This window comes from Lynx canadensis, chromosome D3, assembly GCF_007474595.2.
Source record: "Lynx canadensis isolate LIC74 chromosome D3, mLynCan4.pri.v2, whole genome shotgun sequence".
NCBI lineage: Eukaryota > Metazoa > Chordata > Mammalia > Carnivora > Felidae > Lynx > Lynx canadensis.
This window is the reverse complement of record NC_044314.2, coordinates 20,427,799-20,716,156: the sequence shown is the minus strand read 5'-3', so window position 1 is coordinate 20,716,156 and position 288,358 is coordinate 20,427,799. Positions and strand designations below refer to the sequence as shown.

The window sequence follows — 288,358 nt, the reverse complement described above, 5'->3', positions numbered from 1 at the left end:
AGACTCATGAAAGAAAGCTTTTTTGAGAAGACACTATGGGAGGATAGATTGTTTTTATGAATTTTATGGTGGTATCCTTTAAAAATTTTTTTTTAATGTTTTTATTTTTGAAGGAGAGAGAGAGCGAGACAGAGCATGAGCGGGGGAGGAGCAGAGAGAGAGGGAGACACAGAATTAGAAGCAGGCTCCAGGCTCTAAGCTGTCAGCACAGAGCCCGACGTGGGGCTTGCACCCACAAACTGTGAGATGTCCTGAGCCGAAGCTGGACACTCAACTGACTGAGTCACCCAGGTGCCCCAAATTTTGTGGTCATATCCTTTTAAACAGAAAATGGGAAACATTTCTTGAGTGTTGCTATGAGCAAAACACTGAGATTAAGTTTGAAATTAATGTCACTAAATAAACAGTCTTTAGCTTGGCTCAGAAGTTTTAAGAAGAGTGCCAGAACCATCTGTGTTCTCTGAGCAACTTCTCCCTTTGAAGGAAACGTGATTATCCAAAGAAGGATCCTCCAAAGTAAGGTTGGGAAAATGTAACACATCATGTGTACTAAGTTGACAGTCAAAAGCTTTGAAGATTGTATGAAAGTTGAATGCCCTCCTTAGGGGTACCAGCTTCCAGCCTGTGTGAGCATATCTCACACTCCTCCAGTCACTTAAGAGCTAGTGATTCATCCAAAATCCAGGTGTCTCTCCCAAAGAGTCGTTAGCGAAATAATAGTATTTGTTTGTGAAAAGCACTGGAAGAAAAAGAATAATTCTGAGCAGCACAATAACCACACTGCAGAACTGTGAATAGAGCAGGAGTCTTCCTAAACGTAGAAACCAATGCTAACTAATGCGGCCAGCAGAAATTTCAGATTTGGTAATGAAGAGTGGTTGCTGAATATTCATAAAGCGTGTCACTAAAGGACCTGGCCAAGTTAAAATAAATTCGTCTAGATTTTCTGAGAAATAAACAATAAATCTTTAACAATGAAACCAAAAGCTAGAGAATTTGAAGTAAAGTACTTACTGGCCCTTCCTTAACTTCCTGTTCTTAGCACCCTGTTCTTAGCTCTAGTTGGGAGAAAGTTGCTACTTCACTTTTTCCTTTTTTCGTTTTCTCCCCAGCTATATATTATCCATGATCATTGGCTTCTTCTTCTTCTTCTTCTTCTTCTTTTTTTAGTCTAATTTTTGACAGAGCATGAGCAGGGAAGAGGCAGAGAGAGAGAGAGAGAGAGAGAGAGAGAGAGAGAACCCCAAGCAGGCTCCAAGCTGTCAGCACAGAGCCTGATGCAGGGCTCAATCTCATGAACCACTGTGAGATCATGACCTGAGCAGAAATCAAGGGTCCGATTCTCAACGGACTTGGTCACTGAGGCACCCTGATCATTGGTTTCTTTTTAAAGACTAATTTGTTTCTTAAAAACTGTTACCCTAATAAAACTTTACACAGCCTTTGGCAAAAAACATCTATATCTAAGTCTGAATAATCTCAATTTGTATTCCCTGATTTTAGTCTGAGAATGAGGTCATGTTAATTCTTTTCTTTCCCCACTCTGAATAGAACTGACAAAAAAATTAATTGGCTGCTTTACTATATCTTCCAACACTAAAATCACTTTACTATAATTAAGGGATTGGTGCCAGAAAACGCTAAAGCTTAGGACAGTTTGAATCAATTAGTGAAGACCATGCCATGTCTGGTGGGGGAAACTGAGGAAAGCAAGAGGCAACCATTTTGGCTCTGAGATGGCGTGAGACAGAGGACCTTCAAGCTGGCTTCTGCCTAGTGGTGCTTCCCTTGGATGTTTCCCCGCAGTTCTCAGGGGACAAGAGCTCCCCTTCAGGACTCTCCATCTTCTGTGGACCCTAGCTGCCCTCCACATTCCCCCTGCCAGAGCCCCTCGGGGCTCCTGGGAAACAGAACGTGGCTCTTACCAACTTGTATAATGCCTTGCTGTCTCAGTTGATTTATTTAATAGTCCTGTACCACAGAGATAATTAGAGGAAAACCTACCTATTGAGGAATAGCTTCTAACTAGGATGTGCCAGCTTATCAGTAATCCTACCTCAGACTTTCATAGAGACATTTTTATTTGAAGATGAAAAGAACTGCTTTCTAAGACCTGCTGACAAGTAGGATCATTAGACATTCCAGACCAACCCTCTATTTGTGGAAATAGGAATCCTACTCATTGCTCTGTGAAAGACTTCTCCAAATGAGATAAAGAAACTAAAGAGAGAACATAATCCTTCCCTGGGAGATACTATTCTTCCCTGTTGGAAAGAAGAGGAAATCTTAACTCACTTCTGTAAACTCTAAAGGGTTCTGATCAGTCTCACTGAAGCTAGTTGAATTTAACATAAATAAGTTTGAGTGTATGTTATGTTTAGTGTTTCTACATTTTAATAGTATTTTTATTTTATTTTATTTTAATTTTAATTTTTTTAATATGAAATTTATTGTCAAATTGGTTTCCATACAACACCCAGTGCTCATTCCAACAGGTGCCTTCAATACCAATCACCCACCTTCCTCTCCCTCCCACCCCCCATCAACCCTCAGTTTGTTCTCAGTTTTTAGGAGTCTCTTATGTTTTGGCTTCCTCCCTCTCTAACCTCTTTTTTTTTTTTTTCTTCCCCTCCCCCATGGTCTTCTGTTAAGTTTCTTAGGATCCACCTAAGAGTGAAACCATATGGTATCTGTCTTTCTCTGTATGACTTATTTCACTTAGCATAACACTCTCCAGTTCCATCCACGTTGCTACAAAAGGCCAGATTTCATTCTTTCTCATTGCCATGTAGTATTCCATTGTGTATATAAACCACAATTTCTTTATCCATTCATCAGTTCATGGACATTTAGCCTCTTTCCATAATTTGGCTATTGTTGAAAGTGCTGCTATAAACACTGGGGTACAAGTGCCCCTATGCATCAGCACTCCTGTATCCCTTGGGTAAATTCCTAGCAGTGCTATTGCTGGGTCATAGGGTAGATCTATTTTTAATTTTTTGAGGAACCTCCACACTGTTTTCCAGAGCGGCTGCACCAGTTTGCTTTCCCACCAACAGTGCAAGAGGGTTCCTGTTTCTCCACAACCTCTCCAGCATCTATACTCTCCTGATTTGTTCATTTTGGCCACTCTGACTGGCGTGAGGTGATATCTGAGTGTGGTTTTGATTTGTATTTCCCTGATGAGAAGTGATGTTGAGCATCTTTTCATGTGCTTGTTGGCCATCCGGATGTCTTCTTTAGAGAAGTGTCTATTCATGTTTTCTGCTCATTACTTCACTGGATTATTTGTTTTTTGGGTGTGGAGTTTGGTGAGCTCTTTATAGATTTTGGATACTAGCCCTTGTCCGATATGTCATTTGCAAATACCTTTTCCCATTCTGTTGGTGGCCTTTTAGTTTTGTTGACTGTTTCCTTTGAAGTGCAGAAGCTTTTTATCTTCATGAGGTCCCAATAGTTCATTTTTGCTTTTAATTCCCTTGCCTTTGGGGATGTGTCGAGTAAGAGATTGCTACGGCTGAGGTCAGAGAGGTCTTTTCCTGCTTTCTCCTCTAGGGTTTTGATGGTTTCCTGTCTCACATTCAGGTCCTTTATCCATTTTGAGTTTATTTTTGTGAATGGTGTAAGAAAGTGGTCTAGTTTCATCCTTCTGCATGTTGCTGTCCAGTTCTCCCAGCACCATTTGTTCAAGAGACTGTCTTTTTTCCATTGGATATTCTTTCCTGCTTTGTCAAAGATTAGTTGGCCATACTTTTGTGGGTCTAGTTCTGGGGTTTCTATTCTATTCCATTGGTCTATATGTCTGTTTTTGTGCCAATACCATGCTGTCTTGATGATTACAGCTTTGTAGTAGAGGCTAAAGTTTGGGACTGTGATGCCTCCCACTTTGGTCTACTTCAAAAGTACTTTGGCTATTCGGGGTCTTTTGTGGTTCCATACAAATTTTAGGATTGTTTGTTCTAGCTTCAAGAAGAATGCTAGTGCAATTTTGATTGGGATTGCATTGAATGTGTAGATTGCTTTGGGTAGTATTGACATTTTAACAATATTTATTCTTCCAATCTGTGAGCATGGAATGTTTTTCCATTTCTTTGTATCTTCTTCAATTTCCTTCATAAGATTTCTATAGTTTTCTGCATACGGATCTTTTACATCTTTGGTTAGGTTTATTCCTAGGTATTTTATGCTTCTTGGTGCAATTGTGAATGGGATCAGTTTCTTTATTTGTCTTTCTGTTGCTTCATTATTAGTGTATAAGAATGCAACTGATTTCTGTACATTGATTTTGTATCCTGCAACTTTGCTGAATTCATGTATCAGTTCTAGCAGACTTTTGGTGGAGTCTATCGGATTTTCCATGTATAATATCATGTCATCTGCAAAAAGTGAAGGCTTGACTTCATCTTTGCCAATTTTGATGCTTTGGTTTCCTTTTGTTGTCTGATTGCTGATGCTAGCACTTCCAACACTATGTTAAACAACAGCGGTGAGAGTGGACATCCCTGTTGTGTTCCTGATCTCAGGGGGAAAGCTCTCAGTTTTTCCCCATTGAAAACGATGTTAGCTGTGGGCTTTTCATAAATGGCTTTTATGATGCTTAAGTATGTTCCTTCTATCCTGACTTTCTCGAGGGCTTTTATTAAGAAAGGATGCTGAAAAAAAAAAAAAAAAAAGGATGCTGAATTTTGTCAAATGCTTTTTCTGCATCGATTGACAGGATCATATGGTTTTTATCTTTTATTAATGTGATGTATCCCATTGATTGATTTGTGAATGTTGAACCAGCCCTGCAGCCCAGGAATGAATCCCACTTGATCATGGTGAATAATTCTTTTTATATGCTGTTGAATTTGATTTGCTAGTATCTTATTGAGAATTTCTGCATCCATATTCATCAGGGATATTGGCCTGTAGTTCTCTTGTTTTGATAGGTCTCTGTCTGGTTTGGGAATCAAAGTAATACTGGCTTCATAGAATGAGTCTGGAAGTTTTCCTTCCCTTTCTATTTTTTGGAACAGCTTGAGAAGGATAGATATTATCTCTGCTTTAAATGTCTGGTAGACTTCCCCAGGGAAGCCACCTGGTCCTGGACTCTTATTTGTTGGGAGATTTTTGATAACTGATGCCATTTCTTCACTGGTTATGGGTCTGTTCCAGCTTTCTATTTCCTCCATTTTGAGTTTTGGAAGTGTGTGGGTGTTTAGGAATTTGTCCATTTCTTCCAGGTTGTCCAGTTTGTTGGCATGTAATTTTTCATAGTATTCCCTGATAATTGCTTGTATTTCTGAGGGATTGGTTGTAATAATTCCATTTTCATTCATGATTTTATCTATTTGGGTCATCTCCCTTTTGTTTTTGAGAAGCCTGGCTAGAGGTTTATCAATTTTGTTTATTTTTAAAAAAAACAACTCTTGGTTTCGTTGATCTGCTCTACAGTTTTTTTAGATTCTATATTGTTTGTTTCTGCTCTGCTCTTTATTATTTCTCTTCTGCTGGGTTTGGAGTGTCTTTGCTGTTCTGCTTCTATTTCCTTTAGGTGTGCTGTTAGATTTTGTATTTGGGGTTTTTCTTGTTTCTTGAGATAGGCCTGGATTGCAATGTATTTTCCTCTCAGGACTGCCTTCGCTGCGTCCCAAAGCGTTTGGATTGTTGTATTTTCATTTTCGTTTGTTTCCATATATTTTTTGATTTCTTCTCTAATTGCCTGGTTGACCCACTCATTCGTTAGTAGGGTGTTCTTTAACCTCCACGCTTTTGGAGGTTTTCCAGACTTTTTCCTGTGGTTGATTTCAAGCTTCATAGCATTGTGGTCTGAAAGTATGCATGGTATGATTTCAATTCTTGTATACTTATGAAGGGCTGTTTTGTGACCCAGTATGTGATCTATCTTGGAGAATGTTCCATGTGCACTTGAGAAGAAAGTATATTCTCTTGCTTTGGGATGCAGAGTTCTAAATATCTGTCAAGTCCATCTGTTCCAATGTATCATTCAGGTCCCTTGTTTCTTTATTGATCCTGTGTCTAGGTGATCTATCCATTACTGTAAGTGGAGTATTAAAGTCCCCTGCAATTACCACATTTTTATCAATAAGGTTGCTTATGGTTGTGATTGTTTCATATATTTGGGGTCTCCTGTATTCGGCACATAGGCATTTATAATTGTTAGCTCTTCCTGATGGATAGATCCTGTAATTATTATATAATGACCTTCTTCATCTCTTGTTACAACCTTTAATTTAAAATCTAGTTTGTCTAAGTATGGCTACTCCAGCTTTCTTTTGACTTCCAGTAGCATGATAGATAGTTCTCCATCCCCTCACTTTCGATCTGAAGGTGTCCTCAGGTCTAAAATGAGTCTCTTGTAGATAGCAAATAGATGGGTCTTGTTTTTTTTATCCATTCTGATACCCTATATCTTTTGTTGGAGCATTTAGTCCATTTACGTTCAGTATTATTATAGAAAGATATGGGTTTAGAGTCATTGTGATGTCTGTAGTTTTCATACTTGCAGTGATGTCTCTGGTACTTTGTGGTCCTTGCAACATTTCAGTCACAGAATCTCTCTTAGGATCTCTTGTAGGGCTGGTTTAGTGGTGATGAATTCCTTCAGTTTTTGTTTGGGAAGATCTTTATCTCTCCTATTCCTAATGACAGAGTTACTGGATAAAGGATTCTCAGCTGCATATTTTTCTGTTCATCACATTGAAGATTTCTTGCCATTCCTTTCTGGCCTGCCAAGTTTCAGTGATAGGTCTGTTACTAGCCTTATAGTTCTCCCTTTATATGTTAGAGCATGTTTATCCCTAGCTGCTTTCAGAATTTTCTCTTTATCCTTGTGTTTTTCCAGTTTCACTATGATATTTCATGCAGAAGATCTATTCAAGTTACGTCTGAACGGAGTTCTCTGTGCCTCTTGGATTTCAATGCCTTTTTCCTTCCCCAGATCAGGGAAGTTCTCAGCTATGATTTGTTCAAGTATACCTTCAGCCCCTTTCTCTCTTCCTCTTCTGGAATTCTTAATATATGGATTTTGTTGCATTTGATTGCATCACTTAATTCTCTAATTCTCCCCTCATACTCCTGGATTTTTATAACTCTCTTTTTCTCAGCTTCCTCTTTTTCCATAATTTTATCTTCTAATTCACCTATTCTCTCCTCTGCCTCTTCAATCCAAGCTGTGGTCACCTCCATTTTATTTTGCACTTCATTTATGACATTTTTTAGCTCCTCATGACTATTTCTTAGTCCCTTGATCTCTGTAGCAATAGATTCTCTGCTGTCCTCTATACTTTTTTCAAGCCCAGTGATTAATTTTATGACTATTATTCTAAATTCCTGCTCTGTTATATTGCTTAAATCATTTTTTTAACTTTTTTTAAATTTATTTTTGAGACAGAGAGAGACAGAGCATGAACGGGGGAGGGGCAGAGAGAGAGGGAGACACAGAATCGGAAGCAGGCTCCAGGCTCTGAGCCATCAGCCCAGAGCCCGATGCGGGGCTGGAACTCACGGACCGTGAGATCGTGACCTGGCTGAAGTCGGACGCTTAACCCACTGAGCCACCCAGGTGCCCCTAAATCATTTTTGATCAATTTGTTAGTTGTTGCTACTTCCTGGAGTTTCTTTTGAGGAGAATTCTTCCGTTTTGTCATTTTGGATAGTCCCTGGGGTGGCTGCCAAACTGCAGGGCACTTCCCCTGTACTGTCTGGGGTAACTTGTGTTGGTGGGCAGGGCCGCAGTCAGACCTGATGTCTGTCTCCAGCCCACCACTGGGGCCACAGTCAGACTGGTGTGTACCTTATCTTCCCCTCTCCCAGGGGCAGGACTCACTGTGGAGTGGTATGGCCCCTGTCTGGGCTACTTGCACACTGCCAGGCTTGTGGTGCTGCTTTGATGGGATCTGGTGTATTAGCCAGGGTGGATCTGCAAGGTGCACAGGGGCAGGAGGGGCAGGCTTAGCTCTCTTGGCCCTTGGTGGTCCCCTGCGGGAGGGGCCCTGCGGCACCGGGAGGGAGGCCGACCCGTCGGGGGGGATGGATCCACAGAAGCACAGCGTTGGGTGTTTGCACGGTGCAAGCAAGTTCGCTGAACTGGTTCCCTTCAGGGTTTTGGCTGGGGGATGGGCGAGGGAGATGGCGCTGGCCAGCGCCTTTGTTCCCCGCTGAGCTGAGCTCTGTCGTCCGGGGCTCAACACCTCTCCACCTCTCCCTCCCGGTGTCCTCTTGCCCTCCCACTCTCCTAGCAGAGCTGCTGACTTTTAACCTTCCAGATGTTAAGTCCCGCTGGCTGTCAGAACTCACGCAGTCCGGCCCCTCTGCTTTTGCAAGTCAGACTCGGGGATTCCGCCTTGCCAGGCGGGCTGCCCCTCCACCGCCCTGGCTCCCTCCCGCCAGTCTGTGGAGCGCGCACCGCCTCTTTGCCCTTCCTACCGTCTTCCGTGGGCCTCTTGTCTGCACTTGGCTCTGGAGACTCCGTTCTGCTACTCCTCGGGCGGTTTTCTGTGTTATTTAGGCAGGTGGGGGTGGAATCTAAGTGAACCGCAGGACGCGGTGAGCCCAGCGTCCTCCTACGCCGCCATCTTCCGAAGTTCTCCAGCCCGTGCCGGCGGCAGCCACCAGCGTGGGCGCTCCGCAGCCGGCTCCGCTCTCCTCAGCCTTGCTCCTCTCAGTATTTTTAAAATTAGAAACATAAAATTGGTTCAGAGCAGACTGGAAAATAGGAAAAGGTAAAAAAAAAAAAAATTATTCACATTATCACTGTGCAGTGGCAAGCAGGAGAAACAGTTTGGAATGGAGTTCTTTAGACTTTTTTGTGCATGTGCATAGATATGATTTCCCTCCAAAATATATAATAAAGTACCTCCCTTATTAAGATGGATTCTTTTAATCCACTTAGCGATGTATTCTAAACTCTACACACATCAAAAACTGTATTATCCCACAACGTGGTATTTTTAAATGGCTTTAAATTTTTTTTACTGCACAAATTCGTTAGTTTAACCTGTTCTCTAAAGTTGCACATTTAGGCTGATTTCTATTTTTATGATATTAAAATATATATATGTGTATATTAAAATATACATATTAAACATATATATGTTAAATATATATTAAACATATATTATTAACATATATTAAATATAAATATATTAATTAAATATAAATATATTTATAATTAATAAATATATTAATTAATTAAATATAAATATATTAAAATTAAAAATATATATTAAATATATTAAACATATATTATAAACATATGTTAAATATATATATTAAACATATATTAAAACATATATATGTACATATACATATATATGTACATATATATACATATATACTGCAATAAACATCTGTAAACACATGAATACATTTTAATATAAGATAAATTTCTAGCTACAATTTCTGGGCTAAAGTGTATGTACATTTTTAAGACTTCTAAAACATTTTACCTAATTGTTCTTAGAAACGTTATACAAATTTTCTTTCCCACCAAAAGTATGCGTGTGTAATTTTCCTCAAGCCATTGACAAATGGAAGAGTGTTGTTCTAAATCTTGAGCAAATTGACAGATTAGTTAAACAGAGATTGTCTAAGTGGTCTTATTTCATTACTGGTGAGATTGGACATGTTTTCAGTTTGTGCTATTTTGTGTTTTCTTATCACGTGTATTTTTAATGGAACTGGTCTATTCATGTCTTTTGCCCATTAATGGGGTCTTCATCTTACTGATTTGTGAAGTGATTTTTACATATTAAAAAGATAAATTGTTTGTCCTATTTGTTGCAAAATTTCCTTCCATTGTAATTTATATTTTTAGTTATGGGGATTTAAATTCAGAAGTGTGAATTGTTCTTATCTGGAGATTTTCCTAACTTAATATTTTCTGTTAGTGTTAGGCCTGTAAAGTTTCTTCCTCCAACATTAAAGATTATATGAATATTCAAATACAGGTTCTTCTTTAGTATGACTTTTTTTACTCTAATCTTCAATCCACTAGAATTTATTTTGATAGATCTCATGGCATAATGTTCAATTACCTTTATTTTCACAGGATGAGAAGTTTAGAAACTTGGAGGTACCAAAAGGCAGAGGTGCTACATATGGAAAAGATGGACTAATGTGGTGAGAAGGTCTGAGTTCTGTGTTCCGGTCTCATGTCAGGTATGCCTGAATGTATGTTTCTTACATACAGGCAAGTTTCTTAACCTGTCTGTAAGTTTCAAATAAGCTTGTAGAGTTGCCATGAAGATGAAATAATACTTTTAAAAATAGGAGTACTATTTGTTGTGTCATCTTCAATTTCTTTCTTCAGTAATTTATAGTTTTCAGAGTACAGGTCTTTTATTTATTTAGTTAGGTTTATTCCTAGGTATCTTAATATTTTTGGTGGAATTGTAAATGGAATCATTTTCTTAATTTCTCCTGCTTTGTTCTTGGTGTACAGAAATGCAACAGATTTCTGTACATGGATTTTGTATCCTATGACTCTACTAAATTTGTTTCAGTTCCGGCAACTTTTTGATATGAAAGTTTTACTTCTTCCTTACCCATTTGGATGCCTTTTGTTTATTTTTGTTGTCTGATGGCTGTGATGAGAGTGGACATCCTTATCTTGTTCCTGACCTTAGAGGAAAAGATCTCAATTTGTCCCCATTGACGATGATATTAGCTGTGGGTTTTTCATATATGGCCTTTATTTTGCTGAGGTATGTTCCCTCTAAACCTATTTCGTTGTGGGTTTTTAATCGCAAATCGATGTACTTTGTCAAGTGCTTTTTCTGTATCTATTGTAATGATCATATGGTTCTCATCCTTTCTCTTATTGATGAGATGTATCATGTTGATTTTTTGGTGAATATTGAACCACCCTGTCAACCCAGGATTAATTCCCACTTGAACATGGTTAATGATTTTTTTAATGTACTGTTGGATTAGGTTTGCTAGTATTTTATTGAAGATAAACATTTAATATTTGTGTAATTTGGTTATACTGGAAAAATCTCATTTTTGAGAAATTTTGAAAGTTTTAAAAAAAATATATATATATTTAATTTTAGAGCACGAATGGGGGAGAGGGGCAGAGGGAAAGAAAGAATCTTTAAGCAGGCTCCATGCTCAGCACAAAGCCCAACACAGGGCTTGATCCACAATCCAGGGATCATGACCTGAGCCCAAGTCAAGAGTCAGACACTCAACCAACTGAGCCACCCCGACACCCCAACTTTGGAAGTATTAAAAAAAAAAGCAGCTCTCGGGCACCTGGGTTGGTCAGTCGGTTAAGCGTCTGACTTCGGCTCAGGTCATGATCTCATGGTTCATGGGTTTGAGCCCCACGTCAGGCTCTGAGTCTGGAGCCTGCTTCGGATTCTGTGTGTCTCTCTCTGCTTTCCCTCACTTGTGTGCATGTGCGCTCTCTCTCTCTCTCTCTCTCTCTCTCTCAAAAATAAAAATAAACATTAAAAAAACATTTAAAGGGCTCTCAGAAAAATATAAATATGATTAAATGTATTTCAGGGATAAGTGTGTGTATCCTTAATATATCAAAACAAATTCAGTAGGAAGATTCTCTTAAGTAAATCAATTTTACGTTATTAAGGTACCTACTCTCCCCACATAAAATGCTGTTTTCCTGAAAAAAATAAAATAAGAAAGTATTTTTCTGTTATGGGTACAGTCCTTTGTTTTCCCCTCCCCAATGGAAGAAATGCTATTAGTATCAAGCCATTTTAACTCCTGTTCGGTACTACTAAAAAAGTCATTTTTGTGTTTATTTTAAAAGAGATGAACTATGCCCTTAAAAAAGAAAAAGAATCCTATGAGGAAATATTTTAAGTTTTAGTCTACTAATAGATGTTTCCGAAAGCAATAGCCTCCTGAAAAACACACCTTAATGGAGGAGGGGAGACATCTGGTGGATGCCAGTTAGAAAGAGAACCCAAGACTCACTGGATACCAGGCCCTTAGTGAGGTGTTATGTTGTTTTTTCCATGTGTCTCCGTAAGACAATAACAAGTAAACTGACAGAGGAAAAGGACATTAAAGATATTAATGTCTACTGATTTGCCTTCATTAACAGCGTTTAAAATTATTTTAAGTGAGAATGAGTTTAAGAAGTTTATATGTATATATTTTTCTTTTTAGCATATTCCTCTAAATTTTTTAATATCAGTTTAGCCCTGACGCACGTATTAACACAGCTTTTTGAAAATACAAACTATTACGAGGTATTCAAGGATATGAAGGAAAAGCTTTCTCAATCTATTTTTTGTATCACGGTTGGCATTTTCTGTCAAAGTTTAAGGTGCACACAGAGCAAAAGCAATCCATTTCTAGGATAGTATGTCACTCATACACTGGCAAAAGTATACAAAGTTAAGTTTATTAATAAACCATGTTTATTAAGCATTGTTTGCAAAGGACAAAACCTAGGAACCACTTAGATTTCTACTGCTAGGAGAATAAATAAATTAGACAATGTCAACATCGTGAAACCCAGCATCACAAAGACGGAGATCTATATTACCATTAAGCTGTTTTCTGAACGTATTACAGTATTAAATCATTCACATAAAAAGGATATGTCATGTGAATAATTGCTTAGGAGTTCACAGAATACATATTTTAACTGAATGACCAATGATCATGAGTTAAAATCCATATTTAGCTAATGCTAAGGCCAAACCAAATTCATTCTCACCATTAAGAGAATGAACTTCTGGGATAAAAACACAACTCTGATTCAAAAGTAATAATTTGAATTCTTGCTATTAAAGTTTTAGTAGGTGTTGGTCTTGCCCTGTGGATTCAACTTTTTTTGCAACACTCTATTTCATGCCTTCCAGATTTCATACTCTGTAACAGACAACGCAGCTTATTAAAATATATTTATGGAGAATTATATTTATCATGATAAATCGCCAAAGTTCTAATGTTTACTTCATACTGATTATATTTATTTGAAATATAATGATAATATTTGCTCCAATAACATTGCAGTTTGAAATGCTATACTGTTTCATTGAACATTGTTCTCATTAAATCCTACTCTCGACCTGGCAAACTACCTCCATGTTTCCGATTTCAACACCTTCTTGAAGTCTTCCTTTATTCCTCTTGTGTTCTTATATGGCACTCCTAGAAGCTTTGCTATAGCCTGGCTTCTACTACACTGTCATTAGTTATTTACATACATATTTTCCTGATGGTCTGTAAGGGGTCTATTCAGTTTTTGACCCAGACCTCTAACAGTTACTTGTTGGATGAATGAAAAAAAGAAGAAAACATTTCCTTACACTGATTCAAAATCTCCAAGAAAAACCCAACTTGATTACATTTCCCAGCTTCTTTGCGGCAAGGGTAGACACGTGACTGTGTCCTAGCAGGCAGAAATGATGCGCACCACTTGCAGGCTGGGCCCCTGAAAACCTTCACGTGCACCCCTTGGGGCTCTTTTCACTCCTGGCTGATTGGGCTGTCCACCCCCACGTGAGCTTGGAAGCCATGTGATGGGAGAGCTGCAGTCAGCCTAGTCAGCCCCTCGGCATCAGCCTCCACTGACTTAGAACCGTCCCCTGCTGTTTTACGACTGAGAAAAAAAACTCGCATTAAGCCAAAATAGGTTTGCATCGATTTTGTACTGTGGCCTAGCCAACCCTAATATACTGGTCAAAGAGGAATTTGACCAAGTCTAAATGATTTAGTTCTCTTTCCTAATTCGGGCCAAGTTAGAGATGGATGTCTAGGAATCCGTCCATTTATTTAGCCAGAATCGATTGACTACCACCAGCTGCCACATTCTGTGCTTTATGCTGAAGATACAACAGTAAACAAAGAAGGCATGGATCCCGCCTCCGTGCGCCATACAGAATAGTGGAAACGACAGACGAATAAGCAAGACACAAAAAGTTTTAAGTTGTGATAAGTGCTATGAAGGAAATAAACAGCATTTGAAGATAGAAAATAAAAGTCATGAAGGGGATTTTCAACAGGTAAAGGTTTAGGAAAGGCCTCCCCGAGAAGGTCATATTGAAGCCAAGATGATGAGGATGAGGAGTTGATGGGCCCAAAGATGAGGTGAGCCCATCCATGTGAAGACGAGTTAAAATCATTCCAGGCAGAAGGAGTTTCAAGCAAAGGTTGTAGCATGAGAAATGTTCGCAAGTTTGAGGCCCTAAACAAGGCTGATGTGGCACATGGAATGAGAGATGATGTTGAGCTGAGCAAAGCTGAACTGCGGAGTGGTTTTCAGCCAGGTAAATGTGCCAGCATTCTGGCTCCCTGCTCGTAAATCTACTGTTGGACTAATTGGACAAGGATACTCATATCTTCTGTTTGCTTTACCCAATTATTCTGTCCTATGTAGGCAGATGTCACCGAGGGAGAGACACACAGGGCCAAAAGCCAGAGTGGCCCAATGTATTTGATTTCTTTCTTTTTTTTTTTCAATTAAGGGCCATCTGGGTTACTAAATTAATTTTATAAAACAGAAAAGGAGTTCTCCATGAAAATATTTTTATTCTTTTTTTATGTGTAGTCTTTTATATAAACTCCACTGATTAGAGTTAATCATTCAGAAATCTGAATAAATACATTGTCTCTTCCATGAGTTAGATCATTACATCATTATAATTTACTGATAGAAAAGTATCACTTGTTTTAATTACTGTTACTCTTATTTAATTACCCAAAGATAACATCATCCATAAAAGATATTGAAGCTTTATTCATTTTTTAAATGTGCCTATGACTTCCCATATCTACAGCATTCATTTCAATGATTTTCTTCAATGTGTCCCACCCTAGGATAGCCTCAGTGCTGCTGTGACAAATTGTCTTGCCGGTAGCTACGTGGGTAATGGTCTCCATAGATTTCTCAGTTTTATGCACACTGTGTTACCTAAAGGATTCTTCACTCGATGTCATGTGTCAAGGACACCTATTATAAAAGCCATGGGATATCATTTAAGCAGCTTTATGTAGATGGAAAAGACCATCTTCCATCTTGGAAATAGACCTCAGGCTTCTTTTTGTTAATTAATCTTTCCCATCGACAAGAACATTTTGAAAAAGCATCAGCAGGTTGCTGGGCAAATTCAGGAGCTACAGAGCTTCTGGCCCAGCACCCTAATGGATCCGGGTGTTGACTGCCTCAGTGTTGTTGCACTGCACCTTACCTCAAAAGTGAAATCACCATGTACAAGAGAGCCATTGCCTTGGCCTCCACAAATTGTTTCTTGGTAATTTTGCTCTGGCAATGGCTTGTTCCTTGGCTTTTAAAGCGATACAAACCCCATTAAGCATCTCCCAGTTGTGTGAGACCACAGGAAATAAAGCATCTTGGATTTCATTTTTTTTTTTTAATATCATGGCATGCTGAGAACTGCTTTACTAAAGTAAATCAGGGTTTTGTTTCATGGATTGTCAGTTCAGCATTCTGCATCAAAAGTAATGTGAAATAATATGTGCTTTATGTGAAATATTTAGCCCTATGCCAGGCATACAATGAACATGTAATAAGTAGCAGCTGTCTCTGTGATACTGTTATTATCTGCTCTTACAAAATCTGTTAGTGACTGACGGCTTGAGCTTCAAACCTACATCAATCAATTGAATTAACAGATGTTTATTGAGAATAGAACATGACTAGTTGCTAATTCAGTGGATACCCAGAAAGCGTTATAGTCAGAGAGGGACATAGGTAATAGGGTAACATGCATACATGTAGCATTTAAGTCAGGATTGTAAGGGTTTAGATTTTCACAGGCAGAAGTTTGCCTTCTTTTCATCTCTTCACAAATTATATTTATTTTGACAAGTTATAAACCTGCGAAGAAGCAACACCTGTTTTTCTTGACCTAGAATCCCCCATCGTCATAATTTGATTGCATTTGCTTTATATTCAGGCTTTTTTTTTTTTTTTTTGCCTGAACTCTTTGCAAATAAGTTGTAGATATCCTGACACTTTACCCTTGATATTTCAGCAGGCCTCTCCAAAGAGATATTCACAATAGCATTACTTTACTCAAGGATATTTAAAAACACTGCCATAACATCATCTGCTATACAATCCATCTTTAAATTGTTCCAATTGTCCCCAAACTGGTTTTCATAGCTTTTATTTTTGATCCAGGACATAATCAATAAACAAGCATTCAGTTATTAGCAGGGTTGAATCTCCAGGCCCAGATGATTTCCACAAAAGTAGAAACTCTTGATATCATTTTCTACACATGGAGGGATGGGCGCTTCATCAATCCTTAAATTAACCATTTTGGGTAGTAAACAAATCCTCATAATTGAATTCTCACTTGATAAGACTTTCTATTAAAATCAAGCAGGATATTAAAACAATTACTCATATAGTTCACTTTTTAAAAGAAAAAATGCTTCATGCTAATTTCCTGATAATTGGGGGATAAGGAGGAAAAGGGGGGGGCACAAGTGATTGCTTTCCTTTAATTATCTGCAAAATTGCTTCCATTCTCCAGGATGCTTTGTCACTGATGATGTGGACTTAGCATTACGCAGGGAATACAGGTGGCTCATAGGTAAATATTGTTTTTCTACATTCTGTGGTTCATTTGGAATAGTTAGAAACATAGAGACCTATTTCTTTTCTCTGCGTGTGTTTTTGTTTGTAGCAGATAGATCACATCTCTTTGGAAATAATTAGATTAAGTTATAATGCTCCACAGCTGCTGAGTTATTAGCCAAATGCTCACCAAATGGGATCTCTCATTAGGACTCGTGAACAGGTAATCTTTTTTGATAAATGAACTTGTAATTTTCATAACCATTTACACAATACACAGATATCTTCTTTTATATTGATTTCTAATGTCTTGGCACTTAGGATGCTATATTTGATTCTCCCTTTTAAAGGATGTAAAATCATTACTGATACTTGATTAAGTTCCTTTTCAAGGTGGCACAGGATCCTCTAGGAATTAGGTACCGTGGATACTGACACTTCATGCATTAAGACTCAAATATTTTTTCCTAGTCTTAACTTCAAAGGGAAGTCACATCTTCTGATGAGTGGCTTGATATTTTTACCATTATGCAAACTCCGATGATAATTGTTATCCACATAAAAATAGTTCTCATGTTCTTATTTAACCAAAGTGGCTGAATAGGAGTTGAAATTAAGTTAACAAATGAACACAGGTGAAGGCATTCATTTTTTTCCTGCATCTGAGCTGGAGCCATCCAAATGGCTCCCTGATAGCAATCTAGGAACTTTAGGATGATGCGATCGTTGTCTTGATGAACTGAGAGAGTTCCAATATCTTCTGGCATTGCAAGTAGAAAAAGCTTGCCTCGTTTACAGGAGTTAACAAATACACCTGCAGCATCTCCATGTTTTTTCTTCATTAAAATACAGTATTGAAATTAGAACCCTCCTACACTGCTGGTGAGAATGTAAAATGATGCAGATGTCTGGAAGTTTCCAAAAAGGGGAAACAAAGAGTTACCACATGACCTGAAATCCCACTCCTAGGTATATACCCAACAGAAATGAAAACATGTGTCCACAGAAAAACTTGTTTGTATCATTCAAAGCAGTATTATTCAGAATAGCCAAACATGGAAACAACACAAATGCTTGTCAACGGATGAATGAAAACCTAAAATTTGGAAGAGCCATACAGAGGAATGTTACTTGGCCATAAAAATAAGTGTAGTTCTAATTCATGCTCCATCATGGATGCACCTTGAAAACATTAAACAACGTGAAAGAAGCCACTTACAAAAGAATCATATCTTATGATTCTACTTCTATTAAATGTCCAGAATAGGCAATTCTATGAAGACAGAAAGTAAATTAAAAAATTGCTCCTAGGGCTGGAAAAGTTGGGGGCATAGGGTAGGGATTGCTGACAAGTACAGGGCTTCTTATTAGAGCAGTGAAAATGTTCTGAGGTAGATTCTGAAATAGGTTACACAACTTTGTGAATATACTAAAAATCATTGAAGTGTACATTTTAAATGGATCACTTGAGTGGTGTGTGAATTACATCTCAAAAAATGTTTTATGTGTACAAATATATTTCTCTAATGAATTGATATGTTACATTATTTTAATATATAGCATAATATCTTATATGTGATTGTGTATATTATATGTATGTCCTTTCTGTGGAAGGAGAAGTTGGCTTTATTTTCATAAAGCCACAAGGACAATGCAAAAATTATTCCATAATTGTTACTACTTTTGGAAAAGTATTTTTGAAAGATCCTATTCGTCGTATTTAACCAATTAGTATCTGACAATAGACAAAAACAAAACATTGTGGTTAATATATCTGTGTCTATCATAATATTAATGAGGCATAGATAAGTCATAGTGTATATGGCCTGGGGAACACTTCCTCCTCAACAACAATGAATCAGGTTGAAATCACTCTTCTTATAGGCTCTGAGTTCCAGAATATCCTTGGAACGCACTAGCCTTTGCTAATGTGACTCATTTACTAAACAAATATATTAGGAATAAAAATTACATCTACAGTAATGCTCTATTGGAATCTCTTTTTTCTATTGCTTTAAAGACACTTTTGATGATTTGTGGCATTTTGATCACTCTCTGAAATAGAATAATTCTGTTAAAAAAATCCTGAGTTAATTTTTTTTTCCAGCTCAGATTTGATCCACGGCTCCAGGAAAATGAAAGGAAGAGGAAACTAATAGTTCTTTTGTGTCACTTTCCTCCTTCTTCTAGGTTTTTAGACACTAGAGGGAACATGGGGAATGGGTGATGGCAGCAACAAATACTTATTTCACTGGGTATGAAATGGCATAGTTTGTGATTATTCTTGTCTAGGTTGCTTTAAGTTGTATCTATTCTTTGGCAAGCATCCAAATGTCCACTCTCTCATCGGACACAGGAATGATTTCAGGGAACATCACAATATTCCAAGTTGTATCAGTTGGGACAGGCTGGCTGGTGCCGCAGTACAAACAACCCTATAAAATTAGTGGCTTAAAATGAGAAAGTGTTTTGTTTTTTGTTTTTTTTTTCTGCTCCTGGTATATGTCTATCACACATATCTTGCGCAGAAGTTAGGGCTTCTACTCCAAATCTGCTCACTGACTCTCGCCGATTGTATCTTAAAGATGATCTCCATTGCAGAAAGTCCTGGTGGGTATGGCTCCTACAATGAATGTTTTGAAAAGGAAGTGAGATCTGTAACTTCTGCTCAAAACTCATGGGCCTGAATAAGGCTTATACACTCACCCTACCATGAAGAGGACAAGTGTAATCTTGTCACGTCTGGAAATATTTGGCAAACGTATAGCATGGGAGTTGTGGTTCCCACTCTGTCCATTCCATCACCAGCATCTCACCATTACCAGCCTCTAGCTGTTGGAGTCCCTTTATCCAGAAGCAGGACATCTTGCATGGGGCACAGATGATGGGTTCGTGCCTGGCTATCCTCTGTGGTGTCCATTGAGAAGTTCAGGCATCCTTTGTCACATACGATGTATGGAAATATTCCATGTGTCTGAGTGACCACGTATGTCATTGTGGACGCAAGCTGTGGCAAGCTTGGTGATGCACCACCTGGCATTTACTCCCCCTCTTTCCATCTTTCCTTCCCTTTTCCCTCACTCCTATTGCCTTGAGGTTGAACCGCTAGGTAAGGCTTTAACACTTCATCTTTGCCTCTAGAGAATTGAGCTCAGACGAGTAGTTATCCTTGGGAGAAAAGCGCAAATAGTGACTTGGAAAAACCACAAGATGGAATTTCAGACAGGCTGGTAATATTCTACTTCTTGGCTTGGGAGGTTACAGTGTGTTCAATAATTGATTGAACCGCACATTTGTATTTTGTGTACTCTTCTAAATGTATTTTTTTTAAACTTGAAATCTTATGGAAAAAGAATCCTTGACATTATATTTTATCTAAAGCTGCCACAGAGTCAAATCCTAAAATTGGAGCAGAGGAGCAATGGAAAAGGAATTAGAAGTGAACTGAGTAGACTAAGCCCTACTTCTTTGAGAACCTGAGCTCTTAAAATCTTCCCTGTTCTTCCCTTCCTTTAGTGACACTATTTCCTCTATTTCACAGCCGAGGCACTGGAAGCCCAAAGAAGGAACATCAAATACTACATCCCACAGATTTTCATGGCAGAAGGTAAGAACAGTCTTTGGTGGGACCAAATGATCCCATTTCCTTATTCCATAATTAGCATCCTTCACGAGTCTGAAACATGCAATAATCCTAGTTAAAATCCAACTGTGCTTGTAGCATTTTGTGATTTTTGCCTGAGTCTGTTTAACAAAGTGTTACAACTTCAGGAAGGGCTATGAGTAATACCTATATTAGAGCATAAAAGATATAAGATCTAAAGTTGTCAATGCTATAAAAATACAAAATACCCAGTGATGCGTAAAGCAGATTGCACTGCTCTGCCACTTGCTATAATTGCCTTTCATAAGCTCTCTTTCTCATCAGTTGGAGCTGTGGTTATCGTTTCTGGATATTACTACTCTAAGTTTTTTTCTCTCTTTTTTTAAATCTATTTTTTTTAAGTTTTTATTTATTTTGAGAGAGTGCGCAAGTGGGGAGGGGCAGAGAGAGAGAGAGAGAGAGAGAGAGAGAAGGAATCCCAAGCAGGGTCTGTGCTGTCAGCACAGAGCCTGATGAGGGGCTAGAACTCACAAACTGTGAGATTGTGACCTGATCTGAAATCAAGAGTCGGTGGGTATAACCAACTGAGCCATCCAGGCGCCGCCTCTTGTTTTTTTAATTTTTTTTAAGAATAATGCAAAAGAGCTCTTTGGCATGGCTCCAAGTCTACATCCTTAGAATAGGCAATTCTATGAAGACAGAAAGTAGATTAATTGTTCCTTGGGGCTGGGAGGCTTGGGGGTGGGAGAAAGGGCAGTGACTGCTAATGAGTACAGAGCGTCTTTTTAGGGTGGCACCTGTCACCAGGAGGGGTCACCCAGAGGAACTGCGACATCCCACAGATGATTTTGCAGCCTCTCACTTTCTGAGGCAAGATCTTTTTGGGCCATTCCCTCCAAACCCTACCCCCTCCTCTACCTCTGTGGCCTCAGAGCTGAGGTAGACCAGAGGTGGAAGAGGGAGGCATTAAGAGCAGATGGGAGCTCCGCCATGATGCTAGATGCTAGAGCTGGGGAGAAGGGAAAACTTGAGATCTGAGCTGAAGTGGGAGAAAGATTCCTACAATGACAAACGAGATCTGCTTGTTTAGCAGCGGGCTGTTATTTGAATAGCTTTATCCACTATTCACGTCACGACAGCCTATAAAGTATTTCTATCACGGTATAGTAAGGGAACTGAGAAACAGAGATTTCATCTACTTTCCCTAGGTTGCACAATTTCGAGTGGCAGGCAGGGGGGCTCTGGAGGACAGGATGAAGTCAGTACAGGATAGGACTTTTTGTGTGTTGAGGAGTGAAGAAAGATTAGCGAGTGTTGTTGAGATGGTTGAAAAGGGGAAAAAAAACCATTTAATGATCGTACTCCTGCAAATTCAGACTGATCTGGGGTGGAAATACACAAATAGGAATAAACAATACATATGTTTACAATATGAAAATATATGCATAGAACTTAAGGCTGTTTATCAAATATTAATAGCAACTGTCACTGGGAGGTGGAATTATGAGTGACTCTTAATGTTCTTCTTTGTATTTTTAAGTGATTTTCCCCAAATTTCTACTATGAATAAATACACTTTTATATGTTAATTAGAAAAAACGCAGGAAAAATTATATAAATAGCCACAACTTAAATCTAGATCCAAAACACACCATTTACCCCTTAATTGTTTCTGTTTGCGATATAAATGAGAGAATTAAATGGAAGTTACTGCACTCTTGGGAATTTTGTTTACAATTCGTAGAGTGGATAGCAAGAGAGGCAGAGAAAGAAATCAGAACTGTCAGTATATTCTATGAGAAGAGAGCCATGTTTGTCCCATTCACCATTGTGTCCTCCAGGAGTTAACCCGCTGACCAGTGCAAATGACCTGCCAGGAAACCGCATGGCCTTTGTATGTCTACAGCCTTGGTGGCTCGGTTGTAATGGTGAACTGCTGTGCCTAGTACACATGCTGGCACACGGTGGAAGCAGCAGGAATGCCTGGGGGACCCCCTAGGTGCTCAGCCGAGATGGAGTTAATTTAGAGAAGAAATAACAATGTAGAAAAGATCTATAGTTACCAAATACACAACAGACCCTGGGGTCTTCATAAACCCTTGAGGAGGGCACACGTTTCAGGGAGCTAAGGCCCTGCAAGAAATGCTGGGGGCAAAATGCAGTGACTTGAAAGCTATTACCATTGAACTTTATCCCATCTGTATACAACAAAATGGGGGCAAGGCAGGAAAGTGCACTGCCTTCGAAACCATCTAGTGTTTGACTCTGCATTTTGTGACTTAGTGTAGACCAACCACCAAACGAGAATGGAATATTTCAATAGGATGACCTATATCTCCTAACTAGCAAGTATCTAGGTCATTCAGATGAGCTTTCATCTGTAATCTTGGCTTTATGTAGATATGATCTCATATTTCTAATTTTATGAACTGAGTTATAACCTCAGTACCTTGGGCAAAGATCGGACTAAATGATAGGATATCCATAACTGAAAATATCTTGATATTCACTTTCTACCTACCAGCCCTTGGTCAAGAGTAATCGTAATGATCAGTTCAATTTATATATAAACTCTTGCTCCTGGAGTTCCTTTCTATTAGTCTTTTGTTACTGTTGTTTAGTAAACTGTATTTCTTTATAAATATGGAGAAAATCCAGGCCTTCATTAGTGAAATCTTTGGTAGAATTCAAATGAGTACAGTTTAATCATAAGAATCATTTATATTTTAGTATTTGTGTTGAATTCTTAATATCTAGCTGCTTGCCTCATTTATATCAAGTGACTATCAGCAGTAATATTTCTTGAGTAAATATCTCCCAATGGTACCTCCATTTGTACTAAACATCACCTTACATGTAATTTAAGGACTTTGAGGCTACGTCCGTCTGAAACAACTGTCCCATCAATTAATAGGATTCTTGGTTTTCTATACGTTGGTTTTAGTATACCTATGATGGCATTATTTAAAAGGAAATTGGCAATTGTTTAGTGCCATCTAGTGGGTAGTTTGTTGTGAACAAAAACTAAAAATCTTGTTCAACAAAGAAGTTGTGTTGCATTTTATTATTTTTTATAATGCTATTAAATGTATATAATTTTAATATCAAGTTTTATAAATTAGGACATAACAGAGCCAAAAAATTCTAAAATTATTACTATTGCATTAAATAACTAGTTTTTTGAATAGGTAAGAAATACATTAGAGATTGTCCAAATACTTTATAATTGCTCTCTTTTATTGAAAAATGTAATGTTCTCAAAACTAATTTAAAATTCCATAACATGTATCTCTCATTAATAAAAAAATTTAAATTATGCTCTTCAGAAGAAGTGGTTTGATATTGATGTTAAGTGTAGGAGTGTTAATAACAAGAACATAATTTCTTACAAAATTGCTTAGTTTGGAAAGCCTATGACTTACTACAAATAAAGTATTTTAGGGAAGTAACCTAGCACATTTTAGCATAACGTTCATAGTGTTAATTTTATACACTGTTGCTTTCATTAGTTTCAGAAACAAAATATCAGTGTATATTCTACTATTATTAAAAAATACTTTTTAAGTCATCACTATTTATAGCTTAACATAGAATATATGTGTGCATTGTTGGTCAGCATTATTAACTGAGTATCACTTCAACATCATCTATTGAATAGAATGAATGTGTGGATGGAATGGAATAAATGTGGATGGAAAGGACGCCTTTTTGTCAAGGATGTCCGTGCTCGAGTGCAGCTGACAGTATGGAAGACAAGGAGACCTCATGTGTATTGCCAAAGTGATCTTTTTTCCTTCCTTCACTGACTAAACTTGGTGATGATGAGAACTGCACAGCAATGAAATGCATGGTCTTGTGAGATACAGGTCTTGCACCAGATGTCTATGAATAGCAGCTGGATGGCCATGATGGTGATGATGTTATGATGGTGGTGACTGTATCATGACATAACAAAACTGCCACTGAATGTTCACTGTGGACCAAGAAGGGTTCTCATTGATTTGCATAAATTACATTAATCTTTTTCCACAAACATGTGAATTGGTACTATTAGTTTTCCCATTTTGTGGAACAGAGAAAAAAGGTACATGGGGTTAAGCAACCTGTCGAAGGTCACACAGCTGGTCACACAGGGGTATTGGATGGATGAGAACCCACGTATGTTGGCTTTTGCTCTTAATTTTACTCTGTTGCTAATTGCAGCAATTATGAATGGGTTTCAATGTCTTTTACTCCTCTCATTTCATTATAAATGAATTTCTGGTGTGATGTGTGTGGTTCAATTAGAAGGCCCCAGCATACCTTTGAAATTCTAACATTTCTGTGTTTCTGCAAAAGAATTTTTTCTCGCAGACAGAAGGAATATTATGACATTGCATCTCTAAGAAATGAATGTAAAATTCCCCTTGTGAATAACAATCGGCATTGTCATTAAAAATTGGCATTGATGGGGCGCCTGGGTGGCTCAGTCGGTTAAGCTTCCGACTTCGGCTCAGGTCACGATCTCGCGGTCTGTGAGTTCGAGCCCCGCGTCGGGCTCTGGGCTGATGGCTCAGAGCCTGGAGCCTGCTTCCGATTCTGTGTCTCCCTCTCTCTCTGCCCCTCCCCCGTTCATGCTCTGTCTCTCTCTGTCTCAAAAAATAAATAAACGTTAAAAAAAATTGGCATTGACAATTGACGTTGACATTGTCATCATCAGGGTTTCCAGGATACTAAATTCCTTTCTGAATCCTGGGAACCCTCTTTGTGCAGGTCCAGGCCCCATCACCCAAGCAGACCCTGGCCAATGACCAATGACCAATGCTTGGTCAATCACATATTCTCCCTTGGGATTCTAAGTCATGGACAGATGATAGAAGGAATAAGGGACAACCTCCATTCACAATGGTGGTCATACCTGGAGACATTTGCGGGAGAAGGGGGATTGTGCAGGCTACTCCTACCAAAAGTTGTTGTCCTTTCTGTTCCTTGGCCTCTTATATTTTACCAGCCTGGTTTGGCAGCCTGTTATGAATAGCGAGCTGCTATTATACTTCTAATGTATCCTATTTCTGCATAAGATCATCAGAGTCTGAGAACCTTGACTGACACCCCTCTTCTAACACCAATACGGTGATGCCGACAGCTACTGGTACTTGTCAACATTAGAGAGATTACTTTGGTGCTGTCTCCACTAAATCATGTTGAAGCATATGAGTATAATTGATTATGATTTTCCAGTGTAATAGAACTTCCATGAGAAATCTGCTGACCTGACAGTTCAGACTAGAGGTTTTATCATAACTATATTATAACTTTTTAATACATCTCAGAAGAAATATTGTAATTTTACTTCACTTAGAGAATGGTTATTGGGGTTTTCAATCTATTGTGGAGTATTGAGACTCAATGACTATACTAGTGAAAGACAAAAATGTCATTTTTCTCCCTGTGATATTAGAGTGTGGACTTAGAAGAATTCTACAGTTGGCATTACTGCATCTTATGGATTTTAGTATGAGTGTGACAGATTGTGTAACATGATGGTCCTATAGTACAGATTGGGGGCTCCAGAGACAGTGGGTTTCAGTGACTCTCTGTTCTAATTACCATGTGTGATCTTAGGCAAACTATTTAACTTCTCTGTGCCTCTTTTCCTCTAGTTATTAAATGGCAATAATCATAGGGATTATTTTAATAATTACAACTAAGTAATTTAAGGAGTCACAATTCTCATTTTCCATCAACACCTGGCATAAAGATAAAATGAATACATATCTTATTGGCATAAACCTAATACATAGAAATAACATTTGTTTCTGTCAGGAAAGAGGCTCCCAGGGTTCCTGGGTGGCTCAGATGGTTAAGCATCTGACTTTGGCTCAGGTCAGTGATCTCATGGTTTGTGAGTTCGAGCCCTGCTTGGGGTGAGCACAAACCCTGCCTTGGGTGAGTACAGTCTCTGCTTCTCTTTCTCTCTCTTTCTCTGCCTGTTGTGGATTTCAGTCTCCTTCTCTCTGCATCTCGATCACTTGCACCCTCTCTCTCAAAACAAAAACAAAAAACAAAAGAAAGAGGCAATGTTCACAAAGTTATGCTACATCATGTCAGTAGCTTTTGTTTATGTTAATTAACATAAAAGAAACTAAAAGTGTATGAGCAGAAAACCAGGATTTAACATGAATACAATATTCTTAACTGAAGACCTTATTGGAACTTCACCAGTTTTTCCACCGATGTCTTTTTTTCTGCTTCAAGCTGGGTAAGAGATATTTGGAAACTCACTGTGCTATTTTTGCAACTTTTCTATAAGTCTAAAATTAGTTTTGAATCAAAAGTCATTTTTAAACACAGGATAAGAAACAAAAAGAATGAAAGTTTAGAAGAGTAGAAATAATGTTTTACTTTTCCCTTTAAAGAAACATACCTGAACAAAAGTGATGACTTGGAATAAAATTATGTAAAAGGAGATTTTTACATGTAAAATCGTAGTAGAGAAGCTCTGAAGCTAGCTGCCCGTAAGCCCTGAAGGGCTGACCACGTATTTGACAATACAGCAATAGCAGAACGGTAACAGATAGATCTAGATCCTGTTAGTTGAAGATGAAATTTTAAGCACACTTCAGTTGCCATCCTCATCCAGACCCCATCACATGTAGTCTAAATTCTTTTTATTGTATTCAGTTGTCTTTTATCTCTAGCTCTGATCCTTCTTTTAACACACTTTTTGATTGATCTTAGAGGGGATAGCTTTCTTAGTTTCAATCCCCCTGCTCTAAAATTGCATTTCTCATTCTGTGACCCATGGACAAATCACCTAAAAGGCATGTTAATAATGTTAATTCTTGGTTGAAACCTTAGGCTTAGTCAGAATCTCTGGACATTGGTCTCAGCAATCTGCTTCTCTGAAAATGCCCTAGGTCTAATTTGCAAGACTTCCAGGATGCAGTTTGAATATCTACACTTGACATCTAGGACCCTCTTACCTTCTGCTCTGTATCCTACCACCGAAATGACCTTAGTGTTTATGGTTATCAATCTGGCTAAGAAGCTGGTCCTGGAATTTTTTTTCCCGTAGATTACAATATACCTTCTCATGCTCAGTGAAGTTATTTTGTTTAAACCACAAATAAGAACTTTCTCACTAATTTCCTTCAGATTTCGACTGCAGAAACAGGAAAAAGTCCAGGAAGGCCAGGACTGATGTGATTAAATTCCCCAGCAGCCAGGTGCTAAAAGGACTTAGGATAAAATGTTATCATTTTGTTTTATTTTATTTCATGCAAATGAGATAAAACAATGCTATTCTTATGAGTCTGTATTTGCAAAATGATGCCCATGACATGTATGCTGTATGCCATAATATAGAAGGTAATAAGCTTTTAAGTTGAAAATAATAGTATTTGCACTGAGGTCAACTTTGATACCAACATCAGACAGAGAAGCAGCTGGCCCCTCAATTCATAGTTGTCCTACGAGGGCAGGCTGAGGGGACAAACAGAAGTACTGGTGGGAAATCTGTGCTCTGAGAAAAAAAGCACAGTAGTAGCATGGGAATCCAAAGCTACATAAGAGATTTAACAAATGGAAGAAGAGACTGAGGCAGGCATTAAGGCAAGTGGGAGGTGGTCACCAACACCTGTCTGTCTTGAATCAGCAAGATGAAGGGCCTCAGGAATGGGAGGGCAGGCAATTAGAGTTTTACCTGTTTTTCAACTTGGACCCTTTTAAGGGTCTGTCTTTAGCAAGTCTAACTGAGACATCCATAGGGGGTGACCAGGGGCAGAAACAGGAAAATCAGAGGCCATGGTGCCTGGCTGATACTAAAAATCTATAGCTCACAGAAGGGCAGGAATAGGACTGGAATAGGCAGAAATAGGACTGATATTCTGTCAATTGCTTGATAGGACCTACTCTTTACATTACATTGTAAATACTCATTGTATTACATTAAAAAAACAAAAACAAAACCATAACGCACCATGTTTTGTTTCTAATGGTGTTGACAAAAAAAAAAAAAAAAAATCTTGTGACACGTAGTTTTCACAAAAAGCATTAGCCCGTAACTGGTTAGAGAAATCTTTGTTCCTCTCCTTCCCCTGGAATAGGTAATATAATTCCATGCGTGATAGGGTATCCTGGTTTTATAGCGATTCTTTGTATGGTTCCAGGAGCAGCACTTGCATTTGCTCACAGTTGCTGGTCTGTCACAGGCATGGTCCATGAAACATTGGAAGAGATCACAGATTGGCCCCACCAATGGTTAGTCAAGGATGAAATAGTGTTTACTCTTCTGTGGAAAATTTCTACTTCCCAGGCTTGCCATTTGGAGGCCTAGGACAAGAACATTTATTTCACAGCAGTGGGCACTTAACTTTGAAGGCTGTGCTCTACTCATGTTGGTTTGTCATTGGCCAGGCCCCCACTAGCACTTGAAATCATTTCTGCAGAAAGGAAAAAATATTACCTTGGCAGAGCACAGACTAATACATTATGGCTTTTGAAGATACATCTCCAGTATCTTTTATATAGAGTCTTCCCTGATCCTTCAGCCAAATGTGGCCACCCCTTCCTGTAAATTTCCCTGCAAATCTATCTGTATTTCTCATGTCGCTTATCTATATTATAGTTATATTATTACTTTTTATGTAACACAGTGCTTAAGGCTGACTAAAAATTTGGGCTCTAAATTCATAGACATCTGGGTTTGAATCTTTGTTCAGACGTGTATAGTTTGTGTGACTGTGGATGTTTCCTAACTCTATTTATTAACCTGTAAAATGGGGATAAAGACAGCATGCAGCTTTTAGGGTAGCTGTGAGAATTACGTGATTAAGCATCTAGCACAGATAATTTCTTGATGAATATTGCCTTTGATTATCATTATCTCTCTAATCTATAAGCTTTTTAAAGAGTAAAACTCATGTTTTATTCAATAGTATACTAGTCTCATATCCCATAACATAGTGTCTTATGTAAAAATAAGCACTCAAACATAATTTTTGAACTGATAGGAGAATTATGAGACCTTGAGATTATGAAACATGAAAAAAGAAAGAGAAGCTGGTGGAGGCTTGTGAGAATTTGCTTCACATTTGGTTGTAATCTAGGTGTAGTATAGACCTTATTACTTAATTTGATCAAAACAACTCTGAAATAGAGATATTAATTTGCCCATTTCCTCTTAGGAGGACCCTGAGACTTAAGGATTTAAATAACTTGTCTGAAGTCACATAGATAGCAAGAGGTGGAATTGGGCTTTGAGCAAAATCCTTGTTCCATGACCCTCTCTATCCTGGGAGGCCTTTGCCATCCGTATTTGTTGACTTGTTTCATCCCAGGAAAGATTGTGTTCCTACTGAACAGCCTCTTTTCTCCTTTCTATGTCCTTAGCATCAGCCTGAGGGATCGCTGTCATATGGGGTCTAACATGGTCAGTCAGATTACTGAAAGTCTAATTTGGATGACTGCATGCTTAATCCAATCAATTGTGCGCTAATCAGCCATTAAAATGGCTGACAACACAGACCCCAGAATGCCTTGGGAGAGTCACTGGTTGCACACAAGGGCTGTGTTTGTGTATCACACAAACAAGGCCATCTGAGAAAGTAGGAGAGAATAACATCTTTTACATTCTCTATTTCTACACTTCCCTTGTTTTCTTTTAGTTTTTGCTGATTATCTCTTTGGACGTAGTAAGTTCTCCCCCTGCCCAGCTTTATTGAAGTATAATTGACAAATAAAAATTGTAAATATTTAAGGTGTACAATGTGATGATTTGGTGTATGTATACCTTGTGAAATGATTATCAAGGCAATTAAGATATCCATCATTTCCCATAGTTACTGTATTGTGTGTGTGCGTGTGTGTGTGAGAGAGAGGGAGAGAACACTTAAGATCTACTCTCTTAGCAAATTTCAAGTATATATTTCAGCGTTATTATAGTCACCATGCTGTGCATTAGACCTCCAAAAAGCTCTTTCTAATATTTATTTATTTTTGAGACAGAGAGAGAGAGAGAGAGAGAGAGAGCGAGCATGTGCAGGGGAGGGGCAGAGAGAGAGGGAGACACAGAATCTGAAGCAGGCTCCAGGATCTGAGCTGTCAGCACAGAGCCCGATGCGGGGCCCGAACTCGTCAACCGCGAGATCATGACCTGAGCAGAAGTTAGACGCTCAACCGACTGAGCCACCCAGGTGCCCCTCAAAAAGCTCCTTCTATATTCTTTAGGTCTAAGGCTCTGTCCCCCATTAACTCTAGATGAATTTAAGGAAAAAATTAAAGTGAAATTTGCTGAGCAGTTTCTAAGGACTATAATCACTATGGTGTAAAACTATGCTGACTGTGTTATGTCACCTTTCTTCACTAAAACTTAGAGACAAAATGAAATGTATATTTATATACAGATACTGTATATCCCATATCAAAACTCAGAAGCTATCAAGATAAATATTGGCAAATAGCACTGCACGAAAGTCCTTAAATTTCTACATGGAAAGGGCACAATAAATCAGTCAACAACAAACTGGGAAAAATCTTTTCAGCATATAGGAAAATTTAGAAACTATTCTTTACATATACTGAGTACTTACAAATTAGTAATGTACTTCTAGATTCACAGAAAGAGAGTTGTGTAAAGAACATGAATGTGCTTATCACAGAAGTAAACTAGAAGTAATGCACATAAGCAGAGGCAAAGACACTTGACCTTGCTAATAGTTAAATACATAGAAACTATATAAAAAGTGAGATTTTAAAATTAGGATTAGGCAATTGTTTCTGAAATTAATGTTGTTTTTTTTTTTTTATAAAAGAGTTACACGTGCTTGATATAAGTAGCCCACAATGAAAGAATCCTGCATTCTTAAAGGAAGGTATTTAAAATATATATATTAAAAAAGAAAACATCGGAGGACTCTACTACTCTCGTAGATCTGCCCCTTTCCCACCATATTTCCCTTCTTTCCTTCCAGCTTTTCTGGAGACCTGAGCAGCCACCAGCCTTACTGAATATATGGGCAAGGCCCATGGGATTCTGGAAGGAAAATTCAGGTTTGAGGTATTCAGGAAAATCAGAAACAACTCTCCCTTTGAATTTTTTTTTCCAAAGGAGACGAGTATTTAAATCAGTGGAGATGAATATTGAAATCAGGGGATTATGAGACTGGTTCCAGTGACCTTTCTGCTGCTTACTAGCTGAGTCACTCTGGGCCTTATTCCTTCTAGGCTTCATTGTTTCCCGATTTCTTCATACATTCTTTTAATCACGAAATATATACACCATTCCAAGCTTCCAGAGGGCAGGGCTCATGTCTGTTTTGCTGACTCATGTCTATGCAATGTTTGAAATATAGGAGGTACTCACTCTATTTGCTACTAGCTGACTGACTCTGTAAGACAAGGGGGAGACTGGATCATGGCATTATGAGAAGAAAAGAGGATTACTCCTCTACTAACTGGATTAGAGGAAAATTTATAGGAGACCACAGATAACCAGAGAAAAAGGCCCATAGCTGAGCTAGGAGAAATGGGGAAAGACCTTCAACAGGAAAATCAACCCCTTTGATTACCACTGTGGGTCAAAGAATACTGTCCTTTCAAAGGGGATCTTTGGGGAGACTTAATATCTGGATAAATATAGAAATGCACTTTAAAGGGATGCAGTTGATATATCCTTGTTATAAGGGAAATATATCTGAAACACAATTATTTCAGAAAAGCGGCTGCAAATAGGTGACAGAGTACCATGGTATGTTTTCATATTTACTCCTGTGTGTATATGTGCATGTTTGTGTATGCATATAAACACCAAAAGAATATACAGCAAGCTTTTGGCAGTGGTTTTCTGTGGGTCACAATGGGTTAATGAGGGGTTTGAATGTTTACAATGAGCATGCTCTGCTTTCATCATCAGTAAAAACAATAGGAGTGCTCTCATAGCTAATGCTTCTGACAATATGGTCGATTCCAAAATCCATTTTAATAAACCAAAGGAAATGTGCCTCTTTATTTCTCTTCTGCAAATCGATTATCACTATAGCTCTGTTACATACTAATGGAGGGACATTTTGTATGAAATCTGTGAGACAGGGCATCTTTTTGTTCCTAGCGTAAACTTATGCCTTTTCCTCATGCAGGAAAGAAGGGGGGACAGCCACAGGGATAAATCATCCCTGTTCATCTGGTTTGAACATCTAGATCTCTTGTGACATAAGGCCCCTGGATCACCTCACATGTTCCAAATTTGTTCTATAATTAAATCAAAATTCAATCAACTATTATACAGCTCAGCTTGTGTCACTGTTCCCCACAATTGTATCTGAGGTAAAATATTCTCTATGGTGAGACCCAAACCAACCAGGCCTCCAAAGATGACCATAAAGTATAGAAGTACAGAATAACAGCTGAAAAATTCTAGAAAAGTAAGGGCACCTGCATGGCTCTGTCGGTTAAGCGTCTGCTTTGGCTCAGGTCATGATCTTGCGGTTCGTGGGTTAGAGCCCTGTGTCCGGCTCTGTGCTGACAGCTCAGAGCCTGGAACCTGCTTCCGATTCTGTGTCTCCCTCTCTCTGCCCCTCCCCCACTCATGCTCTGTCCCCTCTGTCTCTCAAAACTGAATAAATGTTAAATTTTTAAAAAAATTCTAGAAAAGTAAAAGTAGGTTTACAAAATGTTAATGTATCATGAAGCAGGGACATCAAAATCTCTATCCCTTCCTGTCCCAGTGGTCAGTGCCTCCCAGGGCACAGCTTAGCTTTAGATGTGATTCTAAGAAAGGGTCCCGAACAAGTATTTCTAATCCTTATCTATTTTCCTAATTACTGCCTATGTACTGGGCTACAGGAAATAATCCGTGGAAAGGTTAGAGTGGCATGTACATATTTTTCCAGCTGGGTCGTATTTGTGAATTACCCTGGTGGTGCCCACCCACGGCTGGATTTAATGGTTGGCTCTTTGCCATCTTGGCCGTCAGAGGCCCTATAAAAGCCAGTGGTGTGCATGTGATGGGAAGATTGGACTATGAGCCCATCGTTCCCTCCAGACTTCCAATAATTGTCCCAGGTTATAGGGCAATATAATTTTCAGCATAGCCATACATATAGTGCTCATATGCAAGGCTGAATGGTCCTGGTTAGTGGCAATTCCTTGTGACACAACATAATCTTAAAAGCCAGACCAGAAGGAAAGAAATCAACCAGTAGATGTCTCTGTGGTGCTTCAGTTCTGTCATGTTCTTGGATGCTTAGCCACGGATGTCTGTGGGTTCAGAAATGCACTGATAAAAAGATTTGCACCTTTTATTTTGGGCAGGTGGGGGAGGGCCCAAAGTGCCCTAGAAATACACGAAAAGTCTCTAACAATAAGTTTTCTATATGATCTAAAAAATAAACCTTGCCATTAACATCTGCACTTCTGATCTCATCTTGAATACAGACCATCTTAAAAACGTGTTTTATTTACAACAATGAGCAGTTATGAGATGTTGGACAAATTTTTGCGAAATGGTCACGTTAGTAATTTCAGAAGTATGTATCCAGGGGAAAGATGTTTGGAGGAAAAAAGGTATCATTTCTTACTCAGCAGTTCCAGACCTCGAGTAGCACAAGAAGTGGCACTCTGGAAGGAAACAGGACATTATGAAAAGGACCCACTGACAGTACAGATAACAACTTGGAGAAATTCCAGGGGCTACTGTGAGCTCATTCATGCACCTCATCTGTTTTACCTTTCAAGCATTCTTCTGCTCGATGTGGGATATAGAAAACATTTTTTTTCTCTTTGTGAATTTACTGTAGAAAAATATGTAAGTTTAGTTAAAGAATTCCTGTGACAATTTTCTTGGGAGGTTAAACTCTTTTTGCTTTATTTGGTCAAGGAAATAAGAATTTCCATAATATGTCTTTCTAGTAGGTGTGGATTTTTTAATCAAGCTTTTAAATTATATTTTTTATTGGGGGCCGCCTGGGGGCTTAGTTGGTTGAACGTCTGACTCTTCGTTTCAGCTCAGGTTGTGATCTTGGGGTTGTGAGATCGAGTCTGGCGTCAGGTGCTGTGCTCAGAGAACAGAGCCTGCTTGGGATTCTCTCTCTCCCTCTCTCTCTGCAACACCCCCCCCCCACGCTCATGTGCATGTGCATTCTCTCAAAATAAATAAATAAGCATTAAAAAAAACCAAAATTTTATCGGGATGATTATAGATTCACATGCAAGTAAGTGCTAAGAGAGACCCGGTATACATCTTGCACAGTTTTCCCCAATGGACTGTTTTGCAAAACTATAATATCACAAGCAAGATATTGCTGTTGATACAATCTACCAACCTTATTCATATTTCCCCAGTTTTTGTGTCTATTTGTCTGTGTGTGTGTTCAGTTCTGCACAGTTTTACCACACATGTAAAACTGTCTAGCACCACACTTGAGATACAGAAAAGAGTCAAAGCCACAGGATACCTAGTATTTCCCTTTATAATTTGTACCCACCTCCCTCCAGCCCCATTCTCAGTACCTACCCCCAGGGTTACCAAACCCTGGCAGTCATTAATCTATCCTGCATTTCTACAGTTTTTCATTTCTCAGATGTTATCTGCATGGAATCATCCAGTATGTAACTTTTTGGGATTGGCATTTTTATCCTACATAAATCCCCTGATGTTCTTGCAAGTTGTTCACTGTATTAATATTTTGTTTCTTTTTGTTGTTGAGTCGCTTTTTGAGATATGTATGTACTATAGTTTACTCACTCCTTGAAGAACATTCCATCAGATTCTGATATTTCACTATTCCAAATAAAGCTGCCACAGAATTCACATACAGGTTTTTGTATGAACATAAGTTTTCATTTCTCTGGGATTAATGCTCAGCAGTGCAATTGCTTTGTCATATGGTATGTTTGACTTGTATGCAACTTTCCAAACTGTTTTCAAGAGTGTACCATTTTTCGTTCCAACCTACAGTATATGAGAGATCTAGTTTCTCTGCATCTTTGCCAATATTTGGTATTGTCACTTTTTTTTACTTTAGTTATTTTGATAGATATATACTAATATATCATTGTAGTTTTAATTCCATTTCCCTAATAGCTAATGATGGTTGAACACCATTTTGTTTGCTCATTTGCCATCCATATAGCCTCTTTGACGAAAAATCTGTTGGTGTCTTTTGTCCATTTTCTAACTGGATTTTTTTTATTGTGAGTTTTTAGAATTCCTTATATTTTATTTTGTTTTATTTATTTATATCTTTGAGAGAGAGAGCGGGCATGTGCACAGGTGTGCACGAGCAGCGGGGGTGGGGTGAGGTGAGGAGAGGGGCAGAGAGAGAATCTTAAGCAGGCTCCTTACTCAGAGTGGAGCCTGAAGCAGGACTTGATCTCACAATCGTAAGATCATGACCTAAGTGGAAATCAAGAGTCAGATGTTTAACCGTCTGAGCCACCCAGGCGTCCCCAAGAAGTCCTTATATTTTAGATCCCAGTCCTTAGCTGAGTATGTGGTTTGTAAATATTGCCTCCCAGTTTATAGCTTGTCTTGTTATCCCCTGGTTTTATGTAGCACTTGCTCCCAGCTCACCAGAGCTGGCACAACCTAACAGAATAGTGCCATCCCACGCAAAACCGGAAACACATTCACCGCCTCTTCAAAGTCAAGTCTGGATACCAAATCCAGAGGCGACAAATTTCCAGAGGAAATTTGAAGAACAGGGATTTGGCTGGAACTCTCAGAATGGGCTCACAGCCTGAGAATGTTTGTGGCCCCTGAGAATACTCCTAAAAAGTTTCCAATGCAAAAGAGGATCTTAAAAATCAGGCTGGAAGAGTGATCCACTTGATAGACCACGGGCATCCTTCTTTTGCCCCTTCAGGGCTTGCTCGTGGAAGCATGACTACCATGGCAGAGATGGCAGGAGCAAAGGCTCTGTACCACACCCATTTGGCTTGCCCAAAATATCAATAGTGCCATGACTTAAAACAATGACGGGGTACAATCTGAATTATAGCCAAAAAAATAGAGGATTGCTGAATCCTGGCTTGACTAGAAATGCTATACTAGAGATTCTCAGCCTTTCACCTAATTTTAGGAGCTGAGTCCTTGTCTGTAGACAGGTCTCCGTCCTCTTAAGAAAGAATTTTTTCTTAGGAGAGCTTGGGTGGCTCAGTGGGTTAAGAGTCTGAGTCCTTGTTTTGGTTCAGGTCATGATCTCATGGTTGGTAAGATAGAGCCTGGCGTCAGGCTGCACAGTGTAGAGTCTGCCTGTGCTTCTCTTTCTCTTCTCTCTGTTCCTGCCCTGTTCACACACATACACTCTCTCAAAATAAGTAAATAAAGTTTAAAGAAAAAAAAAAGAATTTTTCTTACACATTCCAAATTTTGTGCCCATAGATTTACTTCAGTGCAAAAGAATTAGTAACAAATGTGTTTCTTTAATATTTTATTATGAGAACTTCAAATATATTAAAATCAACAGATTATGAACTCTCATATATTACCATACAGGTTTAACAATTATCAGATCATTTCTGCACATATTTGACAATGACTTCAGCAAATTTTTGTAATGTCTTCCTGAGGTTTTCTCTCTCTCTCTCTTTTTCTATCCCTATTTACATTTCCCCATTGAGAGCACATTCAGTATAAACACTGGACGTGGTTCAAAGGCCATTAGGGAAATGAGAGTCAAAGCCATAGTGAGATGCTACTCCATACTCCCTGGGATGATTATAACAAGTTTCTCAAAAACTTAAAATTACCAAAGGGCCCAGTAATTCCACTCTTAGGTATATACACAAAAGAGTTAAAAACACACATATGCAAAAACCTGTACGAGGATATTCATAGCATTATTCATAATAGCCAAAAAGTGGAGACAACCTAAATACTGTTTAGGACACAACCTAAATGTCAGCAATTGATAACGGTAAACATAAGTGGTATATCTGTATAATGGAATGTCATTCAGCCATGAAAGGGAATAAAGTAGTAACACATGCTACAACATGGGTGAACTTTGAAAATGTTACTCAAGGAGAAAGAATCCAGAAAGAAAAGAATACATATTGTATGATTCAATTTCTATGAAATCTCCAGAATAGGAAAATCTATAAAGGCAGAAAGTAGATTAGTGGTCGCCAGGGACTGGGAAAGAAGGTAATGGCGAGTGACTGCTAATGGATTTGGAGTTTCTTTGGGGGTGATGAAAATATTCTGGAATTTAATAGTTGGTGATGGTTGAACAACCTTGTGAGTATACTGAAAACCACGGAATCAGAAATGGTGAACTTTATAGGTGAATTGTACCTCAATTTTAAAACAGGGCACTGGGCAGGATTTCAGAATCTGGAGATTCAGCATTTCTAAGTCTTTGGAGACTCCCAGCTGTCTTCATTTCATTTGCTGGGATCCCAGCCTTTCTGCATCATTCTCTAATCTCCACATGAAAGAACTGCAAGATTGTCCTTTTTCTGAATTAGAGATCATTTTCTAAAATGAAATCTAAACCCACCTTTCAATGTCATGGCCAAGCAGTGACAAACAGAAAGGAATTCTTGTCCTGGGGCACACAGTATTCCTGAGGTTTATTATGCGCTGCATTGAAGAATTTTGAATTTTGAGATTAGACTATATTGTTTTGTCTTATTCCCCCTTCCCTACCCCAGTCCTGACATTCCAATCACCTTGATATTGGTTGACCTTCTCAGAGCTCCCTGCTGAGCTGATAAATGGTCTTAAATGACTGTAGATCATGTGATTTGCTATTTCTCCACTGTTCACCTAAGGGTACCATTTTCCTTTCCCAGTATAGTCAAACTTTTCCTGTCTTTAGCCCCATTTTGATTCTCTAACCCATCCCAAATATGCCTTAATCTCTCATGCAAATGTACTTACAGTGCATATTAAGGTCCTGATTTCTGAATCAGTTAAGGTACTTTTTTAAGCCAGAGAAATTGAGTCTACTGAGTTCGTACCACAATAAGTAAATAAGAGGAAGACTACTAAGTAGCTCACAACGGAAACTGTAGAAAGAACAAAGAACTAAGTGTTCAAGTCTAGGGCAAGACAGGAACTGGGCACCTGGAGGAATCACAGTAGAAAGAGCTCAGTGGAACTTCTCTTTAGAGACAGGCCATCACAAGACTCTCTCCAATTATTATTCTTCATTGTGTGCTATACCTTTTTTCAAAATTCAAATAATCTGCAAGAGAAACTTCTTGGATCATGTGCACCCCTGAGGAATGGTGAGGGCAGAGGAATAAAAAGAGGGAAACCCTTGGGGCGCCTGGGTGGCGCAGTCGGTTGGGCGTCCGACTTCAGCCAGGTCGCGATCTCGCGGTCCGGGAGTTCGAGCCCCGCGTCAGGCTCTGGGCTGATGGCTCAGAGCCTGGAGACTGTTTCCGATTCTGTGTCTCCCTCTCTCTCTGCCCCTCCCCCGTTCATGCTCTGTCTCTCTCTGTCCCAAAAATAAATAAACGTTGAAAAAAAAAATTTAAAAAAAAAAATAAAAAAAAAATAAAAAAAAAAAAAGAGGGAAACCCATTGGGAGGACAAATTTCATAATTACAGCCTTTGTTATCATAACTTTGTGATGAACACCCTTGAACTTAATTCCTTGTCTACATATCAGGTATTTCCTTAGGTTGGATTTCTAGAAGTGAATTTATTGGGTCAAGAAGTTGGAAAGAAAAATGAAGGTATGACTTCAAACTCATGTCATTATAACAATTGTCCCCTGAAAGGCTCTACCAATTTACAATCTTCAAAATACACAAAACAATCACCTCACTGTCTTCTATCAACATTAGTTATTTCCCTTTCAAAAATATTTGAAAATTTGGTAGTTTAGAAGTGATATTTCTTTGTTATTTGATTTAGGGCTAGGATATAATAATCCAAAATATAATTTAATATAATCAAAAATTTCTCCTTCAAACATTTTCAGATTTCTTTTTAATAATATGGGATTTATTTTCACATATTCAGAAAAGTACCTAGATTTCAAAATAAATTATATTATTACATTTAATTAGGTTTGAATGTTAATTAATTTGGAGGGAGATAAAAACCCTTAGCTTTTAGCATATTCAATTGTTTAATAGTCTCTCAAGTGACCGTACATATTTGGAGCTTGTTTTAGAAATCTTTAGAGGGAAAAGAACTCACGAATGAAATTTTGTCATTGACATTTTGATTCTCAGCCTAGAAAAATTCAAGAATATTATTTAACATCTAAAAGTCAGTAAGTTGTGTGTGATTCTTAAATGTGACTGTTTTAGTGTTTATAATGCAATCAACAGTTAACCAAGTTAAAAAAAAAAAAAAAAAAAAAAAGGACGTTCCACAGTGATAGAGTGTAAATTTGAGAAGTCTTGATTGGTTGACAGTGAAACTATGTCAACGTTTAATGAGAAAGAAGGAAAATCATGAGACAACCAAAAAGAAGGCTTTTTAGAGAAGAAATCAGATACAAATGAAAAGTAAATGATCTCAAGTCTTGTGTGCACGGTGATAGTTTGTCAAAACCCAAGATTAGAACTGTAGTTAGAAGTGTCGGAAACATAGTTGGAATGGTGGCACAATCCTTCATCTGAGAGAAAGCCACATGCTCAGAAAACCTGCCTCCCAGGACTGGTTGCATAGCAACCGGTAAGGATGTGGTAGCTGGAAAAGTCTAAGTTGGGAAGGAAGCAGGTCAGTGACAGTGGAGGGTCAAGGGAATTGCACAGCCACAGAGAAGCAGCGGCATTTCTGGGGGAAATAACTCCATAGGAAGACCCCTGGAGGTTTAAAGGAGAACACAGTCACAGATATGAAATCAAAAGAGACCTAGCTGCTGAAACTTTTATCTCTACATTTCCAGGGAAGTTTTATAGTTTAGATGAAAAACAGGTTATGGGATTATTTGGGTAAAAAGATTCTTATTACTCCTAGAATACAAGTATTTTCGAAATACTATGATAAGGCAAATGAAGACCAGAAAGCCCCAGTGAGGGATTTTGGTTCCAATCTTAAATAAACATTTTATTCCATGTTTTAAAAGCTGCAAGAGAACAAATGATATGAAGGAAGAGAACCATTTGATACTGAAAATAATCCTTTACACACACACACACACACACACACACACACACTCTCTTTCACACACATCCTGATTCACATTTTTGGCAATCTACTCAATAAATAAGAGTGTCTGTTTTAGCCCATTCAGGCTGCTATAACAGATGCCACAAACTGGGTAGCTTTATTTTATTTATTTATTTATTTATTTTTTTGAAGTTTATTGTCAAATTGGTTTCCATACAACACCCAGTGCTCATCCCAAAAGGTGCCCTCCTCAATACCCATCACCCACCCTCCTAGGTAGCTTTATATACAACAGAATTTTCTTAACAGCTCTGGAGGTTGGGAAGTCCAAGATCTAGTTAATTAACACATCCATCACTTCACATATTTATCTTTTGTTTCTTTTTCTTTTCTTTTCTTTTCTTTTCTTTTCTTTTCTTTTCTTTTCTTTTCTTTCTTTCATGAGAACATTTAAGTTCTATTCTCTTAGCAAATTTCAATGATAGAAAACAGTGCACCTCTTGAATTTTGTTCCATGTGAAGGTACTATTAATTTTAAAATATATGAAAAAAACCCTAAAAAAGTCAAAGAACATAAGATGCCCAAGATCAAGATGCTGGCAGGTTTGGTGTCCGGTCAGGGCCACTTCCTGGTTCCTAGATTGCTGTCTTTTCCATTTACCTTCCCGTGTAAGGAGAGAGGGAGCTCTCTGGGGCCTCTCTGACAGGAGCATGAACTCTATTCAGCAGGGCTCTGTCCTCGTGACCTAATCACTTCCCAAGGCCTCCCTCACCAAATACCATCTTATTGGGGATTAGGTTTCAACATGTGAATTTGGGGGAGACGTAAATATTCAACCTGGAGCAGTTTCCCACTGTACTCAATTGCAGTGGAAGCCATATAAGGAATTAAAAGTAGTCTCTGCCCTCAAGACAGTTGTAATATAATTGGAGGAATAAGGCCCAAATAGGTGGGAAGTTTGAGTAAATGAGAAAAAGGAGCAGTGAACAAACATTTATCAAGTGTTTCATGTACTATGTATGTTCTATGTATTTGGTGTCTGCTGTGCTCTATGTATGTTAATAACTTCATATATTTTTTCTTTGGTCTTGATAATGATTCTTTAAGTTAATGTTTCTTAACTCTGTTTTGCATCATGGACTCCTTTGAAGATCTGATGACAGATCTGATGACCTCCTATAGAAAAAAAATTTAAAAAAAAAATTTAAAAAATTATATTACATATTTGCTTGTAATATTCAGGTGATTTTAGGACTTTCTGAATTTCATCCACAGACTTCAAGTAAGAAACTCTGCTATTAGACTTATGGAGTATTTCTCTTCATTTAATTAAGAATGAAACCTACCCATAAAAGTTTATAGGTTTACTCTAACGTCATACAACAATAATGCATTTGGAGATCAAACATCTCATTCATTTCATATAAGAAAGACCTCTCATTAACCAAACTATAAAAGGAAATATGAAGTACCAAACTTACTTATAAAAATTATATTAAACCTTACAGAAATGTATTAGAAACTTTGCAGAAGGGCTCTAGGAATCTCTAGGATGTTATTGCTGTCTCTGTGACAGATTGCCTCTTTCACTAGAGCTTTCCCTATTAAATATTGATGAAGTCTTTCTGGAAATTTAATTAAAGGTTTCTTGAGGTCAGTGCCTGAATGTTTTTTTCCATTCTCAAGTAAAAAAAAATCACTCTTACTAGCGCAAGCAGATAAATATTTTAATAAATCAAAGAGTTAAAAAAAATAAAGATAAAGGGATAGTTCACGGAACATGAGAAAAGGAAGAATGAAAACACCCGGAACAGGAGAGGTAGCAAGGGACCAAGAGTGCTGCTTTCTCCCTTTCCTTCTTCTTGGGATCCCCACCACTTGTCCCTGCTTCTCTGAGCACATGTGAGACAATGGGCAAACTTAGCTCCTATGTTACTTTGCTCTCACTTCCAGCAATTAGAAATACCTGGCAAAAATCTCCCTAATCTCTTTAATTCCCAACTTTACTCCAATATCCAGGAAGAGATCAGTTTTGGTCAGTTTTTAACTCTCACGTAATCAGCTATTGTTGGGGGAAAGGCAGGGATCAACTAGTAAATGATGGTAGGCATTCATCTCATGGGTGCCTAGTATGTGGGGAACATTGACACTGAATGGTGTGAATAAATGGCCACATAACAAACATTTTGGAGTTTGTGGGCCAGATGGTGTCTGTCACAAATACTGGTCAACCTCTGGTGTGGAACCAAAGCAGTCATACTCAACATATAAACAAATGAGAGCATCTGTGTGCCAATAAAACACTATGGACACTGACATTGAATTTTATATAATTTCATGTATCAAAATATATTATTCTGCTTTTGCCTCTTTTCCCCCAACCATTTCAAAATGTAAAAAAAAAAAAATTCTTAGCTTGCAAGATATATGAAAGCAGGCTGCAGTCCAGATTTGACCAATGGGTCATAGTGTGTGAACTCTTGGTAGAAGAAGAGCTTACCTTTTCTGAAGGTTTTGGGGGACTCTCTTCCATCCAGTAATTTGGAGATCCACTCTTTCTTCAGCTTGGTATGCCCCATCTAGGAATGTGACTTTTAAGGCTGCCATAAAAAGGGGAAAGGACAATGCAAGGAGCCTACATACTCTTAATTGCCTCGACCTAGACGTGGCACACAGGAAACGTCACTTTTTACAACCCATTGGTCAGAACAAGTCACATAATCCTAACCTGATTGCATGGAAAGTTGGGGAATATAGGTCAGTAGATGTGGTCTACGGTTAAGTAGCAACAATCTATGCCACAGTATTAAACCAAATAGTGGCCAGTAGCTTATATTTGTGACTATCAATCGTAAATTTAAATTTTTTATTTCTATTTGTTTATTCTTCATTGTACAGGTGGAGGCACATAACCTCAGGAAACTTTCCCCCAAGTAATATAGACAAAGTATAGTAAATTTATTTAAGTATAAGAATTCAAGTCATTCTCTTTTCTTAAATTATTTGATAGTACTTCTGTGTTTGTATTACTGCCTTATAAAATGGCAAAGTGTATATTTTATGCTGATTGTATCATAGAAACCCCTCATATCTACATCTAACTAAAATGAATAGAAAATGTTTTCCATTCCTCAGGACTAGGTACCACTCAAAATGCCCATCGAAAAATAATGTCCACTTTTGCAATGCCAAAATGCCTACCTTTTCCTATTAGTTTACTTTGACCTCTACCTTTTTCATTAATTAAATACAAATTATTTCATCTGCCTGATAGCTAATCTTCTCCATTAGCTGACCTCATCTCATTTATCATTCTGGTACACAACCTTCGATTCACATGGCTTATCTCTTTACCATTCTTGATTTATTTCTGTATTGTTCTCCTGTGTAAAAACCTGCTTTCTACTATTGTCACTACTTTCTGCCATTCCTTATCTTACATTTCATTCACATCAGCTTTTACATTTCCCTACTTTTTGAAGCCTTATCAGATTAGCCTGCCCTCATAGAATCTATTCCTAATCTTGATTACTTCGCACCCCTGAGGATCTGAATCATTCCATTATTCACTTAATAATATAGTGGCATACATTTGTATAGAATATCTTTAAATCTTATTTCCCCATTTAGATTGTAGTTTTTGAAATGACTAGGCTAGTCTGTTTCCTTTTCAACACAAAGTAGATTACATGAAATTTTCTTATTTTTGATATTAATCATTCAGACTGTAAGGGAAAATAGAAAAGACCATAACATATTTTATATTTAACATTTTTCAGAAATAAAAATATTATCAAATGTTATTTACACATATTGCTGAATTTGAGAAGAATTTCTTTTTATGAGTCAGTTACTAAAAAATGCAATCTAGAAGACAGATGGTCAATGCATTATGGGCATGTTCTAAAAGCATTTATAATCATTTAATTTAAAGCTTTCCTCACAAGAATGAGCCCAAGCCTGTACATGCCTCATTTTATGGGGAACACTTTATAGCACTGCACAAATATTAAAGATGTGGCAGATACGCAGTTTTGAAAGTAAAGAGTTCTGAAAATGACTTGACACTTTTGTCCATGGAATCTTCACCTTCTTCGGAAACAAAGTTGTGATCAAAATTATTCATTTTCATATATAGAAAAGACAAAAGTAACAGTGAGGTGTATTCACAGCTTCTGTAAGAAAAGAAATAGCTTCAAAGGGGAAGTATAGATCTGAGTACAAGGAAGGTGAGTTAGTAGCTAAGCAACGTGCTGCAGGATCAGGGGCTATAAATTGTAATTACAACTTCTTCCGCTGGTAGTGCTTTTCCAGCTGGGAGCTCAAAGTATACCCGGGCTAGCAACGTGGCCTCAAACCGAGCCATTCACCCTCAGTTTAGTCATCTGAGAGATGAAGATGGGGTAATGACGTACTGACAATTATACAGATAGCTTCAACATAGAAGAGAGATGAAAGGAAATTCATTCAGGATGTGAGCAAGCCTGGTGACTCAATATTAAAATGAAAGAAACCAGAAGAAATATAGGAGATACCAAAAAAAAATGCCTCTGATTTAAAACAAAATTCTCCCAAATTGCTTCATACTCTCATTTCAATGACTTCTAACGATGTAATTTTAGAAGCAGTTAGTTTTTAAACATCTTGGTCCAATAGAAAGTGGTCTCAAGTTTCATAAAGTATTATCCAGAGAATTACTTTTGAAGGTTAAATTATTTCAGGTTTACTTGAAATTGAAGTCCTGCAAAACATTTTATGCTAGAAAAATAAAAGACTGATTTTAAATATAAAAGTAAATACTTCTCATTGTAACACCTTTGTACTACAGCCAAATAAAAAGTACTAAATTTAGAACCAATACCAACTATGAAACTAGCTTAAAACCATGGCATTGATTAGCTCCAAGCCTTAGTTTCTGTGCTTATTTTCTTAATCATAAATTGAGCTGAACATCTTTGCATATATTAATTCCTTCCTAATATTAAATTACTGTGAGGATGTTGGGACTATCTCATTTATTCACTCAATAGTTATATATTAATTTATTGGGATTTTAATATCTGTCAAAATCACCTGCTGGACAGAGAGTGCCTTGGTCCTTTTCGTCACAATAAGAAGGAAATCTCAAACAACAGGAGACAAATAATATTCAAAATGTGTCACCCTTTTCTTATTTAAGAGTAATGGCCAAAGCACATTTGAGTATTATGGCCTGTACCTGAAGGTAGGAAACTTCATGCATTTGGATCATCTTGGGCTCTAGAACTGACATAGATTCTCATAAATGGTATTCAGAGGAAGACCAAGAATTTTCCCATTTGCCTAAAACTAAATCTCTGCAAGTTAAGACTACCTTTACATCAATCCCAGGAGACCCTCTGATCCAGTGTTGTAACATCCCAGGTCTGTGACGTCCACTCAGGTGAAATTCCACTAGATCTATTACTTTATTTGGAGGTAAAGGGACAAGTCTCTCAGAGAAATCTGATAGATACATATTTTAAAGAAATACTTCTGTAGGATTCCTAGTCAACAGAAGATCTTGCTGGGGATTTGAATATGATATTCTCTTTCCGTGGAAATATGCAGATACTTTTAACTGTAGGTCAAAGCTACCTTACCTTGAATACATTCATTTCTCAAATATTGCCTCGGTGGAGAAGTCTTCCCTAATCATCATTTATAAAATAGCTAACATACCTGCACTATCACTTTTACTTATGCCCTTACTCTGCTTTATTTTTCATAGTGCTTATTATTCTCTCTCTCTCTCTCTCTCTCTCTCTCTCTCTCTCTCTCTCACACACACACACACACACATTTGTTAACTTACTTTCTCTCCAGAATAGAAATAAACTTCATGAGAGCAGGGAATTTACTTATTTATTGCCTAGATTAATGTTTGGTAATAGAAGGTTCTTAACACATGTTCATTAAATAAATGGATGCCTGAATGTGTGGAAGGATGGATGGACAGACAGTATTTAGTAGTCCTCAATGCATGACTAAACCAACATATTCCACAGAAGTTCTTATTCGTGGAGAAGAGTGATTAGTAAAATCTCATAGAAGGCAGGGGACCTGATGTTAACGTTGAAAGAGGTAGACAATCAGGAAAAAGAGATAGGAGAATATTAAAAAAAAAAGAAAATTCTTTGATTATAGATATAAAGTGGGAATGTGTACTTGTGCATGTAATGTGTGAAGACCAGGCAAGTAGCCATCAAGGTTTGTATAAGGGAATAATATAAATATTGGTTGGGAAGGTAGGTTCAGGCCAGTTGTTAAAAGACCTTTGATGTTCCATTGAGACATTTTGAGTTTTATTCCCTCAATCATGGGGAGGCACTGAAGGATAATGAGTAAAGGGAAACAACAGAAAAAATGGGTAAATTGAGAAGATGAGGTTGAAAATAAATGGAGTAGATTGAAGATATAAGTGACTAAACAGACGAAGAACAGTTGGGAGCTATTTCAGTGACAAATACACAAGTGGGGAGTTTCAGATTTAAGTGGTGAAAAGTGGATTTTTTTTCCAAAAAAAAAAAAGAAGATACATACAAGTGATAACATACATGAGAAATCAAGCAATCAATATCATTTCTTTCTAAGCCCCTAGGAGAATGATGGAGCCCATCTTCTTCACTAAGATGCTAAACATATTTTATATATGTTTAAATAACTTAGAGTAGCAAAAGGAATTATAAAAAAATTGACATTGAATAAAACAATTTTTCTATTTTATCTCAGTGAGTTTTTTTTCTTTTTTTTAAGGTTTATTTACTTTTGAGAGACAGAGAGAGACAGAGCGTGAGTGGGGGAGGGGCAGAGAGCGGGAGACACAGAATCCCAAGCAGGCTCCAGGCTCTGAGCTGTCAGCACAAAGCCTGATGTGGGGCTCAAACCCACGAACCGCGAGATCATGACCTAAGCCGAAACTGGAAGCTTAATCGACTGAGCCACCCAGGCTCCCCTCAGTGAGTTTTAAGTATTGTTTATAATAGTCTTTGTATTTTATTTATTCAAAGTAAAAAACAGAATCAGATGATTATGTTCCCTATAGCTGAAGTCTTGGTACACTCTCACATGACCAGGACAGGTTCTCATATGTCTTGGATGTGCTGAAAGAATGGCTAGGATAAGACTGTAAAATCTCTTTGGGCTCTGTAAATCTGTGAAACTCTAAACAAAAAACATCATCATTTCAAAAGAAAATAAACTGAAGAACAAGAGAAAACCTTGCATTCTTTCATTAAATTCATCTTTAGTCAAATTCCCTTAGTTAATCCAAGAAAATGGGGAAGAGGAAATTTATAAGAAGAAATTTATAAAGAAGGAGTACTTAAGAAAGAGAATGAGTTTATGCTGCTAAACCCAATAACCATTTCCAATTTATCACTGAAGTCACATTGTATTTTTGACTCCTTTTTCGTATTCTATGTGATGTAGAGTCTGTCTCCCTAGTTGTCAGGACAATGAATATCCATCTGAAAATACCCTAAGGTATTTTTTTTTTTTTTTTAGTAAATTCCCCCATGCATTCTACATGTACCTATTTGCGGCAGTCAACAGTATTATGGTCAAGTGGCATTGCATTTTGCTTACAACTATTGAAGTGGAATTAAACTTTATGAGGCCAAATGGGACTGATACATTCTCTCCCAGCAAGATCATTGCAATGAAAATACTTTCACTGTGAAATTCTAGTGATAGTTAGTGCTCTAATTTTTAGGTGTTATTAGTAAAAAAAAAAAAAAAAGGAATTTCCTAATCTTTTAGATTTTTATTGCTTTTCAAACATCAGCCCAGTAAGATAAAACATCACAAAACATTTTTGTCACCTGCAGTAGGTAGATTCTTAATTAGAATACTGAAAAAATTAACCATAAAAGTTAAAAATGATATATTGTGTTATGCTAAAATAAAAAAAATATTCTTCAAAAGATATCTTTAAAAAGTTGTAAAGCAACCCAGAGAATGAGAACATATTTGCAATATATATTTGCACAATTATAAATAAGAAATAACCCACTAGAAAAATGGGTAGATGAATAGACATTTCACAAAAGGGTATTTAGGTAGCAATTGATCTATGAAAATGTGCTCAACTTTATTAAAAAAATTTTTTTAATGTTTTATTTATTTTTGAGACAGAGACAGAGTGTGAGCAGGGGAGGGGCACAGAGAGAGAGAGAGCGAGACATAGAATCCAAAGCAGGCTCCAGGCTTTAAGCTGTCAGCACAGAGCGCGACGTGGGGCTCGAACTCACAAACCGCGAGATCATGACCTGAGCTGACATTGGATGCCCAACCGACCGAGCCACCCAGGCGCCCCTCAACTTTAATATTTTTGATAAAGTGCAAGTTAACCCATAACTAGATGCTACTAAATAACCACCAGAATGATCAAGTGATAAAAGATTGATACTACCGCGTATTGACGAGAATGTAGAGTAAACTGAACTTGCAGAGAGCATAGATGGGAATGGAAATGGATAAAACCACTTTTGAAAACTGCTTGGCAACATCCTCTCAAGAATGGCATATGCAAAAGCCTGTAGCCAGCCGTTCTATTTCTGGGTGTACACCTAGCAGAAGTGCATACGTATGTTCATTCACCAAAAGACATGTCGAAGAATGCTTGGTGTGACACTGTGTTTCTCCTAAACTGAGTCATTACCCAAACATCCATGGTAGGTTGGATGAATACATTCTGGAACATTACCTGAGTGGACAGTATTGAGAATGAAAAATGTGAAATCATAATGTTGAGCAAAGGAGCCACATACAAAAAATTTACCATGCATGCAATTCCTTTTATATAAAACAAAATAGGTAAAAGTGATACTTGCTGTCAGATGTTAAAATAATGATTACCTTCTGAGGGGAGACATATGTCTTATTTGGAGGGAAACACAAGAAAGCTTCTGAGGTGCAGGGAGCGTTCTGTTTCATGATGTGACTGCTATCTCAGCTTGTGGAAATTCATCAAGCTATATATACTTAGGTGCACTTCTCTTTGCACCTGTGTGTGTGTGTGTGTGTGTGTGTGTGTGTGTGTGCATGTGCGTATGCGTGCAAACCACACACTATGTTCAGTAAAATTCTAGAAATACCTTAGACAAGTAGGATGTGACTAACAGATTCCAGTAAAAGTTTCACAAAATAGAGAAATAAAATAAGGCAGATCATTGCCTCTCTCCTCCCCCCTGCCCACCCATGTTATTCTCTCTCCAGAAGTAATGACATGAATGGTTAGGCATCCTTGCATCCCTAACCATGGCACTTACACACATATACACATACAAGTAATAGTTTGAAAATGTAGTGAAATTATATTTTATGTATTGTTCCTTAATCACATCAACTTGCTCTTTAATACTGTTTAGCAGTATATAATGCCACAAGTGAAGTATGACAGTGAGTGAGTTTTCCTACCTCTTGTCATTTATATATGGAATCAATCTTTTTAACTTTTGACAATGTGATGGACGAAACCCATTTCACATAGAATGTCCTGGATTTGTAATGAGGTTGAAAATGTTTGCATTTATCTTATTTATATATCTCCTTTGGAAATTTGCTGCTCATATGACTTGGCCAATTTTCTAGTAGGTGGCTTATTTTTACCCTCTTTAATTTAATATTCTCCATTAATAATCTATGTTAACCTTTATTCTGATATTTATTTTATATTAAGATTTTATATATTTAACAATTTTATGTATCACTTAATGACTTCTAAGTTTAATGTATTGCTTAGCAAAACTCTTTAGATTATAAAAATATTCCATTGGTTTTTTTAATAAGAATTTTATTTACTCAATCCATTTGATTTTTTTGTGTGTTTGAAATGATGAAAGTATCTGATTCTCCAAATGGATGGTCAACTGTGTCAATACTATTTGTGGAACAGTCTGTCATTTCCCTGCTGATTTTAAACTTTACCTTTGTCATGAACTACATTTTCACATATACATGTCTCTGTTTCATGCTTAATTTTTCCACTGTGAAGTGTGTAGATTTCTGTACCCATTCTACAATTTTCAAAGTTCCTCTAGTTTTATGGTGTCCTTTGATAGCTAACAGGGCAGAGAAAGCTAATTATTATTTTCCAAATCAGGTTGTTAATTCCTATAAAAATTTTTGATGATATTCATTAGCATTATATTTATAGATGAATTTAGTGAGACTTCTTCCCTACAATATGAAATTCTTTTAATATAGGTACTTAGGTACTCTCTCTGTCTTGATCAAGTCTTCTTTTATGTTCTTTAGTAAAGATCTATCATTTTCTTCATGTAGTTCTGTAATTTTTGTTCATTTCTAGTTGGGTTTATATGTAGGCATTTTATATGGTATTGTTATTATGAATAATCTTTTTTTTTGTTTTTTCAAATTATCTCCTTTAATTATCAAATAGTAATACTAGAAAAAACATTTTGTAATTCACAATTTTACCACTTTACCAAAACAAGTATTTTTAATACATTGTATTCCCTTTCAGGGGTTTGTCCATATGGCTGAACATTTTTTTCCAATTTTATTGGGAAATTATTGAAATACATCTAACTCTAAGGCATACAGCATGATGGCTTGTTTTACATCTATTGTGAAATGATTACCATAATAGGTTCAACTAATATTCATCTTCTTCTAGAGGTACAATAAAAAGAAAAAAGAGAAGAATAAAGGAAAAAGAATCTCTCCCTGTGATAAGAGCTCTTAGCATTTGCTCTCTTAACCACCTTCCTGTGTATCATGCGGCAGCATTGGCTACAGTCGTAATGTCGTACATCACAGCCCTGGGACTCATTTTACCTTATAACTGGAAGTTTGTACCTTTTGACCACCTTCCTCCATTTTTATTTCATTGGTTGTAGAAGGTTTATAGGCTTACTTGTGTAGCTTCTGAATGCACAGAATGCCCACATTCCTCCCTTTGCTGTTCCATGTGACCTTGACTTCAGGGTCTTCTGCACTTACCACTTACCTGGTGGTAGACATTGTTCAAGCCAACTTCCACCTGAGCTCCACTTCTCCCATACAGCCCTCTTACACCAGCCTGCAGTTCTCTTCCACGTCCACCCGAATCCATGTTGCATTTACATCTGATCCCTTTTGTTTTATACTTAGCCTGATACTAAGTTGCATGATTTTATTTATTTATTTATTTATTTATTTATTTATTTATTTATTTAATTTTTTTTTAAATGTTTGTTTATTTTTGAGAGAGAGAGAGAGAGAGAGAGAGAGAGAGAGCATGAGTAGGAGAGGTGCAGAGAGAGAAGGAGACACAGAATCCAAAGCAGGCTCCAGGCTCTGAGCTCTTGGGACAGAGCCCAATGTGGGGCTCGAACCCAGGAACCGTGAGATCATGACCTGAGCCAAAGCTGGATACCCAAGCAACTGAGTCTCCCAGGCACCCCTGAAATATATAAATGAGGAGTAAACAGCTGTAATAAATCTTTTGTTATTATTGTTGCAAGACTATTCTGAACTTTTCTTAGAATAACAGTGAATGGGACCTGAAAAAGAGGGGTCTAACTGAGGACCCATACTGCCTCCTGGTGCACTTAGCATATTGTATCCCTAGGTCACCCATCTTTAGTAACTCCCTTAGTTTGCTACTTGAAAACCATGTTTTTCAAGGCTGTTTTGGTGTCACCAAACATGTACATGTGCCTCTCAGTGGCCAGAGAAGTGTTGCTGGATGAAAGATGTTTTTTGATAGTGTAGTCCGATTCTTTAGGAGACATGGCTGAAGATTTGTCAGAGAAGATGCTTCCACTACTTCAGCAATTGTTAAATCACTCTTGGCAGGATCTGTGCTAAATTAACCTGCAGCTATGATATGATAATTCCAATTCTAACTCTCCCATCAAGTTAGCTGGCATTCAAATTCAAATTTCCACTTTGGAGGAAAAATTTTACGCTATTTTACAAGCAGGAATGTAGTGTAAAATAGATGAATCTATATGATAAAACAGGGACGATGCACAATGAAATTGGGTGATAGTCATATAATTTTAAATAGATATGTTTTAATTTTCTTTTATTGTGGAATTTTGAATATCTTGAATTAAATAGATAATTGGTCTTATTCTTTCTGTGTGGGGTCTTTTCTGACTTTATTTTAGGGAGTCAGACAGTGATTACCTTATTTGTGTGAGTTATTTGGTCATTTCTACCTAAACCACAATGAAATGAATAAATTGCCTATCTCCTGGTGGCTTTTTGGGGGGCTGACAAAGTCAATCAAATACTTATCTCAAAAGTAGAGACTCAGGCTCATGAATTTAAGGCAGGTCCTTCAAAGTAAATGATAGGAATTGGGCAAAGTCTGTGAAATAATTATTTAAGATTGATGGGCACAATCTTGGAAGATCTTGAAAATAATGTTGATGAGGAAACTATTGTTTGATACGTAAGCTCTATGTCCAGATGAGCAAACTACTTTTCTGGATAAATGGGTTTGCAATAATTTTCTAAAGCAAACACTTACTTTTCTTTTCTTTTTTAAAATTGGTTTACATTCTTCTCTATCTGGGCAAGAATTCCCTGGAAAACACAGTCAAGTTGTGTTGACACAGGTGTCCAGGTTCTCAGTACCAATAGGTTGTTTAGATGCAGATGATGTTAATGCTCATGAATTAGTTTAGTTGCCAATAAGCTGAAAAAATAAGGTAAATTTAGATTATAGAAATCTTGGAGGACAAACTGAGAAATTTGGCTGTTGTGTGACTATTAAATTTAGTATAAGGATATCAGCTTGTAGTCATGACTTTGCCACTGTGAAGCTATGTGATGATTTTGGACCTACCTTCAGTTTTCTCTTGGGTTTACCTGTCTCCAAAGCACTCAGCCTCTTATTCTGCTTTGACAATTGCAGCAGCAATCAACTCCATTTGGGTTTGTTTCTGTCCCCTGAGGCTTACTAGCACCTCACCCAGAGTCTCTGATTTCTACCGACACTTCAGGCAACATGCAGGCCATGGGATTTGACTTCCCTGAAGATTCCAAAGTGGCCAAGTAGCACAACCTAGAAGTGTGGGGGAGTTAACTTCCTTCCCATCAGGTAAACTTGGAAGGGTGATAGAGGAACAAGAAGGGTCTGGCAGGTAAATTCTCTTCTTTCTCTGACAGACTATTTTGAGGCATGGTACAGATTTCTGGAGCTGTCTTGCTAGACTGGCATCTGCAGAGTAACCAGATTTGTCTCTTTGACCTTGGGAATCAGCATAATAATACATCCTTGTACATTTGCTTTCCACCCTTCTCTACCTTACTCCCCCTTTCCCTGACTCTTAACAACCTGGGTTTTCCTCCCAAGAAAGCATTACTATTTAAGTCTTGCTTTGGGCTCTGTTTTCAAGGAAACCCAGGCTAATACAGTGACCTTAAACTATTGTATCTCCAGGGTCTTCAATTTTAATAACTGTAAAAATGAAGGGATTGTGCTAAATTATTTCTATGATCCTTTTTTAAGTTCTGGTATGCCATTATTCTGATATAATCACTAATATTTTTGAGCACGGAAGTATGGTGGAAAGCTGACCTTGGTAGCACAGTTGGGATTTTTGGAAGTATAAGGAAAATAAGCTAAAGCAAACTAGAGAGAACAGATATTTGTAAAAAGCGCTGTCCTAGTCTGATAGCTGCCAAAGAGAGGATGACTCAATCATGTTCTCATAAACGTTGCTGAAGTTGCACTATTGTAAACACAAATGTAAGAAAAAAAAGATTAAGCAAAAACTCATGCAAAACATATGACTGTTGCTGATGGAATCATTGAAACAAAGAGAGCTTCATACACCCATCAATTTGTGCCCCTGACCAGGACATTCTCTTTCACTGTGGAAGACCAAAATGCCTTGCCAATTCTAAACAGAAAGTGCATATTTTTTATGCAGTGCGAGTTCAGTTTGGGATAAGCAGGGAAACATCCAGAGAGGTCTTATAGCATAGACACTTCCAGTGGCAGTCACACAACACAACGTGGGCTTTTCCATGGCGGGTCCAGTTTGTCCATCTGAGGTGCTGCTCTCACTCTCTGTGCATATGACAGAATCCAGATGCTCAGAAGTGGAAAGGGGCTTTGATATCACCTAGTTGAGCTAGGAAAAAGAAGGAAAAAGAAGCCCAGAGAAGTGAAATAATTTTCCCAAGTTTATACAACTTGGAACTGAAGGGACCTAGACACAATTGACTTGCAGGGGCTCCTGGGTGGCTCAGTCGATTGAGCGTCTGACTTTGACTCAGGTCATGATCTCACGGTTTGTGAGTTCAAGCCCCACATCAGACTCTCCACTGTCAGCACAGAGCCTGCCTCAGACCCTCTACCTCTCTCTGTCTACCCCCCCCACACTTGCACTCTCTCAAAAATGAATAAAACATTTAAAGAACTGACTTGCAGTACAAATCTTTTTTTTTTCCTCCATATGTTACAAAAGAATCTAGATAAAGCTAATGTGCAGCAAAAAATGCACAAATGCACTAATACGCTGGATAATTTTTTTTTAACCTCCTGCAATGACAAATGCTTCTTCGTCATCTGATGGACCTACATTCCATGGAAAATATTAATTATGAATAGTATGCTTTTCTTGTCTCTCTCTCATCTGGAATTTTATGAGTAAACAAATCTTTAACAGCAAAGGGAGAAGACAAAACAAAACCCACCACCTAATCTGTGTCTAATGTAATGAACCAGAATAGACGAAGTCCTCACTGCTTCTCTCTCTGAGAAATGTCCTCAAGCTTAAGTACTTCCGCTCCTGTTGCTCACGTTGGTAAGTACCACATCGTGCACCACACAGTCAGTGAAACTGATCAGCAGTAACTGCCTGCGTGAGATCTAGTTAGGAAAAAAAATAGATTCATCCCTGGTTGGCTTGATGTATTAGTACTCTATTGATGCATTATGAGGTGTATGTATCGTGTCTAACAAGTCCTGCTTTTTAGGTGAATAAGTAGAAGTAGCATTGATGTAATAGATTGTGCAATACTCTGAGAAGGCCTGGATCCATAATTCTCTGACTTTTATTCCAGTGCTGGGTGAGTCATACAGTATTGGACTACTTCACGTCTATCCTCTATTAGGTTAGTGATCGGTCCATTCATTCATTCACTCAATGGTAACTTCTCTATCTTGTGGAAGACCCAGTACAATGAGGATTCAAAGAAAAAAGAGACACAAAGCACGCAGCAATTTAGTGCTGCAAAAAACCAATAACTAAAACACTTTCCGAGGTCATTGTGTATAAAGTAAATATTATATGGCAGGTACAGATGAAAACATGGCTACTATGGAGAATTCCTAGGAGGAGCATATATTTTTTGGCTAATGGAATGAAGCAAAAGCTGTGTAAGAGAAATGACATTAAACCTAGGCTTTGGAGAATGGGTATAATTTGACGGGTTGGGCAGAGGGCATTAAGGTAAATGACAAGCAGGCATATATATGTCAAACCAAAGATATATGAGGGTTTAAAAGTCCATTATTGGAGAATTGGGAATTGTTCAATTGTTTTAAAGCTCACAGTTTGATACACAAACTAACTAAGAAAAATTAAGGTCTAAAAGGCAAGTTGGGGCCAATTGGAAGAGTATCAATGATCAACGAAAGGAATTTTAACTTTATTCTTTAAGCAATGTAAATTCATCGCAGATTTTTGAGCAGGAAATTAATGTAATTAAAACTTTAAAAAGGAGACTTAATCTGGCAGGAGTATATATATTTTTAAACATAGAGGAAGTTGTAACTCTAAGGAGTAGACTAGTAGACTAGCAAAGAGACTACTTCAGCATTCCAGCGTAGAAGCAAAATATACTAAAATGAAGGTGCTCACCAATGGCAGGATGTTACAGAGCCAGGGTGAGAAAAAGAGGTCGAATGTAAATGCTGAGAGAAAATAGAGCCTAATGAAGGTCAAGGAAGATAGACTGAAAACTAACATTGTGACCAAGAGATCATTAATAGCCATCGAGAGCAAATGATCAAAATTAGGTTGTGAGAATGCATATACAATGGGGATAACTATCGTTTCCAGAAATTTCCTTTGTGAGTGGCAGTGAGGTCACTTGGTGCAATCCTATGAAAGGAAAGTTGGCCTTATCTTCAAAAGCCTTATATAGGACATACACTTTTATCAATGATTTAATTTCTAGGATGCCTGTAAAGATTTTTAAGTCAAGGTAATCAAGTATAGGAAAAAAATTAAAAATAGTCAAAATGTGTACTAATGAGAAATTAGTCAATTTATGATACATCCATAAAATGGAATACTATATGGCCATTAAAAGTGTGTCTTTTACAAAGAGTTGGCACCTTTTCTGCCAAGGGCCAAATAGTTTTATGGTACAGTCTCTGTCACAACTACTCAACTCTGCTGTTGTAGCCACAGACAATATGTAAAATAATGAACATGACTGTGTTCCAATAAAATTTTATTTATAAAAACAGGTAGCAGGCTGGATTTGGTGTGTAGGTCATAGTTTGTGTACCCTACTATTTGAGTCTTATGTAATTAATTAGAGACAATATGACATTAACAAAGGTAGGAGACAGGACAGGCTTTAAAATTATATCTACATTTCCAGTTTTGTGAAATATAATGTGTTTGTGTATGTGTACGTGCACCAATCTTTATTTTTTTATTTAAAAAAATTTTTTTTAATGTTTATTTTTGAGAGAGAAAGAGAGAGCACAAGCAGGGAAGGGACAGAGAAAGAGGGAGACACAGAATCCCAAGCAGGCTCCAGGCTCTGAGCTGTCAGCACAGAGCCCAACACAGGGCTCGAACTCATGAACTATGAGATCATGACCTGAGCCGAAGTCGGAGGCTTAACAGACAGCCACCCAGGTGCTCCTGTGCACCAATCTTTAAACAGTGAATAATCTTGGGTCCTGGCATCATAGTGACTTTTACTATCTACTTAGTGCTTATCTGTTATTTTCACAGTTTCTACAATAATTATATGTTCCTTCTCTTTGTAACTAAGGGAAAATGGTATTTTTAGATGAACTTTTATAGTGAGAGAAGTGAGGTGAAATAAGAAATTGACATGGTCTACTAAATCATGTTTCCAAACTAAAAATGTAACAGGTCTTCATGAGGGATTGGAAAATTCCACTGATTCATAAATTCTGAATTAATTGTGCATAACCTAAAAGGCCTTGTAAATTATGCCTGTTTGGAAATCTGCAGTAATAAAATGACTAATCAGCCCTTGCTAAGACAAGGAATGTCAGGATTGAAAAGATCATCTTTTTCTGAGAAGATGTTGGCTGTGATAGGACTGGTACTGGTTCTACATCGATGCCCATGAACCAATGCTTCTCCCCCGCTACCAAACGCATCATGCTTCAGTGGCTGTCCTGTTTCTCATTTGTTCCATGTTATTTTTCCAACTTGCTGCCCCGATATCTCTGCACAGGCTGTTTCCTCTATGTGGAGTAGGATTTTTCTCTCTTTTATTTCTCTTTTAAGAAGATATCTATTATTGCTCCACATCACTCATCATCAGGGAAATACAAATCAAAACCACAATGAGGTACAACCACACCTGTCAGAATGGCTAAAATTAACAACTCAGGAAACAACAGATCTTGGCGATGATGCAGAGAAAAGGGAACACTTTTGCACTACTGATGGGAATGCAAACTGGTGCAGCCACTCTGGAAAACAGTATGGAGGTACCTCAAAAAATTAAAAATAGGACTACCCTATGACCCAGCAGTTGCACTACTAGGTATTTATCCAAGGGGTACAGAGGCGCTATTTTGAAGGGGCACATGCACCCTAATGTTTATAGCACTGCTGTCAACAATAGCCAAATTATGGAAAGAACCCAAATGTCCACTGACAGATGAATGTATAAAGAAGATGTGGTATGTATGTATGTATGTATGTGTGTGTGTATATATATCTTCACACACACACACACACACACACACACACACATACACACACACACACACCACAATATACAATGGACTATTACTCAGCAGTCAAAAAGAATGAAATCTTGCCATTTGCAAAACATGGATGGAATGAGAGGTAATTATGCTAAGCGAAATTGGTCAGAGGACGATAAACATACGATTTCACTCATATGTGGAATTTAATAAAACAGATGAACAGAGGGGAAGGGAAGGAAAAATAAGATAAAACAGAGAGGGGGGCAAACCATAAGAGACTCTTAAATACAGAGAACAAACTGAGGGTTGCTGAAGGGGAGGTGGGTGAGGGGATGGGCTAAATGGGTGATGGGCATTAAGGAGGGCATTTGTTGGGATGAGCACATAAGTGATGAATCACTAAATTCTATTCCTGAAATCATTATTACCCTATATGTTAACTAACTTGGGTTTAAACAAAATTTAAAAATTAAGAAAAAGATATCTATTATTTGCTACATACAAAGGATTAAAGAGGATATATGTTAAGGCAAAGAACAGAATAATATAACAAATGCCCATAAACTCAAGAATTAGGTCATTACCAATAGAATGCATGCCATGCTTCACCAGCCTACCTTAGAAATGGTCACTAGCCTTATTATGAATTCCTTGTTACTTAAAATATATAGTTTTATCATATTTGCATATATGAGTAAACAATATAGTTAATTCTGCTATTTTTTATTTGTATAAAAACTTTGTGTATCATGTTTAGTTTTCTGGGATTTACTTTTTTATTATGTTCTAAAATGTGTGTATAAAGATTATACTTTTTTTTCTGCTGTATTGTATTTGTTGTTTAAATAGAGAACAGCTGGTTTATCTAGTCCCCTTTTCATGACTATTTAAATGTTTCAAGTTTTTATTACTCAAACAGTGCTGCTGTGAGCATTCTTGTGTATGTCTCTTGGGTATCGTCCCATGAATAGGACTACTTGATTGTAGGGTGCTTGTTGTTTTAATTTCTTTCATAATGCTAGGATTAATCAGATGGTTAGTTTCTTTCGAATCAGTTTCGGTAAATTAAATTTTTCTAGGAATCCGTCTACTTCCAAGTTTCCAAATCAAATCTATTGGTGTAAAGTTGTCCATAGTGTTCTCTTGTTATGTTTCACCTCTGCTTTATCTGCTATTGTATCTTTCTTGCTTTTATAATTTTGAGGCATAAGTGTCATATGATTGACTGCACATATTTAAAGTGTCTAATTTGGTGAGAGGGCAGCCATGGCAATGTACTTCTCAGATCTTCCAGGGCTAGGAGAGTAATTGACTAACAGTCCTGACTATTGTGCTCTGAAATCCATCCCTGCATTTTGCCCCCAGGCCACACTTCCCATGGGCCACTCCTATCCAATGACCAAATATGGCAGGGACCTAAGAGAAGCTCATCCCTTCGAGATGTAGGACTCTACTCATGGATGCAGAGGACTGTGTTGGCCTTGCTAAATTTCTTAAAATTACACTTTAGTCCAAGGCCTTCCTGTTTTCCATCTTGATCTCCTTACCCTCATGTCTCCTACACTTGATCAGTCCTGCCCCAGGGTCTGCTGGCTCTCCCGGCCTCCTCTCCATTCCTCTCCTCTGTCTCCATTTTCCCATTTTGCTCACTGGTTTTCTCCCCAGTAGACCTTCTGCAGTCTGATCCTGTCATGGTACCTGCTTCTTAAGGACTTGGCCTAACAGAGTGATTTTCACCTATGTAAACACCGTGAAACTATCACTGCAGGCAGATAATGAGCACACATACCCATCAGCCATCATCCCCACATTCTCTTCTTGCCTCTTGGTAACCCATCCTTTCTCCTCCCCTGCCTCCACACAGCCACTGATCTGATTTCTGAAATCATAAACTAATGTGCATCCTCCAGTAGTTTATATAAATAAAATCATAATATGTACCCTTTCTTGTCTGCTTTTTACAAGATTCAGCATAATGATTCTGAGATTCATATATGTTGTTGCATGTAACAACAGTAAATTCCTTATTATTATGGAGTAGTATCTTGCTGTACAGATACACCACAATTTATTTCACCATTGATCTCTTGACAGACATTTGAATTGTTTCTATTTTCCATTGGTACAACTAAAGCTCTATGAAAATTCATATGAGACTTTGTACTGTTGTTATCTTTTTTGGACAAATACCTAGGAGTGAAATGGCTGGATTATATGATAGGTGTATGTTTAACTATTTCAAAAACCAAAACACTGTTTTTTTTACATTGTTTCTTTTCTCTCTCTCTCTCTCTTTTTTTTTTTTTTTTTTTTTTTTTTAGAGAGGGGTGGGGGATAGGGGCAGAGCAAGAGAGAGAATCTTAGGCAGGCTCTATGGCCAGCCTGACACAGGGCTTGATCTTAGGACCATGAGATCATGACTTGAGTTGAAATCAAGAGTCTGACGCTTAACCAACTGAGCCACCCAGGTGTCCCATTTTTTTGAGGTGTTTCTCAATGAATTTTGTGCCTTCTCTCTTTTATCTTTAACCACTCTAGCCAAATATTTATGTTTCATTAACTTTCTGAAAAGTATCCTTTTGACTTTGTTGATTCTTACTGTTTTCTATATCTCTCTAGTAGATTTGTTTTCTATTTAATTGATTTATTCTATAGTTTTTATTATCTCTTAATTTTCTGTCTTTTCATTTGCTCATATAAGAACTTGAGACTATAGATTTAAGTATGTTTTCATAGCCTCCCATAGGGAGTATTTTAATGATTATATGTTTCTAATTATTTTTAAATTTCTGCATTCATTTTGTCTTTGGCCAATGAATTATTTAATTCATTGTGTTTATTAATTTTTAAGAGAGAGAGAGAGAGAGAGAGAGAGAGAGAGAGTGTAAGGAGGGAAGGAGCAGAGAGAGAGGGAGACACAGAATCCAAAGCAGGCTCCAGGCTCTGAGCTATCAGCATACAGCGTGACGTGGGGCTTGAACTCATGAACTATGAGATCATGACCTGAGCTAAAGTCAGACGCTTAACCGACTGAGCCACTCAGGCGCCCCAAAAGTGTCGTTTTATTTGTCAACTGTATAGGAATGATTTATTTATCATTCTGTTACTGACATCAGCAATTGCACTCTGGTCAAAGAACATGGTCTGTGTGATACTGATTGGTTAGAAGTTTTTGCAATTTGCTTTATGACATAGTGCATGATCAATTTTGATAAATATTCTATATTTGTATAAGAAGAAGGCACATCCCCTGTTTTCCTTTGTATCCACTAGATCAAGATTGTTTTTCGTGTTGTTTGCGTCATGTTGGTGTGTGTATGTATATATATATATATATATATATATATATATATATATATATATATGGTGATGTGTCTCTCAGCAGCCCTAAGCTTCCCCACCGTCCACCTGTATCGTGGCGCAGATGACATGTCTGTGTATATCTGAGGCCCGGCCATGGACACGGTGCATCGCTCCCCAGGAGGCTCTCTAACATCCATAAAAATCAGTGGCTACAAGGACATCTGTGGTGAAGGGGCATTGCCTCCCCTTTACACCAGCCAGAGTCCCTCCTTTGCTGTGTCTAGTCCGTGCAGCTAGCATACTTACCAGCATCTCGAGAGGGTACGCTGTGGTCAGTCAACTTTCTCTTTTTAAAACAGAATCTCCTTTCAGAAAACATGCTGAACTGAGAAGTGGAAAGAAATGAAACATACAAGTGAATCACAGTTTGTGGACTGAGCAAAGCAATCCTTCTTTCATTGAGACAAAATTACTCTGGCTTAACTTGACTCTCTGGATCCTTGAATCTTAAAAGGCATCAGTGCCCCTCATTGATGTTCTCAGACTACCTGCATCGATTGGACTCCACTTCTCCTATGAGAAAATCCCACCTTGAATGCTCCATGAGGGCAGTCTTATCTTGATCTTCAATCTTTCTCTCTCTCTCCCCTCGTGGCATCTGAATCTCTGAGCCTCAGCCTTGACAGCGTATCTTCTTACCAGCCATGGTGCCTTTCCCCTGGCTTCCAGAACTCACCAACGTGGTCTAATGACACAGATCACTAAGTACGAGCAGTCCCTTGCTCCTCCAGAAGGCATCTTTAGGTGGATGCCGGACCCTGCTGCTGACTCCCTGCCAATGTGAGGCTTTGATCCCAAGCCTGAGAACCTACCTGCCTGCCTTTCTGTTCTTCACCAGTGTTAGCACCCGTATTTGCTCTGTTAACAAATCTTACTAGAGTTAACTTTCCAGATTCTGGCACATTTTTAACCAACCTGCATAAAACCAACCAAACTATAACTATATACTTGGAGAGGTGGCGGGGAGAAATCTGTTGATTTCTCAGACCCAAACCCCTGGCTCCACACCATACCCATGTCAAAGCACAGACACCCTCAGCAAGTATAGCACATCCAGACTTAATATTGTTCATTCTCTTATGGCAAATAGTGTATGTACACATAATTGTTTGATTGTACACGTATATTAATTTATTTTCTCTACCTTTACGTTGTAAGTTTCTTAAAGGTTAATGTATACTTAACACAGTCCTTAAATAAAATAGCTGCTCAGAGAGATATGCTAGTTGAATTTAATCAGTTAAGAGATTGACTTCTGTATTTGTGTTCTGTAATGTAATTTCTCAGTTTACTGTCTAGTTTATTGTTTCCACAAATATGTGCTGAGTAATCTCCCTGGCTACTTTTTCAAAGTAAATAGAACAGATTCCTTCATAGATGTTATGTTGCAAGGGGAGAGTTAGAGAAAAACTAAATTAAAAAGCATGAATTTGTTGGGGAAAGGTGCCACAAAGAAAAAGAAAAGAGGCAAATGAATAGAGGTGGAGGGTAGTATTTATATGGAATGGCACAGGCACACTTTGCCTCTCAGAGAATAATCTTCTGAAAGCCTTTATTTTTTTTTTAATTTTTGCGTGTATTTTAGTTTAAGTGTTTGAATAGAATATGCTATTGAACACGGAGCTTTTGGGCCTTAGACACTTTTTACAAATGCTAAGAAAATATATCAGACTTTAAAAAGTCCCCTGCTTCTTTATTTTTGTTTCCTTTACATTTTAAATGTGCGCAGAGGATGGGCACATGGGTGGCTCCGTTAGTTGAGCATGCAACTTCAGCTCAGGTGATGATCTCACAGTTCATGAGTTCGAGCCCCACGGCAGGCTCTGTGCTGACAGCTCAGAGCCTGGAGCCTGCTTGGGATTCTGTGTCGTCCTCTTTCTCTGTCCCTCCCCCGCTCACGCGTGCTTGCTCGCACGCTCTCTCTCGCTTTCTCGCTCTCTCTCTCTCAGAAATAAACAAACATTAAAAATTTTTTTTTTTAATGTGCCAGAAGAACAGAATAAAGAGATGTGGTCAATATAGTATACGTGCACATAGGTGTCTTTTAAAAAGCCCTCTCTGGCTTTAAGATTTTCAAGAGCACTGTTTATTTAACAGACAACATGATCTGTAATCCTTTCTGGTTTCAACAGCAGTGTCTGGAAATGTTGGCAGACCCCATTTGCTACTAATCACTTTTCCCAAACCCCACCTCCGCTGCCCTGATGCTTAACAAGCTGATGCCCCCGAAAGCCCTTGGTGAGACCCTCTAGCCAAATCGCAGGAAGCAGGGAAGCTCTTCAGGGTTACCTTGTGTGTAATAACCTGGAGCAGGCACTAGGACCGCCCCGACGCGATCGGCAGCCGCGCTTCACAGCCTGTCAGAGGGACTGAGCCGCCTTTGCTGTTACACAAGAGAGCAGACAGCAGCAGTAGCTCAACATCCTTCCCCCTTCTGGCCCCTTGGAAGGTATTTACTTGCTGTTTATCATTCAGATTTTGTACACCGTCCGTGTGCCGTTAGTGTTCACTTAACCGGATGCTCTGGAAGGCTGTCCAGCACTCACTGGGTTACTATATTATTTTATGTTAATTTCCACAGCAGACGGAAGCAACAGTGCCATAAAGAAATGGGCTAGATATTTCCAGAGGCTGAAATCTGGAGACATTTGAAGGTGTAAGTACATTGGTCACAGATCTCTAACGTGCTGGCTGTGCTAGTTGTATCTCTTGACCTTCCTCTTCTTCTTCTTCACGGAAAGAGCTAATGTAAAATGCCATTTGCATATTTCATTCATGAAGGAAAAGCACCAAGACAGTGACAGAAACCACTAATGATGGCCCTGTAGCTCTAGTTTGGAGTGGCTGTGGTTCCCTCTCCCAGCCTGTGGGTTTGCAAGAGGAGAAGCTGGATTTGCAACAGAGTTTTGATGGGGAAGAGATTTTGCTGGGGGGGCTGCAGACTGCTTGCTGGCTTTCTGCTTTCTGTTTTCAAAGCTCAAAGGTTGTCCTTTCTAATCATTGCCGTGGTGCAGTGTAGGAGTCTTTTCATGCTTTCTTTATTTCTGCATTCCGAATACTCCTCCTCGATGTGGGCTACCAGAAAGCTGTTACACCGTTCTGCACCTCTCAGTGCAAAGCCATTGAGGAGAAATTGAGTTTGCTTTCTTTTGACCACACTCCACTCGATACTACAATTAGCGGGTTACATGCAGAAACGTTTAAAAACTTAATTATCTAAAGTTCCCTTTCCTGTTCAACAATAAATCTGGTTATGTGTGATAAGGGAGTAGTTTGCTACTGGAAAACCCAAATGAAGGTAACCCCACAGAGAAAATTGGACATTCTCTGTAAGTATTACAAATCAACCGCAAATGCTTTCGCTGGGCCTTGATGCCAATTTCATGCATTAAAAGCTCTTTACAAACTTTAAAGCCTTGTCACATTGTTAGGTTAGATTATTACCTTAGAAATCAGATCAGATTTAGGTGTCTTATACCAATACGAAATACATAAACGTATTTATAAATGAATACAATGTTGAGTCATATTAATGGTTAATTGATGGGAAATTTTAAGATAAACAATGGCATTAAATTTATTTCAGGAAAGAAAATATTAAACTGAGACTCAAAGCAAGGCATCAACATTGAAAATGTGACTTTAATGTATTTTTTAAAGATTTTAAATATACTTTTTTTTTTCAACGTTTTTTTTTTTTATTTTTTTTATTTTTGGGACAGAGAGAGACAGAGCATGAACGGGGGAGGGGCAGAGAGAGAGGGAGACACAGAATCGGAAACAGGCTCCAGGCTCCGAGCCATCAGCCCAGAGCCTGACGCGGGGCTCGAACTCCCGGACCGCGAGATCGCGACCTGGCTGAAGTCGGACGCTTAACCGACTGCGCCACCCAGGCGCCCCTAAATATACTTTTAATAGTTCGAAAATTATTTTTTTAAAGTACTTATCTTTGATATATTGAAATACCATAAATGAGATTTAGAATTGTTTAGGTATTAAGCTTCTGTAAGTATACTTATATTTCTCCTAAAACTATTCGGTATAAAAAAAGAGGAGCAGAGGATATGAGGGATGGAGGGATTAAGTCTTATTTTACTGTTCTATACTTTTTTATATTTGAACATTCTGATTGAATGTTTACTATATAAATACTACCTATATTTTTAATGTAACAGAAATTATAAATTGTCATAATAATTAATGTGTAATATCCTTAAATGCCAATGAATATAATCATGTAAAAATAACATGCTAATATTGCTCTATAATATTTCTTTTTTTATTTTTTATAATTTTTTTTTAATGTTTATTTATTTTTGAGAGAGAGAGAGAAGGAGAGGCAGAGGGGGCAGAGAGAGAAGGAGACACAGAATCCGAAGCAGGCTCTAGGCTCTGAGCTGTCAGCCCAGAGCCTGACGTGGGGCTCGAACTCACAGAGTGCAAGATCATGACCTGAGCCGAAGTCAGAGGCTTAACTGACTGAGCTACCCAGGCGCCCCTGCTCTACAATATTTCTTAAACAGGGAATATCTTTTTTGAAAGCAATGCCTTGCTTATGGAGAAAGTTGGGGAAATAAGAATGGGGGCAGTAATAGATTTCCAAAATTTTGTGAAACAAAAGAAATGTTTTGCATTTATTTTTAATTGGTATAACAATATACTACATAACTCCATGAGCTTTATGTTTATAAATTTTCTCCCTTTCTCTTTTAAAAAAGTGTTTCTATATTCTCAGTCTGGGAAGATGACTCAAATCTTTCCAATTAAAACAACTTTGAGAATTCTTGCCCAGCATGTGATTTGTAGCCTTAAACTTTAGTTTTATGTCATATTCATCAGACACGCCTTACCATAAATAATCTAATTATATATGGGGTCTAAAGATTGATTGAATTCAATGATGAGAGGGGAAAAAAAGCCCCGAGAACATAGATCTTATTCAGAATTTGATACTCTTTTCAGAACACGAACTTTGGTGCTGAATTTAAGTCCTGAAATTAAGTGTACCAGCTAGACCTAATTGAGTCTAAGACCTAACCTAACTTGGCACAATGTTCGGCCAAAGTCCAGAATTGCTGGCAAACATGTGGGACTTAAGCCGCAGAATCCAGCACAAAGCTAAAACTAATTTGTTAAAGTGTGAAAGTAGTGATTATCTGGTGATTTTTATCCCTGAGGATAATCTGTTCAGGCCTTGAAAAGTCTGACTACCCAGGAGATCCAGGTGAATATCAACATTATCTACATTTACTGGATAATGTTAAGGTAGACATTTCTAAAAGATTAATTTTAACATACAAGTTTTTATTTAAAAGAGGTTCAGCAAATAGCAAATCTGGTTACACCGATTTCACCCTCAGTAGTGCTTTTTTTCTCCTAAAGGACATAAAATAATCCAAAATAAGGATTCTCATGTGAATAGGGTACTTAGTAAGACATTTAAGAAAGAGATGAAAAAAAGATAGCTTTTAGATTATTAAACCACCCAGAAGGAGCTAACATAATGGGAGAAGGGGAGCATCGACAAAACTTGTGTCATTTCAGTTTACTTTTCTTTTGGTTTTCTGCTTTGAGTAAGAAAAGAAGGTCTCCTAGTAGAAGCCACAGAAAATGCAAAAAATGGTCAATGCTGTGGGAAGCACTGAGTGTTTGTTGAAGGGATAAAGAAGCAGCAGAAAGAAATGACAGACAGTCCTTGATATGCCCTGAAAAGTGATTACAGTGCTAACAGGAATGTTTGCAAACCTGTTGGCCACAGTGAATAGGAATTATGTGGAACTTGGGAATTTCCTTGAAATCTAATTATGATCTTTTTCTTATTAAATGAAAGGGTTAAAGTAAATGGAAGGAGAGTATGTTCGAAGCATGCTGTGTCCACATCATATGTGCCTGTATGAACCAGGAGGGACAACACATGTTTCGTTGGAGTTTGGCAAAAGGGAAAAGTTACTATCCATATCGTTTTGGGAATAAGCTTTTCTCAAAAGCAGAGGTTTTGTTTCCGAAACTGGTTTTACTTATAAAGAAATAAGTTTGTAGGTACAGCAGAAAGCTTTTAAATAGATGAGATTCAGCCTTTGGGTGTAAAAGACCAACTAGCAAAATGAAATGTGAGCCATGGATTGCTGATAAGCAGTTTTATCCAAAACATTGTTTCAATTATCCCTCCTGGTTCACCCACCTATAGCTGATGTGAACAAAGAACACTCATACTCTCTTGCTTCCTTCCACTTGCGTCTTTTATTTAATAGGGAGGAAGTTAAAACCTTCTTCTTAAGGAAACTGTTGATAAATATTAATCATGGGGTGCCTGGGTGGCTCAGTTTGGTTAAGCATCTGACTCTTGGTTTCAGCTCAGGTCACGATCTCAGGGTTCGTGAGTTCAAGCCCTGTGTCAGGCTTTGCGCTGTCAGTGTGGAGCCTGCTTAGGATTCTCTCTCCCCCTCCCCTGCTATCCTTCTCTCTCTCTGTGTCAAAATAAATAAACTTAAAAAATATATTAATCATGATTCTACGGAATCATGTTTAAGTTGCAAATGAGCTTTGCCATTCATACTCTAGAATTAATATAAGATTTTATGGAACAGCATTTAATTTCTTTGGATTATCTTTATTTAATAGATATTTGTCAATTCCTCACTGTATGCCAGGTATGAAAGTGAGACCAGTAAATAAGATATGTCCCACCGTTCATGGACTTCATCATTTTGTAGAGGGAAGTAGGTAACAAACATTATAAACCAAATACATTTTATTAAAATTCTTTTTAAATTGTTCTAACTTATTACAAATTAAACCAGAATATATCTAATAGGTACTAACTTGAAAATTGGAAGAGAGTAGTGATATGGGATGACTTGGTGGCTTTTTCAGATGTGGTTGTTTAGAAGACTCCCCTAAAAAGTGACAGATCATCAGGGGTCTGAGTGAGAGAGGCAGCCAACTAACGAGCAACAGTGTGCTGTTACAGAAAGAGCGCAGACTTCATTAGGCAATTTAAATCCATTCTAGGTCATTCTTAAGTCTTCGAATCTTGAGCATTTTATCCCATTGATAAAACTTTACGGAGTTTTGAGAAAAATGAGGTAACATATGTTGAGCGTCCATGACAATATCTGGGACAAATTTCATTTCCATTCTGACTTACAAGTGTTGTTGCAACTTTATGAACTAACTTCTTTGAATACATAGTCAAATAAACAAGTCTTAGACCATTTATCACCCCTGTGTCTCTCCTGAAAGTCTTGTGGTGATTCTGTATCACACAGTTGTGGGAGGAAAGAGAGCTACTCCCATAGACAGCAGAAAGAGAGAGCATTGTTCCCGAATCCTCTAAAGGCCGAGTTTCAATTAGGAGCTTTTATAGGTGCAGTTGTGGTACATTTTTGATCGTCTCCTCAGAAACCACCAACACAGTGGTTGATTAATGGACGTGCTGTTCCTTCCGGGGAATGCTGGAGAGAGAGGACCAGCTCCAAGGAGGTTGACACACAGCCCCAGACAGGACTGTACTTCCTGGCCTTGGCCTTCAAACACAGCTTCTGGAGAAGTTCAGTGAGGTGAACATGACACTTTACAGTGCACACCACAGGGTGCTTGCTCAAGTTTAAGAAGTGAGCTCATTGATAAAGAAGGTAGTTTAGTAATACTTGGAGTGACTGACTCATGTCTAAACACCTTGGAGCTTTATCATTTCATCAGTGCACAGCCATAAAATATATACTTGCACTCAAACAGCCACATGTGTTCCAAATGTGTGTGTGTGTGTGTGTGTGTGTGTATGTATATATTCCTACACATACATACTGGAACATATATATTTAGTGGAAAATTGTGGTGATTTTTCAGTATTTCCCCTCCATAGATATTGACGATACAACTAGGGATAGTAGCAAAACTGGTCAACAATATGTTCACCTAGTCCTTTCAAAGGAAAACCTTAATCCTGAGAGTTATCAGCTGGATGTAGCTGAAGCGACTTTATCATCAGACAGAATCCAAAATAGAAAACTAAACTAAACTAAATGCATATGCAAGAGGCTTGCATTGAAAAGAAGGGGAAGAAAGTCCCTGACATGTCAAGATTTGGTTTGGTTCATTCCTGATCTCATAGGAGGAGATGGAATCCTCTGGATTGGCCGCCACAGACAGATTTGCAAACTCAAGACTAAAATCTCTCCTTGTGCAGGACCAGTGAAAAAAGCAAACGCCGTTTGCTGAGGGTGAAGAAACAAGTTGAGAGGGTCAGGACAGGAGGTAGAATTCAAGTTCATGAGATCTTGCACTGCTAATATTTAAATTTATCTGTAGCTCTGTCATGCTCCAATTGTGTGTCCTCGAAAATACAACTTTAACTGTTTAGGTCTTAGTTTCTTTATTGCAAATCTATTGAATTTTAGTAATAAATCAATACCACTAAATGAGGGAAGAAGGTAATACATAAATATCTAAAACGCAGATACTACATAAATATCTAACAGGCAGATAATTACTAAATTACATTTTAGAGCAGAAAGCATAATTAAAATTTAAAATGGGGTGCCTGGGTGACTCAGTCGGTTAAACATCTGACTTTTGGTTTTGGCTCAGGTCATGATCTCATGGTTCATGGGTTCAAGCCCCGCATTGGGCTCTGCGCTGACAGTATGAGCCTGCTTGGGATTTTCAATCTTTCTCTGCCCATCCCCTGCTCTCTTTCTCAAAATAAATAAATAAACTTAAAAAAACAAAAAATAAAAGGGTTGGTAACTAATGATTAAATGTACAATTCACCAGTAAGGTATATCTATCCTGAACCTATAAGCACCTAATGACAGAACCTAGAATAATATAAACAAAATACATAAAGCTAGGAGGAATTGATGGATCCACAATCATAGTAAGATTGTGACAAAATTCTCTCACATGCTGGGCAAAAGTTAATATGAATAGAAAATATCAGCAATACGATGTATAATTTCAATCTAAGAGACATATATGAAAACTGCAACCAATAAAGTTATTCTTTTTAACATGCATAAACATTCTTTTTATGCATAAAAATTTAGTATCACGAAATACAAAGCAAGTCTCAACAAATGACAAAGATCAATGTCATGTAGTTAATGTCATTTCATCACAATTTAAAAAATGTTTTTGTTTTTGCAGCAGAAACTTATACAGTTTAATTTAGCCATATATAGTACAACAGATAACATAATTCAGACTTGAAAATGCAGAAAATAATGTCCAGATTTAAAAATAGCTATTAGGGGCGCCTGGGTGGCTCAGTCGGTTAAGCGTCCGACTTCGGCTCAGGTCGATCTCACAGTCCGTGAGTTTGAGCCCCACGTCGGGCTCTGTGCTGACAGCTCGGAGCCTGGAGCCTGCTTTGGATTCTGTGTCTCCCTCTCTCTCTGACCCTCCCCCGTTTATGCTCTATCTCTGTCTCAAAAATAAATAAACATTAAAAAAAAATAAAAATAGCTATTAAATCTCATTTGACCTCATTAAAAAATTTCACTTTTATTCACGCATCTCATTGAGATTATTTCTAATTAGGCACATTTAAAAATTTTTACCTTAGGGTACTGTGTAAGGGTTTAGATAAAATAACCAGATTTCTCTGGGCATCTGGGTGGCTTAAGCAGGTTAAGCATCTGACTCTTGATTTCAGCTCAGGTCCTAATCTCATGGTTTGTGAGATCGAGCCCTGCATTGGGCTCTGTGCTCTAGTACAGAGCTTGCATGGGATTCTTTCTCTGCCAATCTCTCTCTCTCTCTCTCTCTCTCTCTCTCTCTCACACACACACACACACACACACACACACACAAAATAAATAACAAATAAATATTAAAAAAAACCAGATTTCTGAACACTCTTAACATTTTCCTGTTCAACCACATCTGCATGGTGACCAAATAAATGATTGGTTTAAAATAAATCCATGGTGCTGATTCTAAGGCCAAATTTCTTCTGGGCCTACTCTGATAACTATCATGTCCTATAGGTAAATCCTCATTTTCAAGGTTAGAATTAGCTCATAATTGGACTTTAGGTCGTCTATATTGCAATAGCCTGTATTTTCTTAGTAGAGAAAATATTCCAAGCAAGACCATTAGTGATGAAATCCTAAAATGATTCAGCTGTCCCATGAATATTGCAGGTGTTATATTTTTACCTATGTTGTTTTAATTATTATCATGCCTTTCCCTTCTTTTACAAACTATTTTTTTAAAAGCCTTAAAATATAGCACTTTTTATGACCCTTAGACGACCATTCCGATGCCCTTTTGGAAAAGTTTCAGTTATTCACAATTTTCTACTTGTCTAAATTCAAAGTAAATCAAAATTTCACTTGAGATTTATAGCAACTTCACATTCAGTATGAAAAGGGTGTGGAGACTTACTATCTGAACATTGCATATGCTCTCTGAAAAAGAATGACCCTATTTTATGCCTTGACAAGAAAAAACTCTAGGAAAGATATAAATCTTGTATCATTCTCTGTGTATGTCAAAAGTTATCTATCTTAAGAACAAATAGCTCAATTAAAGAGCAATTGCTCCTGGCAAAGGGATCACTTGAATGGTGCTTTTTCATTTTGAATGGATCCCTTTCGTTGTTACTGGAATAAAAAGCCTTAGTGTATTACAGGTCTCTTTGAGTTCTTTTCAGAATGTTAAAATTTCTTTCTCTCAATAATATTCTGTCTCTATTGATGTACGAAAACTGTCAGTTTTAGAATATTTACAATGAAGTTTGGAAGGGACTTTCGAATTCCTTGTTCAGCCACCTCCCTTGTAGAGATGATGATCCTGAAGTTCCCAGTGTTCAGGTCATGTTGTGCCAGAGGTGGAAGGAACATCTTGTCTTATGATTTTCACCCTGGCTTTTTATATCAGCATATAGTTGTTAAAGTGTAATTTCAGAATGCAAAATCATTAGCTCCCAGGCAAATATGAAATGAACGTGTGTAAAAAATTTTCTTTAATTCATTAATTAGTGAAAGATATCAGTAAGCAGGAATGAACAGTTTGAAAAGCACTTTAAGAAACTATATATGCATATGTAGGAAATTTTCAAAAGAAGGGTTAGGATATGATTGTGGAATTAATTTTAAAAAGGGTTTATCTTTGGGGTTATCTGTTCTATCAGGCAAAAATTGTTTGCATTTCTGCAGGATGAAAGCCTGCAAGTTAACAAGTAACTTCACTAAATCTGGGACTTTTAATCAATAGTAGACAATGAGATGAACTAAATCTCTTCTCTTAGACATCCTTGGATGGTCTTTGTCCCCATGTGTTACTGAAAGTACTTTCTGCCTGTTTTTGCCTTATTTTTGCAGTCTAGATCAGGGCTTGACCAACTAAGCCTGTGTCTCAAATCCAGCCCATCACCTGTTCTGTAAGTGAAGTCTTATGGGAGCACAGGTTTGACCTGATTGTTTCCACAGGTGCATAAATAAATCAGGTAAACTCTCTGGAGTTTGCAAATCTAGGATCTTACAGTATTGATTAACTGCTACAACCACAAAATTTACGTCTGTCTGAAATTTTCATAGTCTCGAGTTGGACGTTTAAATTCTTTTAGTACCTCTCCTATCCTAAGTCTGGGAAACCAAGCCCCAAACACCTTCTCCACTAGATTTCACCTGCTTTACCTATGAATTTAGGTGAAATTTTTCCTTCCCTTCTAGAGATTCCTATCGTCCTTTTGGAAATAACCTTTGTACTACCTGAAAGGCAGGGACTTAGGTACTAGACCAATTTCCTAAAAGGGTTTCGTGGGCATCCACTCCATATATGTTCCTTACTGATGAAATGCCGTACTTTATGAAACCAGAATTTTTCCCGGAAATGACGCTCCAAGCATAGACTTGGTTGCAACACAGATTTGTGCTGTTACCTCCTGGTAAAAAATGTGGACACACTGGTATTGATCCTATGCAAATAACCTATTGCCATGGAAAGTAAAGAGATGAAGTGAAATATTTGCTTTTGAATTCCTAGTGGGTCAGTGAGACTCAGATATCATGACATTAATTTAATAATCTAAGGTTAGGACTAGAGATAGTTAAAGAAGAAAGAGAAAGGGGTTCCTTATACATTTATTAAAAAATAGTTAAAATAATGCCAGCCATATTCCAGACAAATAACAATTAAATATTCCTCATGAACTCATTCCATCCTGATGATAAATACTTGTTGCCCTGGACATAGGGGCCAGCATTCTGCTTTCATGTAGTGTGTCTACCCCTGGACTACAGAGAGTTCAGCAAATCCCTGTCTCATTCCGCTGGTCCAGCCTGAAAGTTGTCCAAGCCTTGTTAGTTTTAGAAGCTATCCCCAGGAGTCCGCTCTTTGGAGAGAACTTGGTGTGTCTGTTTGATAAGGCTCTGGGGCTGTACTTTGTTAAAAACACCAATTCTGGCCTACAGTTTACAGCAGAGCTCGCAGGCAGCATCCACAGAGAACTGTTTGATGATAAAACTGGCTGTGGTTAATTTAGAACAATACCCAACGATGTCACAATTGAGGGGAGTGAAGTTTTCTAATAGGTTCTCATAATGGTTTAACCAATGTTTTCCCTGAGGGTAAGAACATATTATGGAAGGCATTGAAGAATCTCCAGGGCCTTCCCCAAAAGCCTCTAATTTCTGAAATATTTATATTAATTATCTTTTACTATGTAAATTAGCCTAAGGAAGTCTGAGCCTCCTGATTTTATAATTCTTCCCATGTAGCTCCTACAATAGTATCAAACTAATGAGTAACTATGGAGCCACCAAACCTAATTGTTTCTTGCATCTTTTCTCTCTCTGTCTCTCTTTTTTTTAAATGAAGTAAAATAGCAAATCTTTGTGATTTCTCAGGCGCTGTCTGAGAAATCTCAAAAATAATTTTATGGGGAGCCTGGGTGGCTCATTCAGTTAAGGGTCCAGCTTCAGCTTAGGTCATGATCTTATGGCTCGTGAGTTCAAGCTCCGTATCAGGCTCTGTGCTGACAGCTCAGAGCCTGGAGCCTGCTTCGGATTCTGTGTCTCCCTCTCTCTCTGCCCCTCCCCTGCTTGTGCTCTGTCTCTTTGTCTCTCTCTCAAAAATAAACATTAAAATTTTTTTTGAAAAATAATTTTATGAGTTAATTTTGAGGGCTATTGGGGGTCGCCTCCAAAAATGCTAAAGTCTGATTTTCAAATCATGACTCTCTGGTGAATATACAGTGCACATATGTAAACAATTTTCCATAACTTATTAATGAATAAGGGAACTAGATGTTATGACTGCTACAGAGAAAATATGAGAAATATGTATATATAGGCAATTTAACAAAGATGTGTTTGGATAAGATCACAGATTTTAAAACTTCCTAATATCCAGCAGACCATAAATATTTAGAGATATTTGTCCCACTGGGTGAAATTTTTTTTTGCATATTTAATGGAAAAATTCTACAAATTAACAAGTAATTTTACTCAAGCTGGGATTTTTAATTAATAACAAAAAATGAGGCAAACTAAGTAGTATATTTATCTGGACCTGTGCTGTCTGGTCCAGACAGTGGTAAGGTAGCCACTAGTTATTTAAATGTGGTTATTTAAACTTAAATTAATTAAAATTAAATACAACAAAGACTTTAGTCTCTCAGTCACACTGCCCACTTTATACATGCTCAGTGGCTACACTTGCCCAGTGGCTACCATATTGGGCAACACTTCCATCTTCGCAGAAAATTCTTCTGAACAGCGTTGTACCTACCTACACAATCCTCAGGTGGCCATTGATCCTGTACGATATTAGGGTGTATTGCCCACATTTTTGCCTCACTTCCAAGTGGCAGAGAATTATTCTGATAGTTTTAATTGTGATAGAATTTATAACCATCTAATAGTTAAAATTAGTAAATGCCTACTATTTGAGTAGGCTTTACATGTATCATGATCATGCCCAAATGGAAAACTATATGAGTAAAGCAAATGATGCATGGTATACTTTGGTATTATTATTTTTAAAAAGGCTTTAGAGCAAGTGCAGTTTTTTAAAAGTATAACTACCAAAATATATTATGTATCATTTAGTTTACTCAAGTTGATTCAATCAACTCCCTTAAAAAACCATAGAAGTTGGGATATAGTGAGTGGTTTTGGTCAAACAGTAGGCTCAAAACAGAAAAGATGTGAGTCAGGGCAACCAGGGTATCTAAGGAAATGTCTATAGCTTTTTGCTTCACGTAGAATTTCATTGTTCTGAGCTCAATTATGATAAATCGGAATTGAACATATTAATGTAAAAGTAACTTCCATGTTAAACAGAACGTATGTTTTATAAAAACACTCAATAGTGCAGCGAGGAAATAGGACATGTATCAAATAGGATGCTATTTAAAAATTACGAGAATTAATTTTATAGTAGAGAACTGCTTTATCTGGGATTTCTCATTAACAAAATGAAAGGATTATTTCCCTGGATTTACTTATTGCTTGTAAACTTCACCATTTATTAAATAGCTCTGAGGTGCCTAGAATACAAACAAGTTAGAAGCAGTGTCTGCCCATATGGAGGGTGCAGACTGGAAAGGAAGGCAGAAAATAAACATGTAACTAATTCATTACAAGTTTTATGAAAAAGTGCTTATGACAGGAATCCTTTCCTAGTCTGTTGGGATCTAAGCTGGGTGTGTTTAGGGCAGAATAGAGTCAACAATGGCATTTCCAAGAAACTGGCATTTAAATAAAGATCTAGAAGGTATGTAGAGATTTCCTAGGTAAGGGAGGGTCATGGAGGGAGTGGGGTGGGAAACTTCGGAAAGGAAACATCATCCATCATCCAGGAAGGAGGTCTTGACAAAGGAGGCAGCACGAACGTTTGAGGTTTTGACTACATAATGCTTATACTTGAAAGAATTGTGTTTTAATGTTATCATTTCCTTTTTTTTGGCAAAAAGAAAGGGAGCATATTGGCACAGGGTACTTTCTTTTATCAAACAAATTATATAAGTGGACATAATCCTAGTGCCCAAGTTCTCATTCAGAATTGCCAAACATGTTTCTGTGGAAGAAAGTTGCCCATATAGTTACCCTGACTTTCCACCAAGGTCTGAAATGGAAGAGGTCAGTTTCTAATATAATTTCCTAGTTCACCTTTTAATTTTCTGGTTCACCATTACCTCTCTAGGCTGTTAATGCAATCAAAGTTTCTTTCTTGTAAACAAGAGAAAAGACTTGGATGGGTTGACTGACTTCAGGCATAGCTGCAGGTACCTAAGTAATCAGAAAGAGAGGGTTACTCTCCTTGGCTGGGAAAATCACCACAGTTTTAATGCCCAAATGACCCAACCTTTATCTATAGTATCAACTGCAGATCATCTACATTCTGACATTAATGACATTAAATCTGACTGTAAAAATTAGATTAGCTAATGAATAGAAGGATCAAAATTTTATTTTTGAATGTTATCTGGTACTTTATCTTGGCATCATCTTTCACCCTTTCCACACCTCTCATGATGTATTTATCCTACCATTATAAATTTGTTTTGCTATATTTGATTTTCTTTCTAGAATCTGAACCTATAATAACATCTTGTCTGCAACACTTAACATAAACTTGGCAAAGGGAAATGTTCCTTATGTGTTCATTGAGAGACTAAGCAAGTGAATACATGAATGATCCTAGATTTATGAATGTATCAAGAGAAAGAAAAGGACCTTAAATTACCTGGCTGAATCTCTTAAATAATTCTTTTTTTGTTTTATATGGAAGTAACTTGATAATATCTAAATTATTTGACTAAATAATATTGATGAGGCAAGAAATTTTCAAAGATGAGGACATCAATATTATCAACAATATGTTGAACTTTTATTGAATGTTTCCTCTAAACAAATCAACCATTAAAAAAAGAACAGATATAATTGTTGCCTTCTAGGAATTTGAGATAAATTTAAAAAACAAGAATGTATGCTTAAAAATGCAATGACTAATACAGGAAATGTGTGCTAGGTACCAAATGGGTACAATAAAAAATAACAAATACCAGAACTGGGAAAGTAAACCACAAGGGTATTCTAAAACCCTGGTCATATAATAAACCACAAATGAAGGAAGATTTCCATGTAATACCAGATCCCTTTCATCGTTCTTAGATGACTAAACATTGACTTCTAATTTTGTCCTTCTGTGTATATTTCTCAGATTTTTTTTTTTTTAGCTGACTGCCTTTGAGGACATTACTTATACTTTTCACATAAGAACAACTGGAAAGAAAAGAGTGAAATTAATATTGTTTTCTTTTTCTTTTATTTTGTTTTTTAAATTTAAAATTTTTTTTTTAATTTTATTTTTTATTTTTTAAAATTTACATCCAAATTAGTTAGCATACAGTGCAATACTGATTTCAGGAGTAGATTCCTTAGTGCCCCTTACTCATTTAGCCCATCCCCCCGCCCACAACCCCTCCAGTAACCCTCAGTTTGTTCTCCATATTTATGAGTCTCTTCTGTTTTGTCCCCCTTCCTGTTTTTATATTATTTTTGTTTCCCTTCCTTTATGTTCACCTGTTTTGTCTCTTAAAGTCCTCATATGAGTAAAGTCATATGATTTTTGTCTTTCTCTGACTAATTTCACTTAGCATAATACCCTCCAGTTCCATCCACATAGTGGCAAATGGCAAGATTTCATTCTTTTTGATTGCCGAGGAATACTCCATTGTATATATATATAGATACAGATACAGAATAAAGAAGATGTGGTGTACCACATCTTCTTTATTCACTCATCCATTGATGGACATTTGGGCTCTTTCCATACTTTGGCTATTGTTGATAGTGCTGCTGTAAACATTGGGGTGCATGTGCCTCTTCGAAACAGCACACCTGTATCCCCTGGATAATGCCTAGTAGTGTAATTGCTGGGTCGTAGGGTAGTTCTATTTTTAGTTTTTTGAGGAACCTCCATACTGTTTTCCAGAGTGGCTGCACCAGCTTCCATTCCCACCAACAATGCAAGAGATCCTCTTTCTCCGCATCCTTGCCAACATCTGTTGTTGCCTGAGTTGTTAATGTTAGCCATTCTGACAGGGGTAAGGTGGTATCTCATTGTGGTTTTGATTTGTATTTCCCTGATGATGAGTGATGTTGAGCATTTTTTTTCATGTGTCAGTTGGCCATCTGGTTGTCTTCTTTGGAGAAGTGTCTATTCATGTCTTTTGCCTGTTTCTTCACTGGATTATTTGTTTTTTGGGTGTTGAGTTTGGTAAGTTCTTTATAGATTTTTGGATACTAACCCTTTATCTGATATGTCATTTACAAATATCTTCTCCCATTCTGTTGGCTGCCTTTTAGTTTTGCTGATTGTTTCCTTTGCTGTGCAGAAGCTTTTTATTTTGATGAGGTCCCAGTAGTTCATTTTTGCTTTTGTTTCCCTTGCCTCTGGAGACGTGTTGAGTAAGAAGTTGCTGTGGCCAAGATCAAAGAGGTTTTTGCCAGCTTTCTCCTTGAAGATTTTGATGGCTTCCTGTCTTACATTGAGGTCTTTCATCCATTTTGAGTTTATTTTTGTGTCTGGTGTAAGAAAGTGGTCCAGGTTCATTCTTCTGCATGTCGCTCTCCAGTTTTCCCAGCACCACTTGCTGAAGAGACTGTCTTTATTCCATTGGATATTCTTTCCTGCTTTGTCAAAGATTAGTTGGCCATACGCTTGTGGGTCCATTTTTGGGTTTGTATTCCATTCCATTGATCTAAGTGTCTGTTCTTATGCCAGTACCATACTGTCTTGATGATTACAGCTTTGTAGTATAGCTTGAAGTCTGGGATTGTGATGCTTCCTGCTTTGGTTTTCTTTTTCAAGATTGCTTTGGCTGTTCGGGGTCTTTTCTGGTTCCATACAAATTTTAGGATTGAAATTAATATTGTTGATCACCTACCATATCCCAGACATTAAAAGCAGATTTTACATAATGTATATATATCTTTTTATTTTTTTTATTTTTTATTGTTTTATTTTAGAGAGAGAGCAAACTGGGGAAAGAGGCAGAGAGAGACAGAGAATCTTAAGGAAGCTCCATGCTCAGTGCAGAGCCTGAAGCGGGACTCGATCCCACGACCCTGGGATTATGACCTGAGCTGAAATCAAGAGTCAGACGCTCAACCAACTGAGCCACCCAGGCGCCACATAATGTATATATACCTTAAATACTTTTTAGAACATGAACACATTCACGAGATTTTTAAAAATTTGTATCTGCATCTTCTGCTGTTAGAGGGACAAATCTTGATCTGAATCAGAATAGTTTTTCATTAAACAACCTTGTTGTGCCATACTCTGCACACAACAAACTGTGTACTCCTATATAATCATGGGTACAATCAAGATAGAGAATATTATCACCTCCAAAAAGTCCCTTGATGTCCCTTTGCAATAAACCCTAGCTTTAGGCTGCCTCCAATATGCTGTCACTGTAAATTTATTTGCCTTCTCTGGCATCACATGTAAATGGAATCATACAGTACATACTATTTTGTGTATGGCTTCTTTCACTCAGTGTAATGTTTCTGATATTCACCCATGACCTTGCATGTATCAGTAGTTCAAGATTTTATTTTAAAAATTTGAGTAGTATTCTATTTTATGGATATACTACAACTTGTTTATCCATTCTCCTACTGATAGGTAGTTTTCCATTTCTTTGGTTACTAAGAATAAAGTTGCTTTGAACCTTGATTTTTCAAGTCTTTGTGTAGAGGTATGTTTTTATTTCTCTTGGTGAATACCTAAGAGTGGAATCGTTGAGCTATCCAAGTGTACATTTAGCTTTGTAAGAAGGTGCCAAATAGTTTTCCAAAGTATTTTCTGCTTAATACTTTCCCCAGAAGAAATACAGGAGAGTTCTAATTTCTCCAGATTCTCACCTGCACCCGATATTGTTAGTGTTTTTAAGTTTGTTTCTTCCAGTGGGTGTGTAGTGGGATCTCATTATGATTTTAATTTTCATTTCTCCCAATAGACTAACGGTTTGAGCATCTTTATGTGGGCTTATTACACATGCGTGTATCTTTTGAGAGGTTCAAATCTTTTGCCCACTTTTGTATTGAGTTACTTCTCATAGAATTGTGAGAGTTCTCTATATATTCTGGATACAAATCCTTGGTAAGATACTTGTATTACAAATATGTTCTCTCATTTGGCAACTTGTCTTTTTTCTTAAAGCCTTTATTTTTTTTAGAACAGTTTAAAATTGAGAAGAAGGTACAGAGATTTCCCATATAGCCCATGCCCTGACACATGCACAGCCTCCCCCAGGAGTGTCATCTGCCTCCAAATTAGTACGTTTGTTACAATTGATGCACCTACACTGACACATCATAATCACCCAAAGTCCCTAATTTACCTTAGGGTTTGCTCTCGGCGTGTACATTCTGTGGGCTTGGACAAATGTATAATGACATGTACCCACCACTATGGTTTCATACACAGTATTTGCCCTAAAATTCTCTGTGCTTTATCTATTCATCCCTCCCTCCTCACTCCAACCCCTGATATTTTTACTTTCTGCATAGTATCATCTTTTCCAGAATGTCATACAGTTGGAATAAAATAGTCTGTAGACTTTTCAGATTGGCTTCTTTCACTTAGTAAAATGCATTTAAGTTTCCTCCATGTCTTTCCATCGCTTGATAGCTCTTTTTTAAAAAAATATTTTATTTATTTTTGGAAGAGCACAAGTGGGGGAGGGGCAGAGAGAGGGAGACAGAGGATCTGAAGCAGGCTCTGCACTGACAGGTTGATGGCAGTGAGCCTGATATGGGGCTTGAACTCACGAACCATGAGATCATGACCTGAGCTGAAGTTGGACGCTCAACCGAATGAGCCACCCAGGTGCCCCGATAGCTCTTTTTTTTTTAAGTGAATAGTATTGCATTTTCTGGATGTGGCCACAGTTTATTTATCTATTCATCTACTTGAAGGACATCTTGATTGCTTCCAGGTTTTAGCCATTATGAAGAAAGCTCCTATAAACATCCTTGTGCAGTTTTTGTGTGAACATAAAGTTTCAGTTCACAGGCATAAATACCAAGGACTACGATTGCTCAATTGTATAGAGAGAATGTGTTTAGTTTCTTTTTCATTTTTATAAGTTACTGAGAGCAATAGGCTTGGCTTTTGATATAGTCCCATTTACCTTTTGTTAGTTTGTAACCTTGAGAGTTCCCAGGTGAGATCTGAAGCCGGCTCCTGCACACAGAGGGCAATGAGACCGCAGGCGGGCCACTCCAGGTTTCTACAAGCGAGGGAACTTACACATGAGGCTTGTCTTAAAACAAGTAGATGTCCGCACCCACCTGCCAGAATACTAGAAGTTTCCATCGAGGTCTTAACTGTGTTCAGTCATGTCTAGAGAGTCTCAACAACATGTTGCTCTCGCAAGGTGGCCTCCTTGAAACTGGCTTCTAGTGTGAGAATGGCGGATAGAACATACATTCTCAGGACAGGGGAGGTGGTGAGGAGCCTCCAATTGCCTGGGTTCAGCTCTTGGGTCAACCAGTGGTCACATCCTCTTGACGACCATCTCCAACTTCTCTAACACTTTTTTTTTTGTCTTTTATGGTTTCTGCATGGCCTGGTGACAAGTTCATGTGACTGAAGGAAGCATTCATCCTATGGCTCATATTGTTAAAGTTCCATTACTTGATTGATTCTACAGAAGGCACTATTACTGAGGATCTTTATAAGAGTGATTTTATCTTATGCTTTTTATTAACTAGTCCCCTGAATAATGAAATGATTCATAGACATTGATGTCTAAATAGAAAGAATTATAGAGCCTCAGGGTTGGGAAGGAAATGATAAGACATTCTTTCCATCCATTGGATAAACATTCTAACAGATCATTTTTCTAACGCACATTTCCAGAACCTATTTTCATTATAGGCAGCAATGTAGCATAACTCATCTGGATGTTAAACAGGAAAGGAAAAAGAAACTTGTTTAATTTTTTATCTATAAGATGCTTGCCTGAATTTTCTCAGCTTAGCAGTCAAACATCTCCGGTCAATGTATTGCTTACTTTTTTTTGTTTGTTTGTTTTTAAAAAATGTTTATTTTGAGAGAGAGAGAGAGAGAGAGAGAGAGTGAGTGGGTGGTGGCAGAGAGAGAGGGAGACACAGAATCTGAATCAGGGTCCAGGCTCTGATCTGTCAGCACTGAGCCCGACGTGGGGCTCGAACTCATGAACTGCGAGATCATGGCCTGAGCCGAAGTCGGAACCTTAACTGACTGAGCCACCCAGGTGCCCTGAATCACTTACTTTCCATGCCTTGGGAGTGGCTAAAAAGATGCTATGGACAGAGTGAGAGCTTTCTAATCAGGCAGAACTAGGCACATAACGCTGATTTAGCAATGTGGGCAAGTCACTTAAATGTCCCTGGCCACATCTTACCTCATCTGTAAAGTGTAAAGGTTAGGACATATACACCAGAACATGTGCCTTTCACTAAATGGTAATTTAAAGAAAATTATTAGTGATAGAGATGATGAAATGCAGAGAGAGAAATATTATTTCTGGTGCAGTTTTATTAATAGAAGAAAGAGAACTGAGAAATTCAGCAAGAAAAAAAGTGATAAGATTAAAACTTGGACTTTATTTTCCATAAATCCTACCTAGGGTTTTGGTCACGATAATTATCTAATTGTGGTCTACTTTCTTAAGAAACATGTCCTTGGAAGTAATGGATATTGAATAATATCCTTGGCATACAAAACCAAAGAACCAAGTGCTATTATAATTATTTTCAAAGATAAAACAAATATTAAGGGAGGCTCTATCTCCCTATGGCACATTGTTTTGAATAAGTAATAAATTTTCATGGTTCAAAACTCAAACAATAAAGCTACACCAAGAAGACTCACCTACTTTACCCTCCTCACCTGTCAAGTTCCCCATACTTCTGCTTCCTAAAGCTAATTGATTCTATTACCTTCTCAGTATTTCTCTGTGCCAATTCAGACAAATATAAATGTAAAGTCTTTTTTCCCTTTTTGTTACACAAAAGTTTATATACTACATGCACTGCTGTCCATCTGGCGCATATATATATATATATATATATATATATACATATATATATGTATATATATATGTATATATATATATATATATACATACATATACACACACACACACATATATATGGCTGGCATTCTGCATAGCAGCTTAGCATGGAGCCTTATGAATTAGCATATCACCTCTACAGAGTGGCCATGCTAACCTTCTATGCAGAATGCCAGCCTTAGTGAATACACTGAAGCAAGCCCTTTTGCTAAATTAAAAAGTGACCCACCTCTCAGCCTTGATGGCTTGGTTCTCCTCTTGCCTACAGGCAGAAGGTGGCAGTTGGTAAGGACTCAAGGCCTCTATAAATTTTGAAGACATATTCTAGCGTTTTTAACCAGTCATGAAAATAAGCTCCGGGTATTCTGACATTCTTCCTTCTGGCAAAATCAGTCTTGAGGGACTGATTTAAGCCTGAAGGTTTGTGATACAAATAAAGGTATGTTGCAACATCAAAGTTCATGCAGCTTTTCATTGAAGAGTGAATGTTTTCACATGTAAAGCTTAAAAGGACAAAGGGATCTAAAGCAGTCTTATTTTCTGAGTAGGGCAAATGACCCAGGAAGAAACCTTTGTCAGGCAATTGCTTATAAAGGTGACTTAATTGTCACCCTGGAGGAAACTATAAACTTGGAACACTACCTCCCAAGAAAGAACAGGAGAGGCCCTTCTCTGAGTCATAATGGTGGGTGGAGCACAGTGTTGGAGTCACTGTCATGAAAGCAGTTTATCTTGTAGCTAAAATTTCTGGATGTAGTTTCATCTTTCTGAGTTTATAAGCATCCCAGCTTGTTTTTTTTTTAAAACTAAAAGAACATGTATAGAGTTATCTGAATTTATAAGAATGGAAGGCAGGAAGACATTAGGGTCAATCAAATATACAAATATTAAAAAGTATAAAGTCACTTAATTTGTTCACAATTTATTTGCTAAGAATTCACTTGCTATTTCTGCAAAAGAGGCACCTTCATTTCTGTGTTTTGCTACTGCTAATAATCAAGTGTATTTGCATTTTCTGAGTACAAAGCAAGTAATTAGGAGAACAGGTGTCCTGAAGACAGCTGAGTGGTAGGTGGAAGCCAATCTGGCTTGCCCATTTTCTGTGTTTCTAGACTGTGAGAGAGAACACAGCTAGTCCTGGAGTCAAGCCAAAGGAGGAGACTGACGACTTGAATATCAAGGCCAAAGGCTCCAGTTGTATAACATTCTGGTTTCCTCTGCAGATGGTGGCCATATCCCAGGACATCAATGGTAGGTCTCATCTCAAAAATGTGCAAGACCACCCTATAAATTTTGCATCCATGCCAAATCAAATTGTGGGAACAAGATTTCACAGGATGTTCAAACCCTGGACTACTTTTGGAAGCCTGTGAGAACGGGCTATCCTCGAAAGAGCATCTCCCAATATGGGAAGGGGATTCTCAGCAATCTAGACAGAAGCAGAGAACAGAATAATTTCCTTCCAGGCCCTATATAACATAATTTTAAGTATGCAAAGACATCAAACTTATTTTTGATGCTGGTTATGGCACATCTGAACCTTAGTTCTACATTATTACCACATGGCATATCACTCAAGCATTGTGCTATTTAGCTTTCATATGCTATAGTTTTCAACATTTTATATCCTCAACATAACTGAATTGTAAGCTTTTTGGTTTTTTTAGAAGAGGTATCCCATTATTTATTCAGTAGATATTTATTGAGTGCCTACTATGGACCAGATGCTCTATTAGGGACTGGTGATAGAATCCCTGTTATCCTGGAGTTCTGGATAGAACACCAAAAATATACAAATACATCTATGGTATGTTGAATGGGGATAATTAAGGAAGACCAAGGGCTGAGACAGCCTGGGCTGATTTAGATCGAGTGGTGAGGGAAGGAAACTCTGACCACATGGACCTTAGGCAGAGACTTGAGTTCAATTGTTCAATGAGCCACACAGCTAACAAATGCAGAAAAGAGCATATAAAGCAGAAGAATTGTAACTGTAGATGGTAGGTGCCCTGGCCCTTGCATGGGACTGTGTTTGCCATGTTCAAGAAGAGCAAGGAGGTAACTATAGAAAAAAGAGCAAAGGGGATAATAGGAGGTGAGATCAGATACACAAGAGAGCCATAGTGGACAGCATGAATAATCTTATGGAACTCTGGTCTTTATGCCCAGGAAGATGGGAAGTCATTAGGGGAGGTGGTGAGGGCAAGGGAGTAAGAGGAGAAGCAGGGACACCAATTCCAAGGCTGTCAAAATAGTCCAGATGAGAGATTCCAGACAAGAGATTATAGTGGTTAAAATCAGTAGCTGGGGGAGTAACTTCAACCTAATTGTTATGGTAAACATCTCTTGAGAGAATTTGTGCCAAGAAGTGTGCCTGAGTCTATGCTTTTAACCATTGTACTGCCTCTCTTAAAACAGTGAATGTGTGTTATGTTATGAAATAGATTGATTTCATTCATTTGAAGGGTTTGAGCCATGGATACATGTACATCTTTTGCAGCTCATATTGGACCCAGACAGGAAGATCAGTAGATATGGATCTTTAATATTCCTTTTCCTACCTCATTTCAGGGAAAAGTTTTTAGTTATTTTTATTTCAAAACGTGGTAAAGAAATCATCTAAGAGAAGATTTAAAAAACCCACTTTTTCCTTTACGATTTGAGCTCTACTGATAATATTAGAGTCATGAGGCGCAGATCCTAGGTGACCCTGTATCTTATCACCCGCAATCTAGACTTATTACTTATCTCCTTTTACTGGAAGATGTATAGAATGTCAGGGCCCATGTCCTCTGATGAAACATAATACTTCAAAAGGAGTCATTAGAACCATTCATTCAGTTGGTTTGCAAATATTTATTGAGACACAGCAGTGAGTTGACCACCATGCTGCTGAAGACAGCTACAAAGATAGATACTGCTGTCGGCTTGGTGCAATGGCACATACTCTACCACTGTATAGAAGGATGGTGGTGCACGGTCCACAGGATGCATATGTGCAGAACGCTACGGGAGCATAGCGAGGGGAGGTATCTCACTGTATGTGGGAAACGCGTGTCAGAAGTTGTTGATGTATGAAATGAAGCTATAAGGAGATTGTTAGGTGGATGAGGAAGTCCATTGACTAATTTTTGTCTTGGAGAAGAGTGAAATTAGTAGGGCCCATTCTAAAAAAAAAATATAGTCCCCAACTAGGAGAAAACTTAAAGAAATATTACACCCTGGTTATTAGGTGGCAAGAATAACTTTTATTTAGGTCCCAAGTATTAAGAATTTTTAAATTTTTTAAAATATTTATTTGTTAGAGAGCACAGGTGGGGGAGACGGACAGAGAGAGAGAGAGAGAGAGAGAGAGAGAGAGAGAGAGAAACAGGGAGAGAGAATCCTAAGCAGGCTCCATGCTCAACACAGAGCCTGACCAGGGCTCAATTTCAGGACCGTGGGATCTTTACCTGAGCTGAAATCAAGAGTCGACATTTAACCAACTGAGCCACCCAGGCGCCCCGTATGTAGTTAACACCCTAACGTTCTTAGTTTGGGGAGGCATTCTAACATGCAATGAAGACAGAGGGGACTGGAGAAATCAGACTTGAGTGTAAACTTTTGTTCTCTCACCGACCTGCTAGCCTTGCTTATATGAATTAGCCTTTCTTTTGACATCTGAACAACTGAGAATAACAATACCATCATCACAGGGTTATAGTGAAAGAGAAGTTAGTATATGTAAAACACTTAGCAAAATGGGTAACATATGTTGTTTACTGCATAACAGTTACTATTATACTCAATCCCCATTTGTTTTTTGTACGTCTCTATTTCCATGATGGTTTTGTTCCAGGTAACTTATTCTCAATGTTATAAAATAAACCAACCCTTATCTAAGAATCCTGGCTTGGAGGACAGGAGGAAAATGGCTTCCTAATAGCAAAGGGAAACAGTACAGAGATTCAGTGTTTACCTAGGAGTAAAATAAAATCAGTCTCTCCTTGAGCTGCCCACTTCTCAGGTCCCCATGGAGATGAGAAATGTGTGTCTGCTTCATATTCCCATGTTACATTCTATCAGACCAGTCGAGACAGAATTTTCATGTTTGGCTATGGTGTTCCCAACCTACTTCCTATTTCATAGCACCCACCTCTCCACAATCACAAATCCTTTAAGCCTCAAGCTACGCCTGAGTTGACTCTATTTTTACTTGTAAGAGGGAGACTGAACCCTGTAGATTTGTTTTTCTAATACCAATGACCAAGGTTTGCTAGCCCAATGTCTCTCGGTCTTCTTATTACCTTATAAACAAATACAAATTAATATAATACAGGTAGTTAATATTCATGAATTCCTCCTTCCAGGTAATATAGTTAAAAGCAGCAAAAAGCCTTTCTAAAAATGTTTATTTATTTATTTGGAGAGAGAGAGAGGGGAAGAGGCAGAGAGAGGGGGTGGAGAGAGAATCCCAAGTGCTGAAGGCACAGAGCCCAATGTGGGGCTCGATCCCACAAACTCTAAGATCATGACCTTAGCCAAAATCAAGAGTCAGATGCTTAACCGACTGAGCCACCCAGGTGCTCCCAGCAAAAGCCTTTTAATACATAGATTTCAGTTTTAGTCTTAAATACAGAGTAAAAATAAAATAAAATAAAATCCTTATCAAAATGGATAAGACCAATGCCATGTTGCCATGAATGTGAACTATGTATTGAGAATGATAGCTTGTGGTGCTTTATAGATGACCACAATGGATGACGCAGTCTAAAGAATGTAGGAGGATTTTTAAACAAAACTGAACGACAGTTCTTGGTGTTTCAGTGTGTGTGTGTGTAGTGTGTATGCATACACCCATGTATGAGTTCATTTAAGTTCTTTTTGCTTCCCACACCCTGCCTACCAAATAATTGTGACATTCCAAAATAATGCATGGATTCATAGCCAATCTAGTTATTAGCTGTGAAATTAGAATTTCCAGCTTGACTATTTTATATTCTCTTTATTAAGACTTTGTCAGTGGTTGACCTTATCCTCTTTAAAGTATAATGTATTACATCCGCAAAATCGCTCCGTTCTCATAAGGATTCACATATTTTCTGTGAGGCCGGCTCTCAGGGTAAGTCTTTTGCGTGCTCTCTGGAAACGTCAGAGGAACCGTGTGGGAATCCAATGGATTCTGGGGAATCTGGATTCTCCCAGGACTTCCTGGCAGTTGGTCACGTCTGTGTCTCAACACACGTTGAGGATTCACTATGTGGAATGTCACAAGTAGTTCCATGTTAGTAAAATGCAAAAGTTCCCAAACGCATTACCTAATGTAAGCAATTGAAGGCTCTTGCTAAAATAATGTGGTTTCTTTTCAGTGGGAAGGAAAGGGGCTGTAGGTACAGACATTTGGTAAATGATTTGGAACAGATATTTCTAGACTCCAGCATGCCTCTGAATCTTCTGGAAGATGAGTCAATTCAGACTCCTGGGCCCTCCTTCCGAATAATCTAATGTCACAGGTCCGGGTTGAGGCACAAATTAGCATCTTTAACAAGCAGTCCAGGTGAATCTGACACTGGTGGGTAGAGATGACATTTTCACAAACAGCAGCTAGACTTCACCAAAGGCAGTCAGTCTCAAACAGATCTCATGACTTTCTTCCAGCCTGAGTGCCTTGTCCTAGCTCACAGTCTAAGACTTGCTGGTATGTTCTCAGTCACCAGGGTTTCCCGCTCACAGACCCTAACTTCCTATGACAGGTGCTGACAGCCGCCAATTCCTAATATGAGTCACCCTCCTCCTCCAATCCACTAACAGAGATTGTAAAGGGCTTCTGTAAAGATAGTTCGCTTCCACCTACAAATAATAGCACAAAAAACTGGAAACATTTTTTTCATTTAAAAAAAATTGTTAATAGGTAAAAAGTCACTAAATGGGTGAGATTAGAGAGTCCAAAAAAGCTAAAATTATGAGTGACTTATCTGGATGTGGAGAGAGATGACAGGGAAGGAAGAAAAGAACAAGAGTTTCTAAGTATTTATAGCATTCAACAGCAATGCTACAAACAATAAGTAGAAGTTTTTTTCCTGCTAGCTATAACAATGTTAGCTAGTATTTCTTACCAACTAATACTTATTATTAATTATTCTCTTTGCTTTGAGCTTTAAAAAAAGTCATTTGGGGCACTTGTATGGCTTGGTTAAGTGTCCAACTTCAGCTCAGGTCATAATCTCATGGTTTGTGGGTTGCGCCCCACATCTAGCTCTCCACTGTCAGCACAGAGCCTGCTTTGGATTCTCTGTCTGTCTCTCTCTTTCTCTGCCTCTCCCATACTCTCTCTTTCTCTTAATAAATAAACATTTAAAAGTATAAAAAAAACTATTCTAAAATACCTACTGACAAGCCTTTTAAAAATACCTATTCTTCAATCCCTAATCAGTGAAGATAAATGACTCATGCTGCATTTATATACAATGGAAGTTCCATTTTTTTTCCCTTAGCCATTCTTTCAAGTATGTCTCTGTCCATTCATACATGTCCAGGGAACTATTTCCTTCAATTTTCTATCAATGAAATTGACGATCCCTTTCAGAATCTTATGATGATTTAACTCTGGAATACTATAAGACAAATATTCTATTTATAATCAGATAGGTGAAGATACTATTACTCAAAGCTTCAGGAAGATTTGTTTCATTTGTTTTAGTAGAGAAGTGAAGGATATTATCACACATTTTGCTTAGATTTTTAATGTTAAAAGTTTTCAAATTGTTTTGAATCATTACATGATTCCAAAAGAAGGATTGAACCTTCTTTTCCTTCCTCCTTTCTCTCAGTCATCACTGATTAAGCACCTATTCACATTCAGGCCATACGGTTAACACCAAAGAAATAAAGATGAATACAGAACTGTCCTTGACAACTCTCCTGGAGGTAACAGTCTGGTTGAAAAGGGAGAGGGAGAACAGAATAAATACTATACAAGACAATACAGACTGTGGAAGAGGTATATACTGAGTAACATGGAGGTATTCATAATTCACAATGTTTCTTTGAGTGCTAGACTCTGTCCAGCTGCTGATGATAGAGTACAGTCACTGAATTCAAGGAACTTACATTGTACAGAAGGAGCAGGAGGAGGATTAATTTCAGTGACAGAAAATTGCACAGATATTATGAAAGCAAAGAAGAACCTGGGAGGCAATGCAGACACACGCACTTTCCTGGAAGAGCATGTAACATATGTGAGTCTTAGGTGATAGGCAGGAGTTAGCTAAACAAAAGGTAGAGGGCTAAAGGCACAGTTACAAAGCAAGTTGGAGGGATTTATCATCTCTGGAGAGTTGAGTCCTAGACAGAGGCCAACAGAAGCTGAGTGGAGGGAGACACAGGTGCCAGTCCACAGAAGGATCCAAGGCCAGTTGAAGACACAGGACTTTATCCTGTCCTGGGGATACACTGTAAGTTACGAGGTCAATGAATGGCCAGGTTTCCGTGTTTATACTCTGGCTGTTTCATGGTGATGCATCTGAGAAAGACAATACTAGAAGCTTCAGCCATTGTAGTAGTACTTTTCACAAGAGATAAGAACCCTTACCTGGGGCTGAGGTGGGAGCCTTGAAGAGAATGGCAGGAGAAATACAGAGGAGATGAGATCAGTAAGACTTAGTGACCAATTGATGTAGGAAGTAGTGATACTAGGAAAATCAAGAATGACGCCCAGAGTTCTAGCTTAGTTAACTGGATCAATGGTTATGACGCTAAATGAGAATTTAGGGGGACAGAAATAGGCATGAAGAGGAAGATGATCAACTTGGTTTTGGACACCTTGATTTTGAGGTGCCTGGATTACTCTTGGAGGAGCCACCACAGGTAATTAGATATTTGAGAGGGATCTAGGCAGGGAATATAGATTTGGGGCTCACCAGACTCTAAGGGCAGTTGAAAAAATGCTGAGTTCAGTTTGGGCACAACGAATTTAAGGACCCACTGGATTGTGGCAATGTAAGTCTAAACTTCAGAAGTGAGATTGAGTGAGACACATGTTTTGAAACCAGCAACTTGTGTGTGATTGTATTTCTCTCTGGTTACACAAAATATGATTAATGATGTGGTTAAATCTACCCAAGTGCTAAAGGGAAGATGTAAAAGATGAAAGCAAATTAACAAAGCACAGAATAAAGAAGATCCATAAAAACTGAGCATCACATCCATCAGGTTTGTGAGAAGGCAACTGGGGAAGTGGCACAGTAATTAGAGAAAATGCTGAGCTGGGAAAATCATTCCTAAAGTGGACATTTCTCTGGTTGTCACTTTCCTGGGGCTTCCACGTAAGAGCTCAGACTAGTTGGGGGTTTTTAGTCCTCAGTGGTCCCATATGGCTCACATTCTAAAGCTTAAATTGTGAGGTTAGGATGAGAACATGGTTCTAGTCAAAGAAGTTATTATTGCTTACAACCATTCATTCAACACCTCATAACTTGCCATTGTATATTTTTCTGTGCTCAATTCATGTGTAAATGGCAGGGGAACCTAGTGAGTGATGGGCCCGCTTCTGACAATAATTCTTTAAACTTAAACCATGAACCTCTCTTCATTCAGGCTTCATATCACCTCTGGGCCGTGGCTACCCACTGGAATCATCTGGGCAACTTTAATGACGCCAGATGCATTGACCCACTCCCTCAGACATGACGATTTAATTGTGGTGGGTGGGACCCAAGGATTCGTATATTTTCAAAGTCCCCCGGGTGATTCTAATGTGCAGACAACATCGAGAATCACTGCCCTCAAGTAGGGAAACACCTGCTTTGCCAAATCAGAGTAGTGGGGAAGGAACCAAATAAGAGACATCATGGATCTGCATGTATAATCACATCGTAAGAGGGTGTTGAGGAACGAACTAGCAGAGTCCTAAGAAAGCAGAATTAAATGGTTGTTTGTTTTGTTTGTTTGTTGTTTTTAACCTTAAAAGATCCCTGTGCTAGGGTAGGAAATGGCTCAGGCATAGAGATCTAGACATTTCTATGCTCCTTCTAGCAGCCAGATGTCTGCGAAAGCCCTCTTGCAGACTGGAACAGAGATGCCTGCTGTACTAGACATTTTACTCAGCTCCACCCACATGGATGGAAAAGCTATGCTAGATGTGTATTTATAATCACTTATCTTGTGATTTTTGTACTCTTTTCCTGGTTTTTCCAAGCGATCCACTTGCCTTCCTACTTTCTGTATGTATCTCCAGGCAGCACATTCCAAGACTCATCGTAACCTTGGCTACTTAATAACTACTTGGCTTTGGGTATTTTAATTCCTCTGGCAACTGTTTCTTCGTCTGTGCCCAAGTTGGTTGTGAAAGTTGAATGAGGTAATACATCTGAAGTGCTTAGCATGGTGCTAGACAGATTGTAAGCTCCTGAAAAACTGGGTAAAGCCATACTGCAGTTATTTGTAATACATTTTATTGTTTATTTATTTATCATAGCCTCCCCTAGGTTTTCGCCTAAAACGAAAAGCATTTCTATAGGCTTTCACAGGTGTCTCCATCCTGCTAAGCACTTTGGCATCTACGTTCTTCAGAGCTAAGGAGAGCCCAGATAAAACAGGCCAAGGGTATGGACTGCAATCCCTCACTGAGCCATAGTTTTATTGTGCAAATGCCTGGTCTGACCCCACCTCCCCAACTTTATTAACATTTCGTTTGAGTCCTGGTAGGGAAAGCCAATAATAGCAAATGTCCCTAGTCCAACATAGCCATCAGAGTTCCATACACCAAATGAGTCTGTAAAAAAGTAATCTAGATGTCCATGGGTAATGGTTGAAGAGGACACTGAATATTACATGGAAAGCAAATAACAGTGTCACTATAATCTGTTCTTTGTCCAGAGCCCTGCATGAAATCAAAAACAATGAACTCATGGAGACCTCAGTCCATGAATACAGACTTTGCTTTGGTTGGCCATTTCAAGGCTCATTTGGTAGTATTATCTATCTGTGGTTTGTCTCTATAGGAAAGTGAAAACATCTGTCATTGAGTAGTAAGAATGACAACTGAGTAGTGTTAACAATCCCCTGAAAAAAGTGTGAGATGATAATTGATCTCTCGGCTAAATAATTCTATTTAACATGACGTCTATTGTACAGGATTCAACAAGAAAGATCAAGAAGTTACCAACCACTAGTAATTTATATATATATATATATATATATATATATATATATATATATTTAAATAGCAGAGGTATAACATGAAAGCACCATTTTGTATTTCCTTGCAGTCACTGATACTATTTCTGCTTTTTCTTTATGTCTACTGTCTGTTTTTCTGTCAGCTGAAAGTGTTTCCTTTCTATTCCACATTGCACTTGATTAGGTCTCTCACATTATTTTAAGTGACTCTACATCATATGTTCTTTCAGAACACTGAATGCTGGTTCAGTTTTTCCGGACCCTAAAATGTTGCTTTTTTTTTTTTTTTTTTTTTTAAGCATGGAAATCAGCCACTCTGTTATTCAGATTTACTTGTTCAGTGTGGCAAGTAAGGAGATGTGGTGGGTCTTCACTCCAGAACTGGTGCTCTGCTCCATTGTGGGCTGACTGTATTTACAAGTCTGGACAAAGGCTAGCTTCAGGCCAAACTGTGATGTAAATTTGTCCAGTTGATCTCAGCACTTTGCTAGATGCTCACGTTAGCTTGAATGAATGAGTAATGAAGGTGAAAGAGAAATAAATTACTAAGGTCAGTTTAAGAAACTTCATTTTGCTTAAGAGAGGATCAATTTCTTGTCCTCATCACCTTAATTTTCATAAATTTCTTTATTTCTAACTAATGATTCATACTTTGTATAAGTAAAAAATTACTAGGGTAATCCTCATTGAGACAGTTCAGCCCTGTCTACCTACCAGATATGGCCCGCCCATGGTAAGAATTTCCAATATGGTGGTTTCTGCAGTAGTCGCTAGGGGTCAGGATAGAGCCAAGAATCAGATGGGCAGAGGGCCATTAATCTCCACGTGGCCAGCTTTTGGGGGAGCCAATACCCAGCAGTCCCAGTTTCAGAGCAGGGACAGGCAAAATCTCAGGACACATCTACAAATATCAACACATGAAGCAAGAACAGAATAGGAAAGCAGGCCAGTCACAAGTATTAAAAAGGACATCAGAGTTGGAATAAAACAGAGATCCTGGAAACCCATGGATACCCAAACTAGCGTCAGGGAAGTTCGGAACCAAAATTTGGAGACAAAATTAGAACTTTGTGGGGATAGGAAAGGGGCTATTGCTCTAGCAACATCTGAGTGAGTTCTAACCACTACAATTGGTCTGTTGGTTATTAATTAAAGGATTATTTCCTTATAACATTTGTGGTTAGTCATACCTTTTGACCATAAGATTTTTCATCTTAATTTGAAAGACAGTGATGGATAGTATAATAATAAAAAAGGTAGTATGAAATTCAATCCACTTTTTCCTGAGAAAGTTGTGAATTATATAATTTTATGAATTCCAGTATCTTTTGTTGTGCATACAAAAAATCCTGATGGGACACTTGGGTGGCACAGTCAGTTAGGCGTCTGACTCTTGGTCTTGGCTCAGGTCATGATCTCCAGGTTGGTGAGGTCAAGCTCCACATGGGGCTCTTCACTGATGGTGTGGAGCGTGCTTGGGATTCTGTCTCTCCTCTCTGCCCCTCCACAAATTATGCTCTCTCTCTCTCTCTCAAAAATAAACATAAAAAATAATTTAAAAAAATCCTTATATATGTCCACTAAAAGCTGAATATGAACAAACTGTGTAAATTGTAGCAGGGACAATGTAACTATTACTGAGGAAGAGTGTTTTGATGGCATAGAGACTGAAAAGGGTTATGTATTTATTTTTCTTTGCAAATATATAAGAACAAGTTAGTTATAGTTGAAATAATCCTTGTAATAAAAGAAAGTAATAGGTTTTGTGGGTCCTGAAGCTTGTAATTCTGAGGGAGAGCCTCTTTGATTTGATTATAAATTAATTAATGATGAATACAAAATTCAATACGGAAGCAAATAATTATCTGAAAAAAAATCACAAGAAATTACATATTCTTCTAAAATCTGAAAAATACAAGAAACAGAAAACCTGGAAATATTTTTATTAATAAATTGTTTCACATACTTGTTTTTCTATGAGTTTTTTTTGGCTTCATGTTCTTTACATGATAAAGATTTGTAAGATCTTTTTTTATGAAAAGAATAGAAATATAATTCATCTGTTTTAGCACAATTGGTCAGAATCTATATGTGTGCACACGCTGGCATGTATATACACATGCATTTAACTTATTGATTATTCAGAAAAGGTTTTTTTCAGCTTCATACCTTATTGGTAGCGTGATAGAAATTTACAGAATGTAGACAAATTGCAAACCTCTATCAGATTTCTCTTATTTATGAACTAGAGTTTTTAAGATATTTTAGGTTTTCTTGTGCAGTATCTAATCTTAAGTGCTGCTTAAATTGATGATACTCACGGGGCACCTGGGTGGCTCAGTCGGTTAAGTGTCTGACTTCAGCTCAGGTCATGATCTCACGGTCCGTGAGTTCGAGCTTTGCATCAGGCTCTGTGCTGACAGCTCAGAGCCTGGAGTCTGCTTCAGATTCTGTGTTTTCATCTCTCTGCTTCTCCCCTGCTTGTGCTCTCTCTCTCTCAAAAATAAATAAAATTAAAAAAAAATAGATTGATACTCATTTACCAGTTGTAATGATATACACTGCATTTTATGTTATACTTATTGTAATCCATATTTTGTATGAAATCTAAAAATGAAATTTAAATCTTTTTCCAATATTCATGGATTTATACTTCTTCATTAATTAAACTATCAAACTATGAAGAGGGTTGATTCATTATTTTTCTCTAAAAGGTATTTTCTCTTAATAAATTATTGCTTTTGGCAGATAAGTTTTTTCATTTGACATTTTGTTACAATCCTCTTCTTGATTGATGTCATCATGATCATTATCACTTTTGTTTAATTTTCAGTTAATTTTTTATCTGAATATTATCTCAGATCTTTAACAAATGCTGTGAAGGAGATAAAAGAAGCTGCTTTTCATGTATATGAAATCAGGACTATGCAAATACTCAGACCATGTAAATTGTGGTTAAAATGGCCAATTTTCAACTCAACATTCCCTTATCATGGGCCCAAAATACTCATGGCCACCTCTATATGTCTGATATAAGAGGAAATGTGACAGAGGCAAAGTCATCATGGAAATTGACAGTGTTTTTAACCAATGGCAGCTAAAATATCATATTTTTATATATTTAGCAAAAAAATGATGTTTTGATTACCCCAGGCAAGTAAGGGGGCCTGAAATTTATGCTCCATTGGCTTTGTGGCAAGTCTTCTTTTAGATGACGCTTAATATACACGTATACAGTTTGTGTATGAAATTATGAAGTATGACCCAATTATTTAATAATCTGGATGACACTAGGTAATACACACAAAAAATCCTAATTTCCAGTTGAGAAAGACGTGGTCTTCTAAAATTTTTTTGCAAGCAATTATATTTGCATTGGTGCTTATAAATATATTGATATAAGAACTAGGGAAGAAACAGTAAGATACTTGAAGAACAATGAAATAAAAGCTATTTATACCTCACATGCATATACACAGAGTGACACAGAACGGGTTTAAAATACCAATAATGTGACCTGCTTTGGAATATTATGAAGCAGTACTAGCCAACCATAATTTGATGTCTCTTAACCCCAGATTTGGCATTTTTCTAAAACTTGCCATGCGTGCTTACCATATTATACCTAGGAAGGTCCACTCTAATTTGGAATATGAAGCAAAAAGAGTGAATGATTATCCCTTGGGCTCTATCCCTGGCAAATAGCTATACAGATTATACCTTAAACAGAGCAGAATCTCAATAAACATTGGCTGATTTTTATTGAATTAATACTTATTTTAGGGACTACTATCTATTTTTAAGTGCAGCCATTGTGTCATTGTTTAGCAATCTGACTCTTAGACACTCAATTTGCCCAAATCTTGTGTCCATAAACTTGACCCCTATTACTAAACTCTCAAGTTCTGGTCTTACTCTTTTTCCACACTTCTTTTTTTTTTTTTTTTTTTTCATTTTGTTTTTTAATGTTTATTTTATTTATTTATTTATTTATTTTTTTAAATTTTTTTTTTCAACGTTTATTTTTTTGGGACAGAGAGAGACAGAGCATGAACGGGGGAGGGGCAGAGAGAGAGGGAGACACAGAATCGGAAACAGGCTCCAGGCTCTGAGCCATCAGCCCAGAGCCCGACGCGGGGCTCGAACTCCCGGACCGCGAGATGTGAGTGGGCGGGTAAGGGGGCATCTGAGTGGGGGATAAGTGAGTGATCGTGACCTGGCTGAAGTCGGACGCTTAACCGACTGCGCCACCCAGGCGCCCCTATTTTATTGTTTAATGTTTATTTAGTATTGAGAGAGAGAGAGAGACAGAGACAGAGAGACAGAGAGACAGAGCATGAGTGGGGGAGGGCAGACAGAGAGGGAGACACAGAATCCGAAGCAGGCTCCAGGCTCTGAGCTGTCAGCACAGAGCCTGACATGGGGCTCGAATTCACAGACAGTGAGATCATGACCTGAGCCGAAGTTGGACGCTCAACCGACAGAGTCACTCAGGCGCCCCTCTTTTCCCACACTTCTAATTGAATTGCTTCCAATTTATGTGAAATCAGTAAAGGTTATTGATATCATCTAAAGCGAAGAATAAAGCATAAAGCACATCTGAACTGAGGAATGATTCTTTTTTATAATGTTCAGTACATTAAAAGCTGTTGGACATTTAAATCAAATTATTGTACCTGCCAGAAAGAAATTTAAATTTTGTGTTAACTCAAATTGTTCCCCAAATAAATGCAAAAGCTCACTTGTTTGAATGATTTGATCCAAAACAAAATTTAGTGCATTAAAAGCTCTGGTTATTTTAGTTAATCAAACATGTATGATCCTTTAAAAATATTTTTATACTTTTGATTCATTTCTTTCCTAACCCATCAAGTTGGTTTTATTGAATGTTCTCACTCGAGTGTCAGTTTGATTATATACCAAATTCTCTTACTCCCTTCCCTACCCCTCCAAAGAAATAACCATGCCAATTCCTTCAGAAAAGACAGCATGCTTTAGGAAAACCAATACAAATCGAGAATTGCACTTTTCTGTAACTAATCTTGTCATTCCTTTGGAACAGAGAGAAATCCTTCAGTGAAACAAGTTGTGACTCAGTGAGTGTGGAATCTTTCCTTTCTCTGGGGAATGAGAAGGATTTGGGTTAGAACAAAAGAACCATTTTGCAAGAATAGTTGTTAGGTATAAGATTAATGGATATCTTATAACCTAAGTTCTTTTCTTGTGTTTTCTAGACAATTCTTTGGCCTCGTATACCTAGGCCACGTATTCTTAAGTCCAATTTCTAGTTGGAAGCATGATAATTAAGATTGTTATCAATTCCCTGGCCTTTGATTCAGAAACTTCCTTCACTGTAATTTATAATTTATGTGGATAATTTCTCATGAGTTCCATTCAATTTACCAAATACTTAAGAAGATCATTATGTGTATGGTATTGTGTTAATAACTGTGGATGATATGAAAATAGAACAGATAAATGTTTTACTTTCAAGGAACTGACAACTCAATGAAGGAAATTAAATAAACACCCTAATAAATACAATACAAAATTCAACAAGAGAAATAACTAAAATGTGTTATAAACAAATATTAAGAGTCAAGAGGGAAAATATATGTCAAGTTTGGGAAGAATCAGGAAAGACTTCATGAATGAAGGATCATCTGAGCTGGGTCTCAAAGGTTGGGGGTTCGGTAGACCAAAGAACCTCTCTTGAGCTTGCAAATGACCAAAAACAAATTAAAAAAAAAACAAAACAGAGGAAGACAGTATAGCCAAGGGACCCTGTTGGATTCTAATACTAATTTTTGCCATAAATTCACTCTATGTCACTCAGGACAAACAATTTATTCTCATTTACCTTGTCCCTAAAACAAAGATATTGGACTGATGATTCTAATGTGCTCTGTAGTGTGCTGAAGTATGGACAAATATCAAAGCAGCAAACAGGAGTTAGTGAGCGGTCACTAATTAGCTTTGTGACACTTCAACTGCTCAGGCCTTGATGACTCATTTTGAAGTGAGTCTGAGGGGGTCAGAAGACTTCAAAATTCTGTGTATAGCTCTGGAAGTGTATAACTTAATACAAACTCAGCACCAGTTTCTATTATCATATTTTGAACAGAGGAAAGTAAACATTCCATCAATGAGTAACACGGATATTGACACACTGTAGTTGGTCAATAAGTTCTTTATCAGACAAATTACTTATCATTAAGATTCTTCCCTAAGGTTTTATCTTTGGCTTTCATTTGAAACATATTCCTCTGTTTCCTCCTTTTGCTTAACTCTCTGGGTTTATTTGCCTATGTTATTCAAAATCACTACCTCTCTCAGTCTTGGAGAAGTGGCCTTGTGTAGGAGATGAAGCTTACAGTTCAACCTTGCCCTAGTTCCTGGTTTTCTCTCAAACATTTGTGATTATTGAATCAGCTTGATTTATTCTTGATAGATCACAGCCGTTGAAGGGTATGCCAAGACCTGCCAATATTCCAAAAGGAGGCATCTCAGTCAGCACCTAGTTTTAGGCTGATTGGAAGCCTGATCCTCCAACAGCAGCTTTTAAAGTCTGCAAATATGTACAGTCCTGTGGGACTATAATGGTAAATTCTGCTGACCCTGCTGAACTGTAAACCACCTGCTTTGGAGATGCCCTCTAGGCACAGATATGTGGAGATTTAACAACATGCCAATGGGTCAACAAAAAAATCAAAGGAGAAATAAAAACACCTTGAGACAAATGAAAATGGAAATACAACATATAAAAATGTATAGGATACAGGAGAAGCAGTTCTAATAGGGAAGATGCAGTCCTACACCAAGAAATAAGAAAAATCTCACATAAACGGTTTCACTTTAACCTAAAGGAACTAGAAAAAGAATAACAAATTAAGTTCATATTTAGTAGAAGAAAGGAAAAAAAAGATCAGAATAGAAATAAATGAAATAGAGACTAAATAGACAATAAAAAAGACCAATGAGGGCTGCCCGGGTAGCTCAGTCGTTTAAGCGCCCGACTTCAGCTCAGGTCATGATCTTGTGGTCTGTGAGTTTGAGCCCCGCATCAGGCTCTGTGCTGACAGCTCAGAGCCTGAGCATGCTTCAGTTCCCTCTCTCTGCCCCTCCCCTGCTCACACTCTGTCTCTCTCACTCTCAAAAATGAATAAATGTTTAAAAAAAAAAAACCAATGAAACTAAGTACTGGTTCTTTGTGTTTTTGTTTTTGTTTTCCTTTTCAAATTTTTATTTAACTTCTAGTTAGCATGCAGTGCAATATTGGTTTTAGGAGTAGAATTCAGTGATTCCTCATTTATATTCAACACCCAGTAGGAGCTTGTTCTTTGAAGAGATGGACAAAATTGACAAATCTTCAGCTAGACTTACCAAGAAATAAAAAGAGGGCTCAAGTAAGTAAAACTGTAGTTAAGAGAAGTTACAACTAATATCACAGAAATAGAAAGGATCATAAGAAACTACTATGAACAATTATACACCAATAAATGGGACAACCTAGAAGAAATGGATAAATTCCTAGAAATATACAATCTTCCAGGACTGAATTATAAACAAATAGAAAATCTGATTAGACTGATTGCTAATAAGGATATGAAAACACTAATCAAAAACTTCCCAACAAACAAAAGTCCTGGACTAGATGCTTTCACTGATCAATTCTGCCAATCATTCAAAAGTTACACTTTTTTTTTTTTTTAGAAAGACAGTGCAAGTGGTGGAGGGGCAGAGAGAGAGGGAGACACAGAATCTGAAGCAGGCTCCAGGCTCTGAGCTATCAGCATACAGCCTGACGCATGGCTCGAACTCACAAACTGTGAGGTTGTGACCTGAGCTGAAGTCGGATGCTTAACCAACTGAGTCACCCAGGTGCCCCAAGAAAGATTACACTTCTAAAGTCATTTCACAAAGCCAGTATTACCCTGATACCAAGCCAGACAAGAACACCACAAAAGAAAATTATAGGCCAATATCCCTGATTAAGATAAATGTAAAAATCCTCATCGATATTTTAGCTAGCTGAATTCGGTGATACAGTACAGGGATCATACAATATGATCAAGTGGGATTTATTCCAGAGATAAAAGGATGGTTCAACATTTGCAAATTCATCAACATGATGCAGTATATTAACAAAACAAAGGATGAATTTCATATAATCATCTTTATAGATGTGGGAAAAGGATTTGACAAAATTTAACATCCGTTCATGATAAAAACTCTCAACAGAGGGGTATAGAGGGAATGTAACTCAATAAAGGCCAGATATGACAAGCCCACAGCTAACATCACACTCAACATCATACTCATCAAAGCTAAAAGCTCTTCCTTTAAGATCAGGAACACAACCAGAATGACCACTCTTGCCACTTTTATTCAGCAAAGTATTGTAAGTCCTAGTCAGAGGAGTTAGGCAAGAAAAAGAAATAAAAATCATCCAAGTTGGAAAAGAAGAAGTAAAACTGTCACTATTTGCAGACATGATTTTATATGGAGAGAAAGCCCCTAACACGCTGTGCAAAAATTGTTAGAACTAATAAATTTACTAAGTTGCAGTGTATAAAATCAGTATACAAAATCTATTGTGCTTCTATACGCTAACAATGAACTATCAGAGAAATTAAGAGAACTATCCCATTTAGAGTTGCATAAAAATAATACCTAGGAATAAAATAAACCAAGGAGATGAAAGACCTGTACACTGAAAAGTATAAAGACATTGATGAAAGAAATTGAAGACACAAAAATGGGAAGATATCCCATGGTCATGAATTGGAAGAATTCATAATGTTAAAATGTCCCTCTTACTCAAAGCAATTTACAGATTCAGTGCAATCTCTATAAAAATTCCAGTGGCATTTTCCCCAGAAATAGATCAAATAATTCTAAAATTTGAAGTCACAAAAGACCTCAAATAGCTAAAGCAACCTTGAGAAAGAATAACAAACGTAAAGGCATCATGCTCCCTGATTGCAAACCATATTACAAAGCTAAATAATCAAAACAGTATGGTATTGGCATAAAAACTGATATGTAGATCAATAGGGGTGCCTGTGTGGCTCAGTCGCTTGAGCATTCAACTTCATCTCAGGTCATGATCTCACAGCTTGTGAGTTCAAGCCCCGCGTCAGGCTCTGTGCTGACAGCTTGGAGCCTAGAGCCTGCTTCAGATTCTGTGTCTCCCTCTATCTCTGCCCCTCCCTCACTCATGCTCTGTCTCTCTCTGTCTCTCAAAAATGAATAAACATTAAAAATTAAAAAAAAAACCAGATATATAGATCAATGGAACAGAACAGAGAGCCCTGAAATAAAGCCGTGCATATATGGCCAATTAATTTATGACAAAGTAGGCAAGATTATGCAATGGGGAAAAGGCAGTTTCTTCAATAAATTATGTTGAGAAAACTGGAGAGTCACATGCAAAAGAATGAAACTAGACTATTATTTTACACCATACACAAAAATTAAGTCAGAATGGATTAAAAACTTGAATGTAAAAACCGAGACATAAAAAGTTTAGAGGAAAACATAGAAAATAATTTATTTGACATGATATTGGTGATGAATTTTTGGGTCTGACTCCAAAAGCAAAGACAACAAAAACAAAGATAAACAAGTAGGACTACATCAAACTAAAAAGCTTCTATACAGCAAAGAAAACCATCGATGAAATGAAAAGGCAATGTACTGAACGGGAGAAAATATTTGCAAATCATATATTCGATAAGGGGTTAATATCAAAAATATATAAATAACTCATACAATTCAATAGCAAAAAACAAAAAAAAGGCAGTCTGATTTAAAAATGGGTAGGGGATCTGAATAGATATTTTTCCAGAAAGGACATACAAATGTTCAGTGAGTACATGAAAGGATGTTCAATGTCACTGTCATCAGGGAGTGCAAATGAAAAACCACAATGAAGCATCACCTCATACCTGTTAGAATGGCTATTATCAAAAAGATAACAAATAATAAGTATTGGCAAGGTTATCAAGAAAAAGAACCTTGTGTACTCTTGGTGGAAATGTAAATTGGTGTAGCCACTATAGAAGACAATATGGAGGTTTCTCACAAAATTAAAAATAGAACTACCATATGATCCAGAAATTCCACTTCTGGGTATTTATCTGAAGAAAAATGAAAACACGAATTCAAAAATATATATACACTCCTATGTTCATTGCACCATTATTTACAATAGCCAAAATATGGGAATAACTCAAATGCCCATTATATATATATTATATAATATATATATAATGGAATTCTACTCAGCCATAAAAAATAACAAAATCTTGCCATTTGCAACAACATGGGTCAAACTTGAGGGTATTATGCTAAGTGAAATAAATTATACAGAGGAGACAAATACCATGATTTCACTTACATGTGGAATCTAAAAAACAAGATAAATGAACAAACAGAGCAAAACTCACAGATACTAAGAACAGAATGGTGGTTGCAGAGGGGATGTGGTTAGGGGAGCTAGAAAAATGGCTGAATGGGGTCAAGGGGTACAAATTCAAATTATAAAATTAGTAAGTCATGTGGTTGTAATGTACTGCATGGTGACAACAGTTAATAATATTGTAGTGCATATTTGAAAGTTGCCAAGATAGTATCTTAAACATTCTCGTTACAAGGAAAAAAAATGTTCTATGTAAGGAAATGGATTGTAACTAGACTTATGGTGATTGCTTCACAACATATGCAAATATTGAATCATTATGTTATACACCTGAAATTAATATATTGTCATAATCAATTATACTTCAATTAAAAGAAAAATACTTATAATAAAGATGTTTCCAATTAGCTACTTGCAAGCTGCTTTCAGACCAGTGTTTTTTTTAAGTGAAAGGAAGTGATATCCATACTGTAATGCCTGTAGTGAAGTATTAAGAGGATGCCATGTTTGGAGGGACATTGAATGTCTTTAACTGGAGCCCCCTGAGTTCTCTTTTGAAAAGAGGACAAAGTCTGAAAGTTAGATAAGAGGTCTTTGAATGCCAATCTTAAAAAATGGAAGAATATTCCTTAGATAATAAATAACAAGAGACCATTGTTGAATCAATAGGAAAGGTCCATAGAGAGGCAATCGTTAAATAAGGGACTTGCTTGGTCTTTATTTTGTACTGAATACTGAGAAATTTGCTTGAGGATCTGATACCACAATGGGGGTAATTTATAGTATTTCATTTCCTTCATTCTTCCTGCATGTCCTATCTCCCTGAGGTTATAGCTTGGGAAGTAAATCAAGATTTCAGCTGTAACTGTTACCAAAGCACTTAGAAGTTCATATTGATTCTCATTATTATTTTTCCAGCTAAGCCCAACTCCTAAGGCTCTTTTAGTTACAAGCCTGCTTTCTTAGATGGGTGGGATCAATTTTCTTCCCTAAAGAGAAATATTTCCATGCAAATAGATGCAGTGAATCAGAATATAGAGTTGTTTTGGTTCTAGGGTTTGCATAAGAAATGTAATACATTTATCTATCCCTGCAATGTGACTGTATTTCCTGTCCTTAGAACAATTTAAGGTTAATCTTTGTCAGTTCAAACCCATGTTGTTTGAACTGTGTGCAGTCCACTTGTACATGGATCCTTTTTCAATAAATACAGTACTATAGATGCATCCTTCCTTATGATCTCTTCCTTATGATTTTTCAAATAATATTTTCTTTCCTCTAGCTTGCTTTATTGTAAGAATACAGTATATAATACATATAACATGGAAAATAGTGTTAGTCAACTGTTTATGTAATCAATAAGGACTTCTGGTCAACAGTGGGCTATTAATAATTTTGGGGGGAGTCAAAAGTTATACCTGGATTTTCAACTGGATAGGGATCAGCACCCCTAATCCCTGTGTTCCTTAAGAGTCAACTGTGTTTATCTTTAAAATTTTGCTTTATTTGAATTGCAACAAAATATATTGTCATAAACATACTTAATAAGAAACACGAAATAAGAAACACTGAATACTAAATCTGGAAAACTTCCTCTGCCTACATACAATTGTTTGTAAACCATAATTTGGGTTTATCCATTATTTACAGCAGACTCAAACAGGCAATAACTACTGGGCTGCCACATAACTCTTTCAATCCAAGCATCAATGTTTCTCTTATTTACAAATCAGTGAAGAAGAAAAACCCAGTAAATCATAATTCTATGTGTCAATAAATCCCATTGGCTGTATTAAAAATATATCTTCTTACCACCTCCACTCACCAACTCAAGCCACATGATCCTACAAATGGATTATTGACACCTGAATGGCCTCCCACCTGCTCTTGGTACTTCTTGCTTGCTTCCCACGATAGGTTAAATATTGTCTCCACCAATTTATGTCCACCTAGAACCTCAGAAGGTGACCTTTAAGGTCTTCACAGAATTAATTAAGGTAAGGATTGAGATGAGATTCTACTGGATTAGGGTGAATCCTAGATCCAATCCAAAGGAGAAGACAGAAACGCAGAGAAGGAAATGTGAAGATGAATGTAGACATTGGCACCATGTGTCTACAAGCTAAGGAGTGCCAAGGATTGCCACTGATCACCAGAAGCTAGGAGAGAGCCATGGGATGGTGACATCTTGATTTTGGACTTCTGATAAATCTCTGTTGTTTTAAGCCACCCAGTTTTTGATAATTGGTTATGGCTGCCCTGGGAAACTAATATACTCCCTTACAGTCTATCATTATTCCCTTCTACTGTTGCTCACTCTGCTTTAGCCTCATTGGTCTCTTTGCTCATCCTTTAACAACCAAAGGGCAGTTCTGTTTTGAGCCTTTACACTTGCTGTTCTGTTTCTTGGGAATAGTCTTCCCTCAGATATGTGCATGGCTTATCCAGTGATTTCCTTAAATACTTGAGTCAAAGATTACTTTATTGTTGAGGTCTTCCTTGATTGTCTTATTTAAAATTGCTCATTTCCCAAGGATCTACTATGAGACGTAAAACCATAAAGATCCTAGAAGAGATCACAGGCAATAATTTCTCTAACATTGGCCATAGCAATTTTTTTAAAGATATATTTCCTGAGGCAAGGGAAACAAAAGCAAAAATTTTTGAGACTACATCAAAATAAAAAGCTTCTGAACAGCAAAGGAAACAGTCAACAAAATTAAAAGACAACCTACTGAATGGGAAAAGATATTTGCAAATGACATATCCATCCAATAAAGGATTAGTATCCAAAATATATAAAGAACTTGTACAACTCAGTACCAAAAAAACACATAATCCAATTAAAAATGGGCAGAAGACATGAATAGACATTTCTCCAAAGAAAACATACAGATAGCCAACAGACACATGCAAAGATACTTAACATCATTCGTCGAAAAGGAAGTATCAGTTGTAACCACAATGAGATATCACTCATACCTGTCAGAATGGCTAAAATAAAAAAAAAAAACAAACAAACAACAAGTGTTGTCAAGCATGTGGAGAAAAAGGAACACTCATGCACTGTTAGTGCAAGCACTCTGAAAACTAGTGCAGCCACTCTGGGAAACAGTATGCAGGTTTCTCAAAAAATTAAAAAGAATTACCATATGATCCAATAATTCCACTACTGGAAAGAATAAGAAAACACTAATTTGGAAAGATATACCCACCCCTATGTTTATTGCAGTATTATTTGCAAAATTATGGAAGCAGCCCACATATCCATTGATAGGAAAAGAAGAGGTAGTGTGTGTGGTGTGTGTGTGTGTGTGTGTGTGTGTGTGTGTAATGGAATATTAACTGTGAAAGGAATGAAATCTTGCCATTTGCAACAACATGGATACAGCTAGAAAGTATATTGCTAAATGAAATAAATCAGAAAGACAAGTACCTTATGATTTCACTCATATATGGGATTTAAGACACAAAACAAACAAGCAGAGGAAACAAAAGAGAGACAAACCAAAAAACAGACTCGTACCTTCGAGAACAAATAGATGGTTACCACAGAGGAGATGGGTGAAATAGGTAAATGGGATTAAGGGTACACTTATGATGAGCACTGAGTAGTGTACAGGATTGTTGAATCACTATATTGTACACCTGAAACTAATATGACTCTTCATGTTAACTGGAATTAAAATTAAAAAAATAAAGACCCAGAGGAGAAAGAAAATCTTAACAAAAATTAAAATTATGCATCTCCCTCTTCCCCCTGTCCACTGCTTATCCTTCCTCCTTCCTTTATTATTCTTCCTAGCACTTATCACTCTTTGGCAAATATTTCACTCCTTTATTTGCATATTTTATGGCTCCTTCTTCTAGTCTGTAGGCGGTGTGGGTGGGGATTTTTACTGTTTCTCTCACACCCATGTCCCCAACACCTATAATAGTGTGTCACAGCATGTCCAGGCGTAGAAGAATAAATGCTTAAACTAAAGGTTATCTTACTTCACATTTATTTTTCTGATTAATTAATTAATTAATCAAATATTTATTAAGTCTCAATGCTCAATGCTTTGATGAATATTATGATCCATCAAACTTGGCCCTTGCCATCATGGAACTTAAAACTTAAAAGGGTAAATAATATATACAAAAAAGAATAAATGAGAGTAAGGGAAAAGCTCTGAAGTGAAAGTACCATGGTTCAAATATTTATCTGCCATTATTTGGGGCATTTAAATTGTTTTCATAATTCATATTTTTATGGATGATGTTTTTTTGAAAAGTCACAGTACAGACCTGTGAGTGTCAGTTTTTTTCTGAACACAAAGAGCCAAAGAGCTCAGAAAGGCAGAGATCATTTTAGGCAAAGGTGTTCAGGGAAGGTGTCCTGGGGAAGGTAGTATTTGAACAAAACTATGAAGGTATGCTTGATTTTGGTTGATGGAGATTATCGTAATGCACTAGAATGCACTCCCAAGAGCATATAATACTGTAATACATGGTGTAATGATACACTGATCATTGTGTGATGGTCACAAATGATCACAAATGTGCAGTGTGTCTGGCTTTTGTGGGAGAGAATGCTGGGAGGCAAGTGATAAGCTGGAATACCCTGCATATCATAATATTTTTATTTGATTCCTCTAATTGTGTTTGGCAGAGGGAGAAAAGGGAATAGGAGGAGTCTGTCATTCAAATATATTTGAAACATTTTATGATTCAGTCTTTTGCCCTTAAATCCCTATGCATCATTTGTTTCTTCTCCCTCGGCCCCATCCGTTTTAAGTACTAAAGCCCCACACTCAATCCAGGACTCCAGGAAGAGTCTGGTCCTAGTAAAAACTGAAAACATGGACGAATAAGAGGTATTAGTTGAGCATGTTTTCCATTCTTGGTTTGCCCAAAGGGAAGAATTATTGAGAAGGGAACATTTTCTGAGTTCTCACTCCCTGGTTGTGGCACTTGTCACCTCTAATTAAACCATCCTCTTTGCCAGTACTGACATCTGAAACATGGTACTTTCTTGTTTGTACCTTCTTCTTTGGTAACTATGCCCTGTCTTTGCATGTAGTAGGTATCATGAAACAGTAGGTAACTTGGTTTCTACTTAATTTGGCTTGTTTATTGGTTCCTCTCACTTCTTCACCTTTCCTAGATGTATATTCTTGAACCTATGCTTGTCATCTTTCCATTCCCTCATTGAGGTCACAGAGCCATGCATATTCAAGGCACCAGTTAAAGTTTATCCAATAGAACTCAGATCTCACAGAGTAAATGCTATTTTGCTATTCCAATGCCCATATCTATGTGAGCAAATTTTAAATCTTTATCTCTGTCTGGACAGTTTCTTTCAATTCTATATCCTGAAATGTAATAGTGTAAAAGAACATGGAACATAAAATCAGGAAATAGGGATTAACGTCTTGGCTATACTCCCTGCTGAGAGTATGTTTTTAGAACAAAATCTGATGTTTCTGCTACTCATTTTTCTCATCTGCAAAATAGGGGTGGTAAGAATCATATCCACACCTCACTGGAAAATGAGCTAAGTTGGATGAGTGTGTTGCAAGCAGTTCTGTTCTCCTATGTCACTGTCATAGTGATGGGACATCTCCTGCTGGACTTTTGCCATAATGCCTCAGCACTTAATTCTTCTACAAGGTCTATTCCTCTTTGGAATTTTTCTTTGTCTATTAATGACACTGTCAATCTCTTAGGTTTAAAGTTGGTTGCTATTTTCTACTGTCTCTGTTCTTTGTTTATTTAGTTGCTCTTCAGGCTTATTGATTCTTCCTTCTAAGTGCATTTCAAATTTGTCCATTCTAGGGTAGAAGTTTGTCCTAAAACTCCTACCTTTGTCCTCTAACCGACATAGACTGTCTGTGGTATCTCACTACCCCCACTTACCCCAAACGTCACCAATCAGATTTATTTTCAAAAGCAGCTGCTTATGTCATCTTACTTTCCAAAGACAGATCCTTCAGGTGTTCTCTGTTGTACTTCTTTCCCTCGTGCACATTCGTCTGTTCTTTTAACAAACCAACATCTTTTAAATGCCTATTTCATGCCCAGGCTGTGCGCGAGATGCTAAGGGTGAATAAGGAAAGGCATGCAACTTCAGGAAGACTCTTGAATTCTCATGAGAATAAAGATTTTTCAATTCTGCTGGTATTCTGCCACTCCAGTCTCAATTTCCTTTCTGCTTCAGCACAGTGCCCACCTCTGGCCCACTCCAGGCAACGTAGATGCTTCTTCATGACTAACATTTTACATTCCATTTGAATTTAAGGTATTGCTCATGCTGTTTCCCAGTCCAGAAAGTCCTTCATTTGTTAAGCAAACATGTATTGATCACTTTAGTGGAAAGCACTCTCCTTTCTGTGTATGTGTGTGTGTACATATATACATATGTATATATCAGGGTCTAATTTAAAATGTACTTTGACCCAGTTGTGTTCCAAGTCTAAAATCCTAACACCTTCATCTGTGCTTTATGGAGATACTGGATGCTGAACTATTCACCGCCTTATGATTTTGCTTATTTGTATGTTTGTCTTATGTATACACAATGAGATTATAGACTCAAGAGGTCTAGAGTCATTGTTAGCTTCTTATACCTTCTCCCTGCCTCTCCATTTACCTACTTCTGCCATATAATGGGCTACCTGCAGGAACATTTGTTGATACTTTCCAATAAAATGAAATATCGAAAGATGAAATATAACTCTACACCCCATTGCTCACTGTGATAAAGGCAACTTACTAATGTTTGTTCTGTGGAAGATTAGTTCTGACAGAAACTGGTGTTAGGTACACAAAGAGATCTTCCATATTCAAATATGTTTGATAAATAATGGGTTAAGTAAAGTTAAACTCATTTATTTACAGCAGGACTTCTCAGATCCTTTAACGTACTAGTAATAGACATTGAGTTCTTCTAGTGGGAACTGTACTCTTTGAAATTAATTTACGATAAAACTCAAATGTTTTTGTTGTGGCTCATTTTTAGAATTAGTGTTCAACAATCATACCTCTGGAATTGCCAATTTTAGACCTCAGTACATCTAAGAATGACCAGAGTTCAGCTCCAGATTTGTAATAGCTGCACGAAGTAACACATGGCTTTATTCCATTGCACCATTTTGTAATCTACATGATGTAATTTCCAGGGAGTATCAAAAGCAGCAAATAATAAAAAGAAATATAAAGCAAAGCAAGCATGGAACATTATAAATGTGGTCATTACTGATGAATAAAAGGGGAGTGATGACTTTATACATTTAGCTTAGAGAGGGTGTTTAATGGGTTGAGTAGAAGCAGGTAGGCATATGCAAAGAGCACCAGATTAGGATTTAGGACACTAGGGTTTCATTCCTGACTTTGCCCTCAACTGCCTTATGATTTCAGTAGGTAATTTAATGTGTTCAGGTCTCATTTCACCCCCATTTATAAAATGAATTGATTAGATTAAATAAGTGCTAAAATACCTCCCAGACCTAAATGTCTATGTTGGTGTAATGCATGCTCTTTATATTTCATTTGTGTCTTACCTGTGCATACAAATCCATGAAATATGCCAAAAGGCATCACAAAGTGCATGAAGTACTAGAGATCTATGTAAGATAACGTGCAGGTGACTGGCTTATGTTTCACATCCTCGCTGGTAGTTTGTGTGCTGGTTTCCCAGAGATAAAGTACTCAGTTTGTTAGTTTTGAAATGTCATTCCAGTTATGCATTCTGAAGTAAAGAAGCAATGACCGCCTAGGGAATTTTCAATGTAAATCACGGAGCTAAATCATCTCTAATGCATCATGATGTGACTTTTCTAATGGCTTCTTCAGAAGGTTGTTAGTAGTTCATTTTTGGCTCTTCCTTTAATTGTGCCAAATGACAAGAAAAGAAGCATTTGGCCACAGCTGACACACGTCCAATTCACTTAATTTGTGAATGAATACAAAGTTAGATGCTAGACTCAGAGAAAGTGGGAAAACTTTAGCCTATGACAAGGTTTTCCCCACTGGAAACCAGAGATTTTTTCTTTTATCCTGTACTTTTAACATATTGCTAAAAGGAAATGAAACACTAAACTACTTTCTTCATTTCCTCTCTGAAATGTTTGCTCTAATACTCCCCAAGCAGGTTTTCACATGGGTAAATAGCCTGGAAGAGTAAATAACTCCACACATAACCAAGGTTTACTCAGTGGCTCACACTGATGTGCAATACGTAGTATTGATTTTTCAGGAGTTGTCCAGCTGTTCCAACAGCTAAATGGTTAGAATTCATAGTATGGTGCCCTGGAAAGATAACAACCATAAGGGCATTTAATTGCGATAGTCATTTAGCTCCTTGTATTTCTGAAAGAATTTCTGAAAGTAGATGGTGACTGACTAATGGTCTTTCTTGAAAACAACATACATCTAAAAATATTTGTATCAAGGAGTCCACAAATACAATTAGGCAATCACTTTGCTTCTATATTTTAGACACTGACCCAGAATACTACAAAGTCCATGAAAATTGTTTATCTTCCTGTTTTTGTTTTATTTAATATACATTTATTTCATTTCATGTAGTCAATCCTCAAAACAGCTGAAGTCAGACCTTGGTTCTTTTGCAAATTTGTTTCCCACAGATCACCTAAGAGCACACAAGATAACCACAAGTACCACCCTCTGCATGTAGAATGTTGCTATTATTGTCTGATTGAACTTTACTTATTGTGTGGACACAGCAAGTTCAGCCTTATCTCCAATAGAGTAATCAGATTGTAAGGGAATGTTTTGCTAGAATCATTTCAGAGAATGCCTATGTTGAGGGAGCTGGTGGGAAGATGAAATGATGATCAGGAATATAATGTTAACTAAGAGATAATCCTTTCTTCTGAGAATCCCCAGGCTGATAGAGATGTAAGACAGGTAAATAGTAATCATCATACTATTGAGTAGTAGCCTGCAGAGTGAAGACAAGGAAGGTATAGAGGGAGTGGATGGACATCCTGGAGGAGGTGAAATGAGCTCATATTGTAGGATAAGTAGAAATTCAATGGGGAATTAAAGAAGAAATCCTTTTAAAAGAAAATCCAAAGAAAAGATAGGGTTAGAGAATGGAGCATATATGGGAATGGAAAAATGTTCCCTATGGAGAGAGCATGAAGGTGTTTGTGAAAATGTAGAGATATGACACTGGAATAATAGGCAATGGTGAAATAGTGAAGAGCCTTGAATGGCAAACAATTTTTAAATGTTTTTTAAAAAAATTGCCTTGGGGTGCCTGGGTGACTCAGTCAGTTGAGCGTCCAACTCTTGGTTTCTGCTCAGGTCATGTTCTTGTAGCTTTGTGGTTTCCAGCCCCACCTGGGGCTCTGCGCTGGCAGCACAGAGCCTGCTTGGGTTTCTCTTTGTACCCCTCCCCCACTTGTGCTGTCTCTGTCTCTCTCAAAATAAATAAATAAACTTAAAAAAAAACTGCCTGAACCAATAAAGAGCCATCGAGAACTTTAAATTCTCTTTCCTACATTCAAAATATACATAATTTTCATCTATGCTGCAAGAGAACACATACAGTCTTTCTGTATTTGATTTTTCCTTTCCTCTTACATTCTCATCACCAAACTGCACTTGGGACAATCAGCGTCGACAATCTAATCTAACCTTTTTGGTTTTTCTCATGGTTCATATAGTCATATACAAATTTGTAAAAACACACAGACGTACATAGATGGGGCTGCCACTGTTTTATAAAAATTTGCTCATATCGTATACATTTTTCTGCATCTTGCTTTTCTTAATGCCTCTTTAAAATTCTTTCAAGTAAGCTTACATTTTTATGTCTTCATAAAATGTCAAGGCACCACATTCCCAAGTTATTTAATAGTTTGCCTCTTCATCTATTTGTATGTTTTTCTTTGTTTCTAGGATAGATACTCCCATACATATGCATATATATCCTTACAAACTGGTGTTTCTTTTTCTAGAGTAAAGACCTAGTTTTAATAAACTGCCAGATTACATTCCCCGAAGACTGTAACAACACACATGTCTGCTGACAGCATATGAGAGTACTTTGCTCCACAACTCTTCCAGCACTGGGCAATAGAGTTCTTTTTTGCTTTGACAATCCATTATGTACCCAACTGCATCACATTACTACATAAGAGCACTAACTCTTATATTCATCTACCTTTTAGGTTTGCCTTTTTCAAAGTAACTTCTTTCTATTCTCTCTCCTTTTTTTTTCTATTAATTTTTGAGAGTTCTTTGTCTCTCCTCTGCAATAATAATATTTATTCAAAATCTATTGTTTGTCTAGTGACTTTGTTAGTAGTGTGTTTTGCCACACAAAGGATTTAACTTTTATGTAGTATCTTTTAATTTATAGCGTTGGATTTCTAGCTGTGGTTAAGAGGGTCTTTGTTTCTCCTATGTTACATATGCATTCACTGGGACATTCTTGGACGATTTTGTGGTTTTATATATTACAGTTAAGTCTTTAATCCATGTGGTATTTATTTTTGTATACAATGTGTGTTAGTGGTCAAATTTCATTTCTTTCTAGTTAATCGCCCATTGGGCCAACACTATGTATTAAATAAATTACTGTTTCCCTCACTGCCTTGAAATAAAATACCTTTATCATATCCTAAGTGATTCTATATTCTGGGATCTATTTTTGGATTTTCTGTTTCCTTAATCTATTTTTCTATCCCTATACCAATACCACGTGTTTTCATAGTAGCCACATGCTACTTTCTACTATTTGATTTGGTAAGGCTTATCCTTCCCTTGACACTCTTTTCCAAAGTTTTCTCTAGCATTTATTATTCCATATAAATATTGGCATCATTTGATCGAATTCAAATAATCTTATTGGGGTTCTAATGAGAATTGCATTATAATTTATATGTTAATTTTGGGGCAGAGAATATAGTTTTCCTCATTTAAGTTCTGTCCCTTTTCTGTTAAATGGAAGGATCTTCAGCAATGGCTGAACATGATCATATGGATATATATTTTTTAATGTTTATTTTTGAGAGAGAGAGAGAGAACAAGTGGGGGAGGGGCAGAGAGAGAGGATGAGAGAGAATCACAAGCAGGCCTTGTGCTACCAGTACAGAGCCCAGTGTGGGGCTCAAATTCACAAACTGTGAGATCATGACCTAAGCCAAAGTCCAAAGTCAGATGCTTAACTGACTCAGCCACCCAGGTGCCCCTCAGATGGATATTTTAAAGGTTTAGTGCAGAATGAAGGACAGTTCAGACAGCAGTTAGAACGGAGAAGGGGACCATTGTGTAGTGGTTGCCACCATCTAGAAAATGCTGAGTCCAGGCTAAGGCAGTGACAGTCTGGTTGGTCAATTGGGTACTGAAAAAAGTTTTCTGCAGGTAAAATTCAACATTATTTTTCAATGGAACTGATTCAGAAATTTAAGGAGACATAGGAGTATTCAATGACTCAGAATCTTGACTGGGTTGAGACTAGATTCATGTGTGTACCACTCATAAAGAGAAGTCAGAGTAAGGGAAACATTTCTAACAGTAGAGAGGCGATGAGCTCAATCTTGGACACATTTCATTTTGAAGTGCCTAATAATAGATATGAATTTAGAGCTGAGGTGAGAGATCTGGGTTACAAATAGAAGAGGAGTATGATAGGGGTGAAGATGATAGTTGAGGAGTGTGTGTGTGTGTGTGTGTGCGTGTGTGTGTGTTTAGGGGTGATATTGCCCAATAAGACCATGCAAAATAAGATAAAAGTTCATTAAAGGAACTCTTCCACTCTCAATTTGAAACATCATATTTGACTTCATGCTTGGCATAGTTACAAAGGATATTTCTTTTTGTACAGGAGCCAGACTGAGGAGAAATCTTCACTCAGTTTTCCCAAAATAGTTAGAAGGAAGCATGAAAACCCAAGCAGTCTTGGACACTGTGATCTGAAGGCTGCTGGCAAGAATAAATATTTGCTTTATTTATGGTGTTGGGGAGGTCTAGTCATGAATTTAGGCAATTAAGAGAAAAATATATCATCTATATTACTTGGTGAAATAAAGGCCCACATTTGCACTTAACACACATGCAAACCCACACCCTGGTTTATTTAAAATCTCCTCTTTAATTTCTTCATGTTGCTTTTGCTTTTGATAAGCTGCCATGTTTGTTTCTAATGATGAGTTTCTTTAAGGAATGTGTCTCTTCACCTCCAATGATAATATTATCAGTATAGTCACATAGAGGTCCTGGATGGGGACTGCTTTGTTAAATGACATTTGGCAGCTGGCTGATGAGGTTTAGCCAATTGCCATGCCAGATATTTAGTAGCATAATGTATCATGGGTTGGATGCCAATGGTTCTTGGCCTATTTCCTCTCTGTGCTTACGTGCTCTGGACCCAGGGGGTGACTAACAAAGTGGCACGCTTTATTCATCTGTGAATAACAGCATGTGCAAATGAAGCCTGGGAATAAGGGTTCTCCTTCCTCTGCTGGAGAAAAGAGAATGTTTTGGTGTCTCATCCTTAATTCTGCATTGGCCTCTAGGCTTATCCGTATTGATTGCTCCCACATTTCCGTGCAGCAATTTGAATCAAAATGTGAGATCTTTCATTTTAAAAGTTGTGTGCCTCCAAATTTCAAATAGACACCCAGCGTGAGAATAAGAGATATTTTGCATTGAACTAATTACACTAAAGGACAGTTAAAATCCTTACTCTACACCCAGTCCTTTCCTAGTTATTGCAAAGCAATACTTAAGATATATTTTATAATGAATTTGTTGCATATTTAACGAGCAATGCTTCTTACTCATTAACCTATTTAACACACTGTTGTTAGAGATATACTATATACGATCACCAGGCTAGATGCTATCCCACTGTATGTGCTTTATTACATTTGCTTCTCACTGCTTTCGTTTGTTTGCTCATTTCTTCATACAACTTTCCCTTTGCTGTCTGGCAGAATAATACTGGTTTTCTTCATAATTTGATTCCATGCTCTTTTCATGCATTTTGTACTTGATTACTTTTTTATGTGCAACTGCAAATCCAATGTATTTTCAGAATTTAAAAAAAAAATCTGTGGCCCAATTGTCATGCCTGTATCTCCTTCTTTATCTTCACCAATCCTATTTGGTTCACTTGCCAAAGATCATGTCATATTTTGTCCTGAATTTAATTGGATTGAGTAGACATTGGCTTTGAAACTTCATTCTCTAAACCACAAAAGAAAATGAATGTTTTTATGAGTCAAGCAAGCAGAGGGATCAATACTTCCCTGTCCCAAAGGCCATGATTCAGTGTAGCAATGCCCATCCTCAAATGTTCCTGGGTGGACTTTCTAAATTGAAGCTCAGCTTCCGTGGCAGGCTGCGCTAGAGAAGTAGCTAAAGAGGCAGGGGAGGTGGGGACCCAAAGGGGGAGATGACTTGGGCCTGATTTTCCCCAAAGGAAACATACCATGGAGGCTCTGAAGAGGAAGGAAAAGGGGGTATGGCCATGATGGTGAGCCCAGGTTCCATTCCATACAAGTGTGGCCTAGTATAATGGCCTCTGTTCTATCACTGTGGCTATTGTTTATGTATTCCTTTCCATCATGCTGCTCAAGACAAATTAACCTTATCTTCCAAGCACTTAACTCTGCCAGGCTCTAACTTAGGTGAACAAGGAAGAATCAATTAGGAAGATTTTCTTACATAAGAATGCACATTCTAGCAGGGGATACAGACACATGATGCAAGATAGATGCTACTTCCTAAGGCCAGAAAGTGCCAATTAATTGGACTTCTGAATAGTAGGAAATATATCTATTTTTTTCTAACATATCATTGCCTTCCAATGCTAACCAGAAATGTCTTTAAGAAATTGTGTGTGAATAGCTAAAATATACACATGGTATCTCCACCTATCTGTGCTTTCAACCAAAACTTTACTTTCTCCCCTAAAAAGTGAATGCTACAAGAAAAACCAATCATGTATTACTCTTCAGAAATAATTATAACCTCGGAAGGCTGATTTTCATGCTGGGAAAAACTTCACTGACGAGGTTGCCGTATTAATAGATAACTTGTACTGAACATCTATTTTATGTGACTGGCTCAGAGCTAAGCACTTTGTATGTATTGTCTCATTAACTCTTCCAAGGGTTAACAAGAAGGGACTTCTATTATTCCATTTTACAGACAAGAAAACAGACCTGGAGAGAAAAGTAAGTGGCAAAGCCTATATGGATTTTGAGGAATGAAACCAAAATTGAACCAGGAAAGTTGACAGCATTCCAAATTCTAATAGAACTTAATTTCTATAATGGTCTTACCCCCCCCCCCATCGTAACATAAGCTACTGATTATTGGCTACTTGCTATATTCCAGAGTCTTTTGTAACTACATTGCATTTAATTCTTGTTACAGCCTAGAGAGATTGAGACTATTCAGTTCTAATTTACAGCAGAGAAATGCTGTTCAATAATTGCTCACGACTCTAAAATGGCATCTTTTGTTGTCATTCTCTATCTCACTAGCCTGCTTTATTATTTTTCTGATTGAACCTACTTCCATCTGACAGTGTTATATTCGTTTGAATGTTGTCAGTCTCCCCTCCCTCCATCAGTGGCTCTTTGTGTTTTGTATACTGCATCCCCAGAGCCTAGCGCTGTGCTTAGAGACACTAGGCCCATACCAAATATCTGCCCAGTGGTTGAAGAAATAAATACAAAAGACACCTATGTGCCTTTCAGGCTGTCAGTTGTTGCTCTTGCATCCTGGGAGGAACTTGGCCTTTGTCCTTCCCGTTGCTTCTTCCAAAGACCTGACCTTGGAGCAGGTGGTTCAGCTTTTCACCCAGCCTCAACCTGGGAATGTGTCTGTCATTCCCCTTTTATATAGCTCTGGCCTAGAGGAGGCAATGATCACAGTGTCAACAAAAGGCAGCTCTGAAATCATGTAAAGCCCAGAAATGACGTCTGGCAAATTTTCAAGCTCCCATTAGCTAAATGATGGAACATAGCAGCTGCACTTTAGACCTTTTCCTTGAGTCTGGAATTAATGCCAAATTAACAATATTCCATCCATAACTCTTCCAGAGAACAGGCTGAATTTCTTGGCCTAATGTTTGTCATCCTGGAATCACATTGCCAAGGAAAGAGTATCTAGGGATTTGTCTCCAACAAGCTGCTGCCCCAGGCAATGATATGGTTCTTCCAGCATCCAGAAACTCTCCCCATCTCTTTCAACTGCCAAGTTTTGTATCCTGACCTTTGGGATGCCACTAATATATGTCAGCCACATGGAGTCTGACCCCAGAATAACTGTTCTGGTGAATTGAATCTGACACGGTGTCCCCTGAAGTCTAGCCCTCGTCTATTTCTTTATCTTCATCTCCTGCCACCCCCTGATGTAGCTGCTTTGTGTTAGCCATGCTGCCTCCACTCCGCCTTTGATCATGCTGTCTCTTTTCTGAAGGCCCATACTGCCCCCCTCTTTGTGACCCAGCCAGTTCCCAGTGTTCCCAACCTCCTCCCCCACCCTCACATGAACCCCCATAGGAGCAGTGTCATCCCTCATCATCACATACTTGGCAGAATGCCAAATACTGAGGAGCATGGTGATATTGTAAGGTAACTGTAGGAAAATGCTATGACCTTCCAGCATTTCCACAGGTGGCTTCTTGTGGAAACAATACTGGAGTTAATATACTGTGATCATAGCGCTTAAGGAAGTTACTCCAAGATTTAGGCGCCCTTTCATCAGAAAATAGGCTGTATGTGGCACAAAGACAGAACAGGTAGTATTTGCAAATCTCTTGGCATAAATCCTGTTTATTTGCAAACTGAAATTACCTGACTGGAGCATTTAAAAAAAAAAAAAGAAAATGGCCCTACAGTGTTTCCAATGAGGAAAGAAAGTTGCTCATAATCTCAGCTTTGAGGAAAGAAGGTTAGGACCCATCTCCATCTTGGAACGGTTTCCTTCTCAGACAAGCCATTCCTGGCTACAGGCAGAGCCCCTCACCCACTACTCTCCACACACCTTGTATTTCACCCCAAAGAGCAAGTGAACTGGCGATTCTCAGTGGCCTGGAACATTCGTAAAATCAGGTCCCTCCCCTTCAGAGAGCAGGGGCAGCCTGGGTCCTATGTGAGAATTACTGGGCCCTGCAATTTTTAGACAATAGGAGTTGATAAAGCTCAAATGGCTGCTTTCCATCCTTAGTTTCCTGAAACCTCCTTCTCCTGTGGTTGAGTGAATCACAGGAAGGGCAACTCAGAAGAGAGGTGTCATTGTTCCTTTTGGGAGATTGTAAGACCAGCAATGAGCAAAACAGATGACTTCCTTACACTCCTGGAGGAAACATTCCAGTGAGTGTTGCCATGATGCTCTGTGCAGATTTCTATGTAGACGTCTTCAATATAGGTCTGCAATTGTTGATTTATATGCCTGTCTGGGACTGCGAAAGCTCTGGAGTCTTACTCATTTGTGTCCACAGTGCCTAGAATAACTCCAGCTCCCAATTAGTCACACAAGTCTATTTTTTTTAAGTTTATTTATTTATTTGGGGAGAGAGAGCACAAGGGGAGAGGCAGAGAGGGAGAGAGGGAGAGAGAGAATTCCATGCAGGATCCAAGCTGTCAGCATAGAGAGAGCTCAATGTGGGGCTTCATCTCACGAATTGTGAGATCATGACCTGAGCTGAAATCGAGTCAGATGCTCAACTGACTGAGCCACCCAGGCGGTCCACATATAAGGCATATTTGATGAATGAATGAAACTAATTACCCTAACATAGATTTACATATACAAATGGGGTATTTGGAAGCATTTTTTATTCAGTTTGGAGGGAGAAGTGTTTTGGGGAGGTCTTTTTTCATACATTTTGTAAGAAGTGAGAGCATTGCTTCCATTCACAGTATTTTTCATATGGTGAAGGAGTCGTTACAGCAATGAGGAATTTGAGCTTTGGTCCGTAGATGTTAAGGAGGCAAGAATGATAGACGGTGAATCAGGAGAAAGAAGAGAAATGGTGTTCAAAATACTTGCCGACCAGCTGGGGCTGGGGCTGGGGGCTGGCAGCGAATGAGGAAGTGTTATAGAAATGCATTGCTGTGAAAACTGATTTTTACAAAGTGAGAAATGAGGGCAGTATTTCAGCAACCCAGCATGCCTGCACAGTCTGATTGTGCTTTAGCTACACTTAAAAGTCAGTGGAAAGTCTTCCAATAAAAACTGGAAGGATATAGGAGAAATTTCGTAAGCAGCATGGAGATAGCTTACCTATTGTTTAATTAATCAGAGAAAAGATATACTGATGTGGTTTGTGTACAAAAAGTATATTATTTGTGTTCTTAGCTCTAGTTCTTTAGGGTGACTATGAATACATGAAGTATTACCTTTAGTTTGTTTGCTATTTGTCTTAATTTTCCCTTTTGCCTCCTTAAAGATTGATTTAAATTGCAAACTGTATTTCCTTATTTCCTTCATGATATAATAAAAAGAACAAGATTCCTCATAAATGTAATTAAGAATTGACTATTTGGTCTGAATGTACTTCTTTGGCTGTAATAGAGCGATATTTGTTCCCCTTCCTCCCCCGCCCCCTTCTCTATTGCTCCCAGCCTAGCTCTCGCTTCTATTATTGAGTCTGGCAAAAATATATAAAATAACAAGACTGTGTCAGACAAGGAAAACTTTTAAAAAGAGTCAGCTTACCACAAAAGTCAGTGTACAGGCGAGGTCCCTCTCCCACCAGTTTGCTATGGCAATTTACAACTTTTCAGCATCATAAACTTGTGTGTAGTTTTTCTCTCAAAAACCTTCTGATCAATGTTGAAAGGTGTGGCAATTTCCCTCTGGCCAATAAGTCATACGCTCTGTCTCTAAATACCTCACAAATGCTATCATTGCCATTGCTTTTTTTCTAGGTGCTTCTAGAGTTTGCACGTGGGCATCCTGCCACCACCTAGAACCAAACACCCTGAAAGCCCTATTCATCACCTTTCTCCAAAATGGTTATTTCGCCTGAACCCCAGCTGCCCCTGCTCAAAATCCTCACTGTTTCCCCATTTCCTGATGCATCAGAATTGAACGCTCATTAGTTTCTCTTATTTTTTAAAAGTCTTTCAACAACATCCTTTTTAGAAAAATTGTAGACATTAAAACATCTTCACTATAATGAACATAGATCTTTCAGCCCTTATACACACTAACTCAAAAAAAAAAGAAAGAAAAAATCCATTTGTACATTGACATTTTTTCTTCACTCATTTACCATACTGATAGAGCAAATACAAATTCAGTCTAAATGTACAGACTCACAAGCAATGGCGTGTACAGCCTTTCTTCATCCTCCCTGCTAAGAGATGTAAGATGCTTTTTGCAACAGCAATTTAGTGTGTTTTAAATGCTCTAAGAAACTTCTCTTCCTACCCTTGTCCTTTCCTTCTTCTCTTATATAAAACAACACTAAGGCATAATGTCATGGCTATTCTGACATATATTTATCATTGATGGTCACATAAATTCCAATTTAATTTTCAAAATTATTATTAAATCTCCAATGATTCTTTAAATTTGATTATAAAATATAGACTGTTAATACATGCCCTACTTTCTGAATAGTAGTGATGTTGACTCTTATGCAACTTCAGAAAACCATAGAAACAAATCAGTAAATAATAGTTAGGGAAGCATATTTTTTAAAACTGGAAACATGCTGTGCGGTACTTAATGTGGTTCCATTGTTGAGGTAAGTAGAAAGTATCAGAATCCTGTATGAAAACCAGAACTAAATGTGCAGCTGACACAATGATAGGGTCATTGTGGATTTCTTAGGATAACATTGACAAGATTCTTAGGATAACATTTTAAATTGCTTCTGGGAGCACACCAAGCTGATGACTATCATTATCACAATTCCTTCAGAGTTTCAAGAATGTGTTTTATCATCTCCCCTACTGTGATTTTGCAACTCTGATATCCATTTTTAAAATGTATTTTGAATGGGGTGGCTGAATTAGTAAATATTTTGCTTTCAGCTTTAAAATGTTAATTGTGGAGCTGGTGGAGATATATAAATAGATATTTACATATTTACATATGCATATATACACACAGTGATTATTGTACTTTTAGATCTTTAGTTCTTACACCAGGTTCTTAGATTAAAATTTTTTATTACATATGGTTGTAACTGACTCTAGCTCACGGTGAGGGAAAGGTAATGTATTGTGATGATACAAAGGTGTCTAATGGAAATCAAGGAAGCTGGACTACAAAAACCTCCTGGAAGCAAGTATGCCTTCTCTCTCCATCTCTCATTGCCTTGCTTCCCTCTGGACCTGGGTTTTCTTCTTCCTTTTCTCTTGAAACCAAATTTTCCCACTTCAAGTCTCCATGATGGAAAATGGATGCCAACAACACCTTCCAAGCCTACACCTATACTCCTCAAGAGAACAGCCAGACTCTGTTTAAGCTCTCTGAATTATACATACTCTTGGGGAGAAGCCCATTGGTCCATCTTGATCTTGTGCCTAGCCCTGAACCAGGCTTTTGTGACCAAAGGCGGAGTCACATTATCTAAATATGCTTACCCATGAAAATATGAGAAAGAAAGAAGGCAGGGGGCCAGTTCCCAGAAACCAGCGTACTGGATCAGTTATCCATAATGGGTATAACCTATGCCAATTGGACTGACATTTTCCAAAAACACATTCTCTTTCTACATTTGTGTGTGTGTGTGTGGCTCATCTGCCTCTTCCTTCTCTTCTTTTTTTTCTTCCTTCTCTTCTTCTTCTACTTTCTCTTCTCCCTTTATATTTCCCACTTATCTTCCTCCACTTTTTCATCATTTTGTCTTCTGCAAAATAGTTCTTCCTTCCTCAGACGACAAGATCTTTTCTCTCTACTTTACAAAAAAAGACAAAATTTCTTTCCTTGAGTCTTTTCAGAATTACTCCAACCAATTCAAAGTTCTTGCAAAAAAAATAGTATCAACAGCAACATGCCTCTGACAACATTTCCTCCCTCCCCAAACCTGTTCTCACTTGTCTTTCTTTGTATAAATCTCAGCTTAGTAATAACAGAAGTCTACTGAGAGCAGCCAGGACCCAACCTTCATTTCTGCTTGAATCCCTGGTGATGCTCTAACACATTACTTGGTTTTGTATACAAGTCAGAAATATGATATATCTATCTGAAGAATGTCCCAGATGAAACACCATTGAAATACCAGGTTATATTAGGGGTGCCTAGGTGGCTCAGTTGGTCGAGCATCCAACTCTTGATTTCAGCTCATGTCGTGATGTCACTGTTCATGGGATTGAGCACCATGTCAAGTTCTGAGGTGACAATGAGGAGCCAGCTTGGAATTCCTTCTCTCTCTGTCCCATCCCGGCTCACATGTTCTCTCTCAAAATAAATAAATAAAAAAAAAAAAAAAAGAAAAAGAAATACTAGCTGATATTAGATAATGTCTTTCAAAACTTGATTAAAAAACACCTAGAAACACATATCGCATCTTTAACATATGTCATGAAAGCGTGTGAGAATAGTCTTTAAGTTATTCTACAGACCAATGCCATTTGAAATATTAATGTAATAAAAGTTTGAAAGATTTAAAACTGAATATTTCAATTAATTTTTTTAACATTCTTGAAATATATTTATCTAGAAGTGAAGTACAGAAAAACCTTAGATGGTGAGCCCCTTGTTCTGTAAGCGTTCCACAAGGTGAGCAAGCATTTCTAATAATTTTAACTTGATAAACAAATGATGCCTTGCAACATGAGTAGTATGTGATGCCAAATGTCACATGATTACAACTGAGCCAAGGGTTCTTGAAATTCGCTTTGATATACAAATGCTTTGGATTACAAGTATGTTTCTGAACGAATTATGCTTGCCAACCAAGGTTTTACTATATTTGAAGTTTGACAACAACAAGTGGAGGAAGTATGTTCATAAGTAAATTAAATGAAGTTATTAAACTATGACAAAGTGGTCTTATGATTTATTGCAAGCTGTTTGTATGCTGAATAATAGTATTTAAGCACATCTCTCTGTATGAACACAGATTAGTACAATTCTGTTGTGCTCATATACATTGATTAATTAGAAATTGACTCGTTTATTTACTTTGCTTAATTTATCATATCCATGGCAATTAATATTTTAAGATACAATGAATATGTTCAATAGCGAAGCCCAAGAACTTGGTTCCAAAATTGAAGATGGAGTAGGAGGTATGTAAAATAAATTCTTAATAGAAAAAGAGAAGAAAAGAGGTAAAAGTTCTCTAGTCCTGTGTTAGGACACCCCAGAAAAAAATCTTCCCATTAACTTTACAATCTGAAAGTGAAAACAAGAGTTGCCTTCTTTAGATAACATCAAAATATTGCTTTAATAGTCTTGCATTTCTCAGAAAAGCAAGAGTTCTGAAAGATTTGGGAACAGAGTGAGTTGCAAAGAGGATGGATTCACCATCTGAAATTGTCATTAGGGCTTACTCAGTCTCTCTCCATATCTGCTCAGTTCTCCTAGGTTGGTTCTATTGATGAGCAGTTTTCTGGCTTGGGGGGGGGGGCAAAGTGGTTGCTAGCTGTTCCAGGTTTATCACTTACTAACACAAAATTATTTTAGAGCTGTCTCTCATTTCCTATAATCCTTTGGCACTGGATCATGTGCCCATTCTTGATTCTGGGTAAGGTTCTCTTTCCACAAGAGGTGTGTGATCTAAGAGTGGGCAAAGGGTGATTCTCCAAATATAACTGCAGGGTTGTTATTTTCAGAAGGGGAGGGAACTCTGAGTAAACAAAAGCAACAGACATTCACCTTACTACCATATGGGTACTTCTAAGTAACTCCTTGGTGAGAAGAAACGGTGAGGATCACATTGCTTCCTGTTCAGAGAAAAAGCATTATCTCTTGCTTAGCAGGTAGAAATTTTGACTTGCGCGCACACACACACACACACACACACACGTACACACACATACATGCACACACATGGAGACAGAGGTAGGATAAAAAGAAGGCAAAATCTAAGAAATAGCAGTAGCAGATTAAACTTAAAGAGATACAATAAAAGGTAGAAAAGTCTATAAAGATCAGTATAAGATTCCAGAAGAAAATATCAATTGACTAAAAAATTGCTAACAACTTGTCACTCCCTAATGAGTTGATGAAAATCAGGTTCATAACTAAGTAATGGCTTTACCCCTATATCTACATGCCTGAGTTAAGTCTTCTTAACTTGTGCCATATAACCTATCCACATTGATTCTTTAACAATCTATCTAATTGGTCTAAAGTTCTAGTTGAAAGATTCCATTCAAGCAATGTTGAACTAAAAAGATATTAATCTAAACGGTCCCCAATTTTCACCCAGAAGTCACTACGCTAGAATTCATAAGAGACCAACTTTGAGTGTCTAGAACCAGCTGTGCACATCTGTATATTTGGTATATCTGTTCCTGGGTTAAGTGGAAGAAATGCAGACTGAGAGAGACTTTTAAACCCTCCAAATAGTTCTCCTTGTATGCATCATTGCTGATTCTTCATAGCGTTAAAATGTGGTGGTTCAGCTGATTTTTTAAGAGCATTGAGATTATAACCATGGCCCTTCAGAATCTGATAATTTCACCTCAGGCTATCTTTCTTATCCTTAAAACAAAATTACAAAGGAACAAACCCCAGAAAACACAACACATTTTTTCCTTCTGGCCTCCTACCCTGACTCTTAGATGTTTCTTACTATTCTGGCAGCTGTCCACAGTTTCTTCTCTTTCCAGCTCTGATCTTTAGCATCCTCACAATTCAAAAAAAAATCCTATCCCAATTAGTTTTTTTCCCCCTCTTGGAATTAACAGCAAATGGAGACCAAATAAAAGGAGTAAACTTCACAAGGAAATTCGCATTCAAGAGTTCAGTCACTCAGTGGTATCTCCCAATGGTGTCATCTGGAAAGGAGCTATTTTTCAGCAGTGGCCTCTGTTTTATCCCCTATGTATCAGGGAATAAAACATAGAGTTGATCAGCTTCTTGCCCCTTTGCTTGAGTTTACATCCCAAAGACCTTAGTAACCCAGGAAAGGTCCCTGAAAGAGTGTGTCCTAGTTTTTCAGAGTACCTACAAGAGGTCACTGAAACTGCAAAGTATGAAATCTACAACTTTGGTTTAATTCATGTTTCTAAGTAATTGTGACTTTTTTTCCTAACATTTTTTATTTTAGATATTGGCCATGATTATAGTGCCAATAGGGAAATTTTAGTCAGTTGACAAAAAAAAATGTTGATTTTAATTCCAACTTTGAGGTTAAAGAAATATAGACCATCTGGACTAGAACTATAAGAAAATTTTCAACTCCTATTTGTGGTGATATCTGTAACATCTTTAAAATAATATTATGGGGGGGGGCCTGGGTGGCTCAGTTGGTTAAGCGTCTGACTGTATTTCAGCTCAGGTCATGATCTCATGGTTAGTGAGTTTGAGCCCCATATCCGTGTCTGTGCCAACAGCATGGAGCCTGCTTGGGATTCTCTGTGTCCTTCTGCCTCCTCTCTCAAAAATAAATAAACATTTAAAAAATAAATAAAATACTATTATGAACTAGAAGAGCACATCAACTTTGAAACATTTTATGTTTATATTCATACCAATTACTTTATTTCATGTTAATGTATCAATATCATTAATTTGGGCATATTTTGGTATGCTTTCAGTGAAACCCATCAATATTTTTCTATATTGAAAAATATAGCACATATACATATTCTATATTGAAAAATATAGCAATTATTTTTTAAATTATAGGTAAGTAAAATACAGAATGCCGTTTAGATATTATTGCCTCAATAATTTATAAATGATGGATATTTGAAAAGTCACAATAATTTCATTGTGCTATGTATAAATATTCATGATTATATTATTGCACAGATATAGTTTTCAGATATCCTATCTTGAAACTCTTTTTCTGTTTTCTACCAAGGAATGATGTTTTAGATATGAACTTAGTAGGATGCTATAGTAAAGTTTTACATTTGAACTTAAAAACAAAACAAAACACTACAAGTGGTTTTTCATATCTTTTGCACGGATTTTTAGATCAAATAGTTTCTGTATTGTAATTAACATATCAGAAGGACTGGCCATGTTTAAATTCAAATTACCTTCTGCTTGCTTCCTATTTCATTAGCAGAATTGAAATTAAATACAACGATACAATCTGTTACTAGGATTTTTTCATGTTGACATTCCAATCCCACCCCAGTCTATTTTACGTTTACTAAGATTTGGTTTTACATTCAAGCAGTGGACCATTTTGATTAAATTTGAGATCTATTGCTGTAAATTGTTCTTCGACTAAATTGTCTAGTTGTTTTAATTGACCCATCAATTCATTCAAAGTGATGGATTTCATAGCTCTTTTTAGACATAGCTTACCACGAGATCAACTTCTTATTGAAGGAAAAGTAATGAAGTAGAGAAATGAACCATTGACATCTGGTCATTTCATGTTTGTCAGGAAAGGAAAGATAGTATTTAAATATATCTTCACTTTGTTAAAGAAACACACTATTTGTTGGTATTATAAAGGCTTATCTCCATAAATGAACTACATTAAACTAAGTATGAAGTATGGCTTATTTGAAAGAAAAAATCAAAAGACAGGTACGCATATAAACCAGAGTGAAACTTGGCTATGGTGTTTAAAGGCAGTCTCTAAGAAACATTTGAAACTGTTTTCAAAAAAGATAAGCATATCTGTGACAAATTATTCCTTCCCAATTACTCTGAATGATCTTCATTGGCCACTGCCATTACTATGTCTGCATTTATTTTGGATGTTGACTATATAAAGACTATCAGTGATTTAATCACACAGGATGCTAGAAGACAAGCACATTAAGATTGTCTTTCATGTTAACATATAGAGGGGGAAAATGAACAGCTAGATTGTCACAGAGCCGGTAATTAGCATATATTCTTACAGGTGTATTTTTCAACAAAGAGAAAAATTCAACTTTTCTTGGAGATGTTTTTGTGTAATGTGCCCACAGTCTTAAAACGCTACCTAGAGATGGCTGTAATATTTCTTATTGCATAATAGCTATTTGTAGTATTTTTAAATTATGTTTTAAGGAGGTATATAAAGAAATTCAGAAGATGGCACACTGGAATAGTCCATGCAGGTAAAGAACAGTTACAGATTCATCCTATATAATGCATCACAGGAATGCACTCCACCTGAGATTTTGCTCTAATTTTCACGGTGCACCACTACACGTGTTTGTTGCTTTTTTGGCTATTCTCTGCAGAGACTATAGGCAATTATTTCAAAATGAGGCCCTTGGCTCCTAATGGCAGCATGGCAGACTGAGACTGTCACCAGCTTCCCAAATTTCCCATTCTTCTATCAGAGGGGAAGTTGAGCTTTAGAGTGATTTTTAATTTTCCACTTCAGGCTAATGTTGCAGAATTTGTGATGCTGGCCATTTTGTCACTTGCTCATTACAGGCCTGAGTCAGTAAAATTGAAGTACAGCTTCAAGATCCCTTGTTCTGAGACTAATGCTTCCAAATCTGGTCCTAAATTCAAAATTGTTAATTAAATTGTTGCTTTATTACTGTTCATATCATCATCATCATCATCATCATCATCATCATCATCATCCAAATGTGGCCATACTTCTAAAGGAAAAAATATGGAGATTGATTGATCTATTGATAGATGAAATGTAGTAAGTTTGAGGTCTAATCTTTTTTTCCAGTTATTTTAAATAATCAGCGATTAGAACTCTGTGAGAATAAGTTATCTTCATATACTCTTCCAGGTTACACCAACAGTTTGGACAAACTGTACTCATGAAGGAAGTCCTTAGTAGATCTGAGTCCTTCCAGTAGATCTGAAATACAGAATAACCGTGTGGTGGTTGTAATAGCAGCTGCATCACAAAGAAGTTGGCTCTGAGTAGACACAGAGACAGATAATGTTCTAAAACATTAGAGGTTAAGAGGAAACGTTACAGTCTTTGCTCCATGTCAGAAATAAGGAGGTAGAGTTTTATCTATCCTGTTCATTTCTGATGTGTCTAACATTGAACTCTATTGACATCAAGAAAATACATTCCCAACCCTATCCACGTAGTGCACATGAATTGTGTATACAGAAAGGCAATCACGCATTTGAGTGTGTACGTGTGCAGGCCTTTAAGAATTCCTAATGAGTTATAGGGATCCACAGCTTTTCAAAAAATGCAAAAACTTTCACTCATTTCTTCTTTATTCAGAATAGTTGAGTCTAAATTATAGCCTTTCTCATTTATGGTGACAGATTAAATAACAACTCTCTGTCCCTATTTCCCGATGACCTAAGTTTCCAATGATATAATAAGGAGCACATATTAAAATATGCTCTGGTGGCTCTCCACTCTGGCTGCCCAACAGACTCATTAAAAGGAGTGATGTGTGGTTTCTTTATAAACCGAGAACAGTTAACATTTTTTAGGTTTGTAGATTTAAAAAAAAATAATTTCCATCTGCATAAGGATATTTCTGAATGTATTTATTTCCTCTCTTTCTCAAATGATACTTTCACCATCATCTTGTCTTGTGATTCTCAATTCTGGCTATGCAAAAGAAGTACCAGGAGTTTTATTATTTTAGTTCTTCTTTAAATATCCAGTCCTAGCCTGAAAGATTCTGATTTAATTGATTGCAATGAGGCTGAGTATTTTGTTCAAAACTCTGTAGGTGGCTCTAATGTGAAAATCACTGGCCTATTCTGTAACCTAATTGACTTATCTTCCCATTTCTCTCTTCTGTCTCTTCTCTTTCCCTTTAATGCTTCATACTGAGAGCTCATTTCTCCTCCTTATTGTTCAGCAATTCATCTCCTGGGAAGCCTGACTACCCACCACAGAGCAGGTGAACCTAGGGACACCTCTCCTCAAAGGCCGAGAAGCGTTGAGAGAAAAACCTAAGAAATCCAGGATTAAAGCATATTCCTGGATCTGCTCGTAGAATCATGGAGGGTTAGGGCTTGAAGGGACCTTAACTATCATGTTTCAGAGCTGTTCATTTTTCTGACAATGAAACAGAAGCATGAAGATGCTGGGATCAAAGAACTAGTGATAGCAGAGCCTAGATGAGAACTGAGGTCATGGGGCATGTAGGCTCACTCTGTCTCCACTCCATCCTGATGCCATCCCTGTTGTAGGAGAATAATGAGTCCCTCCAGATAAGTGTCACAGAAGAAGAAAGTCACGTTCTAAGTCAACCTACACTTGTGAAGTTCCTCTATGTGTTAGACCTTCAAAGCAAATAGGAAAAAACATGGCCAAGAGTGGCAACATTTCAAAGCACTACTTGCTTTGAAAAGGATAGACCTGGTAAGTTTTGAAACTTCTAAGTTGCTAACCTTCAGTTATATGTTAGATCATATTCTATGATCCAAACTTATTATCAAAGAGTTACTAGTTGTTTGAATCCTAATTAATATTATTTATGACCATTGCCTTCACTCATGGTATCAGAGAGTAATGTAATGTATCTCCAAGTCTTGTAAATTAAAAAAAAAAGTTAAATTCACCAAGAGGAGTGGAGATGAAAGCAAAGATCAAATTGTACAGTTTTTCAAAGTTTCATGCCATCACTCCAGGGTCACTCACATAGAAAAGATCAAACATAGGCCCTATGTGAGAACCACAGCCTGAGTTTAGGACCTCTAATCTAGACTGTTTAAAACATGTTGAAGATATGGGTTCAGGCAGCAAATGGTCACTTTACTCCATCCCTACTGAAATGATCCCCCCTTTTACTGAGTGTAGAGAATGGCTGCAGAGAATGGAGAGTCAGCTTGAATCTGGGACCTGCGGGCACAAGGAGATGGAAAGTTAGTAGACTATCCTTCAGAATACATATGCCAAGAGCCGTCCATAATTGGGTGTCCTGGCCCCTCTGTCTTCCCACTAAGACACTGATCGCTGGATTTCCTCAACAGCAAAGCCTCCATTTCTGTCAGCTGCATGACCATAATGAGTAAAGCCAGGGGTCAGTTATTGAAGGTGAAGGTAAGCCAAGCCCTAGCACTGTTCACAGCAGCCTATCATTGCCTTTTCCAGCCATATCATTGGAAGAGTGTGCTTTCCCTTTGGCAATACTTACTGGTAAGTGGTAGGGAAGATATTCCCAGAGAGGTAGAACACTAAGGTTTTACTCCTGGGCTAAGTTTCTTCCTTTGTTTCTCTGCTTTGGCAGACTGAAGTTAGCTGGTGCTATGGGCATTGTCATTGTTCCCTTAGGCTTTCTGCTGGCCTTTACCCAGGGTCTCAGTGCCTGCTCTTGCATCTGGTATGTGGTAATTCAAGACCTGACTTGAAGGAAACCTCTTCATGTATGTTCCAGGTGTGTCCTTTCTTTTCTTGACTGGTTGTATAAACTGGTCAGCGTGGATCAAATTTTCTCTTGGGCCAAATCCATTATTTTAATAGTCTCTTGACATTTTTCAAGTTTCTTATTGAGCTATTTTACCCTTTTCTGTTTATTCTAAGCTGCTATAGATATTTTCTTACTTTTAAATTCTTTAGTTATTTCAATGGAATATGGGGCAAAAGAAGTTTAAATATATAGGCTCAATTTGCCAGGAGAAATTCCCTGACTGGTGGGGGACAGTGGGATGCCTCCTCTGAAGATGATAAAATCTGGTTGGACTAGTACGATTCTGCAAAACTTTCATGAAGATCCTAAACCTAGCAAGAGGAATAGTCCAAGGGCTACACATCATTCAGTGTCATTCCCGTCTAAATTCTATGTTGATTGAGAATTTGCAGATTTGGAAAGGAGTTGTTGGTGGTGAGCAATCATGTGAGAAGTGGTAGCTTTACTAATTCCTCACTGGCTTACATAAACATTTTGATTTAGGAGGGTACTCACTTATTCACTTTTTCATTTATTTATTAAGTTAATATTTATTGAGTGTATATGTTATACTTGACACTGTAGCTGAAATACATCGATAAAAAATACAGTGTTCCTTATTTTATGAACTTACATCTACAAGGGGAAAGAAACACAGAGCAAGCAAGAAAATAATTAAGTAACAACTTTACATAGTGATGATGCTTATGATGAAAATAAAGAAAGCAGTAGAGAAGTACAGAAACTGGGGAAGGAGGCTACTTCAGATAAGGCAATTGGAGGTCCTCACAGTGGATGGCTTTTGAGCAGAGGTCTAATGATGGGAAGTAGCAAGCTATGCAAAGTTCAGGATGAAGCATATCCAAGGTGGAAGGACCATGGAGCTTGGCCATCAGAGAAAAAACAAAGAACCAGTATGGATGCAAGAGTGGGATGTAAAAAGTCACACAAGTCCTTGTGAACACTGAAAGGAGTGTGGATTTTGTTCCCTTACTGTGATAAGTAGACATTAGAGGTTTTTAAACAGAGGAACCTGGCTTACATTATTTTGAAAAGATGTCCCTGGTAGCTCTGCGTAGGGTGACAAGAATGCAAGCAGTGAGACCAGTTAGGAAATAACGTTAAGTGGTTCAAAGAAGAGGTGATGCATTGGGAGGAGAAGAGAAATAGAAGTGAATGTTGGAATTAGACTGGGAGCTGAGCAAGACAGAAGAATCAAGGGTGTCTCCTGGGTTTTGGAGTTCAACTATGTGGCTGATAGAGCTATTCACTAAGATGGTGATCAGGAAGGTTTGGGATTCATTTAGGGATAGGGGAAATCAGTAGTTCTGAAAGGTTCTGAAAGGTTGGGATTTCTGGTGTTGGGATAGATGCAGTGGAGCTTGGTTGGTGAGGAAGGGCAGGGGGTGGTTCTGGCAGCCTCACTTAAACCAAGAGTGCCTTCCTTCAAATCTCAGCTAGTGGATGGTGAAGCCTTACCAAGTGCACAAGGCACTCTGCGGGCGTCTCACACATTTTGTTCTGAGTGATGTCACGGGCAGAGAAGGGGGAGGGAGTCTCATCAAGTCTCTGAGAGGTACCAAGACAAAAAGCTCAGGTAAACCTGGAGGTCACCATGGCCTTCAGTCCTGAAAAGGCTGTGAGAAAACATCATAGAAATATTTGTAACTCTAGGTCCTTTTTTCTTCTGGTTCATTTTTTCCATCAATGAGTGTGTAATGTTCAAAACTTTATACTTGTCTCCTCCTGTACTTGTAGCAATTTATGTCTTTTTATTTAAAATTGTCAGGGTACTATGTTCGTTCTGTCTCCAAAGCACAAATACAATTGTCACAACCATAAATGGTAATGATTTGCTCCGTTTACATGGAGAATCCATGAGCTGGTTTGTCTTTATCCCGAGGTTGTTGAAGTCTTCCCCTTTTGAAAAAATGGCAATCCAGTAGTGTTGACTTGAGGATCCCAGCGTAGGCAATTTGTAACTTTAGAGACAGTGTGTTATCATGCCCTGAAATGAAGGGCAGACAATTCTTAGAAAATATTAATAGAGTTGAAAGCAATCTCAAACCTAACTCAATAATCACCGAGCAGGTATCCTTAAGTTGTTTGAAACTTAAGCTCCTAAATCAAAGATCAGGTTTCAAGAGCCTGGATTTCATGTTGAGTAGTAAGTAGTAATGCTTCAGAAAACTGTTTACTTTTTTCTTTACTGGAAAATATAATAAGGTCCCTAGACCTTATATTACTCATAAGTTGGGACAGACCCATTTCCTAGGAAACCACGTGCTCATTTTCCCCAAATTGTTCTGTTATGAACCTCTGATTTCACTGCTTGATTGTGACTCATGGTAATGAAAGTGAATGTTGTATTGATTTCACTTGATTTGCTTCCAGGTTGTGGGGTTTCCTTGAGAAATATGAGACACTTTACTGCTGATTCCTCTTGTTTCTGACGCCTATATTCTGTGCTCTGTGGAGAGTCAGTTTTTGAAATAGGTTGACGGCCGTCACAGATAAGCAAGGTACTTAGCCTTAGGTCAATGACTAGAAACTGTGCTGGTATCTGAATCATCTGCTTAACTCAGAACCCACCTCTTAGGGAGATGAAGCTAGGTATAACATGGAGGCTATTGTGTGTTACCCTGTGGGGGGGCTTATAAGACTTTGATTCTCTTTTTATCTCCTTGCTTTGATATTCACTTTGATATCAAGTGTATACAAGTATAAGTATCCAAAGAATAAATGAAAAACACTTCCCAACACTCCTAGATACCATTTCTTTCCCGTGCATATTTCCAAAAGCTTAAATGTTTGCCTAACTTAAAAGCTATTATTATAGGAATTATCACAATGAAAATTATCATAATAATGGTTCTTTAGTTTAAGCTCTTTCTTTTTTGTTAGGTTTAAATAATTCAGATGTGAAAAAAGCATACTTTCTTTTCATCAGTCACTTGAAATGTTTCTCACTTCCAATGTGGCCTAAGCATGGAGACAATGTGTTAGAGACAAGGTTGCATTTATCCGCACAGACCTGAGGAAGTATAAACACATCTCTGAGACTTCTTTCAAAGAGGGGAAAGTTATGAGGGACCAAAGCAGTGGCTGATGGGGTATACTGTTATCACTATCTGACAGTCTCTGCTTATTCAATGTATTGTGAAAAATAGTCAAAGTCTGTTTACCTTAACTGTTTCTAAAACTGCTTACTTAATAAAATAGCATAAAGCACCACTGGTTGTTTCTGTTTCTAGAAAACAATTTTTCTGCTGAAATACAAGGCGTTAAAATATTTAAGAATCTGTGGTTCCTTAATGGTGGCTTAATGATAAGACTGCTGATTACTAATGCAAAGTACCTGCAGATGGAAAATTCTTAAAATAAGAAATGTGTGACTCTCACATAGCCATGTCAACGTACTTCATTTTGAATACCCTTGGCTCTTAGCCACTGTGAAGCAACTGTGAATATCCCTGGAGTCTGAGGGAACCATTGACAACTAATACCGATCTGTGACTTTTTCTCAGGTTAGCTAGATCAGGCTCTTGAATCTCATGTGTCTCAAAGGAAATTCCGAGTTCCATTTTGCAGTCATTACCTCAAGAAATGGTATTCATTTAACAACTTTTTTGCTTTCATCTATTCCTCAGTTAGGAACTTGGCATTCTCCTTCCAGTCGCTAACTCTAGGGAAAACAAGAAGTCACCAGGATGGCTCTTGCAATCAATGAACCCACGAACAGTGGTGAAACCAATCTCTGTGAGTTCCCTGAGGCCATGCCAATTATACATACCCTCTATTACAACAACAACAAAACCCAAGCATCTTTATTTTGCAGCTCATCAAGGAGTTGGTTGAATATCTCACTCTACCTGCACACCAATAATCAAGTTTATGAGGGCATACAAGTCCCCTACTCTTCTCCCAGTACCTGTTTGTACGAATTCCCAAGTTACCTCTGTGAATATCTGTATATAACCCTTCTCATGCTAGGACCTTATCTTGCTTTCGAGGACCTTACAATCTGGAAGGTGAGGAAACACGAATAAACCTGAAACAATTCAGGTATTATATGCCCAATAAATTCAATGAGATCAATCCAACATAAGGTATGTTGTTAGATATATTTTTCAGAGAAAACTATTTGAGAAGGCAGGACTTGATCTGAGGTTATAGGAATATGTGAAGGATTTGAATTAGTCAAACAAAGTGACAGGTTTGGTATTTCAGGAGGGGAAAGCAATTTGAACAAAGGCATTGAAGTGGAAAGGAATTTTCTCTAACAGACTTTGAGGAAATTGATTTGATTGGTATGAAGAACTTACATTCGAAATTACTAAATATGAAATGTTAGATTATGGAAGTGAGGCAGAAATGTATATTTAGTGCTATAGGAATTAATAAACCCAATTTTGAGAAAGGGCAGGACATGTTAGAAAACCCTCACTTACTTCTACATTAAGCTATAACTGAAAGAAACTATACTGGAAAGTTTAGACACTGTATGATTCCATTTATTTGCCATTCTTGAAAAGGCAAAACTAGAAAAAAAAACCCTAGAAAAACAGAAAACAGATCAGTAGTTTCTGGGAGGTTGGACTCAGGGCAGGGGAGGGAGGAAGTGGAGGAATTTTTTGAGATGATGGAACTGTTCTCTAATTTACATTTTTTTTTTTAAATTTTTTTTTTCAACGTTTATTTATTTTTGGGACAGAGAGAGACAGAGCATGAACGGGGGAGGGGCAGAGAGAGAGGGAGACACAGAATCGGAAGCAGGCTCCAGGCTCTGGGCCATCATCAGCCCAGAGCCCGACGCGGGGCTCGAACTCACGGACCGCGAGATCGTGACCTGGCTGAAGTCGGACGCTTAACCGACTGCGCCACCCAGGCGCCCCTAATTTACATTTTTTAAAATGTTTATTCATTCTTGAGAGACAGACAGAGCATGAGTGGGGGAGGGGCAGAGAGAGAGGGAGACACAGAATCTGAAGCAGGCTCCAGGTTCTTAGCTGTCAGCACAGAACCCCACACGGGGCTTGAACCCATGAGCCATGAGATCATGACCTGAGCCGAAGTCAGATGCTCAACCGACTGAGCCACCCAGGTGCCCCAGGAACTGTTCTCTAATTTGATCATGATACTGATTAATGACTTTATGCATCTACCGAACTTGCAGAATTAGACACTAAAAATGGGAATTTTGCTGTCTCCACATTATTCTTTTAAAATATAGAAAAAAAACCTTAAGGGCAAAGATGGGTTAAAAATGGGAACGAATGTTGACAAGAACAAATCAAAGGAAGAATTGTTAAAATGTAATGCCTCAGTATATTAATCAAAAACTTTGAAGTTTCAAACTTATCCAAGGAGATAACATATGGAATCACATGTCTGAGGACTATATAAATGTAATTTTACAGCATCTTTCAGAAGTGTAATGGCCTAGTTAGATTAGCATTCAGGATATTCTGTTAGCTACTGTTAAGCTGGGATGGTTAGTTGGATAGGAAACATGACTCATTAACAGCATGTTTAAACTGTTAACAATCAGCAAAAATAACTTTTGAAAAATTAAAGAATTATATCAATACCAACGTGCTCAATATCAGAAATATTCTAAATCTCTTAAAAGCAAACATGAGTAGGTTTGAGCCAGTTAGATTGACGAGAAGATACTGAGCCCATTCTGAAATGTTGGACCCTTTTATGGGGTTTGGTTAAATTAACTGACATTGAGTTTTAGTTTAGCTTTTCTTTTCCTGCTTTGAGATATCACCCATCACGGGCAGTCCCAGTATTTAGAAAAAAAGGCTCTGAATGTTTTTATGGCTACTGAATTTGAGGCTAGGCATTTCCTGAGGGCTAAACTTTTCTTGTAGGAGTTGGCAAGAGGCAGGGCTGTTGGCCAAGTTTTGTAGAAGTCCTCACCTTTTGCCTACGAACATAACCCCCTCAGGAACCTGAAGCTTTATAGGGGTGACCGCAACAACCTGACTTACCCCCTTGAAGCCCCTGACCTTTGACAAGACCAGCTAATTGCTTAACTCAATCAATACACGCATCGTTTGACAGCAGCTATGGAAACAAGCTGTCTCATTGATGGTGAATGTGTGTCAGTAATGGTATCTTTGCTGGGTTTAAGTACCACCTGTAATGCTTGTTAGTATGTTTTAATAGTTTTGCTCCTGAACATTCAGTGGGGAACTGACCAAGTGCATGTATACCTGTACTCACAGGTGAGTTCTGAAAATCGGATAGTTCCATGCTGGCAAAAAACAACCCATATCTTACCCAAGGGGAAAGATGTTCAGAAGATAAATGAGACCTTAAAATTTGCTTTATTACTTTCTTATCTCAGGGGTGTATCAACTGTCTCTGAATACAGGAATACATGGTACTTGATCTTGGTCTTTGAGATATTTTTCTTGACCCCAGTCTGTTTGTATCTTTTGCACTAGTTAAGCAGTGCTAAGCAGTGATTAAAAAAAAAATTAGCCAAAAGTCGGAGGAGTTTCCATTATAATTAAGATAGTATCTTATGATAACGAACAAAATTGGTTACATATTATGCCATTTTATATTTAAATTTAATATTTAAATTACAAAAATTTTGTTCACTGTTTACTACATAAGGTACTGTTCATCTTCTGTACACATTTGGATGAGCTCAGTAACGCTATGGCAACAAGAAATCTTATCTAAGTAGCTTATTTCCTGGTCACCTATAGTCTAGGTGACCCTGCAGGGCAGCTGTCATCTGTGTGGGGGCCTAGGGTTCTAGCCTCCTAAAGTCTCAGATGTCTCCATTTTGACCCATGGTTCCAAGAGCCCTGAGGTGAGCATGTACCAGCTCAGAAATGTTTCACTCTGGAAGTGACACACATCACTTATGTTTATATTTCATTTGCCAAAACCAGTCATCTAACCAAAGCAACTTCAGAGGACGAGAAAGTGCAAACTTTCATTGACACAGAAGTAGAGACCTGGATATTTGGGAACATGGTGGGTGCCTGGGTGGCTCTGTCAGCTAAGCATCTGACTCTTGATTTTGGCTCTGGTCATGACCTCATGGTTTGTGAGTTTGAACCCCACATCGGGCTCTGTGCTGACAGGGAGGAGCCTGCTCGGGATTCTCTCTCTCCCTCTCTCTCTGCCCTGCCCCTGCTCTCTTTCTCTCAAAACACAAACAAACAAGCAAACAAAACAAATCTCCACCAGTCATCCACAAATAATGCCATATGTCAACCTGTTCAAATACAGCCAATATACTAGTAAATTATGTTTTTAAAATATATTAATTCATGATTAATAATACAGGTCTTTACTGCCCAAACTGAATTGAAGATCAAGTGCCCACAGTGTACCCCATATTGAGTGGTTAGATTTGGAGGGGGAGGAGTTAAATAAGACAACAGGTGCATGTCTTTAAAGGATTGATAAATACGTCCAGTGTGATTTTTATGTTCCTTTTTTAGATGGCTTTATTGAATTTTAATTGACATAAAATAAGCCGCACGTAATTGAAGTGCACAGTATGATATGTTTTGACATGTGAATATACTGATGAAACCATCCCCGCAGTTAAGACAGTGACCACATCTATCATCTCGAAGGCTTCCTCCTGCCCAGGTATAAGCCCTTCCAGATACCCTGTTCACTTTTGGTAAAGTGAAGCTTTTAGGTTCCATTGTAAAATCTCAGGTCTCTCACTTAGCAGGCTCCCAATAAATTTGGTTAAACAATACTTAATTCTAGGGAATACTGTGCTTTCTTACATATATATTTACCAGAAATATCTATCAAAGGTTTTTTCATGTATGCAACTCTATAAAGTGGTTACTGTTATTATTAGCCTTTTAAAAAAAAAATTTTTTAATGTTTATTTTTGAGACAGAGGGAGACAGAGCACGAGTGGGGGGTGGGGCAGAGAGAGAGGGAGACACAGAATCCGAAGCAGGCTCCAGGCTCTGAGCTGTCAGCACAGAGCCCAATGTGGGGCTCGAACTCCCAGACAGTGAGATCATGACCTGAGCCAAAGTCAGATGCTTAACTGACTGAGCCACCCAGGCACCCCATAGCCTTTTTATATAAAAGAGGAAATGAGGGATTGGAGAGGTTATGGAATTGGTTCTGAAATTTAAACATAAGACCTCATAAAGTTTGTTAGCGCTCACTCAATACCTCTTCAATGAATGGTTTAAAAATCAGAAAAACCTTGTGAGCCCTTTGACTGTAGTTGTTAATCCCTTAAGACCAGGAATCATGGCTTTCCTTAAATTTTGCTGTTAAGTAATCTTTGTATCCCCAGGGTCTAATCCATTGTTTTTATATAGTCAGTGCTCAATACGTATTAGCTGAAATTAATGGATTTCCTATGAAAAAAAAAATGAATCATCAGAAGAATCTAAATTGTTTTATTACTTTTCCGTGAGCCTTTCTGTGCTTCATTACCCACTGAGTCACTTAGAAATAGTTATTTCCTAAAGTTTTGTGGGAGAGGAGGTACTCTACATGGAGAGTTTATTCAATCCTTATATTTCAGCTTCATAGCCACCCCCTACTCTTTTGTAGTACTTCGTGTCTCCAGAGAGTGGGTCACTCTTCTCTGTGTCCCCATGCATGGTCTTTTCTTTTTTATTTTTTTTAAGTTTATTTATTTATTTTGAGAGAAAGAGAGAGCATGAGTGCATGCGCAAGTGGGGGAAGGGCAGAGAGAGAGGGAGAGAGAGAGAATCCCAGGCAGGCTGTGCACAACTCAGCACAGAACCCAATGAGGGGCTCCAACTCACAAACAATGAGATCGTGACCTGAGCCAAAGTCATACGCTTAATTAACTCAGGCACCCAGGCACCCCTCCACCCCCACCCATTTCAGGGTCTTAGTGGGTGTTTCCTCCACCCTGCTAAGGCACATTTCCATCTGTTTGTCAATGTCAGAATAACTGCTGTACCTTTGTCTTGCTGTTGTCTTTACGAATTAATGCCATTCTAATTCCTTCATTGCTGTGTTTTTGAGTTTTGGGATGAAGAGGAAGTAAACATGTACTCAACAGGACTTTGGGATCTAGGATAACATTTTGATCAATGGTTAGCAAATAGAAACAAATTGAAGATAGGAGTTGTGGAGTTCACTGTTTTGTCATACTCAATTACATTTCCTCATCTACAGAATGAGTGAATTAAACTAGTTGAAAACTTGCAGATGTTCTGGCAATAATACTTCTAGGAGATGTTCAATAGGAGTTTTATGAGTAAAGAAATTTTATTGCCAAATTACTTTGGATAAGACAGGCTAAATTAGACTGAAGAAGTTGCATTACTACAGAGACTTCAGTATGTTAGCACTCACTTTGTGAACTTTTTTTTTTTTTTTTTTTTTTTTTTAAGTAGGCTCCATACCTAACGTGGGGCTTAAACTCATGACTCTGAGATCAAGAGTTGCATGATTCACCAGGTAAACCATCCAGGGGCCTCACTCATTGTGAATTTTAAGAGGTGGTATCAGAAGCAACATGTCCCAAAGTAGTCTGACCATGGAACTTTTCTTATGCACACATAGTTAATATCTCTAGATGTAGTGTTCCTTGGAAGAGAGTTTGGGAAATTCTGACCTAGATGACTGCTTTTAAAATTTGAGTTTCTGTGATTCTGAATTAAGTGACAAAGACATTTTAGGAATTACTTTTGTTATTAACTTTCTTATTTCTAGTGGTTTAAAAATAAAACGAAGAAGAGTTGAACCTTTGGTATAAGGGAAAGGTGCATATACATCTATACACATATGTATACATATATACATACACACAATAAACTCATATGAAATAATGGCAAATACAACTAACAAATATGACATATTTATTTACCATCTTCTTGCTGCAAATGGTAATTCTAAGTCTCAGCATGGGGAATAGAATGAGTAAAGAAGTCTAGGTCCTCTGTCATTCTCTGCAATTATGCCTTTAATTGGCATAATTCGGAGAAGAAACCAGATGTCATGGCATAGGAATATGCTAATACCTCGTTCTCATGTTGCTGTCAGTGGTGGCTCCTTCCTCTAAGCCTCTGTGGCCCTTGTCTGTCTCTGTGATGAGAATGGCCTTGGAAGGCTTTTCTTTACTCCTTTCTATATCCCATCTGCTTGTTATTAAAAGATCTTAGATCCCTACGTGCAAGTTTGGGCAGTGTATTTTCTGATTGTTACAAATCCGGTTTTGCCACTCGTGAGTTGAGGCAAGGCTGAGGGTGCTCCGCAATAGACAAGGCATTTCTGTGACTTATTTATCTCGTTTAGTAGTAGGAGAGAGAGTTGCCAATATGTTTACCTTGAATTGTGACATAAGGTTATAGTAACTACCGTGAGAGAGTCAAAGTTTCTCATTTTAATTTTCGTTGAGGAAAAATACACACATGTATAGCATTATGCCTCAAGGAGTTTCCTTAATTAGCTACTGGCAATTTTATTGCAAAGCACATTTACTTTGAGAGTCTGGTATATAGTGCTTTGAGTCATTTTCACAAATATTTTTTCCAACTTTTAACATTTCAATTATGAAAAATCGGATTTGCTGAAGTATACAGCACAGAATGGATAAGAGACTCCTATCCCTTTCATTGACAAGTTCCTTGCTAAGGATGTCAAGGGAGTGAACAGATTCCTTTATTTATTGACACATTCAGCAAACATTCATTCTTTGGACACCTATAGGGATATCAGACGTGTGAAATTTTCATACGCAAAAGAAATTATTTTAAGACGCTGTGTATTCAACATGTAAGATCCAACACACCTCCATTACAAATGTCTTTCGGCAGATCTTGAAGTAAAACCTAAGCCTTTTGATTTAGAATTCTTGCTCATCTTACTCTATCCAGAACATGGGGAAAGCCCCACTTGTATAATTTTATACATAGAGACTTCCAAAATGATCCCTGTGCTCAGAAATGCCAAAGAGTCTAAGAGCACCCTATTGTACTCCAGATAAATCTTTTACCATATAAATCCACTGGGCAGACAGGACAAGAAGCAGAACCACTTTGTCTAAAACTGAATCAAATGGGGATCCTTGCAGGCAATTCAGTATGTAAATGACTTAGAGCCACCTGCCAAGTATACCGAGTATATTAGAATCTGTACCCCTTTGATCAGTTGCATTAAGCAAAATGGAGGTCACCATCTGATTAAGCGTATACATGTTCATTGTCATTATTGAAGATCCATTTACCCTCTACATAGGTCAATGTAGAGAATCAGGTGGAAAGGCGATACGAATTATCTTCTTTATTTACATCATTCAAATCCATAATAGCAAAGTGACACTAATATCTGCAATTTGTTCCAAGAACAACTATCTCTTTGGATATATTCTCTAGGTTTGTGTTGCGCAGTTTCAGCATCAGGAATTCAGAAACTAACCTTTCATCACTTTGACCTTTAATCTAGAGGTTAAGGGAAAATTGGCAAAATAAACACAGGACGGATTTGAGATTCCTATTGAGCCTACTGTGAAGTAGAATGTGATTAAGCCATAAACCTGGACTCTAATCTTTGACATGCACTGACTTTTTGTTTTTCAGTCATTAGTGACACCTCAGAGTCAATGCTCTGTTCCAGAAAGGTTCCTATTCCCCAGTGCCAATTATCATGGAAAATAACTACCTGATCTTTTGGGAAAATGTAGGAAAAAACCATTTCTGAACGTATTCGTAATGTTGCAGTTTCCTTCCTAGCGAGCAAGGGTGGTTCTTTGAATTAAGATAGGGCTTACTCTAGGTTTGAATTTCATCAAACTGAGAAAACAATGATAAGCCCTCTCAATCAAATTACTACATTTTATCCTGGGCATTCATATTCATCGATTTATCCTGTTCTAAAATTGTGCTGCTTCTTCTGTGGTGCCATCACCCTTAGAGTCCATTCCTATACATATTTTCTCAGTTTTTTGCTTCTATAAATTAGCAAGTTCCCCATTTCTTTTACTTGTAAGATTGCTTTTCTTCGGTTTGATATTTTGTTGCCCACTGTAGGGCAAGCTGGTTTAGGACTAGAGTTACCAGCCTAACCACATTCAGTCATGTGATTAGAATGTTACCATTAGAACCACTCTAGGCTGTTGCACACAGACCCTATATCCTGTCATGAGTATCTGACCCCTTTGACTTTTTTGGACTCTCACCAAGACATGCACTGGTTTGAATGCCTTCTATCAAGAAGTTGACTAAATATCTACCACCATTTATAAGTGGAGAAATGCAAGAAAATGAGTTCTTATTAATTTTGTGTCTTCATTCTGATTGTGTATTTATTTATTTATTGGTTCCTTTATTTTTTTTTAATGTTTATTTATTTATTTTTGAGAAAGAAAGGGAGAGTAGGTGAGGGACAGAGAGACAAGGAGAGAGAGAATCTCAAGCAGGCTCTGCACTGCCAGCACATTGCCAGATGCAGGGCTCGAACCCACAAATCGTGAGATCTGACCTGAGCGGAAATCAAGAGTTGTAGACGCTTAACCGACTGAGCCACCCAGGTGCCCCCTATCGGTTCCTTTAAAACATCTTCTCTCTCAAGACATACCAAATACATGACTGTAAAAATAATTGTGTATAGTTTATTTAAGATAGGCTAAATATTTCTAACAAAGCCTATATTTTATATGAAGTATGCACAGAGTTTCTTCCATTCTGTCAATCTGCAGTAGTGAAATCCTTAGCTCAAGGGGCGCCTGGGTGGCTCAGTCGGTTAAGCGTCTGACTTCAGCTTGGGTCATGATCTCGAGGTCCGTGAGTTCGAGCCCCACATCGGGCTCTGTGCTGGCAGCTCAGAGCTCAGAGCCTGGAGCCTGCTTCGGGTTCTGTGTCTCCCTCTCTTTCTCTCTACTCCTCCTCCACTCATGCCCTGTGTCTCTCTCTGTGTCAAAAATAAATAAACATTAAAAAAATTAAAAAAAGAAATTCGTAGCTCAAAATTCCACAGAACTGGAACAACTTAGTGTTTATGGCAGTGATGCATATTTGAGGAGGTATTGTATAGCTGTGGTACTTAGCATTTTCAAGTCATTTTGGAAATAGAACATTTAAATATATATTATGAATATAATAAAAATTTGTTATGGTCTTAGAAACTTTACCATATTGATAAAAATAGATCATGTTTCATTTAATTATAATGTAAGATTATTTCTTAAGATAGTCTTGAAAACATACTTTTGAAAAGTAATCACTTAGCAGGGGATTCTTTGCAAAGACCAAATCTTCATTCACTAATTGTTGTTTTGGGGAATTATCTTTTAATATATATGATCAAGCATAAGGGAACATCATTTCCCAAATTATGCCTTGGAAAACATATGTTTATCTTACATTGGTGTCATTATAGGTCTCTTTTAATGGAACATTTAGGAAAGTACTTTGCTCAAAAAAGCATTTTAGGAGGAAACACGTATTTGCCTGAAATTACATCAATCAATGTTAGTCTAGAAGCTTGGGAAAATTACCTGAACATTGGTTAAAAAAATTTAAGAAATAATTAATTACTCCTGAGTGTATGGGATCACAATTTGAAGTGTTTGCAGGTAAAAAGCAGCAGAAGTTGTGAACAAGAACACTGTTTTTTGGTAACATGTTCTGGGAAAATGAAGAAATAAGCACATCTTTGTTTACACTTACATAGTAGGCACATATAGCATTTTATTTTGTGGCTCATTATAAAGCTAGCATTAAGCAAATATATGTATATACTTTACATGTGCTTGTATAAGACTATACTTACATTTGCACGATTGCACGTGTTGATACATGACTATATTTATGCGCGTGGATATGTGTTGTTATATTCTTTCTTATCTGTTTAGTTTTATTAAAATTGATTTATTTGTCCTTAATTTGATAAACGAATTAAACGAATTAAATTAAATTTCATAATTATACTTACAACATTTTTTTTTGTTTATAAAGGGGTTCAATACTATTTATATATAGAAACATGGCTTACTCAGCCTACTGTGGCTTCTGTGCAAGTCAGGGCTTGCAAAAAGGCTAGATGAAAACATTACACATGAAACCATTTGGTCTTTTCCCATAAAATATTCCTTTAGCATAGAAAGAATTAGATGGAGTTACAGTAATTTCCACATAAGGTCCCGGTGTATGTTCATTTCACATTCTAAGAAATTGATGCAAAATGAAGTTAGAAGTCAGAGGTTAAGAGCACACCATAAAGAGGGGCATCTGGGTGGCTCAGTCGGTTGGGAGTCCAACCTCGGCTCAGGTCATGATCTCACGGCTCGGCTCGTGGGTTTAAGCCCCGCATCAGGCTCTGTGCTGACGGCTCAGAGCCTGGAGCCTGCCTCTGATTCTGTGTCTCCTTCTCTCTCTGCCCCTCCCTTGCTCGCGCTGTCTCTCTGTGTCTCTCAAAAGTAAATAAATGTAAAAAATAAAAATAAAAAAAGAAAACACCATAAAGAGCAGATGCTCTATGTACAATTATGTGAACAAGTCCACTTTGATGCCTAAAATGGGTCTTGACGTGTTACATGTTTAGAGTATTTTGTGAGTAGAAAGTCACTTAAGCATATATATTTCTCGAACTTACATGTTTAAAAGTAGTTGGAAAAACTGGCATGACCTGGGTGTCCAGTCTTGTGACTTTTAGTCATGCTGCGGAATTTCCTCAAACTGGGGAGGGGTTGATTTTTATTTGTGATTAGACAGACTTAAACGAACTAAACATCAGCGGAGGTTGAAGGCAGACCCGTGCATGACTACTTGGCAAAGCCTTCCCTGTCATCCCGGGAGAAGGGTGAGTTAGGAAACCTCTGATCTCATCAGTGTGAGGTTCGAGTTGATAGACAACATGGAAATTTGTAAGAGTGTTTGGAAGGATGGGGAGGCAGTCTGTTGCCCAGAAAGTTAAATCAGTGGCTCATGTCACCAAGGATAAGAGAGATGAAACCACATATGTTTAGTGTTTACAGCTTTAAAATCATTTTCTCATAGAGTACCTTATCTTTTTCTTTTGCGGTCTCCACTTTATCCCCCCTGCCTGGCCAGTGCCAGGCATACCTTATGGAATAAATGTTTGCTGAATGAATAAATGAGTGAGCAGACCTCTCACCTCCATTACCAGGCTGCACCCCAAATTCACTCTCTCCACTACTACTGGGTTATTACGCAAAAATATATACAAACACTTCAATAAATTGTAATGTTTTCTCTATTAAAATATTGTTTCCCTCTCTATATTTTAAGACTACTTTAATACTAATTTTATTTTTATTGAGGTAATACATCTCATAGTTTCTAAAAAGTGGTGTTAAAATCCTTATAAACTAGCACAGATCTCCTCCTAAGTCCCGGTCTCAATCCCCATAGTAAAAATTTCACTCTTATTAATTTTCATTGTACTTATATATTTCTAAATGGTTTGCTTATTCTATTTCTTTCTTTAGCAATTTTGCACATTGTTTATTGACCATTATCATAGTTGAGGATTTAATTGCCTTATACATGTACATAGACCGCCTTTCCTTATCTCCACTTTGTACACATATTTTGGGAGAAAAGACATTATTTACCTGAATTTACATCAATCAATGTTAGTTTGGATGCTTGGAAAATTACCTGATAATTGGTTAAAAGGCAGGCAAAGAAATTCAAGAAAGATTTAACGTTTCTTTTCTAAAGTTTCTATATTTATTTTGAGAGAGAGAGAACAAGTGGGGAAAGGGTGGTGTAGGGGGGAGAGGGAATCCCAAGCAGGCTCCACACTCAATGCAGAGCCCCATATGGGGCACAAATGAACCATGAGATCATGACCTGAGCTGAAGTCAGATGTTTAACCAACTGAGCCACCCAGGCACCCCAAAATTTAATTGTTAACTATTATTCACATCATGGTTCATGGTTACTCTCTTGTCACTGTTCCCATGATTCTGATCATATCTAGGTTGGAACAAAGTAGTATATTATCATTATGTATCTTTCCTCTCAGAGCAGTTTCTCCCCCTGGAGTTAGTTATATTCTTTTTCCAATCTGTTTTGTAAACTTTGTATCTATTTTAAGTTATTCACAAATGATCTTTCAAACAGTAACAGTCAGAATAGTCTAACTGCTGTTGCAAATAAGTCCAAAAATCTCAGTGGCTTTATATGGTGTAAGTGTATTTCTCGCCCCTGTCACGTCCAATGTGTGTGGTAGCTGGCTGGGGCTTCTGTCCCATCATGGATGGCACAGTATGGATCATTCAGAACCATACTTTCCTTTCATCTCAGGGCTCTGTCTTCTAAGGCTGCAGAGTCCTTTACTGAGCGTTGTGTCTGGATACTAATAAGGAAAAAGGGAAAGCATGGAGGGTCTCATAGGCCAATCCTGGGAATGGCCTAGAAGTAGCATACATCACAGCTGCCCGCATACCATTGGCTAGAACTCAATTACATGCCTCTCTCCCTGAAAAGGGCTAGGAAGTAAAATCTAGTTGGGTGCTCAGCAAAAAGAGGACAAGGAATCAGATGAACACTTCCAGTCTCCACTGCACACACATTTATCAACAATGTTTCAAATACTCTTTCTGGGTACAAAGAAGTCTTTTCTGGAACTCTCTGGGATTCCCATTATAGTCAGAAAAATTTCCCCTTTCTCCAATTGTTCTATTTCCCTAGGCTTTTTGTTCTGTTTTCCTGAAGATTTTTCAACATAATCTTATAACCTGTCTGTCAAATTCAAAAACTTTTTGGGTGTATTTTCAATTTTGAGAGTTTTTTTCCTGTCTTGCATGTAAATTTCTTTTTAATTCATCTTCTATAGGAGCAGAGTGAAAATACGTGTTCATCTGATAAACCACAAATTACTCCGGTTTACTTTCTCCAGAAAACAAACTTCTCATCTCCTGGAGGCTGGGTTGAACAGATGGAGGAACTTATGGTTGGTTGATTGCACGGCAGTGGGGAAGGAAGCTTTGGGTCCAAGCATTCGGTATACAGACGTCTAAGCAAACCCCTGTGTTCACCCTACCACCTGGCCTCCTTCTATGGTGGTATTTCTGCCTCTTAGGCCTGAGTCGCCCAGGCTAACGCACAGAAAATTGTCTTGTTTCTTATCCATAATCTCTCCTCCAGGCAAGCAGTGTGTAAACTCTTCTCTTCCAGGTCAGTTACGAGTCTGCATCTGATTTAGGTTCTTTCAACCATCTACTGCAGTTTATTTTGTCTTTTGAGGTCTTCTCTCCCTTGTATTTGTCTTTATGACTCCATAACATTTAAAAATCCATTTATTCTCATGTTAGAGGAGTTTGGGGAAGACGGGATGAAACACATGCGATCAATTTGCCATTAAAAAATTTTTATTTTTTATTTTTTAGAGAGCAGGAGAGAGAGCATGAGCGGTAGAGGGAGTGAGATAATCCCAAGCAGGCTCCACAATGTGGAGCTCAATGTGGGGCTCGATCTTACAACTGTAGATCAGGACCTGGATGGAAATCAAGAGTCAGACCCTTAACTGACTAAGCCATCCAGATGCCCTCCGTTTGTAATTAAAAAAAATTTTTTTTAGTTTATTTATTTATTTTGAGAGACAGACCGCATGCGAGCAAGCAGGGGGAGGGGCAGAGAGAGAGGGGATCCCAAGTGGGCTCTGCACTGTCAGCACAGAGCCCGATGCAGGGCTTGAATTCATGAACTGTGACATCATGACCTGAACGGAAATCCAGAGTTGGATGCTTAACCGAATGAGCAACCCAGGCGCCCCTGCCATTTCTAACTAGAAATGTACATGTACATTATGTATCTGTTTGCCTTAGGGCTGTATTTATTGATTGATAAACCTATTGACAATTTATGTCTATTTAATTTGTGGTACATAAACTTAAGGTACAGGAAGGCAATTATTTTTTAAAAATGTTTATTTATTTTTGAGACAGAGGGAGAGATGAAGGGGCAGAGAGAGAGGGAGACCCAGAATCTGAAGCAGGCTCCAGGCTCTGAGCTGACAGCACAGAGCTGGATATGGGGCTCGAGTTCATTAACTGCAAGATCATGACCTGAGCTGAAGTGAGATGCTTAACCGACTGAGCCACCCACCCACCCCGGCAGTTATTTTTGATTATGACACATAATGCTGTCACTTTGTTTTCACTGGTTTTGCACGGTCTTTTATTCTGCTCTACCTCTAGTCAAAGTGGCCTTCATGAGATGGTCCAGAATCATTTCTTTTGTTTTCCCACCACCGTCTCCTCCTTGGAACCTGTCTTCCCACAGGGAAGGAAAAGTTCCACCACTCTCAAGTGGCTGAGTAGAATCACTATGTAACACTAATGCCTCTGAGCCTCAGAGCCCAAAGACAGGACTTAAGCGGCAAGCTACTCCAGGAGGGCTGTCCCTGCAAAAGTGGACCCATCAGGCAGCTGGCACGCTTATCTGGGGAAGGGTGACAAGAAAAGCAGATGATAAATGTCTATTAGACTTTCTCACAGCAGGAACTTTTTCTAGAAATACTAGGGAGGCAGCACTGTGTGGTGACCACAGTGAACCCTGCCTTTGGGATCAGCAAACCTGAGTTCTTTCTTCTTCTTATTTTTTTAATGTTTATTTATTTTTTGAGAGCGGGGGAGGTGCAGAGAGAGAGAAGGACAGAGGATCCGAAGGAGGCTCTATGCTGTCTGCAGACAGCCTGATGTGGGGCTTGAACTCACGAACCGGGAGATCATGACCTGAACCAAAGTTGGACACTTAACCGACTGAGCCACCCAGGCGCCCCAGCAAACCTGAGTTCTACCTTTATGGATCTTCATGATTCTGGGCACATTGTTGGGACTTTCTCAGCCCTCATTTTCTTCCTTTTTAACATGGGAAAAATAAAAATAATACATGTTGTGTTGTGAAAGCAACAAAGCAGTGTTGTGCAAGTCAAATGAGATCATCTCTGGGCAAGGCTTTTATAAACTCCATATGGGAAATAATAACTATTAGGATTAATGTAAGTGAATACATAAACTGGGTGAAGAATTCATATTTTTTACTGATTAGTACAGAGAATTATTTATTTATTTAGAATCACTTTAAATTAATATGCTGCATACAATGGAATAAATTCAGAGTAAAGTTCTTTCTTTTATCTCTCTCCAGGCCCAGGGACACATACTTGTTATATACTCAGATATTGCTGATGGATGGAAAACAGATTTACCATAAATATTCCCAGCATACATATTTTGAAAATGTACAACCCAAACCTCCTATACTTCCTCCTAGTAGATCAGAATAATTTTTATTAATCAGGCCTTTGGGAGAATGGAGTAAATGAGTGCTACAAAATAGCACGTACGGACAACATGTATATAAAATTTATTTTGCCAGACACTATTGTATGTGCTTTGCTGATATGATCTCATTTACTCACAATAACACTAGTCAGGCATTTTATTATCCCCATTTTCAGGATAAGAACATTGAGGCACAGGAAATAGGACTTCCATGTTTTCCTAATAGAATAGATAGACTCTTGTGCGACCCTCTTATTTCTCCCATCGTCCTCTCTCTTTTTTTTTTTTTTCGGTTTACTTATTTTGAGAGCGAGACAGAGACCATATACACATGTGTGCGCAGGAAGGGAAAAGAGAGGATCCCAAGCAGCCTCTGAGCTATCAGTGAGCTCAATATGGGGGCTCAATCTTACCAACCAAACTGTGAGGCCATGACCTGAGCCCTGATCAAGAGTCTGACTCTGGGGCGCCTGGGTGGCTCAGTCGGTTAAGTGTCTGACTCTTGATTTCGGCTCAGGTTCTCTGAGTTCGTGCCCTGCATCGGGTTCCGGGTTCCGGGCTGACAGTGTGGAGCCTGCTTGGGATTCTCTCTCTCTCCTCCTCTCTCCCTCTCTCTGTCCCTCCCCTGCTTGTGCTCTCTCCAAATAAATAAATATTAAAAAAATAAAGAGTCTGGACTTGCATTTGGTTTTGGTTTGGGCTCTTCCTTCACCTCCACCCACAGTGCTTCTCAGCAAGATGCTCCCCAGCTGGTAATGGCTGTGCCTCCCACACCGTCCCTTAAAGCACCCTGCCAGAACTGGGTCAAACAATTAAAATTTAAATAGCATCTCATTGTTTACGAACAATGGTTCGGAACTTTGAAATTTTCTTCACAGAGGACTAATTGAGGTGCTATTATATGTATACAACCTTGGTTTCTTCACAGAGGATTAACTGAGCTGCTATGATATGTATACAACCTTGGTTTCTCCCTCTTAACCACAAGTGGGTTACCTAGGGATGTCAGAGTCTGTCTCAAATGTGACCTCAGGAGAGCCAGCCAGGAACTTTGTTGTGGACAGAAGGAGCTGGAAGTCTCTAGAGCAGGGTCTGCCACAGAGTAGGTACTTAACCCATATTGGTTCAGTGAATGGGTATGCTCTTGATTTCCTTTGACCTCATAGACATGACCTCTATAATTTACTACCCTCCTGATCACTGAAGTGACGTTAGGAGGATGGTGCGTACTGATTAATGCCTTCACATGAACAGGTTCTAGCTTTTAAAACACTGATTTCATTAAGTCCCCTTTTATTTCCCGGGGCCCTTCTCTGTTCTCCACCCGCAATTCCGTGCTCTCCCCGCAGCTCATGAGACTTCCCCCGGGAGGAGAAAATGCGATGCGTTGGAAGCAGTTCTCACAGTGCCCTGGGCGCTTTGAATGAGAGATTATCAGAGAAAACACGGGAACGCAGAGGAATAAAAATGAGCTCGCTGCGAGGGCCTCCAGCCTGGCAGTGTGGGGAACGTATCCAGAAGCCCAGAGCCTTTGAGTCACCGGCAAGATCTGCCCTAGGTGAGCTCCCGGCACATCCGCGTTAGGACCGGGAGACACGCCTTCTTCTCGCCCAGACCTTGCAGATCCCCGCGGCTCGGCCGACCCAGGGGTGGTGCTACCAGTCCTGCCACCGGCAGTCCCGACGGGCAGGGGCCGGGGACCCATCCCGAGCCACAGGCTGGAGAGCGGGGAGCCGTCCCCATGAGTGGCGCCCGGTAGAGCGGATCCCGAGCGGCCGCTGGCGTGGACAAGCCCCGGGGCTCACGGGCTTGGGGAAGGGAAAGGAGGTTTCTGAAACCCGACACCCGGCCCTCTTCGCGAGGAAACTTCGCCGGCTGGTGAGTTGGGCGAGCCGGGCTGTTCTTGCAGGAATGCGATCCCACCCAGTCCGGGTGTTCTCGGCGGCGGCGGGCCGGGGAAAAGGAAGTGAGACGTGGACGGGAGGCGGCAGGCCCCGAGAGGGGCGAGCCGAGCCTGCAGGGTATGCGCCCTGCGCGCGCCGGGGCCGGGCGCCAGCGCACGGGTCTGCGGCCGCCGCGGGGACCCGGGGTCTCGGGGACACTCGAGGGGGCTGACCCTGGCTGTTCCCGTATCCGACAGCTGGCTAGGAGTGAACAAACAGCATCCCCTCCCCAAAAAAAACCCCGGGCACAGCAATGCCATTTTCTTTCCATTTGTAGCTCGAAACCAGCCAGCATAATCATAATCGTAATCGTAATCATAACCATAATATGCTTAGAGTTTCATTGAAGGGGAGGTCATTTAGTGAGGCAAGCCAGGTAAGTGATAGGACATTTCCTTGCACTTCCTCAGGTGTAGGTGGCCGCAGAGAAATCAAAAGCAATTTCTGTCTTCCAGGTTTTGGCTCACTTATTTCCAAACCTGATCCAAGCGTGGCAGCTACTAGGGCGTGTGTGCTTGTTCAAGTGGTCACAGGACCTTGGCTTCCAAGAGTTTCCCACCCAACACAACATTATTTGATCATTCGAAAGCTGTTGGAGCAGGTGACTAGCGAAAGCTGGAGGCTGCATTCCTGGGGAAAAGCTGTGTTTGGTTAAAGTCACCACACCTGGAACATGTTTACTGGCTTTTTATTTCAAGAGCTAAAATTAAGAGTATAAGGTTCCAGGTCATTTAAATGATACATTATTAAATTAAGCCCAAATTAATAAATGTCGTTCCAAGGTCATTAGCAACAAAATTATTATCTAAGGTAACAGTAGCTATGAATTTTTATTTAGTTCTATTTTTTTAAATGTGTGCCGTTCTTAATAGTTACAGTCGTGCATATTCAGTGATATTATAAATAAGTAGATATATTTATATGCGTGGTTGTATAGTGCTGGATTTGAGAAGTTAACAGAAAAGATGGACTTCAGCATTATAGCCTGGTGAATTCTCAAGTTATTATAAAGTCTACATTGTAGTATGAAGTGAGAGTCATGCTTGGCTTGTGCCGTTCCGCCTAAATAGTTATTTTTCATAGTTTCTCAGCACGATCCTCTACCCGGATGGGATCAGCCCTTCTTTACGGCAAGAGGAGATTCTTACGGATGACCAAAAAAGAGTGATCTTGACAGGTAGTTTAATATTAATAAGACTTTTCTGCTTAAGAACTGACTATGGCCTGCCATAAAATGTTACCATCAGTACTTTCGAAAGGAAGACAAAACATTTCAGATGAAACTGGATGAGCCTGTTCTGATAGTTGCCAAGAAGGGATAAAGGGAATCTGTCAAATGTAAGCAAATGACAACTCGCACCGACCATTTCTGGAATAGGCATATTTGACCTGATAGGGAAGGTAACCCTCGTAAGTTGGTCTTAGCTCCTTGGCGCACGGGCTTTATTCTAACATGATCTGCTGGTTTCTGAATTGCTTTTCATTTATTTAACTGTTTTTTTTTTTTTCTGGAAAAGTGGAATTTATGCCAAACTCCAGGTGGTTTAGAGCAGAAATCTGCTCTTTTCCCACCCTCCTGACTCTGGGAAGTTTCATGTTAGGTTTTTGGTCTTTCAAATTAGTAGTACAGCATGAAACGTAGACCAACTTTTCACATAAAGCTCAGCTCACAATCAATCCAGTTTCTTGAGTTGATTCATCAGGGTCGGTTAACCAATTATTCAGCTGTTAAGCAAGTAATTGTAATATCGAGATGAAGGAAAACAATTACAGTAGACAGGACAAACCAGGTGTTTCCCATGAAGAGAATGTCACTTTGTAGAGTTCGTGGCTAAAGGAGAATGCTTTTTTTAAAAAAAAATTTAATGTTTATTTATTTTTGAGAGAGAGAGAGAGAGACAGAACACGAGCAGGGGAGGGGCAGAGGGAGAGGGAGACACAGAATCTAAAGCAGGCTCCAGGCTCTGAGCTGTGGGCACAGAGCCGGATGCGGGGCTCAAACCCAAAAACCATGAGATCATGACCTGAGCTGATGTCCGATGCTTACCTGACTGAGCCACTCAGGCGCCCCTAAAGAAGAATGATTTTTTACTCATTATTAGGTGTAGCTAGAGATGAAGTTCATTATATGGTAGTAGGAAGTAGCAACATTACTAAGCATAATAAAAGCCTATTGTAAAACTCATAAATGGAGTTGAGAGTATTACTTAATTTGTTTCACACAATCATTATTCATGTTCTCCAAATATTAACCTTCTCTCATAGAATGAAGGAAACTTGTCTAGGTTACCAATAATGAGATTAAAGCTCTGTTTAACACATAATCAAGCAAATCTTTAATTAGTTGTCTTTTCTAACTAAAAAAACTGCTCAGTGTTTTAAGAAAAGGGATGGAATTTCTTATTCATTTATTCAACACATATTTCTTGATGTCTAGCACTAGTCTGGGCTCTGTGTGGACGGGGTTGGACAAAGCAGACAAAAGCATCTTTGGCCCCACAGAGCTTGCCTTTCACTGGGGAAATAGAGAGTAAACACGATACACACCTGTAATATAAGATATAGTATATTATATCGAATACTATGTTGACTCTATTAGAGATAAGTGCTATTAGAGATAGTGCTAGGAGATAATCTATTAGAGATAAGTGCTAGGAGAAAATATATAAAGCAGAGGAGGCATGCAGAAAGTGTCAGTGGCATGGCCCAGTGAGTGTCGAAACTTTAGATCAGATGCCCAGGGACAGCCTTCCTGAGAAGATGATCTTTGAATATTGGCCTGAAGGCAGTCAGCAGGTGAGCCATGTGGTTGTGAGCAGGAAGAGTTCTCCAGACAGAAAGGATAACTAGCAGGGGTTTGTGTGGCATCTTCCAGGAACCAAAGAAGCCTGCACACCTGGAGGAGGAGGAGGGGGTAGCAAGAGATGGGGGAGCGGCGATCACGGGGCCAGGTCACAGAGGGCTTTGAGAGTCCTAAGAGACATGTTAAGTTTTGATTTGTATTCTGGATGAGGTGAGAAGACACCATGATTTAGACATTGTCTATTGAAAATTCATTCAACAGATACTTAGCATACTCTGAGCCTTAGTATATTCTTCTAAGTCGGTGGATAATAGAGGTTAATATCATGGAAATTACATTCTTGCTTAGAGAGACAGACATGTAAGTCAATATACAAATTATCAATTATACAACTTTCAGTACTGTTTAAAAAATTTTAGTATCAAATAATGAGAATGACCTGGAGGGGTAGGAGAATGCTGTACGATTCAAAGGAAGCACCTCACAGGAGGCCATCTTTCTAAAAGATCGCCCTGGCCTCCTTGAAGAGAAGACACTGTAGGGCCAGCAGAGGAGAAGAGAGACCAGCCAGGAGGCTATTCCAGCAGATGACAGTGGCATAGATCGGAGTTGGAACAGTGGTCCTGGAGAGAAATAGATTCAGGAACTGTTTGAACGCAGAGCTAACAGGCCTTGCTGACAAATTGGATAAGGGATGGGATGAAGAAAAGGAAGGACCAAAATGATCACCAGACACTGGAGAGATGGTGAGGATGTTTCCTAAGGTGGATAATACTAAGTGAAATAACAAAACCCGAAGGGAAATGCAGAATTCCTTTTTAGCCTTTTGAGGTATGTTTGAGGCACCCACGTGGCAATGTCAGATTGGGCTTTTGGACATAGAATTTGGAGCACTTGGAGGAAGTCACAGCTGAACATAGACATTTGGCAACAAAGAATCTTTGGATGCTGGTTAGAGCCCTGGTCTTGAGCATATCACCTAAGGGCTGTGCTCTGGCTCATTCTCACACTGAGGGATCTTGAAGGAGCCAGTAAAAAACTCCCTCCTCCCCCAGAAAAGATTATCATCATGGAACCCAAACCAGGAAGTGTTTCCAAAAAAAGGGAATGGTCACTTGTGTCAGATGTTGCTAAAATGCAGATTGTGATGAGGAGCAGAGAGTGATAATTGCCTGTGGCAATTTGGAATCACTGGTAACTTTGACAAAAGACAGAGTTCTTAAAAATAAGACATTCGTATAAACTAACTTTAACAAATGCTGGAAAGAGCATTTCACTTAATCCCTAAAGAGAGACCACTAGGGAAACTTATGAGTCTCTAGCCAAATCAATTTTGAAAACTGGCTCACAGAACAGATGAACAAAGGAACATATAATTAGAAATGCTCACAAAGGTGTTGCATGAGCTGTAAACATAGTAAGAAGAAGAATAAAAACAGAGTGGGCTGAAGCCTGGGAAAATGCTGAGGAGAGCCAAAGATTCTAGCGTAATTTAGAGCAAAGCAGTGAATAAGGAAGTTAGTGGATGTGAGTGAAAGTAGAATTACTCAGTTTCTATTGTGCTTCCCTCTTATTTCTACATAAAAGAAAATAGTGTTCCAAAATGGGAAGGAATTGACAACACCAAAAGAGAGTTAAAGTCAAAGGGTGTCGAGAAGTTATTGTGATCACAAGTAACTTCTTTAAATGGGAAAGAATAATGCTGGGATTGGTCAAGAAAACTTGTTTGAAGAAATTGTGTTTCAGTTGAAACTGAAGGATGTCTGGATGCCAGTCAGATGGACAGTTAAGAGAGAACAATCCAGATAGAGCAAAAGCACCTGCTGAGTTCTTGACCTGGGTAAGAGTTTGGTGCATTCAGTAAGCTGATAGAGGGTTTAAATGGAAGGCAGGGGGTGGAGAGGGGCACAAGGTGAGGCTGGAGAGACCACTTGGGAAGTCATTGCAGAGACTGGATAAAACCAAAGAAGACCAGAGAATGTGCCACTTTAAGAATTATTTGTTGCAGAGATGGCCTATACTGGGAAGTTGAGCCAAATGACATTTATTACCCCTTGTATCTTATCCTTTATTTAATCCCTTTTTCTAGTTTATTTATTATTTTGAGAGAGAGGGAGCCCTACGCAGTGCTCAAACCCATGAACCGTGATATCATGACCTGAGATGAAGCTAAGAGTCGGACGCTTAACCAACTGAACCACCCAGGCGCCCCATATCTAATACCTTTTTCTGGGGGATGAGAGCATCCCTAGATAAAAGTGAGGGTGAGATGAAAAATGGAGGATAAGGACCTGTGTGTTGTCCTCTGATGGGGAAAACTATACCAACCCCTGGACTTGGTCTCCTCTCAAGACTTGGAGAGGGCCTGGTGTGCATCTGTTTCCTGTGCAAACTGGGAGGAATTCTTTGAATTCTGTGTTGTGTTTTTTTCCTGTAAAACAACTATATGATAATAACTGAGTTGGTGCAAAGATGAATTTCCTTGAATCATAATGTTCTCCTTTCTAATTCGCAGCAGTGTTTCTAACCAAGTGTGGTCTTCATGGTTCTGACTCTTTATGGTTTTTCACTCTTTCAAAGTACACTTTGACATTTAAAATAAACGCATGCATGAGGCCCAGGAAACCAGAAGCTAGTTTCCTATCAGTTCTTGGAAAGTGTTGAATTAGGATGATTTTAGTGACTAAAACCTTGAAGTCTGCTGTAATCAGTCTAAAGTTGTATCAACATTTAAGAATGTTGATTCTTAAAATCAGTATAGTAAATGTCCACACACAAGGATAGTCTTGGCATCTTAAGGATGGAGAACTAATACAAAAGAGAAAAGAAACAATTTGAATTCATAAATGTTGACTATATCCTTAAAGCAAGAAGCCATGTTTGCATCATAATATTTTATAACCAGCAGAAGCATTTTTATCTGTCTTATTTTTCAGGAACTATGTTTTTTAAAAGTGTAGAAATTGGAATAGAAGGATTAAAAAAATAGTTGAGAACTCCTTTCTAATTAGTCTTTTTTTATTTTTTATTTTATTATTACTGTTATTATTTTAGAGTAAACATGTTATTGTGCATGATAACTTGATCCAGAAGATGGAAATGAGAACACGAAGACTTATTGACGTTCTGTACCTGGATAGCATAAACTTTGGAGAAAATGCCATTAGTTAAGTCAAAGTTGACAGTGGTATTTGTTTCAATAAAAGATCTGCTCACCATGTTAAAACTGATAATAACAATTTAATCTCTGGCATAATTTTTATATATCTGAATTTTTTTATTGAAAGAAGTCACAAAGTAGCTATTATGTGTCAGCAGCATATTTGGTATTTTGGTTGTAAAAGATGAATAAGATAATTCCTGTTCTTGAAGGACTTAGAATCTGGTATGTTAGAGAGATTCATGAACGACAAGTTTAGTGTAGCCAGGTAAGGTTTAAGCTAGTGGTTTCGATGCAATATTGTGATAATAAATAGGAAGGTAAATTTAAGAGGGTTAAAACTGTAGAGAGATCAGTTAGAAGTGGGAAATAAAGAAAGACTGAAGTTAGCTCAGTAATTGTAAGGTTGGAGAAGAGACGTCAGGCTAGAGAAGTAATTAACAAGAGTCGCACTGACCAGACATTGAGAGAGAAGAGAAATTTTTATAAAGTCTCAATTGCTGGTTTTGAGGTAAGAGAAGAATGAATAGTGGTCCCCCAAACTGAAATTAAGTATAAAAAAGATGAAGCAGGTTGGGGGAGAAAGACATACTACACTTGGGGTAGCTGTGGTCGTTCAGTTTGATATGTTCAAGGAAATGGCTTCCAGAATCTGAACCTCCTGGGAGAGGTCAGGCTGCTGACAGCGGCTGGAAAATGTTGCTAATCCACAGGACCAGGTGCCATCCCTCAGGGAGAAGTAGTAGCTATAACATAGGACTCGTGATTTTCTTCTGTTTCCATAAGCACTCATCAGCTTTGACTAATAAAGGTATGTGTGTTCTGAAAAGACTTAAGGGAAATGTAAGATTACATCTAATTATATATATTTATCATCATTTTTATCATTGTTAAACCGGAAGAATATATTAAATTTGCCTTTAGCTATTAGTTTATGAAGATGGCATCATTATCCCTTTTTGTCAGGCAATCGCTTCAAGTAACACTTCCTTTTTCTGTAATTCTGTTCTGTATTCTCTCCCGGCCCCACCTTGTGAAAAGTGACTCCTGTCTCGTTAGGAATGTGTTCTAGTAGAGAGAATGGAAGACTTAACAGAACTCTAAAGGGATTGAATGTATTGATTTTGGCTCATTAACATCATGCTGTAATAACTGATAGCCAGCCAATAGCAATTTTAAAACAAATTATTTCCCATTTCTTCATTTTTTAAGGTAGCTTTCTTTTAGCTCGGCTGTGACTGAACTTATGACACATTTAATCTCAAGATCTACCTACCAAAACATAAAATGCATCCTGATGTTCTAAAAGAATAATTCTCTAGTTAGGATTACTCTTGCAATTTGCAACAGTATGCAAAATATTGTCAAATGTAAATATATGGCAAATGATTGACCAAGTTTTAGGGAGAGTTATTCTTTCTCTCCTACCTCCCCTTTCCCATCCATCTCCAACCCCATGATAATAGGGTTTCCGGTTCACTGTTTGAAAAAGTCTGGGAATATTTTTATTACATTTAAAAACATTCTTTGTACTACCGTATGATTGCCTCTCTCCATTTCAAGTATTTCTGAGTATTAAGTAATCAGTATGACAGCATTCTTCATGCTCCCTTGTCCAGTTGAGGTGTTATCTCCATACCTTCTGGATTTCAGGTATGTAAAGCGTTCTTTGTTACGGATAAATCGTTTCCGACACCAAGTTCTGGAAAAATGTGTTTTTCGTAAAAGCTGTAACTCACAATGCAGATCACTTTGCAGATCACTATCAATTATAACTCTGATACCGTCGTCGAGGGTGAAAATTTGCGTTGATAATGAGTCCTTGATTAAAGACTGACAACAACCACCATCATTTTCAGTTTGAAATATTACCATCTAAGTAAGGAATGCCTTCATTGAATGCACCAGTTTTCAAATCTGGGTCACTGTGTAAGAATATCAAAAGCTTGATCATTTTCATTTTAATGGGCACAGTTTTGCAAATTCTACTTTTTTCTTACTACTGCTTTCTGTTTGGGATAATTGTTTTACATATGTCCTGTGAAGATTTCAGGCATATAGACAGTATAGATGCCAAGATATGAAAAAGACAAAAGAAGGTTAAAGTAAACAAACATGTCTCCCATCCTAGCCATAATCTTTATGAGTCTGGTTCCTTTTAACACAATTGCCAAAATTAGCCCAAGGAATGAACGATTTAGAGACAAAATTGAACTCGATGTGGGTGACAGTGAGGTCTCCAAACCACAGGGTGCCATGGAAAAGGGTATTATAAAGGCAGAAGTGAATTTTTTTTATCTATTAAGGGTTTTTCTCCTGGCCTGATGTACTCTCTCGTGCTCCCAGATGCTAAGAACATATATCAAATCCAGCACTCATGAAGAAAAGTCTACAGAGTAGACTGGCTCTTGAATAATACCTTTTTTCAATTTTAATTTTATTTTTATTCAAATATATTTAATATACAGTGTTCTGTTAGTTTCAGGTGTATCATATAATGACCCCACAGTTCTATACATTACTCAGAGCTCATCAAGGTAAGTATATTCTTTATCCCCTTTATCTATTTCACCCATTCCCCCCCACCCGCCTCCGCTCGGCAACTGTCAGTTTAGTCGGTCTCCGTATTTAAGAATCTGTTTTCTTTGTCTCTTCTTTTTCTTTGTTCATTAGGTTTTTTTTTTTTTTCTTAAATTCCACATCTGAGTGAAATTATATGGTATTTGTCTTTCTCTGACTGACTTCTTTCTTTTACTTAGTATTGTACCCTCCAGGCCCACCCATGTTGTCTCAAATGGCAAGATTTCATCCTTTTTAATGATGGGGTAATATTTTGTTATATATACACAGTTCATCTTCTTTAGCCATTCATCTATGATGAACATGGGGTTGCTTCCATATCTTTTTTTTTTTTTAAGCGGCAAATATCACTTTATTCCTGTTACTTTAAAATTACCCTGTTTAACTGGATCTGAAAGGAATTGGGGCTAGAATTAAAAAGGAGAGTAAATATTTTTATCATAATCATTCCAGTGTTGAGTTGCCAGAAGTACATTTACACTATAGCAAGGTGTCTAAGGTAAATCCATAACATTCTTAAGAATAGTTGCTTTTGTCCTGAAGCTTTATTAAGAAAGAAATGAAAGATTCTTTTTTGCAGACATTTTAGAGAAATGATATATTCTCAGCTTCTCCTATATAATTGGAAATAAGGAAGCTTTTTATAAAGCCAGGTTTTCCCTATGGCCCCTAAACTCCTATCTGGACAAAAAATTTTATTACATAGTCTATTTTGTCATAGAGGTAAAATTGTCTGCTTGAGTCTTTTTTTCTTTGACACTCATTGAAAGTGGAGCAAAGAACTTTCTTTTTAGTACAAGTCAAGGGAAAATTATTCCTTGTCAGAACTTTATCTCAGAGTCCATTTTTCTCTGTTTTGATAGTTTGTTGCTTCCAAGATGGGAAATTAATGGCTTGTTGACCAGTCTTTCTGATGAATGAATTTTTGTTAATGTAGGTATGACCGAAAACAGCTAATGAATTACTCTGCCCAGTGAGCATATTTACTTCATGTAGCAAAAATCCAAAGGCAAACCTAATGTTAGAAGTTGCAGGCTTAAGAATAGTATTGTAGGAGAATGATTTGGGGCAAAAAAGAACTTTATAAATAAAAACTAATGTGGCCCAAGTGGATGGTGATGCTATGGCCTAGAAATCCTGGAGCAGCTACCATTTTTTTAAATGTTTATTTATTTTTAAGAGAGAAAGAGAGAGAGGCAGAGAGAGAGGGAGACACAGAATCTAAAGCAGCCTCCAGGCTCTGAGCTGTCAGCACAGAGCCTGATGTGGGGCTCGAACTCACGAACTGTAAGATCATGACCTGAGCTGAAGTTGGACACTTAACCAACTGAGCCACCCAAGTGCCCCTAATATCTTCCATTATTAAGGGCAGACCCTGGGTTAGATAAGTGTTCAGATCGGCAGTTCTGAAAATACAGTCAATGTCCTTTTGTAGAAATGGTCATTGGTGTCCTTCTACAGAGTCTCCTAAGTCAATCCTCAGGAAGGGAACTCTTTTAATAGAGTTTGAAGCCTGCTCACCATTGCTGACCATAACACTTGAGTGTGTATTCTTTAAAAATTTGTTTATTTATTTATTTTTGAGAGAAAGCGCACAAGTGGGGGAGGACAGAGAGAAGGAGAGACAGAATCCCAATCAGGCTCTGCACCATCATCGCAGAGCCTGATGCAGGGCTTGAACTCACTAACTGTGAGATCACGATCTGAGCTGAGAATATGACCTGAGCCAAGATGCTTAGGAGTCAGATGCTGAACTGACTGCACACTCCGATTGTGTATTCTTGACAGTAAGTTCTTGGTTTCCTGTCTCATGGGTAAACATTACAAATATATGTAAGTAGACTCAGGTGGTAAGCTGGCAGACACCGTGGTTAGTCTGCAGACTAAAGTCATTGTAATTGATTAACCAGCCTAAGCATTTTTCCGTCAGGAATGATAGCATTTTTATGAGCCAAACTTAGCCAGCTGCTAGTGTAAGAGATAGGCTTGTGAACGGCTGTACAATCTCTAAACAGGTCCAGGCCCACAACTGCAAACTAAATGGCCAACGTTTTAGATACGTAATACCAAAGATCTCTCGGTTGATTGCATCTTGGTAATTTTAGAGTGACCGTTAAAACCATTACTGCCCTCTGAGTTGTTATCCACAGAAATAGATGCCAGTATACTATTCAGTCCAATTTCTAACCTGTCAGTCTAGAAAAACAGACTTATTACATAAAATAAAATGGTTCAGAATTGAAGATTTAAACAATTCACAGGAACCACAAAGATGACATTTGACTTTCCTTAGAGATAAAAATACACCTATTGATTATAGGAAGCAAAACAGCGTCCCTTATTTGCCACATTAACACATTTGGAAGTGTGGTCAAGCAACAAGATAGGTCAGATGCCTGGTAGCAAAAGGCAGCTATATAAGAAATAGCCTTAAAGTAAACTAATTAGTTCATCGTGGGAAAATTTGGACCTGGTGTTCTATCTGTACTTGGCTTATCTCCAAATAATAATTTCAAGTCAGTGAAATTTAGAAAACTGACATGGAAGTTGTTGACCCACTTGTCGTAGGAAGGATTATGCCGGCAGTCTTCTATTTATTCCGCCATAAGAAAAACCTAGGTCAGATAAGTACAGGAATTTTTAGAAGGATTTTATGGAATTTTTTTTTTTTTGGCAGAACTACTAGAACACTTTATCAAGTGCACTGAATTCGTTTCCAGTCTCTTCTTAATGACATGTGTTTTTGAACTATTTTTCAGAAAAATAGGTCTATAAAACTTTGTTTGAATGGAAATTTAGATAGCTACTTTCAACTAATTTTTAGGTATAATGTGATTTATGAGGACAGTCCAAATCCATCTAAGCTCAGATGATAATACCAATAAAGACAAAGAAAATAACCATTGGGAACATAGAAATAGGATAGGTAGAAATTCTTTTTCCTATGGTATGAGTCCAAGCTGAAATCCAACCACTGATCACAATATAGTTTAAGATTTTTTTTTTTTTTTTAGTTTAAGATATTTATCGCTGTTAGGTTTTATCTTTTGCTTTTAAGAGAAAAATGCCTATTTAAAATATATTCTTAGTCTGGGGGTTTGCTGCAACAATTTTACCTTAGATTTGCTAGTTTCAGGCAAAAATATTTGTTGTTAAGTATCTTCAATTCATGCTTTTGTATTATATTTTAATGAACAGAAACTGTAAACCTCTATAAAGTCAATCACTGTCCCTCAGATTTACTTACACCATTTGTCCCTGGGGATTATGTCAGCAAGTAGCTTAATCTGCCCGGAATTTGTGCTACAGGTTTTTCTGATGATTGAGGTTCAGAAAGGCACTAAAATAAATTAGCACCATGTACAGTGTTTAAATATTTTATATTTTAATATTCCTATTTAGTATTTAATATATTTATTTAATATATTTAAATACTTTGTATTTCATATTTACTAAAGCTTTGTGGTAATAGTATACTTATAATTTTAGTTTTTTAAGGAAATTTGTTTTAGTAGTGCTAAATTACCTTAATTAAATTTTTTTTTAAGTTTACTTATTTATTTTTGAGAGAGAGAGAGAGTGAGCAGAGGAGAGGAAGAGAGAGAGGGAAAGAGAGAGAATATCAAGACATGGGACTTGAACTCAAGGAACCATGAGATCATGACCTGAGTCAAAATTAAGAGTAGGACGCTTAACTGACTGAGCCACCCACGTGCCTCTAAGCTACCTTATATTAAAAATGTGCTTCTGATAAGAGAACTTGCACGTGAAGTAGTTTTAAAAATAGCATCAGGGATGTAGTCATACTCACTCTCTTGTGTCCTCTCCTGGTTCCCCAGGGACTAGGTATAATGCTGAACACATTGAACAGCTAGCATGACACCTGCTGACCAGGAAGAATAATAGGAACATTGAAGCCACAGTGGTGTGCCTGCTGCATATCAGCAGAGCCAGGGGACCAATGTTAAACTACCTTGCAAAAAAGCAGAAAAAAATGGCTTATTTGGAAATCAGACGCATCCTAAGCTTCAGCTCAGTGTACTTGATTCCAACATGTTAAAATACCGTACGGTAACGACATGTCTATTATTTCCATTTCTATTATTTCTGTTCTTCTGAAATGTAAATGTTGTAAATGATGAAGTCTTCCTTGAAATGTTTCTTCAAAGTCTATAAACGTTGACCAAACTGGAGCTATCCACGTTTCTTCCTTTTCAGATAATCAAGATTAAAATAGTTTTTAAAACTGTGACTATTAGAGCAACCATCCCTCATATGCTGGAATCTGTATGTAAATTGCCCATCCAAATAGGTTTAGGGCCACAGTCCAAATGAAGGACAGGAAGTGCAAGTGCCACAGAACTAGAAGGAAAGCCGGGCGATGGCTGCAGTGTCATAATAATCAGGGCTGGGTCTGAAATAACAAGGGTGTGACTGCAAGAACCAAGCGAAGTTCATGAATAAAACCCAGGTACAAATATAGGTTTAATATATATCAATATTTTGCACAAGAAATAACCTTATAGAAAAAGACACTGACTTAGTCATAAATCATGACAGATGGCTGCAGTTGAAATATCCACAGGGCTGGCTGGTGCAAATATTCCCAGTAATTTTTTCAGTGAATGAAAGATCCAAGAGGGTTTATTACTGTTGGTGATAAGCCAAGTAGAGATGGAAAACCAGACTGAATTTTCACTTCGTGAGCTAATTAGTTTTAATTTAGAGATGCTTCTAACATAGTTGATCCCTGGAGGGCCTACTGTGTGCAGCATCCTAATTGGACAGACTGATATGCTTTATTGCTAGTCCTACAAAATTCACAAGGAACTTTCCCAACCTGCCTTTCTACCAGTTTTTACCTAGTGTATGTGTATGTGTGTGTGTGTCTTTATACTGGTATCATTGGGGAAGATGGGAGTGGCTGTTCTGAGTTTAATATCAACTAGAAAGAGGAGTCTCCCCCTGAGAACCAGGTATTACAACTTTAACTAACAATTTGGCCCAAATCAGCACATTATGTATTAGGCCTCTTTTCCCTCAGACATATTCACATTACAATACTTGGTCATATGGCCTGACACATTTTTCTAAGTTTGGGGTAGGAATCTATTGGGGGAGAAAAGAAGTCCCCATGACTTCCCCTGGCTAAGCAATTATGGGTATAATAAAAGGGTCACTGCGATAGGAAAAAAGTACAGTTGTGAAATAGGTTAATGCTATGTTCATTTCAGGCTCACCATACTTCTCCTATCCTCGTCTCAGGGACCTGAGTCCCTCGTGGGGCTCCCTGGCTGCTCCCCTGGGATCTGCTCCTCCTGCCTTTGCTCTAACCTTTCTCTCATTCCCACAAGATAATCAAAGTGTACCTGTCCCTGGTCCCCATTCTCTCAGGCCCCTCCTTTCTACTCCATAATCTGATATTCTAATGGTGTCTAATGCGCTAATTGGCCAAAATATAATAGTGTTAATTTGGGGAAGTCATATAACCAATCCTCACAATTTGCCAGTTGTCTATTTGTCCATTTTCCTGCTAGCTGAAATTTATTTTTAACTCCAAGATGTCAATACTCCCGGTGTTTTTTGTAGTCGTTCACAAGCATGCATAGACATGGGGAAAATTTTGAGTCTCCTGATGTGCTTGTTCCCAGCTGAGGTCAAACGAGTGGACACTCTACTTTCTTGTTTCAGTTTCCTACCTTTCAGTTTCTCATACTGTAAACAAGTGTCCTTTTCACAGTTTATTTAGTGCCATATTTTCCCCATTTTTGTGCTTTTAGGTAGTAGTTTTTCTGTTTAAAATGTGCCCCGAGCATATTACTGAAGTGATTAGTGCTCTTAAGTGCAGGGAGGCTGTAATGTGCCTTATGAAGAAAATATATGCATCAGATAAGCTTCACCCAGGCATGAGTTATAGTGCTATTGGTCCTGAGTTCAATGTTTATGAATCAACAGTAATATTAAGTAAGGTGTCCTTAACAGAAATACACATAAAATGAGGTTTAAATTGATCAGGTGATGAAATATTGGGACCAGAGGCTCACGGGAAGTTTATCCTGTGTTTCCCCTGGGAAAAATGGCTCAGTGTTCACTAAATCAGTATTTACGGTGACTTTATAGAATAAAACTACCATGAAGTAAGAGAATCAGCTGGGTTTACTTCCTCCCACAGAAGGAGTGCAATAGTTTAGTGCATTAAAGGAACAGTTTACTGCAATAAAGTTTAGTGCAGTAGCTAAAGGAATAGAAAAGACAAGAACAGAGTTCTGTAGTTGACAAGTAGAGAGAGGTAAGGTAGTTTAAGCAGGGCACCTTTGATCATTTAAACATTAAGGAAAAAAAACTGAATTCTGATCTTCGAGGTAACAGAAACAAACACAAATAATGAGTACCATAGCTTTTCTTATTGGATTAAAGAAAGTGTATCAGTTTATTGGGAGAGACACAGGTCTTTTTCTATCATTGTTCTAATAGTAACTTTATTGCACAAAGCCCATTATGGATAATGTTTTTAATTGTAGTTTTGTAAATAATGTAGAAATAGATTTTATATGATTGCTTTTATATTGGCAATAAAAAAGTCCGAGACACTAATCCTATCTCGTTCTCTGAAGGATTTCCTTGGGGATCTAAAGTTCTGTGTGTTACTGGGATGTGGTACTATCACACATGTTTTGCTGACATTTACATTTTTTAAGGAGTTCAGATAAAATTATTGTAGTGGCAGAATTACCTAGTTTCCTAGTAAATTGGAGGAAGAGGTATGTTTGAGCAGGATGTTGTTTTTGTGCTTCTAAAATCACTGTAGAAAGAGAACAATATGTATTTATTTACCTGTGGATTAGAGAGTCAACATGGAAATGTTGAAGGCTATGGCCTCCAACCCATCCTAGACTACTCTAGCTAAGAACACGATGTTAATTAGAAATATCACGTTGATTACGAGGTTAGATATACCTGAAACTGGCCTTGTAAGCCTGTCTTTTTTAAATATCGGTGCTCACTTTTACTTACTAATTCATCTTACCACTGGTGCTAAGACTTTTCTGATAAAATTTGGAGAGAGTTATAAGGTATAGGCTCAAATAGTGAGTAAAGAAATGTTAAAATAAAACTTATTTATAAATAAACGTACATGTATTTCCCCAGACTCTAGGTAAGGACACATTTAGGTAAGAATAAGCTGTTGACTTACAGGGGGGGAAAACAAGAGGTTTGGAAAACTGAAGGAAAACATTTTTTTAACCCTCATAGTTTATAAATGATGTAAACAATTCAATTTCCCTATTTTTAAAATGAAGAAGAGTAAACAAAAAAAAAAACCCCATTGATTCAATTACATATAACAAATATAATCAAATGGAGAAACAATTTGATTTATTGGAAATAACATGAGTTTTATGCGGATTAAGTACTGGCAGTCCCTTACCAGAATGTAATGCATTCTGGAAAAGATGTACTGAATCAAATATGTATAAATGTAAAAAATAAATAAATTTCATGGTATGGTATGGGATGGTAAGGGTTGAGGAGGTGGAAAGCTGTCTGTTTCCAGGGAACTGAAAGTAATATAAAATCTTCAATTACTCATAGCTATTTAGATAAAATCGTTGATGGTGTAGATCTAGCATTTTATACACATTCTTTCATTTTGTTCTTTCAAAGAAAGTGCTCCCATTTATAGGGAATAAAGAGGAAAATAGAATATTAGCTGATGGCACAAATACTGCTCTACCGAGATGGCAACCAACATTGACAAATGGAGCTATTGCCTGGCCAACAACATCTCTGGATACGGCTTTGAATGGTCATTCCTGAGTTGATTTTTTCTGAATTAAGAATCATAATACTGGGTGCTCAGAAGAGTTGATGTAATATGGAAAGTGCAAAGTTTGAACATGGGGAAGTCAAGTGTTGCCTTAACCTCAGGGCGATGCTCTGGTTGCCCTTGGGCTGGAGGGGACAGTTACCTGCCTTACACCACGCCCATCCCAACCTCTGACAGAAATCCTGGCAAGTCTGTGGCTCTCATCTTAAGAAGGATAGCTTTTGGTCAACTGTTTATAAAATTATATAATTTTAAAGACTCTTGAAATATTAATTTGCCTTTGATCATCAATTCTAACAGATAAACCCTTTCCTCCCCCACTTCCTACACATTGCCATCTAAACAAGGCAGATCATGGGAACGCGTAAGATGTGTACAGAATAGATTTGGGGGAAATTTCGTAAAAACAATTCACAATAGAAAACTAAATAGTCCTCTAGCATATTCCTGTCTCTGATAAGCTATGATAAAAGTACTAGTTTGATAAGTTAAGTGGCGTTCTGCTTCTCCATAATAAATATTTACTCATGCTTTTTTAAAAAAAATTTTTAATGTTTTTATTTATTTTTGAGAAAGAGACAGAGTACAAGTGGGGGAGGGGCAGAGAGAGAGAGGGAGACACAGAATCCGAATCAGGCTCTAGGCTCTGAGCCGTCAGCACAGAGCCTGACGCAGGGCTTGATCTCGTGAACTGTGAGGTCGTGGCCTGAGCTGAAGTCGGACGCTCAACCAACTGAGCCACCCAGGCACCCCATACTCATGCTTTCTGAACACTAAAGTAGCTAACGGTAGCCTCAAGTTAGAAATTTAATTTAACTGACTAAATCCTTTGTAATTTAGTGAAGTAGCCTCTCCACACGTAAACTGTCAGTCATGTTTTATATTAATACCCCGACTCTGAAGGACGATTAGCAAACTCTTAGGCTATCCGATTTTGTGCCCTGCCCCAAAACAACGGAATTGAGTTCAGTCATATTTTACACACTTTGTTTAAAAAGCAGACTTCCAGTTTTACTCTAAATATGATTGCATTTGCATAAATCTCATTTATAAACGACCGTCCAGGACCACAAGCATTGCCTGAAGTGAGGTGTAACCGTCTATTTACTTAAAAAAGGAAATAGTTCCCAGGGTGTTGTGTTTCATAGCTTGGTGCCTCACGCTGATATATGAAGTGTGCATTCATTGCTCTTCCTTTTTGCATTGATTTTCATGTCCAACTGCAAATTTCCTGACTTTGGGAATCAACATGCTGGAAGACAGTACAGTAATTGTCTTGTGTTTAAAAGCAACAAGCTGTGGATTCTGACCGACCTGGATTCAAACCCCAGGGCTGCCAATCATTCGTTGTGTGATTTGGGCAAATTAATTAACCTTTCTGAGTTTCAGCCTTTTCCTTTGCAAAACCCCCGAGGGTTATTCTGAGGATTAAATTAGCTAAAGTATGTAAAGTGCTTAGCGTAACAGCAAGTCAACAGGAGGCTGCTAATATTAATTCCAATTATAATCTGGCAACTCAACAAGTGATTGTTACTATGAATTCTATTTATGCCTACACTGAAAAACCAGAGTCTAATAGAATAAAGTGTTTTGACAGATTCCTATCACTTTTGTTTTCTAAGTGTATCGTATGTATTGGTTATGTCTCCCTATATTGATTCTTCGCTCCCCTTAGAAATTATTTTTAATTTTTATAATTCTATTTGTTTTAAAAATATGTAATACTTTCATATGGTTCAGAATTTAAAAGGCACAAAAAGTGTACAGTGAAAAGTATCCTTCCCTTCCTTGCCTCCTATCTAGTTCCCCCTCCCAGAAGCAAAACTTCAAAATCCATTTTACACATGTCTAATTAAACACTTGGATACATATTTTCTTCTTTCTCCTTTTTTTTTGCACCAAATTTATCATACTGTTCAGTTGCCGGATGAGACACATGACATCTAGTTAAATGTACAGTATTTGTGATGCACTTACACTACTAAAACATTATTTTTTAATTCCAAATTCCAATTTAACTGAGTGTCCTGAATAGTATTTGCTAACTCTGGCACGCTCTTTACTCGTCATGCTGTTTAGCAGCTTATTTGTCTTTTTATTTTTTATTTATTTTTTCTCACATTAGAACCCTCTGAGATGGTTTTAGAAGTCTCTGCCCCCAAATCACACACTCCAGAATAGTTCATCAACATCATTCAGGATTGTACTCAGGCAACAGCACCTTTTTTCCCCCCCAGTGATTTTTGACTGAGGGATAATTTACCCCACAGTGAAAAATGCACCCATTTCAAGTATACATTTCAATGAGTTTTGATAAATACGTACTGCATACACGTGTCTTTACCTAATATATTTTGGTGATCATTCACAAAGCAGTTCTTAAATGGTAAACTCTTTAGAACATTACATTTTATGCTATATTTTCACTTTTTCATAGGGCCCAAGGCATTCCAGAGTCCTTTACCGCAGTCGCAAAATGAGAAATATTATTAATGTTTGCAATTGCCACAGTAATTACAAAGAAATGCAAAGATTCCAAAGAAATTGTTGCTGATAGTGCTTTATACCGAGATCATTCTCACCTACTCAGTGTCTCCCCACTGGCTAACCAGGTGCTTTACACATACTGTATGACCCCATTTCCACAGGAGGGATGTGAGAGCCAGGTTAAATAATTATTCAAACTACACAGCTGGTAATTAGAGGAAAGGAATTTGAGCCATGTCTGACCCCAAAGTCTTGTTAGGGTCACATCTCAATCTGACCTAACTTTGAGATTCCACTTTTCTTAACACTGTTCAGAAATGCCAATTTTTAATTTGGAAAACAATTCAGAACAGCTGTTTCTGTTTCTGAGCGGACAACTATCTCCACTAAAGTGCCTGCTAGAGAGAACCAGCTGAGAGAAACTGAACAGGTAAAATTCCTTGGGGTTCAAGTTTCTTTCATCTCTATAAATCCCTTACAAGGTAGTTCTGGATTTTGCGCTTGTTGGTTCATCTGCCTTGAGTCACCTGAGCATGAAGGGCTTATGAAAAAGACTTGAACAGACATAATTATGTGACTTAGGGGGAAAGGAAGCAGTGTTTCTTGCTAAGAAATCTTATTCTGCTTGAAGTGTGTGTATATCATACCCATGTCTTCATGTGTAAATGAAAGGACTGAATTAAAACGAGGGGTGGATGTCTACTCCCGCATATCCCAAATATTTTCTTTCTCCCCCTTTGTAGATGTGTTTTATGGAATGCATGATGTAGAGACAGACCACAAAACCATTCTAGTTACTGTCACAGAGGACACAATGTGAGTATCTGTTTCAAGATCTTTTCCTGATAATGGTATCTTTTGAGGGACAGATCCAGGGAGGAGAGATGAAACCAAATTCTGTTCCCAGCGTAGCTACTCGTGTGTGTCTCTGTGTTTACAGCACTTAGAAAAGTCTCTTGCATATAGTTGATGTTCAGCAAATGTTTGCTGTGCTGTCCTGACATTCTCTTTTAAAACTGAACATGGGGGCACCTGGGTGGCACGGTTGGTTAAGTGTCAGACTCTTGATTTCAGTTCAGGTCATGATCTGACAGTTTGTGAGTTTGAGCCCCGCATCCAGCTCTGTGCTGATGGAGGCTGCTTGGGATTCTGTCTCTCCTTCTCACTGCCCCTCCCCTGCTTGTGTGCTCTCTCTCTCTCTCTCTCAATAAATAAACTTAAAAAATTTAAACCTGAGTGTATGCTGGTGTGCCTGAGTGGCTCTGTCCTTTAAGTGTCAGACACTTGTTGATTTCTGCTCATGATCCCAGGGTTGTGGAATCGAGCCCCACATCAGGCTCCACGCTGAGCATGCATCCTGCTTGGGATTCTCTTTCTCTCTCTTCCCCTCTCCTCCACTAGCACTCTCTGTCTCTCAAAATAAATAAACAAACATCAACAAAACAAAACAAAACACCTGAGCATATACTGTGTTCTGGGTAGTTGGGCAGTGCAGGGAAATCAGTGCAGCTGGACCCAAGCACAATTATCATGGACTCCAAGACTACAGAGCTCCACTGAGGTATTAAGTTCTCTGAATTTTGATCATTTCAACTCATCCAGAAGCATCTTTAGAAGACCAACCAACCTTGAAATCTTGACATTTAGCAAAAAGTAGATGAGAGAGAATTCCTTAAGGTTCAGTGAAGTTCAGAAGGCACTTGCTGCCTGACAGTCTGGGGCAAGTGCGAATGCTTAAAAAAAACAGAAGAGAAAGAAGAAGGAGGAGGAGGAGGAGAAGGAGGAGAGGAACAAGAAGAAGAAGAGGAAGAGGAGGAAGAGGAGGAGGAAAAAGGAGAAGGAGAAGAAGGAGAAGAAGAAGAAGAAGAAGCAGAAGAAGAAATCCATGAAACCATAATTTGAGTGATTCCAGTAGTTTGGAATTGGGTTTTGGCCCAGCATCCAAAGAAAAATGCTGTGACAGCAACAAGGAAATTATAAGTAAAGTTTTCTACAAAGACTATAAAAGAAGGGAAGAAAATAGAAACCAGGTCAACTTTTTAATGTCTTATTAATTCTCTTAGTATTTTGGTAACTTTATGAATTGATCTGAAATATCTTGATTTTGTCTTTTTTAGAAGCATGATGATCATGTGTCCTTTGCTACATAGTGGGTTCCCTTCCTGTGCATTACTGGCAATGCGCCTGCTCTAGGTGGACAGACTAGCCTTTACTTACTTGTTTTTTTAAGAAAAATTTTTTTTAATGTTTATTTTTTTTGAGAGAGACAGAGACAGAATGTGAGTGGGTTGGGGAAGAGAGAGGGAGGCACAGAATCTGAAGCAGGCTCCAGGCTCCGAGCTGTCAGCACAGAGCCTGATGTGGGGCTTGAACTCACGAGCTGTGAAATCATGACCTGAGCCAAAGTCAGACGCTCAACCAACTGAGCCACACAGGTGCTCCTACTTACTTGTTTTTTTTTTTAAGTTTATTTATTTATTTTGAGGGAGACAGAGACAGCATGAGTGGGGGGAGGGGTAGAGAGAGGGAGAGAGAGAGAATCCCAAGCAGGCTCCACACTGTCAGCACAGACTCTAATGCAGGGCTCAAACTCACTAACCATGAGAATGTGAGCTGAGCCGAAACCAAGAGTCTGATGCTTAACTGACTGAGCCACTCAGGTGCCCCTGAAGGACTAGCTTTATAAGCTCAGAATGACATACAACTCTTGTTAGAGTTTCTACAATTCCCCTTTGTCCAGCCCAGCTCTTTTATTATCTCATTCTAATGTTTTCACCTCCCTTTATCTTTCTTCAGACATTCATTTGAATTTTTTGGTAGCCTTTTGCCTGTTGCTTCTTTTACATCTAGAATCCAGTAATACAAGTGTGTCGTTATAAATTCTGGCTGAATAATTTGGAATTTCCCCTTACTCCTCACCATTTTATTGCATCTTGTTTCAATACGTAGCTTCAGACTTAATGTATTAGCAAAAGTACAGATTATCATTGATTCAATTAAATGCCACTGGTAAAGGGCAGAGTGGTTTTCTTAAGTTAATTATTTATAATAGCTTTTAGAATCCGAAGAGCTCAACCATTACAATACAGATATTTAGAATGGTTTGACATGTTTAGGGCCAGCTGGAAATAAAATTCTGAGGAGAGAGAGGAGCATGGCTTTATACCCCAGCCCTGCCCACTTGCCATCAGCCCATTGATTTTGCTAAATTTCTTCTCTGTTTTCCCATTCAGGAATTTCATTAATACAAATATGCCTTATTCTGCCTTCACCTCCTTTTCATTAGTCATTCAACACAATATGCTGTGTCTCTTTTTACCAGGTCCTCTACTAATCAAAACTTGCCTTTGCAGGGGGCGGGGGGAATCATGCCTTGGAAGACTTAGTTTAGGTGACTGTGGGAGGTAGTGAGTTTAGTGAGTCGACCTAATGAATACTAATGAGTGAACTAGTTAATATATTACCTCCTTGGTGATTTCTTGCTCTAATACAGCTGTTAACATCCTTCCACTAGATCCTTTGGAGTATCTGTTTCCTAAGGATTTCATGAGGGCTGGATTTCATGGCTGGGCAGATGTGGGGTTCAGGAAGGCCTTTCAGTACACCTCAAAAACACTGTCTACAGATGCTACTGTTATAGAACAACTGTCACAAAATATATACGGGAAAACATAAGAGGTTTTCTGGAAGTTTGCCTTTGTACCACAGAAGGGAAGATTAACCATAACCTTTAAAAAAAAAATGTAGAGGCAGAAAAATAAAGCTGGTGAATTGAGTAAAAGACTTTGTAATCCTCCTTAAAAATCTTTATAATATAGGTTCTGAGAATTCAACACAGCTGAAATTTGTTCACAGGCAGACCTGCCTCCAGATTCCAGTTTCTTACTGAGCAATTAGTTTATATCCTCTAAGAATCAAGTCCACGGTAAAAACAGTAGCAAACAGTTACTCAGTAGCAAACTTCCTCCTTCAGGTGACATGTAGTGTAAGGTATTTGCATTCTATGGTGATGTTTTCTTCAGGCTTCTTGAAATAGTAGCCATTTTTTTACATTTAAAATATGATTTTTTTCTCTTGAAGTACAGATTTTTTATTGTGTATCATGAACGTGTGAGATCTTAAATAATGTGTTGCATCATTAAGAACTTTACAGATCAGGGGCTCCTGAGTGGTGGCTCAGTGGCTTAACCCCTGACTTTTGATTTGAGCTCAGGTAATGATCTCATGGTCTGTAGGATTGAGCCCTGTGAGTCTGGCTCAGTGCTGGGTGTGGGGCCTGCTTAAGATTTTCTCTCTTCTTCTGCCCCTCTCCCCGTGTGCATGATCTCTTTTTCGCTCTCTCTCTGCCTCTCTCTCAAAACAAGCAAGCGAACAAACAAAAAACCTTTACATATGAGATTGTAGAAATGAGGATCTGAGCCCAAATTTTCTTGCATGAGATTCTGTGATATTGTGATTCGTAAGAAATGTATATATCTGATCATTCAGATGACCAAAATATATTTCTCAGATATATTTGGTCTTCCTCTGCAGTTCCTGGCTCACAGCTCCCAAACCCCTTGGACTTTCCTGAGGGGTAAGAGCAATGGAGCATCTTTTGGCATAATATTTGGCCTCTACTTCTCAGTTCCTGTCCTAGTTTCAGAGCCATCAAGGTGACATGGGGGTCTTGGTATTCATAACAAACTCCCTTCCATTACAACTGGGTATATGTTAATGAAGTGACTTTTGGAAAGTGTCAAGGGATGAGGGTTTATTGCCAGGGGATCAAACCATGGATAGAAGGTTGGAACTTTCAGTCTCACCTACTGATTTCAGGGTAGGGGAGAAGAGCTGGAGGCTGAATCAATCACCACTGGCCAATGAGTTAATCAATATGCCTAAGTAATGAAGCCTTCATAAAAACCCAAAAAGGAGGGGGTTCAGAGGGTTTCCAGGTTGGGGAGCCAGAACATTTCCACATGCCACCATGTCAGGCCCCAACTCCATGAGGACAGAAGCTTCTTTGCTTGCTGCTGTGCCCTATGTATCTCTTCATCCTACTATTGATGTGTAACCTTCAATAATCTTTGCAATAAATCAGTAATCTAGTGAGTAAACAAGTTTCCCGGGTTGTTGGAGCAAATTAATAAAACTTAAGGAAGGCATTGTGGGTTATAGCCACTTGGCTGGAACTACAGGTAACAATGAGAGCTTGCAATTGGCATCTGTACCGGGGAGGGGGTGGTCATTGGAACCTCCAGTTTGTAGCTGGGCAGTTAGAAGCACAGGTAACCTTGGCTTTCAGTTGGTGTCGGAAGTAGAGGACTATCTAGTGGGGCTGAGCTCTTTACCTGTGGAATCTAGGTATAATGTCAGAATCGAGTTGAAATCTCAGATACCCTACTGGTGTCAGAGAATTGCTTGTTGGTATGGGGAAACCTACACACACACACACACACACACACACACACACACACACACACGTTGGACTTGGTCCAGGATCCCAACAGAGGTTCCCTCTTCAGTAATCTTACCCTGAAGCACTTAAATAAAGCCCTTTCTATCATCTCTTCAAAATCTTATGTATTTTAACTGGACATGGTCTGAAACCAACGAAGCAGAGGTAGGTATTAAGGCCTTTGCTATCTTAAAAACCACTATTAGTAGAGTTGGAAACTGTATACTCACCCACAGCGTTCTTTAATTTTATAGCTTTGTACTTATCAGTTTTAGATTTGTTTCTTCTTTGACTCAACATGTAACTCTGATGGTAAAGACACTGTTTCTTATACAGAGTGTTCAGAGTTTTTATTGCACAACCCAAAGTTCTCCAAGACCAGCTGTCTTTATTACAGAACCACACAAATTAGATCTAACAGGGCATTTATTCGTGTCTCCAGCATACATTTGTTGAACACCTATTTTTAGCCAGGCTCCGAAGTGAACAAAGTATGCACAGATTCTCCCCACGCAGAGCTTGCAATCTAGATGGGAAAGTGAGTGATAATAAGAAGACAGATACCAGCTGGGAAGAAGGGCTAGAAAAAAAAATTAAAATAGAGTGATGCCACAGAAAGTGAATGGGAGCCTTCTTTAGTTTTGGGGGCCCTAAAGATCCCTCTGAAGAAGCAGCATTTAAACTGAGAACCGAATGATAGTAAGAAATCGGTTTGTGAGACAGGGGTGGGGAAGGGTATAGGCAGAGGAAACAGCCAGTGCAAAGACCCTAAGACAGGATGAAATGTGGCTCCTTGAAAGAAGAGAGAATAGAGAACAGTCATCCAGGTCATACAGCATTGTAAGGCAGGAAAAAGAACTCTGGGTTTTATTTTCAGTTTGATGAATCCCATTGGAAAATGTGAAGCAGGAAAATGATGTTGTCTGACTATAATTTTGAGGGAAATTTTGCTTGTTATATGGAGAAGGATGGGGGAAAGGCAAAGCTGGAGGCGTGAAGACAAGTTAGGAGACTCTTATTAGCTGTAGTGACCATGCGGTTGGTTCAAATGGAGACCCTTTCAAGAGTGAAGGGGGCCACTGTTAACAGAATAGGAGTGGCAACTGGGCCTATGGTGAGAACATGGGGTGGCTTGATCCGTTATAGTTGTCTTGGTAACATAGCAGAGCCTTTATGACGTTTTGTTTAATTCCTGCAATAAACTCTGTGTGCCCAGCACATGACAGGTGCCCAATAAATGTTTGTTGGGCGAGTGAATGCATGAACCTGGGGGAGATGAGTATCCTTGCTTTATAAATGGAGCTGTGCTTCAAATATATGGTGAAGCCAATTTTTTACTATAAAACCCATATTCTTTTCTCAAATTTTCACCTCATGCCTCAGTGTTGCTTTTTCAGTGTATCTAAATCATCTCATATATATTTCCATTTTCTTCCTTTATTTCCTTCTTTCTTCTGGGTTTAGTGTTCTCCATACAGAGGTTCTGTAAATGTGTTTGCTGTCCCAGTTTTTATCAAAGGCAGGAATCAGAGAGGCCATTGACATGTCAGGTCCCCAGGCAATTTTTTGATCTTTTCTTTGAAGCGCCCTGGGTCACATTTAATGCCTGGGCTCATGAAGCCCTCACCTGGGGAATCTGTCAGGGTTGATTTAACAAGACTGATGACAGGCTGTGCCTTAATATTCCACTGGCTCCTTGTGCAAAGATCTCCCTCCTCTGTCCTCTTCTGTCCTTCCAGGAAATCAGTACCACCTTACTTCCAGGTGAGGAGACCTAGGAATCCTTTCCAAAGTATTCAGCATGCTCTTTACAGACAGAGGAGATTTTCATGTTGGATAAATTGCACCAAACTCTCAACAAAAAAGACGACTTCACTCTCCTGCTTTGAATTATGGGTATTGAAAAATGCAAATATGTGATTTTATGTAATCTGTATTGTAAATTGTACATATTTCTGGCTTACTCCATAAACATTCAAAGCAGACGTATCTTCTGACGAGATCAGGTTAAATGTAAGACTGACTTTTAGGGAGTGGTATGCACAGGCCTCATGATCTTTTCACGCTTGATGAGCTTGTGTGCCTCTGTGTGTGTGTGCGCGTGCGTGCGTGCACAAGCGTGTGCATGTGTGCATGCATACATTTGTGCTCATTATGACCCTGCTGATCCTTTATAATTAATAACGGATGCAACCCAGTCAGTGTTGTTATGCTGGAGAAAAATGTTCCAGCCTACATTCTTATACTCATTCCTCATATTTTATCCTACTCATTTGTTTTGCTTAAGACAATGTAAACCTATCTGCTATGAGATATAGTATATTTTTGCTAATCTTTGTGATTCTTCAATAAGTAAACCTTACCTATAGTTGGATTTATGAAACTAGTTTCTGTTTTAGACCCTAGGAAAAGTCTACTCTTTCACATGATGTTGAAGGATTTTAAGGTGAATAATATTCTAGTCCCACCTTTGGCTTAATTAGGGGAAAGACAATGGACTTAATGCTAGTCTGTGTTTGTCGTTGTGTAAATATGAGTGAGAAGATTAGCTGCTGAGTCACATTATCAGAGAAGAGCAGAGCCAGCTTTATGCTGAAATATAAACCCCCTAATAGCCATATATAGTGGTATATTCACTTTAATGAAGTCAACAGAAATATAGAGATAGAACAAATCTGAAACTTCTCTATTTTGTTATTAAGTGTAACTGGAAGCTTTCTGAAATTTAATATGCAAAGCACTTAGCTTTCATAATTTTTCCCTTATTGTAATAATAATAATACCTACCCATATAGGCTCAGAGTTCAGCAGGAAAACTTTCACTTTAGCCGTAATAATATAGCTGGCTAAAAGAAACCCTTTGCTTGTTACTGGAACCTCAGGAAACAAGACAGTAAAGAAAGATATTTGGATTTTCCTTTTTAAAATTTGGTAGAAATGTTAGAGGAAGAGCATTCTTTGATGTTATGGAAGTAGATTGATTTCCCCAAATTTCTTTGAGACACACACAGACCTTCCATAAACTGGAAAGTGTCAGATATAGCAAATGTATTCTTGGTGACAGATAGCTTACTGTGATTATTTTTCCCACTAAAATGTTAACATTTTCCTTTCCGTATTTGGACTTAATGTAGTGAATTATGATATTTGTCCTTTCGTTAAAAAATACCAGAAAGTAAAATGTCAATCTGTAATGGAAAACGTGATCATGTTTTTCCTCGGGCGGGGGCGGGTGGGGGGGGCACCCAGGGTGGTGATTTTGCAGAGATCACATAACCCAATCTGTGTTCATGCAGCTTGCTGCATGGTTTCCTCTCATCTTAGAACAAATCTGGGAAACTTAGGCAAAGGTAATTTCATAAGAACCGTCTTATAACAATTCTTAGTTTATAAAAAAAAAAAAAACCTCCAACTCATGGCATTTCTTTGCTGAGGTCATGATTCTTTCTCAGTGAGAACAGTCACTATGGATATGAACAGGCAAGAGAGGATATTCCCACATGAAAGTCCCTTTCTCGGTTAAAAAAAATGGGCAAACGCAGAATGCAGAATTCTGAGTAGCAATCTTTTTATAAGTATAATTTTGGTAAACCACTCACACTGTTGAATATTTCATGACTTTTTTCAGCCCCAAATTGTTATTATCCAAAAAATGTTCACCAACCCTAAAGTTAAAGAGGATTATCGAATGGAGAACTACTCTGTCCTGCTGGGCTCTGAGCAAGGCACTGAATTGCCTGTTACTCTGCTCTGACGAGGCCTGAATATTCACCTAAATAGCAGATAGCAGGGACGGGGCGGGGGGGGGGGGGCATAGCTGTAAACATCTTTGTGCTAATGATGACTTTTCTCACTGGGAGCAGCTGGGGGTGAAAGTTGTCAAAGACAAAATTATAAATGTTTTATATCGGAAAATGCTAGGTGGGTTTAAAACAGTGGTCAATTGATTAGGCTACTGCCAAGAAGTAAACAATAGGCTTATTAAAGCCGTAATTAGTCATTGTTGACATATTGTATTTTTAATCAGAGCTCCAGCAGGGGATAAAGTAGCTGAAATAATCTTGTGCTTTGTCAAGTAAAAGTAAAACCAGCTCTTTAAAATGTAGCTGTGCCTTTTTCCTGAGATTTCTACACCACCTTTGTTCTGAGAAATTTGGGGACTTCATTTTAAGTTACAAAGTAACCTACATGAATTGATGAATTACGTTGTGGTTGTGTTATACTGTGTCATTGGTCAGAATGCTTTTTTTCTTTTTGTAGTTCTCTAGTTCTTGGCAAGAGTAGAAGGGGAATTTGTGATGACTGACTGCGTTAAGCCAGGTATTTTTACATACTTAACCAACTGCAGGTACAGACCCTAACAATCCAGGGTTAAGTAATTTGCTCACGGCCACGTGGTGGCTAAATGGCTGAAACTGAACTTCTAAACACAGGGCTGTGGACTCCAACAGCTGTGTCCTACATCCCATCACGGTCAACACTTGATCTGCGGATCCAACTTGATCAGCCAAGGCCCCCAGAATGCTTCTTCTGCTTCCACCTAAGCCACGTTTGCTGGATTCAGTGGCTTGGGGTAAACTTGCTGCCTCCAGGACGTGAGCACCCTGCTCAGCCCAGTCTTTGTCTCTTCCCTTCCCACATCAGAGTCCAGCCCACATCTCCTCTCCTCCACGAAGCCCTCCTGGTTATTTCTGTCCCCACTCCTGTATCTCTTTATGAATTTTTCTTTTTTTTCCTCCAAATTTTTATTTAAATTCCAGTCAGCTAACATACAGTATAATATTAGCTTTGGGTGTGGAATTTAGTGGTGCATCACTTACAGCACCCAGTGCTCATCACAACAAATGCCCTCCTTAATCTCCATCACTTATTTCACCCATCCCCCCACCTACCTCCCCTCTAGTAACCCTCATTTGTTCTCTATACTTAAGAGTCTGTTTCTTGATTTGCCTCTTTTTCACCCCCTCTGTTTATTTGCTTTGTTTCTTAAATTCCAGATATGAGTGAAATCGTATGGTATTTGTCTTTCTCTGACTTATTTTGCTTAGCATAATACTCTCGAGCTCCATCCGTGTCTTTGCAAATGGTTAAGATTTCATTCTTTCTGATGGCTTGGTATATATATATATATATATATATATATATATACACACACACACATTCACACACACACACACACACACACACACACACCACATCTTCTTTATCCATTCTTCAGTCGATGGACATTTGGGCTCTTTCCATAACTGGGCTCTCAGAGATAGTGCTGCTATAGAAATCGAGGTGCATGTATCCCTTCGAATTGGTATGTTTGTATCCACTGGGTAAATACCTAGTTATGCAATTTCTGGGTCATAGGGTGGTTCTATTTTTAACTTTTTGAGGAAACTGCATACTGTTTTCCAGAATGGCTGCACCAGTTTTGATTCCCAACAACAGTGTAAGAGGGTTCCTCTTTCTCTGTATCCTTGCCAATACCTGTTGTTTCCTGTGTTAATTTTAGCCATTCTTACAGGTGTCAGGTGATACCTCATTGTGGTTTTGATTTGTATTTCCCTGATGATGAGTGATGATGAGCATCTTTTCATGTGTCTGCTGGACATCTGTATGTCTTTGGAAAAATGTCTATTCATGCCTTCACCCATTTTTAACTGGATTATTTATTTTGGGGGCTATCTGAGCTTTTCACTCTCCCCTGAATACCTTTTAAATTTAGAGCCATAGATTTTCTATTGTAGAGCTCATTTCAAATAACTTACCAGATATAAAGACTTAACAGTTATTTGTTTTCTTTCCAACCACATAAGGGTTAAGAACCACATGTAATAGCATTCTGTATTTTCTACTTTATACACATTGAAGCTTTATACACATGGAAGTTTTATACACATTGCAGAAATAAAATTCTAATCTAGAAATTTCAATTAACATAACCAGGTACGTAATACAGAAAGAACGTTTGACATAAATAAGCACTTTCTTTGGACTAATTCCATTCTTTGTAGATATAATCTTTTTGAGCATTTATTAAGCTCATAAAAATGCTTCCAGTTAAATATAATTTAAAACAACAACCAGCCAACATTCTTTTCCTAAAGAAGCCTTGGATTTTTTAATCTTTTTTTTTACTTTTGGAACTACATGGTTCTGAGTTACCTAGCATTAGGTTTAAGTAGAAAATTGTGTTAATATGAAACTCGTTCTTTCTTATAGATATGTGAGCCCATAGATGCTATCTAACTTGGCTTCCTCACATTTCAGAGATGCAGAATTTGTGGGTAGATATTTTGATTAGTATGCCCTTTCTCAGATAATGAAGCAAAGCAGTACAAGTTTGGCAAGACTTCATCAAATCAGCAGCCAGCTGGAAAATGATCACAATTTTGCAAGATTATTAGGCCAGTGTCTGAAAACTTAGGAAAACGTCTTATTAAATGCTCATCTCTTTAGCTTAAACCCATATCTTTTTTCCACGTGGAGACATTAAGGGTTGAAGCTTCAATTTACATATATACACTCAACGTTTTCCATATGTCACATAACTTTACAAAGAAAAAAGATAGATTGACTGCTGTCATAGAGGATGGTGTGCCCTTTTTGTAATAAGGGAAAGCAACTGTCCCGTGGCTGCAGCTGGTGGGTCTACTGAGGCAGGCACCTATGGTGGGAAAGGAACCATCTTCCCAACCAGCCACTGTCTCAGGAGATGATATGTCTTCATGAATGGGGTCCACTCTGCTCTCCTGTTAGCTATAGTGTGAAACTAGGGGTTACACGCGCTGTTCAAATTAGGAATCATTCACTGGCAGTGAGGAGTCTCAGTGCTAACAGATGGTGTGGTGGTTCTCAAACTTGATTGTACATTGGAATCATCTGGAGAGCATTAAAAAAAGGCTAATGCTTTTGTCTCACCATCAGAAGTCAGATTTACGTGAAATAGGGTGTGGTCATCATGGAGTTTTAAAGGCAGCCAAGTTTGAGAACCATTAAGTTGGGAAAACCCATTTTTGGGTGTCACTGAATGGCTTCAGGGAAGATGTCAACCTCTGTTTGGACACTTCCTAATGTGCTGTATTGCCTCAAAGGCTTTTCTCAGTCCTGGAAGAGATATAGGTCAAAGATTCTTTCCATGAAATGTCTTTGCTGAATTTCAAGAAATTTACATTTTTTCCCCCTAGTTAAAGTCCTGGGTGAAAGGACCCACAAAAGCATTTTTTTTTTTAAGTAGGACTCTCTAATAAAAAGTAAGCCCTATGGCTCCCTTATGAAGACAAACGTAAAACCCTTTCAGGTCAAATACTAAATCTTCCAAAACATTTGTAAAGCTTAATTTACTTAATTCAAACATTTATACATTGTCTTCAGTGCATGTAGTATATGTGTTTTGAGTGAGTAAATAATGTTTTGAGGACCCCTCCTAATTGTCAGGGGAGCAGTTTGTACAGTATGTGAGGGAACAAAATGACATGTAGCTAGAAAAGCATGGTAAGGGCATGTAATAGTGTGTATCAGCAGAAGAAGGAATCCGCTAGCTATGTGCCAAGCTTTACAGATGGCAATCAATAGGAGGAAATTGCTCTCAACTGTAACAAGATCAAATTAGATAAACGGACTCTTGTCTTGACCAATGGGTTTTTCTACTCTAGACTGAGTTGCTGAAGGAGGTTAAGAGTCTCAGACTTCTGGAATGGTTTCCTGTAGGTGTACCTCAAGGTGAAAAAAGAATGTCCTCTGTTCCAGGACCTGCCTACAGAGATTCCGATTGAGCCTTTCTGGAAAGTCCTTAAGAGTTTGTACTTGTAAACACCCCAGGGAATATTGTTGCTCAGCCAGCATTGGGACCCACTGGGTTCTCTGCACACCCAACTTCTGTTGCGGTGCTGTTTCACAGGCTCCTGACAACCAGTCTGCCCTGCTGTGTCCCGGGGATTCTCGATTACTCATTCCTGATTTGTGAGCACATTTGCTCAGTAGATTGGCTAGCAGGACCCTGTCAAATAAGGAAGATTTTTATAAATAGGAAATTAATGTAAACGTGAGAATTAGGCTCATAGAGTGCATATCAGGCCCTTTCCATTCAGAAGGATGTTATTATCCAAATACACATGATTCTTACTAGTAAGTGACTTTATTGTAAACAAGGATTCATTAACACCCGGCTAGAGGAGCTTGGCTAAAAAAAATATTTTAAAAATAAATTAAATAAGTGTTATGTAAATAAATAAATAGATTTTAAAATTAATTAAATTAATCTTTTAAAATTTTTTTTTTTTTTTTTTTTAGAGAGAGAGCACGCAAGTAGGGTATAGGGGCAGAGGGGGAGAGAGAGAGAGAGAGAGAGAGAGAGCGAGAGAGAGAGAGAGAGAGAGAGAGCAAGCAGGCTCCACGCTCAGTGAAGAGCCCAGTGCAGGACTTGATCCCAAGATCCTGGGATCACGACTTGAGCCAAAATCAAGAGTCAGATGCTCAACCAATAGAGCCACCCAGGCACCCCAATTTAAAATAAGATTTGTAAATTAAAATACGACATTCTTACTTTGTTGGGCTTTCAAAACAACTCCACTGAGTATAATTCATATACCATAAAATCTACCCTTTTAACATATACAGTTCAGTGGTTTCTAGCACATTCACAAAGATATGCTACCACTATTATCTAAATCCAGAACATTTTCATTATCCCTTTCCCATCAGCAGTCACTCTCCATCCTTCCTCTCTATCCCCTGGCAAACACTAACTGAAATTCTGTCTCCATGAGTTTGCCTATTCTGGACATTACATATGTATTGAATCGCGGATTATGTGACCTTTTACATCTGGCTTCTTCTATCTAGCATATTGTCAAGGTTCATCCATGTCATAGCATGTGTTCATACTTCATCCTTTCTGTGACTGAGTGATATTCCACTGTGTGGCCATGCCACATTTTGTTTATGTAGTCACCCATTAATGGACATTTGGGTTGTTTCCAGTTCAGGACTATTATGAGCATTTGTGTACAAGTTTTTGTGTGGATATCTGTTTGCATTTCTTTTGGGTATAGACCTAAGAATATTGGTAATTTATAAGCTGGCTGATCAATAAATGGGGGTATACTACTATTCCCTCAAATTGTATATATGTTTGAAATTTCTTGTAATAAGAAGTAAAGAAAATAAAAGGAAAAAAAACCCCACACAGTTTCAAAAGTTCCCACAAAATGAAGCTAACAGGCAAAAAATGTGACTTTTGAGAAAAAAAACCATTTAGACAAATAAAATATTTATTGCCTCAGAAGTGGGTTTAATATATGAGAATAATAAAGAATGTGAGAATAATATATCAATAGAGACAAATCAAGTTAAAGCTGACTTATGTTAGAATTTTTATCCCTTATTTTCAGGGTAAGTAAGCTGAACTTCAGAGTTCAATAGCTTCTTGGTTTATCTCTATTTCACTGAATCCCTTAATCATAAAAATGGATACTTTTATCTTTTAAAATAGATGTGATTGCTCCAAAAAACACATTGTCAGCTTAAGTAAAGGCAGTTTGATCAAGTTGATATTGATTTATGTTTATAATTGGGTTTGAATTTTCCATATAGGCTCACATCCATTAATTATAAATAGTCATTAAGAAGAATCAAAATGAAAATTAAAACCTTCCTAAAAGAACAAAATGCTAAAGAATACACTAAAGAAAACTTTGTCTGTTTGTTTGTTTTAAATTACCCCTACCTTTCTTTCCTCCAGAAAATGTGTTCTGTTTTACTGATGCATAGATGCTATACATAGGTCCTTGAGTATCGTCTATAATTTAACCTGTAGGACAGGAGTGTGGTTATGAAAAGCAGAATTTCAAGGTCAGTCAATGAGAACCACCCATGGGCTATCACTCACACAATGAAATTTTTGCTATGAGAATTCCAGATCTCAAGATGTTCCTTCTGGAGCCCAATATAAGCCAGTCAAATAAAGATGAATGAGGAAATATTAAACATCTGTCCATTTTATGTTTGACAGCATTATTTTATTTAAAGCACCTACAAAGTGATATCACTGATACTTTGTCTACTATTTTAAGCTTTCCAAAGTGTCTTAAGACTATTAAGTTGGTTTTCATTAGTAAGTTCAAATCACAGGGTCATAGGTTGTCATGGCATTTTTAAGATTGTTACATGGAGAAGTACAGAGAACAGTACACATGCAGAGAACATCAAAGTTTGCATGGGTAAGTCTGTCTATGTGATAGTCATCCATACATCTCTGTAGCATTTGGTAAACTCCCCTCTAGAGAAAAGAGAGTATATCCTCAGAGCCACATAGACTATCATGCAAAATAAGAGGTGCCAATGGGAGTGTGTCAGATGGGTGAATGGATGCATTCACAGAGAAGCCTAGTTCTGAGCTGTGACGTCTTCAACTGACAAGTTTAGACGTTCTCTGCCAATACAAATCTCACTTCCAAAAATTACAGTCCCTGTGTATTTTCTGTTTTCCTGGGTTCTTTGAAACTGCTTCTTTGAAGATATAAATATTCTATTTTGATAAAGTTTTTATATTCTTGTGCAAGTTAAAATAGAAAAATGAGCTCAGGAAGTGAGACCCGGAAGGTACCATAGTTATTATTTAATCGAAATATTCACCTCACAGTTGAGGAAGCAGGGAGAATATGTCCTGAACTTGGAGGGACACCACGTCCACCAACTGCTCAAAGATTAATTACATTAATTATGGCATTTGCATGGCTCTGATACTCAACACATATGTATTGAGCTCCTAATACATGCCGACCATGGTACTGGACCCTGTGGCTCCAGCAGTGGACAAAGAATATTAAGTTCCTGAGCAAATGGAATTTATGTTGAACAAGAATGATGCATATTGGGGGATGGAGGGAAAGAAAGAGAGAAAGAAACTAGGGGCAGCCTCATTTGAGATAGTCAAAATCTGAAAATCATGTTCCTGTCAATAACCAGAGAAAATTCCCTTCCCCCATAGGATGAAAATATTTCTACTTTCTACCTATATAACTCACTTTTCATTTCAAATTATAACAAAAAACAGTCTTGGGTTTCCTTTTTAGAAACTGTCATCCCACAAATCATCTAACTTCTGTGCATGTGACTTCTCATCTGTAAACTGAGGACTAGACCACAGGATTACTTAGGTAGGTTTCCCTCTTCCTTTGAGACTATTCATTAAGCAGAGCCTCACAAATGTTTTGAATTCTTTTTCCTACTCTTCCCATCCCCTTACCATCCCACGAAGGGCTCTGAGGATGATGCCTCAGTTCCTATATCTGAAAAGACCTCCTGGTTCTTGTGGTATAGCTTGGGATGTAGTGATAATGGTAGAGAGTCCACATGTTTCCTGAAGCACAGCAATCTTCTGGCTTTTTCTTTCCTTTTAGATCCATAGAACCAAAAACTGACAAGACCATCAATCATTGTGCAGGAATAAATACTGCTAAACTTGTCAGCTTTTTGATCCTTCCCAGATCATTTTTTTTAGCTCAGTTCTTGGAAAAGGAAACCTTGCCAAGGCTTTAATTTTTCTTTGTGGTGTCATATTTGCCATGCCAAGGATAGAATATTGAGGTCATATGATTTTAAGACTCAGAAAATCACATGGTAATAAAAGAGGAACCAAACTATATATGAGTAGTGATATAAAAACGAGAAATAAAATTCATTTCCGAAAGAACCTTAAGAGGCAAACTATCTCATGCCGAGTTTACTTTGTCAGTTTCTTTAACTGGTCTGCTGGAGACACTAAATAAAGGTTTTCCATAGTGCCAAGCTTTGCACTCATTTTGGGCGGAATTTTTGTTAAATGCCACAAAATATGCACAACCCTTCACTTATAGAAAACAGCCAGTGTAGGCCACAGTGAAATTGATCCATGGTTAGCCAGTTCACTGTGGACTAGAACCTGGCTGAGAGGCAACTCCAGTATTGCCCCAAGTGAGTTTATGTACCAACAACAGAGACAAATTGACTGCATATCAGGAATATGTGGTAGGTCATGTAGCTGGCTACTGATGATAGCCCCATTCTACAGGTGGAAAGGCATCTCCCATGCAGTGCTCCGGTATCTTCTTCCTTATATCTAGGTCCTCCCGTTGTTATAAGATTAAATACAAGTTCATCTTCCTCTACAAAATCTTTGCAGACCACTGCAATCCATGAAGATTACCATTTTGTGTGAACTAAAAGCACAACTATTTGACTCATTTATCAATTAAGCATGTTCCCCATCTTGTAAAATTATGTTGTAGTTTCTTCTTTAAGTTTTAAGTATACATGTGCCTTATCAGAAACTAGATGATAAATTACATTGAAGAAGTTTTCATCTTTGGGCCTGATACTGTATATTGAATATATTTAGATAGATTTGCTCAAGATGAAGCTTGTCCTAACAGTGTCACAGAAAATATTACAAAAAAACATAGCTAACTTTAAGCAAAATTTTAAAGTATGCTGCTAAATCTTCTTGACTGTATTATTTTCATTTCTCCAGGAGCTGCAGTATCCCCCAACTTTATCTTGCATTTAGGCAGCCAGTAGCTCTAACTTGTTCCCCCTGATCAAGACTTGTGCTCAGGGAAGAATTTAGCATTTGTCACTTATATCTCCGTTAGAATAAATTTAACCTTTCCCAAGAGAATTAACCGTTTCACCCAGTAATACTGGTGAAATGATAGACTTTTTCATCCTTCAGAGGAGTTTCACATGAGCAAGTTTGGGAGAGAAAGAGAGAAGAACGCAGAGAGATGGTGGCGTTGATATTCCCAAATAGGGGGAAATTATACTACTCTGGCAGCAATCTCCTCTAGCAACCCATTTGGCTCAGACTAGGAACAGCAACATCTTCAACTGTAAAGTCCTGGTAAGATATTCAGGACCATCAAAACTCAGAACTAACCCCTGCTTTATAGACCGTCACTGAAAACATTTTCCCATGAAGAATTTCATGTCAATACTTGAGATGCCCGTATCCTTTTATTAAGGAAGGCTGGCTGTTGATGGAAGCTAAGCATTTCTTCCAGAGCCATGATTATACTTTGTATAGATACTAAACAAAAGCAACAACAAAAAAGAGAGAACATTTACCATCAGCCAACATTCACCGTGAGAGTCCTATTCAGTGAAGAAAGCATATTATAGAGGAGGAGAGCTTTAGCATAGAAGCAGGTACTGGCAGCTCTCAAAACACTTTAACTCAAAAACAGTTTGTTAATTAAAGAAACATCCATCAATAATAAATTTAGCAGGATTTTGCAGCAGTAAGGTTCAAACTTTAGAAAATTCTAATGTAAAAAATTTGCCGATCTTCCAAATGATGTAACGATACTGATTTGCTAAGTACCTAATTATCATCTTTATCATTATTTATCCAAAGACATGAAACCTTTTAGTTTTGATGACTAACTAAAGTGACACCATCAAAAAATAAAGTTTTGTTTGAATTGATGAACATGTGCACCATTTTCTTACAGGTAGGAAATGATTAAAATTATCTAGCAATTTTCAGATATGTCTATGGGGTAACCTGTTGTTGGAAGTTAATTTTAATCACCCCATAACTGAAGAGTATGTTTTCTGGATCTGTAAAGGTGGGAAAATATTCTTCTGTCTCATATAATAGGAGAGATACTTTTCTAGGAATATCTTTATAGGCCTTCCTTTACATGGGCTATAATAAACCCCTTCTGCAACTCATGAATCAGAGTTTTACCAAATGCCAAATCGTTTTGCTGACCTCAGGAGTGGAAATGTCGGTAAGTATGTGGTAGGTGGTAGTGTAATTCAAAGGTATTACCAGCACGGGTGTTCTTGGCATTTACTCATGGCATCACCCATAGCCATTGTAACAGAAGAAATTAAGACTGAGGCAAAGGAGGTTAGGGCAATAGAAAAAAATGGCAAATGACATTCCTTCAGGTAGGTGAGATACTAGCAGAATTACCACAGCTATTCTTCTTCCTAGATTTTCTCCTTTTCCAAAGTCTGGAAAACATTCAGCAGATTTGCCAAATACAACAGATTTGCCATTGGAGAACAGAGGCTTTGGTATTTCAAAACAGAAGATTGTTAGATGCTGCTTTTGAAATGATTTCAAATCAATGTTTTTAAAGGTTGTCATCTCAGTTGTTAAATTTTTTAAATTAAAAAAGAATATTTTGCATGCACATAATAGAAAGCTCATTATGCATGATTAGATGCAAAATGTTCCCCTAGGCTTTTCTCTTCCACTACCCATATATAATTTCAATCTCTTCCTAGCCTACCTGCATCATTTTGGGCAGGCTTTTCTGTTTCCTGTGACCTTCTTCTCTTCCTAGCACCATACTCCTGGTCCCAAAGGGCACTGGCTTTAAAACAAGGGCTGTGGCTCTTTAAGTTGTACTATCACTGGGGCAGTGGCTACTGTGGGTGTCATATAATCATATAGCCTTTTGTTCCATATTAGCTGACATGACGTAAAAAGCTTTGCACTGAGTGAGATAGTAGTAGGTGTGCTTTTCCTCCTGAAGCTGCTCTGTGCAAGCTCATTCAGAATTGGCAGAATGGAAGTAATCAACTATTTTAAGCTTGCAATGTAAATTTATGTTGTGTTTTGAAGGAAGGCAAAGGGGAACCAATTTTTCCCGTAACCTACTGTTTTTCCTCTTCTATGCAGGCCTGCCGAGTCCATCACTATGACCGATGGGGACTATGACTATCTGATCAAACTCCTGGCCCTTGGAGATTCGGGGGTGGGGAAGACGACATTTCTTTACCGATACACAGACAATAAATTCAATCCCAAGTTTATCACCACTGTAGGGATAGACTTCCGGGAAAAACGTGTGGTGAGTCTTGACCCATACTGTTATGTTAACCTTGTTGTTGATCCTTCTCAGATTAAATAGAATTAAGGAGCTATGGTTACTGCATTGCAAGGAGTCTGTCTTTTTTTGCAGGAAATTCATAACCTGTCACTTTAATTCAATTTAGAATATTTTTAATTTTGTCAACCATAAATCACATTTTTGCTAAGAAAAATGTTGAGTGACACTATCACTTGTCTCCAAAAGTATACAGGACAAATAAATATTTTATGGGTCTATGTGAATTCTATGAATTCTCTAGGAATCTTTCAAAACCCGAACTATCCAGGTTGCCAAAGCATTCACTCTTGATCTGAGTTAAGTTTCTCAATAAGAACCAGTGGTGTTCATTTATCCACTCTTAAGAGAGAAGTTAATAAAAGGATGATTGGCAAATAGCTGGAATATGAGCTTTGTAAGTTCTTGCTGCATTTGTATTTATGTGTAGACTCAGCTATCAATCACTAGCTTATTATGAACAGAATGTGAGACCAGTCCATGCTATTTTACAAGATAAGGGAGTTTAAGTGAGAATTACAACTGCTTTCTGCTCCTATGCTAGACACTAATGACAGGAATAAAGATATTGTGACATGTGAGACATGTAGCATAGACACATAAGCTTAGCCAGATTTACTGCCACCCAAGGTATTTGTGATTGCCAACATGGCTGCGGCTTCCAATTGATGTCACAAGTCTACTCTTTTCTTTGAGAACTGGGGTGGGGGGAAGGAAATAGTGGTTGAGAAGTTAAATTCATGGTTCCTTATAAATCTTGTGCCTGATCTGAAAGTCAATACATTTTAGTGTAGTCTTGGCTTCTAACCTTGCTTCTAACCCCTCCCTTCCTGTGGCTTCACCGCTCCCAAATGCCTCCACTGATCTAGGTAGAAGTCCTTACAAAGTTTTCCCTTTAAACATTTTTACTAACACATACTTAGGAGAGCTGATTAGGTGTTAAAGTTGTTATGCTTTGCTGAAATAAGAAGTCAAAAGGCCATAATTTTGAAAATTTAAACATTAATAAAAAGGGCCTTTGGAAAAATGGCTACTAAAGGAAGACTTGAAATATCTTGTGTAAACTTACTAAGAAATTCTGTGCCTATTTTGTGGGTAGGTCATTTTGAAAGTCCACATAACAGTAAAAGATATTCAGGTATTTGTAAAGCATTTCACTGTTTTAGAAGTGCATTTACATCTGCTATTTAGGTTTGCAGGAACTCTGTAAAGTAGGAAGAGATTGTGGGTCTCAATTTGCCCTAAGACAATAAAATTCAAAGAAGTGAAATGAAGAGTTGATACTTGAACCTAGAACTTGGGTCCTCAATCTAATGTTTGCTGCCTCCATGAGGAAGTGACAGAAGGTGTCTAATTTAAGTTTGCAGTATGCCTAAATTGTGTTGAAAATCATACTTGTACTTGACATTTAAAAGTGAGAGTCTATGTGATACTTCTGGAAAAAAACAGAGCAAATATTTATTCTGCACTCTGAACTTTGATTATAGTAATTGAGAAAAAACATACTGCGTGAACCCAGAGAATTTGAATGTTGACAAAATCCAAAGTAATATCAACTGATGAAAATTGTATCTTTTAGGTTTATAATGCACAGGGACCCAATGGATCATCAGGGAAAGCATTTAAGGTGCATCTTCAGCTGTGGGACACTGCAGGACAAGAACGGTAATAGTAAATTACTTTGTTTCTAGCTACAAACAGCTTAGAAAACTTACTTTAAAGTGAATGCCATACGTGATCTTGAAAGTCAGATGATCTACAACTCTTCTCCTGGTTTCAAAATAGACATTTATATCACGAAATGAGAATAAATTGTTTATAGTTACTTGGCCATAGCTAGCATTGTGTATTTGGTATGATTTCAAAAATCAGATCTTCAAAAATCTCTGAAGATCCTTGTGTTGTCTTTGTACTTTCTAATAGGAAAAAAAAATCTTATTTAGCATTTAATTAAATTAAGGTGGGCAATTGACATTATTATAAGTGCAACCTAAAGAGGGAATTAAGGAAAGGGGGGTAAGACCTTTCTCATTTCTTTCCATTCTTCTGCACAGCTCCTCTGTCCTGTACCACTTGACTGGCTTAGTTTTCTAAAATTTGGGTCACACCATTGCTCTCTAGCTAGAATATTTTCCTCCCTTCCCACCTTCCCTGATCCTCTCTTTTCACCAGGCCTGTCTCATGTACCACCTCCTTTGTGGGAGCCTTTCTAAACACTCACTTGAAACAAATCCCCTCTTGTTATGAACTCCTATGACACTGATCCTTTTGTCCATTAAGTTAATTAATTATACACCACCTTGTAGTAAGGTAAATCTTTTATTGATTCACCTGTGGCCTTCTTACCCCAACAAAATTGTCAGCATTACCGGGGCAGAGACCATGCTTGATTTTCTAGCATCTTCTCTGGTACAATGTCCAAGACAAGAGAAGCTCAGTAGACAGGAGTGTTGTTTAGTTAGAGCTGGAGGTACTGTTCCGTTATTTGATGAAAATATATTTCTTTGGGACCCAAGGTTTCCACGTGGTAAAGACCACAAGCTAATGAAGCTTTTCAATATCAGATTAAATAAAAAATGGCTGTGGATTGTCAGAGAAGATATTTAGAAGGCACATACCTCCAAATCCGGCATCACATGTCTTAGAATGTTTATGCTTGTAAACACTTTCGTTTTTGAAATGCGTCCAAAGTGTTCTCGCTTTCCGTGGGTGTAAACGCCAGGAGAGGTGCTGGGCCCTCTCTGTTAGCTCTTTTGACTGTGAATTCCATTTACACACATTCTTCAACACTGCTAGTTCTTCTGAAGTCGTTCCTCACAAGAATCTCTGTTCATATGTCAGTTTTGTTGTCACAAAGATGTATGTTTTATAGACCAATTTAATTCATTTTTGAAGAAGTACTATGAGAAAATGTGGTTCCCATATGTCCTCACACATGATATGTCAGCCTCGCATGATGGTAGGCTTCTCTCCTCTGCCCCCTTAAGACAGCTGCTCTATGAGGGAAGGGAGGAATACCAGGGATAGTCTTAGTAGCACTGGGGTTTTTCATCCCTTGAATGTTGCATTCTGTATATATATAAGGTGTAGCTACACAACAAGATAAACAGTGTCTCACACCTCAACCCTGTGCCTAAAAACATCTGGCAGTATAATACATATAAGATAATGCTTATTGATAAAAGTGGTATCCTGGGAACAAGGGAAAATATCATACCCCTTATGTAAACCTCAAGGATACAGGACACAGCCTTAGTTCCCAGTGAGGGAGAGAGTAATAATGTGACTCTGGGATCGGTTTCTTTTGTTTGTTTTTTTATGTGGGTCTAGCTTTCCCCACCCTACTGACTCACTGGACAAAATGAGATTGGTGAGTAAAACTGGAAGTCAATTACCTTTCCCCTGGAGTAACCCTGGGAAGAATGGGGGGGGGGGGAATAACAAGGGTGCTGGGCAGAATGGTCCAGGATATGAGCCTGTGGCAGAATAACAGTGTCCTGTCCATGTTGCTGTGGATGCAGAAATGTTTGTCCCAATGAAATCTGTACAGCAAACATGTTTTAAAATTAACTTTGTCATGTGCTATGGGCAATGAGAGGGGGATATGGCACAGTCTTGTCCTTAAATGAGACACACATACACAACTCTTTCTCTCTCTCGTTCTCTCTCTCAAAGAGAACAGAAAGCAGTTGTCTTAGCCACACTATTGTGGCTGAGTAGGAGACAATTTTATGAATACAGCTAGTCACCAAAGAGAAAGAAAACTTGTATAAAAGCTCTATAATCTCTGAGCTTCCAGCAACTGGTAGGAGCAATTCCACAAGAAAAAAAAATTGAGTAAAATTTTTAGTATTTCATAGTTATCATGATTAATGCCTTATTAAAGAAATCAAATTTGGGAATAAAGTCATTAAAATACCTATTCTTGCTTTGGTATTAAAAGGATTGTTGTCTGTTGAAGTCATTGAAATCGTTAATAATTTTATATCCTTTACTATTCTCTTTATTTACTTACTTTTCTCTTAATTTGACAAACATTTTATGAGCAAATACTATGTTCAAGACCATGAAAATGTAATGGATAACAAGTTAGAAATACGACTTCTTTCCTGTTGGGGCTTACAAGGCTAGGGTAGCATTTGAATAGATAAGGAGCAATTGCAATATAGCCTTAGGGCAGTGTCAGGAAAACAAAGGGTGATAAGCAGGTGCACCAGGAGAAACCCATTAGCCAGATGTGGGTGTTAGGAAGGCTGCTTGGAAAAGGGATACGTCTTCTGATATATATATGGATATATAGATATACAGATATAGATATATAGATATATATACATACACATACATATACATACACACACACACACACACACACACACATACACACACTCATACATCATGTATGAGTGAGGGAGTCTTAGCAGGTTAAAGAGGTGGGAGATCGAGGAAGCATTAAGGCAAGGTTACCCACAGGAAGAACAGCGTGTGTGGGAGCCCAGGGGAGAGAGTGAACTTTCTAAGGACTAAAAGAAGATTGGTATGCCTGTGGGTAGTCAGGAGATGAAGCAGGGTAGATGAGCGAGGATCAGTTCATGCAGAGCCTGACAGCTTATGAAAGAGTTCAGTCATTATCTTAAGAGCATTGCATCATTGTTTAGATGTTTTCAGCAGAGGATTTATATAACCAGGGGGAAGGAATCAGTGAAGGGGAGGGTCCCAAACAAAACTGGAGACAGGAAGCCTGTTAAGAAGGCTGTTGAAGTTATTCACGGGAAAGATAATAGGTTCAAAACTAGGGCAGGTGGACAGAAATGAGAAGGTCAGGAGATGCTTAGTGATTGTATACAGTGGGTGAAGGAGAAAGAACAGCTGTGGCATCACCAAGGATCATGATGCATTGACAGAAGAAGAAATCAGGAGGAGGGGCCAGTTTGGGTTTAGACATGGGAAGTTAGAGTTGCCTCAGTTTCCTCCAACTGGAAACATACAACAGGTAATTGGGCATGCAGCAGGAAGGGCAGGACAAATCTAGACCTATTCATTTGGGGTCCAACACATAGGTGGTAATTGAGCCAGGGAAATGGATGAGATTACTCAGTGAGTGTATGTAGAGCGGGAAGGGGTTGAGAATGGAACTCCAGGGAAACTAAAGAATCTACAAATAGGCTAACATAGGAGTCCAAAAATTAGGAGGACATTTAGGATAGGAAGTGGTGTTCTGTATTTTAAAGTTATGTGCCTTTCTAAAACCCTATTTCCAAGTTCAATTCTGTATCAATATAGCCCAAACCTTCTCTGCTCCGTCTGTGTGGTCTCTGGTTTTGCCCATTTTTAACATTGAAGCGTATCTCAGCACACCTTCAATTTCACTGAAGGCTTTGGGGTGGAGGAGGTAGGAGCCGAGGAAAAAAGTCTTTATACTGTACGTGACAGAGTATATTCTTCAAAATCCTCTACTAGAGATGAGTGTTCTTGCTTTCTGTCTCCACCTACTATGTCCCTCTGACCTTGCCTTTCTTCCCCTAATCATCTTTCTCTTTCTCCTTTCTTCAGTGGTTTTTCCCCTCTTCTTCCTGAGACATGGATGTCAGACTCAAAATCAGCTCTACCCCCAGAATGCTTCTAAAAGAGTTTTCTCACCAACATTTTTTTTTCCCTGAAAAAGAACCTCATCTCTGGCTGCTAACAAGTTGTGGTTTTCTGCATGTAATCATGGGCATTCATTTTTAGGTTACCAAGTGCCAAACTTTCTTCTAGGCGCAGACAAGGGAGATTGAAAAGTTTAAGTTAAAGTCCCCATTTGAGAGTGGCTTCTATTTTACCTGTGGACCATAAGATATCCATGAGCCAACAAGGGGCCCAACAAGTCCAAGGGGCTGTGTAAGTCAGTATGTGATTGAATGTTACAAACTCAGTGTATATAAGTGTTCTAGACCATAAAGCCAGGATGTGGTCCTAAAAAAATGTCTACAACCAGATGCCTTCCCCTGACCCTTTAGCATTCTTTCTACCCACTTTCTCCTTCTGTAGGAGAATCCATAAGGGATGCCATGGAGATTTCACATTTCAAAGGAAAATAGTGTTGTGTGTATTGTCATCGTAATATGTTTGTGGGCTAACTTCCAGAACTATCCACTGTGTTTTCTTGGCAGATTCCGGAGCCTCACAACTGCATTTTTCAGAGATGCCATGGGTTTCTTATTAATGTTTGACCTCACCAGTCAACAGAGCTTCTTGAATGTCAGAAACTGGATGAGTAAGTGGGGTCAACTAACTTGCATTGGCCACTTTGGGCCCCGGCTTCTTTGCTTCACGACATGAAACCAGATTGGGTTCCACAGATTAACTTTGAGAATTCATGAGTTTAGCGTTTCCTGTCTTACCTTCAAAGTGATGGCCTTAATGTGGCTCACCTAAGGTGACTTGGAATTGTATCTTAGAAGAAGCCTATGTAGCTCTATCACCACCTATATTCAAGGTCATTATAATTGCAATTGAAAGGCTATTAATTCCACTTATCCAATGAGTCTTAAAAGACTTCTTACAACTATGTAAGCTACCACATCTAATCTGGAAAGGAGACAGGGAAAAGCAGCCGTGTTTTCTGAGAGGGTTCACTGACACCTAAAAATGTGTGGCCTTGTGCATGGGTTAACTAATGGATTAATTAACCAATGGATGAATTTGGTGAGAAACTGCTCCAGAGCAGACCAGCCATGTGAAGATAAGATACAGTGTATCAATCATCTCACATGGGAATTTTACATTTTTGGAAAAAATGTTCAAATGTAAGGAAGCTTTGAATAGAAAAATAGAAAGTTAGGTATAACATTAAGTTAAAAGTAGCCTAATCAGTTATTAAAGACAGATTGATATATGTCAGCCCAGGAAAATAGCATTTGATTTCCTTTTTTAAAAATTGATATAGCACTAAAGAGAATATTTCATTTGCATTTTTATTACAAACATGAATTTTGATCCTAATGTATACATTAGGATCAAAATTCTTATATATATATAAGTTGTCCTATGGGACTAGTGATAGTCTTATCATTTCTAGATTTGTCAGGGCTGTCTATGGCCAGAGTGATATTTTTAAAAAAATTGGATCATGTTATTTCCCTGCTCAAAGTTTTTCTGGGACCTCCCAAATCACTTAGAATAAAATCCAGACTCCTTCACTCACCTGCAAGGCCATGGATATCAGGCCTTGGATTCCTGTGTAATTTACTCTCATTCTCCCCCAGCTCATTGGCCTCCAGCCAAAAGTCTCTCTTGCTGACAGGGACAAAAGGCACATTCCTACCTGTGGCTTTTGAACTTTCTGATTTTTTTCTGCCTTGATTTCTCATCTCCTGTTTATGGGGTGTGCTAGCTCTCTCATCACCTTCAAGGTTTTGTTCAAACCTAATTTATCTCTTGGAGGAAGCCTTCCCTGACCACCGTCTACACTAGTACTCCTCCTTACTTTGTATCTCCCCAATGTACATTTTATTTTCTTTTGTCACTTCCACCACCTGACATTATATTATATATTTCTTTACTTGTCATTTTGACTCTCTTCCACTAGAATGGGAGCTCTATAAAAGTGCTTCGTCTGCTCTGTTCCATTGCAGTAGTCCAAAACCTGGAATAGTGTTTGGTACAGAATAGATGCTCGAAAAATATCTATTTCTTCTTATTATATATGATTTATCATTAATATATGTAACTGCTTTAAATGCAAATTCAATAATGCACTTGCTACCATGGGGGAAAATACCAACAAATTCTGACTTAGTTAATTGCTTTTCCAGTTGAGTGTTTATCTTAGAATCTGTCTCTGTTTCTGTTTATTATTGTATTTCTTTATCCAAATTTTCATGGTATTATTAGATTCTGAGGAGATAAACAATAAGATTAGATTTTTTTCAGAGAATGACTTATTCATCCCTTTTCAAGGCAGATAAAATTCTTCCTTATTTAAAAAAAAAAAAATTCCTGAAGGATACTGTTGGGATTTAAGATAATTAATTGGCATGTCTCGTAACACTTTAATTTTTAACACCCAAATAATTAGTGTTACAGGGTAAGCCTTGTCTTCTTCCTTGGCAAAGTTTCATACAGCATCTCTTGAGATAGAAATTAAAGTAATCCCTGTAATTTTAAAAACATAGATTGATAGATTTCTTATTTCCTTCCTTCTTTCTTCCTTGTTCCCTCCCTTCCTCCCCCAACCCTCCAGTCCATCCTTTTTTCCTTCCCTCCTTCTCTCTTCTCTCTTTTGAACAGAGAAAAGAGAAAAGAGAAAAACCTGTCTTAAAATTATTTCTCCATGAACTTGAACTTGTGGTGGTTCAGAAACATTCTATGCTTACAGATCATCACCTTGGACTTCAGGAGATAGAAATGTAGCAGTCTCTTAAAGGAAAGAGTAAACTTACACATTTAAAAATCCTGTTTACCTGAGTGGTTCAGTCAACTGAGTGTCCAACTCTTCATCTGGGCTCAGGCCATAATCTCACTGTGAGCGCGAGCCCCATGTCAGGTTCTGCACTGTCAGCATGGAGCCTGCTTGGGATTATCTCTCTCCCTCTCTTTCTGTCCCTCCCCACCACCCCCCTCAAAATAAATAAATAAACTTCAAAAAATCCTGTTCTGTCATCTCTACTTTTACTTGAGGAACAAATAGTATGAAGTGGTATGTCCATTTCCCCAGATGTAGAAGAGCACTGATACGTGATCATATAGTTGCTTCATATAAATTATTATTAATGATCACAATCTGCGATTTGTGAGACGTTATCTTCATTCATTTTACCAACGAGGAAGCTGCAGTTGAGAAGCGTTGAGTAACTTGGCTAATATAACCAGTAGGCAGCCAAGCTGGAGGTGAACAATTAGTTTAGGAATTTGAAGTATGAAAAAAAGAAGGAATTTGAAGTATGAGCAGTCATTAGACATCACTTGTTTATAACTAACGTGCTGGGTCCATCTGCTTTCTTCCTAAGGCCAACTGCAAGCAAATGCTTATTGTGAAAATCCAGATATAGTATTAATTGGCAACAAGGCAGACCTGCCAGACCAGAGGGAAGTCAATGAAAGGCAAGCCCGGGACCTGGCTGACAAATACGGGTGAGTCACTTACGTGGAGATGTCATCTAATCTTGCACACTGCTGCTTAGTAATGGAGCAGGGATATGAGGCTGATACTAGGAGGACGCCCCTTGAATCAATACTGGCACATGAATGAAAAAGATCTTTCAGGGGAATGTATGGGATCTTTCAAACCAATTACTTAATAGTAATAGCAGCTAACATTTGCTGGGTAATTATTATGTGCTAACAACTGTCCCTAGACTTTAACTCATTTAACCCTTCATAACCATATGTAGGAGATCTGGAGTCATCCCATTTTAGATACAAAGAATCGAGGCATGGAAAGATTAAGTAACCAATGGACGGTCCGGTAGCTGCTAAGTAGCAGAGTTTGAATTCGACTCAGGCAGTCTGAGATCAGAGCTCATGATCTTCAACACTATATTCTACTGCCTTTCAACCAATAGTTGTAAAACTCTAAGAAATAATACCTAACATGGACATAATGTAATCCTCATCGAAGCTGAGCTTAAATGGCAGATTACAAAAATGTTAAATACCCCCCTGTGATTATAAATTGAGTTCCACCACAGACTTCAAATTTAAAACAGTTTCATCTTCTCTGCCAATTTTTTACTGAAGAATTAATTCTCCTTGAGGGCTTTGAAAATATGTCTTCTTGAAACTTTTGATTCCGAATAAATATAGACTTATTTATTTACATGTATATCCTATTCAGTGCCTGCTTAATTTCTAAGTCCTATTTCCAGATAATTGATTAAAAGGGAAATGATATTTTAATGGTAATATTTACCACTAGTTTAGGTATTTCTACCCTCTTAATTTCTTTTTGAAACAGTGGTAATGCATGAGCTTCAAATTCCTGAGTACCTCCTGTATCCATTTCCTTGTCCATAAAATTGGTGACACCCATAGGAAAAAGCAGCCCACCAGCTTTTACTCACTGAGAAAAAACAAGGATGCTTTCCAACTCAGCCGGCAAAATCTTGATTATTTCACAGTCTCTCAGCCAGCCATGCTTTTGCATGTGTGACTCATGTGTACATCTTGTTGTGTCTTTTCTGATTTCTTCCTCTCAAAAATATTTGTCATCTCTTCTGTTCAAGCATACCATATTTTGAAACAAGTGCAGCAACTGGCCAGAATGTGGAGAAAGCCGTGGAGACCCTTCTGGACTTAATAATGAAGCGAATGGAACAGTGTGTAGAGAAGACACAAGTCCCTGACACCGTCAACGGTGGAAACTCGGGAAAGCTAGACGGGGAGAAACCAGCAGAGAAGAAATGTGGCTGCTAGTTCCTGCATAGGAACTGATCGTCAAAAACCCCACCCAAATATTACTTCCCAAAACGGCGGCAAACCACAAAATTGTTGTTGAGTAGACCATGCATACTGGCATATCTTGCTTTTCTGCCTGAAAAATCTATTTTAAGAAACCAGAATAGGGGCGCCCGGGTGGCGCAGTCGGTTACGCGTCCGGCTTCAGCCAGGTCACGATCTCGCGGTCCGGGAGTCCGAGCCCCGCGTCGGGCTCTGGGCCGACGGCTCGGAGCCTGGAGCCTGTTTCCGATTCTGTGTCTCCCTCTCTCTCTGCCCCTCCCCCGTTCATGCTCTGTCTCTCTCTGTCCCAAAAATAAATAAACGTTGAAAAAAAAAAATTAAAAAAAAAAAAAAAAAAAAAAAAACCAGAATAGTCAACAGTGTTCAAAGGATTGACCAGTTGTCTCTGAGGCCCCTCCAGACAAGATCAGAGATTTCCTAATGTGGTCTCACTATGATGGATGCTCAATTTGTGTGTGTGTGTGTGTGTGTGTGTGTGCTTATAAAGAAGATGAGTAGATTAGAAAGTATTCAAGATGATTATCTGTGAGTTTTAAATCAGAACAAAAATTACCATGTCACATGGGGGAAAGGGATAGGCCAGTAAAGGGAAAATATAGAAAGACAATTTTTTTTCTTAAAGACTGGATTTACTTCTCATATAGAATTTGATTTGTCCTTTCAGTTTTGCACTGGGGGGACATATTTAGCTAAAAATGGGTACCCAATAAAGAAATCTAAATCAACCGTTGAGAGTGACATGGCTATGTACACCCAATAAGCTCTCCTAGGATGGCTTAATTGCTGATAAGTTGATGAGAGTGTGAAAGTCAGACTTCTGCTAAAATATGGGAGATTGTATATTAATGTCCTTTTTATATTCTTAATAAATGGCAAATAGACAAGAACAGGACTGTGAATGACAAAGTACAAAAGAAATGCCCTGGAAGAAAAATGAACGTATGATAACATGGCATTTGGACAAATGAAATTAAATGTGTCTGTTACAGATGTCTGGAAGAGTCATTTAGCCAAATTTCACCCAAGCCAATTAGAAGCTGACATTATCACTTGGGATTAAGAGAATCTCCAGAGGTTTCCCTTTCAAACAAAATTTTGGAAATCAGTTCATTGTTCAGTCTCACGTTTCATTTTTCTTAGCAAATGGTCATGAGGAGAAATTAAAGGTTGCCAAATTTCTTTATTTCTTTAGAAATGCAGTCAAGAAGAACTATTTAGCCTTACTTGTTTTTTTTTTAGATAAAATATGTCAGCAATATGAAAACAAAAAGTGACTAATAGTTGTGCGTTTCTTTTTCATTTACAAAAACAATGGAAACTTGGAATCACTTTTCTACCCTCCACACCCACCCCTGGCTTTGAATCAATTGTAAAAATACAGGTGTATCACTTTGTAGAGCAACAACGTCAGAATGATGGATGGTTTTATGCTTGCTCTGAATTTTCATGTCATTCATCACATAACAATTGATGATACCTCATGCCATAAAACAATATATTTAACATTTGTTTTCATTTCGCCTCAGGCAAAATACCCACCTTTGAGGTATATTTGGGGGTAGGGAAAGAGTGGAGCTATAATCTTATCTCTAAAAAGTTGGTTAATCATTTTATTTTTTCACATAAAACTGCCTTTTTTAAAAAAAAATCATCACAAACATATTTTCCATTGTCCTATTCTTAGTATTGTGTCTAAACTGATATTACATTGTTTTTTTTTTTTTATCTTTATGGTAAGCCTAAGGAACTCCTATTAAACGATTATTTAAATACTTGTCAGTTTTACCTGTAACAAAGGCATCACGCTTCAAGTTTTCTCTTTTTATCATGAGTATATAATTTTGATAGGATGGTTCCTCTTCCTATAAAATTTGCTAATTAAATTTCATTTTGCCATACTCTGTATATTTTTAAATTACAAACATTAGGAACCCTAAATCCAAGTCCCCCATTCTCCCCTTGAGCCTCTCTCTAAGGTCTACATCTGGTATTGACTCAGTTTTAGGAACACAGATCCAAAGGATTGTCTAAGATGTTCTTGCAAAATTTTCAGTGTTAATTGCTCAGTTCCTCTGACTTCTGCAGCATAAGGCCAGCTTCTAAGATCCATCATGCTTGGGTGTTCCTTCCAATGGTGTTTTTCTCTACGATGCTCTTCGTGACCTCAGTGCCTGAGCCATGGGGATAGGAAGCTATTAGCCAAGCTCAAAGATGTTTTAACTGAGAGTAAAGTGAGAAGAAGCAATATAATCATTGCTGTGGCAAAATTTGGCAAACTTCCTATGGTCATTTTATCAACTCTTCTTTGGATTCGAATTGTGATGTCCCCTGCATCTCCGTAATAGGGAATGTTTAGCCTTTATAAAATCCTAAAGGTATTCTATTTTGGATTTGGTTTTTTGTTTTTGTTTTTGTTTGCTGTTTGTTTTTGGTTTCTATTCTTTTTCCAGTTATATGATTGACTTATTTTTGCCAAGATTCTGTCATTGTCAGTTATTTCACAAGAATTTCTTCGGAGTCTATTTTAAGATCATTATTTGATAGATGTAGCATGAAGCAGAGGGCGATGATGCCCATAATTATAGAACTATGCCTATAAAAATAACAATTATTGGGTAGCATTCTCAAGAGGAAGGAAATCTAAAGAAGACAAGGAAACTAAAATAGCATCCTACTTATAAATAAGTACTTGATCTAAAAAAATATTTTCTCTGACAAGTTTGACATCTGATCCCAAATTCTATGTCACCATTACTGGAAATTCCTTCACTTAATTATTTCAGAATTAATAATTATGCATAATCTGTTTTATAATTTCAAATTGGTTTGAAATTGCTTGTTAGTATACAGACTGCTTTAAAGAATTGCATACCTCCTTTAACCCAAAACAGCATGTATTTTTAGCCCAGATGTATCCTGTTGTTGTTATCTCCCAAATGCTTTGGTAAACCCCCATACTGTATTTTGGGGAAATATTTAAAATGTAGATGAAACTTCTTTCTGATATAGAAATCACTTCTGGAGTGCTTACACTAGTTTGATGTTTACATTGCTCTAACACAGTGCCTCGAATACTTCTGTGACCAAATTTGTCTCCAACCACATAGCTCACAGTTCCTATGATGTCATAAAAGAAGAGGGCCTCACAGAGACACTAATACAGTGAAAGATATCCTGGTATCTTCAGCAAAGCGTACAGGATGTTACTGGAATCTGGAGATGATTACCACCATCTCTTTCTCCTAAGCTTCTCACGGAAAGGGCATTACTTGAGATTCAACTGTGAGTAGGTACAAGGTTACCTTCTAATACACAAAAAGAAAAATCCTTTGAAAACCGTGTCAAAAAATAGCTGAGAAAACATGTCGTCTTGGTATGACGGGTGTCACAAGTCATAAATTGGCAGAGAAAATGCGAAACGCTAGGAATTGAGCTTGTGGGTCTCTACGTAAGTTTTAGAATTCTTGAAACCGCTCTAGTGATTTGCTATCATTTCCATGTTATCAGCTATACACTGCAAAAAAATTCAAAACCAGCATTTTCTAAAGCAAAGTAAACATTTCATCTGTTGTTCTTAACCAGATGGGCCAGTCCAGTCCATGTATCAGCGGATGTCTTTGTTATGCTTCTAGCGTAAATTATTCTCTGCCAACCTGCACACATAAAATAAAATGAACTGGGTAAGAGTTTTAATCCGATCTTTCTTGTCTCCACTGTAAGAGGGAGAAGTTTGACCATAGGGAATTACATGACTACGTTAAGAATAATTTAATAACAGCCAAAATATCCTGTAAAGTGTTAATTGAATCCAGTGGAAATCAATAAGTTTGATGAAGCTCATCTACATACTCATCAGCCAGAAAGAGAAGCAATATGTGTAATAGTGAATAGCTAGGTATAGTAGGAACCTGGAACCTATGTCCATGACACAAAATTATTCACTGCTCTGTATCTCTGCTCACTTTTAAAAAGGTTACATATGCTTTCTTCAGTGTCTATTATACTAAAACACTGAAGGAAAATTCTCATCCATGAAGAATTTTGGGGTTATCATCTCCAACTCAAACTGTAAAGAGATAATATTGAAATTTCTGGTTTCCTAAGAGAATGAACTCTTTAAAAGAGAGATCTGAGAGCTGGTGTGAGCCAAAGGGATGGAAAAGTTGTCTTTCACCCTGTACCACCAAGCTTTAAAACATTAAAAGAAGGCTGGTGCCTGTGAGTATTTTAGGGAACGCTTTGTTATCTTTAAAGATGCCAAGATGCTTGAGAAAGTTGTCAGAGAATTCACCAAACACTATATTTTCTTCTTGATCCTCGACCAATATGATATAAACTTGTTTCTGGGGAGAGCGCTGAGCTCTTAGACATGGAAAGCAGAAATAGAGTATTATCTGAGATGAATGTTGTCTCAATGCTTTATAAACCCATGACGATATTTGTCTCAAAGTAGAACTGATAAAATCATTGTTAGAAATCTAAGGAGTTTTATAAATTTGTTGCCTTAGAATTCTTAGGTGGAGACCCAAACGTGATGACATTGTTGGGGAAAAGCTGTAAAGGGAGGTTAGAGTTAAATGTTGTCTGAATAGTGTTCTTAAATATTGCAGAACACACAGAAGGCCATACTTTGAGTTTGATTTTTAGGTAGAAAACAAAAGGAGAATTAGTAACAGGTAGAGTTTTTGTAACTAGATCCATGGCAAATATTTAACCATCATTTTTATCTACCAAGTAGTTTATGCCTTTAGAACTAAGCTAATAAAAACATTCAAACGCCAAATGTTTCATTAGTGGCATCAAAATGTGGGAACTTTGAAACATTTTGTTTGCTCTATCCAAACTTAATTTTCTCATAAGTTGCATTTTGATTAATTTTTCAAGGAATAGAATCAAAAAGATGCTTCTCTGCAGATCTCCTTTTACCAACAGTGTATGGTTGAGATATTTTCTAGCTTCATACATAGATAGAACAAAAAACAAGCAAAAAACATTAGTAACAAAATAGTGGGGTCATTTAAAAGGGTGTCAGCTTTTGAAGAAAAAAACTTACAAAGAAATCATCTTTGAGTCGATCAAACTTGTTTAATGGCTCCTTTTCTTTCCAACAGGTCACGGAAATCATGGCTAATTTCCCTCAACTAACTTAGTCTTTAAGAATCATTAGCAAATTTTGTAGAAGTGGGCATGTCTGTCCTTAACCTAATGGATCCCTTATTTAACCAAAGGCTCTTGTCCTTATATCTGTTGGAATATCAAAATAGTGTCTGTCCCTAGTAAACGTATTCTTATAATTTTCTGTTCTCCAGGTTATTTTTTTAAATCCTCTTTGAGAGGAAACCTAGTATTGTAGAAAGGAGACTCGTCAGAAAGAACAATTTGGGGCTCATGAGTGTGCCATTAAATATCTTAGTGGCTTCTCCTCATATGGAACTTATAAACCCTGTGTCCCTCATAGAGTTCATGTCAGTATCAAAGGAAACTACATCTAAGAAATTGGTTTGTAAATTATGTTCCCTTTCGTAAACAGGCACTATTATCATAAGCTAAGAGTAATAAAAATTACAGTAATAATTTAAACCACTTGTGAAAAGAAGTGTCATAGCAGGGACAAAACACCAATTTTAGTAGTGGGTATTGGAAGGCATAAAATGTTAGCAACTTGAAGTCATTGTATTTGATTGGAAATGTTTAATATATCTCAAGTTCTTGAAAAAACTATGAGCTCTATTTCATTTTGTATGTCATCTTGTATTTCTTTCAAGGAGTCCAATTACATTCTAGATAGTATATTACAACTTGGTCAGATCCTCCTTGTACAAATAGGGCTTTTGTGTCCATAGCCTTGCAAAAGGTACTGACTGCATCTGAAATTATCTAAGAGAAATAAGTTATCCTGCTTAATGTATTAAAAATAGATAATGTTCAACATAACACTGAAGTGCTTCACTGTATTCCGACAGTCTACCTTTAAGTGATATTATTCTCATTGTTAGGCTAAGCACTTTTGATTGTTTTGTCTGTCATCTACAGAGACCACTGTTTTGTCTAGTGCTATGAATGTAAATGAAAACCTTAAACACGGTGTTTTTATTTTATGCACCCCTGAGTAGACTGTGGTGCCTGACAAACACTGTTAGATCATAATTTTGTTGTATCAAAGTTCTAGTGGCTTCAGAAATCATAGCATCCAATGATTTTGTGGTGTCTGAGTTTGAATACAATGGTGGAGAACTGTATTCAGTGATTGTTTCTGCACATTTTTTCAAATAAAAATGCATTTTTATCAGTAATCTTGTGTACTCAAAGCAAACTTATTTCTGTGTTGCAGCTGAATGTGTGGTGCATGAGGAACATTAAATCAGTATCAACATGGAACTTGTATCATATTTGAAATGGTATCCATTGGGAACTAGGAAAAAAGAAGTGATTTGGATTTAGCCAAGTGATTTTTATCCATCTCTCTAAACTTTTTCATTTACGATTTGTTTAAAGACTGGGCTTTGCAAGGGAAATTTTCTAATAATTTTGAATTATACATGTGTGAAATTAGCAGTTAACGTGTTGAAGTATTCCATGGTACGTAAGCACCTCGACATATTACAACCTTTTTCTTCCCCATAATAAAATGCTGAGGCAGGAGGTAGTGACTTCCTTAGTCCCAGACTGGTGAAAGGACCAATTCAAGACCACAACCAAAGAGCTTCCTTTTAAATGTTCATTTGCAAAGGCTGCCTTGTTCCCAGAGTTGCTCTCATTCCATATGTTACTTAGTCAGTCTTTGCCAAGATAATGATGAGTTTTTAATTTAGAGATAAACAACTCTCCCACTGCAAGCAAAATAAATCCTTGGCACTGTTCTTTCAACTTTACTCCCTGGTAGCAGTAATGCTGTTTCACATAGGCAGAATCTTTCGCCCCTGGGTTCGTCTTAAATAATTCATGACACGTCATTAGGAACTTGCTTTCCCTAATGGCTTTATAGGATTTTTAAATAGTTATAGCATGCTCCGTATTGGGGGTGGGGTGGGGGAAGACCATCTTGACCTTCAATGTCTTTAATGCGGAAAGGGAAAAACTTTTAGAACCTGTATGTAAGGTGTTTGGATTATTCAGTGCTCTTTATACCAAGAACAATTACAATTTGACGAAGGCTATATCATAGGGGCACCTGGGTGGCTCAGTTGGTTAGATGTCTGACTCTTGGTTTTCTTTCAGGTCACGATCTCACGGTTCGCGAGTTTGAGCCCCGCGTTGGACTCTGTACTGACAGCGTGGGGCCTGCTTGGGCTTTCTCTCTCTTTCTCTCCCTCAAAATAAATAAATTTAAAAAATTAAAGCAGCAGCAAGGTTAATAGCCAACAACTTCAATCTGTTTGCTTGATTCTCCAGAGAAATTTGTATCGTGACTCATTCACTGATGAAAAATAATGAAACAGAAAGATGATTTGGAGTCATGCTAGTTAGCATATTGGATTGTGAACACGCATCATCTGGCTTCATGGACACTCTTCTCCTCCCCTGGCTTCCAAAAGCAGTTCCTCATGAGTTCCTCTAGGCAGAGTGTAAAGTCCAAATAAGACCACTCAACTGAGCCTCTCAAGAGCAATTTTCCCTTCACTGCGCCTTCCAGAAAACATGGGTTTTCTCAGTATGTTAGGAAAACACAGACAACCAAGAATTAAGATACAGATTCCTAAAAACTGTTAGTTTACCACTGCTCAGAATTCAAAGAACTAGAAGGATAATTTACTTTTCAAATAAAAGGGATGATTTATACAAAGGAAACATGAAAGACTATATTGCATGGAAAATGATTGAGACAATGTTAGGACTCACTCTTGACCTGCCAGTCCAGCTGCACTGATGTCCCAGCTATTCTGGGACACACCTGGTCTGCCTGTCCTCTGGAGCTAGTGCACCTGGCTTGCCCCTTCCTGGACACTTCTTTCACCAAACAGAGAACCTGACTGAGTAGGTATAGAATAACGTAGCATTAACTTAAAATTTTTTACTACTTTATTGAAATTAATATTTAAATTGTACAATATATTGGTTCTGGGCATGGAAGATATCCATGAAAACATAACCATTATCTACACACTGGACATTTCTTCTACCCCCATATATTTCTCTGTATTGCTATTCGCACTTTCCCTCTACTCCCTTCCCCAGGCAAATACTGATTTGCTCTCTTTCACTGTGGAATCACATAGTATGTCCTCTTTTTTTCCTCTAGATTCTTTCACTAAGTATAATGATTTGAAGTTTATCCACTGTTGTATATATTTATGCTTTGTTTCTTTTTATCATCAAGTTCTCTTCCAAAGTATGGATGTACTATGTTTTGTATCACCTGTTAATGGACATTTGTATTTAGTTCTTGGCTATCACAACCAAAGGTGCCATGAAAATTCAGATACACATTTCTTGTGGACAGAAGCTGTTGTTTCTGCTGGGTAAAACAAAAACAAAAAACAAAGAATGGAACAACTAGGTCATATGGCAGGTGTATATTTAACTTTTAAAGAAACAGCCTGGTTTCCAAAGTACTGGTACCATTTTTGCATTCTCGCCTTTAGCACATGATTTTGTTTCTCCACGTGCTCAATAAGGCTGGTGTTTGTATTTTAGCTGTTTTAGTGGGTGTTTGGTATTTATTTCTTAGTGGTTTTCATTGGCATTCCCCTGATAGGCAACGGATGAGGCATCTTTTCATATGTGTATTTGTAATTTGTCTATCTTGTTTTAAGAAGTGACTCTCTGAACATTTTTGTCCATATGTTTATTGGTTTGCTTTCTCATTGTTTTAAAAGTTCTTTATATATTCTGAATACAAATCCTATACATGTGAATATTTTCACCCATTCTGTAGGTTGCTTTTTAAAATTTGTTTAGTGGTGTCTTTCAAAGAGCACAATATTTGAATTTTAATGTTCAATCATCAATTTTTTTTCTTTTATGGTTTGTGTTCTTTGTGTACTAAACACAAAGGTTGCAAAGTGTTGCAAAGAGACTGTGTTTTCTGCTAGAAATTTTAGTTTCGTTTTACATTTAGGTATAGTGTCCATTTCATGTTAATTATACACTGTGAGAGATAAGAATTGATGCTAATTTTTTTTTTACATATAAAACTTGCAGTAGGGGTGCCTGGGTGGCTCAGTTAAGAGTCCGACTTTGGCTCAGGTCATGATCTCGCGGTTCGTGGGTTCGAGCCCCATGTAGGGCTCTGTGCTGATGGCTCAGAGCCTGGAGTCTGCTTCGGATTCTGTGTCTTTTCCTGTCTCTGCCCCTGTCACACTCTTTCTCTCTCTCAAAAATAAACAACAGCAACAAAAAACCCCACAACAACTTGGAGTATTTTCAATGCCGTTTAGAAGACTTTCCTGTCTCCTTTCTATAGCCTTGACAGCTTTGTCAAAAATCAATCACATAAAAAAAAAAATCACATAGATGGGTCTATTTATGGATACTTCTTTCCATCCATTTAGATATTTGTGTATGTTTTCACCAATACCAAACTATTAATATGTTTAATTTCAATTTCACTAATTACAACTTTGTAATCTGTGACCTTGTTAACTTTACTTACTAGTTCTAGTAGCTGTTTGGTAGATTCATTAAAGTTTTCTACATTAACAATTGTATGAACAACAATGGACATTTTACTTTTCCTTCCCAATTTGTATGCCTTTTCTTCCTTTTTCTTTTTCTTGACATATTCCAATGGCTAGGACTTAGAGTACAATGTTTAAGAAAAATGGTGAGGGCAAGCATCTCAGTATTAGTCTTTCATCATTAGTTATATGAACTGAAGGCTTTTTTGTAAATGCTGTTTATCAGAAAGATAAAATTTCTTATTCCCAGTTTGCTGAGTTTTTATCATGAATGAGTGTTAAATTTTGTCAGATACTTTTCTTCACTTATTAAAATAATTATATAATTTTTCTTCTTTATTATGTGTATATGGTTACTTACATTGATTTTTTTTTAATATTTTGGGAGAGAGAGACAGAATGAGCAGGGGGAGGGGCAGAGAGCAAGTGGCGCAGAGGATCCGAAGCTGGCTCTGTGCTGACAGAAGTGAGTTCAGTGTGGAGCTTGAACTCACAAACTAAGAGATCATGACCTGAGCCAAAATCAGGAGCTCAACCAACTGAGCCACCCAGGTGTCACTCATTGACTTATTTTCAAATGATAAATCAACCTTGCATGCCTAGGATAAATACCAATTTTCTGTAATTCTACTTCAATTTTTAAACACTTATAAGTATATGTTTTAATAATAACACAGCAATTAAATATGATTATCTAAGTCTTTACTGAATCTTAAGATTTCCCACCCTCCAAAAAAATGGAAGGAAGCAAAAAAGGTGGAAGGGAGGAATTAAAATGATTATGACATCAGTTGAAGGAATTTTCAGTTCTTGATGGAATGGGTCCTTACATCAATATTGATGAGGATTCTATGATTACCTCAGGCTCAAAGGAGAGGTAAAGAAAGTAAAGAAATATGAAAGAATTTGAAAAGTGTGTTCTTAATTTTATAATGCTACTATTTTTTCATATTCAGAATAAAATATTAATAGATTACTTTTTCCCATTAATTTGGACCCAAGAAAAAATTAGCAGAAAAATTCAGGGAGTCATCTAAATACCTGTTCACTAGCAAAACCAATCCATTGATTATGGATTTTATTGTCATGAACAATCAAATAAAAATGGCTTAATTTACTTATGCATAATTATTTTACTTTATTTATTTTTTTAAAATGTTTATTTTTGAGAGACAAAGAGGCAGAGCACAAGCAGGAGAGGGGCAGAGAGAGAGGGAGACACAGAATCCAAAGCAGGTTCCAGGCTCTGAGCTGTCAGCACAGAGCTAGATGCGGGGCTCAGACTCAAGAACCATGGGATCATGACCTGAGCTGAAGTCAACACTTAATCAACTGAGCCACCCAGGCACCCTTACTTATACATCATAATTTTAATGTAAAAAGAAAAAACAAAAAATAAACAAAATACGATATCAATTTCTTTATTGTAAACAATTATTCAAAAGATAGATGTATTACACCAATTATTTAAACGTTTCTCTTTGTTGTTGCTTGAACATTTCCTAATGGTAATTCGTAATGATATATGTAATCAAAGTGAAACTGTTTCTTTTCATTTCTACCTTCATATATTCACTTCAAGGTCCACTTCAGGCCTTCTTATCTAATGTATTAATTAGTATAATTATAAGCACAATTATTTAGGCTACAACTGAACTGGTATTTCTTTTCCTGTATTTCTCGTGTGATACTACTTTCAGATTAATACTTTTTATTCTCCATTGTAATTGTTTGTTTTATGGCTCAGAAATATTTATTCCAAAAACATTCCAAATGATAAAAGCTGAGACAGTAAAGATATAGGAAAAATCTATATATGACAAATAAATGATACTGCTGATGCTATTAAAAAAATATTTTTGTATTTGAAGAGTCCAGATCTTTTTACGCTGCTGAAACTGCTTGATCTTAGTCTCAGGAAATCCAAAGAACATTCTAAGGTGAACATGGAGGGCACATGAGCACCTCCTATCCGTATCACGTCCAGTGGTACTTTCCGTGTTCAAAGATGTTATGCTAAGTGAAATAAGTCCTCCAGAGAAAGGCAGATACCATATGTTTTCACTCTTATGTGGATCCTGAGAAACTTAACAGAAGACCATGGGGGAGGGGAAGGGAAAAAAAAAAGGTTAGAGAGGGAGGGAGCCAAAACATAAGAGACTCTTAAAACTGAGAACAAACTGAGGGTTGATGGGGGGGTGGGAGGGAATGGGGGGAGGGTGGGTGATGGGTATTGAGGAGGGCACCTGTTGGGATGAGCACTGGGTGTTGTATGGAAACCAATTTGACAATAAATTTCATATTAAAAAAAAGAATAAACAAAAAACAAAACAAAAATGAGCAGAGTGAGACCTACATTAAATCCAGCAGTGTCTTCCTATTTTTGTCTTTAGAATACATTATTCTAATGGGAATCATTCTGGTTGTTAGGTCTGTTCAATGGATCCATTCCAAAATCTCGCATTTATTAACATCCAGCTTGGTGATTGAGGTGTAAGAGGAACCTAAGTGATCACCAGGTGAAAAGTGAATTCACACACTACCCTGCAAATGCTTGAAGCAGAATTCATGATCCCAATCTCCCACAAATGTGCCTGAAAATACACTGCCCAAAAGCCTTCCATGTGGTATAAGATCATGATAATAAATGTAAAATTAGAAGATTTTTAGCAAGTTGTTCTGAACTACGTTCTTATGAGGGTAGTCCAAGTAGGTGAAAGGCCAACTTATTGCAGGAAAATATTTACTTTATGAGTAAAGGTTCTTTCTGTCACTCACAGGGTGGTGCAGATAGCCAACAAGGAAGCTGTGTCATTAAAGTAGCAAAAAGAAAAAGCATTTCTATAGTGTGGGAGTATCTCAGACCATCAAGCGAGCAGGTAGAAGGAATACTGACAGCCAAATCAAGAGGTCCAAATCCTCGCTCCATTGTAGCAGCAGGGAAAATTACCGGACCTCACAGCATCCACCCCTGTGAGATGGTAATAATAGTATGACTTGCTTTTGAGGTCTTTTGGGTAGATTAAAGCAATTAATACAGGTAAAGTACTTAGAATTGTTCCTGGCATCGGAGCCGTGTCATAAATGTTATTAAATAACTACATCTGAAAAACCAGCAAGCAATAAAAACATGATTCACGAAATGCACACATATAGTTACGCAACATTTCAAGGATTACAGTACGTCAATGAATTTATAAATGCGTCACTTAATCTCATTTGAATGTATTTTTAAATATTTCATAGATAATACTGACATTTCACATTCCACATTGAAAGGCTTGAAGCAGCTTTCCTGAGAAAATGTTTACAGTCATACACCAGAGAGGATAATCAAAAGGCTTACAGGTAATTCACCCTTCAGCAGGGCTAAGTCTGCCCATTATTCATTCAGTTCAAGTGCCTTCTATCCTGTTAGCCCGTTTGCACTTCTACAAATTAGAGTCTGGTTTTCCTCATAGCAAGCACAAACTCACCTGTGATGAATGCCTGTATCAAAATGCAAGCACACTTTCACCAAGGCACTGGACATACGATGGATGGAGAATCTTCCCAGCTATAGACAGTAGCCACTGTTCCTCTTAACCCACAATGCACGTATTTTTGTGAAGGTGTGAGCTGACGGCATTGTGTTCCTATTCTTTCCCCCAAATATTTTCTTAGCTAATACAATGAATCTTATAAAGAAAATTAGGCACCAGGTCAGAGTCACAAACTGCATTTCTTCATGCTTACTTGTGGGTTTTCTCTCACAACCAATTCTCAATCCCAGCTGAAGAACAATGGCTTCCAGAGGTGCGGTAAGATGCCGTGATTCTTAGCAGTGGAGGGTTGGATGGATTGGGGAATTAGCTAAAAAGAACCTACTTCTGCCCATAATGCCATAGAGAATAACTCTCCTACTAATGATAGGTCAGGAGATGAATTTATAAATTCATGTTAGGATATTTCTTGTTTAACTTTAAAATATATCATTTATTCACACACATGTACATACACTCTTCCATTTATATACATAAAAACCACTATCAGAAGGTTATAGTTGACAACCTTAAACCACTCCCTTCAGCAAAAATCTGCAAAAAATATTCAGATTCTTTTTGAAGTTTAAAAAAAAATTCATCTTCCATCAAATGCCCCAGGTCTCTTCACCCATTCACTAAGTTTTGAAGGAAGAGTTCCTTGCCTTGAATATACATTTGTTTGATTTTCTGGAGTGTCCTCTTCCTGCAGAGCCGTTGACGTATAATAAATCCCATTGAATACTGCCAGTGAGCCATTTTAACTTGCACATTTAGTCTGTGTTTCAAGGAATAAATAAGACCCACATAGTGATCTTCCTTATTGAGATCTTCAGCTAGTCAGCTCATTTCTGGAGCCTGATCAACATCAGATAGGGCGTAGTGCCTTCAGTCTTCAATTCACTATAGAAAAGATCAAATAATTATTGATAGAGAGCACATTAAACTTTAGTGATGTAATTGGTGTATCACCACCATTTCCATCTCCACCACCGCTATACGACCAAATATGAACTAATTGCTTTAATCTAAGAGATCTGGTGGTTAATTGGTTGACTGACTAATTCCCCATGAGACATGATAGAATCATACTGTGGAAGCATCTAACTTATGTAAATTCAGCTAGTTGTAGAGGGACAAGAGTGAGGAAGAGGGGAAGTGAGAGAGAATTAGAGACTATATCTGCCATTCCATGCAGTGAAGGCATGCATTGGGGTGACCTGGAGACAGGAAACACGAATCAACCCTCCTGCCAGGATGTTTGAGTCCCGTGGGCTTCTCAAGTCTGAACTTCTCCCCTCACTGTGTGATTCCAGTATTTACAATATATATGTATGTATATATGTGTGTATACACACACACACACACACACGTTTGTATGTGCATTTTGTTGTTGCTGTTTTTGTCTAAGAACATGACCCTGAATCTCCAGCAAACACCCTTTCTGGTGTTAACATCTATATGTTTTAATGCTCAAAGACACCACCTTGCTTTTTAGTATTTACTGAGAGATACAGAATTATATTTTGTGGGTAATTAAAGAGATTTGCCTGGATTAATTTTTAAATGCATATGATTTTCCCCCTGAACAGCTACTTTTCTACTCCAGTCTCTCCCTTGAGTTATTATTCCACTGCATATGGGTGAACCCAGAATTACCACATCATACTACCACTTACGTTCTCAAAGCAGCCAATTGGCCATATTTCATTTTGTAAACATGAGACCTACCAAGTCATAGAAAGAAAAGAAATCTTTAAAACTAAAAGATGTTTAACAATGAATATACTACAACTAAAGAATTGGCCATAGAAGTCATTCTTTCCAGCACATTCCCTCTGTACGGGCTAGAGTCTCTGCATTCAATACTGGAGTAGTTACAATAGACAAGCAGTTGATCTCTCCTTCACTCCACTCTGGCTGCGTTCCCTACGGGGTCAAAACAGCTGATGCCTCACCACCCCAAGGGGACTGGTATCTGGTAAGGGAACAAAAAAATCAATTGTATTCCTTTTCCTTGGAAAGTCATGCTTGCTCTTCTGTTCTGGACTCTTCATTTCTTCCCCCACTGAAGTGACTACTTCTCTCACTGCTTCTGAAATGTGGGTATTTCACTTCCTCCTGTAATATTTCTGGGGCTTAATTTCTTTTCTTTATTGGAAGTTTCAGGGCTACTGGCCAAAAAGTGGATAACTTCGCATCAGGGGGACTGACAATTTTAGAAGAATCTATTCAGAATGGCTTCATCTCATCTCTCATTACATATACCATTAGCAAAGGGAAGCAAGGCTGCAGGGAGTTCTGCCAAGGGAGATGGACCCACCTGAATTCTTGGACTGATACTCATCACAGCGGGCCTGATTTTCTACCTCAGGCAAGGAACAGAAGAGAGTTTCAGAAAACAGGCTTCTGCCCTAGAGGGATTAGACTGGGAAATTCAAAAGCTGCTAGAACAGGAAGTTTTTAATCACTTTTTAAATGATTCATGTAATTACAGACTATGTTTTCTTTTAAGTGATAATTTCATAGAGTATTATGGAAATAAGATTTGAGCCCAGAAGTCTTTTTTTTTCTTTTTTTACAACTTGTCACTTCAGATTCTGTCACCATTAGAAAGTGACTTTGATGGTTTCAACTATCGTTTTGATTGCTGTAGTGGGTCATTATCATTGCTTGATTCAGTCATTATTAGGTAGTTATTGAAGACTCTTGCCCTTAGCAATGCAGGAAATAAAGTGAAATACAAGGAACCATTCCTGCCTTCTTGACATTTACAATCTACCTGGTTTGAGATACAGTCATGGACATTTAAATAAATACAATTTATAATTAAAGTGTTCATCAATGCTACAGAAAACAGGAGTAACAGAAAAACAAGGACAATAGGGAAGATGATGTGTACTGCTTGTAGAAAGAGTTGAAGCAGATACCTGGCTTATTTTATGGCACAAAGCAAGAAAAGATATCTAAATTTATTCATTCATTTATTCAGTAAGTATTTATATGTTAGGCTTTGAGGATTCAATGCTGAACAAATAACACAGGTCCAGTTCTCAAGAACTGGGAAACAGACAGTAAACAAGTGATTACATAAGTATTAATAGATTGGAATATTTCTCAAGTGGGATAGATGCCAACATTCATGAATGAATGTTCAACAAAGCTGTGAAGGCAGATGGCAGTGGGGGAAGAAAAAACTTACCTTGTAGAGACACCCTTGGATACTGTTGTTCTAAGAGTTTCAGACCAAAGTGCCACCTTGGTTTTTAGTTCTTTATTCTAAAGTGAAAAAAAAAAAAAAGATTACATAGGTAGCACGTTGATTAGCCACATGCTTAATACTTCTGATCAACCCACCACCTACATCACTCCTTGGCAGTAAGCTTGTTGTTTCAGTCACTCTGTTAAAACACAGAATGTAGCTGGTTGAGAGTCACTATTATCTCTGAAATTACAAAAACATCTTGAAGAGTGCATACTTTTCCAAGGGATTAAATAGAGTATTCTACATTAGCCTCTGAAATTCAACAGCTGAACTATGTTTGATTTTACAGTTTCTTTTATGTAGAAAGAGTTGCAAAGAACTTCACAAAATAACTTTATTAAAGAACCTTGTTAAAGACACCCACAATATTTATTACATGTTTGTCTTTCTTGTGCAATCTCTTGATTATAAACTCCATGAAAATAAGCACCATCTGTTCTTTACCATATAGTTCATGGCATTTTTAGCCTCAATTTTCTCACTGAAGCCTCCGTTTCTTCATCTCTATACTAGTGGTAAATAATACATGTCTTGCTTACCATGTTGAAGTTGTTGGAAGAAAAATCTCATATGATCATAATATTTTAAATCTGGAAACACTCATAATTCTGGGAGATAATGCAATGGCTGACAATAAGGAAGGCAACAGTTTCATTTCTCAGGTACAAATCCTAGCACAGCCACTTGATAGCTTTGTGACCTCACTTAGTTTGCCTAACCTCTCTGAGCCCAATGTCCTCATCTGTAAAGTGGAATCATCGTTTTTTTCTTCACAGGTTCTGAAATGAGATATTCAATATGTACTGTGCCCAGTGTCTGGCACAGATTCTTAAGACTTAAGATTTTCTAGTCCAAGTGCCATTTTTATAACTAAAAACTGAGGTCCAAAGAGCTTAAGTGCCCAACGGCTTGTTCCTGGCAGAACCAGGGTTCAAAGTCATGTCCTTCTGCTGCAGTGCCACTGTCTCCTCTACAGCATAGTCACACCAAGCACATCCATTCAACAGATCTGGAAAATGAGACTTAAAACAGCGAAGCATCATGCTCACGGTTGTCAGTTGGCTGCACTGGCAAGCCAGAGGTGTTTAAAGGATACACCAGTATAGTAGGGTCTGGGACTGAAGGGTGGCTCGGTGGGAGGTTGACAGGGGGTGCTATAGCTTTAAAAGAACCAGCTCCAATACCTATTAGGAAACTAAGGAGTTAAAGTGTCATATTGAAGTTTAAAAGGTATTTCCTAAAAGTCCACCAGACGGTTTGGAGCAAGCAAACACGAAAATGCATGTTTTGGGGAAACATGTTAGAATTTTCATGGAAGCAAGAGGTGTAATAGTTATGCATGCCTAGCAAATGTCAAGACGTTTTCCAGGTGCTTTCCATATATCTATTCTTTGATAACTTTTATTCTTATGCATATTAAAGAAATAAGCCTGGCAAAACTCAAATTGTTTAGGTAACTTGTTTCTGATAACCCACACATTGTATATGCAGGATTCTGTTCAAATGTGCAAGCTTTATGCAATCCTGTGTGACTCCAAATCCTATGCTCTTTTCCCTGAAAGGTGTTCTTTTTCTGTAACCAGAAGAATTAGCTCAGCCTCCTTATATTACAAATAAGTAAATGGTGAGCCCCAGGAGACACAGAGATTCAATGATTTCTGAAGGGATTTCAGGTCTGATAAACATGAAACAGAAGAAAGGAAACCGTCAGGAAATTAATCAATAATTAATCTGCATCCATCCACCTATCCATCCATCTATCCAGTTAGTTTCTGCCATGTCTATGGCACCAACCCATGGGCAGAGGGAATGTGAAAGCATGGATCTTCCTTGCCAGTATACAGTATACACGGCATGGTGGAAGTGATAAAACAAACATGTAAACATTAAAAAATAAAAAGTTCAGGAGATTCCCGAGGCAGTAGGTAATTAATCACTATGTAAAAGGTATAACAGAAATCAGTGAGCAGAATAATTTATGATATTTTCATACACAAGGAGATTTCAGTTGGACCTTGAAGACAAAATGAAATGGCCTAGGTGGAAAAGAAGGGAGAAAAAGGTTCTTAAAGTGTGATCTTGGGATATCAGCAATATCAGCGTCACCCGAGAACTTACTAGAACTACCTACCCTCAATCTCCAATAAGACCTACTGAGAAACTCAGGGTAGCCAAGGAATGTGTTTTAAGAAGCTCACTTCTTAAAGTTTTAAGTGTTTATGTGTTTTAAGATGACTCTGACGTCTGTTCAAGTTTGAGAACCACTGGATTAAAGTGCTGGTTTTCAGTGTTGGTTGTATATTGGAATTATCTGGAGAGATTTAAAAACTAATGAATCTAGAGTCTCATCCGAGAGATTCTGTTTAACTTTGTTGCAGTCTGGGTTCAAGACTTTTCAAGACTCCATAGGTAATTCTAATGTGCTGCTAAGATGAAGAAACTAAGATAAAAACATAGAGGGAGGCAAACCATAAGAAACTCTTATACAGAGAACAAACAGAGGGTTGCTGGAGGAGTGGTGGGTGGGGGGATGGGTTAGATGGGGGATGGGCATTAAGGAGGGCGCTTGTTGATATGAGCACTGGGTGTTATATGTAAGTGATGAATCACTAAATTCTCCTGAAATCATTATTACGCTACATGTTAACTAACTTGGATTTCAATAAAATTTAAAATAATTCTTAAAAAAGATGAAGAACCATTGAAGTAAGGAAAGCTGAGACAAGATGTGGATTTTGCCCCTTCATATCCCTCAGCATCTGTACTGCGTAATAACTAAAAAATGGAACAAAAGTCTTCACACACATTGATCATTCACTGTGACGTTTCAAGAGTCAAGCACTTAACTAAAGTCTCATGTAGGAAATGTACTTTAGATTTAATAAACTGATAATAAAGATGTTCCTTGTATAATGGAGGTAAAGCTAATATACACTCCAAACAAGTGTAAGCACATATCATTGACCAAGTATGTTGCTGAGAAAAACTCCTCTCTATACAATACTCTGCAAGTTAGGAAGCAATTCAAATCACATCATGATGACAACAAATACTAAAATAATCCAGGCTGGACAATTATGTAGAGACTACTGGGATTTTGTCCAAAACGAATTCCTAGTTTCTCAAGTTGCTGAGTACCAAACAGTACAAAAGCATAGGAGTTATCATATTAGACTGTCTTTATTTTCATTTATCTCAACTTCCATGCTGATTTATTTCATTGGCTAGATTTAGATACTTATTTTTGATTCATGGGCTTTCATAGTTTTTCCTTTAATTAGGACAGCCATATCCACGAGTTTTATTACATCGTTACTTAACAAAACTACAAATCAATGACCAGAATATGTCTGCTTTTTTATGACTCTATCCAAGGATAGTTTATTGACATGATTTTACAAGAGAGCCTAATTTTTTGCATACTTTCTACCAACACATTCTTGTTAAATTAAATGTTAGGGATGATGATGGTTATATAAAATAAGATAATCTTCAAAGTTTAGAAAATGGTATGATTTCTGAAGACACATTTCCCTATCAGCAGGTCATTAGTGAAGAAGCTAAAAATGCATGAAATGCATGAAATGTGAGAGGAATGTCAGAGCTGAAGATTAAGATGATAAAGATATCATACAAAAGTAGAAAGAAAAATAATTTCGGTAGAGTTAAGCAGAAATTTTCCAGTGATATTAAAAAAATTTTTTAAACCTTAAAGCTTTTTAATATTTATTTATTTATTTTGAGAGAGAGACAGAGAGAGAGAGAGAGAGAGCGCAAGCAGAAAGGAGCAGAGAGAGAGAGAGAGGGAGAGAGAGAATCCCATGAAGGCTCTGTCCTTTAAGCACAGAGCCCAATGAGGGGCACAATCCCATGAACCATGAGATCATGACCTGAGCCGAAATCAAGAGTCTGATGCTTAACTTACTGAGCCACTCAGACACCCCAAAGATTGTTTTTTTAAAGAATAGAGTTATATGAGTGTATATCTCTCCCTTGCAGAGAGGGGGGAAAAATACCCTGCTAGAACAGAAAGAATGTCACAGAAAAAAGTATTTGTTACCAAAAAAAGTATTTGTTACCATGACTCAACAAACTGGAAAATGGAAAACATTTTAATATAGGAAATGTGACCATGACTAAAATAAATGTAAAAGGTCTGGCAAATTTAATGACTTCATTTCTAAACACATAATGTATGTACACACATATATTTCACACATTAATATAAGCACATGCACATACACACCCCCTGAGCACACACTTAATTTAATCACTCAGATAAACAGATTTTGTGGTGGTGATGGGGGGAGGGGAGCAGGTGCTTCCAAGGCAAGAAGACTCCAATGCAGCAAAGTGATGTTGAACGAGTTTCTTAACTTCTCTGAATCTCAGTTTAATCACTTATGAAATGTAGTAATAACTTTCTCCCAGAGTAGTTTTGAGGATTAAATAAAATGAAGCATGTAAGCATGCCTAAAAAGAGATGAATGCTTCTGGTATGGATGAGAAAACTATGCTGTCTGTGTGGTTTAGACTGGTGATGTGCTTACACAGGTTGTTCAAGCTCAGGTGACCACTTTTTATAAATGGAATCAATTCATCCTGTTATATAATGGATTCTAAAATAGGCAGCGGTCTTAAATTTGCAGTGAATGCCAGCCTACCCCTGCATATATCATCCCAGTTAAGAACTTCATAATAATCACTGACTAGGACCAGACCAGAAATAGGCTAACCATGGCTCAAGCACTCACTAAATTCAAGTACGTGGTCAAATATCACAGGTCCAGAGATGCTTTTCCTGATTCCCATCACTCTCTAACATATTGTCATATTCTACACTTTTCAGAACACTTATTCTCCCCAATTGTTTATTTACTTGTTTGTGTGTTATTATCTGTATGTTTTTTTAACGTTTATTTATTTTTGAGACAGAGAGAGACAGAGCACGAATTGGGGAGGGTCAGAGAGAGGGAGACACAGAATCTGAAACAGGCTCCAGGCTCCGAGCTGTCAGCATAGAGCCCAACGCGGGGCTCGAACTCACGGACCGCGAGATTGTGACCTGAGCCGAAGTCGGCCGCTCAACCGACTGAGCCACCCAGGTGCCTCGATTATCTGTATTTTCAAATAAAGTATAAGCTAGATGAGGTCAGGGACAGTCTGTTCTGTGCATTACCCATATACTCAACATTTGAAACATTTCCTGGTACATCAAAAAGACACATAACTATTTGATGGATAAATTAAATTCATGTGGTTTGGACTTTATAAAGCTGAAGTGGTTACTGTAAAATTCCTTGCTGTGAAGGAAAAGATTTATCTACAGAAGATAATAAATTTTGAGAATATATAAAGACATTCATCCAATAGTGCCATAGTTTGAAGGCTTTTTGTAAAAGAAAACATTAATATATAGTGGCTTGAATCAAGCTATCTACAGAGAATCTGAGACAGTATTGAGAGGTGCTTTCACATCACTGCAAAGAGTCTGTGGCCAACCAAGAAGTTTCCACGAGGGGAACAAATCTGTTGCTTTCTCATATCATACCAAGTGGCTAATCAGCAATTATTTGCTGAATTTTTGAGAAAATAGAAACATAGTACATGGGAAACAAATACATTGTTCTGGTAGTACCACTGATACCTTGATCCTGCGATGACAGCTGGCACTTCATTACGTCTGACCCAAAACCCAGAACCACCATGCAGTGAAAGCCCAGAGACAGGTAATCTCTCCAATTAAAATGTATTACCAAAGTGCAGTGAGTAAAGCAAGAGGGCACTGGAGCCAAAACAGGCAGATACACCATTGGAACAGATTTCCAACATGAAAGTTCAGTCTAGGATAAAAGGCATTTCAAATGCATGAAAAAAGCCCAGACTTCTCAGTAAAGTGAGACAACTAAAAAGTTAGATCCCTACCTCACACCAAACTTCATGAATTACATGTAAACTTGGATTTAAATGAGATTCCCAGTCCAAAATGGGAATCTGAGAACATGTGTTTATCATCTCCCCCTTCTTATATTTTATTAAAATAATAACAAATGATTTCTATGTATTAAAATCCCTTAGTGATAGAGAGGGGGGAAAAAGACTATCAGCAGATTGGAAATATGAGGACTGAAGGACTGTTGACTGCCAGAGCAGAGGCAGCTGCAGGTGGGCCTGTGGCCACTGAGGGAGATGACTGATCCTGCAGAAACCTAGAAGTCAGAGAACACATTATCAAAAACCTTAAAAATGGATATACTCCGAGTTACCAATTCCGCTTCTAAAAATTTATCTTAAGGAAGGAAGTAAATATATAAATGATTAGTGATCTTTGTATGAAGATGTTGAATTCAGTGTTGTTTACAAAAGCAATACTGAGGGGTGCCTGGGTGGCTCCGTTGGTTAAGTGTCCGACTTCTGCTCAGGTCATGATTTCGCAGTTCATGAGTTCAAGCCCCACATCAGGCTCTGTGCTGACAGTTTGGAACCTGGAGACTGCTTCAGATTCTGTGTCTCCCTCTCTCTCTGCCCCTCCCTGCTCATGCTCTGTCTCTCTCTCTCAAAAATAAATAAACATTAAAAAAATGCAAAACAAAACAAAACAACAACAACAAAAACCCCACAATTGTAATACTGAAAAACAATCTAAGGTCCAACAAAAAGGAGTGAGTTAATTAAATTATTGTAGATCAATATAGTGGCCATTTAAAGATAATACAAATGAAATCTGTTTGGTAAGCATAGACTTCTTGATATATTGCTATATAGAGAAAAAGACTCCTTGGCATGGTCTCTTCCCACTTTTCCAATGTCATTCCATGCTATTACATACCACTCTCGGATTAGAAGCAATCACAATGGCTCCCTGTCCTTCTGCCTGACCTGCCCTACCACCCAGTTTTCCACTAAGCTCAGATTAAAACTCATTTTCTTCGAGAGCTTGCTCCCACCCACCAATCTAAATCTTCTATCCAGGTGTTTTCTCTCAGAATATCTTGTTCTTTTCTGGGAGAATGCTTCCAAAATATTTCAAGTTACGTGTTCATTTATGCGTCTGTCTCCCTCTCTAGGCAGTAAAGTCCAGAGTGCAGGGCTCACTTATGTCTATTTTATTCAATATTGTTTTCCCTACCTTAGCATCTACATCATAGAAGCCACTCAATAGGTACTTATAGAATTAACTACAAGATTGATGATGTGAGCAAATGAGTGAAATGAATAAAAGCTTAAAAATACAATGAAATAGGGGCTCCTGGGTGGCTCAGTTGGTTACGTGTACGACTTCAGCTCGGATCATGATCTCACAGTTCATGAGTTGGAGCCCTGCATCAGGCTCTCTGCTGTCGGCACAGAGCCTGCTTCGGATCCTCTGTCCCCATCTCTCCCCACCCCTCCCTGTCTACCTCTCTCTCTCTCAAAAATAAATAAACACTTAAAATAAACTAAATAAATTAAATAAATAAAAATACAGTGATATAGACATTATGCCATAAATAGTCTATATGTTTAATACCTATGCACACATATGTACCAGCCACATAAGAGTCCCATAGAAAAACAGATATACACAACTGTGCTGACTCATGGATGGCAGTTTGCATAATTTTCTTATTATACTTGGCTATCCATATTTCTTAATTTATATAGAAACGAATGACTATATATTAGTTACATACAAATCATAAAAGAAAAAATATTCTCTCAAGTAACATTTGCCAATATGTTTGCCAAAAGTACACAAAGCTGTGAGGAAATACCCTTAGATATCTTTCTTGGGAGGAAGAGGCTCAAAGGGATATGAATCCCATCATCTGAGGCCCCTTGAGACTGACCAGCCGTTACTGGGCACTGGAGGGGAAACCAGTTTTGAGCCAATTATTCCAGAAAAATCGTTGCATTTTTCAGCTGCACAGAGATGCAAGTATTTTTATCAACCAGTCACGTGTAACCTAAAGAAGGTGAAAATCTAAGAAAAGCCCAAGGCTTCGAGGCCCCAACCTCCAGGACAGAGAGAACAGTGGTCCTCTGGGAAGGTCGACATGGCAAAACACGGCAATGGTTACAAAAGTAAAGATGTAAACATATTTACGGCCTCTTCATGTTATTATGATATGTTTGGGGAAAGCAGAAAGAACACGGTGGTGCGAGAAACGGTGTGGCAGTGTGGTGGGAGTATGGTGGTGCAGCTCCTCCCTGGGCTACCCTGTGGGGGGAGAAAAGCCCCCAGAGAGGAGGAGAAATCTAGTGGAAGTCAGAGCATCTCTGTGTTCCTTGGGACAGGAGTGCATGGCAGGAAGTCGAAACACAGAAGAATGAAGTAGAAAAGCTGACCCGTCCAGGCGGCGAATGATGAGTCTCTGACAGAGAAGGAAGCGGTGGCCCTGAGCACTGGCTAGAGCCCAGGTGGACGCAGCTGTGGCATCTTGGGCACTCCAGCCACCCCTGTGTGGGCTTTGCGGCACTTGCTGGGAGGTGGGGCACAGCCGAGCCTGGGTCTGTAGCCGAAAGTGTATAAAGGGCCTTCCTAGTGAATCGGAGATGAGCGGGCGGGAAGAAAAGCACGTTTCTGATGGTAAATTATGAAGCGTTATGCTAGGCTTCAGGTTTCAAAACACTGAAAAATAAGAAAATTACAACAGGCTTCTTGAAGTGGGTGAGCCCTGATGCAAAGGGCGGAAGCCGCGATCGATGTGAAAGATAAATGAGGAGGAAAGAGAGGAGCACCTGGGTGGCTCAGTCGGTTAAGCGTCCGACGTTGGCTCAGGTCAAGATCCTGTGGTTTGTGAGTTCGAGCCCCACATCAGGCTTTGCGCTGACAGCCTGGAGCCCGCTTTGGATTCTGCGTCTCCCTCTCTCTGCCCATTGCCTGCTCACACTCTGTTTCTCTCTCTCAAAAGTAAGTAAACATTAAAAAATTAAAAAAAAAAAGAGGAGAAAAAAGGACATCTCAGGGCAGGAAAGAGACAAAGATGTAAGACAGCAAAGCCAGCTACCTGGCTGGGTCTGAATTCACACAAGGTGGTCTTGACCAGGCTTCTAACTCACGTCCACATGTTATTTTGTATCTCCCCAATATAGCAAGCATTCTGGAATATTTGGGTGAGCTTTCCACAGTTATTTAATAGTATTTAATGTTATAAAATAATGTTTAATACTTTAATGTTATTAAGAGTACCTCTCCCACAAATCTATAATTTCTTATGCATAGAAGACACACATCTACCCACACTCACAAAAAGATGCTCATATATACACACAGACACAAGTACACTCACACAGAGATACTCAGGCACAATGACACACACACCCGTGCACACACAGACTCACTGTGTCACAGTGGCACACGAGCACACACGACACATCCACACACAGGCTCATGGAGACACCGAGAACCCACACACACACTCACCCGCAATCAATCATACTGAAATATACATCACATTCCCTCCTTACCTGGGCTTCAAGTATGTTAACTTTTTCTTTCAGATTTTCAATCCTTTTATCTTGTTCTTTCAAATTAGTTTTTAATCCTTCCATCTAAGAATTAGGAAACACAATTGGAAGAATCTCGTCAGACAACAGGGAAGTTACTTAAGTCAGAAATTGCACAGGTTTTTAGGGTCAACTGGCGCCCATCAAGTTAAAAAATTAAATCCCAAAGCATTAGCGGGCTCAGCAGGTTGCAGGAAATAGCAGGGCACATTGGCACCTAGGGAGGAGAGCACGTGGGCAGTCCTATTAAACACTGTCATCTTTGGAAAACCTGTTTAAACCGAATCCAGCGGGCACACATCCTGTGGGAAGCAGCTTTGGCCATCACTGTCTCCACCGCATAACGTTTTCCTACTGAGGGTACAGAGGTGGGTGGCCGTCACACAAGGCCACTGCCTGGCACGGGGAAGCTCCCCGAGGCAGAGATCTGGTCAGTCTGTGGCATCACGAGCTGAGCCTGCTTTGCTTGGGAAGAAAAGCATCTGCCAAGAAACAATGCGGAACTGGGGAGGTGGGGTATGAAGACCAGAACAGAGCGGGAAGAGAAGAAACCCAGGGGTTCTAAGGCCGATTCCGCCACTGTCATTTCTGTCACTGAACCACTCTGAGCCTCAGTTTTCTCATCTGGAAAATGAGAATCTGGGATACCTTCTAAGTCCCTCCGGGCTCTCAAGTGCCATGACTCAATTCTCTGCGCTTTTGGTGAGGTCCTAGCCAAATGTTTTATTTGTGTCGGGGTGGTATGAGAGGTATTTGGGAGGATTCCTTTTGGAAACAAATATTAGGTAGTAAAAAATGATGGAAGGTCTAATTTTAAGTCTAAAGCAGAGCCCTCAAACCAGATCAATAGATACCTTGAAATAAACTGGATGTGTACACAATCCACCGTCCATCTGGCTGCTACCGCAATTACCTCTTCTCTTTCACCTGCCAGGACGTTTCCAGAGAAGAATGGCCAGGCTACACCCCTGTCCCCACACACCTACTAAGTAAATTTGCTGTTTATGAGGTTATAAAAACAGATCATCGTGTCCTCAGAAAAGGCTGAAGCTTCTAACCTCCAAAATCGTCTAAAAAAACAGTGTACATTCTCTGGCTCAGAACCCCTTTTAAAAAATCATGGAAACAACTAAAGAGCAGTTAAACACAATTTCCCAGATATCTTCATTGAGAACACCACAGGTGTTGACATAGAGACAAAAGAAGGCATTGAACACAGGGTCATGCTGCCTGGGAATAAAAAGGAAATGTCAGCGGGGAGAAGAATCTCACTGCTTGTAAGGTCCAGACAAGCTGCCTGTATTCGGTCTTCACACTGTAAACATCCCATCTACCAGAGAAACACACTTGATTAATCTGACCTCCTGGATGACGCTGCGCAGGTTCTGATGTTGGGAATGAATCACAAACTGCAGATGAGAGGTCTGCTCCTGGAGAAGGGCAATCTCCATTTGAAGATCGTGGCAACTGGAAACACAAAAGGAAAAAGAAAGATTTGCTGAAGCACGGAGCAGCTCATTTTTACAGCTAAGCTGCCAGGCTGTCCTCACACACGACCCTGTTACTGGGCATCGCGGGGAAAGACGCTGGGGGCCCCATATGCCACACAAGACACTGAAGATAAATAGCCACAAAGCGGTCTCTGATGAGCTCAGACACGAACTTGAATGAGAATATCCATTCATGTCAACAACTCCCTCCTGGCCATCTGTGACTTCCCTCCCTCCAGGAGGTAGTTGAGTCAACCTGTATTGAGCCAGATGAAGCGCTCACATATCTAACCTGTCGTGCCTATGAGCACCCACAGATCTAGAACTCAGTGGGATGCACAGATAAGTATGTAAGGATAGCAGAGCTAGAATATGGGGGGCCAGGAATGCAGATTTTATATACAATGAGAAACCAATTTCTAATGATACACAGTTGGTGTGTGTTGTGGATTGACTGTGTTTGTCTTTTATTATTATCATCATCATTATTACTATTATTATTTCGGCTTCCTACTTTGGGTATTCTACCACCTATAAATAGAGCATAAAAAAAAGGAAATTAAATTCCAGCTAATATTTTGAGTCCACATCAACCATTGTGAAAACAAGATGGATGATGTTTGAATTTAGATTATTCATACTTTTCCAAAACTCCACTTAGGTAACTGGAACTGATTATACAGCTTTTGACTTGCCAGTATTTTCTTCTTGCCAATATTATTTTAGTTTTGAGGCAGCATGCATTGTGGCCAGGTCACCAAGCTTGGAAGCATTGTGACAGTCACATAGCAGACGGAATAATCCCTACTTTCATTACTTTACAGGAATATACTTAAAGAGGTTAGTGAATATGCTTTGGGAAAATAAGCTTTTACACAGTAATATATTAAGTTTTGTAGCTATTAAGGTTTTTTTTTAAATTTTTTTTTCAACGTTTATTTATTTTTGGGACAGAGAGAGACAGAGCATGAACGGGGGAGGGGCAGAGAGAGAGGGAGACACAGAATCGGAAACAGGCTCCAGGCTCTGAGCCATCAGCCCAGAGCCTGACGCGGGGCTCGAACTCACGGACCGCGAGATCGTGACCTGGCTGAAGTCGGACGCTTAACCGACTGCGCCACCCAGGCGCCCCTTAAGGTTTTATAGTTAGTAGCCACCACCAGTGAAATTGCAATTCTGATTTTTATAGCCTCTACAAACATTGCAAAGGTCATGGACATTCATGTGACACTAGAGAACATATTCTCATTTGAAAAAAAAAAAGAGAGTTTCATTTTGTTTCACATCATGTACTAAAACATTGCTTCTCAAACTTAATATGCATGGGAGGATCTTGTTAAATCATGAGGGAATCTTGTTAAAATGCACATCTGATCCAGCAGGCTGGGGTCGGGCTTGGGATTCTGCTTTTTCAATAGGCTCCAGGTTGTTGCCAATGAGTCTGCCTGCCCATGAACCACTGAGGTTGGCTCGATATCTCCTACTGTATAATATACTCTCTCAAAGCCAAGTAACTTGCAGGCAACTTGTAATACTTAAGACAGTCTTTTAATTGTTCCCCTGTTTTGGTTTTGCATGAGAGAGCTTTAAAAATAGTTTGTTTCACTGTAGAAAAAATTAATTTCTATAAAACTACAGAAGGTCTTGCATAAGTACCAATATTATATAATGTTAGCCGTTACTCTTTACTTATCCTATGGAATTAAATAATATATGCTATAAAAATACCATGCAATTACACAAAATATATGTAAAATGTAGTTCATTATCGTTCACAGCATAAAAATTGGAATGCTAAATGTTCATCAATAGAAGGCTAATAAAACAAATTATGCTAGATCCATGCCATTTTTATTTTACATATACATATATGTTACAGAGATAGGCCAATAGACTTGACTTATATCAAAGATGATTCTGCAGAATTTTATAAAAAGGATGGTCTTTTCAACAAATGAAGAGACAACTTCAGTTGTTCTGAGACAACTCTACATTCATATTAAAAAAAAAAAAGAAAATTAATCCCGACCTCACTTCATAAGAAAAAGAAATTCCATGTAGATTGTAAATAAGCTGGAGACCCCAAAGACCTTTAGAATATAATATAGAAGAACACCTTCATGAATCTGCAATAGGTAAAGGTTTTTTAAAATAGCACTCAAGACAGTATTAGCCACAAAGTTAATTTTGACTAGACAAAAATGAAAATCTTCTAATCATCAAATGAGAGGGTAGAGGATAGCCTCAGAATATTGAACTGAAATGACTAATAAAGGCACTGTACTCGGGATCTATAAGGACCACATCTACCCATAAACAAGACAGATACCCCAGTAGAAAAATTAGAAAGGGACTTGAAGAGGCACTGCCCAAAAAAGAGGAGTTTAGGACATATGGGGCAGAGAAGGCAGACAAAGGTCTGCCCAACAGCTGGTGCTAAGACTCAAAACTGCTCCGGTGAAGAGGCAAAACAGAGAGAAGAAGGAAGGAGGAGTCACTCAGGACTTCCTGGGAAATAGCGAGAAAGAACTCAGGATTCCTTACAGAGGCAGGCTGGCTTTGAATATTTATAAACTGTTCACAAACCCATAAGAAAATTTAAAAATAAAATATAAACTTGTAAAAATATTGAAGACCAGTATTCAAAATGGTCTCATTGTGTCTTTCGATGACCCAGAACTCAGACCAAAGGGGAAAAAACGATGGTTTTAGAAGATGGGGCGGGGTGGACCTTACGCTCCTCAAAATATGAAGCTCAGGAAATTTCTCCACCTATTCCACGACGGCGTTACCATAGAAGTCACTGTAGATAAATAAAAATCTGAAAGAGGTCTCAAGGTGGAAGAAAAATATTTCTAGCAGCATTCTTGAAAACACAGGGCTTTCATTTCAGGCTTATCTGTATTAATACATAGAACAGGGACTAATATAAATCGGAAGAATTCTCTCTTAGGATTGTCCAATAAATATGAAACCTAGTCACCCACTTAAGGTCTTTAAGTGTGGGAATATACTGAAATCAGCTGCCATTTGAGCTCCCTTTAATCTCCGCTCTTTATCTTTCAGCGAAAGCACTCAACCTTAATAAAGAGGTACTAACGCAAAACAGCAGGAAGAAAACATTACAAAGGCCAGGCCTAGAAAAGGATACCAAGCCCTAACAAATATCTGATTCACGCTCTGCCTCCCAGCGTCTCAATATAAATATAAAGTAAATTAAAATACTGAAATTAAAATACCTTTGAAAAACTTACACTGGGAAGATGCAGGTGTATTTTTCCCTACTCTTCCCACTGAGTACAACCAAAAACACAAGACGACTCTGGAAGGTGGAGAAGAAGGCAGATCAGCTCAAGACCTGAGAATCCAAGGAACAACACAATGTTGAGTTCTCTGGGTTTTCTTTTTGCCTCATATATCCCAGACTCGGAGCTGAAAAAATCTGCAGCCTGGAAATGCCAATGGGAGCAGACAAAAAAATGCCCCATCAACAAGAGAGGAAAAGCTTGGCCCTATCCTTTTGAGGAAGGGAATTGGGAATCCTCTCTGCATTCAGAGCACCAATCTTATCTTTAACTTGTAGAAATGTAAAAACGAATGGCTTAGCCTTTAGTAATATGGGACCAGTATAGCATAAGTACTTGGCGAGAAGCAAACCCTCAATTGCTTTGATGACCAATGTCTGCCAATCACTTGGCCAAAGGAAATTGAATTAATGGAGAATTGTCTCCAGTGTGTCCATTCATCAGGATACTTTAAAACCTATCTTAGGGTTAACTTACACCATCAGAGGGCAACATTATTCAACCGCATTGCCCTCTACTCCAAACTTACAATGGCTTTGACTGAATTGTTTTCTGACATCATGTTATTCTTTTGTAGAGGATTTTTCTGAGGTACAGCTCCTGTGTTTCTCAAAAGGATAACTCTAAAATGGACCTTTGTGTTTGTTATATCACAAGGCAGAGGGACAGGTTGGAAAACTGCCTTCTGCTCATAGACACACAGGGGAATTAGGAAACCAGTCCCAGGGAAAGTCTCCAGAGGTCTCCAGAAATGAAAGAAGGTCAAATATCCTCCATAGCAAAACGAGAACAGACTGCTCTAAGAATTCTAGAACCCAAGCTCCCTAGAGGCTGTGTAATCGCTTCACCAGTTAGAAACTCTGCTCTCTCCCTAAAAAGCTAAGAATGGATTAAATTAAATAAGGTACCTGGGGTTATTCTATCTGTCAACAGCAAAACATAATACATGCGGTGGTTTATTAGTGATGGTAGTAGAAATATGGACTCAACCTTGTTTTTAATGAGATGCTTCTGCCAAATCTCTTAACTCTCATTAAAAGTAACTGTAAGGGTTAGCATAAGGTATTATAATTATATGTTCATATCCATATACAAAAAAACTGTCACTTTCTCCTGAATTATAAATACCTAAAAGTCATCTTCTTTAGAGATGCTTTTAAAAAATTTTTTTATTAAAAAAAGTTTTTTAACATTTATTCATTTTAGAGAGAGAGAGAGAGCGAGCATAAGTGGGAGAGGGGCAGAGAGAGAGGGAGACACAGAATCTGAAGAAGGCTCCAGGTTCTGAGCTGTCAGCACATAGCTTGATGCGGGGCTCGAACCCACAAACTGCAAGATCACAACTCGAGCCAAATTGGGACGCTTAACAGACTAAGCTACCCAGGCACCCTGAGATGCTTTTTAATATTAAAAATACCAAGTTAGACCATAATGAATCTTTTCATCAAAATGGCAGAAAGTCATGGCACCCGTCAAACCCATCCTGCCTAAGGAAAATTTAATCACCCATACCCCCCTGCTCAGAGGAGCTACCACAGGCTATTTTGGGGGTAAGGGAAGACCACCCGTAGGCCTGGGAGTTGGTGCCTGCCAAAAGGCCATTGGTTAGGGGCACCCGGGTGGCTCAGTCGGTTGAGCTTCCGACTTCCGCTCAGGTCATGATCTCACAGTTCGTGGGTTCAAGCCCTGCATCGGGCTCTGCACTGACTGCTTGCTCAGAGCCTGGAGCCTGCTTCGGATTCTCTGTCTCCTTCTCTCTCTGCCCCTCCCCTGCTCACACTTTGTCTCACTCTGTTTCTCAAAAATAGATAAATGTAAAAAAAATTTTTTAAAAAAGCCATTGGTTAGATGACAACATAGGGGATGGTTAACATGAGCGATCTGCCCAGCAGGAAGTAGTATTAGGCCGGCAGACTCTTTCCTCTGCAATGTGAAAGGAAACTACAGAGAATACAAGCCAGCTGGAGAAAACCACTGAGAAAAGTTAATAAATCATACAGGAAAAACAAAGAGTGAGGAAGAATGAAACTGTAGAACACCCATGACTGAATAGGAGCAACAAAATAATCTGGTTTTTAAAAACAGAGTTGGTGCTGATGTGTGGTCCTCCTGTCTTCCCAAGAGATGCATCTTCTTTATGGCCATATCTATCCAATCTTCACCTAACAGAAATCTTCTTATTTGTGGTAGCTTAACCAAGTCTCTATTGCTTTAACCAAAAGCATCTGACACCTACTGATTTCACTTTCTTGTCATTTAGCAGAGTGAATACCTCTACACACAGACAAAGTAATAAGGAAGATAAATATTTGTGATGCCTACACTCTATGAAAATTGCATAAGCTTGGATGTTCAAACACCTCTCTAGAAACACAAAACATCCATTTCCCTCAAGATATTTCTAAAACCTCCCTAAGAGCTTTCTGAGAATTCCTTATAACAACTGCTCATATATAATAGAACAGAAAGAATAGCTCAGTTTGGTTTTCAAAATGGCTACACTTTGGGCTCAAAGGCTGACAAAAACCCTATTGTCAATAAAAATCATCTTTAAAGAAAAAATATCAAACTCAGGTTGTCTGAACTCTTAATGGAAAGCACACAGTACCAGCCAGCAGTCCTGCTACACGGAAAAACTCTCGCAGAAAAAAAAAAAAAAAAGATACTCCACAGATTTACTTAGAATTATGAGTATACGTAATTCTGAAGACCTATGGATGTCTTCCACAGTATTTCCTTCATTCTCTACGAGATGCACAGTGCTGTACTTCACTCTCTTAGAAAGTCCCCTGCTGGGGCTCTATGCCTGTACACAAAGAATATGTGTAAATTAGTATTAGCGGTATTCCAGTATGTTCTGAATACGTATGGGCAATTGCCAGGGTCAGCCCAGATCTGGACTTCGGCATATGTGGTCCAATAGATGGATATGAGCCAGACAGAAGGCAGAAGTTTATGAAAGATGAGAAGAGGGGCGCCTGGGTGGCGCAGTCGGTTAAGCGTCCGACTTCAGCCAGGTCACGATCTCGCGGTCCGGGAGTTCGAGCCCCGTGTCGGGCTCTGGGCTGATGGCTCAGAGCCTGGAGCCTGTTTCCGATTCTGTGTCTCCCTCTCTCTCTGCCTCTCCCCCGTTCATGCTCTGTCTCTCTCTGTCCCAAAAATAAATAAACGTTGAAAAAAAAAATTAAAAAAAAAAAAGATGAGAAGAGAAAGACAGTTAATTGGAAAGGAAAGAGAAAGAGAAAAAAAAACAACAATAAACCAAAGACCAAGAGAAAGAGAGAGATCTTTGAGTATATATTATTGAATAAATGAGAATAAAACTTCGTACATTCTGAGGTTCATAAAAATTCCTGATATCCTAAGAAGCAACAGTTCCAGATAGGTGAAATAAGACCTTGAAATAGACTTGACTTTGAACCTTATATTAGAACATATAACAACAGTGGCAGGATTAGAATTAGAAGGGAAGGGAGGGGAGGGGAGGGGAGGGAAGGCAGGGGAGGGGAGGGAGGGGAGGGACGGCAGGGGAGGGGAGGGAAGGGAGGGGAGGGGAGGGGAGGGGACGGGAAGGCAGGGGAGGGGAGGGAAGGGCGGGGAGGGAGGGGAGGGGAGGGAAGGCCAGGGGAGGGGAGGGAAGGAGGGGAGGGGAGGGGAGGGGAGCGGAAGGCAGGGGAGGGGAGGGAAGGGAGGGGAGGGGGAGGGGAGGGAAGGGAGGGAGGGGAGGGAGGGAGGGAAGCAGGGGAGGGGAGGGAAGGGAGGGGAGGGAGGGGAGGGAAGGGAGGGGAGGGGAGGGGAGGAAGGGAAGGGGAGGGGAGGGGAGGGGAGGGGAGGGAAGGGAAGGGAAGGGAAGGGAAGGGAAGGGAAAAAGTGTGAGGAAATTTTATAGGTAATCAGTTATCACATACATGATGTTCCAGAGGATTTTTTTAACAGCAGTGAAATAATGCAGCAGCTGGGTGATATCCATGCTCCACGTACCCCCATACTAAGGGCTGTACCCTGTAACAGCTTGTGAATTATGAGTATTTGTAAGTCAGTCCAAAGAACTGAGAATACCTTCAGAGTAGTTCCTTCATTCTCTACAAAGCTGGGGAGCACCACAAAAGAGTCTTACAATTCCACTTGTAGGCTAGCCTACTTGATGCTGGCTATAGCAGAGACCCACTGACAAAATCAGAAGCATCAGGGGGAATGAAGGCCTCAACAGCAGCCTCTTTAGCACCCAGGGTAAACAGGGAGGGAACAGGCTTGCATTCTTCAGAATGATTAACCCTGCACCACCCTGCTGCTGATTCCCCGGGGGGGGGGGGGGGGCATGTGGCTGTTAATATTAAGCAATCTCCCTTCATCCTGTGCTTTCAGTCTTCCTGTCTCCTTAGAAGGTGGGAGCCTTCTGTCCACTGGCCAGTGGACCAGCAGAGGGGAAAGGAATCAGGAACTGCTTTAATAGGAGGCAGATCTGCAAACCTTTTAGCATATGTAGCGTTGGATTGGAGTTGTAGCAGCTTGTTTTCCAAAGACAGTTTTTTTTCTAGCAGTGTTCTCTTTTCCTAGGAGAAAATAAGATACAATTTTATTTCTCTGTGTGTGTATGTGTGTGTGTGTGTGTTTGCTAAGTCATTCTTGCAAACTATTCACAAAAGATGCTTCTTATACTATTAGAAATATGTTTTGAGCTACAGAGTCAATTTCAACTGTTACAACCCACCCCAGGGAGACATTTTCCTGTGTGGTTTCCAAGTAGCTCGGTGACAGGTCAAGACAGGTTGTCTTTACGCTCCTCACTTGCCTGGAGACTTTTTGCTTCTCTTCCAGTCCATAATCGAAGTGTACCCAGCTCAGTCAAACTCCTGCCCCCCTCCAGCCCATCCCGAGTGCAAACTGCCAGCTCGTCTCTCTCTTGGCATTGGCTCTCCCTCTGTTCCACCTGCTTCTCCTACGTGAGACTGAGTAGTTGGTATCCAAGGACACTACTGACCTTATCTTCATAGCCCTACCTGCTCACAGGGCATCTGTCAGAAGGTAGAAAAGTAGCAAATGAATTTATAGTGAAGGATCAAGGCCACAAGTGATAAAGTCACTTTCTAGTTAGAATATAAGAGAAATGTTGACATTGAGAAAGAAAAATGTAAAGAAATACCTTAATGCTATTATTAAACCAAACTCTTTCCACTCAAAAGGAATATAACAAGTCCATGAGAAATCAAACTGGGACGGTTGTGTTCTTTTTTATATTGAACGGTGAGAGATTGATTGACACTTTACAATGCTGTTTAAAACCATTCCGGCTGCAGTATTTACACGGGTAAAATACAAGGCAATGTTGTAGAGCAAAAATGCAAGTATCGGGGCGCCTGGGTGGCGCAGTCGGTTAAGCGTCCGACTTCAGCCAGGTCACGATCTCGCGGTCCGTGAGTTCGAGCCCCGCGTCAGGCTCTGGGCTGATGGCTCGGAGCCTGGAGCCTGTTTCCGATTCTGTGTCTCCCTCTCTCTCTGCCCCTCCCTCGTTCATGCTCTGTCTCTCTCTGTCCCAAAAATAAAAAAAAAAAAAAAAAAAAAAAAACGTTGAGAAAAAAAAAATTTAAAAAAATGCAAGTATCTTGCTGGACACAGGCTGACCTAGTTACACTGTGACTACGTAATTTTTGCCAAGGCTTTAACCTTTCTGGGCCTGATCTCTGTTAGGAAAAATTAGCCAAAACTTGGAAATCAAAACAATATATGATTTTAATGTCACACTGGGTCATTGTTTAATAACCTGACCCAATTCTCATGGAGAATTTCCCTGCATTTATGACTTCATCATTTATGATTCAGTTAGAGCCCCGACTCTGTGAAGTCGCATGTTCATTTGTAGATTTCTGCCTGGTAGAAAAGATAAGCCCACAGGTTATGGTTTAATTGCCTCAAAGCATATTAACCAGCCTTGTGTCTAACCTAGTAATCCGATTCTATATTCCTTTTTTCAAAATGCCTTTTAATAGCCAGTTTCTCAAAATCCTTTAAAACAGATTTACCATCTTATTGGTTCCTTATTAATGAATAAGTTGAGTAAAACATCTGACATATATTCATTTTATATTTGTTTGAGTCATGTTTCTTTTTTTTTCAGTCATGACTCTTTGAACTTCCCTGAAATTGGGATAATACTACCTATATTGAAATGTTGAGATAATTGGAGATATTATATGTGAAAAGTCCACATGCTTCTCGGACATATATTATGACCTCAGTTTATAATTTGAAGGTGCCAAACACTTAATATCTTATGTGCTATTATTTTTAAAATTTGCATTAACTTTTTTGGATTTTTCCTGTAGCATTCCTGCCACATATGGAAATTTCCCTTGTGTCACCTAGTTGTGTTCAAATTATTTTTGAGGGATCACAAATATGCCTCACAATCTTATTGGGATACTTGGATCATTAAAGAAACACATCACTGATAATATATTTCGATTTTGTAGGGAAGAAAATGGTGTTTAACAAACATCCTAAAGGACTTAACTCTCAATGGATCTTCATAACCAGAGTTCAAGCAGACAAGACAACTGGACAACTAAATGTTCTGCAGTGGCCAATGCTGCAGCATGTAGTTTGGGCTCTTGATGCTTCCTCTCTAAAAACACAGAAAATCATACCATACTGGCTAGCACTTTTTCTCAGAGTGTCCTCTGGAAAAGGAAAGGAGTTCACAGCGCCACCCAGTGGACAATCTACTCTTCTCAAAAAAACGGTACCTCTTGGGAGCTCAAGAGTTCCCTCGTCCTATTGATCAAAGTGGAGTAGACACCAATTTAAATAATTGCCATATGTTAACATCTAAATGATTTAGGAACCGCGTATATCATTTTTATCTGACGCCAGAGAAGACGGGGGCATAATGGAAAGCATTTTGAACTGGTAACTGGAGGACAGTGGAAATCGTTCCTTGCTCCCACTGTCCTCGTTTATAAAATGGTGATGAGGAACTAGGTGGTCTCAAAAGCACCTTTGAGCTCTAAAATTCTAATAGAGCTAAATCAATGACACTGGAAAACAAATATGATGCAACAGAATTGCACTGCTAGCAAAAGGAACATATGCCATATTAAAATGTTCTTATTGGGCGTTTTTGCTGGCTTATCACTATGTTTATGGAATTCATTCTCACTGCATTCCTGATTAAAGTGGGGCAGATGGTGAAGGTTTTAAGTAATGTGTTCATTACCAGCCCTCATACCACTAATGGCTACTTACTGGAGCAGTGGCTTGTTCAAGTGAGTAGAAAATGAATCCTTCTCCAGGGGCCACCCACTACCAGGGCAATATTTATCAACCTTTGTTGGGGGTGTTCATTTTTAATTTTCATTTCCTTTTTCTTTTCGAACTCATGTCTTTTCCCTATTAACACAAAAGTCTAGAGTTCCGTCTCCTCTCATTCTGATGCCCACCCCCCCCCCCCGAGGAACCCTTCATCACAGTCTGTTTTCTCAGTAACCTTAAATCAAGAATATGGTGCCAAGCTTTGTTTCTTATAGTTTTATTTATTCGCTTGTTTGTTTTACAAATATAACATGCCTTGAAACTAAAAATATTTTTTAAAAACTCCTGCACATTGCCCTTCTGCTCCATCCCCAACTATCTCTACCTCTCTGAGATTCCAGTAGGCTCCACTCTAGGAAATCACTGAACCAGAATATTCTAGAGGGCTACTGCATGACCATGAACCATGGGCATCCTGTCCGCTTACTCTGTCACAGAGCACCTAGAGACAGACCACCGTTATGTTTCGATATCAAGATAAATGCTAGACTATCACTTCTCAAAAATGCCTGCCAGTATCTAAGCTAATCAACTTTATTCTGGAGTACATTCCCCTACCTTCAATAGGGGTGTCTGCCTCCCTGGGGACCCCTAGGAGAATGAATGAAGAGAGATGTGGGAAGTTCCTTGAGTCCCACACAACGCAAATGTACTACACTGCAATCTCTACAAAGAGACTATGTCTGGTTCATTCACAAATAGATATCCAGCCTCAAGCTCTGACTGTTACATGTTAAGTCTTCATATGTTTGCTGAAGAAACAGTCAAGTGAATATAACCCAGAATTCTGAGATGAACTCACATCCAGTACAGATTTCACCGGGTTTTCTGGAATTATATTCTGCTGTTCTTTTGTTAATTTTCTGAGACTGACAGCTGGCCACTACACCTGACCCAGTGTTACTGGGTATGAGGTGATCACAAGTCCAAATTTAAATGAAAGCTGGTTAGTCAGCTCTATTTGCATTCCAGAATTGTCTTCCTTTCCTAAGTGCAAACATTCTTTGTGATTAGTTTGCTGAGCTATTTATTACAGGATAAAATTCTAATGCTACAAAGTATTCATCCAAATGTTAGTTTGTTCAAAATATCATAACTATAAACTGTCACACTGCCTGCAAACCAGCTGCTTGAGGACATTCTAGCCCAATGTATCTGGCTACAGTAAAACATTCCGTAACCCACCCCACAACACAGATGAGCTACGTATTAGTATTACCAGATTCAGTTAAATTTGGATTTATTCAATTTTTTGTGATTGCCTCACAGGAACTCACAAGTTCAACCAAACTCAGTGTTATAAATTAAATTCTTGGGAAATACGTAGAAAAATTAATCAAATTTCCTTTGGCCAGACACCTGAATATTGAAATGTGATTCTTTTGAAGTGACATTTCAAAAGTGACATCAACTCAAGCAGACATAAAACAGAACAAGGCTGAGAAGAGAAGAGGCAAACCAGGGCATCATTATAATAAATATAAAACTTCATTGGGCAATATTTACCAGAAGTCAGAGTCTATATTCTTTTTTTTTTTTTGAGATTTTATTTTTAAGTAATCTCTACACCCAGTGTGGGGCTCGAACTTACAACCTCGAGATCAAGAGTTGCACGCCCTACCAACTGAGCCATCCAGGCGCCCCCAAAACCTATATTCTTATCTACCCCAAATTCAGTTTCAGAGAGCACAATTTTCTATTGGTTTGTTTTGCTACTAAAAACCCAGTATTCCTTGGTTTGTATTCTAAATTCTAAGGAATGCATCATTAAGTTTATGTGCTCACCTTTTGTATATATTTAGAGTGCCAGCCACTCACAGGCATACTACATAAAATTTTTAATAATTTTTGTTCTGTCACTACTCTTCCCTAAGTTGTCTTTAGGAAGTTCCAATTTCTGCAGAATGTCTTTTCTTTTCTTTTGAGAGAGAGGGAGCATGGGAGAGGGGCAGCAGAGAGGGAGACAGAGGATCTGAAGTGGGCTCTGCCTTAACAGCAGAGAGTCAGATGTGGAGCTAGAACTCACGGACCGAACCCGCGAGATCACAACCTCAGTGGAAGTCAGATGCTTAACCGGCTGAGCCGGTCAGGAGCCCCAGAATGTCTTTTCTTTTTTTCAACGTTTATTTATTTTTTGGGACAGAGAGAGACAGAGCATGAACGGGGGAGGGGCAGAGAGAGAGAGAGACACAGAATCGGAAACAGGCTCCAGGCTCTGAGCCATCAGCCCAGAGCCTGACACGGGGCTCGAACTCAACGGACCGCGAGATCGTGACCTGGCTGAAGTCGGGCGCTTAACCGACTGCGCCACCCAGGCGCCCCCAGAATGTCTTTTCTTAATGTGAATTCTATCTGTCCTAATACAGCCATAGAATTTTATAATCCTAAAGTGAACTCAGATGGCCAAAAAATGGATACTTCACTGAGTCTAATACATAGAATTAGCCTATAGCGATCCTCTGTATTATTACTAGGAATAGGCGGACTTTGCGATCATTTCCATTGCTTCCATTCACAGCCTCGCCTGCTTCCCCTATCTAAGCCATACATACACTCAAGAAAGAAAGTAACAGTGATATGAGCAGTATCTGTAGAGGTCAATCCGTGACAGTACAGATCATATTAAGTGTGTAAGGGGAAAAACCAACATTATTGGGTACTTTCTAAAGTCTCAGTAGTGGCAAAGCATACTTTCACCTAATGTCTTACTTATTTTAGTATTATTTTCTTTTCTTTTTTTTTAATGTTTATTTATTTTTGAGACAGAGAAAGACAGAGCATGAATGGGGGAGGGTCAGAGAGAGGGAGACACAGAATCTGAAGCAGGCTCCAGGCTCTGAGCTGTCAGCACAGAGCCCAACGTGGGGCTCAAACTCACGGACCGTGAGATCATGACCTGAGCCGAAGTCGGACACTTAACCGACTGAGCCACCCAGGCGCCCCTTTAGTGTTATTTTCTTACATTCTCTCCCCAGCCCTGTCAGGAAGAATCCCTTTAATTCTCCATGGGCTTACCTTTTCCATCCTCTGTACAAGGTTCTCCAACTCTGTGATTTGATCATGTTTTTCTTCAAGCTTTTCAGCAACTTGATTCAGATTTTCAACATGTTTTTTCAGTTGTTGTTCCTTTTCAAGTTTGTTAACCTTTGGTCAGAAAAACAACTGTCAAATGATTGTTTTTATTAAATTTATACAGATATTATCTCCCTGTATAATTTTGAGTAGCCCCCAAAATTTAAAAATTCACACGTGATTCAAATTACTGTTTTGAATTTAGTGTTTTCCTTCCAAATAAACCTGATGGGCTACAACAACACTAAACCAACCTAGACTTAATAATATACTAGAATGTTTACATTTGTTACCATAAAGCATGCTACCAGAACTGGTATAAGAAAGAGAGATACTAATGTAAGAAAAGTGAAATTTTTGACTTTTCTCAATGAAACTTATCTACAACAAAAATAAATCTTACAGGGGCATCTGGGTGGCTCAGTCAGTTGAGCGTCTGACTCTTGGTTTTTTGGCTAAGGTCATGATCTCCTAGTTCGTGGGTTCGAGCCGTGTGCCGGGCTCTGTGTCGGGCAATGCAGAGCCTGCTTGGAATTCTCTCTCTCTCTCCCCCCTCTCTGCCTGTCTCCTGCTCGTGCTCTCTCTCAAAATAAATAAGTAAACTTAAAAAAATCATGTATGTTCAAGTAAAAAATGTTTTATTTTTAATCAGAAAGTGTCGTAAAAGCAGAACAGTGATTCCCCACTGTGTTGGGGGTTATTCCCCAGGCTGACAGCAGGGGGTTATGTTAGAGATCATAGATGTGAAGGCTCACTTGCCAGTGTCTCAGCTGACTCCTACAGACATGCGCACACACACACACACACACACACACACACACAGAGTCACTGTTTGTTCCTTTTCCAGTCCCAGAATACATTCTTCACATAAAGGTTCATTGGTCCTAGAATATATACTTCAGATTTAAAAACAAACAAATATAAAAGTATGCATGTGTGTGTGTGGGGGGGGGTCTATGATATATATACACACATATATACACATATACATATGTATGCTTTTAAAATATTTTAATTTATATAAGCTCTATATTAAAATATGAAATATGTAGTGGTGTCTGGGTGGCTCAGTTGCTTAAGCGTCCAACTTCGGTTGAGGTCATGATCTCATGTTTTGTTAGTTCAAGCCCCACATCGGGATCTATGCTGACAGTGTGGAACCTGCTTGAGATCCTCTCTCTGTCCCTCCCCACTCACATGTGCTCTCTCTCTCTGTCAAAATAAACATTAAAATTCTTTAAAAAAGTATGAAATATGTATTTTAAAATATAAATGTACACATACATACATTTTTTGTTTGTTTTTTTAATTTGAAGAATGTATTCTAGGGTCAAAACCATTTTGAAACCATTGATCTAGCCCAACTCGTTCATTGTGGAGACAAGGAAACCCAACTGCAGAGAGGGAGAATGACTCTTTCTAGGTCATCTAGTTAGTCAAAAGCAGAACCACGAGAGGAGTCACTGGCCAGTGTCACCTGGCACAGCCCTGATTTCCAGGCAGGGTGGCACAGCCTCCTCCCACCTGTGTTCCAGAAGGCTCTGGGCAAGGGTGGCAACATAACAGCTCAACAACATGTAGGTACCAGGCTAAGCAGGGGTGCGGGGAGACCAGCACAGAAGATGGGCATCCTGCCCAAGGCTTGCCAAAGTCACGAGGCCATTGCTTACTTCATGTCTAACCCCCCAAAAAGAGAGGCATGAACACACACACACATACACACACACACACACACACACACACACACTGGGGTGTTAATTCTCCAGTGAACCAGCTGCTAACTCAGTACCTTGAGGAAGTGTTTATCATCCTCATGTTTCTTTCTAACTTCTTCCGACTGTGTTTGGTAGATTTCAAATAACCTCTGTGCCACGTTTCTCAGAGCCGCCGCTCCTGCTTCTCTGGAAGCTTCCAGCTAGGAAAAGAGGTCACGGTGTGTGTTTTGACATTTACAATAAAAAGGGTTAAAGGCAGAACAGTTTGGCAGGCAATTAAAAACAGAAAGGCTGGGGGCGCCTGGGTGACTCAGTCGGTTAAGCATCCGACTTTTGGTTTCGGTTCAGGTCATGATCTCGGGGTCATGAGATCGAGCCCTGAGTTGGGCTCCACACTGAGCATGAAGCCTGCTTGGATTCTCTCTCTCCTCTCTCTCTGCCCCTCCCATGCTCACACATGCTCTCTCTCTCTCTAAATAAATAAATAAATAAACTTTAAAAAAAAGGTTGTAACTGTACCATTTGCACCCTCCTAGACAATGGATAGGAGTAAAGACGCTATTATCTGGTAAGAGGAAAATGTAAAATGAGAAGCAGCCTATTTAGGGAAACTGTCATGCAGAAGGATTTGCACTGGCCAGGCCAAAGCAAAGCTCCACAGCCCATGTCCCGCATTTAGAGACTGCACCCTTCCAAGAGTTCCACGGTGCCTTATCAGCTTATACACTTATTTACAGGTGTTTTATCATCGATGCCCACAACAGTACTAAAATATGCATTTTCCTAAAATAGCAGTGGGACAAGAAGGAAGTATGAAGGGCAATAAAGCTAAAGTGTCATGCATCTCTCAAGGATTTAACTTAAAGAAATAAACAGGGATGGCCACAAAGATTTACCGTCATTGCAAGGGCTGCATACATAATAAACCAAAACAAACAAACAAGCAAATAAATAAATAAATAAAGCATTCAACAATGGATTAATCAAGTAAAATAGAGAGACCTCTGACTCTGAGTGCTCATGTTTAATATTTATTAAACATGAAAGCCTTTAGAAATTTATTTCGTACGAACACTTCACATGAGACCTATTTAAGGGTACGACACCATATTAACTACAAGTACAGTATTGTACAGCAGGTCTCTAGAACGGACTCATCTTGCACGGCTGGAACTTTATACCCGTTGGATTTTTGTGAGATCTGATTTTCAATAGTAAAAACAGTCTCCAAAATAAACCCGTGGGATTTATGAAATGGAAAAGTGTTTCTCTACATTAGCTGAGCATACTTCTGGATCTACGGATACATAAGGATGTCTGTCCGCTCTCACACATCCATGAAACCTACTGTCTCAAAGGCCTAACACTACAAAAATTTAGAAATTTCTACCAGCAGCCATACCTTGATTTTCAAGACTTCATTCTCTTTGTTCATTTCTAAGAGCTTCAGGTCTTTTCCTTTCATCCTTTCCACGAGCAGATGCAAACTGCAATACGAGGGATCCATTTCAGAACCAGAGCCGCTGTGAATGTTTGGGCAGCGCTGAAATGAATAAACATGAAAATCAGAAACCTCACTATTTCTTTCCTCTACAAACTTTGACAGCAACAATTGTCGCTCACTATTCCATACGCCAAAAAAAGATCCAGGTTGGCACAAAATAAATCCTTCAACTTTCGAAGACCAATGAAGAATTCTAATTGAAGTGGCTGGCCTCTATATTTGCTCAAATTTGATTAGATTCTTAGATTAAAAGGAGGTAGACGTACATCTTTTATACCTTTTATATTTCCTACAGTTTTAAATTCTTTTTTAAAAGTTTATTTATTTATTTATTTTGAGAGAGACGGACAGACAGACAGACAGATAGAGGCAAGGAGGGGCAGAATCCCAAGCCTGCACTGTCAGTGCAGAGCCCGATGTGGGGCTTGAACTCACAAACCGTGAGATCAAGAGCCAGACACTTAACTGACTGAGCCACCCAGGCACCCCATTCCTACGCTTTAAATATACCATTAAGTCATTTTTTAGGAGCTAAATGGTATCTACAAGACCAGTTGTTCTTTCTTTCTTTTTTAATCTAAGTCGTACAGATAAATGCATTTTGCTTATATTGTATTACAAACTAACACAATCAGACTTAAGAGTTACAATACATAATATTCAATGTTCAATGATGCCTACTGCAATCACCACATAGTACATTTCCAGAGATGTCGGAACTGAATGTTACTGCCTGTGTGACTCCAAGTAAACTCTAGCCTACTGAAAATACACTTAGAACATAAAATAAATCTCATCTGGAATCAAGACATGTGGAAGTGGAAAGGGAATATGAAACCATCTAACTCAATTACATCAATGTTGCAGATATGAAAAATGAGGTACTGAGCCCAAGTTTACATAGTAAGTAAGTGGGAGAGCCCATGATACAGCTTCTTGAGTATCTATCCTATGCTTTCTGCTGTTCCAAATTATCTCAAGATGCACTAAGGAATTATACAATTCTCCATAGCCTACAATTATATAATTAAAAAATAATAACTTCTATTTTTAGTAAGCATCTATCATGTGCCAGGTAATCTTTTAGATGTTGTGTAAATACCCCTTTGTCTGAATGCTTAAAACGCTAGAAGGCACTACGTCACTATGTCCAGATGAGAGTTTCACTAAGAAGTCCAAGGTTATACCTAAAATAAATACCAGAACCAGAATGAGAATCCAAGCTTGTTTAACAAAGCCAATATTCTTTCCAATACAAAATATGGGCTACATTAACAGAAATAAAAAAACAAAAAAGAAGGGGGTGGGTACCTGGGTGGCTCAGTCGGTTGAGTGACTCAGTCGGGTGACTCTTGGGTTCTGCTCAGGTCATGATCCCATGGTTTCATGAGTTCAAGCCCCACATCAGGCTCTCTGCTGACAGTGAGGAGCCTGCTTGGGATTCTCAGTCTCCCTCTCTTTCTTTTCCCCCCGACCCCACCACTCATGCTATCTCTGTCTCTCTCTAAATAAATAAATCAACAACAACAACAAAAAGAATATAGTGTTTTAAAACACACACACAAAGATACAAAACGGAAATATGGTCACCATAATTCTGTCATGGTTTTTTTTCTATTCCAGACCCTACTCTATACTCTTACTCTCTCTATATAGAGTAGGAGTTATTTTGGTTTTTACTTTGTTAAAGAATACTTGCTGGGAAGACTCTGGTAGAAGGTAGATTGTGGGCAGCAGTAGATTCCTACAAAGGTCATGGATCAGTGCATCTCAAACTTTAATGTGCATATGAATCACCTGGTGAGAGATCTGGTTAAAATGCAGATTCTAATTCAAGAGATCTGGGGTGGAGCTCCAGATGCTGCCTTTCTAAGGAGCTCACCAGGGGCACCTGAGTGGCTCAATCCCTTAAGGTTCCAAGCTCAGGGCATGATCTCATGGTTCGTGAGTTCGAGCCCCATGTCAGGCTCTGTGCTGATAGCTCAGAGTCTGGAGCCTGCTTCAGATTCTGTGTCTCCCTCTCTTTCTGCCTCTTCCCCCCTTTTTCTCTCTCTCAAAACTAAATAAACATTTAAAAAAATTTCTAAGGAGCTTCCTGATACTGCTGCTGCTGCTGGGACTACAGCCCCCACCTTGAGAGCAACACAGCCCTAGATCATTATGGCTAAATTCCTACAGGGACACTGTTCAGATATTGCAAGGGGCGGGGGTTGGGGGGGGGGGGCGGCAGGGCAGCAGCTACTTAGATGCTGGTACTTGTCTGCTGACCATCTGAGATTTGAGATGACCAGGGCAGACACATTGGCAACACAATTCATGTCCATTCTTAAGAAACTACTCCTATCAAGGTCACCAACAACCTCCCCATTCCCCATTGTTATATCCAATGGTCAAGGTTCAGGCCTAAATTTACTTAGCTCATAGGCACCATTTGACATAGTGGCCCCTCCCCACTTTCTGAAACCTTTTTTTCACTTGTCTTCAGTGCCTCCACCCTCTCCTATTTTTTCTTCTAATTCATTAGCTTCTTTTCCCAGCCTGATGTGATGCTTCTCCTTCTTCTTCTCCTTCTTAAGTGTTGGGTATCTCGGAACTCAGTGGTCAAATTTTCTGTTATTCCTATCTACACTCACATACTTGGTGATCTCCTCCAATGTCAGAACTTTAAATGCCATCCTTATTCCCAAAGTCTCTGCCCTATGGCCTAGACCTTCTAGCCCAGACCTCTACCTTGAAACCCAGAATCAGATACTCAGCACCCAATAGAAACTTCCACTTAGAGGTCTAATAAACAACTCAATATAACCAAAATGGAATTTTTTATCTGTCCCATCATTCACAAACATTAACCTTTTTTTCCAATTCTGAGCACTTACTTTAAGAAAACATTTGGGGCTGGTTGTGTTAGTTTGGGAGGTGGAGAATGATGAAGGGAACTATGTTTATGCCTCATATCCTATGTTCTGCTTTCTCTGTGGCCATACTACATAGTGAGCAACACTGACATTGACAAGGTGCACTTGGCTCAGATGAGCTCTAACCTGGCATAATCCAAACAAGGCTAATATAGATTGCTTAATATTAGGCATATAAAGCCAGCCACAAGAGAGAGGGTGCATTTAAGCTTATCAATTGTCTAATCACTCGACCAAATGGCCTAATAGCGTCAACTCTGTGTCCACTGGTGTGACTGAGGTGAACCTAAAAGCTTGTACCTCTATCAGTTTTTTTGGAAATGTTGCTGCCATATATCCTGACTGGGCTGACATCTCCTCATATACTTTAGACAAGTAAGCCCCATTTAGAATATTCAAGAAAGGTCCAATCATTGCAATCTGAGGCTACTAATAACATCTGTGGTTAAATATTTCATACAAATGCCTATTAACATCTTTAGATACCGACAATATATTTAACGCTCAACATTCAAAGCTTCAAAGAATAATTTAATAATTATCTTAAAAAGTTATTTAAATTAAGTTTATACTGTTTTATGTTTATTTACTGAAGGAATAAAGTGGTACATGTGAGTAAATTCATTACCTTTGTTTCTAGTTTGTGATTTGTGCTGTTACGTCCTACTTCGTCTTTAAAAATTTGATTTCGGATCTTTTCCAAAGTAGTTCGGATCTAGGAGAAAAAAAAAATATTCTATTTTTTTTCAAAGGCATTTAATGCCAAACACTTTTTTCTTTATACCAGCTACAGTATACCTGATTTATCTAGAAAGTAAGACAAAAATAACTACCACCAACCTGACTTGCATTTAGGCTAATATTGTTTAGATTGCAGAAAATGAGCATTTGGTCTTTATAATTCTTTCTCAGTCAAACCTAAAATATAGCCTAATTGAATATTATACTATAAAATAATTACTATATAGTAATTAGTATTTAATACTATTTAGTTCTATTTTTCCTATGTAGTAATTTAGTACTAATTTACTGTTTAGTAATTACTATAAAACAATTACTATTTAGTAATCACTACAAAATAATTACAGCTTAGTAATTATTTTGTAGTAATTACTAGCTAGTAATTACTAGAGAATAATTACTATTTAGTAATTACTACAGAATAATTACTAAGAGAAGATCATACAAATTTATGCATGAAATATAAGTTCCATGTCTTATTGACCTATGGAATTGCAAGACACTCAAAGATGAATTAATTGATCTGAATAAGTTACAAACTGTCTCTTTCCAAATTTTTCCGTCTGTTCTAAGAAACAGTTCATAAAAAATATATAGTTTTGTCAGTCATTATCATTGGATTCTCATAAGATTTCACATTTTTAATGAAGTAACATGCCCACATGTAGTCATTGGGGACAACAACCCTGAGCTGTGAAAAGGAACCAGGTCGGGAGAGACAGAGGCTCAGCAAAACACATAAACATCTACTTGGGAACATAGTATCAGCACTCATGAAACATCTGAGAAATGATATAAAACAGTAGGAAGTGCAGAGGTGAATAGTGTGGGGCAAATTAAGTGCTGATAGGTATTCTGAACCCTTTTGGCCCATTATTCAATTTTACTCCACATGTGGGAGCAGAGGTTCATATCCTCAAAAGAAGTTTACCAAACGTGTTGAAATTTCAACTATCAAGATTGTCTCTTGCCAAATGTGTCCTCACCTGTTCTATGGAGGGAGAAACAAAGCCCACCAATCCAAATTAGGTTTCACTTAAAAAAAATTATATGCTGATATGATTTCCAGCACCTACATACCTTTTTCACATATTCAGTCTCTTCAATAATCTGAGCTGATGTGGACTCATACAAGGCAGAATTATCTTCTATTTTACCCCTTGGGGGAACCTCTGTGGTTACGGTTACTGTTGTCATTGTGAATTCTGGCTCTAGGAAAACATAAATCAGTTAGACAAAACTAACTTCTTTGGTGATATGATATAATATGATTCATAAACTAAAAGAAGTTCTATATTAGCACTGTCATGAAATATAGTACAAAATATTATAAATTATTGATATCTGTATATATCCATAAATCTAGGAATTAATATAAAAACAATACCAGCTGAAGCATTCACTGATTAGAAGCGTAAAAATCAAATTATCTGAGAAGGAAAAATGTAAAGTGTTTTTTTTTTTAATTCTATATCATATTGGACTGTATGACCTCATGAGTAGGGACCACATCTTATTCATCTTTATATTCTAGCACATTATTATTATTCTAGCACTGTAGAACTAAAATCATATATTATAACAAAATCATATGTATATATCACATATATAAGTGATATGTACATGTATAAATATATGTAAGTGATATTTACATATATACACATATATCTATATTAATGATATATACATCTATATACACATATGTATATAAGTGATATATGTGTATATACATACATACATATGTCACTTATATACAAATATATTTATGTATATATCACTTATATACAATATACATTATACTTTATTTATCTCTCAATAGCTATAAAGGTCATCTATGGGAGAACTATTTATAATACAAAATTATTGGGAAAAGCCCAAATACCCACGAAAAGAGGACCGGTTGAATAAACTAGCTACTGCAATGGAGTCTTCCCAAGGATGCATTATTCAATAAAAAAGCATGGTTCAGAAAAGGAAATATAAAGGATACATAGCATCATAATTTCTAAAAGAAGGGAGAGGTGGATAGAAAGGGAAAACCTGTGATTTAAGTTTTGACATTGAACGATGTAATTATTCTACCTAATTATAAAATAAAACTAAATTAAAAAGAAGATGAAATCTTTCAAGATAAGAAATAAAACAAATGAATATATCCGTATATCAGGTTGGTGACATATCCACATGAATTATTTGAAGTGACTTTAAAACAAACCCAGGGACTATTTATCCCAGGTGAGCTATGCCCTAAGAATAGAAAGAATTGCAAAACAATTGGGGTGCCTGGGTGGCTCAGTCAGTTAAGCATCTGACTCTTGGTTTCAGCTCAGGTCATGATCTCATGGTTCATGAGTTCAAGCCCTGCATTGGGCTCTGTTCTGGCAGTGTGGAGCCTGCTTGGGATTCTCTCTCTCCCCCCCCCCCCTCTCTCTCTCTCTGACCCTCCCCTCCTTTCTCAATCTCAAAAAAAGAAAATTGCAAAACAATCTTAAACTACACTCACTAATAATATTGTTAGTGGAAATATTGGAGTTGCAATTTTGAAACTAGTATATGTGCATGTGCACATAGATGTATAATGTAGAATAAAGCCACAAAGCCATTGTCTTAACATCATTAGGAACCAAGATTTTGAGCATAAGAGAAAAAAACCCTACAATTATAACAAAAAATGTTCTGTAAAAAACTTATAATCCAAATTGAAATTATGTGTATAAAATAATGATTTATCTTCCTTTAAAAATGTATATTCCAGGTTTGGACACTCCAAAATTTAGAAATACAAGCAATTAATACTCCCAGTGCCCAGACTGTGTTCCCAGTACCATTTTCTACAAAAAGAAACCACAGCTTCTTGAATGGTTAAACTTTGGACAAGAAACGTACAAAGTGATTTTGAGATATCTTGCTATACCAGAAGGCAGAAAGTGATCAAATACTACTCAAATAAGACACAAAAATCAAGCTGACAGAGGAATGAATAAAAGATTGGAACATATAAAAAATTTTGAAGGGCCCCTGTGTGGCTCAGTCGGTTAAGCGTCTGACTCTTGGTTTTGGCTCAGGTCATGATATCACGGTTCATGGGTTCGAGCCCTGTGTTGGGCTCCGAGCTACTGGTGTGGGGCCTGCTTGGGATTCTCTCTCTCTCCCTCTCTCTCAAAATAAATAAATAAAAACTTAAAAAAAATAATTTCTACTAATAAATCCAAATGGACTGATGGAATTAGAAGACTACATTTTGCAATCTCTTAGGAGGTAATGGATCTAAACAATAGCTATCAACCAGTCCTAAAATCATTAGGTGAGAGGTTGATGAAGAATGCATTAACCTGGGGAACCACACTAATCAATCTTAACATAAGTAGAAAGAGACAACCAGGTACTTTGTCCTCTAGATGTGGTACAATCATAAGTAGAAAGCATCACCCACAAAGTATGCTTAAAAAAAAGTGAACTTGGGGCGCCTGGGTGGCTCAGTCGGTTGAGCATCCGACTTCAGCTCAGGTCAGGATCTCGCGGTCCGTGAGTTCGAGCCCCGCGTCGGGCTCTGGGCTGATGGCTCAGAGCCTGGAGCCTGCTTCCGATTCTGTGTCTCCCTCTCTCTCTGCCCCTCCCCCATTCATGCTCTGTCTCTCTCTGTCTCAAAAATAAATAAACGTTAAAAAAATTAAAAAAAAAAAGTGAACTTGAATCTGATCAAGCCTCTATATCTAAGGACAGTGAGTATCTGAATAAGAGGAAAATGTTCAATGACTCTACAAGGGTGAAGGTTGCGATTGGCCAAATCCCAATTATGTGAAATTTTACAGGAAAATAACTAGTTCCTTCCACAAATTAACTATATAAAGTTAGATGGGGGAGAAGAGAAGGAAAATTGCCATAAATTAAGGCTCTTAAGAAACATGTGACCAAATGCAATATCTGGATCTTCTCTGGGTCTTGATTCAAATAAACCAGTTACATAAAGTCATTTTTGAGACGACTGGGGGGATTTTAACACCGACTGGATAATAGATAATGTTAAAGAATCACTAGTTTTGCTAGGTATGATATTAGAATTATGATAGATCTTTTGAAAGATCTTTTCTGTTAGTCATAGAGACTGAAATATTTGCAGGTAAAATAATATTACATTTGCAATTGCTGTAAAATGCTCTAGTAGAGAAAAAAAATCTGGTGGGGTAAAGATGAAAGAAGTTTGGCAAAATGCAGGGAGTTGTTGAAGCAGGCAAGGGCACACTCCTCTGTCTATTTCTGTTTGAAATTTTCATAATAAATAGTAAAGAACAAAAAAAATAAAATAAGGAAAACGAAATGCCCTGTGAGGTAGGATTATTCATATCATCTTGCTGATAAAGAAGCCAAGACTCCCGTAGGTGGTAACTTACCCAAGGTCACAGTAAAACTAACAGAGCTGTAACTCAAGCCTTTGTCTTCTGGACACCAAGTTCAAGAGTGTTTCCATCACATTAAGCCTGGCTTCCCTAGTGACAAAAACAAACAAACAAACAAAAATATTTAAAATTTATCAATGACCTGTGCTGTTAAAGCACACGAAGAATTTTCATATTTTTTGCTAGCATCATTTTAAAACCAGATAGCTTCTGGGATAACTCAAAGTCCTGTGTTTATCCTTTAATCTTCAATGAAATTGACAGAGTATGCCAAGAATTTTCCATTTTATCATAAATCCTCTTAGCCACAATGGCTTCTATTTGTTTTGCCTGAAGTTGATTTGGCAGCTGCAATTCAGCAAGTCTTGTTTGCAGTCTGTGAGTGGAGGTGCCTCTGGTACTTAGTCCTCTGACATCTCTTCTGGGATGAAGTTCTTGGTCCCAAAACAGCATTTAAATGAAACTTGAAATAAAAGCAACATCTACAGAGACAATAAATAGTGTGTCTATAAACTAGAAGGGCACGGTCAGCAAACTACGTGAGCCCAGTCTGGCTTCCCACCTACTTGCAAAGCCTAGGAACTAACAATGGTTCTTACAGCTTTTAATGGTCCAACACACACACATACACACACACACACACACACACACCCCAAAAATCAAAACAAGAACAACATTTTGTGACACATGAAAACTATATCAAGTGCGGATTTCGTGTCCACAAATGAAGGTTTACGATAACCACAGCCATTCATTTACATATTGTCTGTGCTTTTGCTTTTGCCCTACGACAGTGGAGTCGAGTGGTTCTGACAGGGAAAATATGTGGCAAGCAACGTCTCAAATATTTACGATCTGGTCCTTTACAGCAAAAGTTTGCTGCCCCCTGGGTTAGGGTGTAGCACAATCTGTGGGAAAATATAGGCAAGCAGAATAATCAGTTGGGTCTGAGTTCTGTTTTGTTCTCCAGTTCAGTCCCCCTGGATCTATGGTCCCATTTGATTGATTTGCATTCTTTTTTTCTTTTTAGTGCATTACACACTGTGTACATTAACAAATGATAAGGGGCATTTCAGAACAGGAATTAACCACTCTTCAGAAAGGGTTCTGATGGATTCTCACAGTCTTTCATAATTTGAAAATCACATTGGGCCTCATGTTATATATCCTAAATACACTCTCTTTCATGTCTTTTATTCTTAATATCAAGGAATTATGCTCCTTAATCATTGATATTTCTCAAATTATCGTATCTCCTCCGCTCACTGGTTGGGCTGTCTTAAACAAGTTACATAAAATTTTAGCCTCGACTTACCTGTATCTGTAAAATAGAGGTAAAACACCTACAGTTGCAAAACTGAGGTTTTTTTTTTGTAATTTTTTAAAAGTTTATTTATTTATTTTGAGAGAGTGAGAGCACGAGTGGAGTAGGAGCAGAAAGAGAGGGAGAGAGAATTCCAAGCAGCACAGAGCCTGACACGGGGCTCGAACTCACAAACTATGAGATCATCACCTGAGCAGAGATCAAGAGTCAGTTACTTAACCAACTGAGCCACCCAGGCACCCCTCTGAGCATTTTTTAAAATGTTTTATTTATTTTTGAGAGAGAGAGAGACAGAGTGCGAGCAGGGGAGGGGCAGAGAGAGAGGGAGCCACAGAACCTGAAGCAGGCTCCAGGCTCTGAGCTGTCAGTACAGAGCCTGACGTGGGTCTGGAACTCCTGAACTGCAAGATCATGACCTGAACTGAAGTTGGTGGCTTAATGACTGAGCTATCCAGGTGCCTCTGAGGGGTTTTTTTTTTTTTTTTCAATTTGTTGGTTGCACAAGGCACTAATGGACAGTAATGGTTAATATGGTCACTCCTATTATTTTGTATTATTAATAACCACAGAAGACGTGCAGCCTGTAACAGAGGGGCAGTTCATGCTTATCTGGTTGCAAAGTTTATATCCAACTCTATTCAAATGTTCTCTCTTTGATTCAGGAAATTTTTGCGCCCTTGATTTGTATAAAGAAGTCCAAGGGGAGCTTAATCCAGCAAAGTCCAAATTGCCATATGGCATTACCATCCTGGGGAAAATCCATCTTAGCATTTGATTTCTGCCAGGAGTAGATTAGGCAGATAAAATTTTCAAAATAAAACACAATCAGTTAATTAAAGCGAGAAAAGAATTTTATTTGTTTTATGCTAGAGTGGATTGAAGAGAGCTTCCAAGTGGCATCGTGCCAAAAGGTGTTAGTTTCTAGATCAGGGCTTTTCGAGCAGGGCTCCCAGGAGGAAGGAGTGGTGCTAAGTAGACAGGGCTTTGCCACCTCCACGTGAACCAAAGCAGTTCTGCTTTGTTCTGTCACACACTGAATTGTTCTACGAGGCTTTCTGTGAAGAAAGAACATTCTACAACTCGGCACTCAGCAGCTGTGTGACCTTGGGCAAGTTTCTTAACTTCTTTGCGCCTCGGGTTCCTTAGCAGTAAAATTCAGATAAAATTAATAATGAATAATGATAGAAATAATAAACAATATGAGGTTGTTTGTGAGTTAACATTTTCCAAGCACTTAAAACAGCACCTAGCACATAATAAATGATTTGTATGTGTTTGTCCAATGAGTAAATAAAATATGTATCCATTATCCACAATGACTGCTGATAAGCAATCTGAGTAGTAGAGAAGAAGAACCAGGTAATATTTCAAACAGTCTGCAGACTGAGCGGGCTATAAAGGAAAATCTGCTTCTGGGATTTTAAGACTGGCAAATCCACGGTATTGGTTCTTTCTCAATAACACATCAATAATTCATCACCTGATTAAGCTAACATATAATGAATAGTTTACAATGTATAAAGCAATTCATAAGCATTAATTGTAATCTGTGTGATCAACCAACACATCCATGGTCGCCCAGGATAGTGTAACTAAACATACTTCTCTATTTAATGGCATAAGAATGGCTTATCCATTATACAATAAACACATCAAAGGCCCTGTTATGGAGCTGGATTTTGCTCCCTCCCCATTCCTATGTTGAAGTCTTGACCCCCAGTATCTGAGAATGTAACCTTATTAGGAAATAGGATTATTACCAATGTAATTAGTTAAACAAAGTCACACTGGAGTAGGCTGGGCCCTTCATCCATCACGACTGGTGTTTTTATAAAAATTTGGACACAGAGGTACACAGGAGAATGCCACATAAAGTTGAAGATAGAGAACAAGGTGATGCTTCTACTTGCCAAAGAATACCTAAAATGGCAAGCAAACCACCAGAAGCTGGAGGAAAAACATGGAACAGACTCTTCCTCACAGCCTCGGAAGACCCTACCCCGACCAACACCTTGACCTTGGACTTCCAGCTTCCACAACAGTGAGACAAGAAATTACTACGTTTAAGCCACTTAGCTTGTGGTACTCTGTCAGAGCAGTCCCAGGAAATGAATACGGGAACTGTTTATACTTTGAGATGCTAACAAAGGTATTTTCTTCCTCTATGTAACCTTTGATCGATTCATTCATATATTAAAGATTCATTAGCATACAGCTGTGTCGGGTGCTGTGGCCACAGAAGTGCACCAGACACCCTGCCTTCACGGGACTTTCAGTACGGAGAGGAGACAGACATTGAACAAACCAGTGAATACACAGGGAATGTAGCGAGAGGTGGGTGACAAGAGTGATGGAGAAAAGTAGCGAAGGGCAACAAAATAAAAGGAGGTGCTGTTTTGGGTCAGTGGTGAGGGAAGGCCCATCTGAAGAGGTGGCATTCAAGCAAAAGACTTGACTAAAAAGACTGAATTTGTGTGGCCACCTGGGAGAAGAGGATGCCAGGCAAAGCGGGGAGCAAGAGAAAGGCTGGAAGTTGCTTGGAATAATGTTCTTGGAACAACAAGGTATGCAACGTAGCCTGCCACTTCTTTTTCTTTTCTTTCAATGTAGCAGGGATTTTTTTTTTTAATACTGAAACTTGTTAAGACTTCCAGTTGACTAGAGGAGGTGTCTCCTTAGCTACTTCAAACAGGTCTATTCCTGGCTGGTATGGCTCTCTCAACGTTGAAGGAAAGGCAGGGTGTAGCAAAGTGCGGGAGAAAGTGTGCCACAAGGCATATGCAACTGACTCCAGGTCCGTGCACAGAAGGGACAATAAAATTCAGCTGACTGCACAGCGGTATTCTCAACTCACTTCTATGGGTGTTACCTGAAAGGCACCATGATGGATACGTGCGTGTTTTGACTGTCCAGCACTTGAATCTCCTCCCCAGATTATGTGGAATCACACCTGTATGAGTCTTTGCAGGAAAGGTCCCTTACTTGTTCTTCCTCACTCCCTGGGCCTGGAGAAAGTGAGCCACTTGAGTGCTCCCATCTGGAAACAGCACTCAGGGATTGGCCCTTGGCATGCTGAAGCTGGAGGCAGTGAAAGCCCCATAATTCTCCTGGGAAGGGAAGGAGCCTGGCATAGAGCGGGGCTTTGTGTCCAGATGGCAGCAACACCAGTGGTGGTATCTAGGGACCAGTGGCGATGCCAGGACTCTATCTTACTCTCGTGACAGACTGATCTTTGATCAAGTACCAGCACACTGGATTCTTCCATTTCCAAACCAGTAAGCTCCTTTTCAACTTATCTAGAATCAATTCGCTTAACTGACTGGTTTGCAACCAGGAGCCCCGACTGGTTTAAGCACAGTTTCTGAGTTGTCAGTTTCTCGGTTCTGAGCTAACAATATTGAATATTGTTTCATCATTCTTGGTCACTATTGTTTGGTGCTTAGATATTAGAAACTGAAAAAGTAAGTTGCAATAAAAGTGAACAACGGTAATTAGGTTATGTGAGGGAAAAAAGCTAACATATCTCCAAGCCCTTGGTGAGACTGACCGTGTGCTGAATATTAAACAGCACACCTGTTCTGCAACTACGTTACACAGCACAATGGTGACATCCAGTGTCAGCTGGCTAAATCTCAGGTGACTGTGCAGTTTACCTAAACATAACAAACAGTATTTCAAAAGCCATGCATGTTAGCACTGAGCTCAAGTAATAATAACATCGTTTTCAAGTAATAATCTAAGATTTTTTAAGCAGAATTAATTTTATTCATTTGTGACACTCATATGTATACAAACATGTATCTACATCCTGACCCATGCTATAGAAAGCTCTTAGAGGGGCGCCTGGGTGGCGCAGTCGGTTAAGCGTCCGACTTCAGCCAGGTCACGATCTCGCGGTCCGTGAGTTCGAGCCCCGCGTCAGGCTCTGGGCTGATGGCTCAGAGCCTGGAGCCTGTTTCCGATTCTGTGTCTCCCTCTCTCTCTGCCCCTCCCCCGTTCATGCTCTGTCTCTCTCTGTCCCAAAAATAAATAAACGTTGAAAAAAAAAATTAAAAAAAAAAAGAAAGCTCTTAGATATGAAATAAAAGCTATTTCATTTTTTAAAAGGATCGAAACATTGGCACAAATACAATATACAAATAACTGCAATTGACAAACACTGTGCCATTTACTAAAAATCATTTTCCCTATATTGTCAAAATTGATCATTACGATATACTGTGCTATATCTATTATCTGTATATCTGTGGCTATATTTAAATCCACCTATACACATAGGTATAATGCAACCAAGTCACAGAAAAGTGATGTAAGTTTTTCAGGGTCATAAACTGACCTCTCCACTTGAGCCCAGGTGAAGTGACCTTAAATCCAGGTATCTTTGTAATGAAATAATCTATCTTCATAGTTCATTGGCATAATTTGAAATTTTGAAAACAGCTGAAGATTTCACCTAGTGCCCAGTATAGCAGCTAAACTACAAAAGGTACAAATCACATGAATCCATTCCAATTTGGGGAAGACTAGGGAAAAGAGACCAGAGCCTGCTGAGTGCCTACTATTTTCAAGCTAGAGTTTGCTGCCTTTAATAATCCTCATAAACACCCTGAGAGGTTGGTGTCATTATTCCCATTTTACAGATGAGGAAATGAGGCTGAACAAGATTAAGCAAAGACAGTTAGTTAATGATGGTCGTGGATCGCAAGCCATAAGTCTGCTGGCTCTTTCCAACTTACTACCTTGCTTTCTGCTGAATTCTGAATGGGTTTCTAAGTCTAATTTCTTAGGCCCAAGTTAGTATAGTAGTCAGGTCACTAAGTAACAGTCAATTTACTCCTGCTGTGAGCTCCCTAGTGTGTCCTTTTGAAACATGAGCAGATGTTTCTGTCTCAGTAGATTTATTCCACGAACCGAAGCAGTATGGCTTCATGGTGTAAAAAACGGTGGGTTCTGACCACAGCTTATTGAGGACATTTGATTACAGGACATCACTTGGAAGTGTCAATGTCTAAGCTCAGCTGTCCCCTCACTATCCACCCTCTACCACCCACCCCCAATCAGTCAACTATTCTTTCTGCTCTGACCTCAGTTAACAACTCAGAAGCCACTTATTTTTTTTTTTTTAATTTTTTTTTTCAACGTTTATTTATTTTTGGGACAGAGAGAGACAGAGCATGAACGGGGGAGGGGCAGAGAGAGAGGGAGACACAGAATCAGAAACAGGCTCCAGGCTCCGAGCCATCAGCCCAGAGCCTGACGCGGGGCTCGAACTCACGGACCGTGAGATCGTGACCTGGCTGAAGTCGGACGCTTAACCGACTGCGCCACCCAGGCGCCCCAGAAGCCACTTATGACTTATCAGTGAAGAGAAAATGAAAAGCAGCACACATTAATGATATACATCTGAGTCATGGGTAAAGTTACAAGGAAGGTGCCCTTTTGGAAAATTTCCGTTGTAGCTTTATAAAATATTTGAAGAGTGGAGGGCTCAGGAATCTACTGCATGTCTTTAGCTTCTGACACTCATCTGGGAATAGTTTCGCTTCAACATAATTTCCTTCATTGAAAAAATTATCTACTGAGGGGGCAAGACAGAAAATACCAGGTTTGAATGAGGATGTAGAACAACTGGAACTCCTGTCTGTTGCTGACAGGTATGCAAAAGGGGCAGCCATGTTGGAGAGCCCTTAGGCTGTTTCTTATAAAGCTATGCACACACTGTACAACCCAGCAATCCCACTTCTAGGTATCTACCCAAGTTAAATGAAGCTCTATGTTCCATAAAGCACAAATGTTTCTATTTGCCAAACACTGGGAAAAATTCAAATATTCATCCATAGGTTGAATCTCAGTCATCAATAGGGAAGAATGAACTACTAGGGCAACTGGGTGGCTCAGTTGGTTAAGCGTCCAACTCTTGATTTTGGCTCAGGTCATGATCTCACAGTTCGTAGTATTGAGCCCCACGTCAGGCTCTGCGCTGACAGTGTGGAGCCTGCTTGGGATTCTCTCTCAGCCCCTCCCCTGCTTGATTGCTCTCTCTTTCTCTCTCAAAAAAATAAATAAACATTAAAAAGAAAGAATGCGTGCATGTCCCCACCAATTTCAGAGCATATAAAAGTGGGAAGGGCGATGACAGGTTCTTGTAAATGGTATATGACTCTTAGAAGACATTTGGAATGACACTGTCAGTGGAAGTCTAGAAAAATGCACTTCTTCTAGAAGTTTTTGAACCTTACCAAGTTAAAAAAAAAAAAAAAAAAGACATTACCAGTGGAGACTGATTAATTCATCCAATCACAGATCATCAAAACCACAGTGTTCTCACCCAAGGGATTTCAGCAAGTTGTTCCTGTATTTCAAGCAGAAAGAAGAAGAAGAAGAAAAAAAAAAAAACGAGTTCTATTCAGCACACTCAGCTTTGGAAAACTACATTATTTAATCTAAACTATCTTGCTTTCAAATTTTAGAATTTTAAAAATAAAATCCTTTGCATTCCAAGTCATCAATAAAATCAACCTTTAAATTATATTAACGCTCTTTTTTCCCCAATAGGAAAGTGTAATGTCAGCAGTCACTTCCACGCATGAAGAGACATATTGTCTTCTCTTGAGTTTCACTGAATCTGCCAACTTTGAATAGAAGGGTTTCTACTCAACCGGAGAAATCCTTCTAAGAGGATCTTTAAGCATAAATTGTCAAATGTAACCTAAGAATACATTTGCTGTAGCAGTCCGCACAAAGCAGGGTGAGTGGGGGTTCTGACTGAGCTGCTGTTCAAGGTTCCTGATTCCTAAGAGAGGGAAACCAAAGGTCAATGCTTTTGCAGTGCTAGAAATTTCTGATATGCTTTACGTTAAGTGTGCCATTAAAATATGTTATTAGGAAGCACTCATATTTTTGAGAGTTCTTCAGTTATCACTGTTAAGTAAAACAATCATCAAAATTCGCCCACTCTAAATGCATCATTTGTGAAGAGCAGGTAGCAAAGGAGATGTAGTCTCTTCGCAAATATTAATGTCAAGAGTGAAACATCTTCCGGGCGCCTGCGTGGCTCAAGTTGGTTAAATGTCCGACTTTGCCTCAGGTCATAATCTCACGGTTCATGGGCTGACAGCTTAGAGCCTGGAGCCTGCTTTGGATTCTGTGTCTCCCTCTCTCTCTACCCCTCCCCTGCTCACCCTCTGTCTTTCTCTCTAAAAAAATAAATAAACATTAAAAAAAAAAAAAAAAGAGTGAAACATCTTCCGAGTCCAACCTAGAATACCAAATGACTCATGCTTTCTGTTCCTTGCACAGGGTTGACTATTTACTCTTTTTGTGGGAGCGTCATAGAAAGATCACAGTTATGGCAAACACAGAAACTATTGGTGTATTCCATACCATGAATATATTTTTCATAAGTATAAATAAGAGGTTGGACCCTACAATTATTTCACATTATGCTACCATGGAAGCTGGACCACAGTATGTGTCTTACCACTTAAAGGTAAATGCAGAAATACCTACCCGCTGGTGAACAAAATGTGGGTTAGCTACACCACGGAATGAATATTAGTTAGCAATAAAAAGGAACCAACTACTGATACATGCTACACCTCATGTATGAACCTCAAAAACACTGTTCTACGTGAAGGAAACTAGATGCTAAAGACTATATATATTTTGTCATCCCATTTGTGTGAAATGTCCAGAAAGTCAAATCAAAAGAGAGAGAAAATAGATCAGTGGTTGTCTGGGAATGGGGTTGAGGATAGTCATAACAAATAGGCAGGTGGAGTCTGCCTATGAGACTGTTCTAAAATTGGATGGCAGTGATGGATTGGCCTTTGGTCACAATTCCATAAATTTACTAAAAATCATTGGATTACACACTTGGATATATTTTACGGTATGTAAATTATGTCTCCAATAAGCTGTTTTAAAAAAAAAACAGCAACAACAACAACAAGCGAAAATACGTTGGGTAAAATAAGTCTTTTCCTCTGGGGTAAAATATAAGTGCAGTCATATTTTTCTAATTTATAGGACAAAATAATCTGATAAGATAGAAGCTTCTCAACTTGAAGTTTCTCATTCATTGATTTATATGCTAAATTACTGGCATCCACAGTGAAAGTTTGGTTTTTATTTAACTGGCATGAAATTGATAGTTAGCTATTTCAGGCTTAATATCTCAATTTTTCTTAATATTAAACCCAGAACACGTGATTTCCAAGTTCTTCCCCAACCTAAGCAAAAGAGAAAAACACTGACCTGAATAAAATATAAGTTCCTTTACACTTTTGAGAGTTGACTATTGAAATCCGTACAGAGTGTGTGATTTGAAGATGATCTAGTTTCAGTTACTGTCAAAATTGATGGATGATCATTGATACGGTTCTTATCTATGAGCTTCAGGTATCCTGGAGGACTCCAGCATTGTGTAAATTCCACGAGGACAGGAATGTGACTTATTTCTTACTTACACAAAGCTGTATCCACCGCCCCCTCCTGACTTGAACTCCGAACACGGTGGCCTACTCAGCAGGTGCTCAAGAAATGCGTGAGTGGGCCCACATATGCACCAATTATTGTCTAACACTGAATGTGCTCACACTCTTGCTTTTGTTTTCTACAAACCCATGTAGATGGCTGTTTTCACGCTTCTTAAAATGCAAATTCACTTGAACATGTTATTAAATTGATAATAACATTCTGCCATTATGAACTTTTCTATTGATAAATGGCCTATAATTTTTCTGTAAATATCCCAGTTCAAAAGATTTGAAACCACTCCTTTAAAATACTTTTAGATTCCCTTCAAAACCTTCCGCTCCTTCCTTTTTCAGTCATTATTCCAAACAAATAAATATACACCTAATTTTTCAGCATCAGTCAGGATTTGGATGGCAACTCAAGCTCGCTGTCCAGCACATTGTAAATCAATCAGCTAACAAATAACATGACTGTTATTATTAATTCACCAAATCATAAAGGTGAATGATATAACTGAAATAGTGTCGGTATTTATTTCAAAAGTCTCTTTTTAGTTAGTGCAAGTTTATCTACCAAATTTACTTAGCAAATCACAAAGACAGGAACCTTATGAAATTTGCCAGAGTCTCAGGACGTGTAAGCTGTTTTCATTCTTTCTCTAAGTAGCTGAGCAGCCACCAGGGTATTCCCTGCCTTAGGCACAAATTCCTCTGTGTCAGGGACCTTCACTCTCAAACTCTCAGTGTTGGGGAGGGGTGGGGCTGTGAGAGAGGGAGAGGGAGACAGGCCAGTAAAGGAAACAACAGCACCAATTGTGTCTGCCAGGGTACCTGAGACTCTGGCTCAGATCGTATTTCTGAAAAACCAGGCTTCTGCAGAACTGAAGATTTAATAGCATTAGGCAAAATCAAAAGGACAGATTATCTTTTCCCTATTGCAAATGCAGAAGAATTCCCTTTGATGCTTCATTTGGTCTATGGATACCAAGAAAGTAAAGAGAGTTTTGATTCCTAAAATAACAAGGATAGTATAAGGGTAATCAGACACAGCTCAGTCACGTTTGGGGCTAAACGCTTCTTCTGATCTTACATATGTCTATCCCCCCCTCTTCTGAAGAAGGCTGAACAGCTTACAGCCATGTCTTCACCCAATCCAAAAACTACTTTTGCACTACGCTGCGCTATTCTTCAGTAAGATAATACTGCTCCTTTGCACAACTACCCAGCGCTCTGTAACTTCCAGCTCCACCATCCCACGAGGGTAGCAAACTGTCAACCAGTGGGCAATTCTCTTTTTGCTACACCGGCGGCTACAGAAGCCAGCACGAATGAACGAAGGGTAAGACAACCACCTTTATTCATTCATCTGTGCTCTTAAACGTTGTGGGCCCAGGTGACCTGTCAAAACAACCATGCGGGCGTTCCAAGGCGACAGCAAGTCTTCAGGTCCTCCCAGTCGTGGAGACCTCCTGGCAAAGGAGGTCTAACCTAAAACACTGACCTAAATAAATAACCGGGTGTGCACCGGGCTAAGGAGGGTTGTTCTTTCTCCGGGGGGGGGGGGGTGGAGGTGGGGGAAGGCAACTCTTTCTCTCCCAGAGCAGAAACTTCTCAGCCAAGGAATCAGAACCCAGGACACAGAGAGGTTTACAGAAAGGAATATCCTCCTCACCAAGACCGGTGTATGCCCGGGGTGCACTGAGCTGCTCCGAGGGCCCTGGGCGCCCACTCACCTGGGGGGGGTGGGGTGGGGAGTGGCCTGGCGCGCGCCACAGGGGCGAGATCGCCGACCGCCGGGGCTCGCCTCTCAGGGAGCGCGCTGAGCCAGTGCGGGGTCCCGGCGCTGCTCTCCCGCCTCCGGCCTGGGTCGGCTCCGTGGGGCGCCGGTGGCTCCTCCGCGTCTAGATTGGGCTCCGCCCCGCAGGGCGCGTCCGGGCCAGAGTTCGGCGCCGGGGAGACTCCGGGGAGGAGCCTGGGCTCCCGCCGCGCCCCGGGGCACCGGCCCTGCTCTGCGCACCCGGGTGTGCGCTCCCCGCAGCCCCCCCACCCCCACGGCCGCCCCAGGTCCCGAACCCTGCACGCCTCTCCGTAGAGTGATGTGAAGGGGGTATCGCTACTGCTTTTGAGGGAGGTTCTGTTTGCACTCTCAGTTCGTAAACTTTTGTCTTCGTGGTTTATCATAAAACTTTTGATTGTGGAGTAATTTTAGATTTAAGAAAAAGTTGCAGAGCTAGGACAGACTTCCCTAAACCCCTCAGCCCGTGCCCCCTTGATATTCACACCCCACGTGTGTGTATGTTACACGGGTGCAGGGTACATTGTCAAAACTATGAAATTAACATTGGCCTGTTGCTATGAACTGAACCCCACCTTACACAGATTTTGCAAGGTTTCCTCTGTTTCAGGATCCCCCATCCAGGATTGCACCCCGCATTTAGCGTCTTGTCTTGGTGTGTTAACAGTTTCTGCGTCTTGTTTTTCTTGACGGTTTTAAAGGATTCTGCTAAGCTATATTGTGGATAGCTCTCATTTCGTTTTGTGTGATGTTTTCCTCATGATTAAAGTGTGGTTATGGGTGTGGTGGAGGAAGACCACAGTGGGCAAGTGCCTTTCTCATCACCGCCTTCTGTCAGGATACACCATAGCAAGGTGAGTTAACATTTATCACTTGGTTAAAGTAGTGTCTGAGAGCTCTCTCCACTGCACAGTTACTGTTTTTCTTTTTCCATACTCTTTTCTTTGGATGGGAGTCACTAAGTTCAGCCCATATCAAGAGAGGAGGGTGGGGAAATCAAACTCCACCTAGAGGGTGGGAAAGCGTACCTACATATATTACTGGAATTATTCAGTAAGGAGGATTTATTCCTCCTGTCCCATTTATTAATCTAGTCAACCATATATTTATATCAGCATGGACTCATGTTCACTTTATGCTTTGTGCTATAATTAAATACTATATTATTTATTATGTTGATCAAAGTGTTCCTGCTTTGAATACTGGGAGCTCTTTGAGGCTGGCTCCTGTGTCCCTTTGAAAGTTCATAAACATTTAGGGCTGGGGATAAAAACCTCACTAGTTATTGGCTCCACCCCTCCCACATTTAACAAATGTAGAAAACTGAAGCCCCAATCCCCTAATATCTAAGGGCTTTTCTGAATCTTCTTGGGAATCCTATGATTACTGGTTTCCAGCCTGGTAAAAGAAAGGCAAAAGAAATGCTTCTTGGTTTGTTTGTTTGTTTGTTTGTTTGTTTTCCTAACAGGTGAACTTGTAGATTGGGATCCATCCGGAGAAGTTAAAGTTGAGGTTTCTTTAGGTAAATTTTGGTTAACTAATCCTTGTGTTTCTATTAAATAGATATATGTATATTCACAGACAAACCATGTTCCAAAGTTAGCCATGGGTATTTATAACTGCTTTAAACATTGAAGAAATCCAGCTGCCAAAGATCCTTTGTTACATTGCTTCAGATTGCTCATGTTTGCATTTGCAAGCTGGTCCTGTAAACATGACATTTCCTCTTTCTGAGCTGGAATCTCCCTCAGCATTTGATGCTGGCCTGCCTTCTGTGATCCTCACCTCTCTTTCCACCTTTAACCTTTCTTGGAGAGAGGAATCTACCCCATTAGTCCTGGGTTTGCCAGGGAAGCACAGGATGGATTGGCCAGTGAGTAATCCAGCTCCACTGAGGGAAGAGATTTTCTACTTTTTAAGCATTTTTGACAAAGTTACTAAAAAGAATATACTTAGGTATTTGTCCATTTTGGAAAACTAAAGCTTTTCCATATTGTATATAAGTCCTAGCATAGCCCAGAGAAATTGACAAGATTGGTGGTGAAGGTGAGATATCTGTGCACTTTCCTGGAGACAGAGGATTTTAACTGAAAGTAGTAATTAAAAAAAAATTTTTTTAATGTTTATTTATTTTTGAGAGACAGAGAGACAGAGCATGAGCAGGGGAGGGGCAGAGAGAGAGGTAGACACAGAATGGGAAGCAGGCTCCAGGCTCTGAGCTGTCAGCACAGAGCCTGACGCGGGGCTGGGACTCTTGAACTGCGGGATCATGACCTGAGCAGAATCGGAAGTCGGACACTTAACCAACTGAGCCACCCAGCCGTCCCTGAAAGTAATAATTCTAATCGGTATCGAGTACTGACTGCATTTCATTGTTCTGCAAATGTACTATTACCTAAATAATTTTAATAACTCTGTGGGGAGGAGAGCGGGGAACCACTCAGGATTAACGAGAATGTGGAACTATAAAATATTAGTAAACTACATAGTGCTGCTCAAGAGAATCCATAAACCGCCCTTAAATTTAAAACTCTAGTGGTATGTCTTACAGGATGGAAATTGAGGGAAGGGGGCTCAATGTTTATGGATTTCTCTTATAGCTATAGCATTTGATTGCTATTTTTATGACAGAATATACATAAATCATTTTAAGTAACCACATTTTCTGAGTCTGCTTTTCTTCACATTTTACCTACCCTTATCCACATTTAAAAAAACAAAAGTATTGGTATTTTAGTATTATATGTTTTTTGGAAAGGCTTGGATTGGTTTGGCTGGGTAGGGACTAAAGCACCTCAAACCACCCTCACTGAATAAATATTAGGACCCTGTGTAGGGCGTTCACCAAAATGGAAGGATTTAGGAGGAGAAGGAAAGTACCAGATGCTGTCTTGCCTCCCAGAGCACACGACACATTGTTGTCTGGGTTAAAAGAGGGTCTGACTGTAAATCAAGAACCCACATTCAGAGCCTGTGCCTCGTGGCATTCAGACTGGGGCTCATATTTGGAACCACTGTTGTTTGTTTCTGTTGGGGGTTATTTGCTAAAAGGAAATTTTATATATATTTTATTTTTTTTATTAAAAATTTTTTTAACGTTTTTTATTTATTTTTGAGACAGGGAGAGAGAACATGAACAGGGGAGGGTCAGAGAGAGAACACACAGAGAGGGAGACACAGAATCTGAAACAGGCTCCAGGCTCTGAGCTGTCAGCACAGAGCCCGATGAGGGACTTGAACTCACGGACCGTGAGATCATGACCTGAGCCGAAGTCAGCCGCCCAACCGACTGAGCCACCCAGGTGCCCCTATATAATATATTTTAAAATGCAAGCTCTACCATGTCATTTCAGTCCCCACCCCCCCCCCCCACACACATTACACACACACACCACCACCATTCATTAGAAAACTTTGCTGTCCCCTCGTGACCTCGGGCTTAGAGCCTAACCCTCCCCAGGGCAGAGAAGTCCTCACCTCCATCTTTCCTGCTCCCTCTCTTGCCACATTGCCGCACTGTTTGCCAGCGAGGTGCGATGGCTTATGGTGTTCCAAACCCTCTCTTGTTTCTCACTTTATTCCTTTTTGCTCTAGTTACCCCCCCCACACACACACACCCTCACCCCACAGACTAGAATGCCCTTTCCCCTCCTCTTTGCCTGGGAATTCCTGCTCACTTTATTCCGTATGTATAAGGAAATCTTCCCTTGAGATCCCCCACCGACTTTGAGCACCCCCCGTAGATCTTCCCACAAAATGCTCCCTATGTTGCATGTTATTGTATTCGTTTCCCATGGCTGTAACAAATGACCACAATCTTGGTTGTGGGCACCTGGGTGGCTCAGTTGGTTAAGAGTCCGACTTCAACCCAGGTCATGGTCTCCTGGTTCATGAGTTCAAGCCCCGCGTTGGGCTCTGTGCTGACAGCTGGGAGCCTGGAACCTGGTTCCAATTCTGTGTCTCCCTCTCTCTCTCTGCCCTTCCCCTGCTTGCGCTCTGGCTCTGTCTTTCTCACAAATAAAAGTAAACACTAAAAAAAAATTTAAATGCGCATTTATTATCCAACAGTCTGTGGGTCGGAAGTCTGACCTGGTGCTCACTGAGCTAAAATCAATACATCGGCAGGCTGCGCTCCTTTCGGACGCTTTAGGGGAAGATCTGTTCTCTTGCGTCTTCCATCCTTTCTAGAGGCTGCCTGCGTGTTTTGGTTTCTGGCCCCTTTCTCCAGTTTCAAAACCAGCAACATTTCTCTCTCTGACTCTCCCTCTTGCACTTGCAAAATCGCTTGTGATTTCCTTGCATTCAGCTGGATAATCCAGGATAATCTCTCCCTTTTTAAGATTTTCATGGTAATCATAGCTGCAAAGTCTGTTGTGCTATGGGAGATTACATATGCAGGGATGCAGAGGTCCCAGAGGTCAGGACACGGACTTCTCTGAGGGGCCATCATTCTGCCCGCCACGCTGTACTGCTAAATCACTTTTATATTTCAAGTTTTGTTATTAAATATTTTATCTTGTGTGGCACAAAATCAAAATGCTGGGCAAAATTATGAAGGAGTCATGCTCCCATTCCTTTTTAGTGATGCCCTGCTTGCCTTTCTCCTCCTTTCTCTCCCCTTCCCATGGCACCCCCACAATGCCACCCTAAAGGGCGAGTACCTGATGGTGGGCGATTTTCCAAATGTTTTTTTCTCCCCATACCTATAGCCTTCTTGAGCTTTCTGGGACTTGTTGAGTGGAGAAGAGAGTGTAAATGTAGAAATTAAGGCATTTGGTCCTGACAGAATTGAACTCTGTAGGCCACTGGGAGTCTCGCAGACTGAATTCTGACCCAGGGAAAATGCACTGTACCTAAATGTGTCTCACCAGCTTGGGACAGCAATCCATCTACTCTATGCAAGCTGCTGTCCTAGGTGCTGGGGTCAATTTTTATCATTTTAAAAGTTTTTTTTTTAATGTTTATTTATTTTTGAGGGGGGTGGGGCAGAGAGAGGGGAGCAGAGGATATGAAGGCGGCTCTGTGCTGACAGCAGAGAGCCTGACATGGGGCTCGAACTCAAGAATTGTGAGATCATGACCTGAGCCGAAGCCTGATGCTTAACCAACTGAGCCACCCAGGCCCCCCAACTTTTATAATTTTTTTTTTAATTTTTTTTTCAACGTTTATTTTATTTTTGGGACAGAGAGAGACAGAGCATGAACGGGGGAGGGGCAGAGAGAGAGGGAGACACAGAATCGGAAACAGGCTCCAGGCTCTGAGCCATCAGCCCAGAGCCTGACGCGGGGCTCGAACTCACGGACCGCGAGATCGTGACCTGGCTGAAGTCGGATGCTTAACCGACTGCGCCACCCAGGCGCCCCGATATAATTTTAAATTTCATTGAATTTGTGCTTAAATGGGTAAGTCACATATGCGCATGGAAAATAACTACACATACAATTACATAGAAAATTAAACTATTTCCAAACAACAAACTATCACGGACCAGTAGGAGACCTAACCAGTACTAAAAGACTAAGAGAGAGAGAGTACTGACTTCAGTCAGTGCCCTGGGGAAATCCTCAATAGGAGTAGGATTGGAACTGGGTTGTAAGTATAAGTACCACATTATATGAGAGAGCATGGGAGCCTTTTGAGCTCAGACACAAGCAGCAGCACAAAGAGAGTACATGATCAGGCAGATTTGTGAGCTACTAAGCAGACCAGTCCAGCTGGACCACAAGAGACTAATAGGAGATAAAACAGAGAGGTGGGAGCAAATCATGTGTAAAACACAAAAGGTTCAGGTAATATATTTTTCTTGTCCATCTCTTCTAAGAAAAGAAGGAAAAAATCACTGTAGGAAATGAAGCTCCGGGTATTGTTATGAGTTCATAAGTAAAACCCTTCACAAATGTTTATGAACAATAAATCAGCATCTGCTTGTATATACAAGCAGAATCTTTTTCTAAGACTCCTTTCTCATAATGGACACAGAAACCATAACATAACCAAGGGTAATGTTCAAAATATGTGCCGATTGAGGAGTGGCACCAGCCAATCAGAAAAGCCTCCAGCCATAATGAACTGGTAATGGATGAGGCAATGGGGTTCAGCCGAAGGCTATCATTATTTACAATTATTACTGCTGTCTCAGCGTAACTAGATGTTCTTTCATTTCCTTTTAAAAATTCTCTTTCAAAGCACACAGTTGGGTATGTTCCTTTGGACTTAATGAATTCTGATTGTTACATCTTTTTTTTCTGTGATGAGCTTGGTTCTCTCTGCCTCAGCAGTAGCTGGAGTAAGAAGTGTCATTTCCTGTCATAGACTCTGGGCCTGGAGTTCTCTCTTGTCCAGCAAGAGAGTGGACACAGGATTGAAATGCTAGAGAGGCTAATGTCCGGGAGGAGACAAGAGACCCAAGTAAGGATCCTTGCTGTGTTTTTATTAGGATCGGAAGACTTACAAAGGTGATGGACATGCACAAAGAAACAATGAAACCGTGAACATGAACTCATGGGCGTGAGGGAAAGGGGGTTTTGAAGATATGTGGTTTTAGGGGTTTGGGTTAATACAAAACAAAATTCTGGTGCTGGGCAGAAGGTTGTTTACAGCAAACATGAGGCACCACCTCTGTTTACTTGAGTTGGTCTAGGAGACAAGAAAGACAGAGCATGCTACCTCAGGGTCAACAAGGCACCTTTCTTTTGCTAATTAGCTCCACTCTGGGCAACTTCACCCTCCTGTGGTCTATAGCCCTGTTTACCTGTTTACTTATTCTGTTCCTTCCTTCCTATGAAAGCTATTGTACTAAGTTAGGGGGCGTTTCCGCCCTGAATACCTAATCTTGTTTACCTCATTTTGGATGCTTCTGTCCTGAGATTTCCTATTCCTATACCTTTGTCCTCCTATACTGAGGGCCTTTGCCCTGTTTACCTAATCTGTTTTACCTAATCTTGTATGTGTTCATCCTGTGGCTTTCTAATTCTTCATGCCTTGTTAAACCATCCAAGCTCAGGGAATTCCTGAGCTGATTCCCCACAATTTCCTTCTGTTTTGTAAGGATGAGAAAACCACCCAGGTTTCTGGGAAAGACAAGCCAAACTTTGGGACATATTTTTAAATCCTGGGATGATCTAGGTCCCTGCTTTAGAGTCTAATACAAGAACAGATGGCCAGACGTTTCTGGTAATCACCTGGGTTGTGGTTGGTGGATGTACCTTTTCCATATTCTTAAATGCTCCCTCAAAGGTTTGAATAGCTGGCCTTGGAACAGAAAGAGCAGGAAATACTAACCTTTCTCCAGCTATAGGCAACATATTCTGGACAGCCTCCTGATCAGCAAAACCATGGCTAAGTTAAAAAAGCTGCATATCCAAGATGAATGCCCTGTGGTCTCACATTGTTTATCCTTGGCCAAAATGGGGGGACTACAAAGAGAAAAGCAGGCCCTGTCAATAAAATGTAGCATGGTCCGGTAGCTGGCTATCTCAGCGTAACTAGATGTGATGCCGGCTACTGCCAGGAGATGAGCTGGCACTCAGGCAGGGAAAATGTAACAAGACTACCACAAGCGAGGACAGTGACCCGTCAGGGCCTTTCATGATCATGTATGTAAAGCTCTCAAACAAATACATCAAATTGAATCCAGCAAAGCACAAAAAGCATCCCAACCAAGTTGGGCTTCATTCCAGAATTTCAAGATTGGTTGAACTGTTAAAAATTATTCAACATAGGGACACCTGGGTGGCTCAGTCGGTTAAGCGTCTGACTCTTGATTTCGGCTCAGGTCAGGATCTCGTGGCCCGTGAGTTCAAGCCCCACATCAGACTCTTGTGCTGTGTCAGCACGGAGCCTGCTTGGAAGTCTCCCTCTCTCTCTGCCCCTACCCCAAACGCTCTCGCTCCCTCTCAAAATAAATAAATAAACAATTAAAAAATTTTCAACATAAGTCTCAACGTTAAGGAACCAAAGAAGAAAAATAACTGATAATTTTAAAAACAGAGAAAAATAACTTGTTAAAATTCAACACCTGTTCACAATTTTAAAAACAAAACTCTTAACAACTAAGAAGAAACCCTTCCTTAATTCAATGGAAGAATATCCACAGAACTTTTATAGAAAACATCACACGTAAGGTGGAAAATTGCAAGCTACTTATGTGAGATCAGATGTGAGATAAGGGCACGTCCATCCCAGTTTTTGTGCAATATCATACTGGGGAGTCCATCCAGGGAAATAAGGCAAGAAAGGGAAATAAAATATATAAAGATGAAAAAGGAAAAATTACGTCCTTACTTATAGGTAACATGTCTGTATATATAGAATGTCCACAAGAACTCTTAGAATTAAGAAGTGAATTCATTGTTTTGCTGTACTTATGTGGTCAATACATGAAAAAAATCGATCAGTTCTATTTCAACAGAGGAGCAAATGATAGAAGCTAACCTTTTAGAACGATATCATTTACAATAGCACCGATGAACACAAGACACTAGGGATAAATCAAACAAACAAAAAAATGCAAGTCCTCTGCACAGCAAACAGAAAACACAGACTGAGCCCAACTAAAGCAGGTTTGTAGTATGGGCTATACGATGTGGACTGTGCTATGTTCATATACTCCAGGAAGCCTTATTTGCAAAGCTGAGGGTGTATCATAAAGATGTCATTGTCCTCATGGTGATCTCTCTAGATTTCATGAAATCACAACCAAAATCACATTTTAAAATTTAAGTTGACAGGTTACTTATAAAATTTATATGGAAATGTAGAAGTCCAAAAATAGTCAAGGCAAACATGAACAAAAATGAACTGTTTTGGAGGACCTGCAAACCAAATATCAATACTTAGTAAAAATCTAATAATAATTACCTTGTAAGTGTCCCAAAGATAGACAATAACATAAACTGAAAAGAAGTCCAGAGATGCATGACATACATCCAGTCACATAATTTAGGAAGTGAAAAAAAATTTAAAAACAGGTTCTTTTCTTTTCTTTTTTTTTCAATATATGAAGTTTATTGTCAACTTGGTTTCCATACAACACCCAGTGCTCATCCCAAAAGGTGCCCTCCTCAATACCCATCACCCACCCTCCCCTCCCTCCCACCCCCCATCAACCCTCAGTTTGTTCTCAGTTTTTAAGAGTCTCTTATGCTTTGGCTCTCTCCCACTCTAACCTCCTTTTTTTTTTTTTCCTTCCCCTCCCCCATGGGTTTCTGTTAAGTTTCTCAGGGACCACCTAAGAGTGAAACCATATGGTATCTGTCTTTCTCTGTATGGCTTATTTCACTTAGCATAAGACCCTCCAGTTCCATCCATGTTGCTACAAAGGGCCATATTTCATTCTTTCTCATTGCCACGTAGTACTCCATTGTGTATATAAACCACAATTTCTTTATCCATTCATCAGTTGATGGACATTTCGGCTCTTTCCATAATTTGGCTATTGTTGAGAGTGCTGCTATAAACATTGGGGTACTGTAATGCCCGAAGTTCCGAAACCTCCCACAAAAGTCCACCAGAGTCGTAAGTCAAAGCCAAGCGGCAAGGGTCGTTTATTGCAGGTTCGAACCTGGTCATCTGCGCACTCGTCGCCGGTGACGCAAGAGGCCTCGATCAGGGTTGGTACAGCGTTTTTATAGACAGAGACAAATAGCACAGGGGAGGTTTCAAATTATGAGGGGCCTGATTAGTTGATTTTAAAGTAAGGACATTTGTTGTTCTCTGATTGGGCGTCCTTTGTCCTTTGGCGGGAAGGCTTTGTCCCTTACTTGTGGCGGGAGGAAAAAGGGGGAAGGGGGAAGGGGGTAGGTGAGGAATGTGCTAAGCAAGCAGGTTTACAGAAGCGAGAAATGCCGGTTATTTTATGTACAATCACTCATTCCATTACATATCAGACTACATTTAGGAAGGTTTACAACCCATTCTACTACACAGCGGGTTACATTCAGGAAAGGCCTCACAATGCTCGTAGCAAACCGCAAGCAAAACAGACGTCTCAGCAATTGTAATTCTTATCAAAGATCCATAATAAGCAGAAAAGAGAACCTAACTTTAAACTAAGGCAGGGCTGTCATTTGGATTGTTCCTTTCAGTACAATTGCCCCTATGCATCAGTACTCCTGTATCCCTTGGGTCAATTCCTAGCAGTGCTACTGCTGGGTCATAGGGTAGGTCTATTTTTAATTTTTTTGAGGAACCTCCACACTGTTTTCCAGAGTGGCTGCACCGATTTGCATTCCCACCAACAGTGCAAGAGGGTTCCCGAAAAACAGGTTCTTTTCAATAGCAGTGCCAATAATAAATCTTGTACCCTAATCACATCATATACATAAAATCAATTCCAGTGAATTATAGATCTAAATTTAAAAGACAAAGTAACAAAGCTTCTAGAAGTTACCATAAGAGAGTACCTTTATAACTTTGGCATTGGCAAACTTTCTTAAACAGGACACCCAATCACACACTGTAAAGAATAAGATTAATAGATGTCACTACTTTAAAGTTAACAAAGTCTTTTCATGAAATTATATCATTAAGAGAATGAAAAGCAAGTCATAGACTGGTATACTGTATGGTGTAAATGCTGTGCAGAAAGGAGAATAAATGAATGAATGTGAATAAATTCCTCCTGTATACAGTAGTCTGGATAAATCTCACAAACCTTATTGAGAGAAAGAAGTCAATCACAAAAGTGTCCACACCAAATGATTCATTTACGTAAAGTTCAAAAACTGGAAAAATGACTTGATGTAATCTGAAGTCAACACAGGGCTACCTGGGTTGAATGTCTGACTCTTGATTTCAGCTCAGGTCATGATCCCCGGGTCTTGGGATTGAGCCCTGCATTGATTCTCTCGCCCTCTGCCCCTCTCCCCCGCTCACACACTCTCTGTCTCTAAAATAATAATAATAATAATAATAATAATAATAGGAATAGGAATAACAATAAAAGAAGCCAACACAGCAATTACTCTTGGGTGCATTGTGCGGGGCTGGGGCACAAGGGCATCTCTTGTGATTTGAATGGTGTTTTCTATTTTCTATTTTCTGATTTGAATGGTGTTCACCTTGTGAAAACAGTTCACAGTCTACACTTAGAATATTTGTGCATTCATATGTTTGTTGTACTTCAAATAACACCCATAATAAAAATAAAACAAAAAAAACCCTCTTGATTCCATTTCCTTTGCCAATTATATTCCATTCCTTTGTACCAACATATAGCAAAACTCCTAAAAAGAGTTATTATCTCGTTTCTCTTCTTACTCTCTCTTAAACAGGTTCTCAATGCTGAACTTCCTCATCAACTTTTAGTCTTGGTTGGAACACCACCTTCTCAGTGACATCTCCCTGGCTACCTCATGGAATGATGCAAGACTCTTTCCCATGCGCCCTGATCTAATTTCCTTTTTTTACTTTTACAAAGCACTCATTACCCTCTAACACACTGGTGATTTCTTTAGGTATTTTGTTTGCTGCTTATTTTTTTCATCTCTCTCTTGTGTTCACAGATGAATCTGAGGCAATATCTGGCATATAAGATGTACTCAATAATATTTGTTGAGTAAACTGATTTGTGAAATCAGGATAATGGAAGAAAGAGCAAATTTTTGAGGGAAAAATTGAGTGATTTATTTTTCAAAATTTTATGACTAAAATGTCTGTTAGATACCCCATGGAGGGAGATGACAATTAGGTAGTTGAAAATATGAGTTTAGAATTCAAAACTGGTTATAAATATAGAAAAATAAATATATGAATTATTAAAGGCACAGGAAAAATATAGAACTGGCTGAAGTATCAAGGGAGTGAGTCCAGAGAAGAAATACTGAGATGACAGAAACAGGAGGAGGTTGTAGCAAAGATTGAGGGAAAAAAACAAAAAATAAAAAATGGCCCAGCTGGGAGAAAAACTGGATTTACATAGCTGTGAAGTGTCAGCTTTCTTTGTAAATTTCATGATGCCATGAAAATGGAAGGGATTCAATCAAAAGTCAACTTCACCTAAGAATCACTATGACTGGTGCAGAACCCTTCAAAGCTTATGTACGTATGTTTCCATGATGTGGAACCGTGAAATAAAAAATTAAAATAAGATATTCAGGACAGTTCCAACATGGGAATCAGGATAAATTCCAGAAAAAAAAATCTAATACGTGTCTTTTTCCTAAAAACAGTGACCAAAGGTCGCAGCTTATCTTTACTGGCGAAGAAATATTCCCTCTGTGTGCACATGATTTGTATGTATGGTATCAGGTGGTCACAGATGCTTGGGGAGTGGCATTTCAGCCGGCCTCAGTGACTGAAGCAGACAGGCATCCAGGCCTCAGGTGTCCCCGGCTGACAATGAAATTCTCCCTCCAGTACCTCATCTCCTCCTGTCCTGCATCACTGATTCTCCCTGGGCTTGTAGGTCCATTGGCACGCCCACTCTTGGCTCCTAAGGAGACCCTGCTCCCCTAAGACTTTAAAGAGACTCTCAAGGAGTGATGTTTATTTAAAAACCTAGCTTAACCAAACAACTCTTAAATTACTTTGGCAAGAGATTTTTCTGCAAGCTAAAGTAAAATATAGTTCTCACAGACATGAAGTTCCAGTGTCATGGGTTTTAGGTGTAGCGGGTTGCTCCGTCAGTCCTGGGATCTGTTTCCTAATCATTGTTTCCCATGGTCCTCTCTGGCCATTTCAGAGCAGAGTCAGGGCCTTTCTGCTTGCTTCCCTCTGTCCTCCTAGGGTACCTCAGGCTGGCTCCAGGGCTTGGTGTGGAAGAAGGAGAAAGAAGATACTGTTGAGTGTTCCCTGGGCTTCTGGCCTTGTGGTAAGTTCTTGCTTCCTTTCCGGGAATGTCCTAGAACGCCTTTCTCATGGGGCCCACCTCCCATCCTGTCTCATCTCTCTGTGTGTCTCTGGGCAATACAGCTGGTCAATGCCACATACACCACTGTCCTCCTCAGGGAAGCAAGGCTCGTCTTTTGTTGTTCTGAGCCCAGTCTTTTGATGGTCTGTAAGACCACCATGTAGCTCAGTCTTCATCTTGAGCTTCTTGATGGACACATCTCTCTCTCCAAGCCAGAGGCAGAATCCAAGCCCTTCCAGTTTCCAATCTCTGGGCTCTCTTCAGACCCTCCTAGGAAATTATTTTTCCAGGCTGAAAGAAATTCCTTTTTCTTGGTTTCTTTGAAGAATGGAGATTACTGCTAAGTCATTTGACAAAGGAATGAACTCCTTTCTATGGAGTCCCTAAGACTCTAATATGTAAGGAAATGTTTCTTCAGGCTTTGACAATGGCAAAATGACTTAAATGTGCATTGAGCATGACATTCAGATATTTCCCACTAAAAGCAAAGCAGGAGGAAAGATATTTTTCCACAGTTTTATATTCAGCTTTGTCTTCAACAATGTAGCTTAACATCCTGATGAGTACAATAGTAGAAATATGCTTTTGACATTGAAACAAGAAGAAAACAATGTATGTATTGATACCTCACATTCTTCCAAAAATAGCTTCAGGTAGACTATCGTAAATATTTCCAACTACCTAAACAGTTGGGAGCATATAATATTAACCAGGGACTGAGAATTTAAAGTGAGCTAAATATCTGAGTGAAATTAACTCAGAGAAGGAACTCCAAATATTCAAATATTGATTTTCATTGCAAAGAAATACTGTTTCTTGCCTTACAAAATTAATTAAGCTCTGTGTTAATTAATCACTACGCCTCTATAATGAGAGGCTGCCAATCACCCTGTCAGATTGTTTACAGCTGAAATCTTAGCCGAAAATTCATCTAGTTAATGATTGAAGTTAAATTTAACCCGTGTCTCAGGACCTCAAACATAATTCCAGATCACAGCAGTGATCATGATTTTAGAATCCCCTATGTGCCTCTTTGTTTCTCTATTAATGCAGGCAAGTTTCGGTTCCCACAGAGCCTCAGGCCTACAGTGGAGACTTATTTGGACCTCCTTGGCTATGAAAATAGAAATAATATATAGACAATCTGTACCTATTTCTGTCTCATAAAATAAAATGTTTGACAAATACTTTTTTTGACTTTTAAATGTAAAATTAATAAACTCTTTGACACCTTGATAGCTAAAAGAGTTTCAAATATGAGATAAATATGCCACCAACCCATGAAAAAATATAAATGATGGCTTCAATTATACCCTGTTTATTTTTTACCCAGGAACTTAAGATGTTTGGTCTGTTACTTTTTGGTGATTTTTCTTCTCTTTTAATTGAGTTATTTACCTGAAGCCAATTTCCTTGCAAATGAGAGCTATATGATTCAAGCTGTACTAGAAAAATGCTAGTCTCTCTGGCACTTATGATTTTAAAACTAGATTAAACAAGGCCTCAACAGGGCTTCTTGGACTCAGACTTTGGTTAAGCCACCTGTGTGATGGAAAAACCTGTCCAAAGCCAAGGTTCAACGAACTCAGGCAACATTTCAAGCCCTTAACATTACGTTGGATGAGCAACAGGGTCCCTTTAAGCCTAGCTAGTTATTTTTGGCATTGAGATTTCCATTCATGTGGCTTCCCCTTGAGCAAGGGCTCAGGAATAAGGAGGGGAAGGGCAAGGCTAGGAATTCAGGAAAAGGCTAAATCACAGGGTACAACTGGCCTGAGGACTAGCCCAAGCCTGTGGTCAGAGAATAGTGAGGTGTTTGAACCAGGTGATCAGTCTAAAGTTGGGCCGTGTCCTCAAGTTCAGGGTCAGACAAGAACTCTGAGCAGTACTCTTCAACGGGGCAGCCACTAGCCACATGTGCCTACGGAGCATTTGGGATGTGGCCAGCCTGAACTGAAATGTGATACAAGCATAAAGTATACACCAGATTTCAAAGACTTAGTGTGAAAAAAATCATGTAAATGGTCTCACTGATAATTGTTTGTAATGGTTACAGATTAAAATGAGATTTTGGGATATATTGAGTTAAATATGTTACTAAAATGAGCTCATCTCTTTCTTTAAGTATTTTTACAGAACTCCTAACATTTTAAAACTAATGTCATTGTGTTTCTGTGAGACAGGTTTGGTTTAGAGCCTTATTCTTAGACAGAGATAAGCCAAGCTTCCAACTATCCCTGGAGGAAGGGATACACATAGGGGCCCTGAAGTACCTGAAGCTCATTATGTCCAGTGAGGAACTTATTTTCTTACCCATGCACTTGACCTGCATATAATCCCCACCTCCATTATAAGGGTTTTGTTTATTTTTTTTCATGTTCACTATTGCTGATGAAGATAACCATGGTCTCTACTCAGAAGTTTTCTTCCAGTCACTGATTTGTACACATTTAAGACACACATTCAGACAAGTCTAATGCTAGACCAATGGTTCTCAAATGTGGGTCCCAGAGCAACAATTTCACCCAGAAATCTTGTCAGAAATACAAATTCTGGTGCCTCATCCTAGCTCCACTAGCTCAGGAATTTTGAGCATTGGGGCCTAGGACTTCGTGTTGATGAATCCCTTCAAGTGACTCTAATGTTTGAAAACCACTCACCGCTCTGGACTAACATTCAAGAGGGGCTTCCAGATAAAATCAAGGATGCTCAGTGAAATTAGAATTTCAGACCAGCAAAGAACTTTTTCACACTTTCAACACACTCATATGAAAAAATTCTTTGCTGTTGGTCTGAAATTCTAATTTCACGGGGTGTTCTGCATTTCTGTTTGCTACATCTGGCATTTCTACATCAGAATAGTGGGTCTCAACCCAGACTGTAGATCAATTTGATTCATCTGGTGTGGTGCCCAAGCACTGGGGATATATATTTTTAAAGTCCCCAAATTATATTAACGTGACGCTGCATAATACTGCATTAAAGTAATGCTTTTCAAACTTCTTTTTTATGTTTATTTTTGAGAGAGAGAGAGAGAGAGAAAGAGAAACAGAGTGTAAGCAGGAGAAGGGCAGAGAGAGAGGGGGACCACAGAATCCAAAGCAGGCTCCAGGCTCTGAGCTGTCAGCACAGAGCCCGAGGCAGGGCTTGAATTCACGAACCATGAGATCATGGCCTGAGCTAAAGGCAGAAGCTTAACTCACTGAGTCACCCAGGTGCCCCTGCTTCGTCTGGAAGTGTTGGTGAAATGAAGATTCTGATTCAGTACTTTGGGGGTGGGGCCAGAGGTTTGGCATTTTTAACAAATTCCCAGGTCATGTCACTGCTTCTGCCTGGGGACCACATTTTGGGGAATAAAGCGTAGAGATTGCAGAGATGAGTGCTCTAACATCTGTCAAAATAGGCTACCCACAAGACAATGGAAAGGCAGAGAAGAAGATATTGCAAATCTTAAGTACCATGAGACAGGTTCAAAGTACTGTGAGAACCTCCAAAAAAGGAGAAACTATCTCCGGTACATGAGGAAGTGTTCATGAAGGAGGGGGCATTTAGGGTCATTCTTTTCAATAGTTGTATTCCATTAAAAAATATGTGAGGGGCACCTGGATGGCTCAGTCGGTTAAGCATGGGACTTCAGCTCAGGTCACGATCTCACGGTTCGTGAGTTCGAGCCCCGCTTCAGGCTCTGTGCTGACAGCTGGGAGCCTGGAGCCTGCTTCAGATTCTGTGTCTCCCTCTCTCTCTCTGCCCCTCCCCCACTCACACTGTCTGTCTCTCCCTCTCAAAAATAAATACACATTAACAAAAACTAAAAAAAATATGACTGTGATATTTTGCAAGAGACAGAGATTGGTTACACAGGTGTTGCCATAACAAAAAATGAAAACATGTGGCATTGACTTTATGCCCAGACAGCAGGCAGGGGCTAGCAGAGTGGCAAGGTGGCTGTCGGTGGGTTCTGGAAGAACAGTGGGGAAGCAGCTGTCGGAAGCTGGCGGGATGCTGCCCAGACCCATGTTTTGTGGCAGTTAAGCAGGTGGGCCAACCAGTGCCTGGAAGACAGCTTGGAAGATAAAACATGTGCCTAATGAACTTAGGGCTCTGATGAAGGCGAGGGGAACGATTTCTGTCTCGGTTGTCTGACAAAGTATCCTAACATTTAGTAGGTTAAAATAACAGTGACCGGTTCTCATGATTTGATTCTTTGGGTTGCTCATTAGGCTACAGCTGGAGGCTTGCTGAGGCCTGGGAAAGCTGGCCTCTCTCATGGTCGGCTGTCACCCTCAAAAAGTCTCGACCAGATTTCGTCACATGGTGGCAGCAATGTTCTAAGAGGGCAGGCCCCAGTGTACAAGCAGTTACTCAAGCTTCTGCTTCTTTCATATGTACTAATGTCCCCTTCACCAAAGGAAGTCACAAGATCGAGCCCAGATGCCAGGCGGGAGGGACTCCACAGAGGCATGGATAGCAGGAGGCATGATTCACTGTCAGCCTTCACTATAATGATTTACCCCAGATGATAATTTATTGACAAGAGAGCAGGATGTAAGTAGGGAAACAGTAGGAATTAAAACTGGGGAAGTAGATTGCTGTTATACTTTGGGAGGCCTGAAACTCCATGGTGAGGAAGGTACACTTAATTCGCCAGATCGTAGGTGGCCATTGAATGTTCTGACAGTAAGTCCCCATTGTCTCGAGCGAGGATAGTCCCTTAAGCTGAAGAATCAGTCGGTGCTCTCAGCTGGCACGCAACAGAACTGTGCCCCAAACAGAGCTAATTAATGAGCTGGAAAGAGATCACAGAATCAAAGGAAAAGCTAAGCAAGCAGGTCTCAGGAAGAAGAGAAACCCAGAGAGCTCTACTAGGGAACAAGGAGAAAGACCCAGTAGAAGTCCTTCCAAGGCGCTGACGTTAGTGAGTCATCTACAGATGTTTTGGTTCTCTCCACTCAAGGTTCAAAGTTCCGAGAGGGAGTTTACTCTACATGATCTTTATGTATCAGTGGCCAGTGTTGAGAAGAGCATCTTGGTCAGCAGTCCAATCAAGAATGGGGGGGACAGACAGCCCAGTGATAGGCAGAAGCCTCAAGAAGGTGTCTCAGCTTTGAGACTCAACCCCAATCCCAAGTCACACACCAAGTAGCTCAGAGAAAGCCAACCCTCACACTCTTTTTTGCCATTCAGGGCCTTGTTGTTACTGAGACTATATTCAAACACTCTTCTAATCCTATTTCCCTTTATGATTTTTCCCTTCAATCTCACCCTTTGGTATTCACACATAGCACAATTTTCCTAGCTCCCCCTTGACAACAGTATTGTTGGCAAAAACACCCAGAATTTCTTGTTGTTGTTGTTGTTGTTGTTGTCGTTAACTTAGCTGATTTAGTCTACATGATTCATTCAACTTGGCTCTGGAACCCCTCTGTGATCCTATTCCCATCACCCTCCCCCTTGCTCACCACCCCATTTTATTAAACCGACTCCTGCCAAGGCCCCACAGATCTTTAAAGTAGGAATTGAACAACCTGAACAGGACTGTACTTTAGGAAGATTAATCTGGCATCAATGTATATTGCAGACTGGAGGCAGTGGGCTACACGGGGGGCTTCTGCAAAATGGAGGGGCCTGGACTTGGACTAGACACAAAATGGGGAGGGAGTAGGAGGGGTGAAGAGAAGACACGCCATGCAAGAGCGCCACTTGCTGTGGGGATTAGGTTGTCAGGGGAACGATTAGAGAACACTGAAGTCTTGATTCAAGGAGTTAAGGAGTAAGAAGGGGAAAGAAATGGAAGCAGAAAATATATGACTACTCTTTAAAGAATTTTTTTGGTGAACAAAGTTGTAGTGGAGTCCGACAGGTTTGTTAAAGTGGTATCATCATAAAAAAGGATAGGTAGATTCTTGAAACATTTTACTTTAACTTAAAACGTGAAGTGTATATTTTTTCACCATTATTTTGAGGCAAGGCTCAAGTCTTTGGTAAGTGGCTGACCTCTGATGAATCGTTTGGGGCACCTTGATTCTAAATAAACACACTCAAATGTACAAGTCTAAAATGTGCAAGTTCGGATCTTTTAAAGAAAAGCAAGGACTTAGGGGTGCCTGGGCGGCTCAGTCGGTTCAGTACCCAACTCTTGATCTCAGCTCGGGTCTTGATCTCAGGGTTGTGAGTTCAGGCCCTGCACTGGGCTCTGTGCTGGGTGTGGAGCCTACTTACGAAAAAAAAAAAAAAAAAAAAAAAAAAAAAAAAAGAGAGAGTTAAGAAAACAAGGACTTAAAAACACTTGTGGAACAATCTCAGTGTAGGCTTTTCCTATTGCTGCTAACCCATTTGTTTCCTTACCTATGACTTTTTTGAGAGCAAAACGTTTCTTACCTACACCTTTTTTTTTTTATTTAGCAACTCACCTGTGTCTTTTCAAAGCATTCAGCTTATTTTTCATAAAAACAACTACTCATCTTTTTTGCACTACATCAGTGTATAAAAGTATTTAAATAAAACCAACATGTAGAATAGAACTAGCATAAATGAGTTTGGAAAAAATATATAATTGATACTTAATAAGCATGCAAGTCACTGGCAGAAGAAGTGTCTGGAGGTTCTAGACAGTTCCCTCACCAGCTGCCAGTATCCAGAGGTGCTGAGCATTACTCATAGTTTACCAATAGAATGGACGCTAGAGGTTTAATTCCATGAGTCGGTCAAGTGGGGATCAGATCAATAGTCTTTTGTAGATTCTGTGCTAACTTGAAGGATACCAACAAATTGGTAGTGCAACAGATTTAATGATTATTTAAAAGGTCGTTAACCAGTAACTAAACAATGTGTGTTTTGTGGGGTTTTTGTTTGTTGGTTGGTTGGCTGGTTGGTTTTTATTTTACCATACAAGTCCTTTATTTAGTAGACTTAAATTCCAGTGTGTACTCTGGGAAAACTTTCTCCTTTTATTTCAGATTTACTAGCCTGCTTTCCCATCAATGCTACATGTATTAATTACACTTGTGTAGTCATTGTCTGTCTTCCTATTAGACTCTACGAGCAATTATGAGGGCAGATATGTCTATTTGGATCACCACTGAATTCCTAGAGCCTGTATAAGGAAGTCAATACTTATTTCCTGATGTCTTGATATTTCATTGTTCATTAAACAATGATATGCTGTGTTCTTGCTAAGGCTAAATTTCCAGCTCTCAGCAATTACAACTTTAAAGAATTCTAAACCATTCATGCATTGCCAGGGTATTCTTTGCCAGGCAAACTGGTAAAACCCTGCTCTGCAACACTTGAAAATATTAATATATTACCACAAATGCCTTTTAGTATAATTGGAGGCTTATGCTGGGTGACTCTTCCTCAATAATATGTATTGTAATCAATATACCTCCTTTTCCACCATGGGCCACGGCACCATCACTAAAAACAGCAAAAGTAATTTTAAAGGGTTCCTTAAAAATATGAGTTTGAGAATGCTAATTTGATAATAGACCAGAAGTTAATTTCCTTGAGGCTATAGTCAGATAATTAATGACTATTTCAATTAAAAAGAGAAGACTTAGCATAGGTATGGATCAAGAGTATATGACCATTTTATCCAGGCAGTAGGATTTCAGAAGCAATGCCCACAGGCAACCCTTGCTCGGGAATGCCATTTGTTAATATCAACTATTTTGCATCCATAAAATGCTTTACAGTAAACATAAGTAAGCAGTCCAGTGTGCTATGTTACTCTCAAACGATTCTCAGTAATGTATTCAAATATGCATTATATAAAGTAATATAACATTCCATCATGCAAATATTTCCTACATTGTCTCCTTATCATGGTTTGGTTGTATAATTTTGTTTCACGTATAAACCTAAGTCCTTCTTCAGGATGGAGTTCTTTAGTGCTAATTCTCATCACTGGGAATGTTTTCTCCCTCATTCACAAACTCTCGTTTTTGTTCACCCCTCCCTCTCTCACTGATAGCTGCTTCCTAAGCCTCATTTAGGCTTCACCAACTTCTTCCTCCCTCCTTCCTTTCCTGTGCCTCCCCAGCTCCCCAGCTAAACCCACTATAAAGAAATAGAAGAAGAAAGTAAAATTGGAGCTCATTTTAGAGAGATTATTTTGATATTTGTGGACAATGCCAGCCGGTTTTATCACCCAGTCAATCCCATGTGGTATTCCTGACTTTTTGTGCCTGCATCAGTACTTTGATCTAAGAACATAAAATCCACG

The 288,358-nt window shown here is 38.6% G+C and overlaps 2 protein-coding genes across 8 annotated transcripts; one reads left to right on the top strand and one right to left on the bottom strand.

Moving 5' to 3' along the window:
- Positions 1-63,882: 63,882 nt before the first annotated feature.
- Positions 63,883-203,452, top strand: RAB27B (RAB27B, member RAS oncogene family). 6 transcript variants are annotated; one of them, XM_030336604.1, is made up of 8 exons: positions 153,377-153,676; positions 154,825-154,918; positions 173,343-173,415; positions 192,705-192,876; positions 194,492-194,577; positions 199,062-199,165; positions 201,900-202,023; positions 203,115-203,452. In XM_030336604.1, the coding sequence occupies exons 3-8, from the start codon at positions 173,357-173,359 to the stop codon at positions 203,302-203,304; spliced, it is 735 nt and encodes a 244-aa protein (XP_030192464.1). In that variant the 5' UTR covers positions 153,377-153,676; positions 154,825-154,918; positions 173,343-173,356; the 3' UTR covers positions 203,305-203,452. The 6 variants fall into 6 exon arrangements, with proteins under 6 accessions (XP_030192468.1, XP_030192469.1, XP_030192464.1 ...); XM_030336608.2 differs by lacking the exons at positions 153,377-153,676; positions 154,825-154,918; positions 173,343-173,415 and adding exons at positions 63,883-63,930; positions 64,063-64,137; XM_030336603.1 differs by lacking the exon at positions 154,825-154,918.
- Positions 203,453-215,308: 11,856 nt separating this feature from the next.
- CCDC68 (coiled-coil domain containing 68) lies at positions 215,309-263,342 on the bottom strand. 2 transcript variants are annotated; one of them, XM_030292261.1, is made up of 13 exons: positions 263,284-263,342; positions 255,683-255,778; positions 252,372-252,502; positions 251,179-251,265; positions 247,534-247,674; positions 246,206-246,331; positions 244,360-244,488; positions 238,507-238,589; positions 230,603-230,708; positions 229,203-229,286; positions 219,690-219,766; positions 218,369-218,465; positions 217,333-217,390 (listed from the first exon to the last, which is right to left on the bottom strand). In XM_030292261.1, the coding sequence occupies exons 3-12, from the start codon at positions 252,486-252,488 to the stop codon at positions 218,417-218,419; spliced, it is 999 nt and encodes a 332-aa protein (XP_030148121.1). In that variant the 5' UTR covers positions 252,489-252,502; positions 255,683-255,778; positions 263,284-263,342; the 3' UTR covers positions 217,333-217,390; positions 218,369-218,416. The 2 variants fall into 2 exon arrangements, with proteins under 2 accessions (XP_030148120.1, XP_030148121.1); XM_030292260.1 differs by lacking the exon at positions 218,369-218,465 and having other exon boundaries at positions 215,309-217,390.
- Positions 263,343-288,358: the final 25,016 nt, after the last annotated feature.

What these genes read in the sequence shown, in the direction of transcription:
- RAB27B (XM_030336603.1), top strand. Translation starts at nt 173,357, where the DNA reads ATGCATGATGTAGAGACAGACCACAAAACCATTCTAGTTACTGTCACA. An exon ending in ACTGTCACAGAGGACACAAT is followed by an intron (nt 173,416 to 192,704) that starts GTGAGTATCTGT and finishes TCTTCTATGCAG; the next exon opens with GCCTGCCGAGTCCATCACTA. An exon ending in ACTTCCGGGAAAAACGTGTG is followed by an intron (nt 192,877 to 194,491) that starts GTGAGTCTTGAC and finishes TGTATCTTTTAG; the next exon opens with GTTTATAATGCACAGGGACC.
- CCDC68 (XM_030292260.1), bottom strand. Translation starts at nt 252,488, where the DNA reads ATGACAACAGTAACCGTAACCACAGAGGTTCCCCCAAGGGGTAAAATA. An exon ending in ATGAAGTCTTGAAAATCAAG is followed by an intron (nt 246,332 to 247,533) that starts GTATGGCTGCTG and finishes CTCTTTTCCTAG; the next exon opens with CTGGAAGCTTCCAGAGAAGC. An exon ending in ATGATAAACACTTCCTCAAG is followed by an intron (nt 244,489 to 246,205) that starts GTACTGAGTTAG and finishes TTCTGACCAAAG; the next exon opens with GTTAACAAACTTGAAAAGGA.